The sequence below is a fragment of the Triturus cristatus genome, chromosome 4_2, assembly GCF_964204655.1.
Source record: "Triturus cristatus chromosome 4_2, aTriCri1.1, whole genome shotgun sequence".
Taxonomy (NCBI): Eukaryota; Metazoa; Chordata; class Amphibia; order Caudata; family Salamandridae; genus Triturus; species Triturus cristatus.
The window spans coordinates 296,193,724-296,460,891 of record NC_140586.1 but is presented as its reverse complement, the minus strand read 5'-3'; the positions used below and the strand labels follow the sequence as shown (position 1 = coordinate 296,460,891).

Genomic DNA, 267,168 nt, shown 5'->3' with positions numbered 1-267,168 from the left:
TTTAGACACAGCTACAGCCCGAACGGCTGAACTGAGTTCCTTGAAATTTGGCAGAGAGGTAGTCTACAGGTCAAGGAAGTGCCTTTTGTAGGTTTGGTGTAAATCTGTTCAGTAGATTCTGAGAAAATAGCCTTTAAATCAATATATATATCTGAGCCAGCTTACGGTGCGCTTACCGTGCGCTTACCGTACGCGTACGGTGACGTGCGCGAGCGCGATTCTGATTGGCTGTTAGATCTTAGTAAAAATTCGAATCGGTCGAAACCAGGAAGCGGCGGCCGCCATTTTCTATCTCGCACTCTGAGGGGGTGGAAGAAAAACAAAGGGAAAAAACATATAAAGGGGCTGTTTAGACTGCTCCCAACCACCTAGCCTTGATGGAGGTGTCCTCAAAGAACCCCCAAGGGCAAAAATGGAATATTAATTTTTTTTGAAAAATCGCCGATTACGCTTACCGTACGCGTACGGTAAAAAAACTGCAAAAAAAAAAAATATCCATATTCTCCACACCCCGTGTGCAAATGGTGCCCGAAGGGCCCCATTTGAGCACGGCTTATCAACCAATCTATAGCACAACAAAAAATCAAACAATACCTTTCACAACGAAGCGCATAATATGTCCTCCATGCGCGCACGGTGCGCGAAGCGCACCGTGCGTACATGGCCCATCCAGCGTAATGTGGCCCACCCAGCGTGCGCGGCACTAACTGCGTAAAGTGGGCGCGCGGTGCGCAAAGCGCACCGCGTGCTCACTGTGTGCGCACGGTGCGCGAAGCGCAGCGTGTGCGCACGGAACGAACTGCGTTAAGTGGGCGCGCACGCCACGAATGGCGTAAAGTAACTTAGCATTTAAAAAAACGTACAAATTCACTGAAAAAACCATAGGTTTCACAGACGTTATAGTTAGGAATTAGCATTTAAAAAACCTTGCAAATTCACTGAAAAAACCATAGGTTTCACACATGTTATAGTTAGCTGGACATTTTACTGATAAAAAACCAATGAAATTCCACCGTTATAGTTACTGCAGGCAACTATAACTCACGCGACCGCAATCCTCTGCTGATGACATATGTGTCTTTATGAAAAAAAAATATTTGTAATATATGTATAGCTAAAATTTAAAGGAAGAAGACATGGGGAAATAATTGTCTAAATACAGTATTAGCATCAGTAGAGGATTGCGGTCGCGTGAGTTATAGTGTGTGTGTATATATCAATAATGACTGACATTCATTGCTTTCTGAAAGTAAAAAAAAGAAAATTATAAGACAGAATATGTTGCTCTTTTAAACCACTTCTTTGATCCTGTGACCCCACTTATTGACCCTGCCCCATGGCACTCAGGATCCCAGTTCAGACACTTTATGTAAATGAAGACAGCCTGTGCGCCAATTAACCATAATCGCGCCTCCAGGCCATCTTCATATACAAATAGTTGAAGACGCATTTGTACCCCCCTGGGAATGCAGCCACGGCCCCCCCAGGGGGGTGCGCCCCTCAGTTTGAATACCTCTGCTTTATACTGATGTGGCGGGCAGCATGGGCTTCAGGGCAACATTCAAGCGCAGGTGGGTGTGCACGGAGAATTCTCCATGAAAGAGGTCTCAACAGGAGCATGGTTTCCTAGAACTCTTGCTAATAGTAGTAGCAATGAGGTTTGGAAAGCAGTTCAAGAGTTCCCAGGGCCCTATTGTATTCAAGCTGTTAAAAGCTTTGGGGCTAGCTTGCTCGTTTCACAACATCCACTTTGGAGGAAGACATGTCCCGGGGTAAATAACACCATCACCGACATCCTGTTTTGCTTTCAGATGACAGAGTTTCAGGCCCTTGCACAAGAACCAGCCAAGTTGAAGCTTCCTGCTCCTCTGGATCTATGGAGGCTTGGTACTCCATGCTCCCTGATCTGCTCATCGCAGCTATCGCACCAAGGATGAAAAAGGCCTATGAGAGGAAGGTACTGTCCTTTCTGTCAGGTGTAACAGCAGATGAAAGTCTTCCACCCTTCAGCTCATGCAATGTATTGAGGTTCAATCAGCTCAAAGGACTTATGGAAAGTTAGAAGCCATTGCCCTTTTTGTTACATGGCTCTAATGCTTTACTGGTGCATATGCAAAGCCGGGAAAGACCCTGCCCAGGTACCCATGTCAATAGACAGGGGCGGCTCCTCTGCAATGGCGGAAGAGCGTCGCCCCACTGGCTCAGAGCCAGCAGCTGAAAAATAAAACAATATTTTAGATTATTTTTCAGCTTCTGGCGGGGCGGGGCCAGGTCCATGGGAGGGGGAGGAGGACTGGTTCCTGCACTGTAAGTGCGCATGTGTGTTTGGCCTGCCGTCTTAGGCCAGCCAAACATATATGCACACTTAGGTTTCTCCAAGTCGGCTGTATTGAATAGCCGGGCTGGAGAGACAGCCCAGACTGCCTGTCCTGAGCGGCGCGTCAAATCAGCCTCTCAGGCCAATCCTGCGCTGCTCTCATAGCATGAGAGCAGCACGGGGATTGCACAGCGAGTCTAATGCTGCCCCAGTGCCTGCTGGGACAAGGAAGGAGGAAGAAGGCCACCAGGCGTGATGTGGGAGACGGCCGGCAGCTTCAGGTAAGTCTTTTTTGTTTAATTTAAATTATTATTAACCTCCCCCAGTGCTCCTCTCGCACCACCTTCACCCACCTCACCACTTTTTTAATGTGGCGGCCGCCACTGACAATAAATGTCGGCTCGAAATCCTATAGTCACGGACAGGCTGGGTAGCCTGTTGGGTTCATTGCTTATGGTTTGCTGACCAAACTATAAAACACCCCTATTCAAGTTGGCATATGCACTGGCTTTCTTTGGGGCTTGCAGGATCTCCTAGTTTGCAGGATTGGCAGCTCATGACACTTCTCAGGGGATAAAGTCCACACTTTACCTTAAAGGAAAACACTTTGGGATATATTTACAATGGGATAGCGCCTTGAGAACGTCACTTTTAGTGACATTCTGGTGGCAATATGCCCTTCTCCATATATACGAAGTGGCGTTAAGCCCCTTTTTGTAGCTTAAGACAGCCTTGGAAATATGGCCACTTTACACGCAACACTTAGCGTGAAAGGGGCATGCAATGGATGTTGCTGTGGGCATTCCACCGCAACACCCATTGCTTTGTTACGCTTCCCCAGATTTACAAGGAGAGTGTAAATCTGAGGCAGCACCAAAAGAGCATTCATTAGAATGGTGAAATGAGGAGAAATACTTTTATTTCTCGTCATCTTTGCTTTTTCCATGTGTGCAGCTTTCTACAGCACACATAGAAACAGCAACAGGTCATTATTGATTATTGATGTGCAGGAAGGTGTCCTTTATTGCACATAAAAAAATAATTAAATAATGACGATTTGCTACTTCTATGTGTGCTGCAGAATGCAGCACACATCATAGAAGTAACAAATTGCCATTATGGATTGTTTATGTGCAGGAAGAGACACCTTCCTGCACATCAACAATCATTCCATGCAATTCAGGCACCCTTGCACTATTCTGCGTTGGCGCTAGGCAGCTCATTTTTGCACCAGAGCTAGGGAAAACACAGGGGTTTACCGTATTGTTGTAAATACAGCGCATCCCTGCATTTTGGAAATGTCAGAGTGTGGTGCTGCCAAATTTGACGCAGCTCCACTCTCCAACATTAACTTCTACATTTGTCCCACTGTCAGAAAACATCATTAAACCTAAGACTGACAGGGAGGGTAAGGGACATGGTTACCCCTTGCCACCACGCCTGGGACATATATACTAAGCTTTCAGTCAACGCAGCGCAGCAGGAACAGTTGCTTCATTGTGTGAAAAGGAGACATCAGAAATGAGTCATATCTACTAAGATATGGTGCATTTCTGCTCTCCCCTTGCTCTGGGCACTGTGTGCTGTCCAGCGCCAATGCAGTCACCCTTGCACCATAGTGCAAGGGGGCCTGTGTTGCAGGCAGGATTGTTTCTGTGCAGGGAGGGATACATTGAAGGCATTTTCCTATTTCGATGTATGCTGCAGAATGCAGGACACATTGAAAGAGGAAGTGACAAGGAGAAATAAAGATATTTCTCCTCGGTACACAAGGTTCAGGAAAGCGTAGTATTTTGACACATTCCCAGGTTTACTAGCTTTAGTAAATTTGGGAATGGATCAAAATACATGGATGGATGCATGGGAACGTTGTGCTTCCTTGCGTTACTTTGTATTTACAAAACCATGCAAAGCCACACAAAGTGGCTTTGCATTGCATAGTGAATAACAAAAATGAATTTGTGTTGGGGCTGTGCAACAAAAGTGAGACACACTGTTAGACCTGTCAGCCCTTTGGCAGTTCCCTCCTCATTTTATTATTTTTGTCCTTTTTCCCCTTCTCATTTTTTCTGTCTACCTAACTTTTTGGTGCTGATGTAGAGGTTCTGGGCGCCTTTTCCTCCTCACTTGAGGGAAAGACGCAAGGTGCTCCCCTGTAGAGAATAGATGAGGAAGGTGAGATGCGCAAAATGGTGGCTCCAACTGTCACTCTGACACCTGGCCCATGACTTGCCATGAGAGGTTCCAGAACCTTCTGGGCCCTTCTGGCAAGTCAGGCCCAAGGTGATAAATAGAGGTGGCAGGAGGGCAGCCATTTTAGGAGGGTGAACTGCGTGGAAAACAGGAGGAAGGCGCCTGTGTGAGGAGGTGGTTGTGCTGGAAAAGGAACGGACAGGTTCAAGGGCCTGCATAGATTTCCACTCCTGGTGACATCACCCTTAACCGTGCGACCGGGCCCTGAACGCAGTCGGAGATCAGCGTTATCTGGAGATCCAGTGGCCAGACTCCTTGAAAGAGGTCCAGGAGCAGTCTGTGACCGACTCCCTATCCTCATCCCCCACTAAGAGGGGCGATGTCCATCCCCAGGAAATGAGAGGGTTCTGGACCCTAATCTAACTGCACAGAAGAATTCCTGGCACCCTTAATTTGGCCCCCCCCCCTTTTTCTTCCTCTCCACGAGACCCTACCTGTAACGATCACCGCCGCCACCCTGAGATCGGAGGGCTCCTGTTGTCCTCTGGAGGTGGCTCGCTGCTGAAGGGAGTTTGTGCGAGGCTCCTGTGAGGAGCGGGTGAGGAGTTTCGCCTGAGAGAAGAGAGGGACGCGACAGGCTTGGAGGCCGGCACCCTCAGATCACGTGTGAAGGGCCGTAGCGCCGCCCCTCTCTGCTGCCGGTAGCTAAGGAAGGCCGCGCCCCGTTTGACACGCTGTTTCTGGAGACAGCGGGCGCCTCCCTCAACTGAGTCCGGATCGACCCGGGGCCCGGCCGGCTGGCCAAGCCCCCCAGGAAGTGAGGCCAATAGCTTTGGGAAGCGTCAAGGAAAGGCCAGCGACAACGGAGGACACCCGCCGAAGAGTAAGCGTTGTAGAGGCACTTCGGTGGGGGTGCCTAGTGTGACGCCCTCTGACTCTAGGTCAGGATTTCCCCATCGGGTGCCATGAGTTCAGTCACCCTGAAACAGGACCCTTCAGTGCCGGATCCAGCGCTACTACTGAGGGGACAACCAGCGCGATCACAGTAAGCGGGGCACCAGAAGGTGTGGGGGTTGAAAGAGAGTCCCCGGGACGGGGGGCACCTGGGAGTACGCCGCAGCAGGCAGGTGTTCTCCTGATCCATTAGGTTCAGTTACTGGGGAACGCAGGCTCTTAGCAAATAATACGAGGAAAGAGACTTGAGTTAACACGAGACTGACCATTGGGGAATACAGTCCTCCCACACGGTGTCGAGGAGAAGTAATCTCCCATCCAGTGACAGCTTGAGTTCGAATACCATGTTAATGTAAATGTTATAAGATGTTGGTTAGGAACTAGGCAGAGTTCTGTAGACCGCCTAGAATGAACCAATGAGTTGCCAGCCACAGTGAATGTCCAAGGTAGCGCCTAAAGGCAGAGATTGGATAGGATTGGCAGTATAAGTGTCAGGTGGTATAGTTGGGAGGGGAACCATCGGATCGAATGTTCAAAGGGAACTAATTGCTCTTTTGAAATGTGATTTGAAGCTCAAAGGGTGTTTTTGAGACTATCTTATGAAATGTATTGTTGGATTAATTCTGTCATTTTAAAAGTAAGTGTAATGCATATTTCTGTCATGTGGAACTGAGAATTTCCGTAAAAGAAGTAAATTGGAAGGATTCGAGTAAACGTTAAAATATATTCAGTGTGGTGTCCTTTTTGAGTGGTGTCGCGCTGGATTGCGGACTGAGGAGGATGCAAGCACGAAACGCCATGTTGAGAGGAACGCCTGTTAATGGAAGTCATGCTACCCCTAGGACATAGGTCCAACAAGTTGGTGCTCAGCGGTGGGATTACTTATTCAGTGCTTGCATCCGCTTAGTGGCAGTTTTGCGCGCATCACCACCTACACTGGATTGTTTTGACTGGAGTTTTCTCCAGATTGTTTTCTAATTGGAGGATTTTTTTTTTAAATTGTCCTGTGTATATTCCCTTCTGGAGTAAAGTTCCTGTGTTGGGGTCCCATCTGGTAGGATGGAATTCGAATTGGGTAGGCTGGAGGAGTACACAGCGGCCCAATTGAGGGAGTTCTGCCAGGAACGGGGGGTATTCTTTAAGCAGGGGGTGAAGAAGACAGAGCTCCAGGCAAGCTTAAGAGCCTGGGTTATGGCCCACCCTAGCGGGAAACGGGAAGAAGAACCAGAACTAGATCTCCTAGAAGAACCGGAAGTCCTTCTACCCCCTGGGAGCGGTAATATGGACGTTGGGTCCAGGGCCCCATCAAGAGTGGGAAGTAGCGCCTCAGGGGGAAGCCTGTCCTCTGCTGACCTAGTTGATCGGAGGGAAGAGAGACAGCTTAGAATGGATCTGGCCCGGTTGGAAAAGGAGAGGGAGGAGAGGAGGTTCCTCCACGAGCTTCACTTAAAAGAGTTAGAGCTCAAAGTCCTTCAACTTGGAACCCCCAGCAGTCCTAATGGTGGCAGCATACCGAGAGAAGTCTCGAGAGAGTCCAGGCCCTACCTGCCCAAAGACGTGGTTGCTAGCTATGGCATAGGGGATGATATTGTGAAATGGCTGGCTGCCTATGAGGTTTCTCTAAGAGCCCATGGGGTCCCTGAAGCCCAGTGGGGGGGTGGCCTGTATAGGTATATGCCTCCGGTGGGGAGGGATGCCTTGTTAGCGCTAGAACAGCCAGACCAGACCAGGTACCCCGTCATGAAGGTAGCCCTAGTAAGGAAATTCGGACTGACCCCTGAAAAATTCAGGCAGAGGTTCCGGGGTAGTCAGAAGTTGTCCACTCAGAATTGGGTGGACTTCTTGGACTATGCCCGGAAAGCCTTAGAGGGCTGGGTGCAAGGTAGTGAAGTCAAGGACTATGAGGGACTGTACAATTTAATCTTAAAGGAGCATCTCCTCGAGAAAAGTTTTCCAGAGCTGCGTCAGCACCTAGTAGACAGCAAGCTCACTAATCCCAGGAAGCTTGCAGAGGAGGCGGATATCTGGGCGAGTACCCGGGTATCCTCAAAAGGGACTGGAGGGAATTTCCAAGGGGCTGGACAGGGCGCCCCCCAGAAGAAAGGGGGGGAAGACAAAAAGAGGGAGTTCTCTAAAGGCCCCCAAAAGAGTTCACCAGGGAAGGGAGTAGGATTCCCTCCTAAGGTTGTTCCCCACAAACCCCCTTATCCTGACCGTGGTCAGCAGCCTAGGGTTGTCCGATGTTACGAGTGTGGTGAGGTTGGGCACTATAAGGGGGATGCCAAGTGTCCCAAGAGACCACACCCTCCCATTGGAGGAAAGACCCCTGGAGTGGCAAGTGTAGTGCTCGGGGAGGAGTTGCCCCTAGATAAGGGAGGTGAGTGGGCAGGGCTAACCCTAGTGTCCTTAGGGGATTGTGAGATGGTTCCTAAGACCCAGATGCCCTCGAATACTACTAAGTACAGGCAATGGGTCACCATCAATGCCCAGAGGGTGGAGGCTCTGAGGGACACAGGAGCCAGCATGACTATGGTAAGGAGTCAGCTGGTGTCCCCAGAGCAGGTGGTCCCCAATGTAGTCCACCCGGTTGTGATGGCTGACAACCGAGAGGGTCACTATCCGGTGGCCCAGGTTCCCTTTGAGTGGGGAGGGGTGGCGGGTCCTCTACGAGTTGCGATCAGCCCTGCCATGCCGGTCGACTGCCTGTTGGGAAACGACCTTGAACACTCGGCGTGGAAGGAGGTTGAGTTCAGGGCCCACATGGGAATGTTGGGGACCCCTGAGTGGACGTGTGCCCACACTCGGTCCATGACCACCCGAAGAGGGGATTCACAGAGGTTGGAGCCTGGGACAAAGGCCCAACCAGCTGCCGGAAAGGGTAGACGGGGACGGGGAAAGCCTGCCCCGGCATCTGACCCTCCAAAGGTGGATGGGGCAACTAAGGTGGTCCCGGAGTCTACGGAGGGGGATGTAACGTCCCTGGAGGGCTTGCCTACCCCTGCAGACTGGCAGGTGGAGGGAGGACCCACTAGGGAAGAGTTTTGTCGGGCCCAGAAGGAGTGCCCTACCCTTGAGGGTTTACGGCGGCAGGCCGAAGCCCAGGCAGCGGGTAACGATTCGGGGAACTTCCACATATACTGGGAAGATGGACTCCTGTATAGCGAACCCAAGGCTCCGGTGCATGGTTCATCCCGGGCCTTGGTAGTTCCCCAGCGTTACCGAGCTTTCCTATTAGGACTGGCTCACGAAATACCCTTGGCAGGACACTTGGGACAAGACAAGACCTTTGCTCGACTTGTCCCTCATTTTTACTGGCCTCAGATGAGGATTACGTCCGATACTTTTTGTAGGACGTGTGTAACCTGCCAAGCTAGTGGGAAGACAGGGGTGAAGCTGAAAGCTCCCCTGGAACCACTGCCTGTCGTTGGTACCCCCTTTGAAAGGGTGGGCATCGACATTGTCGGGCCATTGGATCCACCAACATCGGCCGGTCACAGGTTTATCCTGGTCCTGGTGGATCATGCCACACGGTACCCAGAGGCTATCCCTCTGAGGACCATTACTGCACCTGCGGTGGCACGGGCCCTTATGGGAATTTTTACCCGGATGGGATTCCCCAAAGAAGTGGTGTCGGACAGAGGTACCAACTTCATGTCGGCATACATGCGGGCTATGTGGAAAGAGTGTGGAGTTACCTACCAGTTCTCCACTCCTTATCACCCCCAGACTAATGGTCTGGTGGAAAGGTTTAACAAAACCTTGAAGGGCATGATCCGGAGTCTGCCCGAGAGCCTGCGGAGGAGATGGGACATCCTCCTACCTTGTTTGCTGTTTTCGTACAGGGAGGTACCACAGAAGGGAGTGGGCTTCAGCCCCTTCGAATTGTTGTACGGGCACCCTGTGCGTGGACCCCTCAGCCTGGTGAAGGAAGGATGGGAAAAGTCTCCCAGAAAACTTCCCACGGATGTGGTGAGCTACATGCTGGCCTTTCGTAGCCAAATGGCTAGGTTGTGGAAGCAAGCTTCTGAAAACCTAGAAGCCAGCCAAACGGTCATGAAGGAATGGTATGACCGAAACGCTCACCCGGTGGAGCTGGAGCCTGGCCAGAAGGTGTGGGTGATGGAACCTGGAGAGCTTAGTGCCCTCCAGGATCGCTGGTCAGGTCCCTTTGAGGTGGTTGAGAAAAAGGGCAAGGTTACCTACGTGGTAGATCTTAAGACCCCCAGGCAGCCCCATCGGGTGCTCCATGTCAACCGCCTCAAGCCTCACCAAGAGAGACCCGAGGTCACGTTAATGATGGTGACTGATGGGTCAGAGGAAGAGGACAGTGAACCTCTTCCCGATCTGTTTGCGTCCCGAGAGAAGGATGGATCGGTGGAGGGAGTGATCCTTTCACCGTCACTTACTCCTGAACAACGGAAGGACTGTCGCCAAGTACTGGAGCAGTTTGCTTCCTTGTTCTCCCTTATTCCGGGAAGGACTCATCTGTGTACCCATGATGTGGACACAGGGGACAGCCCACCTGTGAAGTCCAAGTCCTACCGACTGTCGGATAAGGTGAAGGCTAGCATCCATGAGGAAGTTACCAAGATGCTAGAGCTAGGAGTAATTGAGCCTTCAGGAAGTCCTTGGTCCAGTCCGGTGGTACTGGTACCCAAAGCTGCCCCACCGGGCACTACCCCAGAACTCCGGTTCTGTGTGGATTACAGAGGACTGAATTCAGTGACAAAGACAGATGCTCATCCTATCCCGAGAGCGGATGAGCTCATTGACCGGTTGGGAGCTGCCCAATATCTCAGTACCTTCGACCTCACATCTGGGTACTGGCAGATTTCCCTAACGGATGGAGCCAAGGAAAGGTCAGCCTTCTCCACCCCCGAGGGTCACTACCAGTTCTGTGTGATGCCCTTCGGGCTCAAGAACGCCCCTGCTACGTTCCAGCGATTGGTGAACCAGGTCCTCTCTGGAATGGAAGCCTTTTCAGTTGCGTACCTGGATGACATCGCCGTCTTCAGCCGCAGCTGGGAGGACCATCTGAGTCACCTTCAGGCCGTTCTTCAGGCTTTGCAGCAGGCAGGTCTGACGATCAAGGCCAGCAAGTGCCAGATCGGGCAGGGGTCGGTAGTGTACCTCGGTCACTTGGTGGGTCGGGGTAAGGTGCAACCCCTCCAGGCCAAGATCGAAACCATCATGGCCTGGGAGCCCCCCAAGACTCAGACGGAGGTCCGGGCCTTCTTGGGCCTCACTGGTTACTACCGACGCTTTGTCAAGGGATACGGTACCATCGTAGCCCCCTTGACTGAGCTCACTTCCAAAAAGCACCCACGACGGGTGATCTGGACCGAGGGATGTCAACAAGCTTTTGACACCTTGAAAAAGGCCATGTGTGCGGCACCTGTTCTCAGGGCCCCTGACTTCGCTAAGGAGTTCATCGTCCAGACAGATGCGTCGGAGCACGGTATTGGAGCAGTGCTGTCGCAACTTAATGATGAGGGTCTAGACCAACCGGTGGTTTTCCTATCTAGGAGACTACTCCCCCGGGAGCAGAGGTGGAGTGCAATTGAGAGGGAAGCTTTTGCGGTGGTGTGGGCTCTGAAGAAGCTGCGGCCATACCTGTTTGGCTCGCACTTCCTGGTTCAGACCGACCACCGGCCCCTCAGGTGGCTGATGCAAATGAGGGGCGAAAATCCCAAGCTGTTGAGGTGGTCCATTTCCCTACAGGGGATGGACTTTAGGGTGGAACATCGCCCAGGAGTGGACCACGCCAATGCTGACGGTCTCTCCAGGTATTTCCGCCTTAGTGAAGAGGACTCCCAAGGGGTTGGGTAGCTCTCCCCACTTTCAGCTGGGGGGGACGCGTGTTAGACCTGTCAGCCCTTTGGCAGTTCCCTCCTCATTTTATTATTTTTGTCCTTTTTCCCCTTCTCATTTTTTCTGTCTACCTAACTTTTTGGTGCTGATGTAGAGGTTCTGGGCGCCTTTTCCTCCTCACTTGAGGGAAAGACGCAAGGTGCTCCCCTGTAGAGAATAGATGAGGAAGGTGAGATGCGCAAAATGGTGGCTCCAACTGTCACTCTGACACCTGGGCCATGACTTGCCATGAGAGGTTCCAGAACCTTCTGGGCCCTTCTGGCAAGTCAGGCCCAAGGTGATAAATAGAGGTGGCAGGAGGGCAGCCATTTTAGGAGGGTGAACTGCGTGGAAAACAGGAGGAAGGCGCCTGTGTGAGGAGGTGGTTGTGCTGGAAAAGGAACGGGCAGGTTCAAGGGCCTGCATAGATTTCCACTCCTGGTGACATCACCCTTAACCGTGCGACCGGGCCCTGAACGCAGTCGGAGATCAGCGTTATCTGGAGATCCAGTGGCCAGACTCCTTGAAAGAGGTCCAGGAGCAGTCTGTGACCGACTCCCTATCCTCATCCCCCACTAAGAGGGGCGATGTCCATCCCCAGGAAATGAGAGGGTTCTGGACCCTAATCTAACTGCACAGAAGAATTCCTGGCACCCTTAATTTGGCCCCCCCCTTTTTCTTCCTCTCCACGAGACCCTACCTGTAACGATCACCGCCGCCACCCTGAGATCGGAGGGCTCCTGTTGTCCTCTGGAGGTGGCTCGCTGCTGAAGGGAGTTTGTGCGAGGCTCCTGTGAGGAGCGGGTGAGGAGTTTCGCCTGAGAGAAGAGAGGGACGCGACAGGCTTGGAGGCCGGCACCCTCAGATCACGTGTGAAGGGCCGTAGCGCCGCCCCTCTCTGCTGCCGGTAGCTAAGGAAGGCCGCGCCCCGTTTGACACGCTGTTTCTGGAGACAGCGGGCGCCTCCCTCAACTGAGTCCGGATCGACCCGGGGCCCGGCCGGCTGGCCAAGCCCCCCAGGAAGTGAGGCCAATAGCTTTGGGAAGCGTCAAGGAAAGGCCAGCGACAACGGAGGACACCCGCCGAAGAGTAAGCGTTGTAGAGGCACTTCGGTGGGGGTGCCTAGTGTGACGCCCTCTGACTCTAGGTCAGGATTTCCCCATCGGGTGCCATGAGTTCAGTCACCCTGAAACAGGACCCTTCAGTGCCGGATCCAGCGCTACTACTGAGGGGACAACCAGCGCGATCACAGTAAGCGGGGCACCAGAAGGTGTGGGGGTTGAAAGAGAGTCCCCGGGACGGGGGGCACCTGGGAGTACGCCGCAGCAGGCAGGTGTTCTCCTGATCCATTAGGTTCAGTTACTGGGGAACGCAGGCTCTTAGCAAATAATACGAGGAAAGAGACTTGAGTTAACACGAGACTGACCATTGGGGAATACAGTCCTCCCACACGGTGTCGAGGAGAAGTAATCTCCCATCCAGTGACAGCTTGAGTTCGAATACCATGTTAATGTAAATGTTATAAGATGTTGGTTAGGAACTAGGCAGAGTTCTGTAGACCGCCTAGAATGAACCAATGAGTTGCCAGCCACAGTGAATGTCCAAGGTAGCGCCTAAAGGCAGAGATTGGATAGGATTGGCAGTATAAGTGTCAGGTGGTATAGTTGGGAGGGGAACCATCGGATCGAATGTTCAAAGGGAACTAATTGCTCTTTTGAAATGTGATTTGAAGCTCAAAGGGTGTTTTTGAGACTATCTTATGAAATGTATTGTTGGATTAATTCTGTCATTTTAAAAGTAAGTGTAATGCATATTTCTGTCATGTGGAACTGAGAATTTCCGTAAAAGAAGTAAATTGGAAGGATTCGAGTAAACGTTAAAATATATTCAGTGTGGTGTCCTTTTTGAGTGGTGTCGCGCTGGATTGCGGACTGAGGAGGATGCAAGCACGAAACGCCATGTTGAGAGGAACGCCTGTTAATGGAAGTCATGCTACCCCTAGGACATAGGTCCAACAAGTTGGTGCTCAGCGGTGGGATTACTTATTCAGTGCTTGCATCCGCTTAGTGGCAGTTTTGCGCGCATCACCACCTACACTGGATTGTTTTGACTGGAGTTTTCTCCAGATTGTTTTCTAATTGGAGGATTTTTTTTTGAAATTGTCCTGTGTATATTCCCTTCTGGAGTAAAGTTCCTGTGTTGGGGTCCCATCTGGTAGGATGGAATTCGAATTGGGTAGGCTGGAGGAGTACACAGCGGCCCAATTGAGGGAGTTCTGCCAGGAACGGGGGGTATTCTTTAAGCAGGGGGTGAAGAAGACAGAGCTCCAGGCAAGCTTAAGAGCCTGGGTTATGGCCCACCCTAGCGGGAAACGGGAAGAAGAACCAGAACTAGATCTCCTAGAAGAACCGGAAGTCCTTCTACCCCCTGGGAGCGGTAATATGGACGTTGGGTCCAGGGCCCCATCAAGAGTGGGAAGTAGCGCCTCAGGGGGAAGCCTGTCCTCTGCTGACCTAGTTGATCGGAGGGAAGAGAGACAGCTTAGAATGGATCTGGCCCGGTTGGAAAAGGAGAGGGAGGAGAGGAGGTTCCTCCACGAGCTTCACTTAAAAGAGTTAGAGCTCAAAGTCCTTCAACTTGGAACCCCCAGCAGTCCTAATGGTGGCAGCATACCGAGAGAAGTCTCGAGAGAGTCCAGGCCCTACCTGCCCAAAGACGTGGTTGCTAGCTATGGCATAGGGGATGATATTGTGAAATGGCTGGCTGGCTGCCTATGAGGTTTCTCTAAGAGCCCATGGGGTCCCTGAAGCCCAGTGGGGGGGTGGCCTGTATAGGTATATGCCTCCGGTGGGGAGGGATGCCTTGTTAGCGCTAGAACAGCCAGACCAGACCAGGTACCCCGTCATGAAGGTAGCCCTAGTAAGGAAATTCGGACTGACCCCTGAAAAATTCAGGCAGAGGTTCCGGGGTAGTCAGAAGTTGTCCACTCAGAATTGGGTGGACTTCTTGGACTATGCCCGGAAAGCCTTAGAGGGCTGGGTGCAAGGTAGTGAAGTCAAGGACTATGAGGGACTGTACAATTTAATCTTAAAGGAGCATCTCCTCGAGAAAAGTTTTCCAGAGCTGCGTCAGCACCTAGTAGACAGCAAGCTCACTAATCCCAGGAAGCTTGCAGAGGAGGCGGATATCTGGGCGAGTACCCGGGTATCCTCAAAAGGGACTGGAGGGAATTTCCAAGGGGCTGGACAGGGCGCCCCCCAGAAGAAAGGGGGGGAAGACAAAAAGAGGGAGTTCTCTAAAGGCCCCCAAAAGAGTTCACCAGGGAAGGGAGTAGGATTCCCTCCTAAGGTTGTTCCCCACAAACCCCCTTATCCTGACCGTGGTCAGCAGCCTAGGGTTGTCCGATGTTACGAGTGTGGTGAGGTTGGGCACTATAAGGGGGATGCCAAGTGTCCCAAGAGACCACACCCTCCCATTGGAGGAAAGACCCCTGGAGTGGCAAGTGTAGTGCTCGGGGAGGAGTTGCCCCTAGATAAGGGAGGTGAGTGGGCAGGGCTAACCCTAGTGTCCTTAGGGGATTGTGAGATGGTTCCTAAGACCCAGATGCCCTCGAATACTACTAAGTACAGGCAATGGGTCACCATCAATGCCCAGAGGGTGGAGGCTCTGAGGGACACAGGAGCCAGCATGACTATGGTAAGGAGTCAGCTGGTGTCCCCAGAGCAGGTGGTCCCCAATGTAGTCCACCCGGTTGTGATGGCTGACAACCGAGAGGGTCACTATCCGATGGCCCAGGTTCCCTTTGAGTGGGGAGGGGTGGCGGGTCCTCTACGAGTTGCGATCAGCCCTGCCATGCCGGTCGACTGCCTGTTGGGAAACGACCTTGAACACTCGGCGTGGAAGGAGGTTGAGTTCAGGGCCCACATGGGAATGTTGGAGACCCCTGAGTGGACGTGTGCCCACACTCGGTCCATGACCACCCGAAGAGGGGATTCACAGAGGTTGGAGCCTGGGACAAAGGCCCAACCAGCTGCCGGAAAGGGTAGACGGGGACGGGGAAAGCCTGCCCCGGCATCTGACCCTCCAAAGGTGGATGGGGCAACTAAGGTGGTCCCGGAGTCTACGGAGGGGGATGTAACGTCCCTGGAGGGCTTGCCTACCCCTGCAGACTGGCAGGTGGAGGGAGGACCCACTAGGGAAGAGTTTTGTCGGGCCCAGAAGGAGTGCCCTACCCTTGAGGGTTTACGGCGGCAGGCCGAAGCCCAGGCAGCGGGTAACGATTCGGGGAACTTCCACATATACTGGGAAGATGGACTCCTGTATAGCGAACCCAAGGCTCCGGTGCATGGTTCATCCCGGGCCTTGGTAGTTCCCCAGCGTTACCGAGCTTTCCTATTAGGACTGGCTCACGAAATACCCTTGGCAGGACACTTGGGACAAGACAAGACCTTTGCTCGACTTGTCCCTCATTTTTACTGGCCTCAGATGAGGATTACGTCCGATACTTTTTGTAGGACGTGTGTAACCTGCCAAGCTAGTGGGAAGACAGGGGTGAAGCTGAAAGCTCCCCTGGAACCACTGCCTGTCGTTGGTACCCCCTTTGAAAGGGTGGGCATCGACATTGTCGGGCCATTGGATCCACCAACATCGGCCGGTCACAGGTTTATCCTGGTCCTGGTGGATCATGCCACACGGTACCCAGAGGCTATCCCTCTGAGGACCATTACTGCACCTGCGGTGGCACGGGCCCTTATGGGAATTTTTACCCGGATGGGATTCCCCAAAGAAGTGGTGTCGGACAGAGGTACCAACTTCATGTCGGCATACATGCGGGCTATGTGGAAAGAGTGTGGAGTTACCTACCAGTTCTCCACTCCTTATCACCCCCAGACTAATGGTCTGGTGGAAAGGTTTAACAAAACCTTGAAGGGCATGATCCGGAGTCTGCCCGAGAGCCTGCGGAGGAGATGGGACATCCTCCTACCTTGTTTGCTGTTTTCGTACAGGGAGGTACCACAGAAGGGAGTGGGCTTCAGCCCCTTCGAATTGTTGTACGGGCACCCTGTGCGTGGACCCCTCAGCCTGGTGAAGGAAGGATGGGAAAAGTCTCCCAGAAAACTTCCCACGGATGTGGTGAGCTACATGCTGGCCTTTCGTAGCCAAATGGCTAGGTTGTGGAAGCAAGCTTCTGAAAACCTAGAAGCCAGCCAAACGGTCATGAAGGAATGGTATGACCGAAACGCTCACCCGGTGGAGCTGGAGCCTGGCCAGAAGGTGTGGGTGATGGAACCTGGAGAGCTTAGTGCCCTCCAGGATCGCTGGTCAGGTCCCTTTGAGGTGGTTGAGAAAAAGGGCAAGGTTACCTACGTGGTAGATCTTAAGACCCCCAGGCAGCCCCATCGGGTGCTCCATGTCAACCGCCTCAAGCCTCACCAAGAGAGACCCGAGGTCACGTTAATGATGGTGACTGATGGGTCAGAGGAAGAGGACAGTGAACCTCTTCCCGATCTGTTTGCGTCCCGAGAGAAGGATGGATCGGTGGAGGGAGTGATCCTTTCACCGTCACTTACTCCTGAACAACGGAAGGACTGTCGCCAAGTACTGGAGCAGTTTGCTTCCTTGTTCTCCCTTATTCCGGGAAGGACTCATCTGTGTACCCATGATGTGGACACAGGGGACAGCCCACCTGTGAAGTCCAAGTCCTACCGACTGTCGGATAAGGTGAAGGCTAGCATCCATGAGGAAGTTACCAAGATGCTAGAGCTAGGAGTAATTGAGCCTTCAGGAAGTCCTTGGTCCAGTCCGGTGGTACTGGTACCCAAAGCTGCCCCACCGGGCACTACCCCAGAACTCCGGTTCTGTGTGGATTACAGAGGACTGAATTCAGTGACAAAGACAGATGCTCATCCTATCCCGAGAGCGGATGAGCTCATTGACCGGTTGGGAGCTGCCCAATATCTCAGTACCTTCGACCTCACATCTGGGTACTGGCAGATTTCCCTAACGGATGGAGCCAAGGAAAGGTCAGCCTTCTCCACCCCCGAGGGTCACTACCAGTTCTGTGTGATGCCCTTCGGGCTCAAGAACGCCCCTGCTACGTTCCAGCGATTGGTGAACCAGGTCCTCTCTGGAATGGAAGCCTTTTCAGTTGCGTACCTGGATGACATCGCCGTCTTCAGCCGCAGCTGGGAGGACCATCTGAGTCACCTTCAGGCCGTTCTTCAGGCTTTGCAGCAGGCAGGTCTGACGATCAAGGCCACCAAGTGCCAGATCGGGCAGGGGTCGGTAGTGTACCTCGGTCACTTGGTGGGTCGGGGTAAGGTGCAACCCCTCCAGGCCAAGATCGAAACCATCATGGCCTGGGAGCCCCCCAAGACTCAGACGGAGGTCCGGGCCTTCTTGGGCCTCACTGGTTACTACCGACGCTTTGTCAAGGGATACGGTACCATCGTAGCCCCCTTGACTGAGCTCACTTCCAAAAAGCACCCACGACGGGTGATCTGGACCGAGGGATGTCAACAAGCTTTTGACACCTTGAAAAAGGCCATGTGTGCGGCACCTGTTCTCAGGGCCCCTGACTTCGCTAAGGAGTTCATCGTCCAGACAGATGCGTCGGAGCACGGTATTGGAGCAGTGCTGTCGCAACTTAATGATGAGGGTCTAGACCAACCGGTGGTTTTCCTATCTAGGAGACTACTCCCCCGGGAGCAGAGGTGGAGTGCAATTGAGAGGGAAGCTTTTGCGGTGGTGTGGGCTCTGAAGAAGCTGCGGCCATACCTGTTTGGCTCGCACTTCCTGGTTCAGACCGACCACCGGCCCCTCAGGTGGCTGATGCAAATGAGGGGCGAAAATCCCAAGCTGTTGAGGTGGTCCATTTCCCTACAGGGGATGGACTTTAGGGTGGAACATCGCCCAGGAGTGGACCACGCCAATGCTGACGGTCTCTCCAGGTATTTCCGCCTTAGTGAAGAGGACTCCCAAGGGGTTGGGTAGCTCTCCCCACTTTCAGCTGGGGGGGACGCGTGTTAGACCTGTCAGCCCTTTGGCAGTTCCCTCCTCATTTTATTATTTTTGTCCTTTTTCCCCTTCTCATTTTTTCTGTCTACCTAACTTTTTGGTGCTGATGTAGAGGTTCTGGGCGCCTTTTCCTCCTCACTTGAGGGAAAGACGCAAGGTGCTCCCCTGTAGAGAATAGATGAGGAAGGTGAGATGCGCAAAATGGTGGCTCCAACTGTCACTCTGACACCTGGGCCATGACTTGCCATGAGAGGTTCCAGAACCTTCTGGGCCCTTCTGGCAAGTCAGGCCCAAGGTGATAAATAGAGGTGGCAGGAGGGCAGCCATTTTAGGAGGGTGAACTGCGTGGAAAACAGGAGGAAGGCGCCTGTGTGAGGAGGTGGTTGTGCTGGAAAAGGAACGGACAGGTTCAAGGGCCTGCATAGATTTCCACTCCTGGTGACATCACCCTTAACCGTGCGACCGGGCCCTGAACGCAGTCGGAGATCAGCGTTATCTGGAGATCCAGTGGCCAGACTCCTTGAAAGAGGTCCAGGAGCAGTCTGTGACCGACTCCCTATCCTCATCCCCCACTAAGAGGGGCGATGTCCATCCCCAGGAAATGAGAGGGTTCTGGACCCTAATCTAACTGCACAGAAGAATTCCTGGCACCCTTAATTTGGCCCCCCCCCTTTTTCTTCCTCTCCACGAGACCCTACCTGTAACGATCACCGCCGCCACCCTGAGATCGGAGGGCTCCTGTTGTCCTCTGGAGGTGGCTCGCTGCTGAAGGGAGTTTGTGCGAGGCTCCTGTGAGGAGCGGGTGAGGAGTTTCGCCTGAGAGAAGAGAGGGACGCGACAGGCTTGGAGGCCGGCACCCTCAGATCACGTGTGAAGGGCCGTAGCGCCGCCCCTCTCTGCTGCCGGTAGCTAAGGAAGGCCGCGCCCCGTTTGACACGCTGTTTCTGGAGACAGCGGGCGCCTCCCTCAACTGAGTCCGGATCGACCCGGGGCCCGGCCGGCTGGCCAAGCCCCCCAGGAAGTGAGGCCAATAGCTTTGGGAAGCGTCAAGGAAAGGCCAGCGACAACGGAGGACACCCGCCGAAGAGTAAGCGTTGTAGAGGCACTTCGGTGGGGGTGCCTAGTGTGACGCCCTCTGACTCTAGGTCAGGATTTCCCCATCGGGTGCCATGAGTTCAGTCACCCTGAAACAGGACCCTTCAGTGCCGGATCCAGCGCTACTACTGAGGGGACAACCAGCGCGATCACAGTAAGCGGGGCACCAGAAGGTGTGGGGGTTGAAAGAGAGTCCCCGGGACGGGGGGCACCTGGGAGTACGCCGCAGCAGGCAGGTGTTCTCCTGATCCATTAGGTTCAGTTACTGGGGAACGCAGGCTCTTAGCAAATAATACGAGGAAAGAGACTTGAGTTAACACGAGACTGACCATTGGGGAATACAGTCCTCCCACACGGTGTCGAGGAGAAGTAATCTCCCATCCAGTGACAGCTTGAGTTCGAATACCATGTTAATGTAAATGTTATAAGATGTTGGTTAGGAACTAGGCAGAGTTCTGTAGACCGCCTAGAATGAACCAATGAGTTGCCAGCCACAGTGAATGTCCAAGGTAGCGCCTAAAGGCAGAGATTGGATAGGATTGGCAGTATAAGTGTCAGGTGGTATAGTTGGGAGGGGAACCATCGGATCGAATGTTCAAAGGGAACTAATTGCTCTTTTGAAATGTGATTTGAAGCTCAAAGGGTGTTTTTGAGACTATCTTATGAAATGTATTGTTGGATTAATTCTGTCATTTTAAAAGTAAGTGTAATGCATATTTCTGTCATGTGGAACTGAGAATTTCCGTAAAAGAAGTAAATTGGAAGGATTCGAGTAAACGTTAAAATATATTCAGTGTGGTGTCCTTTTTGAGTGGTGTCGCGCTGGATTGCGGACTGAGGAGGATGCAAGCACGAAACGCCATGTTGAGAGGAACGCCTGTTAATGGAAGTCATGCTACCCCTAGGACATAGGTCCAACACACACCAATTTAAAATTGTAGTATATCTTCTTCTCTGTTTTCTAAGGTTTCACTGTAGGCTTTGTGGTTGAATTCCTTATCAGATGTCTGCAAGCAATACATCCCCACCTATTGGCTTAAGAAGAAGGGCTACTCCATACTTGTTTACATTTCATGATATTATGCCAGAAGGTGTTATACAAGTTGGGAGTAACTACAGAGATTGTCTTCCCATTCGTTCAAGATTGCGGATGCAACCTCTTCATCCACTATGTGGTTACACCCTTGTCAGAACCAGGGCATTGGGCATTGTAAGTCCAACTGTTGAAATTATAGTTGTACTCATATTTATACAGAGCTTAGTAGCCCTGACAAGGCGTTGAATCACTTTTCGGGGTTATGGTTTCGTACTCAAGAACCCAAAGTTGGATTAGTGGTGTATTAGCAGGGCGTAGTATAAATTGTTATTGGGAGTGGTGGGAGTGGTAGACATGCGGGTCTGTTATTTGGATGAATAGGACAGAGGATTGATAGAGGAGGGAACAGTTTGGAAAGAGTTGTTTGGGAGTTCATAGTAGTAAAAGAGGTTTGGGATGAGTCAGAAACTAGAAGTATGGGATATTTGGAAGAAATAGAGTGGTGATTTGATGAGGTTTGGGACGATTAGGTGTTTTTTTCACAACAGTGGGAGCAAAATATATCATATGTAGATACCTAACCATACATAAGAGGTAGACACATATAGAGATGTTAACATGATACACACGTGGAAAAAACATCAGGAGATACAAAATTGTACTGGATAAAGTCCCATATGTACATACATGGATAAATATTTACAAACTCAAGCTTTGCCGTTTTTGCTGTAAATTAAGGTTTTTTAAAATGTATTTATTGTTATGTTGTTTTGTCCCCCAATATTTCAATATTTTTCTCCGGCAGACATTCATTTGTTATACCCACAATTGAGTTGAAGGTTCTCCCCATATAGATATGAAGTTAGGGCATGACGACATATATGAGTGGTCGTTGAAATGAAAAAGGGCCTTTTCAGGAGATTTTGTTCAGATCTGAGGGCTGGACATGCACACAATACATGCAAGATAGATTCTGACTTGCACAGTCTGCAGCTTACATCAATGTGAACCTCACCTAGCCTTATGGCAAAAAATGGGATGGGGGTCCTTTGGTTTTGGTGGAGGACACCAGCCATGTGTTCTACAGTGTCCATTTCAATATGTATGATTTCTCAACCAGGGCCGGCGCTAGGCATGGGCAGTGTGGGCAGATGCCCAGGACCTCGCGCTCAGCTGAAAAACAGGGGGGCCTGCTTCACTGTGAAAGGCCACACATTCACAGTTAGCTTACCTGCTCCTCCAGGGCCCCCTGCCCCACACAATCCCATTACAAATGTGAGATGTCTTGACCTTGCTGGCCAGGGCATGGTGGCATTCCTGGGTGTGCTGGGGTGGGAGGAAGGGACAAACAGAATGGGGTTAGCCCAGACAGGGATGTGGCAGCGCCTCAGTTGAGTACTGGCCATTCAAGGCCCAATTTCTGCAATTTGTTGCTAGGTGACAGAAGGCCCCTTTGTTTCCAGGACCAGCCCACACAGGTAAGGAGAGGTGGGTGAGGGGTGGAGGGAGCAGCCACATCAACTGGCTTTTGTTAACCTTTGCATCACCCATAGCAAAGATTTTTTCGATGTGAATGTGCATTTAAAATGTACATAGAACTGCAGGTGGTAGGGCAGAGTTTTGCTAAAGGCCTTGTTACTGCTTCGAGGCCCAGGGGAGGGGCTCCCCTTCCCTGGGCCTCGAAGCACTGGAGCAAGCTGCCAGCTCCAGGTGTGGGGGGCCCCCTTCTCTGGGCCTTGTTGCCATTACTTCCTCTTTCCTAAATTTGTTGCTCTGTGAAATGGATGCAAAAAAAAAAAACTACTTTTGCTGGAAATGTCTTTTATAGACATTTTTCTATTCCAAAGTGCAGCCTTGAGATGGAGAGAAATAAAAATAATTGAATAAAGCAAGGCAGAGTGGGTAGCAAAGTGGCCAGATTGATGTTATTCACTCCCAAAATACATTAGCGCCACTATACAGAGTTCGCCAATGAACCGCTACTTTTGTTTTCTCATCTTTCTTTGAACAACATTGTTTTCCCCGGGTAGGGAAGTGCACCACTCCTGGATGTAGTACAATACCTGGTTGATGGGTGGATTGGAAAATAAAAGACGTACCGCGGCTCTGTGTTCACAAATGTGATCTTTTCAACCATACTGCTTATGTTTTGTAAGGATATAAGTAATGGACATTAAAATGGGTCCCTTCTGGGCCCTGTAGTCATGTCCTTAACTTTTCATGTAAAAGCACTCGCTGATTTCTGAATAATAAGTGCAAAAGCGTTAAAGTAACCATGTTGTTTCTTCTAACATTTCACATGTGTCACTTAATCTTGCATTCCCTTGAGTGTTTGCTTTTTCCAGGATGTTGTTACTTTTTTTTAGGCTGTATATTACTCTTGTCTAGTGCGTAATTTGAACTGAATCCATCCAGGTGATTATAGCGGAGCACAATTGGGTTGTAGCTGAAAGCAGTGTGAGTTTCTCTCAGTAGGATGTGGCTCTATCATCAGAGCGGACGAATTTGGGAATGGGGAACCAGGTTCAGCCTTCGTGACCAGTCCACCAGACCACTCTCTTGAGGGAGCACATTCCTGTGCTAGACCTTAGAAGGCCCCACAAGTCTTTAGAAGCCCTGGTGTCTTAGCACCAGCAAATGGACCCTAGCGGTGTCAATTGTGGGTTAACCTTGAAGGCCTGTCCACCACAATCCATGTTTGCAAGTATATTATGTTTTTAGACGCACTTGCTGCCTCCTTCCTGGCCTCCATCAATTTTCAGCAACAATAAAAATGCCATGATAACTCTGGTGATTTGTGTTCTTCCTAGAGAGAGATGGAGTTTTGTCAGGGGGACATTTTGACTCGTGAAAAGGTAGAGCAGAGGGTTATTGTGCCTGCTGCAAAGGACATGTACCATGCAGATCACAAAGCACACATAACGTAAATAGGTCAATGGGTTACTGCTTTTGTCAGTGAGGTCCTTTCTTTACTTGCAGTTTATAAGTCAAAATCGTAACATAGAACAGTGAGCTATTAACTGTCATCTTAGAGCTGCATGCAGACTGCATGGTATAATTTAGAGCATTATGGGGCATATTTACAAGCTGGCGATAAAAAATTATCGCCGCTTTTGCGGGCGTTTTCGGACGAAAAGCGGCGATAATTTTACGCCTAATTAGCAAGGCCACGCTAACGCGTGAAACCTTGCTTTAGCGTCGGGATTCCTAATGCCCAGCTTTGCATCTCTAATGAGATGCAAAGTGGGCGTTCCTGACCTAACATGACAGGAGAAATGTCGCTATGCGACATTTCTCCTATCATCAAGCCCACGCTATGAAGCATAGCATCAGAAAAAGTAGCGATAACCCCTGTTATCGCTACTTTTCTTACGCCTGCTTCAGGACTGACTTAGCCATGATATCCTATGGAAGGTGGATATCATGGCTAAGTTTGTGAGTCCCTATCAGCAAGCTAACACCACATTGCGTGAGATTATCGCTGGGTTTCCAGCGATAATCTCACGTTAGGCAGTTAGCGCTAGCATTTTTATCGCTGAGGAGATAAGCGTTGCTAATAGCACGCTATCTCAGCGATAAAAATCCACGTTAACCGGCGATAATTATCCTCACGCTAAGAGCGCTGAGCGATAATTATCACCGGTTGTTGCTGATATGCCCCTTAGTTTTTTTCCCCAGTCTTCAATTACCCTAATGTTGCAAAAAGAGTTCTTTTAAATAGAAACCAATTTTGGTTATTAAAGAGAACCCCCAACCATGGTATTACATTCTAAATTCAGAGTTTGTGTTTCTCCAAACCAATCACTATTAAACGATACTGCCTACTAGTATGATTGTCATGTGACTCCTACACATCGTAGTCCTTAGTCTTATGTAACATTTCCTATACAGTGATTTACACACGTATGATTGATTGTCTCTTTGTAATGTGTGTAATATAACATGCTCTGACACCCTACACTGGTATCAGTGAGGCTGTAAATCAAATTAAATGCATCTGAGCGAGGGGGCGTGGCCAACCGGGCAGCGAAATGGCCGCTCTGTGAGTGAGCTCCGCCGGCTGCACACAATAATCCTTTCTAAATCCTGCCCTGCACGTACTCAGCGCCCCGATTCACATACCGGTGGGTAGCGTGAGACTCAGTGCCTTCTCGATCGAACTCTGGTGGCTGCCGGGAAACAGGGAGTCGAGCTGTGCTCCCGGACGCCCTGCCCGCGCGAGGACTGGAGTGGGAACCCGCCTCCATAGCTGCCGGAGGCGGACGGGCAAAGCTACGGAGGTCCGGGGTGGAACGGGCCTGATGATACTCAGAGCGCTGCAAACTCCGGGCTGAGTAACGGCGAGGATCGGAGGAGGACGAGGCCGCTGGCATTGATACGACCTGGAGCCTGGACGCTGATCTCTGCCTGCCAGACCGGAGGTACAATGAGTACATCTGCATGCTTCTGGCCGGGGTTGTGGAGACCCGGACGGAGTGGGCGCCATTTTATGTGCATCGAGGGAGGCGAGATGGCGGCTGGCTGCGGCTGTGGTCTAACCAAGCTGAACTAGAGGCTAGTCCACGCTGCAGTACACATACAGCTGAGGGGATCGGCGACCGCTGAGGGTGAGCCTGAGAGTGTGGCTGCTGCTGAGGGGGCCGCCGAGCGCTTTCTACAGCCCGAGGGCGGATGAGAAGAGAGAACTGCGCGGAGGTGGCTCTCCCCACTTGGCCGACGGCTGTCCCTGCGACGCGGCGAAGCTGTGGATGAATCTGCGGGGCGCCCATTGACCGCGACGCCCACATCAAGTGCTCCTTTGCTGGTGAGGTTCGGCTGAGACTGGCGCCGGCTGTGCCGTTGGGGTGCCTCACAACCCTGGTGCCGGCTCTCTGTGGCAGTGGGTCTGCACATAGTGGGCACCTGACCTGGTCTTGTGCGGTGTGGTGACACTCCTGGCCCTATCCTGAGCATGGTGGATTGAGCGTGCGGATCGTGGGCTGCGCTGTCTGGGGTCCCGGAGCTGGCTGCGGAGCGAGTGACGGTCGCATCTGCCAGCTGCGGACCGCCAGGCTGAGGAAACAACTGGAGGTTGCAGCACCAGAGAGCGACTGTGGCGGCGATACCCCGGTGGGAGTCGACCGGCTGGGGCGTGGCAGAATTGAGCCTGATTCCACGAGCTTTATAAGGTGAGCGTGCCGTGAGTCATTAGCCGCAGGTGGGACCGATCCTAAGATACTCCGCGTTGGGACGTCTGCGGCGGCCCTGCTGGCGTTTGGGGCCTGCTTGAGTCAGAATTGAGCTGCGGCGGTACCCTCCTGGCCGACTCCGGTGACGCCTGTGGCTCCGCGCTGTGCCCCTGCTGGCCTGGTGACTGTTGGGAGGTGACCGTGCGAGGCGGTGGTTGAGCCCCTGGGGTCCCGGCCGCTGCCTTCGACGCCGCCGACTTGGTCGGAGAACTCCGGGAGTTACCGCGTGGCTGTACTCGAGGCTATCTCCCCATACGTGCCTGGGCCTGGCCCATCGACATGGGGGGGGAAAATGACGCGAAGCAGTCCCGGCTCACCTTTGACCACAAGCGCCAGGCTAAACAACAAGCGGTGGACCTGGAGGCGGCGGAGTCTTCCTCGCAGGGGACAGGATCGGATGGCGATTACCGGGCACTGATGATGGAGGTTCGATCGAGCCTCAAGAGCATTGATGCCAAGCTAGATGCCATGTCTTCCCAGCTGGAGTCTGTCAAGCAGCAGGTGGACTCGCACGAATCCAGGCTGGATAGCCTAGAGACCAAGCATACTGAATGCTGCGAGTTCAGGCACGAAACCAAGAAACAGCTTACGTCTGTGGAAAAAGAACTGGCATTCCTCCGGGCTAAAACAGATGATTTAGAGGCACGGTCACGGAGATCCAACATCCGCATCACGGGCATCCCGGAGACGACGAACACTGGCAAAATGGAGATGTACGTGTCCAAGCTGCTCCATGAACTATTTGATCCTGCGCTCTCCCCGGTGTTCACTGTTGAAAGGGCGCACAGATCGCTGGGGAAAAAGCCGCCGGTGGGGGCGGCACCGCGCCCTATCCTGGCGAAGATCCTGAATTTCCAAGACAGAGACCTCATCTTACGCCTTGCTCGTGAAAAGGGTAAAATTACGCACAAAGGTAATAACATCTCCTTTTACCCTGATTTCACTCTCTCTGTGCAGGCTGCCCGGAAGGAATCTCTACCTGCTAAAAAACTGCTACTCCAGGCTAATGTCCAATATGCACTGTTATACCCAGCGAAGCTGAGGGTGTCACACGAGGGTACCACACAGTACTTCATGGATGCCAAGGCGGTGTTGAAATTTGCTAAACCACTGGGTGGTGCTGTGGCGAGACGATCGTCGCCACGTGTGGAGGTGGAAGACGGACGTCTGAGTGATAATGACTGACTTGGTTGTGAGTATGCGGCAAGCCCTCTCCTCATAGCGCATTTTACACTGGGAGTTCAGTACCAGCCTCTTCCCAACCGCAGCTGCTCCTATGGCCCTGCTTTCAGTTTATGGGGGGGCGTGGTGTACCTGCCCCTGACAGTTGTGCTGTGTTGCTGAGATGAACTTACATCGCACGGCCCCTCCGGGGTGTGGGCTGCGGACTGGGTGAGGAGATCGATGCTGGTGTGGAGCGGGGACCGTTATAGTGCAGCCACCCTGTGCAAACAGGGGGGTACGCTTGGAGCACCACGCCCCATGGGGTGTCTCCCATTGTTTTTGGGTTCGAGTTGCCAACACGCCTTGCGTGTCTATGGTGGGGATTTGTCACAGCCTGATTGGGGGGTTGGTGAGGGCGGGGGGTGGTGGGGGGAATTGAATCGTTTAATGTTATATAGGTTTTGGTACGATGGATATGTTTGCTCACGGATCACCAGGGAAATACGCTATACATGGCACGGGATATACACTGGGGAGGTGATGCAGTATGCACACAGTGGCAGTGTAGATAATACACGGAACGGACAGCGGGATGGCAGGCGTTAGGTTATTAACGTGGAACATTAGAGGACTTGGGGACTACAAAAAGGCTCGGCTAATGCATGGGTACCTCTCCCGGCATAATGTGGATATATGCTTCCTGCAGGAAACACACGTGCACTCCACTCCGTCACCCAGACTGAAGCACTCGCGTTGGGCACGGGTGTATTCCGCCATTTATTCTAATTACGCTAGAGGGGTGGCGATCCTCATACGCAATGGGCTAGACTGGAAGGAACACCACACTCTATTAGACAAAGCAGGGCGATACGTTATTACACATGGCGTGCTTCAGGGGAGGGAGCTGGTGTTGGCGGCTGTTTACGGACCTAACGTGGATGACCATGACTTCTTCAGGAAAGTGTGGGCACAGATCACGTTAATGGACTGTTCCACTATTATCCTTGGTGGTGATTTTAATGTAGTACTTGCTGATGCGTTGGATCGTAGGGGTGCGGGAGGGCCCACACACACTAGAGCCCGTCAGGCCGTCTTGGATATCATGGAGGAGGGGTTGCTGTCAGATGTATGGAGAGCGAGACACCCTACTGATACCGTGGGGACGTGCATAACGAGTCAGCATGCTGCTTGGTCCCGCCTGGATTACTGGTTGGTCTCGCCGGATGTGGAATCCTGGGTGGTTGAGGTGAACATACAGGCCCGGTCGCTCTCTGATCACGCCCCTTGCCTGTTGGTGGCAAAAGTGCCTGATGCCCCCGCTCGTGCGTTCTCCTGGCGGTTGCCCCCGCATGCGCTTACCGACTCTGCTTTCACTGAGGAAATTAGAGCGGACATCGTGAAATATTTCAAAAACAACATGGGGTCAGTGACTTCTGAGGCCGTCCTCTGGGACGCATTTAAAGCGGTGATCCGCGGCCAGTGCATATCCAGGCAGGAAGGTGTCCTAAAGGCAATACGGGGTGCTCTCAGCAGGCTGGAGGGGGAGTTAAGGGAGTTGGACGAGCGATTCTGCAATGACCCTTCGCCCGAGCTGGCGGTGCAGATGAAGGCTAAGTTGCTGGAGTTCAGTGAGGAGGCGCAGCGCGAGGTGAAATTCCTGGGCAAAAGCACGGAGGCCCGTAGATATGGAGAAAGGGATAGACCTAGTAGAACCCTGGCGAGACTCATATCTCCGCGCGCACAGTCCAACTTTATTCCTTCCATAAAAGATAGTGAGGGGGAGCTCCGGCTAGGGCACGAAGCGGTTCTTACTACTTTTGCTCAGTTTTACTCGTCCCTTTATACCTCCAGACAGACTACAGCTCTGGTATCCCTGGACGCCTTCCTAGATTCAATCGCCATTGTCTGGTTCAATGACCACCACCGTCGGTATATGGATGTCCCATTCACTGCCCGGGATGTCGCGCAGGTGATAAAGAGCATGCCCGTGCACAGGGCCCCTGGCCCGGATGGGCTGTCCACAATCTTTTACAAGACCTATGCCAGCGAACTGGCCCCTAGACTCCATTCGGTCTTTGCGGAAGCCCTGGAGACCGGCTCCCTACCGGACTCGATGCGTGAGGCACTAATAATTACGCTGTTAAAACCGGACAAGGATTGCCAGCTACTGGACTCGTACCGTCCACTATCCCTCATAAACGTAGACGTTAAAATCTACACTAAACTAATCGCAGACAGGCTCCAGCCCTTGTTGCCGATGGTGGCGCTACCCGATCAATCGGGGTTCATCCCCGGCCGAGCCACATCGCACAACCTAAGAACGATATTTTCCGTACTGCACTATTTACACCCTTCCATACAGGCGGCGGTCATTTTCTTGGACGCCACAAAAGCGTTCGATTCACTGGAATGGCCCTACCGGTTTAGGATTCTTGGCAGGATGGGATTTAGCCCCCTCTTTATAAACTTGATAAGGCTACTATATGCCGCTCCCAGGGCGCGAGTGCGAGTGAATGGGCTGATTTCCCAGCCATTTGGCATCTCCCGCGGGACCAGGCAGGGGTGTCCTTTGTCACCGCTGCTATTCGCTATTGCCATGGAGCCCCTCGCGGCTCGGGTCCGACAGCACCACACGGCCCGGGGCATTGGCTTCAGCTCTCGCAGCCTGCTGATTTCCCTGTACGCGGATGATGTAACGTTGTATGTAGCTAACCCCGCCGAGAACCTGAACCCACTGCTGAGGGAGTTTGTCCGCTTTGAGGGACTGGCAGGAGTATCCATTAATTGGTCCAAGTCTGTGGCGTTCCCTTTGACGGATGCCACATCAGAGGTGGCATCGGACTATCCCTTGCGCTGGGAAACTGACTCAGTCAAGTACCTGGGGGTCTGGATCAGCCGAAACCTGAGCGACCTGTGGACTCTGAATTATGGTAGGGCGGTGGAATGGCTGGAAGGGAAAATCGAAATGTGGAACAAGCTCCCCCTATCTTTGGTTGCACGGATAGCCTTAGCAAAAATGGTGGTCCTTCCAAAATTTTTATACCTATTCGTAAATCTCCCGTTGCCCCTGACTGCACACTTCCACGCTCGGGTACGGTCACTGTTGTTGACGCTGGTTTGGGCTGGGGGCCAGGCGAGATCATCCTGGGAGCTGCTCACCCTCCCGTTGAGGCAGGGCGGACTGGGGGCCCCGGATATGGCACTATACTCGTTGTGTGCGCAAGCGCAATTTCTGCACTTCTGGGTATTTCCCACTCCTTATCAGCCGCATGCTGCGGTGGAGATGGCGGTTGCGGCCCCCTTGCCCCTAAGTGTGGCGCTGTATGGGAAGTCGCCTCGCCCTTCTACAGATGTGGACACGGTGGCCCTGCTCCGATGGACATGGCGGGAATTGCAGAGGAGGGCGAAACTCCCTCTCCTGTATGCGCCCGCCATTCCCCTGCGGGGCAATCCATTATTTCCCTGCCTGCAGGATAGAGGGGGGGACGTCGTGATTAGGGGGAAGATCCTGCATACTTTCGCCGACATTTACCCAGATGGCACCTTCAGGGTCCCCGCGGTGGGGGAGGCTGACCCACCGGAGTCCTTCGCCGACCTTTTCATTCTCCATAAGATTAAAGAATCCTGTAATGTAAAGCACTGTGGCCTCAGTTCCCGGACGAGCCCCCACAACTCCAGGCATTACAAAACTTACTCTCGAAAGCATCTCCCAAAAAACTTGTGTCCCGGTTGTACAACTGTATGCAGGAGCAAACCCCTGTCGTTGTGCCCTCCTCCCTGCATGCATGGAATGCGGAGTTGGAGGTCCCCCTATCTGAAGAACAGTGGGCCTTCTGCTGTGGGCAACTGAAGGAATTATCACCTAATTATCGGTTGCGCCTGGTGCATTTCAAGTTCTTACATAGGTACTATCGTACACCACGATCGCTACACCGTATGGGTCTCAGGGAGGATGACACATGCTGGAAATGTGGGGCCGAAAATGCTACTTTTATGCACGTGGCGTGGAGTTGCCCGCGACTAGAGGAATACTGGTTAAATATCTTCACTGCTATTAATCAAATTCTACTTCGTGCCGATACGCCATCTCCACACCGAGGGTTACTGGGTTATGTCAAAGATACTCCACCAAAGACTAGGAAATTACATGCGCTATTGCTCCTATATGCTAAGAGACAGGTGGCGGTGCGCTGGGGCCGCAGATCCCTGCCCAAATTTACAGAATGGGTGAAAGATGTAACATATGGTAACACACAACTTACATGCTACTGGGAAACGATGCCAGTTACTTCCCGACCCAGGGACATCTGGGAGCCATTTCTGCAGTGGGCCCGGGAGAGGGCCGGCTCCCCCAGCTCCACACGTTCATTGTCTGGAGCGGTCTCTGACGATATGGGTTGACATTGTTGGTGGAGGGGAGGTGCACGCCAGTGCTGCTGAACTATAGACGATTTTTGCAGTTTAATGCAGCCGGCTGTGGGTGGTGGCATGGAGGCGGGGCCCCGTCGTATGTGGGATGACAGGCCGTGAATAGCTAGTCCTGGAGTCCGTATGCAGCAGGGCGGAAGCCCACTTTTATTACGCTGTGTCGTGGTCCGATATACAAATATGATTGCTGCTGCTGTGTGCCGCTTCACATGTGTTGCTTCCTTTGAAGGTTTTGCTCCTCAATTGCTAAAGTGCTATGTTTTATTTCTGCTACTTTCCGTCTGTACCATGGGTTGTTCTGGTTATGGTTACGTAAAAGTGAATTTGGGGGTAAACGAAAACTGATAATTGTTTACATGCTGATTTACAGTGACTGATTGGTTCAGAAATTGCCTGCTTCTGCTGAGGCTCCATATGTCCATATCTGTAATGTCATTGATTTGCTGACCTGAATAAACAGATTATAAAAAAAAAAAATGCATCTGAGCGAGAATGTGGTTATGGAGACGTGAGGGGCACTGTTAAAGCGTGGTAGTGAGGGAATCCGTGGCAGAGGGAGTCATAGGGGGACACTAACAAACATTGTCGCACAGGAGTCCACCAGCGTTAAAGTCGGCCAAAACCGTTGATTTGAAAACCCATCGAATCTTCAGCAAACCTTCAAGTCAATGTATGATTTAGTAGTGGTCTCGGTTGTTCTAAGTCTTTTTTTATTTATGTATAATCTTTATTTGTTTGCAATGGTGTCTTATATTTTAGTATTATATGCGTTGTGTTTTTGCACTTAACATAATTCTGGCGAGTAAAGAGCCCACACACAAAAAACATTGTCCTACGATTCTTAGCATGTGGAATACTGGTGAGAGGATTCACGTTAAAGCAAATTACTAAGGATTAATGTCCTCCTAAGGTGGCACAGTAATGGCACGGAAAGATAACAGAGCCTTTTGAAATGTGCGATTATATCCATGGTGTGGGGGGTTTTCTCTTGTTTAATTTTATATTTTGAATGATCCCGCCCCTCATTACCTCAACAGGATTTCTCCCCTTTATGAGACAGAACTGGAATTTTTATCATGCACTCATCTGGAAACAATCAGTTAACATGGAGTATAAAATAGGCATCTTTGTGAGACCTGCACCTAGCTTTTCCATCCAATGTGTCAAATGTAATCCATTTAATAGAGTTTTAAAATATATGGACTTATTTCATTTGTATATTTATCTTTTTGTCCATGTTACTGATATCCACATTAGGTCTCTTCATTGAAGCCAAATAAGATAAATAGTCCTGCGATGTCACTTTCTGTGATGTCACTTCTTGTGATGTTACATGCAAATTAGAGGGGCTTCACATCTGGACTTTCGCCCGGGGCCCCAGAAGTTTTAGGACCGGCTCTGTTCTTGACAATTTGTTCTTCAGTGTCCTTTTCAATGTGTATGTGATCTCACCAATCCTCTATGAAAGAAAAGGCTGGTCCCCGTGAGCATTTTATGGTACAGATATTCCTTCATCTGCTGGGCAACCGAAAGATGCTTAAATCCAAAGTGGATTAATGCAACATAGACCAGGGACACAGAACACCACTAGTTGGGTGTAGGCTGGGTGAGAGTCAACCAGCAATTTTGTATTGAGCAAGGGTATATACCTGGGCAAGATATCTCAATCACCCACTTAGGAGGTAATAATATGCTGTATCTTGGAAGAGGGTGTGTTTAGATGCAGTACTATATGCACTGAGTAAAGTAAGAATCAGTCTACACCACCAACTATTCTATAGTCTGAGATAACTGCTTGTGCATGCAAGGCCGTCTTAACAGCTTTATAAGCCTGAGGGCAAAGCAGTGCACTAGGCCCTGCCTGCACAACCACTCACAGGAATAAAAATGTTTAACTGAAAATTAGTGTTAAATTCTGGTCTGCATGTGGTCCCTATGCTCGTGGGGCCCCCGGGCAACTGCTCAGCGTGCCCATGAATTAAGACGGCACTGCTTGCATGATGAAGACCTGAAACCGTGAACCGGTCAATCAGAAAACTTAACATTACATCTGAAAAACTCTTCAAGCGCTACGCTATCTCCACTGTTGGGCGTAGCCGAGTGCAATTCCACCACAATAAAATATTTGCAGAAGATGGCAGACATGTATCTGATGAAGGAAAGGGCAGGTTTAAAGAGAACGTTTTAGGTGGCTTTTCAGCATGTGAACTAGAGCTTATGATGCCCCTTACTCGTTCCCAGTTAATTAAAGCATTCCGAAAGGTTATCGACAGAGGTTTTTTCTTCCTATTACTTCAGGGCTGGAGCTGCAACTACTGCTGCCACCCTGGAGCTGACCCCAGTCAGATAAAGTGGGAAGTCCAATTGTGGTGAGCGTTGTGTGTGACATCAGCAGGCTTAACGGCAGGGTTGGCTTTAGGGCAGTGCGACTGGTGCAGGCACACTGGGCGCTGACCTGGAGGGCAGGCACTGATCGCTTGGGGGGGATGCGTACAATTTAAAAGTACCTGCTGCAGAGTTCATTCTGCATCCAAATTTCAGGCAGCAATAAAAATGTCATGATAACTCTTGTGATTAATGTTTCTGCCAGAGAGATCAGATGGTTAATATCTCTGCCGCAAATAACATGTATTTTATGTGAATAGCTGAGTGGATTAGTAAAGCCAGCCTTTACCAGCGCTTTAAAATAAATGAAATGTATTTGAGAGAGGGTGAATGGAGAGATGAGGGGTACTTTCGCCAGGTGGTAGTGAGGGAATCTGAGGAGGAGGCCATACGGGGGGCGCCAAAAAAGATTGATGCACCAGGCGTCACCAGCTCTAAACCGGCCCTGCTTAAGGTGACAAACATTTGGAAATGTCGAGGGTATTTTCTTTCAGTATTCCTTTAAATATGTATGTAATCTCTTTTTTATCTACAGTAGAAAAGGAGTGCCCCCTCCATGTGGTTTTTAGGGTGCATACATTCTTTTATTAGTGAGAGTGCATCAACTGTTCCTCATTTTGCAATCCTCTTTTGAGAAAGTCTGTCCCTGAGCCAGATAATTTAATCATTCACACAGGAGGTAATGATATGTTGTCCCCAGAATTAAAATGAAAGGAGGCCTTAGATTCAATTCTATATGCACAGAATAAAATAAGAAATAGACTATCCCATGCAACTATGCTGTGGTTTAAATATCACTACAGGCATGTTACAGACCTGAGGTTAGCACAAAAGTCCTGAATCGGTCAATTACAAAACGAAATAAAATGATTGAAAAAAACTCTTCAAGTGCTACTTCTTTTACACTGTTAGGCATGGCCTGTTACTATCCCAATGCATCAAAGTATTTGCAGAAGATGGGATACATTTATCTGATATATCAACAAAATAGGGACGTAGGGGTAAGTTTAACGAGGTCCAATGCACATACCCCGTCAAGTAGTAAATGCAAATAGGTACAGAGTTCCTCTAACAAAGACAAGAAGGGGGAGAGAGCAATGTTTTGTCATATGTCAAGGGAAAAAAGGTAGACCTGGCTGTCAGTGACGCAGGTCGAAACAGGTAAAGGGGGAAAGGGAAACCTTGTTGGAACTAGGGCTCTCACATACCCAGCAAGCTAGGTGTCCTGCTTCATCATTTGAGCCTGCCCCTCGTCAGATCGGCGCTGCAATATCTGACGGGCACCCAATAATGGGTCTCTTTGGCGGGGATCTTTTGTTCCTGCTGGTGGGTGTAGTGGGGGTAAGGGGCCCTAGTGTGTGTAGATGTGAGTGATAAGTATGTGAATATAAAATAGGTACTGTTAGTCCACAAGCAAAGAGTTTTTATTATGGTGGTAAACAGCCTAAGTAAAATTAGGTTGAGGTGGGTATTGAAACTAGTGGTTTATGTAACTAGTTATGCAAGCCCTAATCTCAAAGAGATCAACATGTTTCATGCCGTGGTAGCCATAATGGTCAGGGCACTTCCTCAGGATCTGTGTAAAGAACTATCTACAGTAGAGGGTACGTGAAGAATCTACATACCTAACCAGTTTCAGCAAGGTAACCTGGAACAACAAGACGTGAAATGACAATAAACAATACATGCAGGTGCACTCATATGATGAAAAAAGGTTCTTTTCTTATAAAATACAAAGCGGAAAAGGAAATATCATGGAGGGTAAAGAAGTAAAAAGGTATTAAAATCAATGAAATGGCGGGGTAATGTAGTACCAACCAGAAAGGTGAGATTAAAAGGTATCTCACAGTAAAGATGCGTGGGGTGTGATAGGAGGACCACGGTGGAGGCTCACCTGTATTGCTATCAAGGAATTCTTGCAGCAGTGGCCGGCGGCATATGCGGACTCCGATGTGTGTCCTGGAGGCGGATGCCGGTAAAATGAAAACAAAAGTTAGGGGAAAGAGAGGTCGCAGAGGCGACAGAGGAGGGAGCGTGTCGCTGCTCGGGCAGCCCCATGGGGGAGAGAAACAATGGGAAGGAGGATAAGACACCAACCAGTTACATTTATCTGACAAATAAACATGCCTGCTTATACAGATAGTTTAAGATGCCATATGAGCATGCCAACTGGAGCTTAGGCAGGGAGGGGGCATTCTCACCGATAGTCCCACTCACCCTGTTTCAGATTGTTGACCAGTATTCATGAGGGGTAAGCACAAGAGACACTCCATATTGCTATATAATCTGTGTCTCACATACTTAGATATCATTTGAATCCATGACTGGTTGGTGGGTTAGGCCAGACTAAAGACAGACTGGCTCTCTAGCCCTACTGTGGGCTAGGTCGTATCGGAACAGTTTTTCTTTTGGGGAGGTGTGTTCGGGCTTGGCCACAGATTTCTGCCCCCAAATCCTTTGAGTTAGTTTCATCTAACTCTCTCATTACATATATGCAAGGATTTGCCAAGAAGTTATTTTATCTTGAAACATGTATATATCAGACTGTTTTTTTCTTGACTATATATCAGGCTGACTTCTCTTGGCTTTGCTAAATTGCATCAAGATTGGCAAGTGAGGGGGCGTGGCAAGCAGCCATCGGGTATGGCCGCACTCTAAAGTGGCTCCGCTGCCCTCACCGTTTTTCCTGACAATATTAGGCATCTAACCTGAAGGTAGTCCCTCACAACCGGGCGTCCAAGTCCCAGAGCAACCCATGAAGCCATATTCGTGCAGCCAGCCGTGGAGAGTGTAGTGGAACCGGAGCACCACCTGAATACTCGGCACCCGTGCGGGAAGAAACTGCGGCCTCTACTCGCTCTTCCAGCTGAAAAGGTGAGCGCAAGGGAACGCCACGACTGCAGTGCCTGTTGGGAGGTCTAGGAGTAGAAGATTATCAGCCCCGCAGCCCGATAACAAATGCGGCACAACCGGGTCTGTTAGTGACCTGGAAAATTGCGAGGCTCCGGCAGGGGGCGGGGCCTGAGCGCCAGTTGCGGTTGGGGCGGCAGACCGACGAGGGAAATCGAGACCCCGGCTTTGCAGCCTGGTGCATCACGGCACCGGAGGGAGAGGTCACTCTCAAGCCATCATTCATGACCTGCTAGGGGGCAAACAAACTCACAGGAGGCACGATTGAGGCAATACACTGAAGCATGGCTCACAAAACGAGATAGAACTCCTAAGGAATCGAGTGTCGCGGGGAGCGCAAGGCTGGGGAGCTGGCCACAAATGGTGATTGCCCCACAGTAAATGTCTCCAGACCGCGACAGACACGGAGGGACCCACGGACACCAGGGGCAAAATGACACACAAGGGAGCAACCTACCCAATCAGAGGGGGCCCAGGGAGGCTAGACACCGCAGGTGCAACAAGGCCCAACAGCCTTCCAGTGTCACCTCGTTATCTTCAATGGCTACACTGCACTGAATGGGAAGTGAGGACTGAGGCAAATTTGAGGTGTAGTATGGGCTACTACCGACTCCGTGTCTCCTGTGCCCCATCTCCGAAGCACCGTGAACCTGGGCTGCGCCTCCCCCAGAGCGTAACTAGGAAACCCGACAGGCCAGCAGAGGTGGGAATGCCCCCTGCGCAGGTGGCAGCGAGTACTGGTGTGGGGCCCTGAGTGACTGGAGGGACACTACTCAATACTGAGCAACAATGGCCAGCGGAAGGGTAACCTAGACATAGGTTAAAGCAAGGTAGCCAAATTTGCATGGGACAAAACAGGTGAGAAGGACAATACCACCGCCCAGTAGTGGCCGGTGGTGGTAGTGCTGCGGGGCGTGGGCGGGGGAGGAGCAGGGTGTGGGGTAGTAAACTACGGCATACGGCCAAACAGAGGTAAGTAAACAAATTAATATATAAAACTAATTTCATTACACGCGCTGCATTGCCAAATGCGATGCAGCGTGCGCAACAAAATTAGTTTTATTTATTTATTTGTTTACTTACCTGCGTTGGGCCATATTTCAGTTTACTACCCCCCACCCTGCTCCACCCCGCTCCCTCCACCACCCCGCAGCACTCTCCCTACCGGCCGCTACTGCCACAGCCGCAGGGGGAACAAAAGGCGCTCAACCTCAAACTCCACAACCGGATGTAACCCTTCAAGATGTCATGGAGGCCATTGCCGGAGTGCGGACCTCACTAGAGACTCGCATTAACTTAATATTGAGGTTTCCCTCGTCAGAGCCGATTTGCGTAAAATGGACTCCAGAGTGAAGGAAGTGGAGGAGGCTACCGAAACGCTAACCTCAGACACGGCTCTCCTTAAGCAACAAGTGATCTAACTCCTTGACCAACAGATGAAAATGGAGGGGCTATTCGATGATTACGAAGGAAGAGCCAGCGGAAATAACTTTCGTATCCTGGGAGTTCTGGAGCGAGCAGAGGGGCCAGCAGCGGACCTCTTTGTTGGGGACTTAGTGTTGCCAAAACTCCAGCTGAAGCGTCTATCCAGTTACTTTTCTCCGCGACCGATTATAGCACCAGTATTCAACTTTCTTGAGCGTGATGTTATACTACAAACAGCGCGAGCCAACCCGCCATTGAAACTGGAAGACAGTGCAGTAACCTTCTTCCCGGACTTTACCACCAAAGTCCAAGCTCAAAGACGCAGTTTCACAACGGTCAAGAGGGCACTGCGCGACAAAGAAATAAAATACTTCATGCTCTTCCCAGCAAGGCTCCGGGTTGAATCTGAAGGTAAAGCAGCATTTACATCTGGTTCCAGGGGCACAGGTATCCTAGTGCGGAAGAACCTAGCTCTCACGCCCACTTATACATGGGCTGACCCACAGGGCAGATTAGCAAGGGAGGGAGTTGGGAGGGGAAACTGATAAATGTGGTGTCGGTGTATCTCCCGCCTGCGCTGGGGAAAGAGGCACTCAGTGATTTAGGCAAAATCCTGACCGATCTCCCCGAAGTTGCATCAATACTGGGAGGTGATTTTAACATGACTATGGACAAGGCACTAGATAGGTATCCTCGATGATCCCCAACATGACATAGCACCCAAATGGAGGAATTTACTCAAGCCATGGGACTGACTGAAATATGGCGCTCACTGCAACCAAACATGACGTATTACACCCACTACTCTAATGCACATAACAGTATGTCCCGCATCGATTACTTCCTTATGCACCTGGTAGACCTTGGCCACTTTCAAAACCTTCGCGGATTCCCAGGAGGTATCTCGGATCATTCCCCAGTATGGCTCGAACTCACCTTCAACCAAGAGAGACAGCGCAACTCCATAATTAATAATCCATGGCTCCGAACAATTCCCAGACATAAAGGAGGATCTCACTAAGCAGACATACTTCTATTTCACTGAAAATGTAGGCTCAGTGGACTCAGCACAGACCATTTGGGAAGCTTATAAAGTGGTGCTGAAGGGGTATGCTCTGGCATTAAAGACAGGCTATATACGACAATAAAATCAGCAACTATTGCAATTAGAGAGTGAGCTCCTGCAGTTAGAGACACAGAATAACTCCTCACCTAGCGAGGCCACCACACACCGATTAACTATTAAGCAACTCGAATATAAAACTATGCCCGAGCGAAACTACTTCACACACGTCATAGAGTTGATGAGTTGGGAGATAGAGCGGGGAAAATGCTTGCATGGCCGGAGAGAAGGGAACAAGGGGAACGGTGTGTTCCTGAACTATCCATTAATGAGAATAAAAGGATCTCCAATCCCCGAGAGGCAGCGGAGGCGTTTGCTGATTATCTGGAGGCGGTGTATTCTTCATCCACCACATATACATCTGAAGATTCATGTCAGCTTTTGACCGACATAAATTTGCCCTCATTGTCAGATACAGATAGGGCCGAGCTGGATGCACACATAACAGATGACGAAATCTGTAAAGCCATATTCAACATCCAATCAGGGAAGGCAATGGGGCCTAATGGGGTTCCAATTGAGTTCCTCAAATCGATGGCCCTACGGGTAGCACCCCATCTTAAACATATGTATACAGAAAGCTTGGAGAAGTGAATTCTGCCTGAAGACCAGAGATTGGCCTCCATAGTGGTAATCTGAAAACCCGGGAAACCCACGAACAGCTATAGTTCCTTTAGACCGATCTCCTTGATTAATGCGGAGGCAAAATTTCTCGCGAAACTACTAGTGTCCCGTCTGAGTACCATTCTCCCTTCATTGGTTTAGACAGATCAGTCAGGCTTTGTGCCAGGACGGAACCCGGCACTGAGTATTCGCCAAGTGCATAATGTTTTGGCACGTCAGCAATGTATAGAAGAGGATGCGGTAATACTGTCATTTGATGCCTCTATGGCATTTGATTCTATAGAATGGCCTTATCTCTTAAAAAGTTCTGGTTCGTCTGGGGTTTGGTTTGTGGTTTATAAAGTGGATCAGACTGCTTTACACTGAGTTGCTTGGTCAGGTTAGGGTGAATAACCACACGTCCCGAATGTTTAAGATGAGCAGAGGGACTAGACAAGGCTGTCCCCTGTCCCCTCTTCTTTCTGCCTTAGTACTAGAGCCACTGGCATCTTGGGTGAGACTAGACGTGGCTCTTCGGGGGCTGAAGTGGGAGGAGGACAATGAGGACAGGATTTCATTGTATGCAGATGACATCCTGATATACTTAGCATCCCCATATGCCTCAATACACAGATTACTAAATATATTCACAAATTTCGACAAATATTCAGGATACGCTATTAATTGGACTGTCAGTGCTATTTGTTCTGCATGGCCCCACACCCAGACTACCCCAGAGATGTGAACTCGAAGTGGCCTATGAAGGATTCCGGTATCGAGGAATCTTCATTACACCTAACCCCAAATTGTTTATGACATGAACCTAGCAGTCCCCTTAAAAAGACTCTGTGAAGACGTCAAACATGGGAGGTCGTTGTCATTGTCGTTACAAGGTCGAGCGGCCCTATTTAAAATGCTGGCTCTGCCACGATTTCTTTATCTGCTTCAGAATTGCCCATACTGGGTCCCCGACTCATATTTTAATAGCGTGGAGGCGGAGGTCCGTACACTATTGTGGGATGGAGGTACACCACAATAGCTCTAGGGAAATTGACAAAGGGGTGGTACGACAGGAGAATCCCACTCCCAGATATACGGCTCTATTATTGGACATCACAACTGGTGGCAATTAATCAATGGCTGTATGGCCATCCTATGAACCCAGCATACAGACTAGAAAGATATCAGACGGGACGAGAGGGTTATTTTTGGGGCCCTCTACACCAAGGTCCATAAAGGGAGATATCTGGGCCCTATGGCTCAAACGATCACTATTTGGCATAAGGTAAATACACGTTTGGGCTGGACAGGAGTATTGTCGAAAGCTATACCCTCTTGGTCTTCTCAGCAGCTGGTGTTGCTTTGTCACCATTGGGGTTTTGACAAATGGGACACCATTGGACTGTCCACCATAGGGGATCTCATACATAAGGGTAAGATTCTCACATTCAAAGAATTACAAACAAAACTTCTACAGATTGGCCATGCTCTTAAGACAGCACTCCCAAACTTGACAACACTGCCAGAGTCATCTCCCTTGGAGGACCGGATATTATCAGAACCTATCCCAGACAAAGCCATCTCACTCACATATCGAAAATTGTGCAACAATTTACAGAGACCACTGGCAAGCAGATTTGGGGCCGATCGACGATGATGATTGGCAGGCTGCATTGATGTCCCCAAAAGAGGCAGCCATAAATCATTATTTCAGATTGATTCAACTAAAAGTTTTGCGCAGAACATACTTCACCGGCTAAAATAGAATCAAGGCAGGACGCACTCTTTCTGTGTAGATGTAACCAAGAGGCGACATTTTATCATATTCTATGGGACTGCCCCCAGATACGACCACTGTGGGAGAGAGCCACGGAGAAGCTGCAAGACGCGTTGGGGAGACAAATCACTCTAAACCACAAATGGGGATTTTAAACATTTGGGAGGCCACTGACTTAACAGAAATAGAGCAGCAATTAGCCACCCTAGGCTACACATTAGTGAAGAGAGCAATCGCTATGAAATGGGGGGCAGCAGATCGACCATTGACAATAGGCTGGGTGGCAGAAATGGACAAATGTATGATTGCTGAAAAAGATGTCTATAAATCCAGGGGCTGTCCTAAAAAATGGGACATAAAATGGGGCAGGTGGAATGCATATAGAGGGGAATTGTGTATTTCACCAACGGTAGAATTGAAAATGTCAAAAAGGGGGGATAGTGAACATGTACTGATGGTCTAAAACAATGTGCATGATAAATGTTGGTATATAAATGCCTTATCTGTAACGGTATATATGCAACTGTAATTCTGAATGTGACAAGTTTGACTTCAATAAAAATGTTAAACACAAAAAAAAAAGATTGGCAAGAGACTTGTCTCACACACTCTATTAAGTTCATTACTATTTACTGAAAAATGGGTGCTGTATCGCTCCTCTGCTCCTTTCATGATGTTCCTACATTTGTTGTAAATTGACCTTGCTCAACCTTTCTATTTGTTGTGGTGTTTTATCTGCACATGTGATGTTTAAAAAAAAATAACAAGCTATGGCCACTCTTGAAGACTAAAACCTGAGTCTGGCTTTTTTTGCGGCCCTGAATATAGAGCACATTTTGACTACTGCTATCCTTCTCCCAGTGATCCCCTTTCTGTCTGTCCCATCAGTTCATTACTTCTACATCCCCGTATTTTATCTAGATTTGACCTCTCTCTTCCTCCTCTTTTTTCTAGCTCCTGGTCTTTTCTCCAGCACGCTATTTTCTGCCTCCCCCACACTTCCTCGAACAACCTTTCTGAAAACCCAGAAGGGAGTAATTCAGAATTATAAGACTTGAACAGACTGGAAATAGGGCTGAAGAGGAGACATAAGTGCGAAAAACCAGTGGTGCGAAAACTGTGTCTTCCTTCACTCTCAGAATGTGTCAACCCTTCCTTTCACTGAGGAGCGTCGCCCCACTGCTTTCAGTAGTGGAAATAAAGGAAAAATAAAATGATAATAACTCGTTGTTATTATCCTTTTATTTGTTCCAGCTGCGGGTGTCTTAGTGGGGCGGGGCTCCCCTGCTCTCAGAGCAGGAGTGAGGAGTGGTGGGAACACTGTAAGTGAGCAATGACTGATTGGCCGGCCCTCTTGGCCGGCCAAGCAATCATGTGTCCTTTGCATGTTCTCCACCCAGGCTGCATTACAGCCTGAGTGGAGAACATACCCAGGCTCCCATTCAAGCTGAGTGCTGAACCACGGCGCTTAGACCAATCACAACGCTGCATTACAGCATTGTGATTGGTCAGGGGAGCCTCGATGTACATCCTGTTCCTGGCTAGGAAGTCGGAGGTGTGACACGGGGAGGACGTCTCACCCACACCCCTGTTCCATGCTGACCGCCTTTGGAGAGACATGAACCGTCTCTCATCCTGGCAAGAGATGAAGAGGAGAACCCAGCATGAGGCAACAGGTAAGTATATATATATATTTTTTTTATATTAAGTTCCTTTAATTGTGACACACAACTGACTTGGTAGCATTCCTGTAATTTGTTAAGGGGGTCATTGTGTTAGCCCCTGCTGCACAAACCAAGTAGATCGCCACCCTTGTATCTCACGTCTTATTCTAATGTTCAATTAAATATATTTGCATAACTTTCATGCAAGTCTTATTTCAATTTGTTTCCATATGTTATTCTCAATTTAGTTTCATTAAAATGTGATGCTTGTATATTACACACTATGCATTTTGTGCTTTTTCACATCTTCAGAAACATTCTTCTTACAAATTACATTTCAACATAATTTCCATAAAGGGCATGTAAGCAAATTGACTAATATAAAGAACTAGGATAATACGTTTTACATGTCAATTACATCACTCACAATAAATACCAGCATGAAACATTTATAAATAGACTTCTTGCAGTCACAGAAAGCCAACTTAGGGGCATATTATCAAGCACGGCGTTAATATTATCGCCGCTTTAGCGGCAGAAAACTGCCGCTAAAGCGGCGATAATGGGCTTGATAATATGCCGCAGAGAATTCCAATAGAAGCCCATGTTGACACCAGAACATGGACTCTTATGGGAATTCTCAAGGGCATATTATCAAGCCCATTATCGCCGCTTTAGCGGCAGTTTTCTGCCGGTAAAGCGGCGATAATTTTAATGCAGTTTCTTGATAATATGCCCCTTAGTTTCTAGAAAAACAGATCAAATAGCCTCCATATTTACTATATTCAGCATTCAAATAATAGCACTCTCCGTTCTCTTGAAGTCTTTTCACTATATCTATTCTACTCTTTACATTTGATGACCTCTGTTATCGTACCACTCTATACTGACTCTTAGATCCTCATTATGGGTGGTAGATTTTCATCTTGAGTAATATCTCCAAGTGAAAGTTTGCCACCTGCAATTAAATATGTCTCCAGGCCTGAAATAACAGGTCTGCAAACTCCACACCTGGTATTTCCTGATAATTTCCGAGCCAAGAGACACCAAATCATTTGAAAAGTTGTAATCAATGGAATTTGGTGCAAGGATACCAACCAGAACTAGAGTATCCCCACCCCAAATACCAGTGTACTCTTGATGAGGGCCTGAGTCTTTTCTATATGTCCTTCGAAGTTTTTAAGTGTTCTGTAAAAAGATACAGTTAAAGCAGGAGCGGCCCGTGCAGGTAAGAGCGGTGGGCTAGGTTGGGGTGGAAATCGACAGACGACCACGAGGGAACATTAAATAAATAATTAATTTTCCCTTGTCCATCGTCTGTCGAAATCCCCCCCCACCCGGCCCCACCGTCCCACCGCTCTTACTTGCACGGGCTGCTCCTGAGTTAAAGGGGTGTTATAATTACAAAGCAAAACCCCAAAAATCCTGAAATTAGCAAGTTATGCTTAGCTACAGAAGCCATAATTCAGGCCATCGCCATGCACTGCCCATGATCTCACACTTGATAGCACAAATCACATCTCAAATTATGTCATCAATGACGACATATTTAATGACATAATTGATGACTTCACTGATGCAACCAGACATGACATCGCCAATGATATTCAGTACAATTCAGTGATAGCCTCTTCATCCCAGAATCAGGTTCCTGCAGTTTTTCTCAAAGATCTATTTCAGGAAGGCTTGTTGCATCTTCAGCCTCCAGATGCTCCTGGCTGGTGTTCCTTCTCCTCCTTTTTTTCGGCCTTCCTGCTGCAGGCACTGGGCTTGGGGCTTGGTTCATGTCCCTGAACAATGCAGGACAGATTGTCCCAGACTATGGCCTTGCTTGCAAACCTTGAAAGTTAAATTGCTGACATATTTTTGTTTTGGTAGGTTTGGTAATAATATAATTCCCACACATCTCACTCCTTGGTTGTCTCTGCTTCATCAGAAGTGCTCTCTATATTTATGACATCTTCAAGTGTCTCTGGTTGTGACACTGAGGTCTTGGACATGCCTGAATCTACTTCCCCATCCCAAGAAATTTCAGGGAACTAACCAGTGAGGCTTTGTAGTCCCCACCTCTTAAAGGCAGACCAATCACAGTGCACAAAGGTCTTTTTTCAAGAAACTAGGACTATTTTAGAAGTGGAAGTATTCTGATTAAATTAACTGACCATGTCTCTCACTCGCCCACGACTGCCAAGGTTCTTGTAAGTCTAGGGACTTGCTACAAAAAGTCCCAGTGCCAAAATATTTTTTCTGATTTGGAGAGGGGACTTCCTTGTATAGGCCCACAGACCACGTGTGTGTTTTTTGCTCTCCCTTCACTATCAATAAACCTTGTAAAAGTGAACTGACTCATTACTACTCTACAGTTTAAAGGGCAAAATGAAGTAATTGCTAGGTACTTACAGCCCCCTTTCTCTACGAGTGGAGTCAGCAAGTTTGTTCCAGATCTCTGTGGGTCTGCAAGCAAGCGTCCCCCCCCCCCCCCCCCGCACTCCTCCACTACCAGTGATGTTCTAGGGTTAGATTTAGGTTGCGAGCCTGTAAACTTCCCGTGCAGTTTAGCATATACAGATTTTATAGATTTGGAGATGGGACTTTCAGTTCCGGGCCCCCTGGCTTTCTGTTCCGGGGCAACAGACCTCATGCATTTTTCTTCATATGAATTTATAATAAATGCACTTTGTAAATACCACGGTAAGCCTACGCATTTCCTTTGCATGTGTTTTGATATACAATTAATGTATTATATGTGAAAGGGTTTTGTTTATCTACGTGATTTCTAGATGGCCAATATAGATCTTTTAGGGGCATATTATCAACGGCCAGCGATAATTATCGCTGGCCGTTCATAGCGATAGAAAAATTATCGCCAGCTATCACTGAATATTATCGCCATGATAGCGCTATGGCGATAATATTTCAGCGATAGCGGTGTTTTCAATGGAACATCGCTGGTTTTCCAGTGATGTTCCATTGAAAACAGCGATAACATTACTGATAGGACCCTGTGGTCCTATCAGCATAATCCATATCCCATTAAAAGTATGCCTTAGTCAGGAATTTAACAGGTGTTACATTTCTGAGTTAAGGCTGAGGTAGCGTGATTTTTTTTATTGCTGCAACTCCTTGTTAATATCGCGACGCTGCCTTCACGATATTAACATGTGTTGTTTTCACAGCCACGCCTCTTTTGCATCTCATTAGCGATGCGAGGCGAGGCTGTGAAAAAACGGGCTCTACATCAAGGAAACACGCGCTTGATGATATTGCGATATAATTATCGCCGCTTTTCGCCCAAAAACGGACGCTATAGCGGCGATAATTATATCGCCAGCCCTTGCTAATATGCCCCCTAGATCTGTGGGCTCAATTAGAAAGTCTCGAATGTCTGTACATTTTTCATGAACTTGGAATAAGTCGAAGAACTTTCAGTTGGAATTCTGCGGGCTTCTGAAAGAGACCTGCAGGCCTTGTGCGTTTTCCTTTATCAAAGTTTCAATAAGAGCACAATGGAATCACCAAAGTGAGTTTATGCATCACTTAAGAATTTAGGGGCATATTAACAAGGGCTTTATCTCCGCTTTTTGGCTTTAAAAGCCAAAGAAGCGGAGTTAAAAATATCGCCCTATCAACAACAGGGTGCTAACATGCAAAATCGCATGTTAACACCCTTTTTCACTACGCTTCCCTTTGCATCTCTAATGAGATGCAAAGTGGGCGTTCCAGAGCAAAATAATAGGAAAAATGTCACTAAGCGACATTTCTCCTATTATCAAGCTTCACGCTAACCCTGTTAGAGACAAAAAAAGCAGCGCTAACCACAGTTAACGCTGCTTTTTTACGTCTGCTAATTTTCAGACTTAGCCATGTAATCCAATGGGAGGTGGATTACATGGCTAAGTCCACCATGGGCTATCAACAAGGATATCCCTATCCTTGTAGTTTTATCACTGCATTACCAGCGATAACCTCCCAAAATGCCGCTATCGCTGGATTTTTTATCGCCTAAGCGGTTAGCGTTTTTAATAACGCGATAACCAGGCGATATTATCCAGCGATAGCGGGCGTTAAAAAAATTAACGGTAAGCGTCCTTAGCGTTAATTTTCCCTGTTCCTTGTTCATATGCCCCTTAGTTTTTGGAACAATTAATTGCTCTTCATAAAACCCTGGCCAGGCCCTGCTGCGCACGGCCTTCAGTGGTATGAAGCAGTGATTTGAAGCAGGAAGTAGCCAGTAGCTAGGTCTTGCCCCAGCCTCTCCAGTGGGGAAAACCCCTCTACATATGACCTAAGGCTGTGCGCAGTAAGTGGTTGTAGGCCTTTTCTTCGCCCAGGTCACCCACTCCACCTACCATGAAACCAACCATGCCAATGGACAAGAGTAGCAGGGATGGGTCAGGCCCTGGGCTTCAACCATCCCCTTCACCCAAACTAGCGGGTAGCAAGCCACCACTGCGATGACCAATGACCGGGCACTGTACCCATCCCATTAGGGTGGCCAAGCAGTGCTGCCCTCAGGCCTTGGCCATACGCAGTAGAGGTTGGTCACTGGCCTAGGATCAAACCTCTGAACTGCCAACTATCCCTTTGTATGTCTGATAAATCAAAACCCAGTTCCTACTTTTAATTGCTTTTGTCTCTGCCCACAGCTTTTTCTTCTTGTTAAACAGGAATTACCCACCTAAACTGTAGACAAATAATGACACATACCACTCTGTTTCTGGGCGGCCATTGTCACATTGTTTATTATCAACTTGACCTGAGTTAAACATAAAATGGAACTTTAGTGTGAATTCCAACTAATGAGTCCTGACACCTTTTACTTCAACTTCAGGAATATTTGAAGTAAACTACAAGCTACATCCACATCATCACCCCCGCGGTGTTTGACGGCCTCGAATCCTGTGCACAGGAGGTATAGATCTAGCGGAGGCAACTGGGGATTTAAAGCAGCGCTTCAGGATCTTGGCCATAATAGCACGCCTTTGGCATTGTCGCACTAGTGAGACTTAAAGATGGATGGAAATGTATATGATCTGACTGACATACAGGAAAGCAGCATGCATAATAGGTCAATGGTTCACTAAAGAGTATTTCACCTAAGGATATATCCTATATTCCCCTGACTGGGATCAAATAATTTTTTATCTTGAAGGTTTTGACATACAGCTACCAACTCTGGCCATGAGAAGGTTGCTTGGTAAAGAACCAGTGTTAAAAGGGATTGAGACGTTCTCCAGCTCTCACATAAACCATAATAGACCATTTTTGAGCTCCTGTACCCGAACATGCACTGTCAGCAATAACTATGGGCTCAATTTACAAAGGAAATATTAAATCTGCAGTCGCAGATTTGCACCGCTGTGTGAGAGTAGATTTACCCTTTTCTGGAATTCACACACATTCGCAAGAATACACATGGATAGCTGCCCCACGCACAGGTTTCCATGCATAAGACTGTGGAGGTAATGTGACATTTCCAGTGAGAGCCTATTCCTGCTGGCAGAGTTCTTCATGGCAGAGAACTCGGCACAGGATATATAATATCCCATATGCAAATGCACACCTTGGTTCTTCCAACCTTCCATAATCTGGGATTCCCCTTTCCGTCCTGAAAAACGATTTATGCCAGCCCTTGGCTGAAGTAAAAATCCAACCCTTACCAGGTTCAGAAAGGGAGTGAGAAGCTGTGGCAGCTCCTCGCTAACGCGGAGGAGCGTCGCCCCATTGCTTGCGGAGCAGTGTAAAAGAAAAAAGATAATTATAATAACATAAGTTATTATTATCATTCTATTTTTAGTATCGGCCAGGTTCGGGCGGTGCTGGGCTGTGCTCCAGTGACAAGGGAGGAGGAGTGGTGGCTGCACTTTAAAGTGGCTATGATGGTTTGGCTGGCCGTTTTGGCCTGGCCAAACCATCACGTGCACTTTGCATGTTCTCCATCCTGGCTGCATTACAGCCTGGGTGGAGAATATGCCCAGGCTCCCATTCCCCATCTAAGCGCCGAACCACGGCGCTCAGATCAATAACAGCGCAGCATTGCATGGTTGTGATTGGCTGAGGGGAGCTTGGGTGCTTTCTTCTTCTGGCCGGGGAGAGGGGACGACGTGGGAGAGATGGAGGAGAGACGCAGCAATAAGGTAAGTGAATGTAGGGTCCGATCCACAGAACTAACTTAAGACAAAATCCTAAACTTACTACCAGTTTGGTATTCACAGAAGACACTTACTCATTTTGGTATTCATAGAAGGCACTTACTCATTTTGGTATTCACAGTAGGCACTTACTCATTGATGAGTAAGTGCCATTCTGTGAATACCAAAATGAGTAACTTACTCATTCTGAGTAACTTACTCATTTTGGTATTCACAGAAGGCACTTATTCATCAATGAGTAAGTGCCTTCTGTGAATACCAAAATGAGTAAGTGCCTTCTGTGAATACCAAAATTGTAGTAAGTTTAGTATTTTGTCTTAAGTTACTTCCGTGAATCGGGCCCTTAATGTGTTTTTTTAAACCTCCCACCACCCCACCATCCCTGCCACCCCTCCTCACCACCCCGGTACCGTACCAGCCACCACTGCTGAGAAGAGTTTGTGAGTGACATAAAACAGCCATGTTTGTGGACATTTACCAACTTCTAAGGATAACCATGGATTGGAACAACTGCTTTGCCACTCCTTGTATAGGACTCATGGGTGCAGACAACTCAGCACTACAGGCGAAGAGCTCCACACATTTAAATGCACCTACGCAAGCCAGGAATCCCTTTGTGAACTCCTGGCAGGTGTAAGTAATGTAAATTCAGTGATAAACATACATTTAGACAAAATGTACCTTTGTGAATAGACCCCAATGTGTAGGGTATTGGCGTGGCTCCAAGTCACAGTATTTTTCAGATGACAGGTTTGAGAAGATGGAGGTGTGTTTTAGCAAGGTCAAAATTGCTGGTTGTTACACAGTCACTATGCAATGATACCTGCAGTATTTTCCAAGAATGTAAGAGGACTGTGGTTCTGGTTACTTGAAAGGGAGGACAGGGTGTGGTTGAGGACAGGGGTCTTGCTATGTCATTGGCATTTGTAGAGGGTATATTATTATTTAATCTCAGCACCTTTGCAATCTGAAAGCCCTTTCGTGTGGCCTGCCATTACATCAGACTATTGAGCCTGTTGTTTATTGATGCTTGTGTGAGGTTGGTAGAGAGTTCTGTTCAGTAAAATTATTCACATCTTGAAAAATGTTTATTATGTCGTAGGTGAAAGAATGGATGTAATTAAGATGAATGTTTTCCCTTTTTCTTTGCACTGGGTGGTCTTTTGCCTGTTGCTCAGGTGAAACAAATCATTCTTTATTCTGTTTAAATATGTTTATTGCTTTTTGGTTCATGTGTTTTTGCACATTTACAAGCATAGGAATGTCAATGAGTATTTACAACAGACGCTGACAATGCAACTTACAGCAAGACTTAGGGCCTTATTACGATGTCAGGCAGATGTGACCATTTCAGAATCGGGACCGACTGACCTTCGGTCGGCAGTCCTGACTGCAGCATTACAATGTGACCACACATGGTGCAGTCGCATACTCCCATTTCTCTATGGGAGCTTGTGCTTTTGGCCATAAACCGGCCGTAGCACAAGCTCTGATAGGGAAATGGGAGAATCTGTTCATGCCTGCAGGGATTACCAGGGGGAACCATAGGTGCCCCCTCGGCCCCCAACTAGAGGCCATAGGTTGAAGGGGGCCCTCGTAGGGTCCCCCAAAGTCACTTTCCAGCAGGCTTTCAATGTCGGAAAGCCCGACATGGAAAGCCTGTCGGAAACCGACATCGTGATCTCTATGGCGGAAACGCGGTCTATAGGGATTATGGTCAGGCCTCCAACTGGCTGACGGGCTCCTTCAGCTTGTCGGAATCCAGCCAAAAAGACTGGCTGGTTTTACTTTCAACTGCCTGCATCCTAATGCGGCGGTCGAAAGTGAAACCTGCGATCGGAGGTTTTCCAAATCTCATCGTAATGAGGCCCTAAATGTTAGAGCAAAAGCCAGGTTATCAGTTCGGCCTGTGGCAGCAGTCGCTGATTGCACAAGTGCAATGCATTTCCCAGAATGTCAGATAACATCCACTGAACAGAAACTAAGTGGGCGTCATACAATCAGTCAAGCAAAGATGGGTACATCAGCATAAATGAAAAGCGTCCTACAAGCAAGGGTATGTTTCCTTTACAGTACTTGACATCTTGCAATATCAGAGATAAACAATTGCGAACTTAATTAAATACAATTGAAACAAAGCACTCTTTATATACTCCACACTATGCAGGTAAGTAATCAAGATGCAATGCTGGGTGTGTAGTGTATTTATGCTCAGCTTATCAGAGTGGTCTCTGTTTTTTTGTGTGGTGTGTGACTGCTGTTGGTTTGGCAGCACTTTGCCAAGTGTATGGCTTTGGTGCCATATGCACATGAGGGTCTAACACTTCTCTGTGGTGTGTGCTGTCTGAGGATGGCCATTTGTGGTGTGCCTCAAACAATATTATGTGATGATATTGTCAAGAGGAGAGTGATGTTGAATATCCATGAAGACTCAATTTTGGGGGTTTTGGAAGCGTTGGGTATGTGTGGAAAGGACTGACTACACTGTACTGATTTGTAAAAATGTATTAATTGGGCTCGGTGATGTGTGCATCCCCAAAATACTAGCTTTTCTCTGAACAAACTGGAATTGGCATGTGTGATGAGACGCAGGACCACCTGGACAGTGAAAAGTCAGTCCCATGGGAGAGAAGTATGATAGTCATGGCAGGCAACAAGAATGCAGAACTGAGCTTTTAGAATAATGACTACCTGTGTAGAAGAGGAAAAACTATTTGTAAACACAGTGCATGATTATCAAGCATCATTGGGTTGTCTAATGAGTATTATTGGCTTGGCATGCATGTGTTGTCTAAGATCTATTGCAACCAGTGCTGTCCTATGGGATACAGGCATAAGGAGAGGCAATGGAAAGTTACCATCCTGCCTCTTGGAGCTTGTGTTTGGTATACATGATCTTAATGGCCTGGTGCAAATGGTTCCCACACCCCATGTATAACATCCCTTCCCATGGCCGAATGGGAAGTGGAGAGGTCCTGAGCTCCAAAAAGGTTGCATTCTCTCATTGCAGACACACTACACCCACAGGTTCACCACAAAGGCCTTCGTTTCGTATTGGATGGAATTCTTGGTCAAGCCAAAAAATCTTGTTTTTTGCTGAAACAGGAATTACGATTTGCGTGGACTTTACTTGCAGAAAACAATCTGAAATGTAGACTATGGTCCTTTAGGTGGATAAATCATAATTCCTCTGTAATCAGTGGCCCTAATGCCCTTAGTATTGGTAATTCTTCGTCCCTAATTTTAATAAGGCTGCATGTTGCCACAGAAATCGTGAGCTTCCCCGAGACTACAGAAATATACGTTCAGACATGACTCAATGGACAATCAAATTGACCCCGCTGGTTAGGAGCAGGATTGAACTGGAGTTCTAGAAAGGAGTGGCAACGGAGCTTTCAAAGCCCAAACCCCAACCCCAGCACGGAAATCGACCCCCTTCACTGCCTTCCCCATCCCATCATCCTGCTGTGGCCAAGAGACCACCAGACTCCTAAGAGTCAAGGCCAGAGCCCCCGTGCGAGGAGACCTGCCAATTGGCAGCCCATGTGGAAGTCCAACCAAGACTGTCTGGGTTCTGCCGCTACCGGCCTGCTGCTCAAAAGATCTCACTCTACACCAGGGTCGGCAATCATACTTCAATGGCGGCAGAATCAAGAGTTTAGCGGGATAAGAGAATTGACACACCACGACTTCACAGACCCATCATTACTTTTTCATTTTATGTGAGCTGTCTTTATTATGAAAGAGATTTTATTTTATCTGTACTCTTACTTTATTTTATTTTTTGGGTGTCTTGCACCATAGTTATGATTTCCACTTCAGGGCGTGTCAATCATCACAAAGACAGAAATGGACTACTGCGTCAAATTTAAGCATCCATGGACATCTTTGGGGGCCAGGTGCACGTGAATCATTGGATAAAGAAGTGTTCCAGAGGGTAAAGTGGCCACAATTTTTAAAAAATTGGTCAGGTAATCAAAATACATTGGAACAGACAATAACATAGAAATATGCATTTAATGTGAAAGCATTTAGAGGCACAGAAGAAACACTACAGGAATAAACTCAAATCACACATGAAGGTTCCAGTGGAGGATCATCCGCCCTCTACAGAAATACCTGCTTGCCGGGTGGGATCTCTGTAATGAAAGTTCATCCACCAGTGCTGTGTTGCACTTTTCCCATAGCTTAATGCTCCACGGCCATCTTCTTGATACAGCCCGCATGCTATTCTTTCTTGCTTTCAGAAGTAAACCTCCAAAACAGAAGTTTACTTCTGAAAAGCAAAATGCACAAATGTTTTGTTTTTCATACCTGAGATCACCATAAATGCAATTTCTGACCTCTGACCTTGGAAGGGAAAATATACATCAGGAAGACCATTATAAATAGAGTGGACATCCCAATGCATGAAAGGTGGTGCCCCTATGGAAGAACCTGCCTTTGATTAATCACCAGAACAACTGGTGGTGTCTTCATCAGCGATCAATCAGCACCTCATCCATTCTAACTTGGGGGCATATTAACAATGCGGCGATAAAAAATTATCGCCGCTTTTGCGGCCGTTTTCGGCCGAAAAGTGGCGATAATTTTATCGTCTTATCAGCAAAGACACGCTAACGCGTGTTTTGCTGATTTTGCTCCCGTTTCCAGCACGCCTAACTTCGCATCGCTAATGAGATGCAAAGTAGGCGTGTCTGTGGAAACAACATGGGTAAATATCGCGAAGGCAGCTTCGCAATATTTACAATGCGGGGAAGCGATTATTGTAATCGCGCTAAGTATGCCTTAACACAGGAATTTAACGTCTGTTAAATTCCTGACTAAGGCATACCTAACATGGGAGGTGGATTCATGTGATATGACCACAGGGTCGAATAATCAAGCATATCGCCGTTTTACATGGAACATCGCTGGAAAACCAGCGATGTTCCATGGAAAAGGGCGCTATCGCTGGAATATACATCGCCATGGCGCTAAGCGTTGTTAATACAACGCTAGCCTGGCGAAATATTTCAGCGATAGAAAAAAATGCGGTATACAAGGTCAGCGATAATTATCGCTGCCTGTTGCAAATATGCCCCTGAGTTTGGTATAACGGTAGCATCAGGATTTTATGATGGTTCTTCCACCCTTCCAAACTCTAAACCACTCACCGATTGTTTTGTTTTAAAGCCATAGATCTGAGTGAGTATTGATTTTATTGTGTGTTCTCACGGAGTCATTCTGTACGCGAATTGCAAACTAACCACCACTTCCTTGAGGAAGCCTTCACTGGTCGCTGAAGTTGATATAGGTGGTGTGTGCAGCTGACTGCTTAAGGTGGCAGAAACATCGCCCGAGAGCATGTGACTCCAATGACACTGGTAAAAATGCCTGTTCACACCACTGATCGTCATGACTAAAAGACAGTATGCAGCCACCACCGCTCTTGTGCTACTTAATGCATTGGTGAGGGCAGTAGCCCTTTACCACTTGTGATGGTAGCACTTTGGTTGCCCCGACTGATTCAACTAAACCGCAATCAGTGAGACAGATCTAGGTTATGGCACACACATATGATCCGTGTTCGCCCATGTCTAAAAATCAGCATCAGGGATACAGATATCGTTGCAACTGGGGAACTCGGGGTAGGGGTTCATGTCCCACACCATGCAAGATACTTTTCCGTCCCAACTAGTAGCAATGAAGGATTGGGGGAGAAGTTCAAGGGGTACGAGATAGCCTTTTGGTCAGATAGCATGTAAGCAGAGGCAGCAATCACCAAGGAGTACACAGTGCCCTGTCGTATTTGAGCTGATAAAATCTTTGGGGCTAGTTTGCATATTTCACAACATTTACTTCTTAACAAGACATGTCTCGGGTAGATAACACCAAGGTGGATACCTTTAAGATGGCAGAGTTCAGGGCCCAACTCCCAGAAGCAGACAAGTTTAAGACTCCTATTCCCCTGGATCTATGGAGATTTGGTGCCCCATGCTCCCACATCTGCTCACTGCAGCTATTGCCCCGTGGGCAAAGGAGGCCCATCAGAGGGCAGAAAAGTGCCCTCTCTCAGGTCTAAGGGCAGAGTAAAGTCTGTCACCCTTTACCCCATGGAATATATTGAGGTTTATCTAGGGACAGTAGATCAGTGGAAAGTCCCCAAGGGTAGGAAGGAAACAGGAGTCAGCAACCTTTTTGTGACATGACTCTAGTGAACCTTTCCTAGTGCAAAAGCAATGCATTACTGGGAAGATTATTTTCAGGTACCCCTGACAATGGATGTCGATAGACGTCTTATAGTCACCGACACACTTGATAGCCTGTTTAGTGCGTAGCCCATTGTTTGCAGATCAAATTATGCAACACCCCTATTATAGCTGGTGTATACATTGGGCTTTCATGATCTCTGAATTTGAGGCATTGGCAGCACTTGGCCTTTCTCAGGGGATCAAATCCACAGACGTTATCTTTCAGGAACACAATTTGGCTGTAAAGATCATAACATCCAACACTCATAGGGAGGGGATGGGAAATGTGGGCACCTGGACACCACACGTGGGGGTCTATTAGTATGGCGGGCGGATCGCCACCGCCCAAACGGCGGTGGCGATCCGCATGTCAATTACCCCCACCATATCAGTATGGCGGGGGGTACCGCAGCGGACGAGAAGACCGTCCGCCGCTTTTTTCCGCCCGGTCGACGAGTTGACCGGGCAGAAAAGGGTTTAATATGGTGACGGTGTCTGCTAGACACCGATATCCATATTAGTATGCAGGCGGAGTTCACAGTTGGAAGCCCGTTGCGGGCCCCCAGGAAGTTGGGGGTGCACATGGGCATCTGCATGAACAATGCGGCAGGCATCGCGCGGTGCCTGCCACTTTGTGTATGCAAATGCACAACATGCATTTTTACCGTTGCGGCGGGTGCTGCTGACAGCACCGCCCAACGCAATGTTAAAAATGCGTGATGCGCCCGCCAGTGTGGTGGGTGCATCCTAATCTCCCCACGGGACCGCCGCACATATTGTGGGCGATCCCGTTTTCCATCAGGATGGCGGGTGGACAAAGTCCGCCCGCTATCCTAATGATGCCCCTGGTTTCTAAGGTTGCCCAGTAAGCTTGGCAGTCGACTGAGGGCACACTTCGTTTGCAGTTGGCACATAGGAGGAACGACGAAAAGGCCTTGGTATCGGCCCGTGCATGGGAGTCATTGGTGGTTGAACTTCAGGGGCTGGGGTCGGACAATAGAGGAGAAGGGAGCATACCTGACGGACAGGAGGAAGCGATCAGTGGGGAGTAGGAAGGGGGCCATGATGGTGGGTAGACACGCTCGACACGGCTGACCCTGGGGGAAAGCCCAAGCTGCCATGGGTGGGTCTGAGCACCTCTACACGAGTCATAGTAGGAGGGGGCACACTGACATGGGTTTCGGGAGGGAGTGGGAGGGGGGAGCCCAAGCGGGAAGGGTAACTTTTCCTATGCATAAATAGTTGAACTGTTGTATGTAACACTCTCCGGTGGGGTGCTGGGGCACCTGAGGAAATTGTATTGGTTGTTGGTACGAAAATAATAAAAAATGTTTAAACAAAAAAAAAAGCTTGGCAGTCGACTTTGTTGCTAGGTGGTACTTTGCAACCTATTGGTTCATGAAGAAAAGCCACCCATTACTAAATCCAGTTCATGAAAGTATGCCAAAGGGTGTTTTACAAGTTGTGAGTGTCCCCTAGAGGATTTTTGTCGCCATTCCTTCAGGATTGCAGGTACAACCTCTGAAGCCACCATGAGGGGTGGGGGGGCAGTTAAATCCAATATAAGAAAAAGTGGAGACCCCAATATACCCTTGGAGGTTTAGGTGATCAAAGTATTGACGAGTAAATGTGCCTCCAAGGATTCACTGAATGATGCACTAATAGGTATCCAATCTGCAATCAATGATGGCAACCTCTATCTAGTAGCTTACATTGTAATCAATTAGAAATCAAATTGACTTATTTCAAATTAGAATAAATCCAATATAAAAAGTCTTACACAGGTGTATATATTTCAATAAACTGAATTTATATCGAAAAGATATTTCAAAGGGTACAAAAAGTACAAAGATTTACATAAGACAACACAAAGCAACTGGGGATTTCCAAATATTTATTCCTCATTGTTGCTATTGTGAACACTTCTTTCAAACAATGACAAGAAAATATGACTGATTAAACAGAAAAGATATCCTTAAGTCAAATGATTCAGAACGAAAGTTGGTGTGATTGTCGACGTTTCAGTCTATGTGGTGTAAACATCAGCTAGACCATCTTCAGGGCGTTAGAATCATGTGATGAATGACCCTTAGGAATTTACAGGAACAGTTACAATTTGTAGTTGTATCTTCTAAAATCAGGAAACAAGTTGCTCAATGGCAACCAGTACTTAACAGCAATTTATGCAGATGATGCCAGTAAGCTTTGACCCTACCGGTGATGGCCCAGAACACCTCTCTCTCAGAATCGCGTCAGTCTTCATCCTGTCAGGGCCCGGCATAAACGACGTACCGCTGTCTCTGCAGTCAGTGTCAAATCCAGGGCATAGCGCATTGGATGCCCAATATTTATGAGCATTATATGCGAGCTCACCTAGCCTGAGGACACTGAGATAGTGAAAATTTCAAGAGATTGAGAATCACCGATCATTTTTTCTTCAGTATCCTTTTCAATATGTTACCTCTTCATTTCTCTACACAAGAACGGCATGTCCCAATAGGAGGGCTTTATGGTGCACGCATCCTTTCATCCAGCAGGCAACCAAGAGATTTTTGAATTCAAAATGGATGAATGCAACACAGATTAAGGGCCCAGAATACCTCTATTGTGGGATGAGAGCGTATCAACTATTCCCCTTTTTGTAATCCTATATTCAATACAGGTGTGTCCCTGACCAAGATAGCTCCCCTATGAAGGAGTTAATGGTATGTCGTCCATTGAAGGATTGAGGGTTTAGATGTAATACTATAAGCAATAAGGTAAGACACACACTACCTCTATGGTTCAAGATAATATCCTGCGCCTGTAGGACACGTAAGGTTAGCCCTTAAGCCCTGAATCGGTCAATTCGAAACCTGAATAACACTGATGGAAAACTCTCCAAGTGCTTCTCCCTCTCCACTGTTCGACATCACCTGTTATAATCCCAATGCACAGGCCTTTAAGTGGGATGAAAAAACTGTGGGGTTTCTCAAAGGGGCGTGTCCAATGTCATTAAGGGCATGGCTTAAAAACACTCAAGCTAAAAATCTGTGCTTAGCATAGTGTGCCGCCCGGCTGGTATTTTGCTGCTTCTGTCATTGCATCCAGATACATAACACAACAAGTAACATTACACCTACAACAATCCAGGACTATTGTCTTTGTCAATGGCTGTTAGTTGCATAAGATTACAAAGCAACAACTATGGCTTCGTTGTATGGAATATTGAAAATGCTTCCGTTTTTAGATGATGAGACTGTGAAAGAACTGTAACGAGTCTCTTTGAAGTTACCTCAAAGGCAGTGATAGATGGTACTGCCGCAGAGTTAAAAAAAAAATCACCCTCAGGGTGAGGGCAAAAATGGAGAGCCCAATAGGGACCCGTTTCAACACCTGCTTTTTAGAACTGCCTGTGGAACCTGGCCCACTTAAAGCCTTGCGAATGCAACAACTTAGTTGCTGAAAATGCCTTATATTTATATGATGAATAAATTGATCTGCTTATAGAGACAATTTTAGGTGCAATTTTACCAGGGGGTATTCTCACTGGTAATCTCCCACACTGTTTGACGTAAAGTTGACCAGAATTCATGAATTGTAAACACAAGATGCACCTTACATTGCTATATAAACTGGATCTCAAGGACATGGAAGTGATTTGAACCTAAGAGTGTGTCATGCCCAGACCAGGGGCACTAGGACCCTGGGACGCAAGGGCAGAGAGCAGAGGACACTGGACACCAGTTCCGGTGAGGGCAGGGGGCAAGGGGAACAAAGGACATTGCAAGGCAGGACCTCGGGGCAAGAGGTCAGGGCCCACTAGTGTGACGATAAGGAAACAATAAAAGATACCTGAAAGCTCTGGCGCGTCTCGCGTGGTCTGTGGGGTCTGGGGAACACGACAACTGGCGACGAAGGTGCGTGATCACAAGTACCCAGCAGAAGATTCGAAGAGCGGCGGTCTGAGGCGTCGAAAGGCACCGGAATCGAGACCAGGAGCCCACCCTGGCTCGTGTGTGCAGCCATCGAAGAAGACACGTGCGGGAGCCCACCCCGACCGTAATCGAGCGCAAGAAGACTGTCCTACATCACCCGGTAAGGAAACTGAAAGCCGAGTGGACGCGCGCTGTTTGAAGCGCGAAATATCGCGAGAAGAGGGCAAGGTCAGGCAGAAACAAGGACAGTAATCGTTAAGAAGCAGCGGGCGGCCATTTTAAAGTCAGGCAGCGCCCCGATTGGAGGAAAAAGTATCGCGATGACCACCGGCGGCCATTTTGAGGTCAGGCGAACAGACCAATAGGAAGATAGAACAGCGCGGTGGCCATTTTGAGGTCAGGCAGTGATAAAGAAGTGCCAAATAGAACAGCAAAAAGGAGAAAACAAGCATTGGCAACGGCAAACAAGCACCAGAATAGACTAAAGAAGCACTGGCAAAGGAAAATAAACAGGCACCATAAGTGGGAAACAAGCATTGGCAAGGACAATAACAGAAACACCATAAATAGAAAACAAGCACTGGCAAAGTAAAAAAAAAAAAAGAAGGACAAGAAGTAACTAAAGAAGCATTGGCGAAGACAAGTAAAGAAGAAACAGAAGTGAAAACAAGCCTTGACAAAGGCAAATATAGAGGCAGCAACAAAAGAAAAGGATGGCAGAAAGACAAAATGCCCAATATCGAAGACCACTACCATTTAACCCATCAGAGCCACAAGCAGGAATACGGTGGGAGAAATGGATCAGGCGTTTTGAAAGATACATGGAAGCGACTGATGTGACAGCAGCAAAGCAACTAGGTCTATTCCTAAACTTAGCAGGAGATGTTATGTTATGTTATGTTATATGCTTTTATATAGCGCACGGATGCCGCAGCAAAGTGGCGTCCCGGCGCTTATGGAGAATAGTAAACACAACACGACAAAAGATAAAAGAGATGGACCTAAATTGTGGTGAAAAGAAAAGTTTTAAGAGCCTTTCTAAAAGGAAGCAACTCAGGGATGGAGCGCAAAGGGGCAGGCAGAGAATTCCAAAGAGTGGCCGCCAAAACTGAGAAAGAGCGTCCACCCATCCTAGATTTTTGGAAGCGTGGCACGATGGCCAAATTAGCTCCAGCAGAGCGGAGAGCTCTGGCAGGTGATGAGGTTGAAGACCTACTTGAAACACTGCCAAAAGAGGAGACTACCACCTACGACAAACAAAAGGCGTGCCTGACAAACAAATTTGACCCGCAGAGAAATGTTGATTTTGAGCGATACACTTTCACGATCGCTTTCCAACAACAAGACGAAACGCTGGATGACTTCGCAACGAGACTGCGAAAGCTAGTAACACACTGCGAATTTGACAAATTCGATAACGAACAAGCAATCAGACTGCGCATCATAGAGGGCTGCCGCGACACGGAATTTCGCGCAAGAATTCTAAAAGAACCAACGTCTTTAGAAAGCATCCTATCACTAGCAAGAGCGGAACCAAGAGCGACAGCACAAGCAAAGGAAATGGAACGAGGAAAGGAACGGTCAGTGGACCAAGTGCACCGAATGACAAACAACAACCGCACAAGTGGATGGAAAAAAGACAGAAATGACCAGACTGTGAAGAAAAGACCGGAAGGAACGTGCTACAGGTGCGGACTTGAATTTCCACATCGAGGGCCGTGTCCGGCGTTTGGTCAGACTTGTCGGAAATGTAATGGGAGAAATCACTATGCCAGTGTGTGTCAAGGAATGCAATTCAGGAATGATAGAGGAAGAACAGAAAGGCCACGAGTACCTGCCAGCAGGCATGTCCGACACGTCGACACAGGAACAAGGAGCCCCTTAATAGGATCAGAAGGAGAAGAAGAAAAAGAAGAGGTACCGACGGGACGACTATACCTCATGTCGGATGTCACTACCGAACAAAATGAGGAGGGCGAAAGCAGAGAAAGCATATGTCTGGTAGACAAAAGCAAGATGAAAAAGACAGAATCGGTGACAATAGGTGTAGGGTCACACAAAGCAAAGTTTGTTTTAGACAGTGGCGCAACGTGTAACATCATGTGTGTGTCGGAATACGAAAAAATGAAAATAAAGCCCAACTTGAGGCCGTCCCGAATTGAAGTCTTCACCTGTGGGTCCCGCACACCAGTAACAAACATGGGGAAATTCACAGAAGAACTGACATACAAAGACAAAAAGACGAAAGAAGAAATTCATGTGCTAAAGGGCGCCATCCGAGCGCCATGCCTCTTGAGCAACATCACGGCTCAGATGATGGGTCTGCTTGAAATGACTTAGAATATATCAGACAAAGGAACCATCCTGAATGAATACCCCAAACTACTGCAAGGCTTAGGGAAGCTAAAGGGGCGGCAAATAACACTACACATTGATGAAACAGTAAGGCCGATAGCGCAACATCATCGGAGGGTACCAATACACCTGCAGCCACAGGTAGAAGAGGAATTGGATGCATTACTAAAGCAAGACATCATAGAACGAGCAGAAGGACCAACACCATGGGTGTCTCCGATTGTGGCCGTACCAAAGAAAGATACGTCAAAAATAAGAATTTGGGTCGACATAAGGATACCAAACAAAGCAATCGAACGCGAGAGACATCCCGGACCACACCTTGATGACATGATCGGCTGTCTAACAGGCATGAGGCGATTCTCTAAACTAGACCTGTGCAAGGGATACCACCAGCTAGAACTAGATCCTCAGTCTCGATACATCACGACGTTTTCCACACACCTAGGCCTGTTCAGATACAAACGTCTGAGTTTCGGTGTATCGTCGGCTGCAGAAATATTTCAAGAGACAATACGACAAGTAATAAGGCCGGTAAAGAACAGCCTAAACTACAGCGACGACATCCTGGTGTTTGGAAAATCAAACGAGGAGCACGACAGAGCACTAAGAGAGGTGTGCTCTCACTTAGAACAGGCGGGTCTGACACTAAACAAAGAGAAATGTGAGTTGGAGCGAGACAAACTAGTATTCTTTGGCCACATCTTCTCCAAGAAAGGAATGCGACCAGATCGCAACAAGGTAAAAACGCTGGAAAGAGCACAACAACCAAGTGACGTGGCAGAAGTGAGGTCATTTCTTGGTCTGGCCAGCTACTGTGCAAGGTACATTCAAGACTTCGCTACAGTAACTGCACCACTGAGGGAACTAACAAAACAAGGCCAAAGTTTCGCATGGACTGAAAAGTGCAGCAAAGCGTTTGAGGAGATCAGAAGCGCTGTAACAGCAGTAGACCACCTAGCATACTTTGATCCGAGGCTATGCACTGAGCTGACAGTAGATGCCAGTCCAGTGGGGCTAGGGGCAATACTGGCGCAACACCAACCGGGAAAAGACTCCCCAAGACATGTAGTAGCATATGGAAGCAAAAGCCTATCGGATGTCGAAAAAGGATACTCCCAGCCAGAAAAAGAGAGCCTGGCGGTAGTATGGGCATGTGAACACTACCACATGTTCATCTACGGAAAACCATTCACAATAATAACAGATCACCAAGCGCTGATAACAATATACGGAAATCCAAATGCAAAAATACCGCCCAGGATAGAGAGGTGGGGGATACGGCTAATGGACTACAATTTCAAAATAATACACAAACCAGGGAAAGAACACAATCCGGCGGATTATGTGTCAAGACACCCCCTGCCACAAGCATCTCAAGCAACTACGATGGCGGAGGAATACCTAAACTTTGCATTAAAACTCAACATACCGGCAACAATAGCAATGGAAGAACTGGAACAGGAGACAAGGAAAGACCCCACCATGCAAGCAATAATGAAAGTGACGAAACAGCAAAGGTGGAGGCACGTCAACAACAACAACAACTGGGAAGAAGGAGTGAGAAAAGAAGAACTGCTCGCATTCAAAAAGATCAGCGGAGAACTCTCCGAAAGCGAAAATGGAATAATGATGAGAGGCACCCGAATTGTAATTCCGCAAACTCTAAGAAGAAGAACAGTAGAACTAGCACATGAGTCACATTGAGGGATTGTGGCAACAAAAAAAATGCTACGAGAGAAGGTGTGGTTCCCGGGACTGGACAACATGGTGGAAGAGACCGTGATGCACTGCCACATCTGCCAGGTAACAGGTCCCCCACCAAAGCCGGAGCCACTGCAAATGTCCAAACTACCAAAGGCCGTGTGGACGGAACTGGCGTCTGACTTCTATGGACCTCTGGAGACAGGAAATTTCCTGCTGGTAATAATAGACGAATTCTCCAGGTTCCCAATAGTGAGGCCGGTAGCTTCGACGTCAGCGAACGCAACACTGCCAGTCTTGGACGACATCTTCGCAGCATGGGGCTCACCACAGACACTGAAGACGGACAATGGGCCCCCATTTTCAGGCGAAGAATTCAAAAGGTTCATGGCATACCTCGGGATCAATCATCGACGAATAACACCCCTATGGCCACAAGCAAACAGAATGGCAGAACGGTTCATGGGAACAATCAAAAAGGCCATACAAAGAGCAAAGTTGACGCAGATCTCGATAGGACAAGCTCTGTGCCAGGTCCTAAGGGATTATCGAAACACCCCGCACAGCTCCACAGGAAGATGCCCCGCAGAGCTGGTGTTGGGACGGTCGAGCAGGACGAGGTTGCCACAGGTGAAAGAAAAGGAAAGCATAGAGCGACATGACGTAGCAACGAGAGACACCCAAGCGAAGGAAAAGATGAAGGCATATGCTGATCGGAGAAGACACGCGGCAAGCACAAAAATAGAAGAAGGAGACACCGTGGTAGTGCGGCAGAGACAAGTGCGAAAGTCAGACAGTGTTTTCTCAAAGGACCCACTGACAGTGACAGGAGTCAAAGGGCCAATGATAACGGCTTCAGCAGGGCCATACCACATCACGCGCAACAGCTCGCATTTCAGAGAATTGAAATCAAAAGGAGAGGAGCTGCCAATACATGAACTGAAGGAAGAGACACATGAGGAAAGAGATCAAGCGGACAGCAGAACGCAACGACCGAGAAGAGAATGCAAGAAAACAAAAAGACTAATTGAAGAAATGTGAGGAGACAGAGGTCCGTGGAGACTCTCTCTCTCTCTCTCTCTCTCTCTCTCTCTCTATCTCTCTCTCTCTCTCTAAAGAAAAAAAAAAAAATGTTTGTTTGCAACAAGGGGGGAGATGTCATGCCCAGACCAGGGGCACTAGGATCCTGGGACGCAAGGGCAGAGGGCAGAGGACACTGGACACCAGTTCCGGTGAGGGGAGGGGGCAAGGGGAACAAAGGACATTGCAAGGCAGGACCTCGGGGCAAGAGGTCAGGGCCCACTAGTGTGACGATAAGGAAACAATAAAAGATACCTGAAAGCTCTGGCGCGTCTCGCGTGGTCTGTGGGGTCTGGGGAACACGACAGAGTGATTGGCAGGTTACGCTGGCTAATGGCAGCCTGGCTCTCTAGCCCTACCCTGGGATTGGTCGCTTCAGAACTTTTTCTCTTGGGTAGGAGCGTTCGGGCTCGACCACTGTTTCTAGTCTCCAAATGCAAAGTCACTTTCATGTCATTCTCTAATTATACATATACAAGGATTTACACAGACGTTAAGTGTCCTTTAATAGTGTATATATCAGACTGTCTTCTCTTGGCTTTGCTAAATTGCAACACGATTGGCAAACGACTTGTCTTATACACTTTATTAGGTTCATTAGCATGTACCAAAAAATAGGCATTGTATCACTCCTCTGGTCCTTTCATGTTGTTTCTACATTTGTTTTAAATAGACATTGGTTAACCTTTCTATTTGCTGTGGTGTTTTATCTGCACATGTGATGTTTAAAAAAAATAAATAAATAACAAGCTATGGCCACTTTTGAAGACCAAACCCTGAGTCTGTCTTACTTTTGGCACTGTGAATAGTGCGCATGCGTGACTGCTGCAATTCTTCCACTGATCCCTCTTGCTCTCTGCCCCATCTGTTCAATTACTTCTACACCTCTGTATTTTTCCCACATCTCACCTCTCTCTCCTCCCCTTCATCAGATTGTGAGATTTTATTTGGAGGATATTGATAGAATCCATGTTTCGGGGCGCACTCTTGGGTAAACATTAATTATTAAGGAAATATTTTATTTTCTGTCCTGGCATCCACGCCCTCCCCCCACCCACCCATACACACACACCCCTCTAACGTGGAATGAGGGAGACGTTTCTGACTATTTTAAATCCACCATCCGTACCCGGGTGCATGAAACTTCCTCAAATCTAATTGGTTGAGACTCTAAAACGGTGGAGCCAACCATGAAGCGGAATATTCTCTCCCTGCGTCACTAGTGCTTCGCACATTCCATCCTCGGAATGGCCCAGTTTCCCGCCCTCATATTTCTTACTTCTAATGTACAGACGAGAGGAGTTGCTTCACCGTCTACCTGAGTGAATCTGTAAACTGATAGCCAATCAGCAGGCAGTCCAATACAGAGCCGTCGGAGCCATCTTTGGACTGAGAAAGTAATGCCTTCTCACAGGACGCCACCTCTAATTGGGTTAGTTTACAGTTCCTGGCCATATCTACTTTGCCTGATGTAGACACCATTATGAATCATACGTCCAAGTACTTGGCAGACCTTGACAACCAACATACCCAGAATATCGATGGGACACAATATTGAGAACAAAATATAACGAAATATGAACTGGTAAGTGAGTCTAGATGTTCCTTACCTTACTGCACATATAGGTATTTATGCAGTACATATATCTTCAAAGTATGTAGATATGGAGTTAGAAATAGTATTGGCACGTGATTTGAATATGTGCCTTGAAGCTCACCGTAGTTGCCACTGATACACAATAAACTAACTTATTCTAAACCCTTTTGTTGAAAGGAGAATTCAGATTCAGTCCCTTATTTAGAGTTTGGCAATCTAGAATACCTTCCCCAGAGCAGTCAAAGTCTAGTCCTCATTGTTTTGACTGCACACTGGCCCTTTACACTCGACACAGGGTGGGCAGGACATCTACTACATTTTGGCGGATATCCCACATCCCAAAAACTCTAATTAAAGCCCTCAAAGAAGTTTCACTCCAGATCTTTCATTGTTCGGATCACTGCTGGAGGTGAAAAGTCAGCTGAGGATCTACACATCTTCAACACTTGACCTATTTAGGGATATCCACACAGGCCTGTAAGATTCATTCTCCATTCATTGGCCTCTCAAGAGAAGGAATCATATATAAGTCAAGAGTGGCTGAGCAAACATTTTGTCCATCTTCTCTTTCTGTAGGCATCACCCCCTGTGTGTTGGATTGGCACTCGCAGTTGCTATTAATTCAAACATCCATTCATGTATAACCTTTAGTGTTCAGGAGTAGAGTTCATTCTCCTCATCCTTGCTGTCTTTGACCTCTCTTTTTGGGGATAATCTGCCCATCTGTGTGGTAAACCAGCCGATGCACACATTCAATAAAGCCCTGTCTCACGGAGAAGTACCACTGGGGGGAGGTGGGGGGGGCAGGGCTAAAGAGGATTTACCTATGACGCCTATTCAGAATAACTTTCTTACATTCTCTGGAAATAGCACTGAAGAGAACGCAAAAGTGTGGGAAAGCAGTGGTGCGCAAATTGTGTCTTCCTACACCCTCAGAATGTGGCAACCATTCCTATCATGCTTCCTGCCAACAGCAGTGACTGCGACCGATCTCGCACACCGTCTGTTAACACAACAATTCTAAAGATGTATCCCTCTTTGTGAGATCAGTACTGACAAGAGAGACATGTTGCATCTCCTCTCATCCTGACAACACACCAAGTTGGAAGGATGGGAACAAATTGAATATGGAGCCACAAGAAAGGGCAGAACCAATTCTGTGCCCATTCGGTCATTACCCATTGCGTCAGTGAGGAGTCAAGGGGCGATTTTCAAGAGCAACCTCTTCGTGGAACACCAAGTCAAATTTGTGGTAAAGTAAACTCCCTGCCATCTTTATTCCAGTGGTGTAGCCTGTGTGCCATGGGCCCAAATGCAAGCAAGGAAAACAGACCCTCTGCCCTCCCCCCAGAGGGTATTAAAATACATGATTGGGATGCAATAGGCCAATCACGCATCTGGACCGTAAGTGAAACTGGTGCTGCGAGGCATTATCTTTCGACAAACAACACCACCTGAAAACCCAATTGGAACAAGCAGGTGGACGTGGAGTGACAGAACCTCTTTTAACAAGCATTGGCAAGGGCAATGATCTGGTATTTCAAGCTGGTACAATGGTGACTTCTGTTTTTTATTGCACGCATATGTGTAGTAATGAAGGCCCACGCAGGTAGGATGTAAGTTATGAAGTTTTATTGAAGATAGTTACATGTATATATTTCCAGTACAGCAGGTAGTTAAGTTCTGTAAAGCAGCCCCACCAGGAGCAGCCTGCCTGCTGCTCAGCCCATTCTCAACTGTCCATCTCACCTCTCAGGCACCCAACATTCCGAAGCGCATCATCACTCCAATATTCCATGCAGCACACAGCACAAACACACTGGCTGAGCAGGAGGTGACAATGGCATAACATTAACATGGACAGGATACTACAATATGCCACAAAATAAAGTGGGAAAAATAAAACATTCTCCCACCTGATTGTGGCCCCCTTATGACCACAAAACAAAATTGAAACAAAACGAAATACCATTGTGTACTGAATTTTAACAGAATGCTACAAGTGCTCCCTAGCATGTATTTGTGGTCAGGGCAGGTATAGAAAACCTTTTTAGTTTTAATGCATGTCAGGGGAAAATATGATTCTTACTGCTTCAAAGAAAAGGTAATATTGGTTTTAACTGTAACCTGAAGACATAGCTTAAACACACAATGACTAACAAGTTAAAAAGGGGAACAAACGGTAAGGAAATAGCCTTGGCAAAGTAAAGTATTGACTCACTAAGCCTGGCAATGAAGTGCACTACTTTTTAGGTTGATTTGCAGATGTCATCAGGCAAAACGCCCAAAAAATATTACTAGGGCAGCATCCCAGGCCATCGTTATTGAACACACCATGCAACCTCAGTTTGGACCCAGCCATATTGCAAATCAGTCTTGACTTTGCTCCAAATGGGAACAGTCCAGCCATGGACAGCTTAAGGCTTTGGGGCCCTGGGCCAAACTTATCTTGGGGGCCCCTGTTTGGAACACTTTTGAATTTAAGGTCCAATTTCAGCTCTTTCATGCCTTCTCTGGCCAGGGAACTGACAGTGCACAGACACACGAGTCCAAACTCTAAATGTGCTTACATCTAATATCTGGGGATAGTGACATGTGTTTTCAATATTGTAACACAGCAGCAGCTAACTAATATTACTACAAACAATCTCTGTTACACCCTCCCATTTCTTATATGTGAGGTCCTGTTTTGATTTGAAAGAACCTTTTTTTATAGGTGTTGCATGAAACAAAAGCACAACATTTCTCTACAAAATGTCTGTAATAGACTCATACTTCACTCAAGTTAAAAATAAATGTAAGGAAATTGGTGTTTAAAATAATTGGTTTAAGAATTATTCAAGGTCACCAGGGCGAGACTCTTGGCAGAACAAAGTTGGTTCTATCAGGGGGCCTCCTGAAAGGCTGGGGTCCTGGGCCAGAGCCCACTTTGGGAATGCCTTAAAACGAATAGCACTCGTCACAATGCATGCATTTTCTACGCATGCCATTACAACGCAAGTCGTTACAACGACGTGTTGTTACATTGCATGCCATTACAACGCAAGTGATTACAACGACTTGCTGTAGGGAGGCGCTGGAGTGTGGAATAGTATAATTTACTATTCCAACTCCAGTGTGTGCATCAGTAGGGAAGGTGTTGGATTGAAAATTCAACAAATCCAAAACCTTCTGCCCCCATAGCAAGTCGTTGTAACAACTTGCGTTGTAATGGCATGCGATGTAACAATGTGTCGTGGCAACGACTTGAGTTGTAATGGCATGCTATGTATTGCATGCGTTGTAAAAGACGTTTACTACTTAAAACATCTCTGAGTCCAGCCTGAATTGCCAAGCTAGGTCTTCCTTGAGCCAGAGGACAGAAAAAGTTACAGTAACCATTGGTTGTAATGTAGTGGTGTTGAGTGCAGGTCTAAGTGGGAACGTGGCTGTGACAAGCATCTAGAGAGAAGACAGGGTTACAGAGGTGTCAAGTGAGGGTATCAAACCAGCAATTTAAGGTAGGTCGGGCAGGTCAGCTAGTTAAATTCAGAGTATAGAATGGCAATGAACGGGGGTCACAGGGTAGGATAGAGGTCAATTTTTCGATCAACTGTGAGAGTTTCTCCAGCCCCAAAATGAACCACAGTTTGTGGAGCCAGTTGGTATTTGGGAACCCTGTCTGTGCCCGATGCTGCATGACTGACTTGGTGAGCAGCCCCCAAGACCTAAGCCATTTTCCTTACCCTCATTGAACTTAGTGAATATGTTAAAGGGTTAAGGAGCCCCAGAATAGTGTAAGCCTGAAGCCCCGGGATTGCAGCATCGAAGGCCCTGTCAAAATTGTCCAATATGCGCTTCCAGTATAGGACTAGTTTTGGACAATGCCAGAGAAGGTGGAGCAGGGTACTTGGATCATCACAGCACCTCCAACAATCCTACGAATGCTCTGGGTCCCAACTGTAAAGCGAGCGGGGTGTAATACCCGTAGGAGACAATTTTGTATGCCGTCTCTGTGCTAGCCATGTTATGTGCGGCGTGGCAGACCAGACAGTAAATCTCCTCCCACTCCTTAGTAGATAGGGCCCTACCCAATTCCCTCTCCTCTCTCCTCTGTCCCACTGTCTTAGTTAGGGAGGGTGCCCAGCCTCAAAAGGGCAGATATCTCTGCAATAAGCCTTCAATTATTCTTTTTAAGGAAGACCCAGGAAGGAGGTGCTGCTGTTCACTCGACCCAGTACAAATATTAAAAATATGTTAAATAAACAGGCAAGCCTTTATTTAAAGGTTAACTGAAGTTAAGGAAAGATAGTAACTATGTTGTCCTGCACAACTTAACTTCAGGAACACCTTCATTATAAATGTCATGTAGCAGCAAAAGTGTAAAAATATTATAAGGTCTCTTCAAAATTCAAAAAGTGCATTTCCTTAAAATACAGAACAATTTCACCCAAGTATATCGGGAAACAACCTTTACAACGAAGTCATTACATCGCCCTACATTTACAATGCAGTCATTACATCGTAACATCGTTTACAACGCATGTCACTACAATGCAGCCATTACATTGCATGTCACTACAATGCATGACACCACAACGCATGTCACTACAACGCAGGCATTACATCGCATGTCATTACAACGCATACCATACAACGCATAGTACCCCTACACTATCCAACACTTACCCTACTGTTGCACCCCCTGGAGTTAGAATAGTAATTTTTACCCCTACACTATCCAACACTTACCCTACTGTTGCACCCACTGGAGTTAGAATAGTAATTTTTACCCCTACACTATCCAACACTTACCTTAAATGCAATGTAATGGTATACGTTGTAATGGTATGCGTTGTAAAGGTATAATGCGCTGTAATGGAATGCGTTGTAAATGGAGTTTTAAAAAATTTGTTGTAATGCATGCGATGTAAAATGATGCGTTGTAAAGGATGTTGCGATGTAAAAACTGTGTTGTAAAGGCATGCGTTGTAAATGTATGCGTTGTGACATCATACATTCAGTATATCAGATTGTATCAGTGCATTGAGAAATATTTTTTTTAAGTGAGCTTTTCAAATATGAATTCAGAAACATTCCTTCTTACCCCTACACTGACAACAATACCGATAGTGAACTAAGAGGCAATTCAGTTGTTACGTTCATTCTTAGGGTGGCCTAGGTTCCTATTATACACGAACAACATTACAGTTTATTAAATCAAACACAGGAGAAGGTTTTGTACAGCACACATCCTGAAGTCATGCATTTTGAAGTCCTCTTATATGTGATATTGAAGAAAAAGGAGGGGAAGTTAGATAAATCAATTGCCTAGGGTAACACAGTTAGATACAGTGAGAAAGCTGGGATTAATTCCAGGTTTTCTGGTTTTATATTGTGCAGTTCAGCCACTAGATGCCTATGCTTTGCTTCCCCTATACCCACCATACCACCTCCTCCCCAACAGACCACCACCTCACTGGCATCAATGCGGCCCTCAGTCACATCACAGACCAAACTTTGTCACCCTTGGGAAAATGTTTGTGAGTACCCATGGTCTAGTGCGTAGTCAGCCTTTAGTTGGTAAAATGGTATTATCCCTTGTGTGTCAAACAGGCAGTCTATTCATTTGCAGCCACTCGCCTGCCAGTGCCAGAGTGCCTCCAGGTGTATCCCTGGTGCAAAGTCAGGGTTAGCCAGGATTGGCGTCAAAGGGGAAGGGAAATAGTTTAGACCGATTCTGGTCACCACAGCATCCCAAAACCAGAAGAAAGATCCAGTCACTGGGGAGTAGTAGAGTCTCCATGCACAGTGCTTACGAGGAAGCCAGGGCTCTTTCCAAATATATGGAAGCCTGCCACTACCAGGCCCATAAAGCACCAGTCTTTCTTGGAGGCCGGGTGACTCCACTCAGTCAGGAATCCCAGTTCGGAGGCCTGGTAATAGCGTGTGATCGAGGGTACCGCTAGTCCACCCTCCTGCGTTGTGCGTATTGAGTATCTGCCTGTGGAGGTGTGGCCGTCTCCATTCCCAAAGAAACATATTAATCCCTAGCTTCAGGGATCGGAGTGTATTCTTGGGTGGCGTCAAAGGAAGGACCTGGAAGAAGTAAAGTATCCAAGGGAGGACATTCATTCTGACAGCTGTATTCTGCCCAGCCATGACAGTTGTAAGCCATGCCAGTTGGCCAGGTCTGATAGGACCAGAGAGTTGAGGGCAGAATAGATGAGCATTATTGTCTTACCCACTGAGCGGGCCAGTTGAATGCCCAGATAGGGTAGATGCTTGTCTGTCCAATCAATGGGGTTAAGTGAGCGAAGGTGAGCCTCCTGTGGTGGGGCCAGAGAGAGATTCAAGATTTGGGACTTCTGCATATTTACCTTGAACCAGGACACCTCCCCAAAGGATTCAAGCTCAACCACTAAAGCCGGGAGTGAGGTCTCCGGGGCAGTGAGGACGAGAATCATGTAATCTGCGTACAGGTTAATGAGGGGGCAGTCACCGCCAAAAATAATACCTGTTATCGATGGGTTGGCCATAATACTCCATACAAGAAGCTCCATGTAGAGGGCAAAAAGAAAGCGGCGAGAGGGGGCACCCCTGCTGATTGCCCCCCTAAATGGGGAAAGGCTGGGAGAGAATGCCATTGACTTGTATTGATGCCCGTGGGGTATTGTAGACACTTTGGATCCAAAGTCTAAATCTGTCTCCAAGACCAAATTGGGTCAAGGTCTCAAACAGATAAGGCCAATGAACCCTCTTGAATGCCTTCTCCATGTCGATGGAAAGAAGGAGGGCCTCTTTCTGGGAGCGGTGGATCTTGTCCATCAAGTGAAGTATACGTTTGGTATTGTACCCACACAGGCGATTGTGTATAAAGCCCGCCTGGTCGGGGTTAATCAGGCCAAACATTAAGGGGTTGAGGCGATGGGCCAGAATGCTGGTGAAGAGTTTGCTGTCAATATTCAAGAGAGATATAGGTCTGTAAGACCTGTAAAGGCAAGGGTACTTGCCTGTTTTTTCAATGTCGGAGATTAAGGCGTCCAGCATGGTATCAGTAATGGTCCCCGTGTTTGCAAACAAATTAAACAGGCGGGTGAGCAGAGGGGTCTGGTCTTGGCAGAAGACTTTATAAAACTGTGGCAAGTAACCATCAAAATCCTCTGACTTCAAGCATGCAATGGCTAAGATTTCCTCCTTGATCCATATGGGCCTATTTAGGCTCTCAGAATTACGAGGTGGTAGAGGTTTGACAGAGGTCCTAATAAGGTACTCTGATGGATTGACAGTGGGGGTATCAGGGGTTTTGTATAAAGTGCTGTAAAAGGCTTGCGAAATAGCTACTATCTGAGCATTGTTTTGGGCGTCAGCACCTGCGCTGGTACGTATAGTTTGGATTGTTTTCCTATGGCTTTTAGCATGGAGGTGGTGCTCTAGCATGCAGCCAGAGTGATTGCTTCCGAAGTATAATTTATGTTTTAGTCAATCAATTGAGTATTCCGCCCTATCAAGGTCTAGTCGTTTGAGGAGAAGGCATGTCTTTTCTAACTCGCTCCATGCTCGCAGTGCCCCAATATGTTTATGTATGGCCCCTAGCTCTAGCACCTTCTGCTTCAGGGTTATCCCCTTTTCTTTCCAGCAGCAATTTTCAGCTGCCAAGAGAGCAATTATTTTCCCTCCGACCACTAGCTTCAAGGTCTCCCACAGCAAGGCCAAGTACGTCTCCCCATTGTTTCGGAGGAAGTTGGGGATTTCTTTGTGCATGATGCCGACTGTGGTGATGGACCCTAGGAGCGTATCTCTGAGCCTCCAGTGGGAAGGTCAGCTTTAGTATGGGTCAACCCGCAGTATCACAGAAAGGGTTGCATGGTCTTATAGAGACATAGGGTCAATGTGGGCCTCTTAGACAAAGGCCTGCATTGCAGGGGACACCAAGAAGTGGTCAATAGGGGAGCAGGTTTTGTCAACTGCATAATAGTATGTGTAGTCCAGTGTGTTTGTATGGAGAAGGGGCCAGACCTTGCGGAGCCCACAGTCATCAAACCACTGAAGGCCCTGTGCCAAAAAGGCACAGAATTAGTCACAACTTTGGCCAGAGCAGTCCACGTCATTGTTCATAACCAGATTCAAATCACCACCTGCCAGCACGGCTGCATCTGGGTCTTGTATCACAGATGGAAGGGCCCCCATGAGGAATTTTTCTTGGTGCTCATTTGGTGTATTGATGGAGTTAAGTGTAAAGTGTAGTCGACCTAGTCGTAACAGGTAGGCGATGAGACGCCCCTTGATTTCCACACCCTGGTCAGGACTTCTCCCCTGAGACCCCTGGAGCGCAAGATTGTCAACCCTCCTTTCTTTGCTGAGGCAAAGTGAAGGAAAGTAGGATCTGCTTCTTATGGTTACCCCACATTTTGCTGATGTCTCACTGTTTTTGGACTAGTCTGAATGGGATCCTGCTATCCAGGACCCCAGTGAATCTGCTTTCTCCCTTATATTGCAATGTATGTACTTTAGGTACACTCCAGATTGGATACTGGGTACCCTTATCAGTCCCTAGTATATGGTACACATGTACCCAGGGCCCAGGTACCCCGAAGGCCTCCCATGGGCTGAAGCATGCATTATGCCACCCATGAGAGGCCATTCAAAATGACACAACAAGTCTGCCACTGCAACCTGTGTAAGCTGGTGCTTGCACCACTTACTTAGATATAGGTTCACTATGTCTATCTATATCACTACACTTAAAACCTATCAGTCACCCCTATGGCAGGCCTTATCAATCCTGAAGGCAGGGTGCTGGGTTTTATGTGAGATTGTGTCCCTGCATGAGTAGGGCCTCTGCAGCCTTCGGAGACCATTCTCCCGGGTTGCCTGTGATGCAGCCAGACAGAGGTTAAGGTGCATTATAACCTTGCGGTAAATGCTATCTTTACAATGGCTGCATAGAAACATGTCGTGTTTGGTGTCATACACCTTGGAATCATACCTCCACACCGGTACCGGTGTGGGAGGTATTTACTAAACCTGTCATGCCAGGTCAGGAACGCCCACTTTGCATCTCATTAGAGATGCAAAGCTGGGCGTTAGGAATCCTGACGCTAAAGCAAGGTTTCACGCGTTAGCGTGACCTTGCTGATTAGGCGATAAAATTATCGCCGCTTTTCGGCCGAAAAGGGCCGCAAAAGCGGCGATAATTTTGTATCGCCTGCTTGTTGAAATGCCCCTTAGTTCCTAGAAATACCTTAATTCTGCCTTTTAAAATGTAGACAGATAATGCCTCTGCAGACCTTGGTACATGGTTCTTGAAAAAAAGCATTGCGATTGGTCTGTCTTAAAGTGGCATGGACTACAACACCTCATTGGTTAATTCCACAACATCATCCCTGAACTCGGTCGGGACAGGGACGGCAGGTACAGCAAGGGTCTCAGTGGCACAACCAGAAACACTTGAAGATGCAGCCGCAGCCCGTGCAGGTGAGAGCTATGTGGCCGAATTAGGGGAGTATTCGACAGACAACCACAAAGGAAAATTAAATAAATAATTCATTTTCCCTCGTCATCATCTGTCGAAATCCCCCACCCGGCCCCACCGCTCTTACTTGCAAGGGCCATGGCTGTGAAGATGTCTTAAGTATTGAGGACACTTCTGAGGGAATAGAGAGTGAGATATGTGGAAATATTTTATTAACGGACCCACCAATAAAAAATATGTCAGAAATTTTACTTGTAACTTTGCAAGCTAGTCAATAATCAGGCCTGTAATTTTCAGGGACATGAACCAAGCCCCAAACCCAGTGAGTACAGCAAGAGGGGAGAAAAGAAACAAAGGAATGGAAGGATAACAACCTGGAACATCTGGAGGCTGAGTAAGCAACAAGCTTTCCAGAAAATATCACGGTGGAAAAACAGCAGGAACCTGATTCTGGGATGAAGAGGCTATTACTCAATTGCACTGAATATCATTGGTGATGTCATGTATGGTCGCATTAGTGATGTCAACAATTATGTCATTTAATATGTTATCAGTGATATAACTGATGATATTATGTGAGATGTGATTAGTGATACCATGTGTGAGATCACGAGCAGTGCAAGGTGAGGACTCTCCATGACACTGGAGCCAAGCTAGCCTGGCTGATGAGAGGTGCTACCCCGAAGCCGGTCCCTGAATGCTTGTTTACGGTCCAGGGAAGACCTGGCTTGAGATTTCAGGCTAGACTGTTCCCACGAGGCACAGGGTCAAGACTGATTTGCATATAGCTAGGTCTGAACTGGGGTGTGGAAATGAGCTACGGAACGATGATGGATTGAACTCAGATCTGTGACTGGGGGTGAGTGTCTGAAAAGTTTCAGCTCTCCGTCCATCATCTCCTTGTGTTTGTTAACTTTAGAAAGTTGCCACTATATTGCCTAATGTTTGTCAGTGATTGTTTACGGTTGCACACAAGCTGCTGTACAGGAGATGGTTTTCTGTCCTCCTGTGGGGAAGAGGGAACGACTCTCAGTAGGGAACACAAAGGGCCTTCCATTGGAAGAGGTCTGACCGCTCCCTTGCTGGAAGGTCAAACAGGGTGTGAGCACAAAATGTGAGCTTCAAAGAGGAAACCGCCTTCGAAGGGCAAATGGTAGTCACACGCAAGAGGGGCTGCTCTATTGTTTTAGCAGACAAGCTAGCATCTCCAGCAGTGAGGGGAAAGCTGTTGCCAAACTGTTTTTTTTCTGTGGGCATGTAGCCCCCAGGTAGGCACACTTCTGGGAGGGACTAGGTAGCTCCATACACTAAGAAAAGGGTTCTGCCATGCTGGGAGTGGGCAGATTAGTGCATTCTGGGATAGCTAGATGTCATTCTTCTAAGGAAGTCATCACTAGGCTGGGTAGGACATGGTAGCACATTGGCTATTAGTTGCCACATTTCCCTAAGGCAGGATCTGGGCATAGAAGTGGCACCCAGACCTCACATCACGCCTGTACTTTAGAGAGAACCAAAGAAGCACTCCCCTGTTGTTCCCTGGACACAGCAAATAAAGGCTGCACTAAGGTCTTGACTGCACCTGCTGCACCTTGGGTTAGCAAAGAGAGGACAGTGCTTGTGGAGTCAAACTCAAGGAAAAATAATTCCCAAACCGCAGACAGAGAAGGTGACTGACTCCCTGTTACAGCCACAGGGCCATAAAAGCTGAAGAAGCCTAGCTTGGCAAGTTGGTAGTCAAGAGAGCCTGACGACCACTGACCGCTGAAGTGTAGTCTGGGAGACCCACCCTCAAAAGTGTCACCCGAATGAAGTTTGGTCATCTAGCAAAGTAGTTAGGGTCATTTACTGTAACCAGAAATCAGTAGACCAGTGTAAACTGTTTTTGGCTGGACTTCAATTGGACTCAGAGGGACATCGGCCTCTGTGGCAAAGTTACCCCACCTTGTATGTGAAATGCGGGGTGGCCCCAGGAAGACCTGCGACTCGGGCTCAGCACCAAGTAGGGATGTGATCTGCTTCGTTAACACTGAAAGACTCTCTCTTGAGTCATATAGTTGCCTTCCAGACATGTGGCACATTGTCCTGATGCATGCCCTGAGATCTTGAGAGACCTAGGGTCAAGTGGCCATCTTTGGGTACGAAGTTATAAAAACCGAGTTCCAAGCACGAGGCTTTGCTTGGCATCGTCCTCTATGCAGAACTTACCTGATCTCCCGGTAGATATCCCTTACCTGAAAAGGTTTCTCCCGCGGCACCTTCAAGAGTCTTCAGTGACTATTCCTGCAAGCAGACACCCCGTCTTCCGAACAACCTGAATAAGAAAAAAACAAAGAAAGAGACAGCATTATTGCAAGATACTCTGCATAACGCACGTGGTGCGACAACGCTTGTCATCAAGATCAGGCCTGCTTAATAGACTGTGTGTTAATTTGAATAGTTTGAAGAGAGACTTTATCAAACGTTACATTTGGGTTAATTCATTTGAGACTTTCAGAAAACAAGATCTAAGTGCTCATGTGTATTTTACTAAACCTGGCATGACAGGAGAAATGTCGCTAAGCGACATTTCTCCTATCTGCAAGCCTAACGCTATGAAGCATAGCGTCAGGAAAAGTAGCGATAACTCCTGTTATCGCTACTTTCCTTACGCCTGCTTCAGGACTGACTTAGCCATGATATCCTATGGAAGGTGGATATCATGGCTAAGTTTGTGAGTCCCTATCAACAAGCTAACGTGAGATTATCGTTGGGTTTCCAGCAATAATCTCAAGTTAGCCAGTTAGCGCTAGGATTTTTATCGCTGATGAGATAAGCGTTGCTAATAGCACGCTATCTCAGCGATAAAAATCGGCGCTAGCCGGCGATAATTATCCGAGCGCTAAGTGCGCTCAGCGATAATTATCGCCGGTTGTTGTTGATATGCCCCTAACAGACCCCCTTCTCTACGAGTGAAATCAGAAAGTTTGCACTAGCTTTCTGTAGGCCTGGAATCAAAAGTATCCCCACTACCATTGATGTTTTAGGACTGGACTTTGTTTGCAAGCCTGCAGACTTCCTGTGCATTTAGTATATGCATTTTTTTTATAGAGTTGGAAATAGGACTTTCTGTTCCGGGTCCCCTGGCTTCCTGTTCCCGGGCAACAGACCTCATGCATTTTTCTTTATATGAATTTGTTAGAAATGCACACTGTAAACACCAAGATAAGACTAGCCATTCCCTACGCATCTGTTTTGATATACAATTCATGTATTATATATGAAAGCGTCTTGTTTATCTATCTGAAGTCCAGGGAGCCAATATAGATCTGCAGACTCAAAGCATGAAATCTCAAATGACTTTACATTTTTCATGAATTAGGAGGAAGAGCTTACAGTTGGGATTCTGCAGACTTCTGAATGAACCCTGCAGGCCTTGTGCGTTTTTCCTTATCTGAGTTCCAATAAGTTCAAGCTGAATTCACCAAAGAGAGTCTCTCATCATTAAAGCATTTAGGGCCTGATTTAGAAATTGGCGGATGTGTTACTCCGTCACAAACGTGACTGATGTCCCATCCACCATATTAGAAGTGCCATAGGATAAAATGCACTTGTAATACACAGTTGCTGCCAATGTACAGCGGCGGGGCGGCGAGGCAGCAGCGGCGGGGGAACAGGTGGGTGGAGGGGAAATTAATAATTTATAAAAAACGTACCTGATGCCAACCGGCTGGTCCCCTCATGCCTCGGTGCTCTTCTGTTCTTCCTACTCCCAGTTGTCTGTGGGACCTCATCCATGGACTCCCCATCCAATCCAGACACTGCTCTCATACTATGATGAGAGCAGCGTGGGGATTGGCCTGAGCGGGCCAGTTTGGCACTCGCTCAAGCACAGGGAGCCTGTGCTGTTTCTCCACCTGGCTGTGGAGCACAGCTGGATTGGAGAAACCTAAATGCGCATGTCTGTGTGGCTGGCCTAAGACGGCTGGCCAAACTGACATGCGCATTTGAAAGTGTCCACCACTCCTCCTCCCAGTACCTGCCCTGTCAACAGAGGATTGCCTGGCCCCATCCCGCTCTGGACTCGGCAGCATCAGCTGCCACTGACAAATAAAATGATACTATAATTGCTTTATTATCATTTTATTTTTCATTCTGCACTAGGTGGGGCAATGCTCCACTTCCGTTTCAGAGGAGCCACAACTGGTACTACAGCGAACAGGATATCCGTCACACTTGTAATGGACTAACCCATACGTAGAACTCTAAATCTGGCCCTTAGTTTTATAGGTATAATTTATGTTTTTACGTACTAAAACGCCCCCCCCCCACTGTTTTTATGTTTTTTTTTATTAACAAGTGAAACCCACTGACTCAAACTAGGCATTTGTTGCCTTCAAACAAAAAGTCCTATACTTGCCAAATTAGTTTTGAGACGGGACTTCCAATTTGGAGTGTGAATTTTTCTGGGCTGTGAGAGGCCAAGCCTTTCACAAAACCTCTTCGGTAGCCAAACCCTGCTGCGTATGGCCTTCAGTGATATTCAGCAGTGGTTGGAAGCAGGAAGTGGTCTGTAGTCTCTCCAGTGAGAAACCCCCACTGCATTTGACCTAAGGCCGAGGAAAGAAATGGCTGGAGGCCTTGCCTTCACCTAGGTCCCCTACTCAGCCTAACATGAGACCCACCCTGCCGTGCAGAGCCAAAGGACATGAGCAGCAGGAGTGAGAAGGGCCGGACTGGGAACCCATAGTAGCCCTGGCAATTTTGTCAGACCAGCCCCAGGGGAGGGGGTGGGGGTTATGCAAGTGTGAGGCACTGCTGCTTTTGTTACTGGGTGCTGATATTACAGCCCTGCTGCAAAACCTGCCTCAGACACAAAACTCGCCCTACCACTACAAAAACAACCCCCACCCTTCCAGCTTCCTGGGGAAATGCCTGCTGCCCTCTACGGCCAGTCCAGCCCTGGGGGTGAGTCAAGCCCTGGACTTTGGCCATCTCCCTATGTGCAAGGATATACATTTTCAGTACATTATTTTCCCCTGTCACTGTATATGTTTCTATTGAAATTCGGCCCCTGATGGTAATTTATGCCAACGCGTTTCAAATCCCATTTTGTTACCAGGGATTCTCTTCAGGGCTGTGACTGGATTATGCAAACCAATAAACAGAAAAGCAAAACACATATTTTGTTTAGAAAGCATTTTGCCATCCCTTTCATCTATCTATAACCACTCTTGAATACAACCAGTATACAGTGTACCTTATTATTAGGTTTCAGAGTTCATGAAGCAAGTTGTGAGTGTATTTCCCTGAAAACATCAAAAAAAGCACTCAGTTACAATCTTCCAATCCTATGCATGTAGTTTCTCATCGCGAGCGGTTGCAAGAATACGCGACCACTCGCAATGAGTAACCTGACCTCCCCGCATTGAGAATCTCACCGGGAGGTTTATTTTCCACGCTCGCGATCGGCAACTTGATGTTGGAAAATATGAAGCTCATCCCCCCCAGTCTAACTGACAAAGCTATGCCCGATGGAAGTCTGTACTGAAAAAAGTAAATTTGCATAAATAAAATAATTAACTTGCAAGGGGTTCATGGACCGGGCAGTAGTTCATGTCACATTCATAACCTGACAACACTGCATAATTACACTTTCACGATTGCTTTATTAACCTTCTTACTTTCTCAAATTTGCTTGAAAATGCACCATTTGCCCACTCTTTTATCAAACTTTTCTTAGGAGGAGTACTCCCCGAACCCCCCTTATGCTACGCTTGCTCGTCACTGGGCATTCATCCACAACTTTTATGCCTCACCACTTTCAAATGTCACCAGCCTGCTACTGCTCACAGCCCTTGGCCATATACAGTATATATTTTTTTAATGTGTTTATATTGATATTCTCGAGTAGGTACGGTACAGAAACATAGTTCAGCAATTAATGAGGTCTCGCATGCAATTATAGAATGTGATGTGATCTGACTGCCCAAAGCATTGCAGTACCAACACTCCTATTATACTCAAATGTTTTGGAGCAATTCATAAAAATGCTGGAGGGGATGTGTAGGGCAGCAACACCGGATTCACAAATGGTGGAATTGATCACAAACTATCCATTCTTGGAAGAAATTTCTGGATGCAATCAAAGAAATTAAAGGCTTCTCAATCCTAGAGATTGTAGGAGTAGTCATTGTGAGATTGAGACCTGAAATCTGGAAAAGTTTGAGAAACAATCAGTGGAAACTGGTCTCCCAATAATTGGTAGCACCAAAGATCCTCATTGCAAGGGCCTGGTAACAGACTAATCCTTCCATGCTTAATTTGAACCATCTTAATGTCTTGGAAACAATGGTGACGGAGAGGCTGTTCCAGCACTTATTGAAAGAAAAGGACGATGTTTATGTCACTGTGGCAAATGATGTCGCAAATTTAAAAAAGGATTGTAGGGAGGTTACCTACCCTCCCAAGATTTTAGACTCTACACCTGTATGATAAATGCAATTTGAGATTACCCATAAGAAGAAGTAGAACAATTTATGGCACTACTGTTAAAACCATCTGCAAATAATTACAGTTCTGAACACCTGACTCCACCATCCCGATGAGTCAGAAGGGAGGATTGCTGGGAGAAGTTACTTTGTTACAGAAATACAGTGGTACATTATATTCAAGATTGTAATGAACATGAACATTGGGTGCTTAAGGTGACCACGATGTGTGACTTTCTAACGGAAACAAGTGTGTCCTGCAATGCAAAATACCAATAAAAATTAATTTGCAAAAAACAAAGACTACATGAATCAAGAGGGTAATTCCCTTTTCTTCGCTATCATTGCTGGACCTAACTGTTCTCATTGTCGAAGGTCATAAGGATTGCCGACATTTTCGCCTTTTGCTGGCTGGGCTTTAACCGATTCACATGGAACACTCCATGGGGCTCCCTCGTGGCTTTCACGTTAAACATGTAGTTGATATCACTGGTCGTCTTAAGAAACAACATAGGGACTACTCTACTTCTCCTCCAGAGCACAGGGACTGCTTTACTTGAGATTCCAAACTTCCTCAATCTCCTGGCAACATCTAAGCGTTAACAGACTAATTTATGGTGGAATCACTCTTATGTGTGTAATGAATAAATGTTGCCCTTAAACTCAGCACATGCCCCTCTACACTATTGCTACGGGTTCTTGCGTTGCCTTCTACTTTGTAAATATGAGGAGGTCATTGATAGAGTGGGCAAGCAGTTGTGCATACATTTATAACATCTATTGTAGATCATTCTGTTGTGGACCAAAAATTGAGGCAAGAACCTAACATGGTTTTGACAACCATAGCGCCAGCAGTGCACCTCAAAGAGACATCTAATGGTGCTTGTAGCATGACCCCCATGACAACAATATATTTATTGCCTGAAGTTATAGGAGAGTCCAGAGGGCCAACACTAAGTAGCTTCAAACCTAAAAGGTGAATTACAACTACTGCCAAATGTGCAAGTAGACTGTAGCTTCCTGACTTACTACTCATCGGGCAGGGCAGACATATCTGGAAGAACCTCTCTCTATCTCACCATTCAGGCTGGTAAAGTGGGGATATGGCTGTTACATTGATGTCTTGACCCTGAGGTGCACCATTAAAGATATCATGATAATCCTAAGGCACTTGCGGGCAATCAGCCTACAGCAGGTACAAGGGTCGGTAAACGGATGTTGTTGGGATGGAAAAGTCCTCTGCTTGGCAATGGACACGCACATCTGGCCTAAGTGCCCAAATGTACTGAAGCCTGGATCCCTAATGTTGATATTTAGTCATATGCAAACACAGTTTATGAATGCACGCCATGACATAAGCCTGTTTCACGCATTGTGGTTTGTTGGACTGGGAGGGGTGCACAAAACGCTACCCTCATAGTGGTGGAAGGCTACCACCATCTCCAGGAGGTAAACAGCACGAGCGCCGCAGTGCCAAAATACTGTGTAATGATCAGTAGGAATTAACATGTCCTTTTTACCCTGTCTCACTGGAGTGATGCATACAGGCTCACTCATTTTAAAGTTCTGCTGCTGTGTGCTTAACTCACCCTTGGCCTACATGGGTTTGATGTGTAGTGCAGCACAGGCAATGATTAGTGCATCGGCGCTAGGTTATGTGTACCTAGGAAGGGTACATTACAAGGATACTGTAGTACTTTGCAGTGCATGCATGTTGAATCAATGCACTGGATGTATGTGTGCCTATGAGAGGCACAATACATGAAGGATGCAGTACAGTGCAGTGTGTGCATATTGAATGCATGTCGTGTATGTATGCGTGCATGCGAGTGGTACAGTGCATGAAGGATATAGTGCTGTGCAGTGCGTACATATCAAATGTATGTGCTGGGTGTATGTGTGTCTATGAGTGGCACAGTACAGGAAAGATACAGTGTTGTGTGGGGGTGTATGATGTATGCATGCACTGGGGATATGTGTGCTTATGACTAGTACAGTAAAGGGAGGATGCAGTGCTGTGCAGTGTGTGCATGCTGTATACATGCACTGGTTGTATGTGTGCCTCTGAATGGCCCTGGGTTCCATTTTGGGAGACCCAGGTCTGCAAGGTGAAACATGAGGAGAGAAAGTAAAGGAATTCTCCCAGCTGGATTTGGGTTTTGCTGCATTCCTGTAAGCTTTTTGAGATACACACTGGAGAGGGGAGAGCTAGTCTTCAGTGAGAGGTCACAAGGAAGGGGCCTGGGCACATCTCAGAAAGGAGATGGGGTTGATAATAGAATCATAAAGAGTAGGGCTGGGGCCTGGGATAACCTATCGATGCACACATCACTGTGGCTAACATCCAAGTGTGAACTCTAGTCTCTCCCATGAATTGTGCTGTGGGGCTTTCAGCTTTGGAGTCACCCCTGCTGTTTCAGACTGTTTTAAAGAGGTCAGGAGGTTATATGTCAGAGCCAGAGTCCTTTTTACGCATGCCATTACAACATGGTCCAAACTATGAATGCATCTTTACAAGGCGTTCCTTTACCTCGCAAGTCATTACAATGACTTGTCTTAGGTAAAGCACTGGAGTTGCAATAGTAAAATTTACTATTTCAACTCCAGTCTGTGCAACGGTAGGGAAAATGTTGGACTTAAAGACCAACATCAATCCAACAACTCTTCCCTTAAGGCAAGTCATTGTAACATCTTGCATGGTAAAGGAATGCATTGTAAAAACGCATCTGTGGTTCGAACCACTTTGTTAAGGCACAGCATGATTTGAGTCACAGTATAAGCTATCTCCCGGATAGAGGAGTGGGCACTTCAATAGAAGCAGACCCCCAACATAAACTTTAAAGACTCGAACCCTACATCACATTTGGTGTCTGGAAATGGACTATAGGATGGGGAGGTTGAGCCCCCAAAAATTGTCATCTGCCAAGCAGCCAGAAGAGCTGTGTGAGGAGTTGAAGCTCTGCAAGACTTTTACCTGTGACCAAGACTAGGGGCAAAGGTTTGCTGGGTGAGAGGATATCACCTGGGAAAATCCAAGACCACCTGCCCTGCCCAAACAGTCATGCACACTGATAACAGTGCACACCACTCCCCGTGGTGCCTGTTATTCCCCCTGGCCTCGCCCCCAAGACACAAAATAGAACGACAATAAACAACGGTTTATAATTGTTTAATTTTTCTTTCATTTTCTGCTGCTGGAAGGGGGGGGGGTGATGCTCCTCCACCATAGCAGAGGAGCTGACGCTGCCCCCAGGTAAGCTGTCTGAGAGTGGGTCAAATCAGCGCCCCACGCGATCAGTGCAGGCAGCTCCCCTGCAGGAAGTCTACGGTGAGGTTGCCTCTCCCAACTACATCCCACATCTCCACTTAGTCCACTTCATTTTGATGATTTTGGGTGCATACATTATCTGTATCTATATGTATCCCAAGGTGCAATATTTGTTTCTTTGTCCAGTCTGTACGCTGTGTTTCCATTATTTTATATGGTTAATTATGTGTTTCTGTAAGTTTAGATGTGTACAGCACCTTATTCATTATGTCCAGGTTTCTTCATAACATGTTTAGATAAATTCACTTGTGAAGTGAGATATCTTTTATGCTCAGGTGTGTACAATGTGTTTCGATTATTCAAAGTGTGTTTTATTTGGTTTTCCATAATGCATATTCTGCACTGTAAAATATGTGTTTCTGAATATGCTGGTGTGTACCCTGTCTGTGTGCCCTATCTGTGCCAAACCTTAGGTCTGAAGGTTATATAATTCCATAAGTCCAGATTCCAGATTCTCTTTTAGTCTTCATGAGGTAGTGTCAAGTGTGGTGGAACAGTAATTCCACCATTTATAAGTGGAGCTATTGCCCCCTCAAACTCACTGGTTCCATGCCTCATTTTGTGATGGGTTAGCTGCTAGGTGGGGGAACTGCTAGATTTCAAACAGTGGATCCTTAGCGGCTCCACCATCAGAAATATATGGCCAGGAAGCCCATCAGCCACTCGGTCCGGCAGATCGGTGCACCAGATGAAGTGCCCTTTTTCGGATGTGCTGTTACGATGCATATTTTTCGGCATGGCACTGCGACGCAAGGCATGGCGATTCAATCAAGAAATATGAGTAGCAGTTTCAATGCATAAAATAAGGAGGAATCTCTGTGTGTGCTGGCCATTGTTGGTTTTCCTTCTATACAGAAATAAACCTGTGCTTTTGGTCTTTCTTACCAAAAAAGAAGGATAATGCTGAATGGTCTACCATGACCCAGTGCCCACCCAGCTCTACAGTTGTCACGAAGGTGCTCAAGTCATGTCAAATGGATCTCTTTTGCCTGAACAATGTCTAGCACCAAATGGCAGGGATCTCTAACTATGGCAGGATCCATGCAGAGCCAGAGGCGGTGAGGACGTCTAGTAGACCAGCAAGCTGGTGGGCTGCTGAGAGGGTCTAAATCTTGTGTTAGGTTTGGGGACCGGAAAGCTAATGGAAGTCAGAAACAAGAATAGCCATTATCGTGACACATTAGTCCAGAAGTGGCCTCCCAGCAATTAACTTCTGGATGATGTCTGCCTTGATCACGCCATGTTAGACAAGATCACACAGAATCTTATTAGTTCACGCCAGGTTTAACATACTGAGGGGCCTATTTACAAGGCCCTTGCGCCACTTTTGCGTCATTTTTAGCATGGGAAAAGTGACGCAAAAGTGACGCAAGGGGCTTGTAAATCTGCTCCTGAGGGTTTTGGGATACCCAAATCCTACCAGACCAGGAAATGGAAGCTATAGGACTCAACAGCACTGTTTCCTTGGAAACCTATAGGAGAATCTGCTGAGGAAAGGAGCCCCACCTAGACAACACAGAACTTTACAAGTACATAATGTCGAATAACCCAGGTTGTTTTCTTCAGCTGTCTGATCTCACCATTGTTTGCTTATGTCTTGTGATGTTCCCCTTCTGTTTTTCAAATTTCACCCATGTTCGAGGCGGTTCTAATTTAAAAGGCAACAGAAACAACATATTTTGTAAACATCTGACTTCTTGGTTGGGGGCAATGTATTACATTTTGGTAGTGCATCGAGGCAGACCTCTCAGGGAGAGACTTACTGGCCCTTTTTTTGCATAATCTTGAAAACCACTGACCCAATACTTGGGAACCCTTTTCAGCCTGGGAGCATAATAGTGAAGATCTGATTTAAAATCTTCGGCAAAACTCAATAACATTCTGTCTCCTTTTCAGTTTGGGTTTCATCAAGGACTAGGAACTATTGAACGGTGCTTAAACTTGAATTTGATTGCTGCCAAGTACACCATTGCCAAGCCCTGCCTGCTGTACCTGATCTTTATGGACATGTTGACAGCGTTCACCTGTGTTACTAGAACTAAACTTTGACTGATGCTGCTGGATTTAGGCGTTGAGGTGGCACTTATGAATTTTTGCCCATTTTACATAAGAACTTAGTAGCATAGCTTCACTTCAGCCCAGCTAGAAAAATGTCTGATACTTTCCTTTTAGCCCGTGGGGTGTGTCAAGGATGTATTCTGTCCCGCTGCTTTTTATCATCTATATTAATAAACTGTGTCCTGCTTTGACCAAGGCCACTAGAGACATCCCGATGATCACTCAAGCTCTTGTACCGGCATTACTTTATGCAGATGATGCAGTATTTATGGCAAGGACACCAGGAGCATTACGTACGCTGGTGGAATTCTTTCATTGAGTGAATTCGATCTGGTCACAAATTATGGAAAATTGCATCTTATGGCATGCAGGTAAGAAAGATGTATCCAATTTAATTTTTTAGGGGCAACTACTTGGTAGCATGAACATCTTTAATTATTATTGGGTTGTTTTTACACTGCGGGTTCTTGGTAACTGCAGATTAGTTGCTTGAGTTCAAATCTCAGCAGATCGGCTGGAGCACTACAGAAACCCTTGATGTAATGTGCCAACTCTGCTGAATGGAAATGGAAACCATTATTCATATTTTATGCATTTGCCCTCCTTGCTACAGCAAAGCAAAATTCTCCTCAGTTGTGATTTTGTTCATCTAAGAGTTCGAATTTGTCATCAGGTGGTAATTGCTGGCCTGAACCCGGTTAATACCACACTGAACATCAAAGTTCCTACTGATGGTCACAGCAAATGTAGGCTCCACAAATACCATCCAGTTTTTGGGAAATTTTGCCTGGGCCTAGTGGAAGGACGAAAGAGGGGCTTACTTGGAGTTAAAGGAGAAGAACAGCTAAGGCGAACAAAAGCGGAAGCTGGAGCAAGGAAACAAGAGGCCAGTTGTGGAGATGGAAAGTGAGATGTGCTGAGAACAGGCAACAAAGAGTTGCTTGAAGAGGGGACACTATGATGGAAGAGGAGGGGATCTGGGTTTAAGGAGGAAGAAGGAAAGGCAAAAAGAAGGAAAGAATAGCTGTGATGAATAAAGAGAAGTAGCATTAATGAGGGAGAGGGTATCGGCTTCTCAGCTGGGGCTGACGGATTGGAGAGTAGATCCAGGGATGACGATGAAAAGAAGAGGGGGTCAGCTGGAGCTCAAGGAGGGAGAGATGAGCTGTGGTGAAAGAGGGAGTTCAACCACACAAACTAAAGGTGGGGAAAGAAAGTCTGGACTACAGAAGAGGACGGTGAGGAGACGCAGGATGAGGTGAGGTCTAGGAGGGCAGGGTGTACTTGGGGAAGAGAAAGAGTTGGATGACGAGAGAGGACTTCATACGAAGGGGAGTGAGGGGTCTTTAAGCCCTATAATTTATGAACAATGCTATTGGTCACATGTACATTAACATTTGCACACACTTTCCATTGCTATTCTCAGTAAAGTGGCTTCTAGGATATATCAAATCAGTTCTGTCCAATGTTAGTGATCCACAGAACTTTAGAATGTACCATTTCTAACAGTATGTCAAACAAAACCTTGACAAGGCGCTGCTTTTCCTTCCCTTCTACCTTGTTATGCCCGAATCTTTGTAATCTGCCAATGGTGGTTGGCGCCTGCATAAATTTGCCCTTCATTTTGGCAGTGACAGGTGCTGTCAAATTAAAGTGCTTGGGCAGCCCGGGGGGAATAGTTTGCACCAGTAACAGGCATTGCCAGAAACATGTAATGCCTTTGGGCTCAACGCCAAAGCTCTCAATCATTTATGTTCCAAGCAGTGTTTATAGCGGGCCACTATTGAGAGATCTGGAGTTGTGAGTTTCTCCCATAGTGCCTGTCAGTGAGTCAGCACTTAAAGAGTTTTCAGTCTAATCCAGAATGTTACATAGAAGAAGTTAACTAACGTGGGGGCATATTATCAAGCATGGCGTTAAAATTATCGCCGCTTTAGCGGCAGAAAACTGCCGCTAAAGCAGCGATAATGGACTTGATAATATTCCCTTGAGAATTCCAAAAGAAGCCTATTGTGACACCAGAACATGGGCTTCTATGGGAATCTTCAAGGGGATATTATCAAGCCCATTATCGCCGCTTTGGCGGCAGTTTTCTGCCACTGAAGCGGCAATAATTTTAACGCTGTTTCTTGATAATATGCCCCGTGGTGTCTAGAACTCACTTAGTAAACCATCACACAGAATCAGACTGGCTTACAGGACAATCTGGAAGGCCTGGAAAGGCCAGTTTGACAGGTCAGTGTGTGGGCTGGCTGGTTTTGTTGCTGTCTGTGGGCCAGTTTTGTGGTGGAGGCCCAGATTTGTTGCTGTATGTGTAATACTGTTGTGAGCATCTCTATATAATGAGTAGGATGTAGTAGCAGACAGCACTTTGCAGCCAATGGTGGGCTGCACTGGGCATAGAATGAAGTATATGGTGGTGTCTCACATGGTACGGAAGGAGCTGTATCATGTCCTACCAGGTGTGCTATCGCAGGTGCTGCAGTCCTAATTTAAAATAAATCAACTAACACCTGTCCCCAAGTTACCCACTCTCCAAATCTATTCTGCTCTAGTCGTGTGAGCACTATATGCACAACCAATGAATGCCAATTTCCCAATTCCCACGAAACTCGAGCTGTGGGTAATTGACTGGGTAGAGTGTTCATGTCTTTGGTCTTTGAGTCCCACACACACAGCAGACAGACTGGAAAAGCCACAGTGGTGGCTCAGCAAATGTGGAACTATACAATTTTCAAATGAGGGGGGGGGGGGACATTTATTTTGGTACCCGGGTCTATTTTCCGTTTCAGTCCCATGCTATCACCCCAATTTATTTGTCTTCATGGGAAAGTGAGATATTTCTGTTCATAACGTCTATGCAAACCTTCTCAGAAGTAGACTTACTTGTCCAAGTCCAACCTCAAAGAGATGCTTGGTTTTGCTTGAAAATTGTCACATAGGAAATGGCTTTGCCTGCAGTTTGTGACTTTCTCTTGGCATAATAGGAGATATAAGGTGGGTGTTGCTCTGATCCCCTGCTTCCTAGTGACCTTAAGCCAATTCAGCCTCTTCAGCAGGCAGAGCTCTGCCAGCAGTGACTCTTGGCTCCATAATTATGACATGTAAAGTGCTGTGGATTTATGAAAGATGCCTGCTGGTATGGGTGTAGATTTGCTCTGTTTTATTTATTCTCACGATTAGGCCTGAGTGTAAAATTCTACTCCACTCGTTGAGTTTTTCCCACTACGCGCTCCGTGTAGCGCTCACAGTTCTAAAAAACTCTGCTCCGCGTTAAGTTGGTGAGCGAGAAAAATCTTACTCCAGTACACCTCTTGGCAAGATTTCTCAATGCGGGCGGTCACGTATGGCCACGACCGCGCACGTTGAGAAAACTTTTGTTCATTTTGAAGTTGCTGCTTGAGTAGAACATCAGCTCGACTGGCAGAAAGAAGCAGCGCCCTCTTCGGCTACACATGGGCTGTTCGCGCTGATTTTCCAGCATGGACAAACACTCAGCGCTAAAAATCAGCACAAACGGCGCAACATAACGCACTCCGCCGCTTGCGGAACTCTGCGTGGTTCTGCATAGTTTTTTGGTCACATTGCAGACTTCTTCAGAGCCGAACTCAGTGATCTCCACCCTGGCCTAACCACGTTATTGTCCTTTTTGAAGGGTAGTAATCACCATCCCCAAACATGGTAAAATAAGTTTCTCTTGATAGCTGATAAAATCACATTTAAAGTGTCATTGCCTTGGGATTAAGTCATGAAAGGATTAAGTGCTGCTACACTACAGCATGCGCTTTTCAAATTTCCAGTTTTACCCCAGACTTTATGGGACTGATGGAGAGGCAAGGCGAATGTATTCAGAGCTCTCATATTTCCCAGGTCCGCTCATGAGTAGCACATCTATTCCCTGGGCCAAACTGGGAACCAGAGGCAGCCTTGGCAAATTTTGCCTTCCCACGTCCCATCCCGCACGTAGCAAGCGGCCACGTAGCAAGCGACCACAACAAGGGATGCTTGGGAGGGTTCACTTTGCAACTCCACATTAAACTAAAAATGTGTAATGTTTGCAGCATTGTGATGATGTCACAATACACCATCATTCGATCTTATGAAAAGTACTTTTAAAAGGCGAATTTTACATTAGCCAAAACTTCACTTAAAATACTAAGGGCCACATGTAGGTAAATAAAATTTACCGATTCTTAAATACCGAACCGTACCGATTCGGTATTTAAGAATCGGTAAGTTATATGTAGGTAACAAGTCGGTAAAATTTACCGAATCGGTAACATTCGGTATTCAAGAATCGGAATTTACCGAGGTGGTATTTACTGAATCGGTAAATACCGAGGTGGTATTTACCGATTCGGTAAATACCGATTCGGAAAATACCGAATCGGAAAAACGAAATCACATGACTGTTTGAAAACAGCCAATCCTGTGCAACCAAACCCCACCCAAGTAGGAAGTGGCCACACCCAGGCAGGTGCACTCAATCAACAGACTCAGGAGAGGCTGGGAGTGCAGAGGAGAGGCAGGGAGCCAGTGCCTGATTGTTGAGATCAAACTTCACTATGTCCAGCCAGAGGACAGGAGGGGAAAGGAGGCGCAAGGTGAAATTCAGCCCCAAGGAACTCCAGGTGCTAGTGGAGGAGGTGGTGAAGCAGCACCAGAAGCTTTTTGGGAGGCAATCCCTGCAAGTGGCAGAGTGTGAGAAGCGCACTATTTGGCTGGCTATCCAGGCGCAGGTAAATGCAGTGGGAGTGACCCACAGGGACATTGAGGTACTAAAAAAACGCTGGTACGACCTGCGCATCGTGACTAAGAGGAAGATGGGGGACATCCAGAAGGAGGCCAGCCGGACAGGAGGTGGAAGTAACAGGGCACCTGCCCTCACCGAACTGGAGGAGCTTGTGCAGTCGACAATCGAGCACGAGAGTGTCGTGGGCCTTGGGGATGCCGACAGCTCTGCCAGAGCCGCCACCCAACAAGGTAAGAGGAATGCACAGCAATGTAGCCCCCCCTACCCCTATCCCACATCCCCCATTGTGAAATGAGTATCCCACTCCAGTCCATGTGTTACTGCAGACAGGCAATGCATTATGGGAGATGTAGTCAGGGATCCCCCACCATGAACAGAATAGCACAGAACAATGATGCATGGTACACACATTAGCCTAAAGCAGACAGAGGACTATGTGAGAGTGTTACATCAATTTATTGTCAAGCTTGCAATGCATGCCGTCAGGTACACTGAGCTGATGTTGCCTTTCTGTCCACAGACGTAACATCGCGCAGGACTGCACATGGCACAGGAGAGGGGGCACACCGTCAAGCCAGTTCAGCTACGGGCAGCACAAGTTCTGGCCAGAGAGCGTTGCCACAGCCACCATCCCCAGTACCTGAGCCAGCATCCCCAGTACCTGAGCCAGCATCACCAGTACCTGAGCCAGCATCCCCAGTACCTGAGCCAGCATCACCACTCATGCTGGAGCCACCGGCCACATCACCGCCTGCAATAGTGAGGTCGAGGAGGCGTGCTGCTGCCAGGCTGCGCGTGTCACACACATCATCTGATGACAGCAGTGGGCCGGAGCCAAATACTATGCCCCAGGATGGGAGACATACCACTGTGCCCTCCACCTCACAGGGAGAAGACACGCGTGCAGGACGGCGCCGCAGGTTGCGTGAGCAAAGTCCACCACCAATCGATCACAGCCATGGGGTCTTTGGGGGCCTTGAGGCCAACATGTTAAAACAACAGCGCCTGCAAACAAAGGCAGTCATTTCAGTACAGCGGCATGTGCGGGGACTGAGAACCACATTCAAACACATGGACAGGAACATCTGCGCAATGGCGGCGGGGATAACTGACATGGCAGTGGGCCTGCGGGACGTGTCACAGTCCATGCAGCTGTTGTGCAGCCAGTTGGACGCAGTTAGAGCTGCAAGGAGCCGGGAACGGCAGAGGGGAGACAGGCACACCAGGGCACTCAACCGCCTGGCAACTGCAACATCACTGCTCTGCCGGCGCTCAGTGAACATGCAGGAGGGCCTGACACACTGCAGCAGCGACGTCACTAGGGGGATGGTGCAGGTCACCAGTGCCCTGGAGGTCCTATTGACCAGTCAGGCGGCCACAAGTGGAGCAGGGGATGCTGCTGAAAGCATGGACACCAGCAGCAGGAGCAGCATCACACCCCCCGTCCCAGAAACACGCAGGAGCAGCAGGCGGCATGGGGCTGGCACCAGTGAGGAGGCTGAATCCGTGCCATCCCACAATGTTGCGCGTGGCCGCAAACTTTGATGCTGCACCGCGTAGCAATAGACTATTGGGTGACGTAACCCTGGACTTCACACTTGTGAATGAGCAATGTTGCCAGAATGGCATTATCCTTGTTTAGTGGCGTAGTGGCGCATTATTAAACTACGTCATTACAGACAACAACTGACTGTGTCCCCTTACTTACTCAGAAATAGTTGCATGTGATCTCTGCCCGTCTCGCTCTCCCATCTGTTGCTGTTGGCACTCCAGCAGCGTTGTCCTCTGGCTGACCTGATTCATCATCATTGTCCTCAAAATCTATTAGTTCCACCTCTGTACCTCTCTTTGTGGCAAGGTTGTGCAGCATTGCACAAGTGGCAATGATCTTGCTACAGATGATGGGTGTGTACTGGCGTGCACCTCCGCTTTTATGGAGGCAGCGGAACCTGCTCTTCAATAGTCCGAACGTGCTCTCCACCACATTTCGTGTAGATTTGTGTGCCACATTATATCGTCTCTCACTCTGGGTTGATGGGTGTAGGTAGGGAGTCAGGATGAATGACCGCACGGCATATGCACTGTCGCCTAGGTGAGTAAAAGGGAACCATCACTCACATGCCTCAATACACTATGATTTGCAGGTTTCATGGGGCGTCACTGTTACTTACCTAGCAGGTATCCCTCTCCAAATTCTCCGGCAAGCAGTCGTGTGTAGATCCCACTGTTCTGGAAGATGTAGGAGTCGTGGGTGCTCCGAGGAAACTTCGCAACAATATCAGTGATGATGTTCCCTGCATCACAGATTACCTGCACATTGATGGAGTGAGTGGACTTTCTGTTCCTGTAGATGTGCTCAGTGGCAGCTGGTGGGCAGATTGGGATGTGTGTGCCATCAATACAGCCAATGACATGGGGGAACTGTGCCATGTGATAAAAGTCAGTTTTAGTTTTCTGCAGTTCAGCCTGTGTGTTTGGGAAGCTGATGTAGTGGTGCATTCTCTGCATCATGGCATCCAGGAACTTCCTGAAGAAACGGGACAGGCAACTCTGGGATACACCGCCCACCGCAGCTATCACCACCTGGTAACTTCCAGAAGCAAGTAGATGTAGGCTGCAGAGAACCTGCACATGTGGTGGTATGGCATGCGCCCTTCTTGTTGGCTGGTCCAGGAGTGGGTGCAGGTCCCTTATCAGGTCCATGATGGTTTGTGGGTGTAGCCTGTACCTTTCATGTATCTCAGCCTCAGTCAGTTGGAAGAGTGTGATGCGCTGTCTGTATATGCGTTCCTCCCGTCTCCATATCCTCAGACCTGCTGCCTGTAGACGTAGGCGCCTTGCAATGACATACAGAGCAGCCATGGTGTCCACGCTGATGCATTTTGGGATTTATTTTATGCACTGTTGATGATTACCACCTGCTTTCAATCTGTGTTAATTACCGACTCTTAATTACCGAATTTCATGGATTTCTAAATTACCGAATTTACCTACATGTCTTTTTCCGTTTTACCACTTCATATTTACCACTTCATATTTACTGAATCGGAAAATATGTATTCGGTAAATATGAATCGGTATTTTAGGAATCGGTAAATATGAATCGGTATTTACCGCTTCATATTTACCGATTTTTGGTTTTTGGCCTCCTACATCTCACTTTACTAAATACCGGTCGGTAACGGGAAATTTACCGAATTTTGGCCGTTACCGACCGGTATTTGGCTACCTACATGAGGCCCTAAATCTTGGCCCCTCATAGAATTATCCCACAACAGAGATGGAAAATTAGACCCACTTGTAGGCCTGGGCTAAAAATCAGTTCCGCTCGCGGAAATTGCGATAATTTGACATTTTCGCGTTCCGCAGTGGGCGCGAAAATGTCAAAATTTCCGCAATCCGCATTTTACCGGAAATGTTTTGCTTGCTCGCGCTGTAAAATAATACATTCTTGCGTGCGCGCGATCGCCTTACCTGAATCCCCGCGTTCGCCGACAAGTTTTCCCGATCCGGTCGCGTTCTCCACGAGATGTTGGATTGTTGGTAGCCATTTGCGCTGTCCCGTGACAGTTCGCGCCCGCAGTAACATCATTCGTCGCGCGATCACGTCTTTCTTCTCGCGATCATGCACCACGAGACAAGTGAAAACAAGATGGCCGCGCCCGCGCGCAACCGCATGGGTAAGTTGGCGAGCCGCGACCACGCAGAACATACCGCGAACGGGCGGGAAAAAAACATCCGCATCTTCGCGATATTTCCACGTGTATGCGGAGATTTTTAACATTGTCGTGATAATTTGCGAAAGTGAATTTCGCAAATTCCGCCCACCCCTACCCACTTGCAGAAATTCCGGCTAAAGAGATCCACTGAAGGAAAATGGTGCATCTTTTTTAGACTTATCTGGGATCTGCTGAGACCTGTTTTTATTATATAAGTGCCTGCAATAAATTCTAGAGCAAAGTGGGTTTGCATAATACTTTTTTGCATTTTACAGTTGAGTCTTTGCGAGTGTCCTCCAGGCTGCCAGTACTCACCTTTTTCTTACATTTTTAAGTGGAAGAAGTGATTAAAACCAGAAGGTCCTGAAGCTTTGTCTCCCGCTCTCCGTCTTCATCTCTTACTCTTTCCCAGGAATGCTAACAGGTGCAGGCTGGTAAGCAAAATTAGACTGTAGATTATTTTATTTGAGCAAGGGTATTGCACAGTTCGGATAAAAACCAAGGGGCGTATCATCAAGGCGCGCTATGAAATTATTGCCGCTTTTGAGTCCATTCTCGGGCGAAAAGCGGCGATAATTTCATCGCCTTATCAGCAAAGACACGCTATTGCATGTTTTGCTGACTTAGCGCCCGTTACAACAACGCCCAGCTTTGCATCGCTAATGAGATGCAAAGTGGGCGTAACACAGAGATATTTCTAGAAAAATGTCGCTAAGCGACATTACTCCTATTATCAACCTGCATGCTAACCTGTGCAGCGATGATAAAAGCAGCGCTAACCGCGCTCATCGCAGGTTTCTTTACGCCTGCTTTTCCTTTGACTACACAATGTTAGCCAATGGGTGGTGGATTATAGGGCTGAGACCACCCAGCCCTATCAACAAGGTAACCCCTGTCCCTGTGCATTTATCGCTGGATTTCCAGCGATAATCGCACCTTTTTTCAACTATCGCTGGTTTATTTATCGCAATCGAGATAAGCGTTGCTGATAGCACGCTATATCGGCGATATCAACCAGCGATAGCCGGCGATAATTATCCTAGCGCTAAGTGCGCTTAGCGATAATTATCGCCGGTTGTTGCTGATATGCCCCCAAGTTTCCATAATTGTCTGAGCTGAGCTGCCTTCTGATGCTGCCTCTCCTATGGCACACTTTTATGTTGAAGCAGCCAGGAGTGGCTCGTATTAGGGAAAAGAGGCGGGGGGCTGGGAAGGGGGTGGAACTAGGGACAACGGAGACAAAAACATTTTTTTCAAAAGAGGCGGGGAGGGGTGGATCAGGGGACAATGAAGACAAAAAAATAAAACCTACCAGCTGCCCTTCAGCTTGCGTCGTGCTCTTCTGCTCCTCTCCGCCGCTGCAGGCAGGCACAGGCTCCTAGCCTTCCCTGTGGCCAGTCCTGAGCACCGAAGATGTGCGCTCCAGGACACACTGGGAGTCTGTGCCTGCTCTCTCCAGCCCCAGCAATGCATGCAGCTGGGGTTGGAGAGGGGTCACTGCGCATGTGGTTTTTGGCCGGCCTGCGACGGCGGGCCAAAAACCCCATGTGCAGTGTTGGTAAAGCCCACCACTCCCCCTCCAGCCTATCATAACTCTAGCCCCGCCCCAAGCTCCGGCACAAGCTAAATAAGACGATAATAAAACAGGTTTCTAACCAGCTTTATTTTCATTTTATTTTTACATTTTTTAAAGTGCTGGCGGGGGGGACGCTCCTCTGCCATAGCAGAGGACCCGCCGCTGGAAGCAACTGCTGGCTTCCCAGGTCTGCTTCGACTACCGGCCAATGTAGGCTGTCAAAACAATGGCCTCCAGCCTCCCGGGAAAATGCTTGATGCCAGGTAAGGCCAATCCAGCCTTGTCTTTTCCTGGAGTCCCATAATTCAAGACTACAAATCCCAGTATGCAACAATAAGAACTTGGGCTGGATAAGTCAGTCGTGCCTGGAGGTGGGAAACTTGAGAGGTCTGGGTATAAGGTGATGGGGCACAGGGTGAGGGGATAGAAGGAACACCATACCCATCTACTCTGCTACCTTTCCGCCCGTTGTAATCCTGAAGACTGTTTTGGTGTCTACAACTGTACCCAGCATTTCATACGATGAAAGCAGAATGGAAGGGTAATAAAAGGTAACAAGAGCAGTCTGAAGCAAGACTTGGAACAAAGTCACTAGCTCCCCACTACAGCTATATATGATGAGGACAAAAGGTTTGTTATCTGGCAAAAAGTCAGACATTTGCGGCCTTATTTAGAATTTGGCAGGTGAGATACTCTGTCAAAACATGACAGCCATCCCGTCTGCCATATTGCAAGCCCCAGAGGGTATGATACACTTGTAATATGCTAGATTGGACAACTGCCACACTTGTGACGGAGTATCAGTGCTTCAGTTGTGAAACAAATAATGTCCAAGGGCCCTCGTCAAGAGGCCACTGCAGCTGGCACCGCCCTTTGTCCCTGCCAGCACTGCCAATGACAGAAGTAACATAACTATTAATCATCACGCTCCTACAAGGATGACATTTCAGACTTTTCCAGGCTCCCAAAGCTATAAGAATGGCTTGGGTGGCATATATTAGTTATTTACTGTATATTGAAGGAATAAACAACTGTAGTTCTGTTCATCTCTAAATTAGACAGAGAACGCCACCATGTGGCAGACTGTCATAAGTCCAGGTGTTTACAATTAAGTGCCAGTGCCGAGCACCGGAAACCACTGACTCAAATCAAGCACTGCGGAGTATCCTCTATGCCAAATTCTAAATAAGACCCCCACCCTAACAGCTGTCCAATATGATGTACAGTTGTGGCACTATCATGCCTGGCACCGTGGCAAGACCACCAAGGTCACCATGGCACACTGCCCACTCAAATAGAATAACACATCTGTGCCATGTACAGCTACCTCATGTCCTTCCATGTCAGGCTTGAGTTACTGATCCAGTCCTTGTTTTACTCTTTCCTTAAAGGAAAACATCAAACAAGGCTGGGTGAGATACTCACGCCTGACCTAGGACAACTTCAAGGTTTTGTACCTGCATTGCAGTTCTGTAGGCTTTTATGCTTTGCATTCATTCTAATTAAAACTGTTTCTCTTCGGATCCTCTTCTGCTGCTCTACGTTAAATTAACAAGTTTCTTTTTCTACAGTTTTATTTTTCACTCATTAAAATTGCTATTAGAGTTTGTGAGTGTGACTTTGCCTTCACTTGCTTGAACTCAGAACTCATTACAAGCGTGTATGCATGGTCTACCTATGTTCCCTTAGCAAACTTTCCTTATTATCCCCTTTTTCCTATTATCTCCTATATCCTGTTCTATTTGGTCCCCCCAATAGCGCTTGGCTGAGATTACAATGTTTCAGATATCATACTGTGGGACCTGTACTATGCTAATTATGTAATTACTTTGTGTCACACTTATTTATACTGTCAATGCAGAAAATATGTTTTTCTTTTACTTATATTTAAACTTTGCCTTCTGCCTCCTTTTGTTGAAAACTTAATAAAACCTGTGAAATAAAAAATGGTAGCTCCTCCCACGTTTTCCATTGTTGACAATGTTTGAAATCAGTAGCCACGTATGCTATGGAACAAAGCAGGGGTGCTGGAACTAAGAGAGTGATAGGTGCTGAGCTCCCCCAGGCTTAGAGGCAGTTTGGAAATATGAGAGAAAACAATGAGCTCTTTCACTCATTTTCCTCTTTACCACAGCATTAGCTGCTTGTTCAAATGCAGTGGAAGGTCACACCTAAGAACAACTTTCAACAAACCACTGTTCATTTGCTGGTCATGCATATCTGAGTTTCAGTGGCGTAACGAAACTTGAGGGGACCTCCCTGCAAAGTACATGGAGGGGGCATACCACGCTCAGGACCCAGTCAGGATCTCCCAGGCCAGGGGCCAGTGCTAAAGGGGGCCCCCTGCAGACCAGTAACCACTACTAAGTTTGAATTATGTGGCTTCCGAGAGATCTCATTTGCTAACACAAATTTGCCTCTCGTGATCGGGACCTATGGCGGATGAGAGAATGAGGCAAGTGAAAGGCACTAATGTAAAATTGAGCTTCTCTTGAAAGTTTACAAATATTTAAAATAACTCTAATTTAGTTCTTTTAATTGTGGAATATGGTGAAAAACATACCAACATGTAATTGTTTTCATTAGATACCTTCATTTTTGTATAAAAATGTACACAATGTATCCATGTAGAAAAAGCATTGCATCACAGTGCACTATTGACCCACATGTTCCCAAAAATGCCCCAGACTACCATCTCATCCACCTCCATCGAACCCCACTTAAAGGTTTTTGATCATTTGCTACACTGGCCCATTACACCATGTTTGTGTAAAGATTTGATCGCAAGGTAACAATGTGAATAAACAGAATGCAAGCAGCTGTTTTCAGCAGTTGACTACTTTTGCACAAAATTTTCTATAATTCCACGTAATTTTTCTGACATTCCGCGTAATTACAGAAAGGAAATTACATACCTTTTGCACACCCTAATTACCTCCTCGTCCTGTCTTCCAGTCCCATTCCTTAACAGTGAACAGCTAGTCTGCTCCACAGAAACCTATTACCTAGCCGAGCTTTTCGCACTTCCCCCAACATGGCGCCACCATCAGGTGACAATAAAGGGGGAAGTGCGTCATAGAAACATCCTGTACTTTTTTTCCTGCGTTTGCGGTTTCCTTCGTGCCTCGCTGAGCTGTGGGTAAGTGTTCCATTATTTATTTTTATGTTTTGGTCAGCCTGCTTTAGCGGCTGCCTTTTTCTTGCTGGTATTGCCCTGGACCCTCCGCTTGTGCTGCCTGCTGTGCCTGTATGGTTCGCGGTCCTCTCTAGCGGCCGCTTCTGCTGGGTGCACTCACCTGATGGGGGTTGTCTCCGCGGCCTGCCTTAGCGGCCGTTCTTCTTCTTGCCGATCCCGCTGCGCCCTGCTTTAGCGGGTGGGGGTTGCGGCGGTGGTTTGCTGCAGCGCGTGTGGTCCGCGTTGTTCCGGTTTCCCTGGGGCACATTTGGGGCGGCCGGCTGCTGTTTCTAACGCCCACCCCTTTTTCTGGTCCCGTGTGCGCTCAGGACCTCGGGACTTAATTTGTTTGACAGGGGTCCTTTTCATCATGTGTGTGCATGTTCTGGTCTGATCCCAATGTGTTTCCTGTGGCTGTCATAGACTCAGGTGCCTCTTCGTCCCCATCTCCTTTGGCTGCCCTTCGCCTGTTGATCGATGGGGCGGTGGCTGCTGCCTTCCAGGCTCGGGGTGGCTGCTGAACCTCCTGCCAGGGTGCCTCGTGGGTCTGTAGATCCGCAGGTCGCTCCTGATGCCGGGATGGGTCCTGATGAGGCGGAATGTGTCCGGGGGCGCTTTGCTCAGGGTGCGGAGCTCTCTGATTTGTTCGCAATGTACGGGATATTTGGGATTCACTCCTCCGCTATCGGATGTCCTGGAGGATGACTTCTTTACGCAATTTCACCAGCCGACTCCTGTGTCCTTCCCCTTGCATGGTGCTGTGCGCAGGGTCCTGGATCTTGTGTGGCTGGTGGTGGATGTATCCGCCTTCCCTCGCTTCTTGTCTGAGCATTCTCCTTTGGTGGGTTTTGCTGCTGCGTTTTCACAGGCCGCCAAGGCTGACAATTTGTTGGCTGTTCTTACCTCTCCAGGTTTGGTCCTGTCGGATGACACACTTACTGTGGACGCTGTGGGTAAGCGTGTTGTAGTGGCGGTGTAGCGTTTCTCTGCTGCTTCCAGTTTTTCTGTCACTTGCATGGTCCAGTCCCTCCTCGGGGATTTTCTGGCCCTGTTTCTTCTTTCGCAGGAGGGGGGGTGCCTCCTCTCTCTTGGCCCTCATGGTGTTGTAGGTGCGATACTTGTCGGATCTTTCCTTTGACAGGTTGGGTGCCGCTACGGCTGCTTCTGGTGCTTCGTTTCTGCGAGGTGTCATATCTGGATGCGTTTCTGGAGGACTGCGTCTTCTCAGAAGTCGGTCCTGCTTAAGTTGCCCTTTGTGGGTTCCGAAGTGTTCGGGCCTCGGCTTGTTGAGATGGTCAGACAGTCGGTGGGGTACCGCGAGCTTGTGGCTCCGGTCCACCCTCCTTCTCGGGGTCGTGGTCTTGGCTTCCTTTGTGCCTTTTGCTCAGGGTGCTTCACAGCCCTTTCGTGGCAGGGGTCGTGGCCGGGGGGGGGGGGACCCTGGAGGTGCCATGCCCAGGGCCCCTGCCGGTGTTGCTACCACTGTTTCTTCCTCTTCACAATGTCTGTCTGCCTTTGGCGGTTGGGCGTCGCCTTTGATCTTTCCTGCTCCAGTGGTTGTTGGTTCCGGATGCCTGGGCGATTCCGCCAATGTCGGAGGATTGTCGGCTCGAATTCTCCTCTCCTCCCCTCCGGTCTTCCTTATGACTCCCCTGCCCCATCTTCCTCTGGGACGGGAGGCCTTGCTGGAAGGTGTGCGCCTTCTGTTGGTGTAGGCGGCCTTCGTGGGGATTCCTCCTGTGGATTGGGGCGAGGGTTGTTGTTCGGTCCTCTTTATGGTCTCCAGGAGGGATGCTTCGGACCTGGGGATTCGACAGGCTCTGTCGGATGTGGACCGGGTTTGTCCTCTTCTGGGGTCCTTTGGGTTCCTCCTCGATCCCCGGGGAATCCTCCCTGGTGCCCTCCCAGACCCTAAAGTTCCTGGGGGCTCTCTTCCGCATGGATCTCGGGATGGTGTTCCTCTCCCCGGAGCACCAGTTGACTTTGTTTCGTCACCTTTCTAGGGTTCTGTCCCGGTCCCGGGTGTCCGCCCGACTCTGGTTGAGAAGTCGGGGTGTGGCATCCTTTTTGCATCTGCTTCCTTGGGCCAGGCTGCATTTGTATGCCCTCTTGCTTCATGTCCTGTCGCACTGGGATCCTGCCTCCCTGGACTGCGTGGCCCTGGTTCCCGTCTCTCATGGGATTCGGGTGGATCTTCAATGGTGGTTGTCCCCTCATTCTCTTTCCCGGGGGTTCATTCTTCTTCCTCCTCAGGATGTGGTTGTGTTATTAGCGGGTGCCAGTGCTGTGGGTTGGGGTGCTGTGATGGGGGCCTCCTAGACTCAGGGTCAGTGGTCCCGTTTCGAATCTCTCCAGTCCTCGACCTGGAAGGAGTTGAGGGCGGTATGGTTGGTTCTTCAGTGGTTTGCTCCTCTCCTTCTGGGCCGTGCTGTCTCAGTGCAGGCCGTCGACCAGGTTGTTCGGGCTTATGTCGATCGTCAAGGGGGCATGTGTCGGTCTCTGTTTCTCCTCTCCAGGATGATCGGGCTTTGGGCTACGCAGAATCTCTTGTCTCTGACGGCGGTCTATCTTCTGGGGTGGGAGATGGGGCCTGCGGCCTCGTTGTGCAGGGTGTTCTCCTCCTCGGTGACTATGTGTCTGTCCCCAGATCTGTTGGATCTGGATTGTCTTCCGGATCCGCCTTCCTGGGCTGGTTCTTTTTGCCTCAGAGGATTCTGCCCTTCTTCCTTGGTTTTGCAGCCTTGTTCCCTCCCGGTTGGCGTGGGCGATCGACCCTTTCTCTGTTCCGTGGTCGCTGGGGCTCCTATTTGCCTTCCCTCCATTTGCTTTGATTCCGCGGGTCCTCCAGACGATTCGGTTGGACCGGGAGGACGTTCTTCTGGTTGTGCCGGAGTGGTCTCGTCGGTATTGGTTTCCCCTGCTTCTGCCCTTGCCTGTGTGCCCCATTGGGGGTTTCCCCTGTGTCCCTTCCCTCTGCGGGCTCCTCTTCTCAGGGTTGCCTCCCTGCGCCGCCTCCGGCTGGGGGTTTGGCACTTGAGTGGTTGAGTTTGTTGGGTCGGGGTTGCTCGGTTGAGGTTGACCAGTGCCTCCGGTTGTCTCGGTGCCCTTCCACCTTGGAGTCCTTTGACCGTCATTGGGTGAACTTCTCCTCCTGGTGTCTTGGGTAGGGTCTCTCTTCTTCCTCCTGTGAGGCTGTGAGGGTGTTGGACTTCTTGCGGGATGGGTTCGTCTTGGGGCTCGCTGTCTCTTCCCTGCATGCACGGTGGGCTGCAGTTCTTGCCTTTCGTGGTTCCTCTGTGTCCTCTGTCTCACAGTTAGAGGCTCGCCTTTTGCGGCGCTTTTTGCTTCAGCATCCTGTCTCTCCCTCTCCTGTGCCGGCCTGGGATCTTCCCCTGGTTCTCCGGGCCTTGATGGGACCCCCTTTCGAGCCTTTGGCCTCAGTGGCCCTTCAGTTCCTTTCTACTATGGTTCTTTTCCTGGTGGCCATTACTTCTTGGCGGGGGGTTGGTGAGATTGGGGCTTTGCTGGCTTCGCCCCCCTTTTTGCACTTTTGCGCTGCCAAGGTCATTCTCTGTCCCGGTCGGTTTTTTCTGCCCTAAGTGTTGTCATCTTTCCACTGTCAGGGGGGTATTGTTCTCCCTGTTCCTTTTCCGGATCCTGCCTCTACATGGGAGTTGGTCCTCCATTCTTTGGATGTGCTGTGGGCTCTCCACATCTCCTTGGTTTGCACCTCTGGTTTCCGTATGGTTGATTCCTTCTTTGTCACCAGCGGCCTCTCTGGGCGGGGTCTTCATCCTTCCTTGTCCACCTTGACTCGTTGAGTCATGGGTGCTGTGGTTTCGGCCTGCGGTTCTGCCCCTGTGCCCTCCCCTCTTCTGTTCGGGGTGGGTCGCCCAGGGACATCTCCTCCTCCTGGGCCAAGTTCAGGGGGCCTCCTTGGGAGACGTTTGTGCTGCTGCCGCGTGGGCTTTTCCCCTTACAATTGTTTCCCATTATCGTCTTCAGTTGGGGATGGCGGCCTCGGCTGCCTTTGACTCTCCTGTTTTGTCTGCTGTACATGGTTTATGATTTGTACTGCTTTCTGTTGATTTGATGGACCTGTTTTCTCGCATTTTCTGATATGTTTTCTTACAACAATCACCGTGTGCTTGGGTATGGGCTAACTGTTAAGGAATGGGACGGGAAGACAGGACTAGGATGTAATACCCAGTTACTCACCGGTAATATTCAGTACTCCGAGTCCCAGTCTTCCCGTCCCATTCCTGAGCCCTTCCCTCCCTCCCTGGTTTTGGGTTTTTTGGGTGATTGTTTTCTTTCTGGGTTTTTCCTTTGGTATTCTCAGGATGTTTCTATGATGCACTTCCCCCTTTATTGTCACCTGATGGTGGCGCCATGTTGGGGGAAGTGAGAAAAGCTCGGCTAGGTAATAGGTTTCTGTGGCGCAGACTAGCTGCTCACTGTTAAAGAATGGGACGGGAAGATCAGGACTCGGGTTAATGAATATTACCAGTGAGTAACGGGCATTAACACCTGAGATTCTTTTTTTGGCGGGGGTGGGAGGGTGGCAGAGGAGATACGCCCACAAACCAGTGAACCTCGCCGCCCTTGGTATTGCCTGCACATTCCTACCTCACATTTAACCCGTTCACACGGACTTCGGACGTGCACACAAATGACGCATGCAGTGGTGCAATGCTTTGTGGCACACACCACAATATTTCAACAGCGCCCATGAGAGAGGCGCCACTCTCCTCCCCAAGGTCGCGGAACAAACACAAATGTAATACTGATGCCAGGTGTGTGCGGCACGTGCTTCCGTAACCTCTCCGTGAACGCTAGAATCTCTGCCCTTCTACAACCACTTCCTCCGCGGGAAGCGCCTGGACGTGAATCAGTTCACCGTAACGCACTGCCCAAACATCACTGACTGAGTGCCCCCTTGCCAGAGCGTGAGCCGCCCCAGGAAGTCGAGCCTCTGACATCAGTCTACGCAGCCCTCAAGAATGCGAGGCGTGAGCCAACATGAAGCAAACCAAATAAGACACGGCGGAAGAAAGAGTAACAGCGGCGGCGAGGAGGGAAGGTGCGGGCTACGGTTTCTCAATTTAACGGTGACGTAGGCGTGTGACGGTGCGCCACGCCCAGGTGTGGCAGGCTCCGCGGCCACGCACAGCGGGGAAGTATCCCAAAAGTACGGACAGAGACGTTTGCCCCCACCCGCCGACCTCCAAGTTTGAAACCACAGAGAACGAAGTACCCTCGTCTTTGACTTTGGCAGAGAATACACTGCACCATTCGAAGAGGTGAGTGAGTGATTGGAGGGTCCGCGGCTAGGGGTGGCTGTTCCTATGCGACTCTCCCAGTGCCGCATCCGTAATACTTGCCTCGAGGCGCATCATGGCACAGCGTCCAATGCCATTGCCATCCTGTTCCGAGCCAGAACTGGCAAGAGAGCGCAGTGGAACAAGTGTCCCCTGCGGACAAATGCGTTCGTCCTGCTGGTCGCCCAGTCCAACCCTGTCGCTGCCGGCTCACTTGTTCACCTCTCCCTCCTAACGTTTGGGGCGCCCAGATGCACTTCAAATTGCGGTGTGCGCTAAATAAATGCTTTTGTATTGTAAACTATGTAAATGATGTCCAGGTGTCTTCTCCCCTGATTGTCCTGTGACTTCCTTTATGTAAGATGCTCAGTGGGATAATGCGCGTGCGGGAGATGTCCGGAACGGAGACTGGTTCTGGTAGGGGTGGGTGGACTTAGCCATTTACCCTTCAAAGGGCAAGAAAATGCTAACCGCCGAGCTGCTAATAATGCTGTATTTTAAGAGCCAGTGTTTTGCACTGCCAGTGGGTATATACACGAAATTGTACAGACAAATTTAACCTCAGACCAGCCTCAACCAAACCAATAGGAACCACCGCAACGCAGAAGAAACTTCGGGGCATATTTACAAGGGAATATCACCCCAGAACGTCACCTAGAGTCACAAAAAGTAACGTTCTGGTGGTGATATCCCCTTCTCCTTAATTACAAAGTAGCCATTTAACGTTGCCTTGTAAATAAGGCCCCTTTTCACACTTCACTTAGCATGAAAGAGGCGTGCATTGGGTGTTGCAGTGGGCATTCCACCGCAACACCCATTGATTTTGACACTCCCCAGATTTACAAGGCCGGACAATGCCAAAAACTACTGCCAGGTAAAACCTGTGTTAGGATGGTCTTATAAGGAGAAATTCATAATTCTCCTAGTTTTTTGCTCTCTCTATGTGCGCTGCATTCTTCAGCACATGTAGAAAGACAAACTCGCCCTTACAGATTGTTTATGTGCAGGAAGTTGTCCCTTCCTGCACATAAACAATCGCCCCTGTAATGCAGGCACACTTGCAACATGGCGCATCCCTGTGTTTAAAAAATATCAGAGCACGGAGTTACCAATTTTGGAGTGACATAGCAGTACGACATTTTATTGTAAATATTCCCCTTAGGGTCTAATTGATGGCCTTTTGACCTCGGCTGCGCTGCCCTAGGCCAAAGTGAAAGGGCAGGAATCCACCATATTTAAGCAATACGGTGCAGTCCTGTGCTTTCTGCCTGTGCTGGTGCTGATTCGGCAGCCTAGCGCCAACATAGGCACCCTTACACCATGGTGCAAGGTTTCCTCCGTTGCATGCAGGATTGTTTTTGTGCAGGAAGGGGCACCCTCCTGCACAAAAGCAATGCTACAAGGTGTTTTCCTCTTTCTGTGTGTTCTGCAGATTGCAGCACACATAGTGAGGAAAAAACAAGGAGCAATTAACATATTTCTCCTCATTAAGCCTCACCTCGGGAGGCGTAAGGATTTGACGCTTTCCCAGGTTTACATTACTTTGTCAATCTGGGGGCAGCATCAAATTCCATGAGTTTTGCAAGAAAAAACCCACCTCAACGCTCATGGAGCACCTCCCGGGGCAGATTGACCTGCGTCGCCTTAATCATGCTTTATGAGGCCACTCAAAGCCACACAGGGTGCCTTTGCCTGACTTAATAAATCTTTATGTGAGCCCTGTGTCACACATGTACCACTTTACATGGTGCAAAAGTGACACAGGGCTCTCATGAAGAAGCCCTTAGTTACAAAGACCAGACACAATCATATCTGTCAACTGTGACACCAGTCAGCGAGTAACGGTGAGAGGCAGTTTCTGACTGTCGAGAGCAGTAGGAGGCTACACAAATGCTGTGCACATGACGTAACATACTTTCGTTTCTATTGTCAATTCTTTATATGTGTATTTTATGGAGTTTACTTTTCTGTTGATTGATTCTGTGGAATTTTGTGGTGTTTTTATGATTGTCCACAAATAAGAACAGAGCACTTGTTAGATTACATAGTTGTATATGTTTCCAGAGGTAGTAAGGTTTTCCTGTGAAGGGGGCAAATTTACTTAGAAGTCATGCAGCGCAGCACAGCAGCCAAAGTCACTGAGCTGCATTGCCTGAAAGGGTGAGAGGCAGGGCCGGACTGGGAACCGAAACTGGCCCTGCAAACTGCTCAGCCGCCCCTCCCCCCCCCCCCCCCCCCGGAGGGAAAAGGGGAGTGCGGCCGAGCTGTTTGTGAGGGCCGGTTTCGGCCTATTTTGTTACATGGGGCCGAAATTGCGGGCCCAAAAACGGTCCCCAGGGGCCCACAACCGGCCCCCACCTTGGCAGATAACCAGGGAAATGCCTGGTGCCCGCTACGGCCAGTTCGGCCCTGGTGAGAGGAGAACAGCACCGTATCTACTACGATCAATAGCACAGCAAGGATCTTGAGGGCCCTAGTGCAAGCAAGCAAAGTTTCCCCTTTGGCTGCTGTTGGGACACTAAAATTAAGCCTGGGCAGACTATGCGGAGTGGCACTCCGCGGAGTTCCACAGAGTTAAAAAAAAAACTCTGTGGAACTCCGCTCCACTTCAGTCCCACCAATTCTTTTTGAAAAAGGGTAAAAAAAAAACACTTACCTTCTCTCTCACATCTGCGGGCCACCCTCTTCCTTGCCATGGTGTCTCCTTGTTGCCGCTGTCCTCCTTCCTCGTTGCCGGTCGCAACCCCCTACTTTTTACATCTTGCGTGGACTGCGCATCACACAAGATGTAAAACGTAGGGGGTTACGACTGGCAATGAGGAGGACGACAGCAACCAGGAGACACCACGGTGAGGAGGAGGGAGGCCCGCAGACGCGAGAGAGCAGGTAAGTGGTTTTTTTACCCTTTTTTTTGGGCCCGGTGGTGCAGGGACTGAGGGACGTACTCTGCTCCGCCATGGAGTCGGAGGTTTGCCTCCACTTCGCTCTACGAGCGAAGCGTGGAGTTGGTAAGCCTCCGCAAACTTCACTGGCAGAGCAGAGTGCGCTGCCTGGGGTTAACTAAAATATAGGAGTACCTGGGTTCAGTGGGCCCCACAAGGCTTCTCTGCACCTGCTCCACCAATGCTAGGTATGCCCCTGACTCAGACATGATACTGCGTCTCTCTCCCAAAGCGCTGGTGCACTTAAGGGTGACTTGCATCACGCACACACCATTGCACCATAGTGCACAGGTGTGTGCATGTAATCTAGCACAGGTTTCCTAATGGCAAGGTACCCTTCCAGTACAAAAACTATGCTTAGACATAGTTTGCAACTTTTCCAACCTTGCATATGTGCTGTTCAGTACAGAACACATACAAAGAAGAACAGCTTTTCGCCAATTGTATGCAAGTATTTTTTTTGGTCTGCCTTTTTTCTGTCTACAAATGTTAGCAGACCCAGCTTTGCATCAAAACCCTTGGGTTGTTACATTGGAGCACTCACGTTCCACTCATGAGACACCCCAATAGGCAAAGCAGCACATACTATAAGGCTAATTTCTAAAGTTAAACAAGTTTTGTGCTGGAAAGTAAGTACCAAATCAACATTTTGCACCAGTGTCACTTTTGGTGACACTGCACCAGCATAAAGTGTTGATAGATCTGGCCCCTATTGTTGTTCAAACTAGAGAAACTAGAAATCAACACTCATTGGCAATGCCAATAGGTCTGGATTTAAGGGAATTTTGTACAGTAATATGAAGCATTACAAGCAAATAGCATAGGAATTATGTGTTTGTGTGGAAGCAAAGAACTGTAGAATATTATATGTCGGTTACAAGGTCAGGTGACAGTTACAATGTCAAGCCAGACTTAAACATCCTTCTCATCTGTTCTGCTGTCAGTGTAAAACACCATAAATTACCGAGTTATGTAAGACACTTTAGTAACACTACAGTGTCATGTATGTGCCCCTAAAAATTCAAGCTCAGGCAGCTGGATAGAAAACAAAATAACCACAACTGTGTGAAGGGCAAGCACTTTTTATGTGTAAGCACACAACTCCTCCCCAATGAAACATGTACTTGTGGCTTCCAACAAAGGGGCAAAGCCAAACCCCCTCCCTAATAATGCTCACATAATTGTCTGGCGACAGTTGCACTGTCAAGATGGGCCACACAAATGTGAGGACAAGCAAGAGCAGGGTTTCTTTATTTTACTCTTACATAGGCATTTATTAAAGCTTCCAGCCATGCATCAAACGTTCGGATACAATATGGACATTCATTTATGAATAGGGCTTTTCACCACAGTCGTGAGGTTTCAGAGCACTTTACATACTTACCAAATCCAATTGTGCTCCTGTTTACAGCACCAAAAGGGTGAAGAAAGAGTGAGTAGGGCTTTCCAGAAGTGGATCCTATGACCTGCAGATTCTGCCAGAACCGAAGCCTCTGGCCTGTGCAGCGGGTGCATTAAGCAACCAAGCTACATTTTCTGTTGTGTCATGTGTTATATACTATATTCTGTTTGATATGTACTTTATATTATATTTAGTATGTTACCCTGTCCTGCTGCACTGCGTTATGCCATGCTATGCTGTGCTATGTTAGATGTTATTTCAAGTTTTGTCTGCTGTGTGATTGTATGGTATGCTGTGCTATAGTAATGTTATTTTTATTGGTATGCTATACATTGCTATGCAGCCCTCTGTGATGGTATCTTATGGAATGTGGTATTGTGCCCTGCTGCCTGCTGTCGGCAGTGCTATGCTTTATTAGACAGGTAAGGCCCCAGCATGGCCCAAGGATTCGGTAGGGAGCGATTGCAGACATCCCTCAGTTTTATTTATGCAACCTTTATGTATTATTCTGATGCAGAACATTTTTATGGAATGAGGAGAGCAAAGAGGGCAGTTGCCCAGGGGCCCAACCTGCTATGAGCCCTTCTTGGAAAATGAACTTTCTCTCTGTCTCACCTCCTGTCTATTTCTGTATGTCGACCCTTCTTCTCGTTGCCTGCCTTTACCCCTAACACTTTACCGAGGGTCATCTTAATGAATTGTAGGAGCCACGAGCAAAGCTAATTTCTTGTGGTCATCTATAAACTCTTTTTTGTTTTAAAATTATTAAACATTAAGCATTTTCATCCTTAGACATGCAAGGCATATTTTAACTGCTTTTGAGGGACCTGATTTCTGAAAGTTTGCTCGGCATCTTGTGGGCTTTGATTGAAAGAAAATAAGTAATACAATTCAAAGTTGTTCCCAATAGGGCCCCCCAAATTATGTCTTGCCCGGGACTCCAAAATTCCTTAAGATAACACTGTTCTGACGTTATCACGCTGTGCAGCTAGGGTGCATAAGTACTATGAACATACCTATGCCGCACTGACAATGAGCGGAAATGTTTCTAGGGGCATTGATTTAGGATCCTTTTAAGGAATGAAGATGGCAACTTAATAATGTGAGTGAGTCAAATATTAGAACATTGGTATGCTGGAAGCCCCATTGAAAACAGTGGAGTGCTTCGGGCTTCTAATGGCCGGTAGGAGTCCTGAGCTCCAATATTCCAATGTTTGTTCACAGCAGTTGCGGTAAACAAAAGGCCTTGTGAAGCCCAAGGGGATTTCAAATCCCTCGGGCTCCGTGAGGGCTTTGTTTGACAAATTAGAACATTCTACGCTGTAGGGGCGGAATGATCTAATAGCCTTAGAGCCCTCCGTAGCGGGCTCTACCGGCCAATAAAGGCCTGCTCCCTTGTTAAAGGCCCTCGCCGAACGCTGGAGCAGGCTGGTAGAGCCCGCTACAGCGGACTCTAAGGCTATATTGGTGCCCTGATTATACTTAGAAGAAGTGCAGGTCTTGTGCAAAGCAGAGATGCTGATTTGACTTCGAAATGTGTGATGCGGTATCGGAAAAGGATTGGGAAAGTCCCCCTTTCATCAGGAAGCTGTGGGGTGAGATCCTATGACAAAAATTACAAATGCGCTCTACAGAGGTGTGAAACATCACACAGGTGTGGGGAGACCAACTCACTCCTGCTTATTAAGGTCATTATCTCCTGTCCTGGAATTTACCCTATAAATAATTAATTTCAGGTGTGTTAGCCTAATTAGGCCAATTGAGCAAAACAAGACTCCAACACCCAGAATGCAGTTGAAAATCCTGGACTGTAAACGGTGTCCATAATGGCCTGAAGAGTGGCTGTCACCTTGCACTGGGGACACAGATGGAATGTTGCAACTGTACAGGCCCAATGATTAATGCTGAGAGCTGGTGCTATGACAGGTTGCCATGGAAACTTGACAGACAGTGCTGGAATTGGCAAAAGTTACTCCAGGAAGTCTCAAACTGGGCAGAAAGGGGCAGGTCAGATACATTGTATGGCCTGGGCAAAGTGGGCTCTGGCCCAGGGCCCCAGTCTTCCAGGGGTCCCTTGATAGAGCCACCTCTGCTCTGCAGAGAGTCTCGCCCTGATGACCTTGAATACATCTTAAACAGATTGTTTTAAATACAGTTTTCCTTTCATTTATTTGTAGTTTGGATTATATGCGAGAGTGTATTAAAGACATTTTGCAGAGAAATGTTGTGTTTGTGTTTCATGAAACACCCATTAAAAAAGTTTCTTTTAGATCTAAACAGGACCTCACAGGTGAGAAATGGGAGGGTGTCACAGAGATTATTTGCAGTAATTTCAGTGAGCTGCTGTGTTACAATATTGAAAATATCACTGTCAGGGCCGGACTGGCCGTAGCGGGCACCGGGCAATCCCCCGGTGCGCTGCACGGGTGGGGGCCGGTTTTGGGCCCCTGGGGGCCGTTATTGTTACAGGGCCAATCGGCCCTGTAACAAAATCGGCCGAAACCCGACCCTGGCAAAGAGCTCTGCGGCACCCCCAAGCCGGGCCGAGCACTTTGCCAGGGCCGGTTTTGGTTCCCAGTCCGGCCCTGATCACTGTCCCTGAATATTAGGTGTACTGCCTGTGCAGTCAGTGACCTGGCCAGAGAGGGCATGAAAAATGTATCATACATTTAAAGCTGTTCCGAACAGGGCCCCCCAAAATATGTTTGGCCCTGTGCCCCCAAAAGCCTTAAGATGTCCCTGGGGCAGGTAATGAGGGGCAGAGTTGTAGGAGCTGTACAAAGATAACTATTCTGTGCAATAATTTGTACAAACTACAACCTCAAAATGTCAGTATGGACAAAAATGTTAAAAAGCTATTCTGTTTTACATAATTGGTTACAAAGAGAATCAATTTCAATATAACTTAGGGGCCCCAGGAGCCTGCTGAATAAATCTATATTGCAGTGTGTAGGTTTCGGATAAGCTTACTCAGGCAGTTAAGGAACTTGCTGAAGAGATGTGTCTGGAATTAGGTTTAAATCATTAAATAGCTGACATGGTTGATGTGTCTGTTACAGTAAATTACTTGCAATCAGTAGACACCAAGGGCCATATGTAGGAAGCCTAATACCGGTCGGTAACGGACGATTTTCGGTAAATATCCCGTTACCGACCGGTATTTAGGCTTTTGGTATGTAGGGGGCACATTTCAGGATTCGGTAATTTACCGAATAGGTAATTTTACCGATTCAGTAAATACCGAATCCTGAAATGATATGTAGGGGGAGTGTGTGGTTGGTGTGGGGATTCGTTATTTACCACCAACTAAAAGTTGGTGGTAAATGACGATTAGCTGTAAAAAAGCATTTTTGTGCACTTTGAAGTGTGCAATGTGGCAGACATACATGCCCTTAGGGCATGTATGTGTGCCACATCTGCACACATGCACGAATCAGGGGTGCAACAGGGTGTCAATGTGACACCCTGCCAGCCATGGTGATGCCTCCCCCATTACCGATTCGGTATTTACCGATTCGGTAATGGCAACTGGCTTCCCATTCATTCCTATGGGCCTCCAGGCTAAATTACCGACACTTACCGATTCGGTAATATTTTACCTACATTACATTTACCGATTCATAAATACCGAATCGGTAAAATTCGGTATTTAAGAATCGGTAAATGTAATTTACCTACATATGGCCCCAAATTTCTATTTTTGTGTAAGGTAGCGCAGCAGGTTAATGCTTCTCCTGCAGAGATCCTTTTTAACTTTCAGGTCGTATGTTACAATCACATCGAATAGAGTGAGTTGTGTACCATACAAATAAAATCGACTAACTTTGCAAGGCATCATATTAAATTCTTGCTGGTTGATAAGACGGGCTAGGATTACCAGAGATAAATGTAGAGATAGCGCACTCTTACAGGGACAACTCCATGACCCATACAGGCGCTGCTGCAATGAAGGGGAGAGGATGTGGCATAACGACCAAAACTGCCCACTTTGGAATTGGGGAACCAGGTTCGAGTTCTGACATCGGCTCAACATCCTGTGATTCTGAGTGAATCATTTAATCTCCCTGTGCCTACCAAAATATGAATGTATCCTTGTGTACCGTAACTGGTGCTCATGTAAAGCCCTCGGGTCGAGTTTGCGCTATATAAAACTGCAAAAAATAAAGTGGCGATTGGCCGGTATGACTCTGAATCACTGCAAGGCCAAGTCAGCTTTTCTCTGGAAGGTTTGTGAATTGAGTATCATGAGTGGGTAATGGTAACATCTGGTATTTGCAGTGCTTGCAAATGGCAGACGTGCAGTATGACGCGCTATATAAAGAAAATGATTTATAAGGATTGAAAACATTCACTTTTCTTTCTGGATTATATACATTGTTATTAGTGCAATTACACACACAGACATGCCAGATATGTTTTTTCAAAACACGCATTTTTTTTATATTCAGAGGGCTTGAGTGAAAAACACTTTTCAATCTCACTTTATCTCTTGGAATTTAGTGAAGTGACAACTGAGTGTATCTTTTCTGCTGAATTGGAAGCACAATTCCTGTTGTGATGCTCCATTTTAGCCGTAACCACTCCCAATAGGACATCAAAGCCAGACAAAAGGGATTAATTAGTGCCTGCCTGTGAAGTGAGCTGTTGGCTGCTCCGCTAAGGCGGAGGAGCGTCGCCCCACTGCTTTGCAACAGTGTAATAAAGGAAACATAAAATGACAGTAACTTGATGTTATCATTTTATGTTTTCCTGCTGCGGAAGCTTTGCGGGTGGGGTGAAGCTGGGCTGCCCACCCAGGAGCAGGAGGAGGAAAGGTTTGCCCACTCCAAGTGCGCATGAATGTTTGGCCGGCCACCTCAGGCCAGCCAAACAGTCATGCGCACTTTGCACGTTCTCCGCCCAGGCTGAATTACAGCCTGGGTGGAGAACCTACCCAGGCTCCTACTGCCTGTCTGAGGACCGAACCACGGCCCTCAGACCAATCACCACGCTGCAGAGTTGTGATTGGCTAAGGGGAGCCTGGTGCTTTCTCTTCTGGCCGGATGAGATGACAAAGGAGAGACTCTGCAATCAGGAACGTTTTATCTTTTTTTTTTTTTACACACCCTGACCCACCACCCTCGTCCCTACCCCCGATCCGTGCTGGCCACCACTGGTACTCTCCGCCTGCAGGCTTTAGCACCACAAGGCAAAGCAAATTGGGTCTGTATGTAAAAATTGAATGTGTCTTGCGTCAGCACATAGCACCTGGACCCAGAGGAAGAGTCACTGAGAGTGGCACACAGGGCCCATTTCCGGTCAAGAGTAGGTGCGGGAATAAGAATGGTAAAGATTCCCATTCTTTTCTAACTCTTGTAGCATGTCAGTACTCTGGTTGCAGCAGGGCCTGACAGAAAATTACACGCCCCTCCTCAGTGGCTTAAACCCTGCAACCCCCAACACCCCGGCAACACCAGAGGTGCAAAAGAACAACAGCTCTGGTAGAACTTATGGGGCTCTTCTTATGAGTAGGTGTGACCTTCTCTTGCTGTACTCCTCATGTAGACCCACATGTATCAAAGTTTCAAGCATTGCAACGTTGCAAGACATCTTTCTGTGCTATGCTGCGTGAAAGGTAGTGTCCAGGAAGGAGCCATATTTAACATTATACCGCCTGCAGGCTTTAGCACCACAAGGCAAAGCAAATTGGGTCTGTATGTAAAAATTGAATGTGTCTTGCGCCAACAAATAGCACCTGGACCCAGAGGAAGAGTCACTGAGAGTGGCACACAGGGCCCATTTCCGGTCAAGGGTAGGTGCGGGAATAAGAATGGTAAAGATTCCCATTCTTTTCTAACTCTTGTAGCATGTCAGTACTCTGGTTGCAGCAGGGCCTGACAGAAAATTACACGCCCCTCCTCAGTGGCTTAAACCCTGCAACCCCAAACACCCCGGCAACACCAGAGGTGCAAAAGAACAACAGCTCTGGTAGAACTTATGGGGCTCTTCTTATGAGTAGGTGTGACCTTCTCTTGCTGTACTCCTCATGTAGACCCAAATTTATCAAAGTTTCAAGCATTGCAACGTTGCAAGACATCTTGCTGTGCTATGCTGCGTGAAAGGTAGTGTCCAGGAACGAGCCATATTTAACATTATATGGCGCATTTCTGTCCTTTCCTTGCGCTGGGGCAAATGTGCTGCCTTGCTCCAACACAGGGACTCTTGCACCACGGTGCAAGGGTGCCTGCATCACAGGCAGTATTGTTTTTGTGCAGGAAGGGGCACCTGAGGCTTTTCCCTTTTTCTCTGTGTGCTGCAGAATGCAAAACACGGAAAAAATGAGGAGTAATAAAGATATTTCACCCATTTACCCCTCCCATGGGAAGGCGCAGCATTTCGAGGCATTACCAGCTCTAACACTAATGGTAAATCTGTGAACGCGCCAAAATCTAAGGGTGGATACATAGAAACACACATGCTCCAATTATGGAGCGCCTTCCCGGGTCAGAGAGGTGCAAGGCAGCAATACGTATTGCCTTGCATTCCTCCAGATAAGGTGCATCCCCATGCACGTAGGGTATGTCCCCCGGGCACTGGTTGTGAAGTCCTTATTCAAAGGTTTCTCTGATAAACAAGAGCGTTATAATGAAAAGACTTTTTGGTCTTTTAAAATGAAGATTTTAATGAACTTGTTGCATCACAATTCGTGTAGATATAAAACGTAATCTTCATAAACTTCAATTCCCAGCATGCATTTCAGTTAATAAACAACTTTAGGCGATCCCAACTTTAGGCGATCCCAATGCAATGGGGATATTCTCTAAACGATAATGTATAAATCTTAGTGAATGCTATGTGTATATACATGAGGGGAGTACAAAAAGTAGTAGTAAACCTTCAACCGATAATGATGGCCCATGATGTTAACCTTTATAAGTGGTTTAAAACGAGATGTGTGAGCTGTTTTGAAGGTGCCGTGTATTGAACGCCGTGAACCGAGTTAGAGATTACTTGTACTAGGCGGTAATATGATTAATGGTGTGGACGGTGAAGAATTAGTGTGAGCGGAATCCAAGAAGTTTTTTACCGAGTAAACCCGAGTCACATGAACGCGGTAACACTGTGCCAGTTAAGGAAATAGAAGGTGAAAAACGAAGATACTGCTCACTCGTGGTGCTGGTGCTGTCTTTCTTCATGCGAAAAGCATGCAAGTGTAGAAAAAATAGAATAGGGTTGTCTTCTTAATTTGTGCTTACCGATAGCGGAAAGTGAAAAGACGCGAGCGTTCTCCATCAGTGGTTCGATCTCTCGCGGTGTTTCTGTGTGTTGTGATACTCCACGTGAGAGAGTGGGCGGTTTTATGATGTGCGTGAGTTGTTTTAATGAGCATAAAAAGAGGGTGACGGTGAGGAAATGTCTATGAGGAAAACAATAAAGCTTCAAAATAGGAAGGGGCAGATTTATGTTGGACTTGCGCCACTTTTACGCTGCCGTTGCGTCACTTTTGTGATGCAGCGGCGGCGTAAAGCCTGCACCACGTTGCGCCCTATTTACATCGTGACGCATCTATGGAGATGCGTCACGGTGTAAAGCCCTGCGCCACATGAAACCTGCGTCAGGATTCATGTGGGCGTTTCTACGCAGGGGGGGCGTTCTGTTGCAGGAACGCCACTGAAAAGTGACTCAGTGAAATCTACAAGATTTCACGGAGTCACTTTTCCAACGCTGATACGTCAAAACCCTGCGCCTGCTTGAAGCAGGCGTAAGGCTTGACGCACCACGTTACAGATAGGGCAAGTTGGAGTTGCGTGTCGCACGCAACACTATTCCAGCACTGCGCCAACTTTACGCCCCAGATGCGACACGCATCTGTTTATTCCTGCGCCATGATGCGCCGCATTGTAAATGCGGCGCATCATGGGTGGCGCAAGGGTAAACTTGCGTGTCGCATCTTTCCTGGCGCATCCCTGCTGATTTGCAGAGATGCGCCAGGCAACATAAATCTGCCCCGAATTATTTAGAGAAATGTAACAGCGGACGGTGAGTTTGAACGGTTGCAATATTTGGCAATTTCTCACACTCCAGTTCGGTGAGTGATGCCCTGTAGCACGGCACAACTATACAACCAGGTTCAACTTTGATAGTGCGCACACTTAACCTTTCGAATTCCTCCAGATTTACCATGCAGTGCAAGGCCACGCAAGGCTGCTTGCGTTGCTTGGCAAATCTGATGTCAGTGTTGTGTTGCCCTTGCATTACCTTGTGTGACGCAAGGGCAACACTACACCACGATAAGTCTGGCCTTAGTCCTTATCTCAGAGGTCAGCTAGTAACACTCGAAGAATTAGTCACAGATAAGATGTTGTGTCTTGGAGAGTCGGGTTCTAAAAGAGCCACAGTGTTCTGAGCCTTCCTAGGGCAGATGGGAAGACAGAAAAAGCAAGATAAGAATGATAGAAACAAAAAACAGAGGTACATTCATGATTCACGAAAGGCAGATCCTGGCGTGAGCCACAATGCTCCCATCCCCCTTCAGCGACGTTAATAAATAGAACATCACTCTGGGCAGATGTGCATAAATAGTTTACAGCACGCGGCTCTATCATGTGCGAAACGTATAAACGGAGGCATTTAGTCAGAACCTAGAGGATCAAATGACTGCAGCGAGTCAAACTCGAATTATATGGGCCTTGTGAGTGTGGGGCCAGTTGTTTGTCTCTGTAAAGCCCTTGTGACATGTGAAGCAGAGATGCACCACATTGGTCAAGCCCTACTATGGTAAGTAGTGTGGAATATGACCGCGGCAAGGCAGGAGTTCATGTTTATATGCACTGTTTTTGGTACACTTACTTCAAGTACTGAGCCACATTTGTTTAACTGGCAAAACATACAGTATGTACATAGTATTTAATCGTTCTGGGCGTTGTGTGTGGAGGAGAAGAACCGCAGAGCATTTTAACCTTTGGCTTTGACATTATTTGTTGAGTGTCTACAGGAGATGTCATGCCTCTGTAAAAAATAAATAACTCTCTGCATTAAGACTTCCTTCTGGGGATGCAATCATAGAATCTACTCAGAGTCAATTACTTAATCAATGCCCTGAGGTATGCTTTCACTAATCATTCTTTTCTTGATATTCATTTAGTCTTAACCTTCCACCATCCTGGCAGTATTCAGCATAAACCTAGTCTACTTTATTACTATCTATTCAATTACATACTCTTTCAGCAGAAAATACATCCATCCATTTATTTCAAACAATTTAGTGTAATACACAGGACTCCTTGTGATGAGTTTATTAAACAAACATGATTATCATTAGTTCGTGTGCACAGCAATTTGTAAAAGGGGATCATTTAAATAGAAACTAATTCTGTCAAACCTATAATAGACAAGAAGCGGCAGTACGCTCCATAATTCGGAAGCATTCGGATTTAATCAGGAATGATCCTGTATTAGGCAAAGTGGCACCGCGCAGGCCAGGCGTCGCGTTCAGAAGAGCTAGAGCAATGAGGGAAGACTTGGTCCACGGAAGCCCTGAGAGTAGGAAGCCTCTTGGCTTGATCAAAGCTCTGGTTTTAAGAAATGTGGCTGGTGCAAAGAGTCCCAACATGGCAGGAATGTGATTGGATATACATCACCCTTGACGTCATCCACCAAGAGCATAAGAGGCCGATGCAACTGTAAAACAGATTACACAGTTTACATCCTCTAATGCCCATGTGTATTAATGTATTTTTATCCCCTTGACCGTGAGATTACATTGAATGTTCACAAAAAAAGAATATTTTTCACCTAAACACATATATCATTGAAAAAATACGAACTAATCGTGTTATTGGCAGAAAACTCCAGTTTTATATGTTCAAAAAATCATGTGTTTTTCCAGAAACAAAACATTTCATGTGCAAAATTTCAAAAACACAGGGCATATACAGTCAGTGATTTGACCATAATTAAAGAAATATGAAAACTACATCAACATTCATAAATTACAATACATACATAAATTATTTACATCACAAACAATAACATAAAGATAGAGCGTAACACAGTGATGTCTCACGATGACCTAATATATATTCCTTGTGACTGTGATGGTCAAGATGGACAAACGCTTCTTAAGTGAGCGTCGACGTTTCGACCCTTCTAAACTTGTGAGAATTGAACAACATCTAATAAGGTATTTATTTAAGCAAAAGAGAGGGTTTGGGGCAAAGCACAACCGCACCTATCCCTAGTAGAATTATATAAAGGTATGGTGCTAGTGACCGGAGATCCAAAACCTCTAAATCTCCTGAAGCTCCACGCTTCAAATAACCATAACACAATCCAATGGTCCAGCACCCAAAATGCAACAAGTATTAAACATTTGTTATGACATAAGTAATTGTCGACAGATTATCTTCCATAAAAAAACATGGACTTTCAGCAGAGTTGGTTTTTTTCTTTTGATCCTTTATTCAGAAATTTTCTTTCAAACATGTTAAAACAGACCATAGCCAACGCGTTTCATCCTCGCGGACTTCTTCAGGGCTATAAACAATACATATATATTCATAAAATTAATATACATTATTTACAAAAGATTTTCTTTTTATAATACACTTTATACAATATAAACAATCATTACAACTTGTTATATAAAAATAAGTAAACCATGTTGTTTCAAGTTTCTTAATTCTTTCTAGCAAAACAATAATTCAACAATTCTTTTAACATGAGAAAATAAGGCAAGAGGCCTCAAATTTCATTCCTTCCTATTACCCATTTCTAGTTCATCTTATATAGGATCATAATCACTCTGCTGAATTCAAAGTTAAAAAAAGGAACAATTTTATACTATATTCCTAAGACATATCATTTATTTACATTTCCGTATATGCTTTACATGAATATTCTTAATCATACAGGAGCATCACAGAACCTTTAACTAATAATATAATAGTATCAATTCCATATCGCTTACCATTAATTAGTGACTTTGTTTTTCTGTGGTCTGTGCTCTACCGTTTAAAATTGCAGTATTCTTTTCTTTGCGATCTATTTTTTGTGTACTCTTACGGTATCTATCAAAGAAATCATATTATTTTTTGTAGTGCGAAAAACATATAGAGTTTGAGAGACATATTAGCCAAGATTAATGTTAAAAAAAGGGAATTTACGCTTTTTTTTGCATTGAAAATTTGGGTAAGGTTCACTTATCCATACCTGACGGAGTGATATGGCGATTAGATGATTCGGTTTCCTTTGTTTTCCCAGTTCGTTAGGTTAATCAATATCAGCCATCCCTCAATCAGTAGGTATCTATCTATTGAAATAAACAACATTGAGTGTGTGCCTACCCATGTCCATGGACATCACAGATTAGTATACATATGTCTCTTTTCTGTATTAAAACACATAACGGTTAGAGAGGTTTTTTCTTATCTCATACACTCAACCTGTATATCATTTCCTCAAATAGATTGATTATTTATCTAAAGCGAGATAAGTTTGGGTTTCAGTCCCATGTCTTTATATGAGTGTAATTTAGGCATACTCATAATGGGGCTACCAGCTTAAAATAAGGCTATAAGGTTATACAGTGTATCTTCTTCATATTAATAGGTTCAATCTAGTACCTACAAAATCCGGTGCAAATACAAACCCTCATTACTAAATAGGCATTTGTCCTCAATTTTATATCATACATATATTGGGGATGCTAGATTAGGCAGTCTACCTGCTGTCCTATTAGCCCCCCACTAATCTCAAACAATTTCATTCTATGAATCCATAGACGTACTTGTCCGTTTCTGTTTGCCGGCATAATCGCGTGGCGTCAGTGTAGCGAATTGCAGTTTGATCGCCAAGTTTAAATACCCCGCTAAATTGGGATTCGAAACACCTGTGCAAATTACGACGCCTCACCCATTGTTTATTCCTAACCTTGGTCGCCATCTTTGAATGGTTATTTGATCATACGGTCTTAACGTTTTTACTCGAATTTATTTATATAATCGTTTTAATTGTTCGTATTACGAACTCAGACGTTGTATTTCGATTACGCATATTAACAGCGCCTTTTTAATTTGCCATGGTAAGACATGTAATCATAATCGTATTGAGACGCCTCACCCATTGTTTATTGTCGCCATCTTCGAATGGTTTGTTAATCATAAGTTTCATAACCTTTACATCTATTGATTACATAAAGGGTCTTAACGTTTTTGCTCAAATTTATTTATATAATCGTTTTAGTGGTTCGTATTACGAACTCAGACGTTGTATTTCAATTACGAGAACGTACCGCCATCTTGAAATGGGGGAGATTTTAATATGTTTTAGTATGTGTGAGAACTTCTCCTTTTAGAAATGCACATGCATATGCGCTATATATTCTTATTCACATGATTATGCATATTATCAACGTTATTTAGTTTACTCAGTTATATAGTATATTCTAATATGCTTTATAAAAGACGTGCCGCCATTTTGGAACGGGAAGGTTTTAATATATGTAAAATCTTCTCGTTTCGTAAGCGCACATGTATAGGTGCTATATATTGTTATTAGGCATATTATCAGCGCTTTTTGTTTTACCATGGTAAGTTATATATTATTTCCTAATCATTTAATTTGCAAAACTTTGAAATGGGGAACCTCCATTTGATGATTCCACATCGACTTTTTATAGTGGAAGATTTATGTTTATATGGAAAGCACACCGCCAATTTGGATTGGGAAGTTTTTAGTATATATAAAATCTCCTCATTTTATAAATGCACATGCATAAGTGCTATACATTTATCTTTTTTTTATATTATTGAGTTCTCCAGCTTTTTCTAATAATGGGTGAGTTTTATTAGTTTGATTTCTAATCTTTTCAGGGTAGACACCGCTATTTTTGATTAAGAGGGTTTAATTTATTTCGGATTTTAACATTTACTCAAAAAGCACATATATTAGTACAATATGTGTAATATGCTCCCTTTATGACTGTTATTTAGTTCTCCCTTTCTCATTTTATTTAGTCGTGTAATATGTACTTATATCTCTTTGAGGGAGATTCAGTATTTGTGATCAATCTTTTATCATTATATTTTCATTTCTGCCATCTTTGATTAGTAATCTTTTTAAATCGTTTGTGTAAACATCATAAATGGTTTTATTATATACAGTAGTCTAATTGTCACAGTACCTTATGGTATTATATCATCACGACATCATACAGTTAGTCTATGCACCTATCGATGTTATGTTGTTAGTAACATCCAATCTGCATATTGTGCAAGGCGTTCAGGAAAGGCGTTCCGGATATTACCTAAATGATGCTTTTATTTACATTACACGCCACATGGAGAGTGACCGTATTTGTTTTATTCCAATCCTCTCCTCGGAGTAGCGCTATACCCCAGGTAGTTCTTAGCAATCTGTTTTGGGGAAATCATTAAGGTTCTAGGGGGCCAGTTTTTATTCATAACATACCCCTTATTTATTTATCAGTCATCACATAAAATTCAAAGAATGGAACTGTCCATCTGTGGTCATTCTAGAGCATACAGATTCACAAAAAATGATAAAGTTCATCATTTGTGTTTAGACCCAAAACTACTGATCTTAAGCGTCAAATCCAACCAGCCTCCGCTTTTCTTAGGATCATTTCTCTATTCCCACCTCTCTCTGGTATTTTTATATGTTCCAATGCATGAAACCATATATCTTTTTTCAACGGGTGACATTCGTGGATGTGTATGGCTACTGGATAGCGTTCATCTCTATTTTTTATAGCCCTTATATGTTCTTGGATCCTAATTTTCAAACTTCTGATACTACTGCCTATATATATTTTGTTACAGGCACAACCTAGGACATAAATTGTGTAAGTTGAATTACAATTAATAAATGTATTAATTGTATATCCTTTCTGTGTATTGTACTGGAAGTCTGTTTTTTTGTTGCATCCAAATTTACATATACTACACGATCCGCATGTAAAAAACCCTGATGGTTTATACGGCAGCCATGTGGTTGGTTTTATATCAGTACCCCTAATATAACTTGGACAGAGTATCTTTTTCAATGTTTCTCCCTTTTTATAAACCACTCTCGGTTTTTTGGACACGCTACCAGGAGGCATTTGTTCAGTGGCAATCAAGTGCCAATTTTTTCGCAAAATATTATAAATATGATCACTATAAGCATTATATTTGGTTATAAACAAAATTTCTTCAGATTTTACCCCTCTGTTTTCCTTTTGTTGGCTTGATATTAATGTAGTTTTGCGATCTATTTTTGTTGCCCTTGATTCTGCTTGATTCAGACATTTTTCTGCATACCCCCTATTCTGGAATTTATGTTTGATGTTTTTAATGCTTTTTTTGAAATTGCTTTCTTCACTACAAATCCGCCGCGCTCTAATCATTTCCCCAAAGGGTATGGCATTGATTGTACACCTAGGGTGTGAGCTTTCAGCATGCAGAATACTATTGCATGCAGTTGGTTTTACAAACATTTTGCTTTGTATTCGATTATTTGCTACATACAGTTTTAAATCAAGAAAGTCAATTGAATCTCTTGAATAATTGATGGTCAGCTTCACATTGAATCTATTCTGATTAAGGTATTTGTGATAATCCAATAGTTCTTCTACCCCTCCATTCCATATTAGGAGCACATCGTCTATGTATCTCCCATAGAAAATGATATTATTGCTCCAAAAAAACCCAAACAAAGAACTAGGAGGGGAGGGAAGAAATACAAAAATAGGCGTACAAACCAGAATGCAAAGCAAAACACAAATGAGGAAGTGAATAGTACATTGGATGAATGCAATAACGATGGATGCAACAAAAAAACAGACTTCCAGTACAATACACAGAAAGGATATACAATTAATACATTTATTAATTGTAATTCAACTTACACAATTTATGTCCTAGGTTGTGCCTGTAACAAAATATATATAGGCAGTAGTATCAGAAGTTTGAAAATTAGGATCCAAGAACATATAAGGGCTATAAAAAATAGAGATGAACGCTATCCAGTAGCCATACACATCCACGAATGTCACCCATTGAAAACAGATATATGGTTTCATGCATTGGAACATATAAAAATACCAGAGAGAGATGGGAATAGAGAAATGATCCTAAGAAAAGCGGAGGCTGGTTGGATTTGCCGCTTAAGATCAGTAGTTTTGGGTCTAAACACAAATGATGAACTTTATCATTTTTTGTGAATCTGTATGCTCTAGAATGACCACAGATGGACAGTTCCATTCTTTGAATTTTATGTGATGACTGATAAATAAATAAGGGGTATGTTATGAATAAAAACTGGCCCCCTAGAACCTTAATGATTTCCCCAAAACAGATTGCTAAGAACTACCTGGGGTATAGCGCTACTCCGAGGAGAGGATTGGAATAAAACAAATACGGTCACTCTCCATGTGGCGTGTAATGTAAATAAAAGCATCATTTAGGTAATATCCGGAACGCCTTTCCTGAACGCCTTGTACAATATGCAGATTGGATGTTACTAACAACATAACATCGATAGGTGCATAGACTAACTGTATGATGTCGTGATGATATAATACCATAAGGTACTGTGACAATTAGACTACTGTATATAATAAAACCATTTATGATGTTTACACAAACGATTTAAAAAGATTACTAATCAAAGATGGCAGAAATGAAAATATAATGATAAAAGATTGATCACAAATACTGAATCTCCCTCAAAGAGATATAAGTACATATTACACGACTAAATAAAATGAGAAAGGGAGAACTAAATAACAGTCATAAAGGGAGCATATTACACATATTGTACTAATATATGTGCTTTTTGAGTAAATGTTAAAATCCGAAATAAATTAAACCCTCTTAATCAAAAATAGCGGTGTCTACCCTGAAAAGATTAGAAATCAAACTAATAAAACTCACCCATTATTAGAAAAAGCTGGAGAACTCAATAATATAAAAAAAGATAAATGTATAGCACTTATGCATGTGCATTTATAAAATGAGGAGATTTTATATATACTAAAAACTTCCCAATCCAAAATGGCGGTGTGCTTTCCATATAAACATAAATCTTCCACTATAAAAAGTCGATGTGGAATTATCAAATGGAGGTTCCCCATTTCAAAGTTTTGCAAATTAAATGATTAGGAAATAATATATAACTTACCATGGTAAAACAAAAAGCGCTGATAATATGCCTAATAACAATATATAGCACCTATACATGTGCGCTTACGAAACGAGAAGATTTTACATATATTAAAACCTTCCCGTTCCAAAATGGCGGCACGTCTTTTATAAAGCATATTAGAATATACTATATAACTGAGTAAACTAAATAACGTTGATAATATGCATAATCATGTGAATAAGAATATATAGCGCATATGCATGTGCATTTCTAAAAGGAGAAGTTCTCACACATACTAAAACATATTAAAATCTCCCCCATTTCAAGATGGCGGTACGTTCTCGTAATTGAAATACAACGTCTGAGTTCGTAATACGAACAACTAAAACGATTATATAAATAAATTTGAGCAAAAACGTTAAGACCCTTTATGTAATCAATAGATGTAAAGGTTATGAAACTTATGATTAACAAACCATTCGAAGATGGCGACAATAAACAATGGGTGAGGCGTCTCAATACGATTATGATTACATGTCTTACCATGGCAAATTAAAAAGGCGCTGTTAATATGCGTAATCGAAATACAACGTCTGAGTTCGTAATACGAACAATTAAAACGATTATATAAATAAATTCGAGTAAAAACGTTAAGACCGTATGATCAAATAACCATTCAAAGATGGCGACCAAGGTTAGGAATAAACAATGGGTGAGGCGTCGTAATTTGCACAGGTGTTTCGAATCCCAATTTAACGGGGTATTTAAACTTGGCGATCAAACTGCAATTCGCTACACTGACGCCACGCGATTATGCCGGCAAACAGAAACGGACAAGTAAGTCTATGGATTCATAGAATGAAATTGTTTGAGATTAGTGGGGGGCTAATAGGACAGCAGGTAGACTGCCTAATCTAGCAGCCCCAATATATGTATGATATAAAATTGAGGACAAATGCCTATTTAGTAATGAGGGTTTGTATTTGCACCGGATTTTGTAGGTACTAGATTGAACCTATTAATATGAAGAAGATACACTGTATAACCTTATAGCCTTATTTTAAGCTGGTAGCCCCATTATGAGTAAGCCTAAGTTACACTCATATAAAGACATGGGACTGAAACCCAAACTTATTTCACTTTAGATAAATAATCAATCTATTTGAGGAAATGATATACAGGTTGAGTGTATGAGATAAGAAAAAACCTCTCTAACCGTTATGTGTTTTAATACAGAAAAGAGACATATGTATACTAGTCTGTGATGTCCATGGACATGGGTAGGCACACACTCAATGTTGTTTATTTCAATAGATAGATACCTACTGATTGAGGGATGGCTGATATTGATTAACCTAACGAACTGGGAAAACAAAGGAAACCGAATCATCTAATCGCCATATCACTCCGTCAGGTATGGATAAGTGAACCTTACCCAAATTTTCAATGCAAAAAAAAGCATAAATTCCCTTTTTTTAACATTAATCTTGGCTAATATGTCTCTCAAACTCTATATGTTTTTCGCACTACAAAAAATAATATGATTTCTTTGATAGATACCGTAAGAGTACACAAAAAATAGATCGCAAAGAAAAGAATACTGCAATTTTAAACGGTAGAGCACAGACCACAGAAAAACAAAGTCACTAATTAATGGTAAGCGATATGGAATTGATACTATTATATTATTAGTTAAAGGTTCTGTGATGCTCCTGTATGATTAAGAATATTCATGTAAAGCATATACGGAAATGTAAATAAATGATATGTCTTAGGAATATAGTATAAAATTGTTCCTTTTTTTAACTTTGAATTCAGCAGAGTGATTATGATCCTATATAAGATGAACTAGAAATGGGTAATAGGAAGGAATGAAATTTGAGGCCTCTTGCCTTATTTTTTCATGTTAAAAGAATTGTTGAATTATTGTTTTGCTAGAAAGAATTAAGAAACTTGAAACAACATGGTTTACTTATTTTTATATAACAAGTTGTAATGATTGTTTATATTGTATAAAGTGTATTATAAAAAGAAAATCTTTTGTAAATAATGTATATTAATTTTATGAATATATATGTATTGTTTATAGCCCTGAAGAAGTCCGCGAGGATGAAACGCGTTGGCTACGGTCTGTTTTAACATGTTTGAAAGAAAATTTCTGAATAAAGGATCAAAAGAAAAAAACCAACTCTGCTGAAAGTCCATGTTTTTTTATGGAAGATAATCTGTCGACAATTACTTATGTCATAACAAATGTTTAATACTTGTTGCATTTTGGGTGCTGGACCATTGGATTGTGTTAACATCTAATAGGGTCTTCATCAGGAAAAACAAATAGTCTGTGTATTGCCTTAAGGGTCCCATGCGGGATTCCACTCTTGGAGAAAATTCTTCCTGGGGCTCAGATTGGCTCCCAATAGAGTAGAGACGAATACAAATTATTGGATGGGTGGGCACAACGTGCTCAGGCACCACCTCTGGCATCAAGCGCTCGGAGAGATCCAGTAATTCCAGCAAAATCAGGGGCAGCCTGCCTACTTAATTGAGTCCATATATGTGACAACCAACCAACGATTAGAACTTCTCTGTCAGCAACAGCGCGGAGTCAACTCAGATTGTCTTGTAAAAGACATTACCCCTTCAGATCTCCGTATTGAATAAATCAAACCGCTCTCCAAACTGGCTCGCACACTCATTCCTAGGCTGACTAAAGCAATACTTTGTATCTTGGCATCTTGCTGAGAAATGGAGCAATTGCAAAGGATAGACAATTTGCCGCCAGACCGATTCTGAATCTGCTCATCTATGGACTAATGTCTTAGTTTTTGTAGGAATTAACATTGGTCCCGTTCGTTAAAAGAGCTATTTTTAAAATTCTTTGTTTGGTCCACATCCAGAGACGTTTTAAGGCATGGACAAAGTGGGCAATTGCCCAGGGATCCCACCTTTCAATGGGCCTCCTGGGAAAGTGAAAATTCCCTCTAGCTCACTTCTGTATATTTTTCTATCGTAATCTTTAATCTGTAATTCAATATTGTTAGGCAACATAGGGCTTGAATTAGCAAAAAAAAGGGTAATAAAATTCGAAGTTATTTCAAACAGGGGCCTCAAAATATGTCTTGCCAAGGTTCTTTAAAATGCTAAAAATTACACTGACCACATTTCTATCAATTGAAATGTTACTAAGTGTTTTGTAGGCGTGAGCCTCACCGACTGCTCTAAAAGGCCTCTAGGTTCCTCCTCTGCTCTCTCCTGGCCATTCGCTGCATCTGTCAGAGAAGGTCGGGAGGATGAGTCTTTTCTCATCTTGCCCCTAGGGAGTGTAATGAGTTACCACCTTTCATCCACCTGCAATCCAACTTTCAGCCAATCAAAAAAACCAAGAAAAAGACATGGCTACTCACCTCACCTCAGCCACTCTTCAGCCTTTCTCTGACCTCTGTAGGTCAGCACCAGGGCGCCCTGCTCCGGGGAGCAGTGCGCCTTAGATGGTATGACAAAACACAGCACTTGGTTTGACAACAGCTCAGCACTTTGCAAGGGCTGCTCTTCAGGGGGAAGGAGAAAGACTCCAAAGTGCAATTGGCTGAGCTTGAAGGAATGAGGCACTTATTGCAGATTGCGGATCCTGAATATCGAGTACGGAATATCACAGGTAACTAATATCGTTGACAAAGTATCAAGGGACAAAATATCGAATGGATAAGCATGCATAGATTTCCTACACCTATCTCTATATAAATGTACCTAGATGATATACACATGTACAAGAATAGTAAATGTATACATGATTATATGCACTTGCCTTTCGATAATTTGTCCCTCGATATTTTAACCACGATATTAGTGCGCCACCATATTCTTGTACTCAATGATTGTAATTTTATTTATATAGTGCTTTTTACCCCTGACGAGTCGTCAAAGCGCTTTTCGGCGTATAGCACGCTACTCCAAAACCCAAAAAGGATTAGTGGTGGATTAGTATAGTGAAAATTGAGTTAATTTGAGCGATGAGTCTATTGGTTAGATTGATATAGCGTGCTAGTATGCTTTTCATTATATGTGGACTGATATGGAACGCTTAAAGGTATGAAGGTGCACCCGTAATTAGCAATCGTAGGGAGATATTGCCAGCTTGTAAAAAAAAAAATCAATGCGGGTGAACTAGATACATGAAAAGTGTGAAATGCCACAAGCTACAGGTAGACCAATAATTGGAAGTATTCAAGTTTAAACTCCTATATTAAACACTTGCACACCCTTTCAAATTTTGTGTCTAGCTCAAAACTCAATAACCTTGCACAATACTTCCGAATATAGTGCAGGTTTTGAAAAAAAGCGTGAAAAAAATGCACTAAAATACATTTTGTGGGAATTTTCTCACATTTTCTTTTCTAAGAGAAACCTGTGTGATGGCAAGCTGTTCGATGCCCCCAGACTGGGCACCTTTATGCAGTACAGTATTTGCCAGCTCGGGCACACCCCAAACACTCACTGCGAGACGGGGATTGTTTTCATCTCCCTCGAAGGTAAAGCTGAAAGACATGGCTGAGATGGAAACTATATATGCTGGCCAGACCTTCCACAAAGAAATGATTCTGAGGTGATATTTTATTGCGGGATATAGGGCTCGCTAGAAGAAATCTGCCCCTTGGCTGGGAGAGACAAAGGGGAGATTTAGGGCCCAATTCTGAGTGAGGAGCCGATTTCACACAGTGGCAGGGATAATGAGCTGAAAACTTCTGTGAATAGTGGGTTTCCAGCTCGTTTTCTGTGGCTTTGAACTGCAGACATCCATTAAGGGGTGTGGAAACACCCCAGGACATCAGCACCAGCCTCAGCATGCTTTTTTGGGGGGGGAGAGGGGGCTTGGGGGCAGAGTTGGGCTCAAAAGTGCCTCTTAGGTACTTCCCGGCACGATGTCCCACCCCCTTCAAGGCCCGGTACCCTCCGCACACAGTGAGAGTTTTCTTCAAGTTGTCAGGTACCCAGAGTGATATCCCAATAACAAGTATATCGGGTGCGGAAGTGCACCTCGTAATCGGCACTTGAGGAAAGAGGAAGGAGAGGGCGAGAGAGAATAAGAGAGAGAGAGACAGAGAAAGGAGAGAGAGACAGAGAAAGGAGAGAGAGACAGAGAAAGGAGAGAGAGAGACGGAGAGAGAGAGAGAGAATGAAAGAGGGGAGGGGGAGAATGAGAGAGAGAATGACGAGAGAGGGAAAGAGACAAATAGTGAAAGAGGGAGCTATGAAGCAAAGTAAAAAAAAAAATAATAGCTGATGTCTGGGACGGCCAGGAAGCCATGACGTGATTGGGAAGGAGAGAGGGAGGAAGAGGCAGTCAGGCAAGAGAAATCGAGTTATTTTGCTCTGAAAGCTCTTCTGGACTCGGAGGGACATCTGTCGGGCGCTCATCGCTGACATTTGTATTTCCCCAGCAGGGCCTGGACCCAGCTTGTCCACTCACAGCCCATCACACAGAGGAAATGAAAAAACACAAAAATAGGCTCACAAAGGGCGTGTGAGATACACCTTAAAAAAGCAGAAGTGAGAGCTCTCTCTCTGCATGAGCCCAGACCAGCCCAGCCCTCAGAGAGAACAGAGAGGCATTAATAAAACACCTGGAAAGTATGACGTGGCGACCATACAGCCGCAGTCGAGACTGCCAGGAGCCAGCAAGATTCGTGGCGCCCGAGGGGCTATACAGCTGTGACGTGTTTGTAACACACGGAACTATACAAGAACCGAGTTAACCCACATACCTGTCCTCAGGGCCAGCGTTAGCGCTGGTGGCGCCCGGTGCGACAATCTTTTTTGGCGCTCTCCATATGAAATAACCGCCTCCTCGGATTCTCCCACTACCACCCCGCAAAAGTGCCCCTCAGCTCTCTATTGACCCTCCCTCAAATACATTTCATTTGTTTTGAAGCACTGGTAAAGGCTGGCTTTACTAATCCACTCAGTTATCCACATAAAATACATGTTCTTTGCAGCAGGCATATTAATCCTCTGTGCTACTTTATGGCGGCTCAAAACTGCCACTAGACAAAAGTGCAATCTCTCTCTCTCCAGCACAAAAAATAATCACAAGAGTTATCGTGACATTTTTATTGCTGCCTAAAAGCTGGACGCACAAGGAACTCTGCAGCAGGTGCTTTTAAATCGTACACTATTGCTAAACACAGTGCCCACCCCCCCCAACCCCACAGGACAGTGCCCCCCTCAATGTCGGAGCCCAGTGCAGCCGCACAGTCGCACCTCCCTAAAGCCGGCCCTGCCTGTCCATCCAGCTTACATCTCCTCAGCTGTATTTCTCACCCATCAAGGGACCTTTACCAGTTGCTCGGAGTGATGCCCGTGAGGTGATACTACGAGTGGTCTAGTGTTTCCGGACGCAAAATTACTGAGTCTGAAACCACTGGTTTGTACTACCGCATATTGACCCCCAGAATATCCTAGTACAAGAATATCGAGGGGTAAAATATCGAAAGGTTAGTGCATATAGGGAAGTATACATTTACTATTCCTAACTCCACATCTACATACCCTGAAGACATATGTACTGCTTAGGTCCATGTATGTGGAGTTTGGTATAGAAAATCTAGACTTATTTACCTGCCAATATTTGTATGTGATAGTTTGTCCCATCGATATTCTAGGGTCAGTATCCAGGGTGCGCACCAGAACCACTGTGTTTCCAGACCCCAAATTACTGGGACTGGAACCACCATATCCAGGTTTGTAAGGTGGCGAACTGCATCTGGGAAAACCGCGGCTGGAGAGGGCTGGGTCTGCAGACAGACGTACAGCCTGCTCCTTCCAGCACCAGAAGGGAGAGTGGACAATGCTCCATCTAGCCAGGCCACCGTTGGTATGAAAACTGATGTCCTTTCCACCCACTCTTCCACCCCCTGGTCTGCACCAGTCCCCTGTTGCCATTTACCACCTGCTAGGAGCTGGTGGTTAAAGTAAACAGTAAACTTCCTAGAACTGGGCATACTTGAACTAAAGGACCTGGTAATTACAGGACAGGCATGTTATTCCCCCTGCTGTGGAGTTTAACACGTGACCCCTGTTCAAGCACGGGAAGGTAAGGCCAGAATCGGTAACTGCAAACCTAGGGCCTCATTTACAAGGTTTTGGCACAGGGCAGCCCCACAAGGAATCGTGTGGCGCTGACCTGCATCAAAAGAAAAGGGCTAGATTGCACCATATCTATGAGATACCCCACATTCCTGTCTTTTCCCCTGCGCTGGTGCACAATGGGCTGCCATGCGCCAACGCAGCCACCCTTATGCCATGGTGCAAGGGTGCCTGCTTTGTAGGCATGATTATTTTTGTGCAGGTAAGGACACCTTTCTGCACAAAAACAATCATTAATGGTGTTTTGCTACTTCTATGTGTGCAGCACACATAGCGAGAGCAATAAACAAGGAGAAATGAAAGTATTTCTCCTCGTTGTGACACCCTTGCGCCTCCCCTGGTGAGCCATACGTTTTTGGTGCTGCCTCAGATGTTCGATTCCTAGTAAATATGGGACATTGTCATAAATGCGTGGGTGTTGCTGTGAACGCGCACAGCAACACCCATTGCACGCCCCTTTGATGCAGAAAACGACTTGAAACAGAACGATTTTTAGAAGGCAGCGTTAAGTCCCGCAAAGTCGCTTAACGCTGCCACGTAGATATGCAGCAGGGCACAGCGTCATCGGAGCGTCGCAAAAAGTGAAGATCTGGTGGTGCAGGGGCCTTGTAAATATGGCCCCGTATCTCCCCATGGAGTTAACTGGGAACTCAAAATTACTAAGGCTGGAGGATGCCTCTTAATTACTGGCAGGCTGCCATGCAGTGTTAAACTTCCAACACTGGAGCAGCAGCTGGTCCTGTGCCACCCCCTTCACCCGGGAGAAGGCCAAGAGGCTAAATATGGTATTATTGTAACAGTTCTCACATGCCCCCTTCATTAGCGCCTCATAATTCCAGCCTTGCAGCTTTTGTAGGGAAAAGTAAGAACTCTCAGATTTTTCCCAAATACTTAACTGTTTCAGACCGCAGGCACAATGTCTGGAATCTGTGAAATAAAAAACAAATACCACCACATGAATAAAACACTAATCATTGTTCTTCAGACCCAACCACACTCCATCCTTTCTTCAAACCAGATATCTGAATAGCGCTCAGTGGTGCCATATAAAACGTTTGTAAGCACACTCAACTGTGCCACATACGGGACCAGGGAGAGACAGTGATTTGCCCAGGATCACACAATATAATGTGGGAATGAGGCAAAAGGGACTAGGGTTAGAATGGCAGTGTCCTAGCGGCAATGTGAGCACACCTAGGGCATGAGGTGGTACTAGTTATGTTGCATCAGGACACAAGATATAGGGCACAATTGACCAGAATTCTGGACGCACAGCTAAGAGAATGTGTAGTGGGATTAGCCTAGAACAATTTATACATTCTCCATTTATATAGCACACGGCAAACTGATATTTTTTCTTGAAGCTTGAATTATAGCAGGGTTCCCCTTCCCCCCAAGAATGCTGACCTCGAAGTTATCCACATTCTCTGTGAAACCTTTATGTTCAAAGCCTTTACCTTTAACGGCCGGCCACCACCTCTCCTCCGTCCTCCTCACCTTCCTTCTTCCTGCAGTCCCGGCCGGCAGCAGGAAGCACCCACTCACCCAGGCTCCCCTGTGCCAATCACAATGCTTCAATGTAATGCTGTGATTGGTCTGAGCACCGTGGTTCGGCACTTAGACGGGGCCAGGGAGGCTGTGCATGTTCCTCACAGACTGTGTAATGCAACGTAGTGAGGAACATGCAAAGTGCGCAAGAACTGTTTAGCCAGCCCAAGATGGCCACCAAACAGTTCATGCGCTCTTAGGAAGTGTAAACCACTCCTCCCCTGCTCTTCTCTTAGCCCTCCCCACCCCGCCACTGATTTTATTTTTCGTTTTGAGCAGTGGGGCGACGCTCCTCCGCCTTAGCGGAGGAGCCACCACTGCTCCACTTTCTGTCTCCTCACTTGTTCTCTTTCTCATTTAATCCCACTCTTCTATTACACATTCCCTTTCACTCCCTCTCATCACACTTACTTCTCTACCTCTCCAGTTTCTTTCTCAAATTCTCATACTGTTTTCTCTCTACCACAGCATTTTCTCATGCACATGCACACATACATGCTTCTTCACCCCAGATAACACACAGCGCCATTCCTGCAAGGACTTCCCTGCTTACCTTCACAAACAAAACAGGGCACTGTGCTCTGGGTTAGCATCACAGATCATATCCCCTTGCAAAAACAAGTCTATCGGAGGCTCTGCTTTCTCAGTACAAGTGGTCGAGCTCTGGAACTAACTATCTGCCATGATTTGAAACATCCAAAAGCCTTTTAAGTTCAGAAGAGAGTTGGAGACATGGTTGTTCCCTAGATAATTACATCAACCGCTCAATAGAACAAAGACTATCGCCCTTCTACCAGCATAGTCGGATATATAGAACAGCGCTGACTAGCACACTATGTGAAGAAGGCAGACACAGGCACCCAACGCATATTGGGTGCTCCACGCAACATAAGTTTAATATAACCCCGACATACGATGTCATTTAACTGCATTATCCTGATCATACGATGCGTCTCTCTTTGCAATACAAGAAGTACCTGCTGCCACTCTGCACCCGAAGATTCACAACCTGCTAATGACTTATGGTTCTCTAACAGGTAGCCCCCCACACTTCGCCGACTTAGCAAACTACGCCTACTCTACCTTTAACCCCAAGATGGAGGACAGTTACTCTAGTTTTTAGGGCGGTTCTACCAGAATCAATTTGGTATAATCCATCTGAGCATGTGATATCATCTATCAAATCATTACTTGATCCGTCATCGTCAACAGTACAGGCCTAGAATATATGAAAGAACCTATGGAACCTTCCTGGCAACTGGATAGTGCAGATACAGCCTGCATTAGCCAGCTTAAATAACCACACACTACTAACTATAAAGGCAGGGCCGCTGGAGTTATGTGGCCGGGACGGGCTAAATTATGTGACAGGGTTGACTAAATTATTCAGCAAGAAAAGGCAAATTATGTGGCTTAATGCAGAACATGTTATGTTAGTATTACCTCATTATTTTTGCCAGTTTTACTCCTGTTAACATAATCTGGGCAAAAGTTTCACCTTATAAGTACCATTTGGACACCCATATACAGAAATAGGCAACAGAAAGGTGACCATTCGGCCTTTGAAAAGGGCCTTGCACTGCACAGCAACACGTATTGCCACATTTTAGTAACTTTTAATTCATTTGAGTTTGAATTGTTTTTTGTGTGCTGAAAACTGCAGATTAAGCAGTAGATGGTGGACTATGTGGCAAATGCAGCAAATCCATAACTATGCAGAAAATGCAGCGGCCACAAAAGCACATATTTCCAGTGGCACAGCATATAGATAGGCCTGCTACGAAGAGAGAGATCTTCCGCAATTTGCTTGTAACTGATGACTCTAACATAGTCCACCCTTCATGCCCGTAATGACAAAAATGAAGGAAATAGCAGGGCGGCTCCTTCATAATGGAGGAGTACCGTCGCCCCACTGAGTCAGTCAGTGGGAAGTAAAATAATGATATAACAATATTATCATTTTTTTGCGCTGACTGACTGAGTCAGGGAGTCCTGAGCGGGGTGGAGCCCAGGCATGGCAGAGAGAAGGACGTAGTGTGCATTGTAAAGTGTGAATGTCATTGGCGGGCTGTCCGAGGCCAGCCACACAGACATGCACACTTAGGGGGTGATTAGGATGGGGGCACCCTAGCAGTAACAGGACCACCCGCCAGCCATGCGGCAGTCCCGCCACTCCAATCATAATGCGACCGCGGCGGTCACATCATTCATTTTAACATTGCGGCGGGTGCGGCTGGCTGCAGCACCCGCCGCAATGGTGAAATGCCATGTTGTGAATTGCCATGCACAACATGGCAGGCACCGCGCGGTGCCTGCCACCCCCAAGTGCAGCCCCTTACCCCCCCCCGGGGGCCCACAACGGGCCCCCAAAGCTAAGTTCTGCCAGCCCTTCCATGGTGGCCTCGCCGCCATGGAAAGACCTGCCAATGCCCTACATCCTAATATGGACCATGTTAAAGGTCCAAGTCTGCCCGGCCGGCAATCGCAACGACTGCCAACCGGCGGAAAAACGGCAGACGCACTTTGCGTCCGCTGCGATACTCCCGCCATTCTAATATGGTGGAGGGTAAATCGGGTTACGATGCCGGGCGGATCGCCACCGCCGGGCCGGTGGTGGCGATCCGCCCACCATCGTAATCAGCCCCTTAGTTTTCTCCATCCTGTCTGTGATGCACAGCCAGGTTAGATAAACACCACAGGCACTCCGGCACTGTCTGAGTGGTAAACGAGGCCACTCGGACCAATCCTGGTGCTGCTCTCATGCTATGAGAGCAGCGTCTGGATTGGGTAGGGAACCTGTGCTGGTGTCCCAGGGACTGCTGGGACACCATCAGGAAAGAACAGGAACAGGTACCTATTAAAAGAAATTATATCTCCCTTAGCCTCCCCACCCCTCACTGGAGTTTTGTGGCGGCTGCCACAGGAAATACCATAGTTCATCCTGGCAAATCTCTTCAATTAACATTTTATAATGGTAATGACATAAAGGAGAACTGCAACACAGTCTATCCAGGCAGATCTCTGAACCCCTCTCTTTCCCTTCACCTGTTGCAACCCCTGATCCATAGCATATGGATGGCCTTCTGCCACAGCCAGCATAGGAGATCTGATTTAGAACAATAAAGGTAAACTACCAACACAATAAAGGGGCCTGCACAGCTTATCAGAGCTGCCCTTATAACACAGATTATAAAAATGTGGGTCTATATCTCACACCTTCTCATCCATCACACTGCTAAGTACCATGCACCACAGCAGGATAAGCACAACTCAGTGGTTCTCACGCATGACATGTAAACACTTCTCATATAGGCTATTATGGTTGGAACACTTTTCCAACCATACACCAACACAGCGCTGTGTGCTATCCAAGTGAACAAGTGTGTCAGTGTCCCTTGTAGGGTTAACAAACTCTATACAAATAGTATTATAAAATGCAATACAATAAATATAAATACATGTACTTCGGCCCAGATTTCTTAAAGAGTTGTGCTGGTGCAAAGAGACAAGGGTTTTAATTTTCCTGTGCCAAGGTTATTTTTCTCTGGAAATGTGCCCCCTTTCAGTACAAATTGCGCTTTGTGCTACCTTGCGTCTTTTACATCAGTTGTTTGTTACTGGGGTGTCATTTAGGTGGTTCAGTGACAACAACCTTAGTTTCTGAGGCAAAGAGCCTGTTTGAGTGAGATAGACAGACCATGCTTTGCATAAAAAAGACCATCCTTAACGCAGGTGTTAAAAAGAGGAAATGCTTTCATTTCTCCAAAACAAACCCACACATGCATGTTTTTTTAAGTCTCACCTAAGACAGTGTGCATGAGTTGTTGCTTGCAAGAGATATTGTGTACCAGGGGCTTGGAGCCCGCCAATTGCTTCACATTTTCTGGCTTCATTGTCACTCTATTTGCTGCTTCCTAGTTGGATGGTACATGCCACTTCACTTCTGCTTCTTTCACGTGGAGCATGGACCAAGTACTGATTTGCGTTTAAATAGTGTTGTTCTGCTGTTCGCGCTGTGATTGATGTACGTTTTTTTAGGTCACAGCCTACCAGACAGTGCCACTTTCTGGTTTGCTAAATACATCTTGGGCACATTCAGAAAGTTGCTTACCTAGGAATGCATTTCGCCCGTTGCTTACCATTGCTTTGTAACTCACATTTTCAGACTTTCTATTTGTTTGATTTATTTTCTTTAGGCTGTCCAGCCTGTTGCTCAAACCTTGTTTACTGTATTCTGTAAACAGGCCTTTAAATCTTGCTCTTATCTTTTCACATTTGCTGTGCATACAAATACAGAGGTCAAATGTCAGACTGTGTCTTCCAGGGAGCTTGGTGGTTCTTTCTTTCTTTGACTTCAAAGCAAAAGGATTTATGTGACATTCATGCTTGCTAGTAGGGGTCTGCTTGAGGAAGGCTGTACAGATGTTCTATTTTTTGTAGCACACAACAAAATATAAATGTCTGTAAATGAACTGTGCTGACAATCAATTGGGTGATAACATTTTCACACATTATCGTTTGTGCGCTGTATATATTATATCAGTAAAACTGTATGTGAGTGCAAATGTAACGGTCATTTCAATTAAAGATGTGTTGTCTGTAATAGCAGTATGCTACCATACCATGCATACTCCACATTACTCCACTCTAGTCTACTCTGCAACACTCCAAACCACTGCACTCTACCCCACACTATGTCACAGCACTCTTCTCTACACCAGCCCACTGTACGCCACTCTACTCTACACCACTTCCCTCTACTCTATGTCAATGCACTTTACCTTGCACTACTCTGTTATGCACCCATGCACTCTACACCACTTTACTCAAGCCCAATGCACTCTATACCAATCTACTCTCCACAAATCACTCTAAGCCACTTACTCTATGCCACTGCACTCTAAGCCACTCTATTCTACTCTGCGTCACTGCACTCTATGCCACTCTATTTTAATCTGCACCATGGCCCTCTATCCTACTACTCTTTACGCCGCTCTACTCTACGCAGCGCAACTGCACTCTACGATACTCTATTCTGCGCAACTGCACCCTACGCCAAAGGACTCCATGGCACTCTACTATACATGACTGCTTTCTGCAACAGTATACTCTGCTACACTGCATTCTCTGCCACTCTACTACATGCCACTCTACGCCACTGAACTCTGTGCCACTGAACTCTGCATCACTGTACTCGGAGCCACTGAACACTGCACCACTGCATGCTATGCCACTGCACTCGACGCCAATCCATTCTACGTCACTCTAATCTACTCTGCACCCCTGCACTCTACAACCCTCTACTCTGTACCACTGACTCTCCAGCACTTAACTGTACTATGAAGCAATCTACTCTGCCACTGCAGTATACGCCTCTCTATACACCCTGCACGACTCCACACTTTGCCACTCCACACTATGCCACACCACGCCACTGAACTCTACACCATTGCCCTCTACACCAATGAACTCTACACCACTTTACCCAAAACTAATACACTCTAAGCGACTGCACTTTATGCCAATCTATTCTGCACCACTGCACTGTATGCCACTATACTCTACTCTATGCCACTACACTTTACGTCACTCTACACCATTGCACTCTGTCACTTTACTCTGCACCACTTTACACCACTGCACTCCACACCAATATACTCTACGCCATTCTACTCTTCACCACTGCACTCTGCAACACTCTACTCCTGCAGCACTGCATCTTTGCTACTGACATCTATGCCACTGCACTACTCTATGCCACTCTTCTGCACTCTATGCCAATTCTCTCTACCACACTTTAATCTCATGAGCACCATTGCTCTCTGACACTGCACTCTACATCACTTAACTTTATGCCTCTCTACTCTACTCTGCACAACTCTACTACCCCACTCTACTGTGCACCACTATGCTCTTCACCACTGCACTCTACATGCCACTCCACTCTGCAACACTGCACTCTACGCCAATGCACTCTGACCACTACTCTATACCACTCCACTCTGCCCTGCTCTGCTCCACTCTGTGCCATTTCACTATACTCTGAAACAATCTTCTCTATGCCACTGCACTTTATGCCACTCTACTCTTCACCACTTCACTCTGTGCCACTGCAGTCAACACTGCGTTACTGTACTCAACAACAGTCTACTCTATGCCACTGTGCTCTACACCACTACTCTATGCTGCTTCACTCTACCCTGCACCACTGTGCTCTACCCTGCACCACTCCACTCTGAAACAATCTATTCTTTGCCACTGCACTCTACGCCAGTCTGCGGCACTCCACTCAATGCCACTGCACTCTGCACTGCACCACTCTATGCCACTACACCCTACACTATGTCACTCTACTCTTAACTACTGCACTCTACACCAATTCACTCTACACCACTTTACTCAAATCCAATGCACCATATGCCACTGTACCTATGCCAACTACTTTGCAACACTGCGCTTTACACCATTATACTCTACAACATTCTGCTATATGGCGCTGCACTCTATCTCACTACATGCTACACCACTCTATTTTACTCTGCACCACTGTACTCTACGTCACTGCTCTTTGCACCACTCTACTCTGCACCCCTCTATGCCACTGCACTCTGCGACAGTGCACTCGGACACTGCACTCTGTAACACTGTACTCTGCATGACTGCACTCTACACCACTGCACTCTATGCCACTGCACTCTACGCTACTGCACATCTCTACTCTATGCCAATGCACTCTACATCTTTCTACTCTGCATCACTTCTCTCTAATGCTACTCTACACTACTCAACTCTATGCCACTTCACCTCACTCTACTCTACAACAATGCTCTCTCCGTCACTGAACGATACACCACTCTACTCTGCGCCACTGTACACTACACCAATCCACTCTAAGCCACTCTAATCTACTCTGCGCGACTGCATTCTACTCTATCCCACTGCACTGTACTCTAAAGCAATCTCCTCTATGCCACTGCCGTTGCCATCACTCTATTCCACTTTGCGGATATCCACTCCACACTACACCATACAATTTTATACCGCTACACTCTATGCCACTGCACTCTACAACAATTCTCTCTACACTGTTATGTGGTCCCATTAGGCCGGGACAAGAACACCAACATTTTAGATGCTCAATTTTAAAGTTGGCATCTTTTTTTCAATGTTGACATTTGGCACACATTTGTTGCGTGCTAGTATGGGATAATGTTCCATGAAATAACTTTGCTTACATTTACACATCTTCATAAGCATATTATTAGAGACTTGAACATTCTGTACTAAAGCTAAAGTTCACTGTGCAAAATGTTGTTGTTTGTTATTGTTCGCTCTGTGAAAACTTTGTCAGGATAGAATCAATAATGACAGTCTGACTGGGACTTCAGCTTGGCAAAATGGGTAAAGTTTATTATATAAATGACACCACTCCTTTGTGTAGTCAGTGGAGCATTTCACTGACACTGTTGAGGTCACCCCACACTGGAATTCCAGCCCAGTTCAATCATGTTTACCTCCGGAGAGGGATGGTGCCCAGCTCTACTCCAAGACGGGCTGTTGAACAGAGGTTGCTACCAGCCGCGGCCCGTGGAGGGAGTTCCGTGGGGCGGTAAGGCGGGGCGGGGGAGGGGCAGGGTGGGGGGGTTCTAAAAACCGGAATATGGATAATTGCAGGTAAGTAAACAATTAAATAAATAAAACGAATTTCGTAGCGCGCGCTGCATCGCAAAATGTGATGCAGCGCGCGCTACGAAATTCGTTTTATTTATTTAATTGTTTACTTACCTGTAATTATCCATATTCCAGTTTTTAGAACCCCCCACCCTGCCCCTCCCCCGCCCCGCCTTACCGCCCCACGGAACTCCCTCCACGGGCCGCGGCTGGTTGCTACGCAACGCTATGCTACAAGCTGGAGCTGGGGTCTGTGAGCACACCGAGCATACTTAGTCGGCCGGACGCCCTGCCAGGTGCCCTGTAACCCTATGCCTAGTCCGAGGAGGTCTGCAACCAGTGAGAAAGGCGCTGAGGGGTTGTGCATGTCTAAGTGCGGCGACTGTAGTCAGCTGCCGCAGAGAAGTGAGCCCGGTCTGGGTGTGGCTTATGCAGGCAACCCGGCAAGTTCCCGCTCATACACCATCCCTTGCCTCTGTGGTGTTTCCTCGTTGTTACCAGCCACTGCTGCAGCTTGGGCTGTGGTGGCATGTGCTATGTTCTTCGGAGCTGCTGGCAGAAAGTGAAGCCAGGTATGCTGGGACTTCAGCAGTCTCCAAAAACTCTTCTTTTTTTGTCTCCTGGCTCTATACCATCATACCACAGAGCTGTTGCAGGAATTCTCAATTGCTCTTTACCCCGAGTCATCCTTCTTGGCCTCCTGGTGGCAAGACGGCAGCACCTCAACAGATAGCAAAGCGCAGGCACCAGTACAGGAGCCTGTGCTGTGCCTGAATCAGAGCTGAGCAGAGGCAAGTACAACAGTCAGGTGCACCTTAGGAGCACACCAGGAGGAGAGGTGAGGGGCGGTCAGTAGGGCCACCAGGACCATGGGAAAAAGAGAAAGTGCGGGAGCTAGGGGGAAAACAGGGGGAGAGAAGGTGGTTTGTTCCATCATCCCAGGTTGAGCCCTCTGATCGCAGAAGCGGCCCAGCTAGGACTGGGTGAGGCTTGCGGCCAGGGGAGCGCACCCCTGCCTTTGCTGCCCAAACCCCCATGCCACTGAGGCGAGGTAGCTCCCTCTTCTGTTGACCTCCAGAAAAGCCCTTCAAATGTTACTCCTCAAGTACCACTAAGTACTCTCCAATAAATTGTGCTGAAGAGTGCACCCTCGCCTCAATTGCCTCAATTTGCTCACTTGCAACGGCTATTGACTCAGCGGTGCTGTACTTTCATAAGCAGAATCCAACTCTGATGTAGCCTGCATTGCCTATACTGCTTTAATCAGGACCAGAACACTGTCTTCAATACTCTGATGAGATAATAACTTCTCAATGAGGTCAGACAGGCCCTGGGTCGACCCTCCTTTAGTCCTGAGCATACAGAAGGGCAGAAAGTCTGTCAGCCATGATTCACAAACAGCTAAATCCATGCAAAGCTCTCCATCAAAGGTCGGAGCCCTAGACTCGCAAGGCACCCCTTCCTCGACTAATTTGTTTGCTTCGTGGCCATGGCTTCAAAAATACCCATCAAAGTACTCTTTTGTGAAAGATGAGGGCTCAGTCCTTTATTCAACGATCGAGGAAGTAAACAGAGTGCTTCCAACAGTACAGCCCCCACTAATGCCCCAGTCGAGTCTGCAAGGGAAAGAAGTAGTGGTTACTCAAGGATTTCGACAAGACAACCCGATGGGCCAGTCTGCAAGACTCAATCCCTCAAACACCACTAAGATAAAGGTGACCCTCTCTGTTGAGCAGCAATTGGCTTCCCCTAGACTAACTCCCCTGGCACAAAAAGAAAATTACCAGCTTACCCCTTCTGTAAACGTAGAGGTGGTCCCCCATCCTAGGTGTGCCGCTCAAATCGAACCATTGCTCAATACAAAACACACTACAACTAGTGACGAAGCACTCCTGCAGGAATTTTTCTAACATTCTGAGCAGGAAACCTCATTAACGTTCTTACCAACAACCTCAGGCCGTCACATGGGCATTGAGTCAGCGATGAATAATAAATTTGGTAGATGCAAACAGCCTACTTCTCCGCCTACCATCATTAGTATCACTACTACAGACTCCCATGAATCAACATTTATCTGCGATTTTAAAGCTGCTTCTCCCACTCAAGATTGCACAATTATTTCACTATTAGATATCAAGACCTGGCAACAACTAATCAACACAATATACACTACTGCCAAAGCATTAGAATACCAGTTCAACAAGTTTGACATCCAAATATTTCTACTAGAGACGCTAGCTCAATACACATCAGCCATTGATTCACATGTCTAACGTCTCAATGCTACCATTAGTAGCTTACTTTCAAATGCTCACAGCCCTTCTACTCAAAATGCTGCTGCTTGCCCTGTCTCTCATACTCAAGAGTGCGTTTGTGCTACTCTGCTGGACAAGTTGTTTGCCCTACCTACTATATTGGACTATTTATTGGAGGAAGTAAAATTGGCAACACGTCCTCAAACTACACCAGTCATACCCGGTTCATCTGGGCAATTACTATCATCAGTAGAACCGTGGTGCCCCTTAAAAAAAACTCAGCCTTTGAACACAACCATGAATCCCAGCGGGGTAGTACACCCCACACCCTGCAAATGTGTATCAACAGACAGCAACAACACAGTCATAACTAAGGTTGATACTTCCACGCATTCTGATATTCCAATAGGTTCACTGACACAACATCAATGTAAAAAATATTGATGTTAAAAATATTGAGTACAGGAGGAGGAGCCTAGCGCTTGACCAAGATGGCCGCGTGAGCCTTGAGCTCCCGCTACCCTCGCGCCCTCCGGCAATCATCCTGTCCTGAATCCTGATTTACATGCACGAAATCCTGCAGATGAGTCACAGCTGGGGCGATTGACGTTGTCCGGGCTAAGATCGCCCACCGGGGACCGAAGTTGTGCATGGCGGAAGATTGCGGCCTATCTCCGAAGGATGCCAGGGGCTTGCGTTGGCAGGATGCCCGGCCACTAATTGAACAACAGCGGCCTAGGGAGGCGTGAACTGACGGACGGATGCTGCTGCACTTTCACTTTCGCTTTCTCGCCCTTTGTTCGCACTGGGTTGGGAGTGCTTCAGGCAGGTCCTCTGTTGTCTGGAAGACCCCCACTCGGTCCTGACTGGCTGCTGAAGTCCGGGTTGACCCTGTTTCCACTAGTTGAGTGAGGGACTTCCCTGTGCGACTGATCGTCCTGCAGTTCGAGATGTCGACCAAATCGGAGGCAGATAGGTCGAAGTCTAAGACTACCAGGCGGGGAGGCTATACCCAATCCAACAATATGGATCGTTATGCCCAGCAGAAAGGGTCGCCTGGTGGATCGGGACAGTCGCTGGAAGCACAGAAGGCCGATTCACCCCCAGCCTCGGAGTTATCATTGCAGGATATCAAGGGGGCGATAGATGGGATGCAAACTTCGATCGGGCGACAGTTCGAGGCCCTGGCGCACAAGGTGGACACAATTTTGGTTGATGTCAACTTGATTCGCGCGGACCTGGGCAAAACCAATGAGCGGGTCAAGTCCCTGGACCTCAAGACTACTGACCTCGCGGACGATGTCTCGGAACTCCAGGCTGAGGTTCGTAAGTTACGAACCGCGAATGACCTCTCCGCCCGCCGGCTTGAAGACTTTGAAGGTCGGGCCCGGCGCAACAATGTGCGCCTCATTGGGGTCCCGGAAACTTCCGAAGAGCTCTCCGTGGATTTACTTGTCGAGGATTTGGTGGTGAATCATCTTGCGCCTAAGGGCCTCGGCAGGTTTTTTGCGGTGGAGCGGGCTCACCGAGTGCCTGGCGGACGGCCTAAGGTGGGAGCCCCCCCGCGGCCGATTGTAGCCCGCATCTTTAATTTTCGGGATCGGGACGCTATCCTGCAAGCATCGAGGGTGACAGGCCCGGTGCCTTTTCAGAATGCCTCCGTGAGCTTCTATCCTGACTTCACCCAGATGGTGCAGAAACAGAGGCAAAGTTTTCTGGGGGTGAAGCGGCGGCTTCGGGAGATGGACCTGAAGTATGCCATGCTTTTCCCCGCCAGGCTACGTGTGGTGTATGAAGATCGGACTTTCTTCTTTGAATCACCGGACATGGCAGGGGACTGGTTGGATGCGCTCCCTCGGCGACAGCCCGGCCGGGACAGCGTGGATGGAGCGGAAGGCGACCGAGATAGCCAGAAGTGATATCTCCGGTGTCGGCTTGTTTTTGACTCAGCTCCGGACAGTGACTCGCACCTTATTGCAGTAATGGGAGGGCGGCGGGGGGAAGATAGGAGCTCTTTCCTCCCTTGGGGTACTTTTTGTAGATTTGTTTTTTGATAGGGCGACAGGCACACTGCAAGTTGGGGGGGCTTAGTAAGCTGACGCAGGGGTGCAGGGAGGGGGGGGATTCGGGATGTTGGGGGTGTTGTTGGGGGTTGTTTTTTTTTTTGCAAGGCGTAGCAATGATTGTCAGTATTGTCCGATCGTGGTTCTCCCGGGGGGGTGGAGGTCTCTTTGTGTTCAGGGATGGGGGATAGGGGCTTAAACATACTTAGCTGGAATGTTAATGGCTTAGGGGATCGTATTAAACGGGGGATAGTCCTGCAATTCTTGAAACGGACCTCTCCAGATGTGGTCCTCCTGCAGGAGACCCACCTTATAGGGAATATGTGTTATGCACTTAACAGAAAGGGTTACAAATTCATTGCTCACTCGGGGTTCTCCATGGGCTCCAGGGGTGCGGGCATACTCGTTAGAGCTTCCCTACCATTCGAGGTTGACTCCACCATTGCTGATGATAGGGGGCGCTTTGTGGCTGTGGCGGGGAGGTGGGAGGGTAGAACGTTGGTACTGGTTTCTGTTTATGTCCCTCCTGCCCTGCAGGCCTCCACGTTTGCTGATCTGGGCAAGGCCTTGTTGGAACTCCCCGAAGGGCTGCTAGTGGTGGGAGGAGACTTCAATGCGGTTGGTTCTGGACTGCTCGATAGGCACCCGCCCAGAGATACCGGGGGTGCTCAGAAGTGGCTTCCCGACTTTATAGATACTTTTGGTCTGGTAGATTGTTGGAGGCTACGGCACCCCACTCAGAGACAATATACCTTTCATTCCAGGGCCCACGGGAGTCTCTCTCGGATTGACTACTTGCGCACTCTGGCTGCCCACGTCTCTTTGGTATCTGAGGCTAGACACATGGCACGGGGCATATCTGATCATTCACCGGTGTGGGCCCGTCTGGATAGTGGCCGGGTGGTGGGGGGCAGGGTGGCTCCCATTTAACCCCTGGTACTTTTGGGACCCCAAGCTGCGCAGTGCGTTGCTGAAGACAATTGACCACTATTTTCAAGATAATCAGGGTTCAGTTGAATCTGCGGTGTCCCTGTGGGAAGCTTTTAAGACTGTATTGAGAGGGGAGGCCCTTTCCTTGGTAGTGGCCGCCAAGCGGCGGAGAGACGCCGAGGTGACACAAGTAGAGGACGAGATAGCGGCTTTAGAAGGGGCCTTGGAAGAGGATGTTACAACGGCCACACTGCATAATTTGAGCCTGAAGCAATTGGAATATAGGGACCTGGTGACGAACGCTGCCAAGACCCTCAATAGGGAGCATCAGGGTCGGTTGTACGATGTCGGTGATAAGGCCGGGAAATTGCTGGCGTGGTTGGATAAAAAAGAGCGTGTTAATCGCGTGGTGCCGGAGTTGTCGACGGATGGGGGAGAGGTCGTCACTGACCCCGACGGTATAGTTCAGTGTTTCTCTGACTATTTTCGTACGGTATACACCTCGGTCTCGGATAGGCCGACTGAGGACTCGTGTGACCTTCTGCGTGACATCACTCTGCCCTGCCTTTCTGCCATTGATAGGGATGACCTCGATGGAGATATAACTGTAGACGAAGTGGCGTGTGCTATCCATGCGCTGCGATCCGGTAAGGCTTCGGGCCCAAATGGTTTGCCGGTTGAGCTGTACAAGCTCCATCCGGATAAGTTGGCTCCTCACCTGCGCGCCATGTACGTGGAGGCGCGGGTGAATGGGTTTCTTCCGCTCGATCAGCGGCTGGCGACGATAGTGGTAATACATAAAGACGGTAAGCCCCGGGACAAGTGTGGCTCCTATCGGCCGATATCACTTCTCAACGCCGAGCCGAAGATCCTTGCTAAGATCCTTGCTAACCCCCTGGTCCGAGTGCTTGGCGACTTGATCCACCCGGATCAGTCGGGCTTTATCCCGCACCGTAACACTGCACTGAATCTTAGACGCCTCCATGGCGTGATTGCTAGGACGGGCACGATGCGAGAGCCAGCTATTGTGGCGTCCCTCGATGCCACGATGGCCTTCGATACGGTGGAGTGGGCATACCTGTGGGCTGTGCTAGCCAAGTTCGGCTTTGGGCCTGGATTTGTAGGCTGGGTGAGGTTGCTCTATGAGGGGCCTCTTGCTAGCGTCGTGGTGAACGGGCGGGCGTCGGCACCGTTCGTGCTCGGGAGAGGCACCCGGCAGGGCTGTCCCCTGTCGCCGTTGTTGTTCGCCCTTACTCTTGAGCCGCTGGCGGCGTGGATACGATGGCATCCGGATATACGTGGGATTCGTTGGTCGCCTGACCACGAAGACCGTATTTCACTTTACGCCGACGATATTCTGCTATATCTTGCCTCGCCGCTTAAGAAATCTCTGATAGTGGTCTGTGACGTCTTGACTTCTTTCGGTAGGAACTCTGGTCTTGTCATTAATTGGGGTAAGTCATACTTGTACGTCCTGTGTGGGGATGTCCCGCCCGTCCCGCGCAACTGCTCGATCCAGATAGCCCAGCGGGGCTTTTTGTATTTGGGGATCTATATTTCCACCGACCCTATTTTACGATACGAGAAGAACTTGCTCCCTCCCTTGGCACGTTTGCGGGGGGACGTGGCGGGCTGGCGGCGGTTGCCGCTTTCCCTCCTTGGCCGAGCCGCTCTGTTTAAAATGATGTCTCTCCCCCGTTTCCTCTATGCCCTGCAGAATACCCTTGACTTGGTCCCGGCCAGCTACTTCCGTGAGGTCGAAAGCCATCAGCGCGCGCTATTGTGGGAAGGGCGTCCGCGTATAGCGATTGCTAAGTTGACGCTTCCGTGGTACGACGGTGGTATCGCGCTTCCAGACATTCGACGATATTACTGGGCCACCCAGTTGAGCGCGATTAACCATGGTGTATATGGTCCAGCGCTGAGCCCCGGCTTCGCCATGGACCGATGGTTGCTGCGTGGGGGTAATTACCACAGAGCGTTGTACTCGAAGTCGTCGGACTTAACCCTTACGGGGCCCACCAGGGTGGCCGTGCATGTATGGAAGGTGGCGACGGATTCACTGGGCTGGAAGGGTAAGCTCACCCTTGCCACCCCCCTGTTTGACGCCGATATTCTGGGAAAGCTTTGGCATACAAAAGAGTTTGAGAAGTGGGACCTGATCGGTATATCCAGGGTTGGAGACCTTTTGGTTAAGGGTAGGATAAAGTCATTCGAGGAGCTACAGAAGGAATATGAGCTAGGGAACTCGGAGTTCTTCCGCTACGCTCAAGTGCGCCACGCCTTGCGGTCAGTCCTTGTAGAAGGGGAGAAGGTGCCTGAGTCCTCGCCGTTAGAGGACCGGATCCTGGATGGCCATATGCCAGAGAGTACGATCTCGCTCATTTATAAGAAACTTATTAATGTTCGGGCGGATCTTCTTCTAGGGTTGCGCGATCAATGGATCAGGGATGGCCTTGAATTGGATGATGAGGATTGGCAGTATGCAGTTTCTTCCCCCAAAGAGGTCGCGATCCCCGCGCGCCTGCGGCTGGTGCAGCTTAAAATACTCCATAGGGTCTACGTGACGGGGCCCAGGCTTGTTCGTATGGGTTTCTCTGAGGAGGGCTTATGTAAGAGAGGCTGTGGTATGGTGGGCACCTTCCTACATATTATTTGGGAATGCGGTGCGATTATGGAGTTTTGGAGGCGAGTTCACGAGGTGATGGGGGAGGTCACGGGCATCGTCATGCAGCCTCAGGCGCGGTGTTGTCTCCTGAATGTTTGGGGTCCTACTGACCACGACGCGGCACAGACTCAGTGGGTGACCCTAGGGAATATGGTAGCCAAGCGCGACATCGCACGTCTGTGGGGCTCTAATAGGCCTCCTACATTGACAGCGTGGATGGAAAACATGGATTGGAGCATGTTTAGGGAGAAGACAGTGTATTGTGCTCGAGGGCGCCCTCGGAAATGGCACTCTGTATGGGGGCGATGGAACCAGTACAGAGGGGGCATATGCCTGCCCCCAGACCCGGACCCGCCCGAGGGGCAGCTCTCCCCTTAGCCTTTTTTCCGGCTTTGAACTCCTTGCTGATATGTGTTTGTCCTCTTGAGTCCCTGATTTCCCCTCCTTTCCCTTACTAGAAACCTGTGTATGTTGGACGAAATGGGGCTCTCTTCCCCTGATGGGAACCCCTTTTGGTGCTTATAGTTATTATCGCCTTGCTTGTGTTTAGGTTTGGAGTTGTGTTTATTTAAAACAGAACCTTTGACTTCCCTGTCAGTGAAATGTGGACGCTCGCATGTGTTGTGTTTCTAAAGCTGCCGTACCTCCGGGTTGTCGGCTGAATAGCTGTGTCACTGATTTACAAAATAAAGGTTTTGGAAAAAAAAAAAAAAAATATTGAGTACAAAATATAGATAGCAAAAATATCGACTTCCATACTTAAACAGCAATGTAAAAAATATAGATGTATAAAATATCGACTTTTAAATAAATATTAAATTAAATTATATATATTAAATATATTCAATATTAAATATCATTTTAACATATTAAAATATATTTAATATACATGTTAATAAAATATAACAAATAAACTTACAAAAAGATAAACAGACTTTAAACAATGAATAAGCTATTATTTTTAAATTATGTTAAAAGTTTAAAATAATATAAAAAATAAAAATATATATTAATGATTTAAAATATTTAAAAAACTAAAATCTATAATAAATTAAAACATTAAACTATTAAAAAATATTTAAACTTAAATTTCAAAATACAATCAATGCAACAGTAGGGAAAATTGTGGATGGCAAATGGGTAAAAATAACTACTCCCACTCTAGTGAGTGCAACTGTAGGGTAAGTGTTGGATAGCGGAGGAATAAAATTTACTATTCCAACTCCAGTGAGTGCAACAGTAGGGAATGTGTTGGATAGTGGAGGGGTAAAAATTACTATTCCCACTCCAAAGAGTGCAACAGTAGGGAAAGTGTTGGATAGAGGAGAGGTAAAAATTACCATTTCAACTCCAGTGAGTGCAACAGTAGAGAAAGTGTTGGATAGCTGAGGGGTAAAATTAACTATTCCCACTCCAGGGAGTGCAACTGTAGGGAAAGTACTTGATAGCAGATGGGTAAAAATTTCTATTCCCACTCCAATGACTGCAACAGTAGGGAAAATGATGGATAGCAGATGGGTAAAAATGTATATTCCAAATCCAGTGAGTGCAACAGTAGGGAAAGTGTGGCATAGTAGATGGGTAAAAATTACTATTCCAACTCCAGTGAGTGCAACAGTAGGGAAAGAGTTGCATTGCGGATGGTTAATAATTACTATTCCCACTCCAGTGAGTGCAACAGTAAGGAAAGTGCTGGATAGCGTAGAGTTAACAATTGGTATTCCAACTCCAGTGAGTGCAACAGTAGGGAAAGAGTTGCATTGCGGATGGTTAATAATTACTATTCCCACTCCAGTGAGTGCAACAGTAAGGAAAGTGCTGGATAGCGTAGAGTTAACAATTGGTATTCCCACTCCAGTGAGTGCAACATTTGGGAAAGTGTTCAATAGCAGAAAGACAGAAATTACTATTCACACTCAAACAGTTAAAAATATATATATACATTTTTAAAAATGAATAAACAATATTGTAAAAATGAAAAATAAAATATATTAAATATATAAAAAGAAAACATATTATAATATTAATTACATGTAACAAAAACCTACAAATATTATATCAAATAAATAAATAAATAAAACTAAGGGGTCTATTATGATGTTGTGCGGATCGCTCGGCGGGTGATGGCAATCCGCACGACATCACAGCACAATTTACCCCCCGCCATATTACTATGGCGGCGGACAGAAAGTCCGTCCGCCACTTTTCCACCAGTCGGATTGCTGGCCGGGCGGAAAAGGCAGACAATATGGTGGCGGTGCCTTGCAGGTACCGCCATCCATATTAGCATGCCTACGGTGTGTATGCCTTTCCATGGCGGAGACTCCGCCATTGAAAGGCATACGGTGAATGGCTTTGTGGGCCCGTTGCGGGCCCCTGGCGGGACGGCGGGATGGATGGCTGCACCTGGGGGATACCCCCCTTCATTGGCATGCACAAGGTGGCAGGCACCGCGCGGTGTCTGTCACGTTGTGCATGCCAATGCACAACATGCATATTTTACATTGCGGCGGGTGCTGCTTACAGCACCGCCCGCCGCAATGTAAAAGGTGCGGGATACGACTGCCAGGGTGGCGGTCGCATCCTAATTTGCCTAGCAGTACCACCGCACCTCTGGTGGCCGGTCGCGTTTACCGTTACGGTGTCCGCCCTCCATCGTAATGGGGCCCATAATTCTTTTAACCTAGAAAATATTTACAAACAAGAAAATTGATCAATATATACATGTATTTTTTCATTTCCTGCCCTATAACACCACAACAAAAGCAAAACACTTCAACATTTTAAATTAAATGTACTTCCATAATTAACATAATTAATTAAAAAATATTAATAATAAAAAACGAATAAACATTAATTAACTACACACACTATAATATCCACAACACACACCTACATTAAACTATAAAATAATGAAACACAATTAAAACGTATATTTAAATAAAAAACTAATACTATTAACACCTAATAATAAAGTAATTAAATGTATATAATACCGACCCTTTACCCCTTTAAAAGTAAAAACAACACACAAAAAATAAATAAACCACAATGCATAATCGAATACAGACTCCACGAATGACTTTAAAACCGATCTACTGTCCAACTCCTCTGCACCAAAAATAATGGCTAATCAGCCCAAGCTGGGTAAAACACCAGTAAAAACTTGACAAGCTCCTCAATGTCTTCAGCCCCCCTCACAAATACTTCAGTTTCCTCAGAATGGAACCTGATTAATAGTGGCTCTGGACCTACTGCCCTTTCTTATCCAGGAGTAGGGAAATCTAATGTAAATCTACATGGCCTGGTTAAAACCTTGCTCTCTCCTACAGTGGATATCCAGCACATCAAAACTCCTCAAAATGTGGCAGCCTTAATAACAACCTGGCATTCCGAATACGAATCGCAAGGGATCAGTGATATTCTGAACTGGAGAAGCATCACTAAACTTCTGGCCTCACATCGAGCTCTTTCTCATCTGAATATCAATCATATTATAGCTATCTAGTTCATACCTTCAATTATTTTTCTGCACAAAGAAGCAACTGCCATGACATTGTCAACCAAATCCGCTTTCAACACAATCTGTGAAAATCAGAAAACCTTAGAAGATTGGGGAATTTAGGTGACTCTTCCTAAACGGCCTTGATACCCACAAGCTTTCTCAAAAAAGGAACTGGATCAAACTCTCAAAATGTATGTAATCAAGAACTAATTGTCAACCTGGCATTGGAATACTGATGATATACGACATAGGCTGTGTATGGATGGCCGCTGTGGTCCCGGGAGTAAGGGAGGGGAAACTAGGGGGAATGCATGAACCTGTTCCGATACTGTGAATATCATGCCGACCGGTATGTCTAAGTTCTATTTACTATATTGTATTCATGTGACAATTGCTACATGTTATGATCCCTGACAGTGTGCCACAATATTTTTCGTTATTTTACTGCTGTGTAAGAACATTTGAAAATAAAGTCTAAAAAACAAAAACCTGGCACGGATCAACCTAAAAAACAAAGATCATTATTGAAAAATGCAAAAATGCAGCTGGACCCCTCCAACCACTAAGGTCTCCCAACCATCAATCACTAATCGTTTCGACACGCATACAGGCAGGCAGACAATGCAAGCTCATTATTTCAAAGCCAGAAAAATCACAGGAGGACTGGAGATGGCTGGCTTCCACCTCAGAGTCATAAATAATTCCCTTTGGCAACCACTGTTCAATCAACTCTACATACAGGCACCCAGACCACAAGCTCTCATAACTCCAATCTTGAATGAGTCAGATGGTACTAACTTAACTTAAACTTTGTATCTCAAAGTTTTAATAAAAAAGTCAATCAGTATATCATTACAACATCTCACAAGTTAAAATGTCACTGCATAAAAGGACTAAACACATATCTCTTATAAAATACAAAAAGACCACATAGAAACAATTTGAAAAAAAAGTATAAATCAGCCCAACCTTGAACCACTGCTGAAAATAATTAATGCTAAACTGACATCGACCCTACGTATGATGCTGAAGCATTTCCAGGCAAGCTTGGCGTATTTTTGAACAATGCCCAGTGTGCCATTTTCAGGTCACTCTTCAAACTCCCGTATAACTCCTCACCTTCCCAGATCAGGGTGGAATTCAAGCTGAGCGACCAACTACTCATGCCTAGAGACTCTTTCCTCAAATACCTGCACTCAGCACGGGCCGCCAAAGAAGGATCCTTGAAAAACCTTATTTGGCTAGAAAATTCACTGGCAAATAGTCTCAGGCCTTTGTCTGTTTGGTCAAAAGCTCTTAAGGATGCCTTGGAGTTAAAAGGTGCAGCAGCCTTGTGGAATTTAAATGTGCCTCATCAGAAGTTTAAAGTAGCCCTAAACAAAAAGGTCCATATGGAATCCTTTTTACTAAACCAGCGATCTTTTATGAAAAGAAAGCATGCAGTCTTGGTCATCGAGAGCCACACTAACAGTGGTTTCCAAAGATATATCACCAATACATTTTCGGTTTATGATAAAATGAAGTTTTGCCAACTTCGGCTGGGTTGTTACTCATCACTGGATATCTTACCCCCTGGATACGTCAACCCAACATCAATATATACCGCTTATGTGGCTTGTTCCAGGAATCACCAGCTCACTTGGTTTGCATTTGCCCCTCCTTATCAGACGAGCGCAGAAGATTGTTTCGCCTCCTAATAATCAAACAAGGAACACGGTTAATATTGGACGCTGTCAAATTTCTTTTGAATGAAGCTGATCCTCAAGCAATTGCTTTTCTCATAAAAGTCCACGAACATAGCAGACAACACACTCAGGACCTCAGCCTTGGTTTTAGGCTCCTCGACGGTGGCTGCTTCGCTATGAAATGCCCAAAAAATAATGGAGCTAAGCAGCAAATAGTGGGCTGAAAACTCCACATGGTTATCACAGAGGGATTGCAAATGTTCTGTCTTACACTTAAAATAGCAACAGAACTTGTTTGCTAGCAAAAAGGAATATTATTGGTAAAGACTCCCCATTTGGCATCATAACTTTTGTTCTTCTGAGTAGAGTTAATTGCGATTGCCCCTCTGGTCTTCTAAAGAGCTGAATAAACCCTGCCAGGTCACCTTGCTCATTGTATAGTGAAAGCTCGAATAATGAACAGGGATAAAAAGGAGGCTGCTAGGCAATCACAGATACTTCAATCTGGGTCGGAGCATGATAATGATTTGCATCTGCAAGAACCACTACCTATCCTCCCAATTTTTTGTTAATCAGTTCAAAATGTGATTTTCACAGTACTATTAGTGATCAATTGGTGTTCAAAAATGTATTGCATTTGGCTTTTTTTTAAATTCCCACAGCACTTTAACTTGCACTTTCAGGTACACTTTTATGTGTATCATGTAGATGCATCCATGGCACTGTTGGGCCATAAGTTTTTACTCACGAAGCTCTGAATCTTTGAAAATTGCCACTTAGATGAGTATTACAAACAAGATCAAACCATTTTTAGGACATACAAGTTTTAGGCGTCGCAATATCTCTGGTGCATACATATATGCAATTAAAGGGTATAGCATGTTACTAGCTTTTGTCGAAATCTAAATGCTAAAACTTAATGGCTTCATCTTGCTGAATCTCAATGATTTTATGCTACAAGCTCACTCCATCTTATGCCTTACACACATTGATTGCTCTGCACAACGTGATGCTGTTTATTTGGGCAAATGTTATATTCAAAAACATTTATGCTTGTACACTAATTCGTATCTTCCATTTTGCACTTTAATGGACTTGAATGTCTCATTAAAGTATTTTAAAACTCAAAAATCAAGACGGGCTCCTAGATGAAGCATAGCCACAGGTAACTGGGGAGTTAGATCACCCTGCAGGGAGTCTGGCGGAGTTACCCAACCTAGGCACACAAGCATAACTATAACTATACTTATATGCAAGCATATTTTCTATGTAACAGCACAGTGGGTGAACTGAGCATTTTCTTACCATTCTTGTGATGCTGATTACTCTGTTTTGATTCCTTCTGTTGATAATTGTAACAGACGTATTTTACGCAAGAACCTTATTGCTTCAATAAATATTTGAAATGTCAGAGTATTTCTTGTGTTTTCCTTTCCGCATGCATGAGTTATCAAATGAAAGGGATTTAGATCTGTTTTCCATGATTTCCTTGGGGAGTCAGGGTTGTCATGTTCTGAGGTTGCACATACAACCTGTTACCTTGCTAGTTTAAGGGTACAGGTGGTGCACCGTGAGCTAGCCAGGACTCAGGCCAACGTATCCTGATGGTGTGCATGGTCTTGTGCAGTTTTGACGTTTGTGTTGTCCAGCAAACGCATGGTTTTACTGAGAAAATATGAACCGCACGACAATATCACTTTACTCAAAACCAATACACTCTCTACCACTGTACTCTATTCCAATCTACTCTGCACCACTGCACTGTAGGCCACAATACTCTACTCTATGACATTGCACTCTATGCTACTTTACACAATTGCACTTTTTCACTTTACTCTGCAACACTCTACGCCACTGCACTCTACACCAACGCACTCTATGCCACTCTACTCTACACTACTACACTCTACGACGCTCTACTCTGCAGCACTGCACTCTTTGCTATTAGACTCTATGCCACTCTATTCTGCGCCACTTTACTCTGCACTGCTCTACGCCACTCTATTGCATTCTATGCCAATGCACTCACACCACTAATCTACTGTGCACCACTTCACTCTTTAACACTGCACTCTCTAACTACTGCACTCTATTCTACTCGACACTGCACCACTCCACTCTGCAACCCTGCACTTTACGCCAATGCACTCAACGCCACTACTCTATACCACTCCACTCTACCCTGCACCACTCCACTCTACACCACTTCACTCGACTCTGAAACAATATACACCACATCAATGCACGTTATGCCCCTGCACTCTACGTCACTCTACTCCACTCTGCACCACTCCACGGCACTGCAATCAATGCTGCACCACTCTAGACCACTATACTGTATGCCACTGTGCTCTACACTGCATAACTATACTCTAACCTGCACCACTCCACTCAACTCCCCAACCAGCCTATGCTACACCACTACACTCTATGCAACTGCACTCTACGCCACTCTACTCTACTCTTCGCCACTGAAGTCTATGCTATGCCACTGTATTCTAAACCACTACACTCTATGCCATTGCACTCTAAACTACTTTACTCAAAATCAATGCACCCTATGCCACTGCACCTATGCCAACTACTTTGCACTACTGCACTTTACGCCACTATATTTTGCAACATTCTACTCAATGTCACTGCACTCTACGACAGCCGCGGCCCGTGGAGGGAGTTCCGTGGGGCGGTAAGGCGGGGCGGGGGAGGGGCAGGGTGGGGGGTTCTAAAAACCGGAATATGGGTAATTGCAGGTAAGTAAACAATTAAATAAATAAAACAAATTTCGTAGCGCGCGCTGCATCGCAAAATGCGATGCAGCGCGGGCTACGAAATTCGTTTTATTTATTTAATTGTTTACTTACCTGTAATTATCCATATTCTGGTTTTTAGAACCCCCCACCCTGCCCCTCCCCCGCCCCGCCTTACCGCCCCATGGAACTCCCTCCACGGGCAGCGGCTGCTCTACGACATTGCACGCTATGTCACACTACACCACTGCACTCTACATCACTTTACGCCACTCTGCACCATTGTACTCTACATCACTGCTCTCTCCACTACACTATTCTCCACCTGTCTATGCTCCTGCACTCTACGAGACTGCAACCTACGATCCTGCACTCTGACACTCTACTCTGCATGACTGCACTCTATGCCACTGCACTCAACGCCACTGCACTCTATCCCACTCTACTCTACCCCATTGCACTCTACTCTGCAGCACTCACTCTATGTCACTTCACTCTGCTCCACTTTACTCCACTCTGCGCCACTCCACTCTCCTCCATCGCTCTCTACACCACTGCAATCTACTCTGCACCACTCTACTGTATGCCACTGCATTTCTATGCTACTCAACATCACTGCACACTATGCCAGTGCACCCTACACCACTTTACTCAAAACCAATGCACTCTATGCCAATCTAGTGTGCACCCTTGTACGTTATGCCACTTCCTTCTAGGCCACTCTACTATGCTACACTCTACGACTCTCCACTCCACGATACTCCACTCTATGATGTTCTACTCCATTAAACTCTGCTCCACTGACACTCTACTCCACTCAATGTCACTCCACCTAACAGCACTCTACTCCATGCCATTCCATGACACTACTCCACTCTACTAATGCAACCCCCTCTGTGCCAATCTGTGCCACTTTACTCCACACTATTCTGTGACCCACTACTCCACTCTATGCCACTCCACTCTATGACAATCTACTCTGCCTTACGCCATTCTGCTCTACAACTCTCTACTCCACTATATGCAACTCTCTATGCCACTCCACTCTACGACACTGTACTCAACTCTGATACTGTGCTCCACTCTGTGCCACTCAACTCTACACCCTTCCACTCTACGACACTCTTAATCCCGCCATGACACTTCACATCACTGTACACTACTACATGAAACTCCACATCATTCCTCTCCATGCCACTCACCTCTACTGTACGCCACTCTACCCCACTACATAACACTCTACTCTACTCTACCTTACAACATTCCACTGCAGCTCACCAAATTTTGGGCTACGCATGGCAACAGACCCAGCGCAGTCAGGCTTTCTTTACTTCTTTTCAATTCAGCCACACAGCGTGACACAGGAGGGTGGAGTGTGCAAGCACGTGGCGCTGTAATTTTGGGTTCACATCCCATGAGGTCTCTCAATGTGGTGGACAATGACGTTTTTAACAAGCTCCATTGTTCAGAGAAGTGTTACTTTTATTATAATTTATACTTTATCAAACTTTAAAGTTTAAACCATAAACAATAAACAGATATTTTAAAAATCCCTTTCCAATCAAATCCCCTCTCTCTCCCCCTCTGGGGCCTCCTCTCACCTGACTAATTCATACGTCCAGGTTAAAAGCAAATAAATTGATTACAAGTCTGAAAATAATCAAATGATGACAAATTTCTGTTTTAATCGCATAATACAGTTCCAGTATGGAAATAATTAAAGGGCATCTTAAATTGTTTGCTAAATTCGCGATTCTTTCCCTGAGCAGATTTAATTTTTTTCCCATTGCAAGGAACCACCAGACCCTGCCCAACCAGACCGTCTCGCTCAGAATCCCGATTGAACCTCAAGTTGACAGCATACTTTGCTTTGCTGCAAGTAGTAAATGGGAGATTTGCTTTTTCTACCATACATAGAGTACATTTCTTCAGAATGGCATTCAAGTATGACGTCCTCGGGGCAATGTGCCAACTGGGCCTCCATCATCCCTCGATTGCTTTGAGAACGAACTGCCAGAAGGGCCGGACCAGAGCACACGTGTGAGTGAGCCCAGCCTCCCACATTTCCCTCAGCATTAAGCATCTTGGGGATGCTCCAAAGCATTCAAGTTAATGGAGTGTAGTACCTTCGTTATAGTATTTTCAGGAGAGTTTCTCAACCGCCAATTTGGCTGGTAGTGGTACCCCCAAGTTTTTATATTTTCTCGTTGGTCATAATCTATCTTCATAGGAAGCTGTCGCTCGCACACATCTTTGAAGTGGAGACTCTCACCTGGCGGTAATTTGTTCACAAACTGGTAGATCCTAGAAATAAATCTCTTTTCAGTGTCATGGTAACTGAGGTATTTTTCAAACACGGCAAGGTCTCTTATTGACGCTTTTGTTTGTTTAGTTTGCCCTCCTTCGAACATATTGTTTAGTGCTCTATAACCTGTATCCCATCAGTGTTGGAAGTCCCTTCTGTCTCTCCCTGGGGAGAAGTCTGTGTTGCCCCATAGGGGTGTGACGGGGAGGGGAATGTGGCTAATCCTCTCTGTATTCATCTTCAGGACATATAGTAGGTGAGCAAGCTGAATTGGGTCCGGTCAGGGCCGGAGCAGTATGTGAGGAATGAAACAGCACCACAGGGGAGATGCGGTGAGATTAATGCTTCTTAATTTCACCCGAAGTTATTAGTGAAAAACAGGATAAGCAAGTTTAAATGAGAGCCAGGACGGTGAACAGCTGAGGTTCTCCCAGTAGTGGCACGAATCCAAGTGTGGCGATAGTGGCGTATCAGGAAAATGAAGAGCAGAGTCCATCGAAGCAGCAGGACACGCTCTGCTCTTCATATCCAGGTTCTCATTCACTGCCCTGTGATTGGAGGAAGAAGTAATCTACCCAACGCAGCGCCTAAAGGAACAGACTCTGCTGTTCAGCTCTTCATTTCCTCACCTGACCCAATTCAGTTTGCTCATCTACTATATGTTCTGAAGATGATCTCGAGTAGTTTAGATCGAAACGCCGTTGACCCCCCACAACTGGAACTCCTTACATTCTGTTAACTCTTGGGGAGTTTCCAATATTGTTGTTGTCGATGCGATGTTTTTGTTTTAAAGTCACCCTCCCTTTTCAGGTCACACTTGCTGTCACTTACCTGTGTGAGCACCTGAATACTATTGTTTAGAAAATAAATTACAGTCATAAATTGACCTACATATCCCTTTGTATATTACTTTTCGCTCCCTAAAATATTAAATATTGTCTTCAATCCTTACATAGTGTCCCTCACAAGGTCACTTTTTATTGGACCTTTTGGCCACACCAGAACCAGTGTTTTTCTGAAACATTATACCACCCCAGGTTCTTATATCGGGGTACCCTTGTTTCTCTTGAGTACTTAATTCATGGCGGCACAGCACTCACGATAATGTGCTGCATGACTAACCACTTATAAGGTCCCAAAGGCGAGCGAGACCTATTGGCTATGCCAATGCTTGTTAATAAATGTCTCAACCCTGTTTTTTTCTACTTGCGTTGTGCAAGGAGGAAAAAAACAGTACAGGGCCATATCTATTAAAAAGCTTTGGCAAATGGCCGTGCCTTTTAGCCATGTTATAGAGCAGCGCGCTGCTGCGCAGCATGGCTAACTAAGCATGAGAAAAACTTTGGTTGCTGCGCTCCGTTGTGCTAAAAAATAATATATATGGGGCTTAGTGTCACTCAATGATCCCTTCTTGTAACGGCCCTGGTTGGCTCGTCAGTACCCTTCAAGTACACGCAGGTTGTCCAATTCAAGGAAGTGCGTGAGACTTGACTCACAGTTTATAGACACATTCCTGTCTAATCCCCACAGCCCTGCAGGCCTGCGCTCTGGAACTATGTCTGTCTGTCTCTCGGTTGCCCCTGGTAACAGTGTTCCTCATCACAAGTTCACAGCCAACTGCTGGCATGCATACCAGGAGGAAATGCATTTATTTCGCTTCAGTTTATGCAATAAGCAATTAAATGCATTCTTGAAGCCGGTCACATGTGGTTTGCCGCCGTACCCTGCCTCAATGACAAATGTGCAGCACTGAAGACATTAGCACACACTGCTGTTTGTGAGCACCGGCTCTGAAACGTTTTAGCCATTGTTGCAGCGGCGTAGCGCGGGCTGCCAGCGCCCGGGGCAAGGCACGTATCCTTTCACCTTTCTTTTAAAATGTGCCGCCCTTCTTAAAATGTTGTGCCCTTAAGAATACCCCTAAGAATGTAGCGCCCGGGGCAACCGCCCCTGTGGTCCCGCCCACGCTACGCCACCGCATTGTTGCCAATGGGTGTAAACAGGAAGCGAATACATATAAGGATGGTTGGTGCATCTTTGGCAAAGTTCAGTGTGTGAACTTACCCAGGGCTTCGCGGCACAATCACACGGAGAAGGGATGGCATAGCTGGTCAGACTTCCAAAAACGATTATATACCGGGACATCCAACAGTAATCGATGGTAGAACTACAATTTGTCGTGGAACATATAAAACGGACTAAAATGAGACCCGAAGGTAACAAGAACATTCTATTTATGGTAATTACATGGAAACATGAAATGAACATTTGGAAGAAAGGCAATCCAGCAGGTGTAAAACATCTCTGCCGTTTTGGACCATGACGATTATGGGAAGGGGTCTCCAGAATACTTGCAATATTGGAGTCCTGCAGGAGATCTCATGCACACAGTCTGGTCATGTGCTCAGGCCCAGCACTTTGTGAGGGGGTGATTCTGTCTCTGCACTCTGCAGGGACCAGTGTGTGGGCAGGTTGAGGACATCCTGAAGCTGACTCTGCAATATCCCTTTTGCAAAAATTCCTCATCATTGCTAAATATTACAGTGTGGAGGAGGCGTGAGGCTGACCCAACAGACCTGGATAACTGGGCTTGAGGGATGGATCACACTGTATGGCCGTTGAGGATCCGATGTACACGACCAGAGGATGTCCTCAGAAACATCACAAATTTGGTCAGCCTAGAGTCAGCATCGGGGTCTTATGGGGGCGATGGGACTGTGTTCGATATTTTGTAATAATGGGCCGATTCAGGGTTGTGTTATGTTTAGGCCTGGGCTAAAATTTCGTTCCGTTCGCGGAAATTGCGATAATTTGACATTTTCGCGTTCCGCGGAAAGCGCGAAAATGTCAAAATTTCCGCATTCCGCAGCTTGGCGATAATTTGTTTCTTGCTCGCGCTGTAAAATAATACATACTCGCGCGCGTGCGATCGCCTTACCTGAATCCCTGCGTCGCCGACAAGTTTTCTTGATCCGGTCGCGTTCTCCATGAGATGTTGTATTGTTTTTAGCCATTTGCGCTGTCTCGCGACAGTTCGCGCCCGCAGTGACTTCATGCGTCGCGCGATCACGTCTTTCTTCTCGCGATCATGCACCACGAGACAACTGAAAACAAGATGGCCGCGCCCGCGAGCAACCACACGGGTAAGTTGGCGAGCCGCAACCATGCAGAAAATCTCGCGAACATGCGGGAAAAAAACTTCCGCATCTTCGCGATATTTCCGCGTGTTTGCGATACTTTTTTACATTTTCGCGATAACTTGCGAAAGTGGATTTCGCAAATTCAAGCCACCCCTAGTTATGTTATTGTTTGGCTGATCTGCTCTGGATATGTATGCTCTTTTATGCTTCTGTGATGTAAATCCATATACGGTTTGTTATAATTATATTCATCACTGTATATAAAATGTCAATAAATCTTTGATTAAAAAAAAAAAGGATAACACCATAAAACACAGAACAACTGCAGATATCTTGCACTCAGGCACATCATGAAACAAAGCCCTGCAAGGACAGATTAAAATCAAAAAGCGTTCAATAGAAAAATAGCAGAGAAATATTTCTTATTGAAAGCAGAGCTACAGCAGAAATAGTGTTCATGAGAACACCTAAAAGCATCCGAAATAATGTTACTCAAAACCAAAGTGACATCTAATAAAGAAGTACCAATTAGAAAGTCAAAATCAACCGAATTGTGTCCATCAAAAAATAAAGAAACCTCAACAAAATACTCATCCGAAACTGAAAAGCTGCTGAAATGGTGGCCACTAGAATTGTAAGCAGCAGTAGAAACAACTCTGTTCAGCAAGAAACATCAAAAATCGGACCCAGTAAATGCAATGCAATAGCAGAAAACAACCAACCAGAGATAGGATAAGAGCAAAAAGTGACCAACAGAGGAGAGCAACACCAGACACTGCGGCGATCAGAAATACAGGAGCAACACTTACCTTGTAAGACAGAAACAGCCCCAGTAGAAATAGCACATATAACAGAGAGCAACAACAGAAATAGTGCACATCAGGGACATATGGCCCCCGAGATACAGGGCAACAGCAGAACTAGAATTTAGCAGAAACAAGGCAAGAGTAGAAATAGGACCCAATGGAAACAGAGCAAAAATAGAAATAGTGTCATTAGAAGTAGAGTAAAAGCAGAAATTGTGGCAATCAAACGTTGTAAACAAAAACACAGCAACATCACATATTGAGCCTATAAGAAATACAGCAGAAGAAGAAATGGTGCCTGCCGTAAAATTATGAAACAGCAAAGATTTGCCAGGTCCATTAGAAGAAAACACAAGCGAAAATAGTGCCCATGAGAAACAGCATAATAGTACCCATGAGAAAGAGAGCAACAGCAGAAAAAGCAAGTAGATACTACACCCAGCAGAACATGTGTGGCCATCAGAAACAAGCATTGGCAAAGCCACTTGGTATGGCATTTGCTGACACTGACAGCCTTTTGTCTCTGTCAATGTTTGTTTTGTTTTGTCAAGATTTTTGCAAAATTGTATTGTTTGGGAAGCTGCTGGGCTCTTGTCAATATAAATAAAATCATTGGCTAAAAGCAAAAATGTTTTGGTTCAAGAAAACTCACACTGCCCTAGTAATCCCTTGCAATAAAGGGCACTACTTTGTGTGTGGGTGTGTTCCTTGTGAAAGAGGAGAAAGCCGTGGCTCACACTGACGTTAGGCATGGCTGAAGGGGGCAGACCCATTGATCAATGATGTGGTGGGTGAAAGAAAGATGTGAATGACACAACAGATCAGTAGACGAAGAGGGCTGGCTCAAAGTCGCAATAAACAAGTATTTTTAAATTCAATACATTTTTATTAACTTTAACAGGGCATAAAGAGAGATAACTGAAAATAATAAATACAGAAATAATACTCACAGTAATGTAGTATAAATAAGCATGTAGTCTACGAGTGCAATGAATACTGAATGAGGTATTTTGATACATGATAATATGAAGAAATAGGTTAACCAAGTTGCATAGTTGAGAGTATCAGAGTGTAATGTTGTTCAGTGGTGATGGAAGAGATTACATGCAGAGTTTATGAGAGGTAAGGAGAGAGAAAAGGAGTGATAATAGTAGGGGTGTGGATATTAGTGGAAGGTGAGGGAGGGAAGGATGGGAATATTAGGTTATCCATTTGAGAAGGGCCTACAGGGAGATTAATCAACTTCAAAGTGATTGATTAATTTGGAGGTTGAATAGGGTTTATGGATTTTGGGGTGACTTAGTATCCTCTACAAATGTATGTAATTTCGCCCAGGTGTTAAATTAGGATTTAGTTGTAGATAAGGAAGTATTTAGGTAATTGTCTGCATCTCTTAAGATTTGTGTCTAAGCCCACCACGTATGTATGGATAGTTGTAAAAAGTCCTTTCATTCTGAAAGGATAGATTTGATTCCTTTGGTTAATAAAAGGTCTAAAAGGAGAATGCCTGGTTAATTTAAGGCCTGCGTGGTGTTTTGTGGGAATGACCCAAGAGTTATAGAGGCTAGGGCCGGGTACCAGCTTAAAATGAAGATATTGTATAAGTAGGAGCTTATATTGATCCAGAAGGTTTTAATGAAGTGGCAGTCGAGTAGCAGGTGTTTGAGGCTCCCTTGATTCATCTTACAGGACCAGAATTTGCCTGACTCGAGGAGACCTAGTTCGAATAGTTTAAGAGGAGTCTAATGAACCATGTGTGCTGTCCAGAATCCACATTGTTGCAAGTAGTGGCATTTTTGGATGTGGTAAGTGTTGACCAAATTTCCTCTCAGTCTAGTGATTTGGATTGGAGTAGGTTTAGATGTCTGGTGTAGAATGATGTGAGAAGAGTGTAAATTTCACATGCACAATGTTCTCCTTTTTCTATTTTTCGAGCATGCAAGGGAGGTCTGGTTTATGAGGGGATTTAGATGTTGACATGGTGCTTTCAATTTTCAGAAAGTTAAAAAAGTTCAGATCTGTGAGATTGTGGTAAGATTTAATTTTAGAAAATGGGGTTTTCTAAAATGTATCCCTTTGTTTGCCTAGTTTTGGTAGAAGAATTTTGCTGTCCGATCTTAGACTAGGATTGTGCCAAAATGAGGCTAGATTGGAGTGTTTTATTTTGTTTGTAATTTCATTGTGTACTTGTCATATGGCGTGTAATGTTTCCATAAGGATAGGCTTTGAGTGTTCTGAATAATTTTTTTCATTGTAATCAAAGCAGTTATGTTGAATAGATGAATATGTTCCAAGTCATATCAGAGGCTTACTGTGAGGTTTCGGAATTCATTGTAGCCCTTTGCAAAAATGAAGTTTGGTATCTATGCTAGTCCATGAGATTAATGTCTAAAAGTTTTCGAAGTTTGTAGTCTTACAATTTTAGGAGCAATTGTTTTTATTTTTATGACCAGATGAAGGATGAAGGGAGATTGTCAATTTTGCCAAATGTTGTATCAGATAGGGGATAGGAGACATACTAATGAGAATATTTATGAGAAATGAAATCATCATTTTGATGCTTCAATACGATGCCACCACATGATGTATTTTGGTGACTAACTGTCAAGAAGATCATTATATGTTTGATAAGACTGGTTTTACTGAATTTAACAGAGTCAGTGAAATTGTGTTCAAATCATATCCCAAGATATTGAATGATGTTATGTTCCCATTTTAGGCCTGTATTATTTATTATGCATTTATTTGTTACAAAGAGTGTTTATTGGGAGTGATTTAGGTTTGACTTTATTAAAAGTATATCCAGACATCTTGGAGTAGGTCTCTACAGTGTTTAGTATGGCTGTAATGGCCTTGTCTGCATTTTCTGTGAAGATATGCACATCATCAGCATGTGCGTCTGCTTTCTGAAAGCCTGGCTTGAATGGAATCTTTGAAATATCATTATTATGTCCTATTTCTAAGATAAGTGGTTCTATTGTTAACTGGAATAATAGAGGTGAGAGACGGCACCTTGTCTATTGCCTTGTTGGAGATTAAAGTTGCTCAAGAGGTGTCCATTGATTTTGATTCTTGCGGAAAGGTTTCTATAAAGAGCAAGGAACATTTTTAAGAAGTGGATGCCTAGCTTAAATCTGGTTAATCTTGCCTTTAGAAAGTTCCAAGATGCCTTGTGAAAGGCTTTTTCAGTGTCTAAGGCATCCTTGATTGATGGGTTTGAAAGAATGCTTGCTTTTTGGATCACATAACTGAACAGTCGGATGTTATCAGAGGCTAATCTGCCCTTGATAAAGCTATTTTGGGATGGAGGGATGACAATTTGAGCAGGGGTTCCAATCAATTGGCTAGGATGTTTGCATGGATTATGCAGCCTGTATTAATTACGGATATGGAACAGTTATTTTTTATGATATTGTGGGTCTTTACCTTCCTTTGGTAATACAGTAAGGCATTTGATGTGGTTCCTGAGATTTCACCAGTACCTATGTAGTGCTGAAATAATGTTTCTAAAGGTCATTGAATGTAGTTGTACCAGCAGCTGTGGAAGGAGACTGGAAAGCCATCAGGGCTTAGTGCAGTCCCTAATTGTGGAGAAAAAATTGCTTATACATTTTTTAAATTTTTTTAAATGTCTTTTTATTGACATTTCAAAAAAGAAACATAAACTACTAGCCAGTAGACCATTGTTACATAAGCATAAGCAAGACTGCCCCACATATATATTGCAGTTGGTATTACATGCGCACCCGTCTCACCTACAGCCTCAACAGATGAGTAATGTTCACCTCGCAGCAAATCCTATCTTGGGAGAACCTGTGACGGAAAGGTCCAGCATCTAGGACCGTTCCCCCTATGTAGTGCATAATTGGTCAACCATCCTGTTCTAGACTCAGCAGCCCAGTCCCTCCCATACTACCCTGTAGCCCCCACGTCACATGGCGTATTCTCATCTGGCCCTTGTCTTTCCTTAGCCCACGTAATAAAGGGTTCCCAGATGTCCCTGGGTCTAGAGGTAGGGGGCATTAACTCCCAAAAAGTGGACAATTGGGAATGGCCATACATGACGTCCCTGATCCATTCCTTAATTGAAGGCGCCCTCTTCCTCCTCCAGTGTACTGCAATTTGGCGTTTGGCAAAAAGGAGAAGCAGTGCGTGCAATTTGCGATCCTTAACTGGTGTGTCTTTTACATGGCTCAACAGGCCCAGTAGAGGAGTGAAATCCGCAGGTGTGCCGATTATCTGGTGAATAATTATGAAGATGGTAGATCAATATGATGTCAGTCGTGGATAGGTCCATGCCATATGTAAAACGGTTGCTGAGGTGAAACTACACCTCCAGCAGCTGTCATCGTCTCGTAGTCCCATACGATGTAAACTAACGGGTGTCCTGTAAAATCGGTGAAGGAACTTGAAATGTATTAAGCAAAGTCTATAGTTGGGGGATAAGTCAGTGAGTGGGCGACAGCAGTACAGCCACTGGTCCTCCGTCAACGGAGTGGAAAGTTCGTAATTCCACGCTTGGAATGCCCACGGCTGTGTCAGGGAGCCGAGGATTGCATGTGTGTATAAAGCCGTGTAATGAGTCTACGTGGCGTGGCAACCTTTAACAAGTTCTCCAATGCAGGCATGGTGGGCGGGGGATTCGGGAAAGTCTTGTGTAAAGATCGGCAGGTGGCCCAAAGCTTGTAATAGAGGAATAGGTCAGCAAAAGGTACAGTTTGACCCTCTTCTGCGACCGGAGGCGGTCAAAATGTGTCCCCGGGGTATAGGTCTGCGAAGGTATGCAATTTCATCTTTTGTGCCACAGACTTACTTATTCCGTCACCTATAATATATAGCATGGGGTTGTGCGCCAAAGGAATGGAAGGGGCATACATTATAGGAGTACCGGATCTCTTCCGCAGTTAATTCCACGCCCACCTCAGTGTCTCCACTGTGTCGATGCCATCTGTGGAACGTCGGTAAGGCTGATAAAGAGCCACTCGAAGGGGGACTGGAGCTGTCGCATCAGTCTCCACTGCCACATGGGGTTGGAAAGGGGTCGGGTGGACCCAGTGGTGAAGAAATTGAGCTTGAGCTCACCAGGCATATAGTGGCATGTCCGGGGTCCCCAAACCGCCCTGACAAAGTGGAAGCATCAGCAAATCCCAGGAAACCCGAGATTGCCCACCTGCCTACACCAGCGAGACTAACAGGGACCTGAGGGACCTAAAGAAGGAATTCGTAAGGGGGATCGGGATATTTACAAATAAATAGAGACATTTTGGCAGCACCACCATTTTAGCTAGTGCAATTTTCCCAGCTAAAGAAAGCAGGAGCTTTGCTCTCAGTCAGCCAGGTTATGGCACGGCCATAATTCATGTTCCATATATCTTGCAAATTTCTACCAATCCATATGCCCAGATATTTTACAGGCTCATCCGCCCACTTTAGGGGATATTCAGAGATGACGGGCGGTGGAATCTGTCAATGGGAAGATGACGGATTTGGCCCAGTTTATGTTTATGCCAGAGATACCGCCGAATTTTATGAACTCCCGTAGAAGAGGGCCTAGGTTGCTGGCAGGGTCGGTCACATAAAGCGTTACGTCACCAGCATATAACGAAATGAGGAGTCTTCTTGTGCTGAAGCCAATACCCCTGGCTGTGTGATGCTGCCGTATATGCGCTGCCAGCAGTTCCATCGCTATCGCGAAAAGCAGCGGGGACAGAGGACAACCCTGCCTCGTGCCCTGCGAAATAGAAAAGGGTGCTGACATGAGACCGTTCACACGGATCCGAGCCTGTCGGTTTAGTGTAGAGGAGGCGAATTTAGTTTATAAATAACGGGCTGAACCCCATATGACCAAGAATAGCAAATAGATACGGCCACTTTAATGTGTTGAGCCCTTTTGTAGCGTCGAGAAAAACCGATGCCACCTGTACGTTTGGATGAAGATAATGTGAGACCGAGAATAGAGACCGGAGATTGTTTGAGGTGGACCACCCCGGGATAAAACCCGATTGGGCCGGGCGGGCGATTAAAGGGAGTAGAGGCTGTAGCTGATTGGCGATCAGCTTTGCCAACATTTTTACATCTACATTTATTAATGACAGTAGTCTATAGGAGTCCAATTCATTATCTTCCCAGGTTTTAGAAGAGTTATGATTATTGCTTCTCGCATGGTTGGCGGTAGAATGCCCGAGGTTTGTGCTTCTTCATATAACGCAATGAGATGCGGTGCAAGTTCTTCAGCATATGTTTTGTAGAAGGCGTTGGTTAGGCCATCTGACCCTGGGGCTTTGTCTAGTGGCAAGTTTTTAATGACTTTGGAGACATCCTCCACCATAAATGGGAAATCCATGTAACTCCTATGTCTTTGACTAAACCAAAGCAGTTCTAACGAGTCAAGGAAAGGCAGTAGTCCTTCCGGGCTAGACTCTTGAGTCGCGGTGTATAGGTTTGAGTAGAAAGCGGAGAATTCATCTAATATGCCAGTTTGGCCTCTGATGACAGTTTGATTCCCACTGATCAATTCAGGAATGTAGGCCGAGGAGCGCGTGGTGCGGTTAATTGCAGCCAAAGTCCTCCCTAGCCTATCGCCCTCTCCGTACCGCCGCGCCTCCGCCAGCTTCCCCAAGAACTTGACTTCCTGCTGCGCTTCCTCCTCGAACTCCAGCAGTCTTTCCTTTAAAAGGCCCAACATCTGGGGGTCGTCAGAGGAGTAATACTGTGTTTCCAGACTTCTGATTTGAGCCTCTAGAGAAGCGAGAGAGCCCCGGATTGCCTTTAGCACCCCAGCCTGACGGTAAATGCGTTTGCCCTGAATTACCGCCTTAAATGCCTCCCAGAGAGAGGCCTCCGTATCTACCAAACCAGAGTTCAAAGAGAAATAGTCAGTAATACCAGTCCTAATTTCTTCCTTGAAAGCCTCATCCAGAAGAGCGTGTGGTGGCAGCCGCCATGTGAAAAGACGTGGGGATTGAGTCGGGCAGTGTTAGTTGCAGACGACAAGGGGCGTGATCTGATAGAGACCTAGGGAGGTGCAGGACATCTTTGGTCCAAGTAGCGACATCACACGACACCAGCCAAAAGTCTTACCTAGACCAAGCGCCGTGATGATCTGAAATACAGGTGCCCTCCAGGCCTAGTCATGGGATGTCTACATCTCCAGATGTCAATTAGGTTCCCATCCGAAACTATAGCGTTCAAAGCGACGCTGGCTGACGGGTGTGGTGTGCGGGAAGTCTCTTTCCTATCCAGATCATCGTCTAACATGGCATTAAAGTCCCCACCCCAGATAATAGTGTCACATCCAGTCGCCTTGACCCTGGCCCGGATGTCTTGGAAGAAACTAGGAGAGTCCACGTTGGGGCTATACAGAGCCACTTTGACTACCGGGAAGCCACCCAGAATGCCCAGAAGGACAATGAACCTACCTTCCGGGTCAATGTGAAGCTCATGTTCCCTCCAGTCTAAACCTCACCTGATCAGCACAGCAACCCCCTGGGAGTAGTTGGAGTAAATGGAGGAGTACACTGAGCCCCAGCGATTATGTTTCAGTCTGGGGGATGGTACAATATTGAGGTGCGGCTCTTGTAACACCAAACGTCTATGTTGTGCCTCAGCAAAATAGGCATGCACAAGCCTGGATTTCCTACCGTCATTCAATCCTCGAATGTTCCAAGTTAAAAAGTTCAAGCTGGCAGCATGGTGAACGGCTATTTGCTTTGTAAAGGTACAGTGAGGCAAGGGCCGCCTAGCATATTCCTGAACCACCTGGTGCAGACATTTGATCTAAACAGTCTCATACTGGCTAAAAACATTACAACAATCCCCGACCCCCACCCACCACCCACTCCAACCCCCCAAACAAGTTGTAGAGAACCCACCCTCAATGACAATAAAAAACAGTAAGCAAAAGGGAGATCTCCCATGGGGCGCAGAACCATAAGCGTACTCCCCTGACAAAGCGGGGTGGCCAAGAACCTGCAGAGAGTTAAACCATTGTTACAAACTAATCGAATGGAGCATCCACGTGTTGTACCAGTAACCTTGGAGGCCTGTGCATATCAAACAGCTCAGCTCGACCTGATGCGGGCCAACCCATCCCTGTCCGTCATGGAGCCCACCAAAACCACCCAGCGAGCCCACCCAATATGAGACCAACTGCTCCCGGCGTGAAGGGTTGGAAAAAAGAACTTGGACACAGCGATCAATACCCAATATGTGCTTTGCAAACTTGAGGGCGGACTTGGCATCTGTAAAAAAGTGCAGTTCCGTCGTGGGTGACCTTGAATTTGGCAGGGTTAAAGAGCAAGTAGGGAATCTGGGCCTGTAGCAGGATACGTTTAGCCGGCAAAAATTCACGCCGTGCTGACTGCACCGCCGGCATGAAATCTGGATAGAAAGAGATTTGGGAGAAACATATTCATGGGCACACATTATTGGGTAGATATGCTATTATGCAAAGTCTTTGTTATCACAAGTATTTTCACAAAGGGTCCATTCAAGATTTATAGGAATTCTTCAATTCATTTAATATTTAACTTTGACAGGCACAACCAACCAACACATGTTTCGTCACAATGGGAGGTATCCCGTGACTTCTTCAGGGTGCCTCGCCGGTGATTTTTCCAACCCGGCTGGTCTGGGTAAAGCAATCAAAGACATTTTTTCAATAGTATGGGTTGAAGCGGCCGAACATCGCCTGTGTGGAGATCCTATGGTGAAATAGCCTGTAAAGGGTTGATCGGAGGGTGCGCCGTCGAAAGATACCGGTAAATCGGATTTCTTAACGTGCAGAGTAAGGAGCGATTATGCGGCGGGTGCGCCGTCAATCACAATCTTCAGCGTCTGAGCTGATGTCGAACACAGGCACTGGTCCTCCTCTGTTCTGGAAGTGAACCTAGAGATTTGATTGCCCTTATGCATGATCTTCCCTTTCTCGCGTGCCAATCGCAGAATAAGGTCTTGATCCTGGTAATTAAGAATCCGGGCCAGGTCTGGGTGCGGCGCCAACCAATGGTTTAGGGCCTAAGGCCCGATGCGCCCTCTCAACCGCAAACACCGTGGAGAGGTGGGTGTCAAAGAGCTCTCGAAGCAGGTCAGTCACATATGTCTCCATTTTGGCGATGGCTGTGGTCTCCAGCATGCCCGTGATGGCCAGGTTGTTGCGGCGCGACCTCGCCTCCAAGTCCTCGTTTTTGGCACAGATTAGACCCAGCACTTTGTCCATCTGGAGGAGCTGTTCCTTCGTTTCTACCTGGAACTCGTGGAAGTCGGAAACCCTGTTTTCGAGAATATCAAGTCTGGTTTCGTGAGTATCCACTTGAGATTTGACCGCATCGAGTTGGGCGGTGAGCGTATCCAACTTTGTGTCGATGTTCCGCAGACAAGACCACATCTCGAGCATCAGGGTCCGCAGGTCTTGCCCCCGGTGCTCCGTTTGCAACATAGCAGGTCGCTCCACACCAGCCTCGAGGTCCGATTCCGTGAGCCTTGTGGTCCTCCGCTGGTCGAAGGTTAACTTCGTCTGTTTTGTGTCTTGCTTCCCCATGCCGCCTGGCCCTCCTAGCAGTAATGACACGCTGGCGACTGCTGCACCCCTTTGGCAAGCACACCTGCAGCACAGAAGTTCTCAGGAGCACTGCACTCCAACTGCCCACAAAAACGACCAAAGAAGTTCTCCGACACAGTACCAGTTGTGGGCCACACACGTACTTCTGCCTGCAGGGTGTCCGCACTTCAGTGCACCCCTCCCAAGAGTTCCGCCACAGCCGATGCAGGCCCCGAGAACCAAGACGGCGTGTGGAGTACGCTCCCGGCGCCAATCCGCACTTCAGTGCGCCCAACCGCTCTGCACGCTCGTCGGGCCTTGCGGTGTAGGGGCCCTTTTACAAGTCCAGCGTATGTCACCGTCAAGCAACAGGGAGCCCCGCACTCAGGTCATTGGGCGTCACTGTCCCTCTCCGCAAGCTTACTGGGGAAAACGCACAGCCACAATTCGCAGGGACAGCCAAGCGGCCTACACGCACCGCGGTCAGAACATGGATGTGCCAGCAGGGTGCATTACACACTTCAGATAGGCACCGCTCGTATTGGGAACCCTAAGCCGACCAAGCCATAGCAGAGTCAAGACAGGAGTCACAGGAGTCACAAAACATCTCACCAGCATGTCCCACCTTCGCTTGGCAACTCAGTGAGGCAGTCCACCCTCAGACCCTCTGCATCAAAATGGCCGCTTCTGCAGACACAGGCCTACATACACAGAATGGCGTGTATGGCGCAGCCAACTCCAAGCCAGTCCCCAGATGTAGATCCACTTAATATAGCAGTTGCCAGTGCAACACCGGGAAGATAGGCCCCAGCGGCGACCCAGTGTGCACCACCGAATAACAGCAGGCAGGCCCCTTGCTCATTGGACATCCGGATGGCACCACCACCTCCTCTCTCTCCTCACCTTCACCCCGCCGCCGCACCCTCACGCCTGGGCTCTTGCCGTGCAGATAGGGTCCCTCGGGCAGGTCTGCACAGCGCCGCGGCAGGGTCGGGTCTCTCTTCCAGGCTTCCGACCACGAGGAAGTGCTCCGCTGCCATCCCAGCCGAGGCCCACAACATGAGGGCCGCCGCGGGCTCAATTGCCAGGTCAGCCTGCCCACGCGGCAGCAAGATGTGCATGCACTGCCCGTCCCCCTCCAGCGGGACACACAGCTCAGCCCAGGGGCGGACTCCAGGGACGCAGGGCACAGCAATCGGTGCAGCTAGATGTCCGCTTTCAGTGGATGTATGTGTAACGCAGTTTTAGCCCTCTAAATTACCGGATTACAGCAGGATTAAGTCTCGGCCGGAGGAGCTCACTCACAGAGCAGCCATTCCGCAGCTCCGCAGGCCACGCCCCCGCTTATACATTTTTTAGGTGGAGATATGGTATCATTGAGAATCCTTTTGCATTTGTGATAGATGTCATTTTAGGGCAAGTGTTATGTTTTTTTGAGGTACGATGCAAAATGCCTTCCTGATTTGTTATGACCACACATGTTTATTCCTCTATTTTTAGTGATAATGAGATGAGCTTTTTGGGAAAGGATTTTCTTATGTTCAATTTTAGTTTCTCCATTTCAGTCCATATACTTTTAAGTTGACTGGTTATAAGATTTTTCTGAGGTTTTCTGATGTCCTTTTCTAGGGTCTCTAGTTTTAACTTATCTTTATTTTTCTATCATTGCCCCTCTATCATCGCATCTTCTTTAGTGAGGAAGTCATTCATTCTCCATAGTTTTTGGTTGGTAGGAGTGGGTGAGATATTGTATGTGATGAAAATGCATGCATGATCCGAGAAGAGTACTGGTTCGATGGAGGCTTAAGAGACTTTACAATCGTGTGATTCATCCATTATTATATAATCAATTTTTGAAAACGTGTGGTGTGGGAGTGAATAGAACGTGTATTCCTTGCCAATAGCATTGGCTAGCCTCCATTTGTCCTTGAGTTTGTGTGCATAAAAATTATTTGGCATTTGTTTGTGTGATTTATTTGGTTTTCAGGACCGGTTAGAGATTCTGTCTAAGACGCTATCCCATGGGAGGTTTAAATCACCTCCTAGTGTTAGTCTAGCTTTTGGAGGGAGTTGTGCTAGTGTTTTGTTGAGATCGATCTAAAACTCTGGATCATTAATGGTGGGAGCATAGATGGTAATAATGTATAGCTCAGTGTCTCATTTTTTTAAAGTCTTGTAATGAGCCACCTCACCTTGCTGTCAGATTCCACTGTCAAAAGTGTAAGACCTGACCTTTTTTAAATTAGGTTTACAAGACGTTTTTTCTTTTTCACAGGAGGGTAGCAGGCAAAGTCTACGATCCAGACTTTTCCTAGTTAGTAGGAAACTAACTAAACCCCATTTTTGTTTCTTGTAAAAGGATTACATCCCCTTTAGTTTGATAACAGTAGTCAATAATCTTTTGACGCTTCACTGTGTGGTTTATCCCTTTGGTATATAGAGATACAATTTTAATATCAGTCATTGTGAAACGGTAGTGTATTATGTTGGGCCTATGTTTGGTGGGATATTTTCTTGTGTATGGAAAGGAATAATGTATAACAAAAGTGTTTAGGGTTAAGGGTAAAGAAGCAGGTGACATATGGTTTTCTTTGGAATTGTAGATGGACCTACCCAGACGGGGCAATGAAAAGTAGGGAAGTGAGGATGACTGTGTAGTGGAGATAAGTGAAAGATTAGAGGAAGAGAGATTAGAGAAATAAACAAAGAGCCACCCATAAAAAAGCCAAAATCTCACCCCAATGCCACCCTTCCACCACAGCAGTCATAGAAAGGCAGTGGGAGCCACAGGAGGCTGCTTTTCCCATGGATGAGGCATCGCCTCTGGTAGAAATTAACATAAATGCATTACGATACACAGCTTGCATTTTGTCCAAGATAATGAACAAGTAATAACATGTTATAATGTCAGTTGGTAAGTACCAAATTTCACAATGCATACTAAATGAGTCATAACAAATATCAGATTTTAGGATCATTTGAAGAGGTTGCCGATATAATGAGTATCTTGTAAAAACCAGCAACATGCAGCGAATAACATGTAAGTCTTAAGTAATACTCAACGAGCAACTGTTGGAAAAAGCAACATATAAGTATACATAAAACAGTTAGAAGGTCAATGAATATTTGTGTAACTGTGCAATCCGAGACAGTGAAAGATTCAAACAGATAATCGCTTGGAGAAATTCAGAGAGTTATAAGATAGTTAAAAGGTCAATGAATATTTGTGTAACTGTGCAATCCGAGACAGTGAAAGAATCTAACAGATAATCGCTTGGAGAAATTCAGAGAGTTATAAGATAGTTAGAAGGTCAATGAATATTTGTGTAACTGTGCAATCCGAGACAGTGAAAGAATCTAACAGATAATCGCTTGGAGAAATTCAGAGAGTTATAAGATAGTTAGAAGGTCAATGAATATTTGTGTAACTGTGCAATCCGAGACAGTGAAAGAATCAACAGATAATTGCTTGGAGAAATTCAGAGAGTTATAAGATAGTTAGAAGGTTAATGAATATTTGTGTAACTGTGCAATCCGAGACAGTGAAAGAATCTAACAGATAATCGCTTGGAGAGATTCAGAGAGTTATAAGATAGTTAGAAGGTCAATGAATATTTGTGTAACTGTGCAATCCGAGACAGTGAAAGAATCAACAGATAATCGCTTGGAGAAATTCAGAGAGTTATAAGATAGGTAGAAGGTTAATAAATATTTGTGTAGCTGTGCAAGCCGAGACAGTGAAAGAATCAAGCAGATAATCGCTTGGAGAAATTCAGAGGGTCTGTCTTGATGTGCCATGTTGGGACGTAGCAGTTATGTAAATTGTAGTGGGGTTAAGATGTATATCAAATACACCCTTCGAAGATATGAGTTTGTATATGAGTGACATACATCAATGAAGAGGACGTCCGATAATTAAGTGTGTGTGTAGGCAGGTTCTAGAAGCGGGTTAAGTATGATGACAATTAGCATCGATAGAAAGGTTGGAAGTGATCATAGTCTTAGTACCTTGTGGTGTGAGGTCATAAAGTTCTGCTGTGTCAAGTGATCATTTGAGAGTCATTGAGGTTGTTGATGAAGGCATCCAGATCTGCAGGAATTTCAAGGATATGTTGTTTTCCATTGTGTCTAATCTCTACCCGCGCTGGACCGATGAATGTGAGTTGGATAGAGTGGTCCTTGAGAGCCTTTCTTTTAGATTAGTACATTTTCCTTGCTTTAACTGTTTCTTTTGAATAGTCTTGAGTAACGCCGATTTTATGTCCATTCCAGTTGAACTGATGCTTTTTAATGTAGGCAATAATTAATTCTATATGGCCATATCTCAATAGGCTCAAAATAATGGCTATTGGGTTCGTCTGATTTTTTACTTTGAAGGTGAGAACTCTGTGGGCTCTTGTTATTTCAAAGGTTTTGTCAAATTGTATACCAAGTGTTTCGGGTGTGCAGGATTCCAGAAATAAAGATTTCCCCTCCTGTTACGTGACACATTTTTCTTGGGTGGCAAACCTGGCTGTGAGATTGGAGTTCATGTTATTAATTTTGGATTTATTATCTCCAAGTCACTTATCTGAGATTCAGTTTCAGTCATTCTTCCCCCCAGATCAAGTAAGTCTTTCATAATACCGATTAAATGAATTTGCATCATATGTGTGCCAGATTTTGTTGATCGGGTCAGGAGTTGAGTTTTTGTATGATGATGTGTAAGGATGAGCCTCCTTCAGTTTTTCCTTCTATTGGTGATTCAGGTATTGCAGGGTCTTGTTTTGTCCTCTTTTGACCCATTTTAATCTCCTTTGGTTCTTTGTCTTTGGATTCTGTATTGCTGGTTAAGGAGACATGAAGGCCATGTAATGTAGTCACTTTACAATTGGCTTTATGATTTTGATAAAATAGTTAAGGAAGTAGTCTGTCTAAGTGTATCGCTCTATGCTCTGCCGAGCATTTCCCCGCAGCCTGATGCTAATATTGTGATGGCGCAGGATTGTAAAGTTTCTCCGTCATGCGTGATTCAGCAAGCGTGAGAGTGCCCCTGTGATGGGTGGGGACCCGGAGGTTTGGTCTGTGATGGACCCCAGCTGCCTTGTAAGAACCCAGGTATATGAGGTCAAATTGTGGTGCAGGCTACAGAGGTAGATTGGATTCACCAGTAGTCAGAATGCAGATGGTAGATTATGTAGGAGATAGCTGTGCTTATGTATACATATGTAGTTCTACTAGAGTCAAAAGGTCTTGGCTAATGCCAGTCCTAAAAACAAGCATAAGAATTAATGACCGTTCGATACTGTGAGCAACAGCAGTTACAGTGCCTGTCAGAAAATGTGTGAGGTAGGGAGGGCAACATCAGAAATAGTGCAGAGAATAAAGCAAGCAGTAGCGCTCCTCAGAAATACACCACCACCCAAATAATGTAAAAGGGAATAGAAATCTCCACTACATACGCCGGCTTCCCCTGCTCATTGCTCATCAGAGGTGGTTACCTCCATCAGGAGGGGAGATTTCAGGGAAGAAACTGATGACATAAATAGCAGCATGCATGCGGCTAATGGTGGCATTCCCGCTAGCATATGTGGAGACTGGGAATGCACTACCAAATTGTGGGTACATTGGCAGTACGCAGATTACTGGTCTGCTTAGCATGCTGTGTAGCCTCAAACACACAAAGGGCGATGGAAGGAATGATTGCAAAGAGCCTACCCACTGGCAATCACTCTCTCATCGTTTTTTGCCCAGCGTGTCACTCAAGCAGAGGCCCGCCTTATGCAAATCAGTACAGTTCCTATGAGGAGCAGGGTCAGTACTGATCAGCATAAGGTGGGTCCATGTCTAGAGTGGCCTCTGTCTAGAGCGGCATATGGGCAAGGAGCAATGGATTGGAATGCTAGCCCGAGCAATTTCCTTACAGAGATCGGGTACTTTATTGCACTGGAGTACAATACAAATGATTCCGTGATATCCCAGCCTCGGCCCACCTCTCATATATTGCACTTGTTAGGTAAGTTGTGGAATGTATCAGGCAATTTTGCTCCAGTTCTGGGCTATTTATAGTGACATTTGCACCGATAAAAGTGGTAAAACGACATTTGTTCCTATGGGCCAGTGCAAAAAACATATTTTCTACCATTCTCTGCAAATGTCAAGAGCAGTCCAAAATTGCTTTGTGTGAATGCAAAATTGCCCAGCACAAGTGTTTGCATGCACCTACCTTCTAGTATTGAGGAGGCACTAAGCCTAGTATGTTTTTGGTGGCACAAGGTCAACAGTAATTTAAGAAAAGGCTACTGAATGCCAGAATAAGTGGGACTGTGGCTGAAAATATAAATGATGAGAGGACGCGACCTAAGGGCTAGAGCGGTCGACCTCAGGTTCGAGTCTCAGCAGGGACGCTCAACATCCTGCGATTCTGGGCAAATCACTTAATATCCCATGCTTAACAAAATTAATGTGTCCATCTCTAACGCAACGGGTGCTCATGTAAAGCTCTGACACCTTCGGGTCAGGTTCGCGATATATAGCTCCCCATCTCCTCCACCCCACCCAAATAAGTGATTACCATACAAACATTTGTAGCAATGAAAAAGCGATCAAATTGCAAAATACTTGTTGTCCAGATCTTATATTAATGAGTATGGGCTGAAGTTGAGATTTGTGGCCATCGTTTAATGCTTTTTCTAGTAATTTGCATGAAAATATATCAAACAGGACAAGCTGGTATGAACTGAGGGTGCAAGGTGCAGGTCTTATAGATGTGAAAGTTACTGCAGTTGGAGTGAGCCTGTATTTCCTTAAGTGAATGGAGAATGTAGCTGTTTCTTTCTGGATACTTTGGCCTCCATTACAGTGGAGCCATTAATTCTATTTTGTTCGCAAACTTCTCTTTGCTCCCAACATGGGACTGTAATTTGGGAGCAAACTGCAGTCAGCATTTGAAACCTGCAGAAAATAGGGCTCCTGAGCTTTTTGCATACTTTGGTCTTGAAATGGGGAATAATGTGTGCTGTGTGTGCGTTGTAGCCCGTTCCAGGGTGCCAAACTTGGAATTAGTTGCCATTTGAAGACCCTTTAATCTGAAAATCTCACACAAATGTAAATTTGTGCAGCGGCACCTCCTCCGCCGGAGGAGCAATGCCTCACTGCTCTCAGAGCAGTGGAAAGAGGAAAAATAAAATGATAATAATGTTATGGGGTCACAGGAAGGAGGAGTGGTTTGTGAACCATAAGTGCGCATGACAGTTTGGCCGGCCGTCTTGGGCTGGCCAAACAGTTATGCGCACTTATCATTTCTCCACCTGGCTGTGTTTCACAGCCGGGTGGAGAACAGTCCTAAGGCTTCCAGGCACTGTCTGAGAGGCTAACAGGCAGCTCAGACCAATCACGATGCTTCTGTGATGCTGGTGACAGCAGCGTCGTGATTGGCTTAGGGGAGCTTGTGTGCTGCCGGGAGCCGGAAATAGAAGAGGCCGGCTGAGAAGCTGGTGCCGTTATCAGCTAAGTGTTTTTTAAAAACATTTCTATCCTCCCACCACCCCGTTCCGTAGCAGCCACCACTGAAATTGTGGGTGTTAATTTTGTACTAGATTTATGTGGGGGCGTCATGAATGTGATCGAGCCTTTCATAGTAAACAAGTATTTCGAATTCTGTGGTCAAATGGTAGGTTTTCCACATCTATTGTAAGGTTTCTAGGGATGTTTTATTGAACCCTATTCATCATTATGCGTCTGGCTGCATCATACTGTTCGGGAATCTGTGGTAATTATTTATTAATCTGCCCATTGTTTCAATTTCAGATAAAACTATTTAAAAAAAATTATAAAGTATTGAACGGTTGCACAGGCAATAGATTTGTTATATCAAATGTCTAATCCCACTGTTACTATTATATTGCGATTTTTTAAAATCATTTGGGAACCTGGAAATGTATGGGTAACGTTTATTGTTTTTTTTGCACTATATTCTAAGTTCAATGGAATTTTTTTTAACAGACTAAATTAAATTCTAAGAATAATTGTTTGGCGTCTAACCTACCCCAACAAATGTGTGGAGTGTCAGGATTATATAAACGAATGCTTATTGTAATAGTTACATCACCTAGCTATCCTCTCGAATATATGTACATTCCCCATCTATTTCTCTTTCTCTCAGTATCTCTCTCACCGTCTTTTACTTTCTCTATCATTCCTCTCCATTCGTTCTCTCCTTCCATACCGCGTCTTTCTTCCTGTCTCTTTGTATCCTCTTCTCTGTCTCCACCCCACTCTCGTTTTCATCTCCCCTCGCTGAATCCTTTCCTTCTCCTGCAGCCTGTCGTCTCCGCTTCTCTCTTCCTATCCCTTGTTTTCATCTTTTATTCTGTCTTCTCCTTTTTTCCTATCCTGGGAATTTTTTTTCTCTCTCCTTCTCTGCCCCCTTTCATCATCACCTCCATCTCTCCCTCTCGCTCTCTCTCACTCTCTGCTTTTACCTTTCTTTAGATTTCTTTCTGTTCTTCTCTCTCTCCTCTGACTCACTCTCGCACAGTTGCACCCTTTCCCATTCTCTCTTCCCCTCTCACTTTCATTCTCTCTATCTTTCTCACACTATCGCTCTGACCTCTCTCTCTTGATGGAGTCTTTCGCTCTGTCTCTCTGTCCCTCGGACGTAGCTTCGGGGGGGTTTGAGGTGTGTGTACCCCCCTACCCCCCTAATAAATGTATTTTCTGAGGAATAGTTTGGGACAGTTACTTTGTCGGGTATGGTGAGGTGTCTGTCAGATTTCACCTGGGTGTTTTTCATGCACACACTAACAAAAACACACACTCTCTCTCATCTCTGTTTTAAAAGCCCTAAAATGTTTGGAGTATTTAACAAAATAGTGTGTTTCTCTCGGTTGGTACTCCTACCAATCAGCATTCCTCTCCCTTTCCACTGCCTTTCAAGACCCTCACATGCACCCTTCTTGTCCTATAATGTATTTTAACATTATATGGCAGCGTGATTGTTGGGAAATCTGGAGCTTACACCCCTCCCCCCCCAAAATGTTACTGACCAAGCTCCATCGCTCCGGGTCCTTCCTCTGTCCCTCTTTATATCGCTTTCTATGGCGTCTCCCTCTCACAAGGCCGCTTCCTCCACCCCGGGAAAAGTAGCAGGCTCTGCTCAGACTTGCCTTGGGAAGCTGACACATCTCTCAAGCCCATCGCCGTGCAGGAGTCTGGGGGAGCACGCCATGATGAAATATGGGAAAATTGCTCTGTTACTCAGGCCCAGGCATGGAATGGAACTGGCCCCAGGACATGTGAATGCCTCCGTTGATGATTGTTTAATTGTGAGAAGAAGACCAAGGAAGCTGATAATCTAAACCTCAGACCTTGGGAACAAGATGCGCCATGGGCTTCACTGCACAGTGGCAGGGATTCTATTCTAGCAGCACTGTGTCCCTACATCACTGCAGCCTATTCTCTCATTCAGCCCTCTATATCACCACGCGTCCGAAGCACTTTATCAAGCTCCACCACTGGAGTTGCTCCATCAATGCAGCGCCCTCCTTCACTGCAGCCCCCTCCTTCACTGCAGCTGCCTCCTTCACTGCAGCCCCCTCCTTCAGTGCAGCCCCCTCCTTCACTGCAGCCCCCTCCTTCACTGCAGCTGCCTCCTTCACTGCAGCCCCCTCCTTCACTGCAGCCCCCTCCTTCACTGCAGCTGCCTCCTTCACTGCAGCCCCCTCCTTCACTGCAGCTGCCTCCTTTACTGCAGCTGCCTCCTTCACTGCAGCTGCTTCCTTCACTGCAGCTGCTTCCTTCACTGCAGCCCCCTCCTTCAATGCAGCCTCCTCCTTCACTGCAGCGCCCTCCTTCACTGTATCCTCCTCCGTCACTGCAGCCCCCTCCTTCACTGCAGCTGCCTCCTTCACTACAGCCCCCTCCTTCAATGCAGCCTCCTCCTTCAGTGCAACCCCCTCCTTCACTGCAGCTGCCTCCTTCACTGCAGCCCCCTCCTTCACTGCAGCTGCCTCCTTCACTGCAGCCCCCTCCTTCAATGCAGCCTCCTCCTTCAATGCAGCCTCCTCCTTCAATGCAGCCCCCTCCTTCACTGCAGCCCCCTCCTTCACTGCAGCCCCCTCCTTCACTGCAGCCCCCTCCTTCAATGCAGCCCCCTCCTTCAATGCAGCGCCCTCCTTCACTGCAGCCCCCTCCTTCACTGCAGCCCCCTCCTTCAATGCAGCACCCTCCTTCAGTGCAGCCCCCTCCTTCACTGCAGCCCACTCCTTCACTGCAGCCCCCTCCTTCACTGCATCCCCCTCCTTCACTGCAGCTGCCTCCTTCACTGCAGCCCCCTCCTTCAATGCAGCCTCCTCATTCACTGCAGCCCCCTCCTTCACTGCAGCCCCCTCCTTCAATGCAGCTTCCTCCTTCAGTGCAGCCCCCTCCTTCACTGCAGCCCCCTCCTTCAATGCAGCCTCCTCCTTCAATGCAGCCCCCTCCTTCACTGCAGCCCCCTCCTTCAATGCAGCGCCCTCCTTCAGTGCAGCCCCTCCTTCACTGCAGCCCCCTCCTTCAATGCAGCCTCCTCCATCACTGCAGCCATCTCCTTCACTGCAGCCCCCTCCTTCAATGCAGTCTCCTCCTTCAGTGGAGCCCCTCCTTCACTGCAGCCCCCTCCTTCACTGCAGCCCCCTCCTTCAATGTAGCCTCCTCCTTCAGTGCAGCCCCCTCCTTCAGTGCAGCCCCCTCCTTCACTGCAGCCCCCTCCTTCACTGCAGCCTCCTCCTTCACTGCAGCGCCCTCCCTCACTGCAGCCTCCTCCTTCACTGCAGCCCCCTCCTTCAATGCAGCGCCCTTCTTCACTGCAGCCCCCTCCTTCACTGCAGCCCCCTCCTTCAATGCAGCCTCCTCCTTCAGTGCAGCCCCCTCCTTCACTGCAGCCCCCTCCTTCAGTGCAGGCCCCTCCTTCAGTGCAGCCCTCACCTTCACAGCAGCCCCCTCCTTCAATGCAGCCCCCTCCTTCAATGCAACACCCTCCTTCACTGCAGCCCCCTCCTTCACTGCAGCCCCCTCCTTCACTGCAGCCTCCTCCTTCAATGCAGCACCCTCCTTCACTGCAGCGCCCTCCTTCACTGCAGCCTCCTCCTTCAATGCAGCACCCTCCTTCACTGCAGCGCCCATCTTCACTGCAGCCTCCTCCTTCATTGCAGCCCCCTCGTCACTGCAGCCTCCTCCTTCAATGCAGCACCCTCCTTCACTGCAGCGCCCTCCTTCACTGCAGCCTCCTCCTTTAATGCAGCATCCTCCTTCACTGCAGCCTCCTCCTTTAATGCAGCACCCTCCTTCACTGCAGCACCCTCCTTCAATGCAGCACCCTCCTTCACTGCAGCACCCTCCTTCAATGCAGCACCCTCCTTCAGTGCAGCCCCCTCCTTCAGTGCAGCCTCCTCCTTCAGTGCAGCCTCCTCCTTCACTGCAGCCCCCTCCTTCACTGCAGCGCCCTCCTTCACTGCAGTGCCCTCCTTCACTGCATCGTCCTCCTTCAGTGCAGCCCCCTCTTTCAGTGCAGCGCCCTCCTTCACTACAACTCCTCCGCCAGAGCACTGAAGTATGTGAAAAAGTGATAGAAGAAATGCTTGAATTAATCTCAGTCACTCACTAGTAATTACTCAGACTGCACCGCTGTCCATTGTTATTTTGCGCACCATGCCACCTCAGTCTGTACCCAGCTATAAGCAAGCAGTCTTGACCCTGCTATAATAGGAGCAGTCTAGCCAGAACTACCGTGCCAGGTCCTCTCTGGACCAGAATACAAGCAACCAGGTAGCTCCTCCGCTAAGATGGAGGCGCGTCGCCCTACTGTTTTTTCAGCAGTGTAAAAATAAGAAAAATAAAATGATAATAACTCAATGTTATTATCATTTTATTTTTTCCTGCTAAGACAGCTTTGCGGGGCAGGACGGGCAGGGCTGCTCCGCTCACAAAGCAGGGGGAGGAGTGGTGGGCACTCTGTAAGTGCGCATGATGGTTTGGCCGGCCATCTTGGGCCGCCCGAACAGTCATGCGCACTTTGTGTGTTCTCCGCCCAGGCTGTATTACAGAATGGGGGCCATATTTACAAGAACTGATGCATCAGCATTGATGTGTCAGATTTCTTGCGCCTGCCGCAAATGCCCTAACGATGCCATGGATGTGCAGGATTTACAATAAAGTGCTCTATGGCGCAAGGATTCATGGATACCTCAGAAATTCTGACACATATTTTGGCGCTGAAGTGACGCATTGCTGGAGTTGGTCATAAGACTGACACAACTCCAGCAATGCGTCAGAACACAGAGGTGAGTCCCAAGTCCTGTGTCAATTCTTACACCTAGTTTGAGAAGGCATACAGATTGTTATGCAGTTAAGTCATAGAGTGACACAGTAAAAAGTTCTACCGTTCACTGCATCAGCTCTACGTGGCATTTAATGTGGGAACACCTACCCTGCATACATTATACCTGGCACAGGTATAATGTGAAGCAGGCCTCTGCAAACTGGCGAATTGGGCCCAATGTGTCAGTTTGTAAATATGGAGCAGTGTGAAGCACTGACTGTACCGATGCTAGTGTCAAAACAAATGACGCTGTTGTAGCTCCAGCTCCTTGTAAAAATGCCTCTTGGTTCCAGTGGCACAGTGTGCCTGAACCAGTATAGGTCCACCCGTCACAGTGCCTCCATCAGTGTAATGTGCTTCATAGGTACAGTCCTCACTCACTATCCCTGCATGCCTCATCCCTGCACCAAGGTCTGTCAATGCAGCCCTACTGTCATTGTAGCCATGTGCATTACTACAGTTTACCTAAGCAATGTGGCCACCTCCGTTCCTTCATCTCCCTTCATCACTGCATGCTCTCATAACCATATGGTGCCTCCCTCAAGGCAGCCTCCTGCTCAAGTACATCCTCTTTCAAGAATGTGGCCCTCGCAATCACTGCATCTTGTCATCACTGTAGCAAGCTCTATTGATGAAACTCCTCCGCTGTCACAACAGCCACCTGCACTGAACAGCCCTATTTATCACCGTACCCCCATCACTGCAGCACCCTCCACCAAGGCACCCCCTCCGCCAGTTCAGCCAGGTGCATCAATATATTCTTCTCAAGTAATGCAGCCACCTACATTCCTTCATTGCTGCATGTCCTCATAACAATGGAGTCCATGCATTAAGGCAGCCCCCTGCACAAGTTGATCCTATTTCTTGGTTGTGGCCCACTCAGTCACTGCATCCCCTCATCATTGCAGCATTCTTTATAGATCAAGCACCTCCTCTTTCAAAGCAGCCACGGCCACTGATGCAACCCTATTCATCACTGCATCCCATCGCTGCAGCATCCGCCAGTAATGCAACCTCCTCCACAAGAGCGGACCTTGAATCACAATATCCTAGTCAGTCAATGAAGATGCCCATCACTGTATTCCCCTATAGTTCAAGCAAATTCCATCTATTCAACTCCCCCGTAGTCACTGCAGACCCAACCACCAATGCGACCTTCTTCTTCACTGCACTACCATTACCGCAGCACCTTCCACAAGTGCAGTGCCTTCCACTAGTGCTACATTCCCCTCCATCAATATACTGCTTCGTTCACCAGAGCTTTCTAGAGCTGCAGGTTCTGACATCTGACCCCTCAGCACTAAGTACTCAGTCAATGTGCCACCCAAATCAGAAAGCTAGTGGTGGGTGGTAAACTCCACTCCACCGGCGGAGTTCAGAGTTTTGCCCACTGCACACTACACTTGGAGTGTGGAGTTAAGCAAAAGCTCACGTTGAGAAAGTTGCCTCTCACATTGCGAAAGCAGCAGCTCAAGTAGAAAATCTACTCAAGCGGCAGAAAGAAGCAGTGTTCTCTGGTGTGCTGTAGGGTGCAGTTTGCGCTGATTTTACAGCGCGCGAAGAGCTCCTGGCACGTCACAAACAATAAGTATGACAGACCACAATTTTGTTGCTCACGGAACTCTGTGGAATCTCGCAGAGTTTTTAGGTAACTCTGTGGAATTCCGTGGAGTAAAACTCCACGAGTACACCCACCTCTGCAGAAAACCAGCTGAACTGCAACCCATGCACAGCCCACTAAGCAATTTTTGTGTAAGATGTGTTTCAGGTAATGTGCAGGCTCACAAAAGATGGCAGAGAGAGTTAGTGGTACACTAAATCCTCTTTCATAAATAAACAACACACTCAAGGGTCACTAAAATATAAGATACACACTTTAAAACCTATATCTTAGAACTAAAACCCTGGTCTAGTGCACACAAGATGAATGGTTCCCACAATGAATATGAACAGTAAGGCCGCAGTATGTTTATGAGTAATGTAAACGTTAAAAATGACTCCAATATTGTTGCTATGGAAGCTATAGCATTAAGACCCTCATTTACTATATCTAAGCTCTATACTAATTCTAGTTCTTGCACATTACGAGACCTTATTTCAGAACAATACATTCTATTTTCAGCTCACAGAGCCAGCTCGCACTGTGCTCCTGTGTGCTTGTGATAAGCATAGTCTACAGTGCTACCTGCCAGGCAAGCACTGAGGTCACAATGTTTCGCAGCTTCAGTTAAGGTGGATCCACGACGGTCTCTGTCTTTCTGTCGCCTGGTGGGAAGTCCTCTCTGGCTTTTAGAGCTTTATGTCTGTTTTTTAAGGTTATTCCAGGCTTTGTTGAAGAATTTTAGAATAAATATTAAACAAAGATCAGTGTAACACCCTTTCAACTATTTTCACTCTATTAGACAGTGTTCTCTTGGAAAGACACCAAATGTAACACGTAAACCTTTTAGAAACTCTATCATTTCAATATAATGGTGAAACATAAAGATGATCAAAAGCATTGATTAAATAACACATATATTCATTTACGCCTGAAAATCATATTTTCTAGTACAGAACAGTGTGAAAAAAGAATGTGCATATGATTTGATCACTCAAATTCACTTTTGATGAGTCAATTAGCACATGCTCACAGAAAAGGGATTCAGGCCCTAAAAGGGGAAGACGCAGGATGATATTGATGACAGTCGATTCCTTAGGAATGTAGCCCGTTTAACCGATGTAACCCTCTCCATTACTGCGCCACCATCACCGCACTATCTTTCACCAACACAGTCCCAGCCCTCATTTCTGTGCCCACATCAATGTACCCCCCTCAACTAATTCAGCCCACTCCATGGCTGCACCACCATTACTCTACCACCACCAGGCAATGTAGCCCCCTCCATCACTGGTTATACTCCATCAATGCAGCCCCTTCAATACTACAACTTCTTCATCCTTGCAGCCCCCTCCACCAGTATAGCTCTATCTACCAACCCAGCCCACCCACCACTACATCCCCCTGCATTACTGCAGCACGCTCCATCACTGAAACCCCTCTAACACTGCAGCCTCCACTGCCAGTGCACCCATCATCCTCACTGCACACCCATCACTCTGACACCTTCCTTCAATGTTGCCACATTTACCAAATAAGCTACCAATGTAAAGCCCCTCTATCTGCCCCTCCTTCTATCACCTTTGTACACATGTTCATTGGGTGTGATTGATGTTTGCAGGGACTGCTTGAACTAGGCATTCAGTTCCACATTTACTAAGCCTTTGCATTTTCCCTGCATCGCAGAATGTGACGTAAGGTCTCATTTACGAAGCCTCTAGCGGCACATTTGTGCCGTTGGAGCATCACTTATTTGACGCTCCAGTGGCACAATGTGCCGCAGCATAATTGCAAGGCCTCGTAAAGCCACTTTGCGTGGCTTTTGAAAGCCTTTTAAATATGTGCCAGAACAGTGCGTGGAAGGGGCCATCCATGGATGTTGAAATGGGTGTTCCCATGCAAAACCCATGGAATCTGAAGCATTCACAGATTTTCAAGGAATCGTAAACCTGGGAATGTGCTAGATTCTAACGCCACCCCAGGGATGGTGTTAGGGAGGCGCAATGAGGAGAAATATCCTTATTTCTCCTCATTTTTTTCTCTTTCCATGCCACACATAGAAAGAGGAAAACACCTCTAGTGATTGTTTTTGTGCAGGAAATTGTCACTTCCTGCACAAAAACAATCACCCCTACAATGCAGACACCCTTGCACCATGGCGCAAGGGTGGCTGTGTTGGCGCCTGGCAGCCCATTGTGCGCCAGCACAGGGAAAAAGGTCAGGAATGTGTCGTATCTCATAGATACGACACATTCTGCCCTTTTCTTTTGACGCAGGACAGCGCATCAAGATTCCTTGCGGCTCTGCCCTGCACCAAAGCCTCGTAAATGAGGTCCACAGTAAGACTTAAAGAGCCAAACAATGGGCGAGGTGATTTGCGCCGCCTTGCTGTACTTGTTTGCTGAGAAGCTTCCACGGTGTGGGGGGCATTATTTTTTGTTTTTCAGAAGCAAATTTTCACTTGGGGAGTTAGCTTCAGAAAAACAAAAGGTTTGGTGCAGAAACATGGCGGGCGTCCAGCAAACATGTTTGCGCCTTCACGGGAGTCGCCGTGGAAGCAGCTCCTGTGGAATGGCGGGCGTCCAGCAAACATGTTTGCGCCTTCACGGGAGTCGCCGTGGAAGCAGCTCCTGTGGAATGGCGGGCGTCCAGCAAACATGTTTGCGCCTTCACGGGAGTCGCCGTGGAAGCAGCTCCTGTGGAATGACGGGCGTCCAGCAAACATGTTTGCGCCTTCACGGGAGTCGCCGTGGAAGCAGCCCCTGTGGAAGCTCAGAGATCCCTGCAAAGCCAGAGAGGATCCATTCACTGGGCGCGCGGCAGTCCAGCTGGGTTTTTTTTTTGTTGTTGTTTTTTTTGTTGCATATTTATATAGCGCGAACTCGACCCGAAGGTATTGGAGCGCTTTACACGAGCACCGTATTTACATTGCACATTCAGGCACGGAGAGATTAAGTGATTTGCCCAGAATCACAGGATGTGGTCGCGACCTCGAGGCTCGAACTCTGGTTTCCAGCACCAAAGTCGGCAGCGTATTGGCAGAGGGGATGGACCCCACCACCCTCACAGACAGAAGGCTGCATGCCAACGCTTTTAGCCCTAATTTAATATTCCTCCATCGAAGGATAGCATGGAAAGCAAACTTTGCACAGGCATATTGCAGGTTTGCACACAGCGAAGGCCTCTTCCCCCAATTGCCACTAGCAGAGAATTAAAAAAAGACACCATAAGTAAAGTGCTTGTTTAGGACTAGAGTGCCATTCGTTTCTATGTTTACAAGATGCTTATCTAAAACCATCACAGAGGTAGTTTCACAATCTATTGTGAGATGTACAGATCCTCAGATCCTCCTGCCACTTCCTGCTTCGTACATTATATGCATTTTTTTAATGCCTTTAATGTTTTCTACAAGTTGACCGCACTCTGCTGGTTTCTCAGCACCCACTGAGCGTCATAATAGCATGAACAGAGGAAGCATATGGAGGGAAGCTTTCAGAGCGGTGCACAAAGAGCGAACAATAAGATTAAACGAAGCATTGAGTGGAACAATTCCAGAAAACGCTGCCCAAAGCATTTAAAGTCACAGGATTAAAAGTGGCCCTGACCTTTAACAATTTAGAAGAGCAACATTTCCATACATGGAACAAGCGGCAGACGTTAGGTCAGGATATCTGTCTGATAATTCCTGGGCAATATGAAATTCTGAACAATATTTTTTGTATTTATTATTTTCCATGAGATATATGTGGAAGGATCGTGAGAGTAGTATTACCTGTACTCCTGAGGCGGAAGCCGGGAGGGTTTTTTAAAATTTGTCACTTCACTTTGCAGATCTTTTTAAAATCACTGCACTTCGCCGTTTCTGACAGGACACAGCTCAGTCCTAGTCTGCACGCGCTGCTGATTACCAGCTGACGCGAGGGAAAGACTTGCATTTCCCGACGCCATTACCGGCGAGCCACGAAGACACGCCCCCTCGGAGGCCACGCCTATCCCTTTCACCTTCTGCATAAAAACATGTGTGCTCCACGGACGCGCAGCGGACGGGCGCAGCGGGCGCGCCGTCAGCGCGCCGAAGCGCGCCAAAGGCAAGCCCGTCTGGGCCCGTCCGGGCCCGACCGGACCCAGGCCCAGGGACCATGCCGGATGCTTCTCTTGAACGTCGGGTATTCTCAAGGGAAATGCTTCAAACTTTGCAACCGGCGAAATCTCTGCCCTGCTACCATACGCACGCGGAAGGTAAACCTTTCTTTCACTGTGCTCGATGTAACCCAATTACCCATAGCCCAGCTAAACCTAGGCTTAAGATGGGACTCCTTAACTGCCGTTCCCTCCCTAAGCATGCAGACGAAATCAATTTACTAATACAAAATCAGGAGTTGGATACACTGTTTCTTACTGAAACGTGGTTATCTGACTACTCTGATGCGGACATCGTCACTGCCCTCCCCCCAGGCTATCTGTGCCAAACTCTTCATAGACCCAGAGGGAGAGGTGGGGGATTGGCCCTAATCCACAGACAACAATTCATCTGTAGAACCTCTAATGCTCATATTGATGACTGCGAGGGATGCAAATTCTCTATTCAAACCTCCCCGGTCCACACCCTGTCGGGACTCCTGATATATCGCCCCCCAGGTGCCCCTGGGAAATTTCTTAATGCCATTACTGAAGCGGTTGCACAACTAGCCTCTTCTGCTTCTAACTTTCTTATAGTGGGCGATCTAAATTTGCATTTCATGGACCCCACCGATCGGATAGCGGTCGAGCTTCTTCAAGACCTGTCGTCTTTTAATATTCGATTGATTAATAACGAGCCTACCCACGATAAAGGACACCTGCTGGACCCAGTCCTCACCAATGTCACTAATATCACCACAGACCCACCCCTGACTTTACCATGGACCGATCATTTCCTAGTCCCGATCTCCTGGGATGTCCCCATTAAGACCCCTCAAACTAGGAAATCTCAAGTCACTGATAGACGGTGGCACAAACTTGTATCTACAGAATGGGCCACCACTCTTTCAAACTCCATTCCTGAGCTTTCCTTCGAGCCCAATATGGCTAATGAACAGTTTAACACCTGGATTACTTCCTCACTTGACAAATTAATCCCTAAAAAGGTCACTCTTAAACACACCAAAAGAGTGCCCTGTGCTCCATGGTACACCGCAGAACTCAAAGCTCTGCGCCAGGAGTGCAAGAGGGCCGAACGCATCTGGCGGAAAGATAAATCTATTACAAACAAAGGAGCGTATTCCACCTCCCTTGCAACTTATAAATCATCCATCCACAAGGAAAAAACCATATTCTTTCAGCAAAGAATAGAAAAAGCAGTATGCTCGAGCAAAGAATCTTATGCCATTCTAAAAGAGCTACTGAAACCCCCAGCTCCTGAACCGACAAGCCCCCCAGACCCTACTGTGGATCAGGAAAAATGCCATCAGTTGGCTAATTTCTTTCAAGAAAAGATCCAAAAAATCCTTGATTCAATCCCCCCTGCCAGTCCATGCGAAGACAACGATCTTACGAACTCCCAGACACTCAGTTGTCTCCCCTCTTGGGGTCAAGTAACCACCGAAGATGTGGAAAATACTCTAAAATCCATTAAAAGTGGATCTCCTAGAGACCCCGTCCCGCTTCGGACCCTGAAAGAAGTAACCCCCATCATTGTTCCCCCTCTTACCCACCTGATCAATGCCTCACTCCAACAGGGAATTGTTCCCCTGAACTGGAAGGCTGCAGTTGTGAAGGCTCTATTGAAGAAGCCTTCCCTTGATCCCGAAAACCTGGCCAATTTTAGGCCAATCTCCCTTCTCCCTGGGATAAGCAAGATTGCCGAAAAATTGGTTAATAAAAAACTGTCTCAGTTCCTGGAAGACAATAACAAACTAAAAAACTCTCAGACAGGTTTTCGGCCAGGGCAGGGCACTGACATCGCCCTCTTGGCGGCGGTAGAGGAGGCCAGGACACTCTTAGACGAGGGAGGATCAGTGGCAGTGATCCTCCTCGACCTGAGTGCGGCCTTCGATACCGTCAATCACCAACTCCTCATTAAACGGCTCGAAAGAGTCGGTGTGGTAGGCTCTGCCCTATCCTGGCTCTCTTCCTTTTTGGACCAGCGTACCTTTCAGATCTGGGAAAACAACACCTGCTCCTCCGAAACTCCCCTCCAATGTGGTGTGCCTCAGGGCTCCTCCCTGAGCCCCACATTATTCAACATCTACATGTCCCCACTGGAGGAGGTTATCACCCCGTTCGGAGTGAGCGTCGTCAGCTATGCTGACGACACACAATTAGTGGTATCATTATCCCATCCCAATCGAAAACCAGCAGATCTACTTAACTGCCTTACGCAGGTTCAAAACTGGATGAACAGCTCAGCCTTGAAACTAAACGGAGCAAAGACAGATGTCCTTCTTCTTGGTCAGAAAGGAATCATTCTCCCCCCGAATATTTGGCCTGATTGTCTGGGTCCCATTCCTGAACCAAAACAAGAAGTAAAAAGCCTGGGTGTGTGGCTAGATACTACCCTGTCATTTTCCACACAAGCAAAAAAAGTAGCCGGGACATGCTTCGGCCTGCTGAAATCACTGAGAAATATCCTGCCCCTTCTGCCACCCAACTCCCAAAAACTGCTTATACAAGGCCTGATAATTTCTAGGCTTGATTTCAGCAATGTGATATACCTGGGCGCCCCGGAAGCAACACTGAACAAACTTCAGAGAATTCAAAACATAGCCGCCCGGATTCTCACTAAGACCCCTGCCAGAGACTCGGCCAAACCAGCATTGAAACTCCTCCACTGGCTTCCTATAAGGGAGAGAGTTAAATTTAAGGCCTTGTGCCTAGCTCACAAATTGTTACAAAATCAAGGCCCTCCCATTCTTAGAAAATTTATCAAACCCTATAAATCCTGCAGATCCCTCAGATCGGACACGGAGAATTTCATCAGCGCCCCCAGAATCAGGAAGGCACGCACAGGTGGAAGGCGGTTCACAGTTCATACCGCAAGCCTCTGGAATGCTCTCCCCCGCGACCTTAGAACTGAACCACACTACCTTCGCTTCAGGAAGCGGTTGAAAACTTATCTTTTTCCCCAATGATCCCTTCCCATCCGAACCACTGTATCCCCGTCCCATCCCTCACCCCCCCTCCTTCCGGCCCCCCTTGTCAGGTTTAGGGTAGGGTTCTTAGCGCTGGGATACCTTCGGGTGACTACGCGCTCTACAAGAGTTTTTAATAATAATAATAATAATAATAATTAGTCATGGCTGTTACCAGACCAGCCAGAAGGGCGCCCAGCAAGGCATTCCCTGATGTATGGTTTGTAATGGATCTGAGCAGTGTGGCTAATGTGGTAGAAAGAAAACATAATTATATTCAAATCTTGCATTAAGACATTTGTATTCTGAAATTAAAAACAAAGCAACATATTTAGGGGAGAACACAGTTCATGTCATCTGAGCATTGGAAGTAAGACATATGTAGACAGGAAACGGGGCCATTCCGAGGATGGAATGTGCACACCACTAGTGACACAGGAAGAGAATATTCCACTTCATGATTGGCTCTACCATTTTAGAGTCTTAACCAATTATATTTGAGGAAGTGTCATGGGCCTGGTTACGGGTGGTGGATTTAAAATAGGTGGAAACTCCACATTCCAGTTTGGGGGGGGGGGGAAGATATCCTATGTAATGCTACACCAGTTCTAATTGTTTTGCTCATGGTACCTGGAACAATATCATACTGGGTCCAGCCCAGAAAACCTTTCCTTAAAAAAATGAATGTTTGCCCAAGCCAAGAGTGAGCAACAAAAAAGAATGTTTATAATTTCCTTGACAGAGGGGTTCCACCAATATCCTCCAGATGGAATCTCACTGTGTGATGAAAAATTTAGAAAAAGAGTGCAGAGTTCAGTGTGTGATGACTTTAGTTCTGAGCCAAATTAACCCTCTTAGGTTTGATCCCTTTGAAGCCCCAAGAGTTTGCATCTCCGCTATGAGTAAGCCTCACAGGATCTCACATATCGTGAAATGGTTTTGAATGCTACTCGCCAGTGCCTGCCTTTTATACTAAGGTCAGCTACAGTGCAGCTGGTAAAAGAGGGTCAGATGCATATATGTTATCACATGTGCAGATGCGTCTGCACCTGCGTGTCGGGCTGAGCGAGCGGGCCACTGCGTAACTGAATCTACGCACAGGTAGCCCGTTGGCGATGGGGCCTTTAATACATTGATTATGTCCTGTGCACCTTGCTTTGACCCAAAATAGATTAATGTTTAACGTACCCTTGTCCAGATTAACGTACCCTTGTCCAGTTTAACATACCCTTGTCTAGATTACCCGCGGTCCTGACCAAACTATTATATTAATTTGAACATGTATGCACTCCTTCCCTTACTCTGGGTTTTGATGATATTTATGTGAGTCAGCTCTTAAATAATTTCAGAGTTTGAACACCCCTTCTGGGTCTAGTTATTTACTCTGCTGGCCAGCAGGTAGATCAGGTAAATCTGGGGATTAGGCCTGTTTCTGAGAAAGGAAGAGGGTGAAGGCAGAATCTGCATAGGCTAACTACATTTACACTGACTGGCAAGCATGGGCATGCATTTCCCAGACGAATAATATGGCAACAGCCAGACATCTGTTTCCATTCTCTCCAGGAGGCCCCACTGAAGTGTTGATTGAAAGGAACTAGTTTAGCAGTGGAAGTTAGGGGCAGGCATCATGAGGGTCTCAGAGCCGGAACCACCTCCCCCCTGAAATTGTCTTCTTGAAAAGCCCCAAAATGTTCTGCAGGAAAGATTGAACAGAGTTGAAATGATGATGTGGTATCTTTGGGTTGCCCCATTCCACACCCACATAAACACATAGACTTTGAGATCGTTTTGGGACATGGAGAAACTACACCTGAAAAAGAAGGTCTGTCTAGAAGAAAAAGACTCCTGCAGAAGAAAAAGACTCATGGACTTCTGAAAGCTGCTGGAAAAGAGGACTGAAGGATTTCTGATGCCGGCTGGCACCCAAGGACTTCAACTAATCTTGAGTGCCAGTGGCACAGGATTTCCCTTTCCTGCTGAGGGAAAGTAGAAGGGGATTTGCTGGTTACCCTGGAGGAGAAAATAGTCTGGAACCTCTGTCACTGGTGCTGTGGAAGCTACCTCTGGTGAGGGCCACTGACCCCTACTGGACACATAGGAGCCCTGCAAGTGTCCCCAATAGCTTTGGGCCCAGGGAGTACAGACAGGGAGAGTAACCTGCCTTGAGGGCTCCGGGAGAGTTTCTGAAAGAAGACCCTGGGCCTAGGAACCCAGACAGAAGTACAGGGCCTGGGTTATGAACAGCTACCCACTGCTGAAAGAAGGCAAGTAGGTGTTGTCCCAACAACAGAGGCTAAACACCTGACAGAGGAGCAAAAAGACAGGAGGGTGGGCCTCATCAGAGCAGTGGGAGAGCAGTGGCGGTCAGCTCCAAGGAGATTGTGAATATTTGAAAGGCTAGGAGGCCTTAGCTGGCATTGAATAAACAAAGCAGCAATGGGTACTTTTACTATGGTTTTTAAATATTACACAACTTGTTGGGGCTCTGGTAGCAGTGAGATATGACATGGTGTGTTCTGTTTTCAGGCATAGATGAACACCTCTGGAGATTAAGGGCAGCAGAGACTAGGCTTGAGGCCATCTCTGACCCAAATTGAATTTTCAATGTGAGATCCCTCTAGCACCAAAAAGACATATGCAACAACACTTGAGCAAGAGGCACTGGAGCATCTGGAGCTAAGAAAGGAGGCAAGGAGAAGCAATTGGCTTGAATGGCCTATATGTCTGGCGCAGGCTGGATTAGAAGATGGCCGTTTTGCGAGACACCTCTCACTTAGCAAAAAGTTGGTTGTCTCCAGCAGGTATTAGATTGTTCACTCCTTTGACACCTTCTAATTTCAGTATGGACCCGCCATCCACCAGATGGATATGGAAGTTGTCTGCTAATATTATTTAAAAAAGAAAACCACTTTCAAAATCAATGCATTTTTATTAGACCTTAGGACCACTCTCAACATAACAAACATAGGACCATACTTAGAGTTTGGTGGATGGGATACTTCATCAAAAAGTGGCTGATAGCTCATCGGCCGTATTACAAGTGCCGTAGGCAATAATATATTTGTAATAGGGTGGACAGGGCATTTGTCATGTTTGTGAAGCAGTATCAAGTCTGTCAAACAGATTTTTAAAATCCCTTTATCCATCGCTATCCTGGATAAATTTAGTGGCTCATTTAAGATTTATTAGAATGGTAGACCCTCAATAAATTATCAGGGCTCCCAGCTACCAAACATATGATTTGTCTTCCTCATTTAGAAGCAGTGGCGGCTGGCATCTACGGTAGGGGGAGGGCGTGCGAGTTAATAATATATATTTTTTTAAAGGAATGCAAAGAATATATTAAGAAAAACACTTAGCTTATAGAACATGACGTTCTCCAGTCCAGACCTCCTCTTTCTCTGGAATTGAATGCAACAACTCCCATGGCTAATCCTAGCGCTGCTCTCCTGAAGCATCGGAGCAGCGCTAGGATTGGGGGGAGCGCCCTCACTCAGCCCTCCACAGCACTCTGAAGGCTTTGGCTTGCTCTAATCCAGCTTTTTTATGACATCTGAGGTAGAGCTGTTTAAAATATGCATGTGTGGCCGGCCATGGCAAGACGTCCGGCGAAAGAGACGTGCGCACTTTAAACAGTGCACAGCCAGCCCACCCTCCACACTGCTGCTGTCACTCATCAGTGGCCCACCCCCTTCCTGATGCTCTGTGCGGGATAGAACGTGAAAAATAAAAAGGTAATAAATTACCATCTTAATTTCCATCTTTGGGGAGCTTTTAAGTGGCGTGACACTCCAACGGAAGAGTCGCGTCTGTTTCGAAGCAGTCAAGATGCAGGGTTTTCAATGGCAGAGCTTCAGCTGTCACAGCCACTCGAAACCTTTGATCTTAGGGTCTTTCAGGTCACATTGATGGCCACTCATCCCTATTTAGGGCAGGTGACCATCATTAGAGTTCCCTGCCTGGATGTCATTTGATGTACGATGAAATCCATAAGTGGCCCTCATGCGTATCCCTGTTTGGATACAGCAGCCAGGTCAGACTGATACATGTTGCTAGTTCTTTTTCTTATTTTGGCATCTGAAACTTTCAGTGATTCCACCCAAATTCTAAGAGACATCCGATGAGAATGTGTAGTCTCATCTTGGAACATAGAAGCCTGGCAAGCTGAGGGAAGGAAAAAACATCAGTCGGCTACTTCGGGGTTTTGATGTGATGTGTACTGCTTCAAAGAATAGGGGTAGACATCTGTGCTGGGTGTATTTTTCCACTGAACCATCCCAACTCTGTATGTATATATGCATATGATAGTTATACAGCCCAAACCTAGCCAAAAGGTAGCAGATTGCTGTATATGGTCAAAAACAAACTTAAACCCAGAGAGTAATAGGAGAGGAAGCAGAGCTGTAGACGGTCGATGCATTGTGATATAGTGCTGTTAAAAGAGGGCAGTCTTCAACTCTTTGCTAAATTGGAGTAGCGTCGGGGTGGACCTGGTGGATACAGAGATGTTGTTCAAGATCCTGGGTGCATAGATGGATAAAGGCAAGTTGTCTTGTTTTTTTCTTTTTTAAACTTCTTAGTCTGCAGTCTGATGGTGTCCTGACTGCGGTTGAGCCACTAATCATCAGAGTTGGTGAGCTTGTCTGCAAGATAAGCTGGGGTGTTGGCTGTGTTGGCTTTGTAAACTCTAGTCTTCTTAGTGAAACACAATCATGTTTTATGAGCTTAAAATGATGTGTATGGCTCCATATTGAATGTTAGCAATTCTTTTTTTGGAAGACCAAAATAAATAGCCATTCAATAGTGAACTCTAATTAAACAACTGCTTAAATGATCAGCTGATAGTACTGATCAGGTTTTAGATATAGCTTACATATGGGAATTAGATGATTTCACTACAGCCTGGACCTCTGGGATGAAAGATACAAACAAATGAAGAAAAAAAGAATTCACATCTTGCTGCAGCCAACAATGAGATTTCTCCACACATGCTGGTCTTGACCTTGTTCTTTTGAAATATTTTTAATCTATACCACAAAAGACTTTAAAAAATAATGAATCATTATAACCAGAAAGGAAATTAAGGTGGTTTTCTTCATAAACATAATAAAAGAAGTGAGCAAGATCAGATGAAGACTGCCTTGAGCTCGATGACTTCCTCAAGAGACTGTTGCAACCCAGCTGAGAGTGCTGAGAGTTTCTTTCAGTCTGGCAGTATATGTATTAGAACAGAGACTGCTGCACTACTCAACCCATACGCCAAGGTGGGACACTGGGGCCTGAAGCCACACCCCCAACATTGCGCTCATAAGTGTGCTTCAACACCCTCAGAGCAGGGGCCAGAGACTGCTGCATTACCCACCCCGTACCCCAATGGGGCACACCGGGACCTTTGGCCAGGGCCGGTCTGGGAACCAAAACCAGCCCTGGCAAAGTGCTCGTCCGGCTCACGCGGGGGTTGGGGTCACGGCCGAGCTGTTTGCCAGGGCCGGATTCGGTCGATTTTGTTACAGGGCCGATATTGCAGCTATGCTGCAAAAAACGTCCCTGTAACAAAAACGTCTCCCAGGGGCCCAAAAACGTCCCCCACCCTGGTGGCCCAACGGGGAAATGCCTGGTTCCCGCAACGGCCAGTCTGGCCCTACCTTTAGCCATGCCCCAACATTGCGCTCATAAGCTGGCTCTGACTCCTGCAGCATGGGATGTGCGCAGGCTGCGCCCGGGTGAAGCCCGGAGGAGGCTGGGATGGGTCCCCTCCTCTTTCGTTTGCCTACTGACTGCTTACTACAGCAGCTCCAAATTGTAAGTGTTTTACTTTGTGAAGGCTTGTCCAATCAATCCCAGCAATTCTTAGTGGGTATTTTCATTGTCAAGCTGCTGCCGCATTTTGATTCTCTCTATTGTTCAGCTGTTGTGACTGTATTTTAAGCAGATATGGCAAAATCCAAAGCCGCAAAGCAGCCTAGAAGTCAAGGTCTGATTAGTGCTCTGGACATACTCAATGAAGATATCTGTACTACTGAAGTCCAGATTACTGATCCTAAGGATGCGAATATTAATCCTGAAAGCCCTCCCACTACTGCATCTACCCTGGGACAAAAGAAAGTGGAGGGGGCTAAAAAAAAGGTGTGCTACCCAAAACCTGTGTGTTCATTCTGAGGACTTAACTATCGTGGGCCAGCTCCCTTTGCCTCTGGTGACTAAGAAAAAGAAAAAATGCCCCCAGTCCGTTTTAACTGACCAAGTAAACCACAAGGTGCTAATAAATGTTAAGGGCTCTGGCACTAATTCTGTGTTTCAAGTAGGACAGGAGGAAGCTTCTGTGCCTAAAATCATGGAAAATCTCTCCCTCTCCTCCAACGTAGAATTAATGTTAAAAGTCATGGAAGGGAGAATTGTCAGCCAGTTGGACAAACCTGGGGAGCATCTCGCCACAGTGGAATCCCTAGTTCAGAAGTGCCTGGATAATCAAAGTAATCTGGAGGCCGAATTCTGGGGTCAGTTAGCTGCTTCAGTGCTGACAGAAACCCCCCACAAGGAGCCACCTAAGATGGTCCTGTCCTGGGTCTACTCTCTTGGGACAAGGAAAGAGGGAGAGAGTCTTAGGTAGAGGTCAGACCATTATGCCACAGACCAGTAACTCAGCTGATTTTAGTGGAATGCAGCCTTTGTCTTTGTCAGTTAATAACAACCAAACTTCTCCTCACTCTGCCCTGAATTTGCTGACCAAAGACTGTACCCTAGATCTGCCCCCAAGCCACTTCATACACAGTGATTCTCACTAACATGCCTGCTGTGAATCACCTTCCACACATAACTGGAAGCTTCTTTAGTTAACACACTTGGGGCCATATGTAGATAGCTAAATACCGGTCGGTAACGGCCGAAAATCGGTAATTTTCCCGTTACCGACCGGTATTTAGCCCTTTCTAATGTAGGAGGCAGGTTTGAAGGATTCGGTAATTTACCGAATCGGTATTTTAAGGAATCGGTAAAATACCGAATCGGTAAATTACCGATTCCTTAAATCCTATGTAGGGAGCACTCAAGTGAGTGCATTTTTGTTTTAAGGATTCGTTATTTACCACCAACTACAGGTTGGTGGTAAATACTGAATACCTTTTAAAAAGCAATTTTGTGCTTTTCTAGATATGCCATGTGGCAGACATACATGCCCTTAGGGCATGTATGTGCGCCACATGTGCACACATGCACGATTCAGGGGTGCAACAGGGTGTCAATGTGACACCCTGCCACCCTTGAATATGCTCCCCCTATTACCGAATCGGTATTTACCGATTCGGTAATAGTCAATGGCTTCCCATTCATTCCTATGGGCCTCCAGGCCCATTGGAATGAATAGGAAGGTATTCCTTATTACCAATTCGGTAAATACCGATTCAGTAATACCGAATATTACCGAATCAGTAAACGTTACCGATTTTTTACCTACATTCTATTCACCGATTCTTAAATACCGAATCGGTAAAATTCGGTATTTAGGAATCGGTAAATAGAAATTACCTACATATGGCCCTTAAAGTTTATTCACAGATTAAATCCTGTGCTTTGCAGACCAGACACCAACAGCTTCTTTCTGTGTGCTCCTAACCGTCTCGGAACATAATCATTTCACAAATCTATTCTCTTACATAGTAACAGTCCATCACCTTGAAAGTAGGACCTAAAGTCCAACTCTGTACTGGACCCGATAATGATGATGTCATCTATGTACTGCCCCCAATAGTGGAGGATTTTGGCCATTCTGCCTCTGATGACGCCCACGCATGGATGTGTTCCACCCATCCCATAAAGAGGTTTGCATAAGATGGTGCAAATTTGGAACCCCTGGCTGTACCCCGGAGTTGTTGGAACCATGTACTGTCATAGAGGAAGTAGTTGTAGGAGATAATCAGATCAGCTATCTCTAGTAACATCACATTATGTTTGTAATAGTTAGCTCTCCTTTTTTAGAGAAAAAATCAACAGCCCTATGTCCATATTCCTTGCTAATGAATGTATAAAGTGACTCCACATCCAGAGTCACCAACCACATAGTCTTCCCAAACCAAATCCTCAGATTTATTGAGGATATCAGTGGTGTCTCTAATGAAAGAAGGAAGGTCCGTTACCATAGGCTTAAGGAAAATGTCAACATATTGTGACAGATGTTCTGTGAGGGAAACAATCCCTGAAATAATAGGACGCCCAGGAGGGAATGGACTCTTCTTGTGGACTTTCGGCAATAAATACAGGCAGGAGAACCTTGGTCAATCAATTTTCAAAAATATGTACTCTATGTCTGATAGCAAACTATCCTTCATACAATGAGCTAGTCTTCCATTGATCAAAGGTTGAGCAGTGGTGTAAGGATTGTGCTCCAATTTATTATAGCAACAAGTCTCTTAAGATTTCTTTCTCAGTGGCATAGCTAGACGCTTTTACGCCCATGGCAGTCCCAGCCTTTGCCATCCTGTGGCAGTATGGAAGAGTGGGTGGCTTGCTGGCAATTCCTGAGTTTGCCACATGTAAGAGAGGGGGAGACCCCAGCCCCCAAAACTCATGCCGCTCGGGACGGACCACCCCTCCTTGTTATGCCACTGTTCTTTCTCATAACCCCATCTGTTCATCAGAAGAACATTCCGCCCTTGTCAATTGTGCGTATAATGAGCAAGTTGTTCTTACTTAGATTGCTTTTAGATAGCTGTTATCTCAGCCTTAGATAAATTGTCATTATGGTGTGTGGGATGTACATTCAAAAGTGTAACCCCGTTAATTATATCTTGCTCTCTGCTACTCCTGACACTTCCTTTGCTACCCCTGGCCTCAGAAGAGGCAAACGTTTTGCCACGTCTGAGACCAGGGGTCGCAAAGGAAGTGCCAGGAGTAGCAGGTAGCAAGGTAGAGGTCACAGCTGCGAACCCTGACTACGTCCAAATTACGTCCATGGCTAGTGGGGGATTAAGCTGGGGCGTTGTATTAAGACTCGTGCTTTTTTGTCCAATCCAACAAATTCAAACACAAAAATAACATGAAGAAACTCAATATTTAAATGTGAAAATCGGTTGTCAATGCGTTTACTTATGGCCTAAACCACAAGGGCACAGTGAAATAGTCAGAAATTGGTTCCTGTGGGTTTGTTCCTACATTTGAAGAAAATATGTGATGTTTATAGGTTTCACAAAAGATTCCTCAAGTGTACATGAAATCAATGAAAGACATAGATTTCTGTAAGTACTCCAAAGTGTAATAATTACATATATAGAATTTCCACCACATTAAAATTTCCACCTGCAGAAATGTGGCCCAAATGTCCATTTTCAATTCTTTCTAGCTTTCTTGTTTCTCCATTGGTGAACATATTCTTCTCTATGGATGTTCCCATTCCCGTATATTCCCATTTTAAGCCTAGAAATGTACTAACTCTCACCTTGAACAGGACTACAATTTGACTCATTTTCAGCCAGGGGACCTACCTGCAGCAGTTATATGAATACCCACAAATATGTGTGTTTGTGAGTATCCACTTACTGTTGCCGGTAGGCCAACTCAGGAATGTCCACAATCTCTCCTTTGTCCTTAAATTTGTGAGTCCATACATTTCACCAGTCTTTTGTAATTTCACCGATGTACACTGTGAAAATAAAAATACTGACAGCTCTAATTCAGTGAATCAGATGCTGGAATTTACATTTGGAACTAACTTTTGCAAATACTTAAGTTTTACTAAGGGGTGCAAAATGCTTTGTGAATCAGATCTTTATGTTGTGTAAAGTAAATTGTACAAAGAATAAGGCATACAAGTGACTGATGGAGAAATTATGTTGCTTTATTTATATTTCTTTTGGAAGTGGAGATGAAATACCCAGATGAGATATCATACAGTTAATAGAACCATTATGTTTATGATTTCCTAACTCTGCCTTTAAAAAGCAGGGGCTTTTTTTGTGAGAGCACTGCCTCGCTGTTTTTTACCATGTAAAGAGGTACATGTGTGATCAGGGCTCTCATAGAGATTTACGAAGTCGTGAAAAACCACCCTTCATAAGGCGGTGCAGCGCAAATCACTGCGTCGCCTTACTCTGCGCCTGGGAGGCATTCCATGAAATTTGCGGTGTGTTTTCCCATGCAACACCCATGGAATTTGATGCTGCCCCAGATTTAATAGAGTGATGTAAACCTGGGGAGCGTCAAATACGTACGCCTCCCGAGGTGAGACGTAAAGAGGAGAAATATGTTAATTTCTTCTCTTTTCTTCCTCTTTACATGTGTCCTGCATTCTACAGCACACATGGAAAGAGGAAAATGCCTTGTACGATTGTTTTTGTGCAGGAAGGTGCCCCTTCCTGCACACAATCCTGCCTGCAACGGTGGTGCAAGAGTGCCTACATTGGCACTAGGCTGCCCAAACGGTGCCAGTGCAGGAAGAATGGATAGGAATCTACCATATTACTTAAATACGGTGCATTCTTGCCCTTTTATGTTGGCATAGGGCAGCACAGCAATGTGCCTTCCTGCACTAACATATGCCAAAATGCCATAAATGAGGCCCTAAATACAGATCATTATGGAAATTCTGTCTAGCAAGATTGAACTGGCCAAACTTTATATGGCCCCCTCCTTCAATCAATCAATTAATCCATTCCATCATATTTTAACTTTCATTAGAACCCACATGCAGACAATATCACAATGTGTTTCCTTAACCCTTTGTTGCCTGAGAGCCTTTAGTTGTAAAATAGTATCCCCATGCGAGCAGTAGGGGGAACAACCTTTACAACGCAACTTTTACAACGCACTACACTTACAACGCATTTTTTACAACGCACAATCCATTACAACGCATGACATTACAACGCATGACACTACAACGCATTTTTAAAAACTACACTTACAACGCATTCCATTACAACGCATACTACCATTACAACGCATACCATTACAACGCATAATATTACACTACACTATCCAACACTTACCCTACTGTTGCACCCCCTGGAGTTAGAATAGTAATTTTTACCCCTATACTATCCAACACTTTCCCTACTGTTGCACCCCCTGGAGTTAGAATAGTAATTTTTATCCCTATACTATCCAACACTTACCCTACTGTTGCACCCCCTGGAGTTAGAATAGTAATTTTTACCCCTATACTATCCAACACTTACCCTACTGTTGCACCCCTGGAGTTAGAATAGTAATTTTTACCCCTATACTATCCAACACTTACCCTACTGTTGCACCCCCTGGAGTTAGAATAGTAATTTTTACCCCTATACTATCCAACACTTACCCTACTGTTGCACCCCCTGGAGTTAGAATAGTAATTTTTACCCCTATACTATCCAACACTTACCCTACTGTTGCACCCCCTGGAGTTAGAATAGTAATTTTTACCCCTATACTATCCAACACTTTCCCTACTGTTGCACCCCCTGGAGTTAGAATAGTAATTTTTACCCCTATACTATATACTATCCAACACTTACCCTACTGTTGCACCCCCTGGAGTTAGAATAGTAATTTTTACCCCTATACTATCCAACACTTACCCTACTGTTGCACCCCCTGGAGTTAGAAAAGTAATTTTTACCCCTATACTATCTAATACTTACCTTAAATGCAATTTAATATTATGCGTTGTAATGGTATGCGTTGTAATGGTAGTATGCGTTGTAATGGAATGCGTTGTAAAGGTAGTTGTTAAAAATGCGTTGTAGTGTCATGCGTTGTAATGTCATGCGTTGTAATGGATTGTGCGTTGTAAAAAATGCGTTGTAAGTGCATGCGTTGTAAAAGTGTGCGTTGTAACGACATACATCCGAGCAGTAGTACAGTATGGTGAAATGACACCATGCCACTCAGCAGGTCATTGGTTTTCAAGGACCTCCACCTTACGTGCCATAAAAACAAGTTCTGTGCGGTACATAATATCAACCTTGACATGTCAAAGTCCGTCAAAGAACTTTATTCTCTTTTCTTGCCCATTTTCGGTGCTTAACTTGAGGCAGTGGTTGCATTTGGGGCTCACCGGTTCTCATTTTTGGAGACCGTCATTTAAATTTCCTCAACAGACATTGAACCACAGCAAGAGAGAGAAAAATACAGAATGAAGAAAGAAGTAGGAGGATAAAAATGCAAAAAACAGTGATAAAAGGGAGAAAACAGGGATGGCTGTTTGGTGATGGATTAAAGAGGCATGGGGTGAAATCAAAACCATGCAGCCTTGGGATTCAGCACATGAATAATCAATAGTATCGGCCACGAACCTCAGAGCAAAAATTTGGAATGCGGTACTTATTCTTTACAAATTAAGCACTGCATCCAGCCTCTAATACTCGCCAACAGATTGAGGATGCTTTTTGGGTTGATTAATTTTAGTACTCGGGGAGGAGTTTGTCAAGCGCAATAAAAACAAGTTGGAATGATCGTGAACATTTTTTGTAATTTTTCTCAGGTCTGCGCTTCCATTGCACCACTCTTCACTTAACACCATGTCCCTTTATTTATTTATTTTGTTTAGCAATTTGCAAGTGCAACTCTTGCCCACAAAGTAAACGCCTTGACTTCTTTCATTGTTATGCCACACCTCCTGCTGAATGTATGTGATTCCGTATATTTAGCTCAGTGGCAGTCCGAGCACCACACCTCTACCCAATAAAAGGGCCAAGAGGTCTCAGTCTAAAACTGATTACATTCTAGAGGTCTAGTCTGGTTTTTTGATGGACCTGATGCTGGAACTAAGGCCATGGGAAGTCGTCTTAACTCTGGAAAGGTCTCCCAGGTTTGATAACTGCACTGGGTGCATTTGCGCAGGTGTTTCCCTTGACCGCCTTCTCTTTCGTAATAAGCCCTTCGACCCACCCCTCCCGGTTTTTCAATAGTTTCCGCATTCAAGTGCAAAAGAAGAGATACTGAGTCATTATCCATTCACTGCCTGCTTCTACTCATAAAATAAAAATCAACCCAAAGTTGCCTTTTTATCACATCTTTGATGAGAGACAGTATGGTTCTTCAATTTCTTTTACGCACCACTAACCTGCAGAGGTCTCCCACCATTCCTTGTTCCCCTGCTTGTCCCCAACACCATTTCAGCAAATGCTAAGATTTCTCAACGGGTTCCAAAATATTGCATGGTTTATTCGGTCGGCCTAGTGAACAGAAAATCCCTTGCACACTCAATCCTTTTTTCAGCAGAAACCCGTGTGGTAACTCAAGCTTGACCAGGTTTCTGTTGTTCTTCTCGACTGGATTACAAACAAATGTGTAATACACCACTGTTCCCTCTATGCTGGTTCCTATGTTGCAATATTGCAACTTTGTTAATGATTGCTTCTGGGCTGGCCTGCGGAAGTGGAATTTTAGAAGGATTTTTGTATGTATGATTTATTACCAAATACAAGTCTGGGCTTAAAGTACTTAAACATATTACTCAAAATTAACTGTTTCCAAAATGCTCTTTCTAGCCTTCCTCGCACAAATTGTTTCAACTTGATTGTTTTTCTAAATTATGTGCTATTATGTTGCAATCTATGCTACACTGTGTGTCGCTCGTGAAGATACTAAACTTAGCATTATCATTAACACTGGTGCAGGTGTCTGCTTTAGTAGAGATCACACCCCATGTAGCACTGGTATCTACTTCTATAATAAAACTGTGAAGTTACCTATGGATCTACCTACAAAAGTTCTTGCAAGGTTGGTACCTCCCCTATAAAAAGATGGCGAGGGCCAGACTTAGGAACAGATACACACAATTTCCTCTTGACATTCAAACCAGGACAGTCATGGTCCAGGGTAATTGAGTCTGCTCTGTTCCTGCTCCTTCACCACAGACTGCCTAGAGTGATACTTTATGCAGTCGGTCATCCATGGAACTGGACACACCACACCCTGAGCCCTGCTCTGATGATGAATGACATAAAACAGCTTAGAATATTTAACACCAGAGGCCAGTCTGGCCCAGAAGGCCATCGCATTTTTCATATCAGCGGATAGAGGCGAAGGTCCCTTGTCAAAGAAGGCTGCACCAATAGGTTACAGCTCCAGCTTAGATGAATCCACCTCCATTTTTTCTTGTTCAATTGGAAATATTGATTGGATGATGTGTTCAGACGAGTTCTTATAACAGAAACCTGCTAATGCCATTTTTGGACATTTTTTAAAAAAACGTACTTTTTTAATTTTATCACCCTAGTTGATGTGGAAATACCCTTAAATAAATTTTTGAGGCGTTATATATTGTAAACTGGTATGACATGCGGGGGACGATCACTTGGCTGGGTCTGACGTGTGAGCTATATGAATATAGAAGAATGGGACGGAGAAAAGAGAGTGCTGGTGATCCATTCTGAACCTTTCCACACCACAATCAAACACACATCAAATGCCTAAGGGAAACTTCCAGTTTGCCATCTTGCTCAACATTTAAATGAGTCTAATTATGTGGGCTCTCTGGTCCTAAATGCTTTTTTTTTTTAACAAATCGCCATGGTGATCTGAATTCCCTTGCTCCTTTGGGTGGCCATCTCTTCAGTCAGAACCATTAGTGAACTTTCAACACTTCCTGCATCCAAGCTCTAGTCTGTTTGTCACAGGGATAGGATAGTCAACCCACATAGCTAACCTTCATGCCAAATATGGTTTAATATTTTCACACTAAAAAGTGGTCTTCTGGAATTTTTCCCTAACCATGTTATTTGAGCTCCAATAAGAACAGTCCAGCTAAAACGTCCAGGCCAGTTCCCCTCTGAAAGAGAAACCAAGCAAACCCAGACCGGTCTAGAATATTTGGGGTGACAACATCATCAGGGTGCAGCTTGGGTCCTCTGGCGCAGTGACCATGGGCCGAACATCTGGGCCTTCCTGCCGCACTAAGAGCACTGCACTAAATGCATAGCACTGAGGAAAACAAAACAATGATGGATGGATTGCTTGAATTATTGTCAGCCACTGATAATTACTTTGGGCTGGTAGTTAGGGCTGGACTTTACTTAGCAAGGCTGATTTGCATAAGGCAGGCCTCTGTCTGGAGTGGAACAGTTGGTGAAAAAGAAGGGTCTGGAATGCAGCCAAAGCAATCTGCAGTGGCTGAGATTAATTCAGTCATTCGTTCCATCACCTTGTTGTTTGTTGCAGGAGACACCCGTGTGACGGCTATGCCCTGACATGAGGTCCTGTGCTTGTTATGCCACAGGCCTCAAGATATATCTCACTGTCAGTGTCAAGACCTAAGTGAGTTAAAACCTGCCTGGAGTCGGTTGCTTATGGACCCACATGGAGGGGATCAGCCTGGCATTTCGGTCTGCTGCCATTGAAGCGGGACCAAGACAGATTTGCATTTAACATGTCTCTGTATAAAGGGGCATAGTCAGGGCCGGACTGGCCGTAGCGGGCACCGAGCAATCCCACGGTGCGCCGCACGGGTGGGGGCCGGTTTTGGGCCCCTGGGGGCCGTTTTTGTTACACTGCCGTTTTTGCAGCATTGCTGCAAAATCGGGCCTGTAACAAAATCAGCCGAAAACCGGCCCTGGCAAAGAGCTAGGCGGCACCCCCAAACCCCGGGGGGGGGGGGGGGCGACCAAGCACTTTGTCAGGGCCGGTTTTGGTTCCCAGTCCGGCCCTGGGCATAGTGGGTTAAAAAAACAATGATCTGGAATTCGGCCCCGAGCAATCACCAGTGGGTGAGATTAATTGAAGCATTCCTTCCATCACATTGTTGTTTGATTCAGTCTACAGCGCCAACAGCATAAGATGGAACATTTTATGGGAATGCATTAACAACTACCATTGGCAAAGTCAATAGGTCTGGCCTTGTCAATCGTGCAGTTTTGTTCTTTCTTTTTCTATGTAAACATATGCAATATGAATTTTTATTTTTTTTAAATATAAAAATTAATGGCAGACTTAGAAGGCCAGACACTCCAGGTCTAGCACTGAAGTGCAATTTTCTGGTGGCTATGTACATGTAATCAGAAAACATGCCCCTGCTCACAGTGTAAGACGGATAATGGTTGAAGGGGCTGATCCAGTGCCCTAAAGAGTGTGGCATTTAGAATAAATATGTAAATGGTGCTTGTAGAGACCATTGGATTAAACAGGTTGACCGAAAGCCCCTGTATGTGTGAATATATGTAGGTATTTTTTCACAATATTTTTGAAAACAGGAGGCTGGTTATCTCTCTCTAGGCGAGATTAAAGATACCCATGCAGCACAATGGGCTTTACCCTGCTCACTGGCCCCTCCCCGTGCATTCCATGTGTTAGTGGTAGATGGGAGACTGCAGCACACACGTTTCTGTCCACAAATGGTGCACACATGCAGCCCCAACACAACTTGCATGCAGTTCCGTGCCGACACATATAAGAATCGAGGGATTGTCTCGGTGGTCGGAGGGCTCGGACAGTCTTCGGAAAGTCAAGCTATAGAAGCAATGTAATAAAGTAAGCTTTGCAGTGTCTGTCCTGTTGTCTGCCACTATACTGCTGATTGACTCTGAGACCGATAGACTGCCTGTGGTGTCTTGTTTGTTTTTGTTTTCATTTTCCCCTGCTGGACTACGTCATCTCCATTTGGGTGTTTGGCAAGAATGTCATATCCGTGATGGCACTTCCTACAATGCCCCCTCTGCAGGCGCGCCCTGACTCCGGTTGCCATGCAAGCAAAGTGCGCGCGTCTTCCTTCAGTATAGCGACGCTCAGGCAGCGAGAGATACCGCAGTTTTGTTATTTTTGCAGATTTATATAGCGCGAACTCGACCCCGAAAGAATTGGAGCGCTTTACATGAGCACCGGTTACGTTACACAAGGACACATAAATTTCAATTTTTTTTGCTAGGCACGGGGAGATTAAGTAATTTGCCCAGAACCGCGACCCCGAGGCTCGAACCTTGGTTTCCAGCACCAAAGTAGGCAGCTCTAGCTGTGAGACCACAACCACTCCCCTTAGTCAACGGCGTGCACGCGCTATCTGCTTGAAAACATTACTTTTTCTCGCTAATGGGGTGCACAACAACCAAACAGGGCGTGCTCGATACAAGCCCGGCTCCAGGAACTTTTATTTGGGTGGGCCAAAGGTGCATTCGGGTGGGCCACTGCGAGCCCGGTTTGTGGCTTATATGTCTAGCCAGGCCTGCTTCCGGGCCCTCCTTTATGTCTTCTTAGTCTTACAAGGCCCAGTAAAACGCACTCCTTTCCAAATCTCTTTCTAAATGTTCTCACTCTCAAAAAGTGTTTTTTTTCCATGTAATGTCCCTTTGATGGGAAGAGACCGTTTCTAAGGTGGGAGTATCAGGCAAGTGACACTTCTCATACTCCGTCTGTGCTAGCCTTCAGGGAGCCTCCCTCTTCATTACTACCTCCACCTGACCCCTGACTCTGCAGCGCACTCCTTTACAGGCTTGATTATCCACTTTTCTACCACCCCTCTCCAGTGCATCTTATCTCACAGTTGATCTTGGGCCCCAGCCTCTTATCAGCCACCATCCAGTTCCATTTTTATTATTCCCGGTAAAAAACATTTGTAAAATCACCTCCAAACTTGAAACATTGAATATAGCAGTAAATGTAATTAGCATGCACTTTAAACTATGCTCCACAGTTGTCCTACTCACCCGACTGTTAATTAAATAAACGAAAACAGAAAGGCCATGACAGGGCCGGCTTTAGTGCTGGTGCAGAAGTCTTTTTTGGCGCTCCACCAGTGACCTCTTTCTCCGTAGATACCTTTACTAACACCCTCCACCAACGCCCTTCATCTCTCTGTAGCCCCTCCCCCTCATGACCTCCTCAGACTCCCTCACTACCACCCCCCCACCAGTGTCCCTCATCTCTTTGTAGCTCCCCTCACCCCCTGACCTCCTTCTCGGATGCCCTCACTGCCACCCTCCACCAGTGCCCCTCATCTCTCCGTTGCCCCTCTCTTGTATGCATTTCATTTGCTGTATCGCGCTACTCATATCAGTGTAGGGTGTCACAGTGTTAGAAGGTGACCTCAGAGGGGCCCGGAGGGGGCCCTGACTGCCCTGAAACCCACCCTCGAGGTATCGTAGCCGGGCACTGGCGGGAGACTCCTCAGGGGAGGAACCTCGTATCTAGGATCGCACACTCGGCACCACACGACAGATAGACACCACACGAGGAGTTCTTACGAGCAAATCTTTATCAGATTGGAGTAGTAGGATCTTTATGATCAGCACAGCAAATATATACAAGCAGAGCGTGAGCTCTCAAAGTCTTGGAGGGGAGTAGGGGGTAGCGGGACAGTCTTTGGGGATGTGGATCAAATGCAGGAGCGTACCCGTCGCACAGCTCACAATCCTCGAGCTGGGGGGTACGATTGTCGTCGTGGGGTCCGGCGGGACCAAGAGAGTCTGTGGGAGCCGCGAGTCACTCAGCAGGGCTCGGTTACAAGTTCGGTGGTCTTACGATCTTCGAGGAGCCGCGAGTCACTCAGCAAGGCTCAAGCACAAGTTCGGAGGTCTTACGATCTTCAGGGAGCCGCGAGTCACTCAGCAGGGCTCAAGCACAAGTTCGGAGGTCTTACGATCTTCAGGGAGCCGCGAGTCACTCAGCAGGGCTCAAGCACAGGTTCGGAGGTCTTACGATCTTCAGGGAGCCGCGAGTCACTCAGCAGGGCTCAGGTGTTCCAAGGCGAATCTGCCGGACAGTCCCAGAGCACTCCTTGTTATAGGGCGACCCCTCTTTGATGTCCGGAGCCTGTGCAGGCAGGGGTCTTGTCACCTGGGGGTCGCTTGTTGGGGGTTTCCTGCCATTGTCTTTTGATCCGTTCAGGGCCGGGTCGGGAGGAGTCCCAGACACCCAGCAGGCGTGGAGCCAGCCCTCGGGGAGGCCGGCAGGTCGATCGAAACCCACCGTCCCAGGGAAGCGCAGAGGTGTGATAGAAACTGCTCCTCCCTCTCTCATCCCAAGGGGAGCGTGATGTCCTCCAGCCGGAGTGGCGCCTCTCGGCCAGGGTCGCGCTGGGGCCGGGCGGCCATCTTGTTACATGAAGTGGGCACGCGGGCCCGGTGTGGCCGAAGGGCAGAAGGCCACGGACGGGGAAGTCCGGGTTGGGTGCGTGCGAGTTCTGGGGGGAAGGATCGGCTAGGCCGTGGGTTTGGGGGCTGGTGTGAGGTGCAGGGGTCAGGTCTAGCTATGTTACGAGGGCCGGGTCTAACATGCGTCCCCCCCAGCTGAAAGCCGGAGAGAACTACCCATCTTCTTGGGGGTTCTCTTCGCTGAGGCGGAAGAACCGGGAGAGGCCATCGGCGTTGGCGTGGTCAGTCCCAGGGCAATGTTCCACGGTGAAATCCATCCCCTGGAGGGAGATTGACCACCGCAGTAGCTTGGGGTTTTCTCCTCGCATCTGCATGAGCCATCGCAAGGGGCGATGGTCGGTTTGGACCTTAAAATGGGTGCCGAACAGGTAAGGGCGTAGTTTCTTGAGGGCCCAGACTACGGCGAATGCCTCTCGCTTGATGGTGCTCCATCTCTGTTCCCTGGGCAATAGCCTCCGGCTGAGGAAGGCTATGGGCTGGTCTAGGCCTTGGTCATTCACCTGGGAGAGGACTGCCCCGATGCCATGCTCGGAGGCATCAGTTTGTACCACAAATTCTTTGGAGTAGTCGGGGGCCTGGAGGACGGGGGCAGTACACATGGCCGCTTTCAGGGCCTCGAACGTCTCTTGGCAGGCAGGGGACCATTGCACCTTCTTGGGCTGCTTTTTGGACGTGAGTCCCGTGAGGAGACCGACCAGGCTGCCGTAATTCCGGATGACCCTCCGGTAGTAGCCCGTGAGGCCCAGAAAGGCTCGGACCTCCGTTTGGGTAGTGGGGGGTTCCCAGGCTAGGATGGCGTCGATTTTGGGCTGTAGAGGGGCGACCTGCCCGCTTCCGACCTGGTGCCCCAGTTTGGTTACCGAACCTTGCCCAATCTGGCACTTGCTGGCTTTCACGGTGAGGCCTGCCTGGCGCAGGGCGGTCAGCACCCTCCGAAGGTGCTGGAGGTGCTCACTCCACTCAGAGCTAAAAACTGCGATATCGTCGAGATATGCGGCACTGAATTTTTCCAGCCCGGCCAGGACTCTATGTACCAGTCGCTGAAAGGTGGCCGGGGCATTTTTCATCCTGAAGGGCATCACGCGAAATCGATAGTGCCCATCCGGGGTGGAGAAAGCGGACCGCTCCTTGGCTCCTTCTGTGAGCGCAATTTGCCAGTAGCCGCAGGTGAGATCGAAGGTGCTGAGGAACCGAGCAGCCCCGAGCCGGTCAATGAGCTCGTCGGCTCGGGGAATGGGGTGGGCATCGGCTCGGGTGACTTCATTGAGTCCCCGGTAGTCCACGCAGAAGCGGAGTTCTGGTGCGACCCCGGGGGCAGCTGCTTTTGGGACCAGGACCACGGGGCTGGCCCAGTGGCTGTCCGAGGGTTCGATCACGCCGAGGGTCAACATTTTCGAGACTTCGGCTTGGATACAGGACCGGACCCGATCAGGGACTCGGTAGGCTCGGTGTCTCACTGGTGGGCTGTCCCCGGTATCCACATCATGGACACACCAGTCAGTGACCTTGGGGACCAGGGAGAAAAGGTCCGGAAACTGCCCTAGGAGCTGGCGGCAATCCTCACGCTGCTGGGGAGTGAGAGACGGGGAGAGGTTCACTCCCTCCACGGAGCCGTCCTTCTCTTTGGTGCACAGGAGATCGGGGAGAGGATCTGACTCCTCCTCGGACCCATCATCAGTGGCCAGCAGGAGGCTTAGCTCCGTTCGCACAAAGTGGGGCTTGAGGCGGTTCACGTGGAGGACCCGGAGGGGGTCCCGGGGGGACTGGACGTCAACCAACTACGTGACCTGGCTCTTCCGCTCAACCACTTTGAAGGGCCCGGTCCATTTATCCTGGAGGGCGCAGGGTTTCACGGGGGCCATGACCCATACCTGCTGGCCCGGCTGAAACTCGACCAGAGTGGCGTTCTGGTCGTACCAGCGCTTCATCTCCTCCTGACTCGCCTCCAGGTTGGCCTCGGCCATCTCTCGGAACCTTCTAGTCTGATTTCGGAGGGTCAGGACGTAACTGAACACATCTCGGGGGGGGCCTCGAGGCGCCGCCTCCCAGCCTTCCTTGACCAGGCTGAGGGGCCCCCTGACGGGGTGCCCGTAGAGTAACTCAAAGGGGCTGAATCCCAAGGATTTCTGGGGAACTTCGCGGTATGCGAATAGGAGGCAGGGGAGCAGGATGTCCCACTTACGCCGGAGGGGCTCTTCCAGGCCCGCGATCATCCCCTTCAGAGTTCGGTTAAACCGCTCTACCAGGCCGTTCCCTTGGGGGTGGTACGGGGTGGTGAACTTATAGGACACCCTGCATTGTTGCCATAAGGACTTCATGTACCGGGCAGGGGCGGTGGGTGAGATTTGAAAGTGGTGGGGCGCAAACGAATGAGCATACAGCACCGTAGCGAGCGAGCGCAGCGAGCGAGCCCGAACCCCAAAAGGGGGGTTTGGGGGGGTTACCCCCCACAAGAAAATTTTGAAAAAAAGAAGAAAAATCGTGCATTTTCAAGCAAATTTGAGAAAGCCGGAAGGTTAATAAAGCAATTGTGAAAGTGCAGTTATTACATTAATAGATGGCATAACATAGGTAGCTGCTTATTCAGTATTACCACAGAGCTTCATACATTCTGTCCTATTATGCTCAGGTGCTGAATTCAGACTATAAGACTCATGGAAATCTCAGCTCTAAGAGTAGAAGAAGTTGCACAGCAGTGTAATGGTTGCCAGGTTCGTTCCGCAGGAGCGTCAGGAACTTGAAGAAAAGTCCACAGTCTTCCCCTACGGCCTTCCGACTCTATTAGACTCTAGAGTAACGAATGGCACGCAAGGGGAAAACTGGGAACAAAACAAGGAAAGGCGGGGGAAGAAAAACAGCCTTACAATATACTGAATATAAAAGAGGCAGCGCAATGCGCTGTTACCGTGATTCTGGTTGAGCTGAACTGAAAGTTGCTATGCAAACAATATCGAAAGAGAAAACCAAATACATGTGAAAGTGAACATGGATGAGGATCGGGACAGAAAAGAACTGGGCAGTGCCAAATAAACTACAACACAATAATGCTTAATTGGCATCACTAAACATACACTTCGGTTAATCAAGAGATGCTATGTACATTGCTGCATTGTACATCAAACAAGAAAAGATGCCTATAGGACAATATTCTCATCATATGAAGTCAAAGGATTTACTTGCAAGTATATACCAGGGAAACTAATATTTGAACACCCATAGAAGAGCAATCATTATATCCAATATGCTCACGGCAACACACCACTGCTATCACCAGTTACAAAGCAACACAGAAGCTACATTTGGCTTGTGTCAAACCATCTGGAAACAAGAGCTGCTGTGTGAAATCACTGCCACACCTGGCTCTAGTAGTACAAGTACAACATGCATTAAAAAAGAAATCAACATTCAATTATTGACCCAAAGCATCAGACGTAGAGTGTGCCAATTTCACATTTTACCTTTTATTAGGAGATTGCTCCCAAAATCCTATCTCCGACCTCTGAGTAGCTCCCAGGTGAACAAAGTCAAACACCAAAGTTTTGGCCCATAATGGCATGTGGCGTATACTACTGCCAATCATTCAATGACGTGATATTGTTATTCATTCATGCCTCAGGTTGCACTCAAACCTTGGGGCGATGCAGTTCCCCCTGAGCCACATTCAACTGCAAATAAACGAAGGAGGGCAAGTAATTATCTACCCAGAAAGACCGCCATTTTATTTAAGTGTTTCCCAAGGTGTGCATTTGAATCAACAAAAAAGGTGATTAAACCATTGACTGTGTGCTGCATGGGACTGGAGTGATGTTTTCCACGCCTTCGATTTATCAACTCTCAAATCTTTTGTAGCCACAGCAGGAAGCACTTTTACTTTCAACCAATATCATTACAGCATCTCCAAACTGCCCTCGGGTTCGCAAGGCTATCTAGCCTCGAAAAAATGGCACGAGACATCGCCGTCAAGTGGGTTCTCGTCACTTGTGACACACTAAAGCAATGTCGGCATTTTAGCCACGGACATTTCGCATTCTGAGATGAGGTTAATGTGAGCTTTATAAACATGGCCTTAGAAACCCATAATGCAACGTGCAAGAGGGACTGTATAAAATGTCATGTGAAAAAGTGAGCAGGCTACAGAATATTCCTTATGCAAACAAATTAAAAGTATCTTCAACATTGGACTCAGTGCCTCATTCTCTGTTTGTTCTACTGTGTGTTATATTGGAGAGCGCTGTGAATTGAATCATTCTGTGCCCCTCTGTCTATGCAAAGTGCAGTCCTACTTCTATATTAGTAGAATGTCCCGGTTTTTGATTTTCAACCTCTAGTCACCCTATGGTTGGGAGAATCCATTTAAATGTATAGGAGACCCCTTCATAAGCTGTTTAGCATTACTTCTGACACAAATACGTCAAGTTTCGTTTGTGGTTTAAATACCGTAATGCATCCCAGTTCATAAATAGCGCATAAACATCCTATTAAACTGTTTCCTTAAAAAAAGTTTTTAATGTTGCTCTAAAAAGAAAGGAGCAAAGTTACTCATCAAGAGCCATCTACCATGGGCACACAGTGGGGGAAAAAACAATAACGCGATGCATAGAAAAAACGAGATAATACTATATTTCCATTTCCTGTGAATTGTCGCTGGCAGTTACCACAAACAAAGCAAAAGGCATTCTCGAGATTAGGAACGATTAATTAGCGAATGGGCCTCGCAGGGCACCGTTTAAAAAAACTCGGCCTCTAAACCAGTTGAGTGCAATGGGGCAACATGCTGGATTTTCCGGCTCCGAGTAGGCCTGTCTTGTTTCTGTGGTAACCTATCTGTCGTCCGCCGTCAGATCTCAGGGTGGAAAGGTTTGACGGAAATTGAAAGTTAGTGCTGGCGAGGGACCAGTGGTCCCTGGCATTTGTGCCGTGATTTTGCGCCCCCGCGACAAGGGCCCGCACCAGCCATTTCCGAAAGGCCTCTGTTAATGAAAGAAGGGAAGAGCGGTGCTTTCCTACCTGTTATTGTTGGACGGGTTGGACCAACCCGTCCAACAATAACAGGTAGGATCACCCCAGCTGCCGCTGCTGCTTCCCTGTCACCCCTGCCGCTGACCCACCACTGCTTTGGCAGCAGCCATGACTGATGTATAGCTCCCCCATCCCTCCTCTGCCTGCATGTAGCAAGCAAAGGCAGATGATTTTGTGGGCCATACATAACATATAATTACAGCAGATAGATAACAGTAAATTCAAGGGACGTTTTTCACCTCCGGGCTCTGAGTGCAAACTGCTACCCATCTATAATTCGATAAATTCAATTCGCGATGAGGTATCACTCAAAGGCACTACGTGAATCACAAAAATAAGGTACACTGAAAACATTAATAAGAAGAGTGAAACTGTGGCAGCTGTCTTCGGAGCTCACGCACACTGAAAGCATGGAAATGTAGGCCAACTGAAACCTTGGAAGCAGAGTCTTCAATGTGCTCAAACTCAAACATTCGAAGCCACGCAAGCTTTGGTGTTGCCCCCTCCCCAAAGCCCCCGCCCCTTCTCCACTACTCAGTCTCTCACCGTATGACATCTCCCCACCACTCTTATCTATCTACGACACAAAAGACTTTAAGTTCACTCTCTGCCAACACCCGTTTCCGCATCCCTCCGCCCTCACTACCCCCTTCATGCCACCCCACCTCCTCTCTCTACCACATAATACCGCTCTTATTTATGCATTTTTTCTTCCCCGCACTCACGGGCCGGGGCTTTTTCTTGGTGCCCATGCTCTCGTAGAAGGCTTTCGCTGCCTGCCAGTCCATCTCTCCCTCGGAGGCGACATGCTTGAGGCCCGGTGCGCTGTCCTTCTGGCCCGGCACCTCCAGGAAGCCGGAGGAGCCGCCGCCTGGGACGGTTGGAGTATGAAATTAAGCGGCCCACAAACTCAAATGGCGGAGAGTCTACATCTTGGGGGTGGAGGTTGGGGGGGGTTGCGAGGGAGGGGGTTCGCGGGGGAGGGGGGTAAATAAAATAATCTTACCTGGTCCGCGCCACCTCGGGTCCGTTGGCGCCTTCAACAGTGCCGCTCGGTGTCTGAGACTGTCTCAGCCAATCCAGAGACGCTGCATTAGCAGCGCCTGCCCTGGATTGGCTAAAGAGCACAGATAGGGCTCGCCCATACCGAGAGACGGGGGCTGCTGCATGAGGCAACCCTCGACCTCTCGGGTCCCCTCCCTCTCAGTACAACTAGTGGCTGGCTGGCTGACAGAGAGTGCGGCGAATGCGCATGCTCGTGCTGGTCATGAAACAAACTCAAGCATGCGCAAATTGCGAGCCGCTGTCAGTCAGTGGGTGAGGTGAAACTGTCACTCAACCTTAGTGCTCGCCCCCCGGCCCCACCCCCTTCATGTCCCGACTCCCGGCCGGTATTGATTTCATTTGAAGCTACCAATTCAAATTCATTGCACACAGCAGCACGCACCGCGTGTGTAGTGGGGCAAGCAGGGCTGGTGGGGCTACGCCCCTACGCCCCAATGGACGCACCGCGGCTGGTACCGGGAGATAAAGTTGGTACTGCGATCGCTCACGACCTCGCGGGGGAAACCCATGCGGGAGAAGATTCCCATCAACGCCCGGCCCACCACGGGGCTGTGACGGTGCGCAGGGGGATGGCCTCAGGGTAACGGGTGGCATGGTCCACCAGGACGAGGATGAACCGGTGCCCTTGGGAAGTCGGGGGGTCCAGGGGCCCTACAATGTCGATCCCGACCCGCTCAAAAAGGGTACTGACGACAGGGAAGGGTTGGAGGGGAGCCTTGCTCATCCCTCCGCTTTTTCCACTGGCCTGGCACGTGGGACAGGACTTGCAGTGGGCTCCTACATCCGCTCTCATTCTGGGCCAGTAAAAGTGGGTCACGAGGCGACTGTACGTTTTGTCCTGGCCCAAGTGGCCTGCGAGGGGGACATCGTGGGCCAAGCCCAGGAGGAGGCTTCGGAAGCGTAGGGGCACCACCAGCACCCGGCCGGACCCTAGCTCCACCGACTTCTGTTCGCTGTACAGGAGGTCATTCTCCCAATACACCCGGTGCGTCCCCGTCTGGTCGCCTGCGGCCTGGGCCTCTGCCTGTTGCCGGGGCCCGTCCAGGGAGGGACAGGTAGCCTGCTCTCGGCAGAACTCTTCTCGGGAGGGCCCCCCCCCCCATGGCGCCACTGGGCTAATTCGGGCAGATCGCCGAACTCGGTGACTGGGGTGGAGTCGGAAGGCGGGGGTTCATCACTGGCGATCGACTCTTCTGGTGGGGACATGGGGGGACCCTCGGCTAGGACCATCCTATCTTCAGAGGTCGGGGCGTCGTCGACTTCCCGCAGGGGGGTCAGTTGAGCCGCCATGGATCGAGTGGTGGCGCACACCCACTCAGGGAGGCCCATCATCCCTAGATGGGTCTTGCGCTCAACTTGTCCCCAGGGGGAACTTTCCAGGTCGTTCCCCAGGAGACAATCGACGGGTTGGGAGGTTCTCACTGCAACCTTCAGTTTACCGACCACCCCTCCCCACTCAAAGGGCACCAGGGCTACCTTACATAGGCTTTCTGTGTTGTCGGCTGAAATGACAGGACAAAAGACGTTGGGGAGGACCTGGTCTTCGTGTACTAAATGGCTAAGGACACCGGTGATGCTGGCCCCAGTGTCACGGAGGGCTTCTACTTGGTGGCCATTGATCGTGACTAGCTGCCTATATTTCTTTGTGTTAGAGGGCAGGAGGCTCCCAGGGACCATCTCTCTATCTCCTAAGGACACTAGGGCCATAGCGGTGGGTTCCCACTCCTCGACCTCCTCAACCTCCTCCCCTAGGGCTACATTGGCTATCTGTCTAGCAGGGGGTGCTGCCTGGGTGGTGCGTGGGGCCATGGGGCATTCAGGGTCGTTGGCGTAATGCCCGGGCTTCTGGCAACGGAAACAAGTGATGGTTACCCGGTGCCCCCGTCTAAGGGGGGGCCGTATACAGCTGGTGGGGGTGCCGGGAAAGGCGGAGGTTGGGACTTCGGGGGACTAGCCTGGGACTCTCTCTGCCCTCCCCGGTTTCCCCCCCTCTCTGGCGGGGTGGTCCCTGACTGGCTCGGGGGTACTCTCCTACGGGGCCCCGGGAGACCCGGGTGTTGGTCCAGCGATCCGCCTCAACAGCCAGCTTTCTTGGGTCCGTGAGCTTGCTACCAAGCAGATGCTGGCGGAGTTCCACAAAGCAGTTGGCCGCCAGGTGTTCCCACAGCATAAGGTCTGTTAATTCTTCCAGGGTGGTTACCTTGCTGCCCTTGATCCATCCATCGAAGGCGCGGCTGAAGAAATTCACATATTCCACCCAGGTGGGACCCGGGATCTTCCTGCAGTCCCGGAACCGCTGGCGGTACATCTCCGGGGTGAGGCCGTACCTTGTGAGGAGGGCCGCTTTCATGTGTTCATATGATGTTTGCATGGAGGTGGGTAGGTCGAGCAGGGTGTCTCTCCCTTCGCTCAGGAATCGTCCCCACAACCCAGCCCCCCAATCCTTCTGTGGGACCCGATGGGAGGCCATGGCGGCCTCGTAGGCCCGGAACCACTGCTGAATGTCATAATTTTTGTAATATTCTTTGACCACATCCTTGGGGATGTGGACCTTCTGTTCCGTTGGGGCGGCCGCCTCCCGGTTCCCCGGGGGCCGCGTTTCTTCGTTTCTCGCTCTCAGTTCTATTTCCTTCAGGCTGCGTTCATGTTCCAGTTGAAGTCTCTTTCCCTCGTGTTCTCGTTGGAGTTTCTTCTCTTCTAGTTCTCCTTGTACTCGCAATTGTTCTACCGCTAGCTTTTTCTCGACTAATTTCAGCTCGCCCTCGATTTTGAGCTTGGCTAATTCGAGCTCGTGATGGCGACTTTTTTCTCTGTCTGCGAGTTCCTCCGGGGATAGGCCCCCGTCTGGTGCGAAGCCTCGCACCCGGTTGCTGCTGCGTTCTCCTTGGGAGGGTCCAGCTTCGTCGTGGGGCTCCCCTGCTTCTTCCGGCCGGGAGGCTCCAGAATCCACCCAAGCTTTCAGTGCCTTTTGCATATCTTCTTTGGTGTTGAGACCAGTGGTAGCGATTCTGAGTTCCTTACAGAATTGTTTTAGTTCTTTGTGAGTGTACTCTTCCAGCTGTTCCACCTGGAACACGGTACTGGCGTCGTTTTCTACGAGAATCCCGGTGTTTCCTTCTGCCATCTTTGTCGGTAGTGCGTCAGCCGTTCACGGTACGATCTCTAGATTATGGGCCCGAATCCCGTCGCTTGCCACCAATGTTAGAAGGTGACCTCAGAGGGGCCCGGAGGGGGCCCTGACTGCCCTGAGACCCACCCTCGAGGTATCGTAGCCGGGCACTGGCGGGAGACTCCTCAGGGGAGGAACCTCGTATCTAGGATCGCACACTCGGCACCACACGACAGATAGACACCACACGAGGAGTTCTTACGAGCAAATCTTTATCAGATTGGCGTAGTAGGATCTTTATGATCAGCACAGCAAATATATACAAGCAGAGCGTGGGCTCTCAAAGTCTTGGAGGGGAGTAGGGGGTAGCGGGACAGTCTTTGGGGATGTGGATCAAATGCAGGAGCGTACCCGTCGCACAGCTCACAATCCTCGAGCTGGGGGTACGATTGTCGTCGTGGGGTCCGGCGGGACCAAGAGAGTCTGTGGGAGCCGCGAGTCACTCAGCAGGGCTCGGTTACAAGTTCGGTGGTCTTACGATCTTCGAGGAGCCGCGAGTCACTCAGCAAGGCTCAAGCACAAGTTCGGAGGTCTTACGATCTTCAGGGAGCCGCGAGTCACTCAGCAGGGCTCAAGCACAAGTTCGGAGGTCTTACGATCTTCAGGGAGCCGCGAGTCACTCAGCAGGGCTCAAGCACAGGTTCGGAGGTCTTACGATCTTCAGGGAGCCGCGAGTCACTCAGCAGGGCTCAGGTGTTCCAAGGCGAATCTGCCGGACAGTCCCAGAGCACTCCTTGTTATAGGGCGACCCCTCTTTGATGTCCGGAGCCTGTGCAGGCAGGGGTCTTGTCACCTGGGGGTCGCTTGTTGGGGGTTTCCTGCCATTGTCTTTTGATCCGTTCAGGGCCGGGTCGGGAGGAGTCCCAGACACCCAGCAGGCGTGGAGCCAGCCCTCGGGGAGGCCGGCAGGTCGATCGAAACCCACCGTCCCAGGGAAGCGCAGAGGTGTGATAGAAACTGCTCCTCCCTCTCTCATCCCAAGGGGAGCGTGATGTCCTCCAGCCGGAGTGGCGCCTCTCGGCCAGGGTCGCGCTGGAGCCGGGCGGCCATCTTGTTGCATGAAGTGGGCACGCGGGCCCGGTGTGGCCGAAGGGCAGAAGGCCACGGACGGGGAAGTCCGGGTTGGGTGCGTGCGAGTTCTGGGGGGAAGGATCGGCTAGGCCGTGGGTTTGGGGGCTGGTGTGAGGTGCAGGGGTCAGGTCTAGCTATGTTACGAGGGCCGGGTCTAACACACAGTATTTACATCACGCACACAGACAATAAATCAGTCTACGGGGAATGTCACATTAGCCAATGAGGATTACAAGGTGTAGAAATCCCGTCATCCATACTGGTGGGCACTATATTTTACAAGGGTGTGGTCTGGAGAAGCACAAACCCAAGATTTAAAGAGTAATCCGGTGGTTGGGGGTTGGCTTTACTGTTAAAAATGTATAACTGCCCAAACAAACTCTTTTTAGCGACATTAGAATAATGAAAGACTGGAGAAGCTCTAACTATATCACAATACAAAAAAGTTTGTATGCAGCTCTTGGATGACAGTTCATAGGTCACTGTCCTATGTTAGGATAGTAACTTCTGAACTGCAAGTATCACAGGGATCCCATTCCCTGTGACAAAGGCAGTAACCCACTGAGCTATCCACATAAAATTCAGTTTATCTGCTTTAAAAACTACCAACAGACAATTTATTGCTCTTCAGCAGGATCATAAATCACCAGTTATCTGAACTTTTTTTTATTGTTGTTGCACATGGGTGGCAGATTCACTGTGAGTGCCAAGGCTCATGTTTGGGTGGGCCTGGCCCACCCGGCCCACCTGCTAGAACTGGGCCTGGTCCGATACCAAGTCAGAGGGACCAGCCTCTCTTGCCAATAGAATTATATGCTGCACAGTTAGGGCTTTAAGTTGGGCGGGTCCTGCCGGTGCTGGGTGCAGAGACCGGTTCCTATCGGCCTCTCCATTCTTGCCCTTATCCTCTGGGAGAAAAAATATCTTAACTCTGCAGCGGTACCACACTTCACTGCCTTTGATGTAACTTCAAAAAGACTCGTTTTAGTTGTTTCACCGTCTCATCGTTTCAGAACTGGAGCATTTCAGTTGTGTTCACAACAAAGCCATAGCTGCTGCTTATTTATCCTATGCAACTAACAACCATTGTCAAAGCCAATAGTCCTGGCTTGTTGTAGGTGTAATGATACTTGCACTATATCTCTGAATGCAATGACAGAAACAGCAAAATACCAGTCAGGTGGCACACTATGCTAAGCACATATTTTTAGCTTATGTGTTTTTAAGTCTCGCGCTTAATTACGTCACCACCCTGGTTTGAGAGACCTCCCCCTCACCTAGTTTCTTCATCCCACTTAAAGCCCTGTGCATAGGAGAGAGAGTCGAAATAGGGTGTCACGACCTTGGGGTCTTTCTTGTCTTCCAAATACCGAGAACTGGAAAATGTTTGACTTCCTGACACTCACCGCCGTAAATAGAGGCTCTCTCATGTGAAGAGGCGGGGGCACGCCGCGGGAGTAAACAGAGTTCAGCATGTTTTTGTTCAGCAAATCTATGGCCTGAGTCACGAGGAGGCTCTTCAGCCAACTGAGATATTTAGAATATGCCTGACGTGAGATCTTACGTTAACAATGGAATTCGTTCTTGCACTTTCGGCCCCAGACTGCCGTGTAACCTGCTTGAACAGCTGTCGCTCTCAGGCGGATAAAAAAAACAGAACAGTACAGGACGTCGTGGTTGTCCGACGGTCGATAATGTGGCCAGAGCTGGTCCCCAAATATCCATAGTGAAGGTACAAGATGGCGCCCCTCTGTAGGTGGTCATACCACGCAAGCAATGCGGTCACTTCCCACTGCTCCACTTCCAGAACACATTGACCAAAGTCACAAAACATTTCTGCTCAAGGAAGCAGTTGTGGGTGCAAACACTTCTTCCCACTATATTACGAAAGCAAGTTTCTGGAGTGCTAATGTGTAATACGAATGTTTGTGCAGATTTGTTGTGTGGCAATTTGCTGCGGTAGTCACATGGTCTGCGGTTCTTTTCACTGCTGTATGTTTGTGCTGCATTATTGCCTCCCTAGACACACTCTGCTGGCCTAATGCTCTTTAAAACATTTTTCAGACACGTCTCCTAGTAGACGTGTATCAAGACCACAAGGCCTGTAACATTCCCAAGCCGCCAGACCCACCTGACGCAGCAGCCATCTTGAAGTGATAGTGGGAGTCAATGACGGGAACGAGAAAGAATGGACTCAGAGTAATGGAATTACCGCTAAGTAATTTAAGCATTACCTCCTCGTCCACTTTCTCATTCAACTCATTACTTTTTGAAGACTACACAAGCTAAAAAAAAAGCTCACTGAGACTCCACCCAAGAGGAAGCCAAGCTTCAAGTGGGAAGCACCTGCACCCCCAGAGGGGAGGAAGTATGCCTAACCTACTATGCAACGAAAATGAGAGAGCAAACCAAGTGACTTTAAATGGGTGTGGAAGACTGCAGCTCTTATCTAAGCATCACAAAGTGTATGAAAATGGAAACAGTATTACAAAAGAATTAATACCCACCTTCACAAATTCATGATGTGAAACATAATCTCCCCAGAAAATAAGGGTGAACGAACAAACACAGGCAGCATCACCCCCTGTTCAAAATGAAAAAAGAAAACCACTTTATGAACAGGTGGGTTGCTATAGTAACTCAAGCCGTGCAGGAAAAAGACAAAAGTAAAGCTGGTCAATAAGCTGGAGTTATTGTGTTCTGTTTTGACTGTTTTGTTTTGTTGTACACTGTTATGTTTGGTAATGTTGCTTTGTGTAGGCTATTGTGTTCCGTTGTTTACTTTAGATGTGCCAACAAATGCTGCTAGATTTCCAGGCGAAAGCAGATCATACCATTAAAGTTCCCATGACAAGCAACCATCTACTACTCTCTAAGGTCATATATACCGCTGCTCCAGCTTTTCAGCTATTTAAGACACAAGTCATCAAAAACTGTGACAGATTCCATGCCTTAAATTGACACTTTCAGTGCTCCCTTTATGTGATATGGCCCCTGCTCTGCTGCCTGAAAGCTAAGTTAGTTCTGCCAATATCAGTTTATGAGAATTTACCTGCTGTGCCTAATATTCTACACTTTTTCGGAGTGCCCCATAGCGGTGCAAACTTGCTCAGTATTGGGAGTAAGGATTTCACATATGTGCTTCCATATGTTGGAGCTCCTCCCCAAACATCTGTTGGAGCAGCAGGTGCTCCTTTCCTAATATCCCTCGTCCTCCCCCTCCTACTGGCTCTCGAGGGTTCCCTGAGGTGATGAAACGATAGAGCCTGTGGTCTGAGAGTCCGGCAGCTACTTGATAGGCAAATTATAGGTTTTAATACTTACAACACTGATTTCACCTTGTGAGTATGGTAGTCTTGTGTGAATGGAGGTGGGAAAAGGGTAGACATATGAATGGCAGAGGAGACAACATGAAAAAGTGATAGAGAGGAGAAAATAGAGAAAGGAGGAAATGCAAAAGAGAAGGAGGGAGTGAGGAGAGAAGAAGGAAGGGATGACTGGACATGGAGAGGAGGAAGCAAAATGGGAGAATATTAAAAATGGATTAAGGGCAGAGACGTTTTAAGGCATGGGCAAAGTCGTCAAATGCCTAGGGCCTCCATCTTCCAAGGGCCCCTGGGAAAGTGAACTTTCTTTCCCTTTGACCTCTCTCCATTCTATTTCTCTATCTAAACCGCTGTCTCGCCCTACCTACCTCTATCTCTCACTCCTCTCTACCCAGTATGCTGAGCAAGATGTAGTTCAACTATTTTTTTGTAACCCTGTTAAAACAGAATTTATAATTTCGTATTTTTTGGCATCATGAACACTAGAATTAGCAGGAAATGGGTAATCAAATTCATATGTATTCAACACAGGGCCTCTGAAACATGTCATGCTGTGGCCCCAAAATTCCTTTAGATGACACTGATGAAGGAGAATATGAAAAGAATACGGAAGGGAAGAGAAGAGGAATAAAGGAGGAAAGAATGGAGGGAGGAATACAGGAGGGGGTGATGGGGGAGAGCAGCAAAAGAAGAGAGAAGGAAGGTATTGTAGTAGTTAGGTAGGTAATAATGGAGGTAGGGAAGATAGACAGGTGAACTAAAGAGATTACTTAGGGGCTCACGACTGTGTTTCCTGAATCTGACTGAACCCAGCAGCCGTTTATGCACATCACGGTTTCGCTCCAGCAGTGATCAGTATCGAAACATACATTAAGAAAGCCAATACATTTGCCTTTTGTGTTGCGCAAGCCAACAAAAGCAAAAATATGAGGACAAATGCACACATGCTTTCATTCATGCAAACATAGCAAGATCATTACACACTTCTATGCAGGCACAGAGCAGCACACATACAGATACATATGTAAGCACACAATACACGGATGTTCTTCTGACACATGAAATTCACATACAGCTGCACGTGGACAACTGCAGAGCAGGCCACTGCCCCATGTCACCCATGTCACAATTGGCAACTTAATTTAGTGCTTTGATTTTTGGCCAATTGTATTTCTTCGGTGTAGAGGAGAAGTGGCTTAGTGGCTAGAGGTGCCCACCTTGCAACATGAGTAACTGGGTAACGAGGTTCGAAAGGGAATGAGGCAAGCATGTTACTTGCAGGCAGTAAGCGAAGAGTCCCTAAAATAAATAAGCTAGTGGAGCTTGTGCAAGCCTCCAATGAAATAATTTCTGGGAAGAATAGATTTCTTTCTAAAAAGATAACCAATGAACACACCAGATGCTGCATTACGGCACTGAACAGGCTAAGCTCCATATGAGAAGCATGATACCTGCATTCCTCTCGCGCACTGACTATCATAAGGGTGGTAATTCCAAGTTGACTTCCATGTGGCATGTCCTTCAATGTCCAAAAGGAATTGTCATGAAAACAGTTTGCTAGTGTGCAAGTGGCGTTCATAAAACTAAGCCTAAAAAAAGTTTGTGTTCCATTGCAGGCTGCCTGGTTTATTGTGAACTAGGAGCCCGATTCACAAAGAAAGTTACAACTAATAACTTTCTGACTGTGGAGTCCCCCACAGTCGAGGTGGAGCCTCCGTAGTCAGGGCGGAGTCACCACAGTCGGGGTGGAGCCTCTGTATGGTATTTACCCCATACGGAAACACCTCCCAGGGGCGCCCTTACCCACATGCGACCCTTCCCCATAAAGTCCTTCCTGTGACAACAAGATATGGTATATAAAAGGCCGCAGTTTATTCAACACATGGAAGAAACATTTCACAACTTATTGGTTGGTCATTCATAAACATCCATGTCAATTTACGTCCCGCATCATTTCCCATGCTTGTCATTGTCCTTTTGTCAGCACTGCCTTTGTTGGGGGAGCCCCCTGTGCAAGGCCACAGTGTTCACTGTTCCAGGCTTCCCTTGCTACCAATTTTGTGTTGTCCATTAGGACCGGCGGGGGCTACAAGTACCATTCCGCTTTCCCTGGACCCTTGCTGGCCCCCTTGCATGCTCCTCAGTGTCCCTGCCGTGTGGCATCCCAAGGACACTGTTCGAGCCTCTCTTTTACTCTGCCTGTGCTGTGTGTTGTCAATTGCTCACCCTGTGTCCCTGCCGTGAGGCATTCCAACGCCACTGTGTGAGTGGCTCTTCTACCTATGGTGCTTCCCCCTTTGGATCATTTACCGGGTTTATTCCGCCATGCTGCTGGAGGTTTCCCGATCCACGACAGCTCCCCCCTTGCCACCTCCCATGCCCTTGCTCAAGAGAAACTCAGTTGTTCCAGAACCCCCACTATGTTGAGTGTGAACATGCCCATGCCTACCCCAGTCAGGTGCTCCCCATCTTCCAAGTGGTATCCCAGGGACCTCAGGTTGATCAGACCATGTCTTACGAAACCCCAGCTGTTGGCCCTGCATATTTTCGCCATGGTGATGTTTAGTTTGCCTCTGGATTTCTCCACTGCACCCTGGTCTATGGCCCCCCTCCACGCCCTGCACACTATAATTTCAGACCGTATTATGTCTTCCGGGTGGGTTAACCTACCCAGTGATGCCAGGTCTTTGACAGTTTTTTCCATTAAGCCTCTCCTCCCTATGGCCGCTAGGTCATTACCATCTAGGTGCACCACAATCGTATCAGGCCCCTCCTCTTGCCTGAGTGTCCTCTGCACCACAGGGAGCAGCTGGTCCCACTTCATCCCGGATTGGCCCAGCCAGGTCACCTCAGTATTCCGGAGCCATATCCCTCTGAATTCTTGCCGCCTACTGTTGGGCCCAGATTAGGTAAGAGTGCCCCACAATCCATTCCTTCCTGCGACCCTCTGACGGACCTAGAAAGGGGGGGTGGGGGGGTGAGATAAAGCCTAGACTTAGTTAGCGGGCGTATGTATCTCCTTTATGCCCTTGATGCCCATCGCCCCACTTCCTTGATTCGATCAGCCCCAAACCCCAGGCCTGAAGCTGTGGTTGCGCCCCCTATTCGGAAGGAGTGTGATCCGAATTCCCTTGGTGGGAAACCTGCCTTTTTCAGGGAACCCTGCATGACCGATGTGAACTGAAACCGGCTCAGGTAAGACCCGTCCCTATGCGTAAATAGCAGCCCTTTTGAAGCCCCATGTAGTCCCGGATTAAGTTTACTGAGCAGCATGATTTGTCTTTGATGCACTCAATCCTGGTGTACTTCCCTTTGCCTAACTGGTCTGTTTTATATCAGCGCAATTGGATTGCCATGTGCCCTGCACCCATCTGAAGGTCCACTTTTTGTTAGAGTGCTGTTCCTGGTTCTCCTTTTGCTGGGGAGACTAGTTCACTGATCCTGTATGCCCTGAAGGAGGCTAATGCGAATGCCGCTCTAAATAACTTCAGCTCATGGTCCCCGTTGCATACCTCTGCCAAGGTGCCTATTGCCTGTTTTAGGCCTCCAAGTCGATGGGCTGCCTCTTATCTTTACTTTTGTGCTGCAATCTACCTCAGCCCTTCAGCGCCATTCTACAGGAAAGACTGTGTTGGATCCCCCCCGTTACCTGCTTTGCATAGTGCACAACCGCGCTCAGGTGTGCCTGTGCCCATGACATGCTCCCCCCCCCCCCCCCCAGAATCCCCATTCGATGAATGCCGTCACTTCTTCCCCAATGTCCTGCCCTTCCCTGGCACCTGTTATGTCCGTGAAGGTGGCCCAGCACTTACTATACAATTTCCTCGTTTTGGGCACCAGAGCATTGTTAAGGAGCCTCCTTATCCCATGCCTTCTAGCTCCCATATGCTCTCTGGCACTGGTGTCATGACTTGATCTGCTTCTGGTGCCAGCTCCCTGAACTTGCCCCACTGAAAACGAGAAATTGAATCAGCTATTGTGTTATCCAGCCCCACAATGTGTCTTACCTTAAGGGCTATGTTCGCGTTCAGCTGGCAGCCGACTAGCTTCCGCAGCACCTTGACCACCTCCGGGCATTTTGCCGTTCCGAAGTTTACCACCTGTACCACCACATGGTTGTCAGACCAAAGGATTATCTGCCTATTGGCAAGCTTGTGGCCCCATAAGGTCAAGGGCACCACTATGGGAAAAAGTTCTAGAAATGTAATGTCGCCTATTAGTCCCTTCTGATGCCAGCTGTCTGGCCACCTTGCTGCCACCCATGCTGCCCACAAAATAGCCCCAAAACCATGGCTGCCTGCCGCATCGGTTTATAGCCCCAGTTGATCAGCCCACACCCAAGTTTCCGGCCACATGAGGGTACCGTTGAACCTGGCCAGGAAATCCTCCCATTGCTCCAGGTCCTCCTTCACCCCTAGCGTCAAATGCAACCTGTGGTGTTTCTTTGACAGACCTTTTGTCAGCCAGGCTAGTCAGCTGGTGGCAAAATCTAGTTTCCCCAGCAACTGCTGCACCTCGCCTAGAGTCGCCTTCTTCTGCTGCCACAGCTGGGAGATGATCTGGCGCAGTTCCGCTACCGTTTCCACTGGCAGTTTATAAGCCCCACCCACCGAGTCCAGTTCTATACCTAGGAAAGTTAGCTTAATAACTGGACCTTCTGTTTTGTCTGGTGCTAGTGGGACTCCTAACTCCTCTTCCAGGACCTAAATAGGTGGAAGAGGCGTTCACACTTCCCCGTTCCTGCTCTACCAATGAAAAGGAAGTCATCTAGATAGTGAACCCACCCACCTTCCGGGTGGTGTGTTCCCAACTTCCACTCCAGTAAACTACTAAACGCCTCGGTGTAAGCGCAGGAATTGGTGCATTCCATGGGTAAGCACTTGTCATACTAGTATTTACCATCCAGTTGGAAAACCTATCAGGTGATAACTGTCTAGGTGTACTGGTAGTAAGTGGAATGCTGACTCGATGTCTGTTTTGGCCAACATAGCCCCTCTTCCTGCCTGATCAGTGCTACCGCATCATCCACTAAGGGATACGCTACCGAGCAGCTTTCTTGCTCCAACCAGTCATTCATAGAGTGCCCGTGTGGCAAGTGGTGTGTGAGCCGATATTTGCCTGTCTCCTTCTTGAGTACCACCCCTAATGGTGAAACAATCAGGTTTGGTAGTTGGGGGGGGGGGGGGGGAAGTAAAAGGACCGGCTACCCTGCCTAGCTGGACCTCCTTGCCTACTTTCTGGCTTGCTGTCTCAGGATTTTCCCATATGGATTTTAGGTTGCGGCTAAGCCGCTGGGCCACAGGTCCATGGTAAGGGATGGGGAACCCCATTGTGAATCCCTCAGCCAGTTGTCGTCTGTCTTTGATTCTCGGGTACTTGCTTAGCAGCTTGATCAGTCTCCTTAAATTTATGTGCGTGGGCAGTGGCAGCTCCATTCCCGTTCCCCCCCTTATTCCCCAATGTCATCCTGCTTTCTCTATTGTTGTTTCCCATTGCCTTTGTCTCTGTTGTTACCTGCGCCTTGTGTTTGTTTGCAATGTATGGCAGGGTGGCTCCCACTGCTGTTCCCACAGCAATGTTTGAACCTGCAGGCGTGCCCCCATCTACAGTCACCCTTATCATATTTTCAGCTTGCAGCCACCTGTGTTTTCCCATCTTTTCCGCCTGCCTGACCTTTGCTTCTGAACGCTTGTCCTTGGCCCTCATATTTCCCTTTAAACACTGAGGTACACAAACTGGGTTCCTGGTTGCCAAGCCCTTCCCTTTCCGCCACCATGTGAGTCATGAAGCCCACTATATCCTGGTGGTCCCATTTTATTCCCCTGAAACCCTCATTGTACTTTAGCCATGCTTCTTCCTGGTACTTCTGCTGCGCCCGAGCACCTTTTGCTCGTACAAAATTAGGGCTGCCGCATTCTGGGGTAATTTTTCTATGACCACGCAAGCCCTGAAGGCTGCAGCCAGTTCTTTATTGTTTTTCCACTCCTGTCCTTATCTTTTTTGTCCTGCACTGTCAGGTCTAATCCCGCCTGGCATAACTCCAGCAAGCAGAATATGTCTACATACTCCTTACACCAGATTCCCTCCTTTACTGTCAGCGGGATGAGGTTCGCTAGCCCGAGAAGCATTGTGGTTGTAGGTGGGTCACTCGGGGAGGGATGGATGTACTCTCTTTCAGGTTTACCTGCTGAATCCCCCCCACCCCTGTCTTGGCCGGTTGTGGGCCCTCAGGTGTTGTCCCCTCTCCTTGACTGTCCGGAGTGACACCCCCACCCCTGCGCACTCCGTGTTCCTAGCTTCTTGATGGTAATCCTGTTCTGCCGGACCCTTCTTCTGTCCCTTGTTCTGGGTGGGCCCCTTGCCCCCTCTGTTGCCCCCTGCTCCTACCTGGGGTTCCCCACCGGTAGGGGCTCCTGGCCCAGGCCAGGTCCACCATGGCACCCATGTCACTTAACCTCAAGTCCACTTCACGCCCCTCGGGTGGCTGATTCAGGCGCAGAAAAGGATACCCCGGGGCCTTCTTACAGTAATTCCATCTACCAACAAACGGCGCCACACCCAGCAGCCGCGGCTTTACCAGATCCCGGGCCAGCTCTTTCAACCGCCCCCGCCTGCCCCCAGACACCGCCCTGCCTTTCCGCTCTCAAGTCAGTCTTCCTGATGAATTCTTGCTGGGAAAGGATTGTAGTTAAAATTAAGCAAATAGCTATAAAAATGCAATAGGTCTCGCCTTTTATTAAGTTAAAGCCATTTGCTTTGCTATACAATACCATTAGCAAAGCAAATGACTTTAACTTAACCAAAGGCGAGACCTGTTGCATTTTCAAGGCTTGTTTCCTGGGCTTGGAGGGTGTTTCCCCCCCGGGAGGCATTTCTTACGGGCTGCTATTGCGTCTGACTTTGCCTTCCCGTCCCTGTCCCGACTCCGCCCCGAGTGCGGAGATTCCGCCCCAAGTGCAGAGACTCCACAGTCGGAAAGTTACGAGTTGTAACTTTCTTTGTGAATCAGGCACAATATTTCTATGCATTTATAGCTAAAGCAGTGACTGACCCAAAAGGCATGGTGTGCCATTAATTAAGAACCTCTGATCTTAAGCAATAGTTATAATAATAATGACACTACGAGACCAGTACCACATCTTTTAGCACGACAGAGGGAATCCAAATCAGAATTACTGATTCCCCTTGGAATTACTCATTTCTAAGAGGCGCCTCCGGATCCCACTTGTAATCCTCCAGTGGTGGTAACACAGAGGGGACAGACTAACCTGGAGGTTTACCACACACTCAGAATAAGGGTCCATGTGGTGAGACGGTGGCACAGCTCATGCATTCCTTCACTCAATGCACTCCTGGAAGATTCATTTCATGCCTTTGAATATGGTCAAAAGGCCATTTACTTCCAAAACGTCCATTCATGCAAAACAATTGGTTTCATTTAATATGATTAAGATCACTGACTGGTCCTTGGGACTTTTCAATGAAGTATCCAGATCATGTGAAGAAAGTACACTGCAACTGAGAAACAGAGACCTGCTGTCCATTTCCCATTCTCTTGGCTTTGAAATGGATGTGTTTACAAAATATCTGAGCTGTTATAGCACATAGCTCTATCAAACCTGCCTGTCATTTACTCACCTTATAACTAGGGTCCCTGTGCTGTCTGGTGTTCCTTTCTCACAAGTCCCCTTAACTTCAGAAATGTAGAAATAACTGGATTCTGTGTTGATTCCTGATAGTCCCCTGGCAATGCGAATTTACCAGGAGAATTGATCATTCTAGGCCCAATTCCCCTGGTAATTCCTCATTCTCCCCTATAGCTCTGACAGAAACATCATGGGTTTGTAGTGCCTCCATGGATCTTGTAATTCCCAACGGGTCAGGTGACTCTGTTACCAGCCTCATTGGGAATTTTGCGGCGCTCATAATGAGGCCAAATGGGGTATCTCCCGTGGCATGGGCGGGCTGCATAAAATATAATTCAACATAGAATTAAGATAATGTGATATATTACACCAAGAAAACTATCAGAAAGCCTACAGTTCCTCTTGTGGACACTGCATTTAATAAGCCATAAAAATTGAAAAATATAACTATAATAGAAAAAGGCTTTTGAGAAATTAGAAAATGGCCATTGAGCTAGCAATAAACTCTTTTTGGGCCTTTAAGACAGGATGGCAGGTGGCATGCAAAGATATTCATGGCAAGTTAAGCTAATTTGGTTCTTGGGATGTAAAACAGAAGTTCAACAGTCATATGTATTGTAGGATTGAGACCCAAATGACATTGCAGCTGCTTGGTGATCAAACCACATCTTTAAGTATCAGGGTCCCAGTGCTTAATTTGAGCCGGTGGTTTCTGGTGCTCAGCACTAGCACTTAATCATCAACACCAGCACTTTTCATGAGCACCAGTTAAGGACAAATTAATGTATTGTAGGCATAGGGAGTTTAAGTGATTTGCCCAGAATCACAGGATGTTGAGCTGACACCGAGACTTGAACCTGGTTGCCCAGCTCGAAGTTGACAGCTCTAGCCATTACCCCACATCCTTTCCCCACTTTGATAGTTAGTGGTTAGTTCTGTTTTAGGCAGGTCTAACAGGAGAAATGAGCTGGTGCAAGCTGCCTCCTGGCGAGAGCCCAGGCACTTATGTTTTTACAAATTAACCACTGCAGGGGCCATGTTACAAAAGGGCGCACTGCTCCTGTTTGTGCAAAGGCACAACTTTAACTCGGTCTGCAGAGCAAAAAAAGGGACGGTACGCACCATATTACAGATAGTGTGCTGCTGCCAGGGCATTTGCAAACTCACGCCTGCCGTGGAGTCAACATATTAGTGAACGTCAGTTTGAAGCAGTCAGCAGCTGGGCTGTTTTACAAGTGGGGACAGAGATCATGCTGCAGGCGGGTTAGTGAGTGACTGCACCCTTGCAGAGGTCGCCCTCTAGGGGCATGCTGCCAGTGTGCCATCTCTCAGTGGGCACAGTTAGCACGCCGCCTCATGGTCGATTTGCCTCTGTGCCCACGCCTATAATACGCCACAAGTGCAAAGGGACGGTATTTCCACCCATGGCGCAATCCCTAACACCAAAGGGACCAAGTGTCTGAAGACTCTTCTGTAATACCAAGGTGCCATGGGGGCTCAGAAAGTGGGCGCACATGTCGTTATTTCATCAGGGCACTTTGTGTAATGCAGTCCTAGGCAGTCAAAAAAAGTTATTTTTCATACGTGAAGGCAACAGCCAAAAATAGACATTTTGAGTTTAGTGATGCACATGCTCCTTGATGTTTCCCTGGAAACTGGAAACACGCCATGTTATCCTTCAGGAAAGAGTTTATGCAAGTTGTGGTGAAGGGTGTGATCCAACCCCAGCATAACATTAGATGCTGCTTGAGGACAAACACTACTTGTTCTAGCAAGAAGCCTGTGCCATACCCTGCTGGAAACACCACGTGTAAAAGAAACAGACCAGGGCGTATCATGATGGGCTCAGCGCACAGTCTCTTTTTACGCGCCTGCAGTGTGCAAAGTGAATTCATCTAACCCAATATTTCTCTGAGTCAGTGCATTATTTTAGATATGAATAATTATAGCTATTACAGCACAACCATAAATAGTATAAATGAAGTAGAACTGAATAACCAATAATATACTCATGCGTTACTCAGAAATTGAAACAGATATACATATATATCTCGGAAAGTTCATATGTAGAAATCATCTGATGTGAAAAATTAGGATGAAAGGTCCAAGTTCTTTATGATGCAAAACTTGCTTTTATTTGATAGTAGTATTAGAATAAAAACTCCAAAGGCGAAAACAGCCAACACGTGTTTCGTCAGTACAATGTAAGTACCAAAGACTTTCTCAAGGCTGTAAACAAACAGATAAAATATATGTAAGAAACTAAATGATTTAGACATTAAAATAAAACAAATATAATTTCGATTGTAGACTGAAAAACAGTACCCAAGAGGTATAAGCATTAGAAGACACCGATCAGGTGTGATATTAGAATTACCACGAGGCTGTGAATAAAGGCCAACGTCCCAATTTGTAGAGATAACAGGGTGTGAAGTAGCAACTCACGAGAATACAGGAGTCCGTGTCATATTAAAAGAGAGGTCCCTATAAAGATGATAGAAAGAAATCAAAGGTTGTTAGAAAAGAATATAGAGAGGAAGTGTGTGGAGTAAATGAGCTGACAAACCAGTGAAACTAAGAAATATCAGAAGTGTAGTGATGAACCAAGGAGAAAGCAAAGGAGTCGAATTAATAAAATACCGGCTCCTGGAGAGATATATGTATAAGTCACATACCTATGAGGGAATACAGTATGCAATGAAGTCCAGATGTAATCATAAGAGGTACAAGTTATTACGCTCGAGTTACGTGGAACGAGAGCGCCAAGAATATCTAGAACAACACACAAAAAATATTTATTTTGTTACCAATTTAATTAGAAGATAGAATTTCAAATCAATCACGGTCTGACTAATTGGAGAAGGCATCACGTGTAAAATTATTGCAGTGAAACCGGATAGTAGGAGAAGTAATATGAATCAAAAGAAGGCTGATGGTGACATGCAAATAATTAGAAGAGCATGTCCGTCTAAAATTCTAGAGTAATAGTCCTGGTATTAATAAAAACATCCAAAGACTGGTCCAAATCATCAACTCACCTAGATAGTGTCGGGGGTCGCGTAACTAATCCCAATGTATCTTAAATGCGTTAGTGGAAGGTGAAAAGATAATGTCCTTAAAATACAGTAGTATCTAAAAACAAAATGAGTGGTAAGTAAACAAAAGGACGGGAATTCCCAATAATACTATTAATAATGCTGTCAGTACCATTAAATACTTGACAGTGACTCACCAAAAGTATACTGCGGACGGAGTACCCCCAAGACGTGCTGATACGATGTTCAAACGTCTCAAATGCGAGAATGTAAAGAGTCACTGGTAGATGTCCAAGTAGAACGGAAACATCTAAAAATGAAGTGAGCCATGATTAAAAAAGGGAGACGGGAGGTCCCAATAAAGGTGGTGAACTTAACGTTAACATCAGCATAAACTAAACGTCAACTCACCGTAGAAGAAACAAAGTAAGTTCTCCGAGTATGTGCGCTTGATAACGCTTCACCGGAGGCAGTGTCAGACCGGGAAAACGCCGTGTAACGTGGATTCATGTAATGAGACTAGTCACATGATCAGCGTTGGGAGCCACTCGGCTCAAAAAATCAGAGAGCGAGAGTGGACTAGAATATAAAAGGCTACCGCCATTTTGTAGTGGCTAATGTAATATACTGTGATAATGTTAGAATAATGTTAGTGAGCCCGAAACGGGATCTAACATAGTAGTGTAATAGAAAAGAGTATTAAAACTACACACTCCCACGAAGTGACTTATTTATGATAAAAAAAACGGCGGGGCCATAGGGTAAATAGACCGGCGCCATCTTGTAATGGTGAATGTAACAGTAGGCAGAGACTGTGGTGCAAAAGAGCAGTAATGTTTTACGCAAACTAATGCTGTAAACAATGTTGAGTAAGCCTGACGTTGGAAATAGGCAGGGTTGAGAAGGAGAAAACTTTAATGCAAACTAATGCTGTAAACAGTGTTGAGTAGGCCTAATGATGGAAATAGGCAGGGTTGAGAAGGAGAAAACTTGTGTCCAAAGAGGCTACGAAAGGATGGAACACACAGAAGCAAAGGAAATGTTAGAATATAGCCAGAGCCCCAAAAGATAATAGTATATATGATGAGTAGAGGCACTGATAGTACTACATTGTTGTGACAAGAATTGATCAATATTAGATAGTTACAACAAATGGAAATCAGAGTAACAAGTAACAACCTGTATGTATAAGGAACTTTGCAGAATCAAGATGATAACAATATTGGACTACTATTGTGCCTATGCTGACAATGTGGTAAATGACAAAGATAATTCAGAGAAGACATAATAAACATGTAGTTAATCACGTAGGAATACATGCAGTTCTCTATCTATGTTCAAACCATGATCCACTGATCTCAGTTTAATCAGCCACATGGCTTCTAATTTTCTAAGAGCTGAGATCTTGTCACCACCCCTAGGGTTATCACGTAATGCAGCAATACCATGGAATTTTAAGCCCAGAAGTTCCGTGGACTTGTGTTCGGTGTTATAATGAACGGCTAAAGGAGAATTCGTACTATTGTTTCGTATGGCTCGAATGTGTTCTTGTATTCGTTCTTTAAGAGCTCTAATAGTACTTCCCACGTAGATAAGATTGCATTTGCACACAATACAATATACAACATATTTAGTGTTGCAATTAATGAACTGCGTTATGTTGTGTGTCAGACCAGTGTTGTACCTGAAACTCGTGATTTTGTTGTGAGCAAACTGGCATATGTTACACATGGAACACTTATAAAAACCATTCGGTTTGGCTGGTAACCAGGTCAAAGCTAGATCATTTTTTATAGGCTGTTTATTGGTAGAGTTTAAAATGTTCCTTAGAGTGTTACCCCTTGTGTATGTAACCCCAGGTTTGTTGCCAAGGTAAAGATCCAAGTCATGATCTAATCGAAGTAAATGCCAGTGTTTGTGTAGAGTACGGAATACTTCATTGCTATGTGTGTGAAAACGTGTGATGATATTCACTTTTCTACATGATGTATTGGCATAGCTTGATTTATGCTTTAGTAGTTCTGAGCGTTTTTTGTTGTTAATCCTGGTGTGAGCTTTGTCCAGTGTATCCTTATCATAACCTCTGGTAGAGAAACGTTGCTTGAGATTTGTGATTTCTTGTTGAAATATCTGGTCCGTGCTACAGTTTCTCCTTATACGTGTCATCTCACCATAAGGTATTGCCCTAATTTGTGTAGTTGGATGAGCACTGGTGGCATGTAGCACGGAATTACACGCCGTCTTTTTGCGAAATAACCTCGATTCAAGTTTGCCATTATCTACATACAATGTGACATCTAAGAAGTCAATGTGTTCTCTATTGTGACTATGGGTAAAACTAAGATTGTACTCGTTTGTGTTCATGTGGGCAAAGAAATCTTGTAAGTCAGTGTCACTTCCTCTCCAAATCATAAGAATGTCGTCAATAAAGCGACCCCAATAGACAATGGAGTTGGTGAGATAGGATGGACAAACTCTCCAAATATGTTGATGTTCAAATAAACCCATATAAATATTGGCGAAGGAAGGCGAAAATTTGGCTCCCATAGCTACCCCCAGGTGTTGTCTATACCAGGTTTCACGGTGTTTAAAGTAGTTATTGTCCAGGGTTAACTTAGTCAGTTCAATCAACATTTTGGTGTGTTCATATAGAGTAGCATCCCTCTTGGACAGAAAGTATGTAAGGGCTTCCATGCCCTTGTCCAGTGGAATGCTTGTATAGAGCGCATTAACATCTAGTGTGACAAAAGTAAGATCATCCTGCCAGGTGAAATTCTCCAGTTTGTTAAGTAGGTCTTTAGTGTCCTCAATGAAAGATGGTAATTGGCGTACTATTGGTTGGAGGTAGATATCAATGAATTCTGAGATATGTTCCGTGGGTCCCCCAATACCCGAGATAATGGGTCTCCCAGGAGGTGATGTGAGGTTTTTGTGGATCTTGGGCAGAATATACAGATAAGATATTATTTTAGATAGTAGTGCTGAGAAACATCAAGAGGCAACCCCAGATGTACTACCAGAAAAGCCTTAAAACGTGTTGCGTTAAATCAGTTCACTTTCCATTGTTCAGCTACATAAAAAACAAGGTCCCACTTCTTGTAGAGCCAGTGAAGTCATCATGAGATGGCCCCTGAATGCAAGGATGCACTAGTCAGGTGTGCAAGCCTGGAGACATTAAAGACAGGTGGGCGTGTGTGTGGATTTGTGCAGAATAAATCCTTCGCCTGGGATAAAAATAGCTTACCTCTCTTTGGCGATTTGAGTAGAACAGAAAGTTCCTAAATAAATCTGCAGAAAGCTGTCAAAGGATACTCGAGTAACTTTTTTTTCTGCAAAGTGACACACACCTCTCACAAAAAAACGAACACAAGATACTGGCAGGAGACGTATCCGAAGAGAAAATGTTTCGTTCAAGGTTAGAGTGTCTTTCATGGGGCATTTTCTACTTGAACCGATCTCTCACAGGTAAATACCACCTAAACTTGCGCTGTGCACACATTGGCAAAAATGTTGCTCAATTTGCATTATGTGTAACTCAGAAATTACATAAAATGTCTACGGCATAAAAACAATTTTGCACAGGTCTAGATATCGCCTGCCCTTGACAGAGAGGCCTCTTTTAAGCTATCAGTACCAATAAACACTATAGACTGAGCATGTGGGTATGTAGCACTTACATAAACAGTTGGCCACATCTGTGGGGATAGACAGACCGTAAACTTTTTCATCATATACCATAAGCACACAATAACAACAGAACAGATGCACACTGTGCATATGAATCGTTATGTATAGAACATTATGGAACAATTTATACAATTTCAAAAACTGTGACAAAGACAAAAGACATCTCAGTCCCATCACCACAGCATCAGAGAGTGGCCACCGTGCCCGAGCGGAACCCCCTTCGAACCCCTGAACCCCCCACCCCACACCTTCCCCCATGCAACCTCAGAGCCCTCTGAGGTGAGCACCCCGGGGGCAGAGCTGTCGAGAAAAGACGTGGAGTCCAACATTAACTATCTCAGCGCCCCCCCCCCCCCCCCAGTCCACCCCTAGGTGAACCCTCACCCACTGTCCCGGCTCCTCCCAGCCCCCCAAAGATATGAACTTCGCTCTAAAAAATGGACGAAATGGGGGAGAGGAGAGGGCCGGAAGATAGGGATGAGGGATCTACAAAGACCAAATGCCTTCAAGGGTCTTCTCCTAAGATTGCTCCCACTTGCCGCACCTCCACAACTCGACCAAAAGCCCCCCTTGCAGCCACGAGGCCACTCACATTCCTAATCCCCAAGGTGCACAGGTGAACTCTCCAAAGCTAAGAAAACCTGCGAGAAAACTCACAGCTAATGGTGAAAAAATATATAAAGACTTGACGGTAGACCATGATTTTAATGAATAGAGACATAAGGCAGCAATTATGTAGGCTTCCTCAAGGCCCAATTTATTTAGATTGAACACTCGTGCTCCCGCTCTCACTACGGAGTTTTCCAATTTGTGAAAGGGCTGAAAAGTCCTGCTTGGCATCCTGCTGTAACTCCTGTATTAAAGAGCCTGTATTTAGATCTCTCATACCTTTTCTTCACAAAAAATGCAAACTTGAGGTGCCCCTTTGGGCCACCTGCTCTTCCATCCACCACTTCGAGTGGATCTGATTCTTCTCCTCTTTCTAGATCCCAGTAGATGAGCATTTCAAATCTTGCTATGGTTTGCACCCTGTCCAAACCTCTCGCCATCTAATTCTAGGGCGTCTGACTAACTTACCACCAGCCCTGTTGTGATTATCTCTGACATTTCTAAAGATGTTTCTTTCAACCATGGTACCGTCCACTTGGGAGGAAGCAACATGGACTCACCGTCTAAAAATGCAAACAGTAGATTCTGATGTTTTCACTAATTACTGAGCCATGTCCTTGCTCTCCCTTCCTGTCAAGGTGATAGGAAACCTGGGGGCATATGTATCAAACCATTTTTTAATCGCAAACGCTGCGATTCGCAAAATAACAGCGTTTGCGATTAAAAAATCGGTAATCGGGATGTATGAGCCAAATCCCATCACAAAATTAAGGAATTGCTAATTTAGCGATTTCTTAATTTTGCGTAAGCATTTAAGAAATCGCAAATTGCGATTTCTTAAATGATATGTAAAAAGCACCCAAGTTGTGCGAATTATCCTTAAGAAATCGCAAATTACCACCAACTTCCAGTTGATGGTAATTTGCGATTTCCTTTCAAAAAGCACTTTTTTGAATTTTACAAAGTGCCACGTGGCGCTCATACATGCCCTTAGGGCATGTATGTGCGCCATATGCACACACATGCTAATTTCAGGGGTGCATCAGGGTGTCATCATGACACCCTTGCACCTTTGAAATTATTCTCAAATAGCGATTAGCAAATTGCGATTCGCTATTTGAGAATTACTTCCCATTCATTCCTATGGGTCTCCTGGCCCATAGAAATGAATGGGCAGGTATTCCTTAATTGCGATTTCGCAATTTGCTAATCGCAATTAAGAAATTTTAAGAAATCGCAAAAAGTTTGCAATTTTTTAAATACATCCCGTTTTGCAATTCTCAAATAGCGATTCTTTAAAAATCGCTATTTGAGATTCGCAAATGGTGATGTTGATACATATGCCCCCTGGTCATTTGAGACCTTTTCTCCTTTCTGTAGCAGACTCGTCCAAACTGAATTCCATCTGGTTCATGGAAGACGCTATCTGAAGTCATTCTTAGAGGAATGCGCCGAGGATGTGTCCAGCCCTCCCTTTAACTTCACGGCTCCAACTCACGGTTCCAACTTGAGCCTGAGGCTTTTCAATGACTACGGCACCCCCTTGCTAACCTTACCCGATCTTTCAACTTTGTGTTTTTTTTCTTTACCGACAATAGGCAAATTCTTATCTCACTTGACCATGTGGTAGCAACCGCTAGAAAGAGTTACCATGACTGCTTAATTCAGACTGTTGAGTGGATGATTCGTAACTCAGCACAACTCAATGCTGAGTAGATGGAGGTACTTAAATTCGGTGGAAACTGCCCCCTGTGGTCTGATATCTGGTGGCCAGCAACCATGGATACTAGTCCACCCCTTCATCTCAGTTTTACCACCTCGGTATCATGCAGCCGTTTGTTTCTTCTGCTTGAAATCAATTCAGAAGATACTTCGGCTTTTTCCCATAAGATGGTGCAAATTTCTAATTGGAGCATTTCTAATATTGAGGTTGGTCAGTGGTCTGGGTATCCAGAAGTACATCATTTCTTAGCTACAGGCTATGCAGAATGCAACAGAAAGTGAGCCTTGAACCAAAATACCAGGGTCCTTATTCATAGTCTGGCGGACACGGGACCTCGTAGCAGATGTCTTTTTACTCTATTTAGGATGCATGGAGACCCTATACACTCTAAATAGGAAAGAAGGGTCATCTGCCACTGTTTGGCAGATGCCCCACATTTGCCAATATTTAAATAAGACCTGGTGTCTTTAATCACGTTGATTCTTTCTGCTGGTTGGCAATGGTTAAATTCATCTCATCGGGGCATCACTGGGTTGCCCATAAAAGCGGTCTGCATTTTTCAGTATATTGTTTCGAAGTACTCATCTGAACGATACTTCCAAGTTCTACTAAGGTTAAGCACACCTCCTGAACATATTAGGATTTGTCTTATGAGGTGCGGTGGCCAATTCTTCTTCCTTTCAGTAAATACCTGGAATGCCTTCCCATTCACTTCTTGCCCACAATCCATTCTTTGTATCGGCCACAGACTTCTAAAGACATGTCTTATTACTTCTGCCAGACAAAAGGTTCTTGTGAGCAGATGTCTGCATGTTCTTTTTGCCTAGCATCAGTTACTCTTCGGGCTACACTCAACAAATACCTTAACCTCTATCATCATCCTCCTCATCATCTACCTTATCCAAAATATGAAAACAGGGACGAAGCAAACTAGACAATCTGCCGCCATACAGGATTACTCCATTGTGGATCATGGAACCACTTTTTGCGGCTGTGTAGCGTGAGTGAGAAGCAAAAGTGCAGGTAAGGAGCATGCTACGCAAAGCAACTGAATATGGGCAAAAAAGGAGGGCGCGTCATTGTGAAGTTGGTGGATGGATCTGGATTCAGAAAACATATATCCTTAAAACTGTACTATAAAAAGAGTTCAGTGTTATGGGAGGAATATTTATGTTGTATGAAATGTAGCTCATTAAGGATAAAAATCCCAGCTAGCCTTTACAATGTGTTCCAAATAAATAAAAGAACATGCTAGTGGAGTGATTTAGGAAGTCATAAGGGTAGTGTTTATATATCAAATCAGGGTTGCAGAACAATTGACTCATCTCTGTAGTTTTAGGTCCAGCATCAGGGAAAAATTAATAAACAATTATTGTTGAAAGCTAAAAGCAAGTAGTGTTCTATTTTCTGTAATTTAAATTAACACCAACAGATAAAGAGGCTCTAGCCATCAATGAGAGTGTGTCAGGTAGCCCACAAGATTAGCAGGGGCCAGGTCCTCTTCATCCCCAGCAGAGGACCGACTGTCACATTCAGCGATCCCTCCCTACCTGGTGGGAATCTGTAAACCTTCAGAATAAGTGTTGCAGCATTGCCTGCTCTAAAGGCTAAAGAGGTTGCCAAGTGGGCACCATGTCAGTTGTGCCCACTCAGCAAACATGTTTGTTTTTCAAGAAAAATCTCCTAGGGCATAAATGTTTTCTTAAAAACGAAATAATCAATAGTCTTGATGCGCAGGGAACCTTGTCCCCACAGTTGGGAAATGTAAGTGATTGTCCATCCTGTGACCGCCATGCCTTGCTCAGGGTTCTGGGAAGAGAAATCTAGCAGCGGCCATCCCTCTCCCAACAGGGCAGGTTGATCATCACTGTGAAGTGGCAGCCCAGTGGGGTTCAGTCTGCCAGTTCCAAGTTTTCCATTTGTGGAGCCAGCTGAAGCTTCCCCAGCCCCGTGGATCTACACCTCTGAATGTGGTGGCAAATGGCGAGTTTGATGTGGTGCCTGAGGCCCCATAAACTGATATTTATGGCAAGTCACCCAGTCTGCCCAACTCTGCATGAGTGCCTTCTCTGTACTTGTAATGTTTGAAGTCATAGGCAGCAGAGAGGTGTTGAGCGTTCAAATGTATTGAAATGAACATTTAAGAACATCCTTTCAATAGGGTTATTGTCATATTTAGTAAGATGGTTTAATGTGAATTAGTTTATATGAAATGTAATATTTTTGCATGAAGGTTAGACACGTTTCTAAGAAGAAACATTGTTCACAGTTCCAGCAAAGCTCTATTAATGTCTCCTGAAATGCCCATGTCATTTACTGCAGAAAGCTCAATAGAATTTTGTGTATAATATTCCAGGAGCTGAATTTCCCATACCTACTGGTAAAAGTATCATTACTGAAATAAAACGGCTGATAACACTGAAAAGAGAGGCACATGAAGGGCACAAAAAACCCTTGATTGGGGGAATGCTTGACTCATTCCAGCACACCCTTGTTTCTGTTCACTGTACCTCTTCAGACAAGGACCAACCATTTGCAAATCAGCTTTGATCCTGAAGAACACTCCAGTCCAACCTGCTTTGCCACATTCCCTCTAAATGAGAACACAACCAACCTACACTGATTTCAGCCTCAACAGTGAGGTGCAACATGAGTTCTGTTGAACAGTGAGCATCGGACTCACATCTGAGCAAACCCATCACACTCAGAGCATCTCACAAATAAAAATAAAAATGTGATGTGTGGAATGTTTGAATTAATCTCGTCTCTTTTATCGACTTTGGAAACTCATTCCCGTACATCGTTTCTTTCCTCTTTGTGGCACTTCAGAGATGGACCAACCTTATGCAATCATCTGCGACTCTTTTCCAAAAGAAACAAACCAGGCCCAGTTGCCAATCATTGTCCCCTTCTAATGGTAACACAAGCGACTGGGTTTTAGCCTTGTTAGTATATTAGGCCTCACATGAGCAAAGTAGTACTCTCAAAATTACCACAATGTTACACAATCTGAACGGAGGTAGCAACTTCCCAAAATGCACTTAGCACAAAGTTTAAAAAGAAGGAACAGCTGGGTCAACCAACTCATCCTAAAATACTCTGATGCATGTATATATTCTTCTTTGTCTCTATCCTCTTCAAAAGGGCACCCAGTATAGAGAAAAACAATCCTCTTGACCCAGTCCACATTGCTAGCAATCACCAACAATATGCATTCCACAATGTTCCTTTGTTTGATGTTGTCTGCTTGGATTTGGAGGTCTACTGTGACATCATCCGCACGATCACTATTTTCATTTCTTCAAACACAATACATGTGTAAAAGAAACCTTTGGGACTCTGCATTTGGGATACATCTGCAAAATGTATTTACTAAAAACTGAGCACAGAAAGACTGAGCAGGAGTCCCCTCTGGCGACCACCGAGGAGGTGAGCTCCTTGAGAAGAAGCAATGCACGCACTCATAGCAAATGTTGGAAGCATCTAGTAAATGGGTGCATGGCTAAAAATGTTGATGCTTTCAGAGTTAGGTGTTACAATGAGGTCAAGAAGCATAGTGTTTTTTATAGTTACCCTCTTTCGTGCTATGGGCAGCTCTTATTACTTTTAAAAGTTGAATGCTCATGATGTCAATTATATAAATTCTTACCCTTTACCTGGCTCACGTTCTCTCGCTTCAGGCATATATATTTATTAATTTGGCTTTTGGCGGATATGAAAGGGATGTAAGAAGAGCAGGTGAGGCCTCATTATTTACCCTTTTTTTCTTTGTTTTTGTTTCTTTTCTGCAAATTACCTTTATTGAGACCATTAACCGGACAAAGAAAGAGTGTAGCAAGAATCTTTAGATTAAGAGGCTGATCCTTTGTTGGTGGTAAGGGTACATTGTGGCAAGAGTAAGAGAGTATCTTAACTGCACACATAATGGTGGATCCACCTGATTTATATGTGGGCAGACCTTTGGTGTAACCACGGTGGAGACTACTGGACCTCCGCCACGGTCACACCCCTCTGATGGCCCGACAGAGTAAGAGCCGCTGGAGGTTGTCTTCTATGTCTGCCCAACTACTTTAGATGGGCAGACATACAGGACAGTTTTCACTGCCCTTCACCACCAGGCAATACATTTTACCACTGCTACCTCTTTTAGACTGGATAAGTAAACTAAGGAGTACTGGCACAGGTACCTTTTCTATTAAAAAAGTACAAAATATTAAATGGAATTTAGAAACCCCCAAATGGAACATACCATTCGGTCAATGGCAGGGATTAATACATTTGCATAAGGAAGCTATCAAGTACCACCATAAACCCATATTAGTGACCTTAAGGATTTACAGGACAAAATAGCATAAAATATTAGTCATGTGAAGGCTAGACATAGAACCTGTCCTCCAACCATACCCCTTTGCCTATGTTACAGAGATGAAGGAAGATAAATTTGACCCTCTCGACATGTTATTTGTACCCCACATGGCGAACACAGGCCGTGTGCTAGTAGGTGCACAAACAGGCATATAGGCAGATGGTGTAGCGCAGGGAGGAGCAACGCAAGCAGAGAAAGCATAGCTGGAGGGAGTGAACATGGATGGAGTGCAAGCAGTTTCACCAAAGGCAAGTGCAGCATGCACTAACACAGGAAGTTATGGGGCTGCATGATCAAGGACATGAAGAGAAGCTGCTGACACTTTGCGGTTCCATTTACCATTTCCAGGTTGTAGTCCATACCTTTCCGCAACCTTTCCTCAGGAGTGCAATGACGGAAAGGCATGTCTGCCCCTACCCGGCAGAAGCTTTAAAGATGTTCCCCAGGGTGGAAGCAGAAACTCAACTAGACCACGGGGGTGGGGTGGCCCTAGTTGGGCACCAGGTCACCCATGTAAGACCCCAGGGGATACCTCGGTCCAATATTTGCTCTGGGAGGGAGGTTGTGTGCCCCAATCCCCTTTAACTATATGTTTAGGCTGTTGGGGATGGGGTCCCTCTCTTGGCTCAGGGAGAGGGGCCACCCCCTTCACTTAAATATATGTTTAGGGCCAGAGGAATGGGGTCCTAGGGCCACTGTTGGTTCTTGCAGGGTAGGTTGCACGCCTCCGTGCCAAGACACAATTTATTTAAATATTTTATTAATTTCTTGGTAAGTATAAATGTAAACTAAATTTAAATACTTATTTTTACCCAAGAACTAATAAAATAAGCTGTTAGAGAACATTATCTGTTCAAAATAAAAATGTATTAAATAATTTAGACATTCAGTTATCTTATAAATATAGATTGTTAAACAAAATACCATAAAAGCACTCTACGTAGCAATTTTGTTTTTAATTAAAAATGTAATCTAAACTTTTGTTTAGTTAATGTAAACTACATTTTAATAAAAATGCAATAAAGTTTGTTTTTCAATATGTAAACTGGTCATTTTGAAACTAAGAAAATATATCATTATTAATTTGCATACTTTTTAAGACTAAGGAAATGTGTATATGCACATAATTGAGAGGTCCAAATATTTAATTATTTGAAATGAAATGAAATTACCAGTTATAAAGCACTTTACTACCCAAAGGTGTCTAAGCGCAGAGATTTCTGGCACAGGAGTATAAAAGAAGCCTAAACAGAAAGTGTAATAGACAGCAGATATGATATATCAGTATGGCCAACATCATTTCCGCTTGAGTGGTATATTAAGTCACTGCTTCGATTATTATCTATGGCAATGTTTTGCAGTACCTGTGTGTGACCATGTGTGGTGCCAAACTTACTCCAAGGCTTCAGAACATTTGTCAATCAGGTCAAAAGTCCTAAACAGTGAGCATCATCATTATAACAAGTGCATTTGTGTCTGTTCTGTGGGATCGAACACTGTAACGAAGAGCACAATCTTGGTATCTGAGCAGGTTTTGCATTTTGTCAGGAATCAAGGCGGGCTTGCTGAAGCTATCACATGAAGAGCGGTAGAGAGCGGAAAACGAATGCAGGTTTTGTGACATGGAAATTGTATACAGAACAACTCTCTTCAGCAGCACCTCTTTTTATGCACCACTACTGAATCTAGTCTCTCCATTCACCATAACTAATCCTCCAGTTACAAACACTGTGCCATTAGCATGGAAAAAGAAACAGGTACGAGAAGAGTACGCTGGGGGTGGGTTGGAATGAGGTGGAGTGGATGGGGTGGTGGAAGAATTGATTGTGTTGCTGCACCTGCTCCCAGAAGACAATGGCCAATATTTACGAGGCCCTTGCACCGCCATAGTGACAAAACTGCGGCACAAACCACTAAATCATATTAATGAAGCCATGCAAAGCCACTTTGCATGGCTTTGAATGGCATCATAAATATGGAGTAAGGCAAGGAAGCTCAAATCTCTGCGTTGCCATACTCTGCCCCAAGATAGGCGTTCCATGGGCAATATGGTGGGTATTCCCATAAGAGCTTGTAAACCCGGGGATGCGCCAAAACCTTATGCCTCCCCAGGGGAGGTGCAACGAGGAGAGATATCACTATTTCTCCTCATTCTTTCCTCTTTTATGTGTGCAGCATTCTGCAGCACACATAGAAAGAAGAAAAAGCCTCCCAGGATTGTTTTTGTGCAGGAAGGTGCCAATTCCTACACAAAAACAATCCTGCATGCAACGCAGACACCCTTGCATCATGGTGCAATAGTGCCTGCGAAGCCACTAGGCTGCCAAAACAGTACAAGTGCAGGGGGAAAGGACAGAAATGCCATAGATACAGTGCATTAATGCCATTTCCTGCCCTTTTCCTTTTAATGCAGGGCAGCGCAGCAAGGTGACTTGCTGCACTGTCCTGTGCCAAAATCTCATCAATCTGCCCCCAAATGCACACCAGCCTCCTAAAAAGAAACCTATGTTTTCTTACTGGCCTGACAGGAATTGCGCTTCACTCTCGGATCTCTGTACTTTTTCTGCACTATAAAGCACGTTACCATTCCTTACCAGGGCACTAGGCTTTATACATTAGATGGTGTGCAGCTTTTTATATGTTTCTTACTGCCTCTTCCACCCCACCCAACATGGCAAGACCTAGACTATGAGTGCACATTTTCCGTTTACCATTTTTAAATGCTGTTTCCGGGCCAGTATGGGTTCAGTTTTCCGACTTCTTTTAACTTGAAGCAGGGCCAGAGAGGTCTTTTATTCCACTGGACATTTTCCCAGTGGGCTGGGACCAGGGCTGGACTGGGACCCAAAACCGGCCCTGGCAAAGTGCTCGCTCCCCCTTCCCCCTGTGTGAAAGGGGCGTTCCTGGGGGAATTCCCAGCAACATCTATGGCTTTTTGACATTGGTCCAGATTTACCAGAAATCGTAAATCTGAGGCAGCGCCAAAAACGTATGCCTCCCCCGGTGAGGCGTAAGGAAGGCACAACGAGGAATAATATCTTTATATCTCCTTGTTTTTCCTCTTTCTATGTTTACTGCATTCTGCAGCACACATAGAAAGAGGAAAAAGCCTCTTGTGGTTGTTTTTGTGCAGGAAGGTGTCCCTTCCTGCACAAAAATAGTCATCCTCACAATGCAGGCCCTCTTGCACCATGGTGCCAGTGTGCTTGCGTTGGCGCACGGCAGACCATTGAGCGCACTAGCAGGGGAAAAGGACAGGAAAGGCTGTATCCAAAAGATACAATGCATTCCTGCCCTTTTCTTTTGCTGTAGGGCAGGGCTGCAGTAAGGCCTACTGCACTGCCCTACAGCAAAAACCTGTAAATGAGGCCTTCAGTGTCTATTTCAATGGTAAATGTGGTGTCTGTAAATGGCAATGCACAACCACACCATGCTTTGATAATATATTGATAGAGTATGCTTCAAAATGCACCACCCTCTCCATTCCACACTCCTACCACTTACTTACCGAATGGACGTGGCTCATTTGCTGCACTTGTTCTTTGTGTGAAGCTTGAATTTTTCCCAATCTCTATTGGCTTCAGTGATGAAACACTTATGGCAGCACCCCCACTCTGAAAATTGTTCCAGCACCACTGCATTCTGGCCATCATTCACACAGTGATAAGGAGGGTTGCAGCCACACCTGCAAACCCCAATGCTGCTTCCATGCTCTTTATTGTGAAGACTTTAGATCTAAGAGCATGAGAGAAAGCATTCGATTGGCTGTGCAAGGCACCCTAGTGATTCATTGTTACTGTGGACGTGCCAAATATAAGGCCAGAGTGGCATGGGCAGGTCACTTTGTTGACGCTCTTGCTCATGACGCTAAGACTTAGTCAGGCCTCATCCAGTGTGACCCTGCAGGCTTGCGGTGCTTGACAGTGTGCCTGCATTTAAATAAAGCAGGGGTATTATTAATTATACTGACCTTTACAGATACTGACCGGCGTGTGCCGTCTCGCAGGTGGTGGTGCACTGCCCAAACACCCCTGATGACGACTCACACCGCCCATCACTCCTGATCAAGTTGTTGTGCATCTGAATCCATGGCACCAAGGCTGTCAAAATACACTTCGGTACTCTGCACTGGGATGAGACTGCAAAATGCAGTTATTAAGAAAACAGTGATCACAGACAAATCTAACAGGCCACCAAGGTAGGTGAGCTCCTCGAGAAAAGGCAGTGATCAGATGCATAACTAAAGTTAGCAGGTTCTAGAATTGAATCACTTGGTTATAAATTCAGATACTACAGAAGGCAGGTGTTAAATGAGCTGATGTGAAACTTTGAAACTCAGAGCAAGCATCCTTCAATTGTATTTGAACACAAAGATTTGCTACCAAGAATTTCATGAACAGAGCACTTTAGAAGTGTTTTGTCTCAGGTGCTAGCCACTGTCTGGTTGAGAAGCAAATGATTTTGGATGATATATTAGTAAAGCACAGAAAAAGCTCACTGCTACAGGATGACACTTAGCATAATTTGATTTTTGCACAAACACAGACATACACATAACTTGTCATACCGACCATTGACCATAATGGAGTGTGTATTTACTACATTAACCCCACATGTGCCTTGATACTGCAGTAGATATAAAACTGACCAAAGCACATATAGCTGCCCTTTTAGTTTTTTAATGCTCTCACTGTAAAGTATCCAAACACACTGCGGGAACCAGGGCCGGACTGGGAACCAAAACCGGCCCTGGCAAAGTGCTCGGCCGCCCCCCCTCCCCCCCGCGGGGGGGTTGAGGGTGCCGCCGAGCTCTTTGCCAGGGCCGGTTTTCAGCCGATTTTGTTACAGGGCTGATTTCGCAGCTATGCTGAAAAAACAGCCCTCTAACAAAAACGGCCCACGGGGGTCTAAAACCGTCCCCCACCCGTGCGGCGCACCGGGGGATTAGTCCGGCCCTGGCGGGAACCAGTCTTCATAGCGCAATGGTTCTCACAGAGATGGTGTTTGTCTGGTTTTGTCAGGATTTACCAACACTCTGTGGACCGGTCCAGTTCCCCAAGTATGTGTTAAACATGCCCACCCAAACACAACATACACAAGCACCATGCCAGCCAAGGTAATTGTGGCCCAATAACACGATATGTGGAACAAATGTAATAATAAACATAGATTCACACTGTTTTCTACTTCAATACAGAGGATCTGACCATGTTTAATGCCTCACAGATTCCATTCTACAATCATAATAAAAGAGAAGATAACTGCGGCCAACGAATGGGTGCACCGTCCTTTTTATTGTGGTTTGATCGCACTCCGCAGGTGTAACCCTCATTCTCTGGTTATGGTTACTACCTTTGTTTATAACATTACACCAAGACATAACCTACACAAGCAGGTGTGCCATGTAATATGTCATTCTTTTACTACTGTTGAGGGGCAGGAGGTGCATCATGATCCACTCAAATCTCTGCCTCTTGTGAGTCATGGCATTTGGTCTGTGTGTTATGGTTTATTGGGAGGGTTTGTGAACTATGATTTGTAAGGCTCACCATAACTTAGGAATTTAAGACGTTTTCAATTTTTTTCATAATAATAACAGCTCTTTAACAGTGTTTTTAAGTGAGATCTGTCTATTTATTGATCTATAAATATAGAGAGAAAGAGCTAGAGAGAAATAGTAAGAGAGACTGGGGCATATTTACAACTTTTATCAACGCTCTGGTTGCTCTATGCCCTTCTCCATATTTGCAAAGTGGTGTTAAGCCACTTTTTGTGATTTAATGCCACAGTGCAAATAAGCCTCCTTTACCCATATCACCTTGCGTGAAAGGGGTGTGCAATGGGTGATGCTGTGAGCGTTCCACCGCAACCTCCATTACTTTTGATGGTGGCCCAGATTTACAAGGATGTGTAAATTTTAGGCTGCGCCAAAAATGAATGCCATGCAAGAGCAGGCATAAGAATGGCGAAACGAGGAGAACTACTTTTATTTCTCCTCATTTTTCCTTTTTCTATGTGTGCTGCAATCTGCAGCACACCTAGAAAGAGCAAAATGCCATTAATGATTGTTTATGTGCAGGAAGGAACACCTTCCTGCACATAAACAATCTTTTCCTGCAACACAGGCACCCTTGCACAATGGTGCGAGGGTGCCTGCGTAGGCCCTAGGCAGCTAAATTTAGCACAAGCACTTGGGAAAACACAGGGGTGCACCGTATTCGTGTGAATACTGTGCATCCCTGCATTTTGAAAATGTCAGAGCGCGGCGCTGCCAAATTTGTTGCAGCCCTGCGCGTTCTGACTTTTTCCGTAAAGATGCCCCACTATCTATGCTGCTTTGTCTTGTGGTACAGTATGTCTTACTTTTCTTCTCTGTCTACACAGAAATGTTCATGTGCATTAGCATCTCTGACTTTATTTGCTTTTTTTTCTGTAGGCTTCCGCCTGTGTTTTGACCCCGAGTGGAACTGAAAGATAGATTCCAGAGGACAAGATTCAATGATTTCCATCGTGTTGTTATAAAAGTTCCCAGAAAGAGCCAGTCCCTCGGCATCTCTAAGCGGCCCGCCATGGACAAAATCACGGACTTCTTCACTTGGTTCTGGAACCTGGTGGAGACCAAGCACCAAGAGGGCGTGTACCAGAGCATATGTCTGGGGGTCATCATTGCCCTGCCCTTCATCGTCCTTCTCGTCATTGCTGTGACCTGCTGTCACTGCTGCTGCTGCCGCCACAAGAAGGAGCCTGCCGGCACCACCAATAACCAAGTCGAGAAGAAGAAGAAGAAAAAGAAGAAAGAGGAAGAAGATCTCTGGATTTCTGCCCACCCAAAGTCCATGCTGCTGGAGAAGATACCTCCTCCGCCTGTATAGTGTGGAGGCCAGAGAGGTTGTGCGATTACCCACCACAAGATGAGACTTGTCTGAAGGCGATCCACTACTCAGCCATGCTGGGGAAAGCAGGAGTCATCCTTTCTGAATAATATACTACTGAGATTGGCCATCTGGATGGGAATGCTCAACCTGGACACTGGTGACCGCAAAGGGATATTGAGAACATATCTCTCAAGCATGTCCAATTCACATTGGTACAGAAAAACATGACTGAACACCTCACTGACCAGGCAGAACCAAAGGAGCCAGAAGTAGAGGTGGGGGTGACGCAACACCCCCAAAATAGCCATGCTGGAGTTCAGGAGGTGATTGAGCAATAAAGATATCGCAAAATGTTGTTTTTATCTTGTTACAGAGGTCACACTTAAAGCTATGTCTTCTGACAAATTGCTGCTTATTATTTTAACATAGAGATTGGTATTTACTTTTCTTTCTCTGACTGCAAAGCTAGAGGAATTTGTACAGTAAACTAGCTGACATTTTTGCTTTGATCACAATAGTGTGAAAGAAAAGGGTGTAGGATGTTTTTTTTCTAAACATTTAAATTCCTGTAAATGAACTGTTAAAATATTTCAAAATATATCAGCATTTAGGAAAGCACAAATGAAGCACATTTTTCTAGTAATGCAGAAGTGTGGTAGAAACAAAGATTCTAATAGGATCAAAACAACTCAAGACACTTGGGGATGTGTAAATGGTATGAATTTGCTGCAGCCCGATTTCCATACATTATCGTTTGTGCTGTATAGCTTTATCAGTAAGACTGCATGGTTGTACAAATTTTGTGTCCATTTCAATGCAAAATGTGCTGTCTGTAAATGGCAGTGAGCTACCGCACCATTCCTTTGTGATATATTTGCAACAGTGTTCTCCAAAACGCACCACCAGCTACGTACTACACCTTCACCACTGTCCTGCTGAATGGGCGTAGCTCATTTGCTATACTTGTTCTTTGTGCGGCGCTTGGATTTTTCAGTCCTTACGACTTCTGTGATGTAACCCTCACTCTGAAGATCGGTCCAGTACCACTGTTCAGAACATACCACAACAAATACAAGGACCACAAGTGGAAGGAAAGGACCATACTTCTCTACCACTTTTGTGAAACTGTCAAATGCTTAAATATCTTCAGAGAACTTTCTCTCCACAATGGCACCCCCAGTGGTCCTCAAGCACAACTATACTGCTTAACCGATATTTGTACCTATAATGTTATTTGCTGATGAAAGATAGAGCTGTGTATTTTTGTAAGTACTGAGACGTTGTCATCATACCAAACACGTTTAGGCAGTTTGCTTTAACTGATGTGAATGAACATCTGTACATGTGGTCTGTGAGGTGCCTAAAAGTAATGTGCAATAACATATTTTTTTTGCTTTTTTTTTAATCAGTGTTTTTGATCGAGACTTTACGGTGCAAGCTAAAAGTATATTTGTGGTCTAATTAAAGAGCCTTTGTTGCGCAATGATGCCCCTGGATAGTAATAGAGCACAATCTCAGATTTTCAACCAATTATTTATATAGAAGAAAGTTTGTAGCCTGGCAGGCCTCGTCCTAATCATGGGTGAGCTGGGCCCATGCCCCGGGTGCCGACCTTTAGAGGGGATAAGAGATACTGGAATAAAAGTCACAAAGCAGTCTCCCTCCAATGTGGCTCCAATTAAAAGCTTTTAGAAACACTTGGGTATATAAACAAAGGAATGGCACAGCTAGCAATTTATCTGTGCTGTGCTGCGCCATTTCAAAAATGCAGGCATGCACCGCATTTACAAGAATACAGTGCATCCCCTGTATTTTCCCACGCTGGCGCTAAAAAAAGCTGCCTAGCGCTGACACACATACCCTTGCGCCATGGTGAAAGGCTGCCTGTGTTGCAGGGAATCATCCCTTGTACTATGTTGTAAGGATGTCTGTATTACAGGGAAGATTGTTTATGTGCAGGAAGGGACACCTTCCTGCACATCAACAATCTCTGAAGGCGATTTGCTCCTTCTATGTGTGTTACAGAATGCAGCACACATAGAAAGAGCAAAGAATTAGGAGGAATAAAAGCATTTCTCCTTGTTGCACCAACCTAACGCCGGCTATTCAGTGGCGTTAGATTTTGGCACTGCGTCAGATTTATACATCCTTGTAAATCTGGGGCAGCATCAAAAAGCAATAGGTGTTGCGGTGGAATGCCCACAAGAACACCCATTGCACGCCCCTTTCACGCAGATACCTATGTGAAAGGGCACGATGTTTACAAAGCGGAGTTAAGCCATTCAAAGTGACTTAACGCCGCTTTGTTAATGTGGAGCAGAGCATTGCGCTACCGGAGCATCCTGAAAAGTGAGTGTCCTTGTAAATAAGCCCCAATGTCGCTACGTGCTGCTGGAGCCTGTGCTCCTGTGGCGGCTTGCATAGGGCATGCTGCAGGGCAGGGCAGGGGAGGGGCAGGGTGGGGGTTAGTAAACTCGGACTTACGACGGAACGGAGGAAAGTAATTATTCCGTTCCTCCGTTCCGTCGTATGTCTGAGTTTACTGCCCCTCACCCTGCCCCTCCCCCACCCCGCCTCGCAGTACGGCCTATGCGAGCTACCCCTCTGTGCTCGCATCCTGTCTCTTTCCTCATGACTATCCTTTCCGTTCCCCTCACCCTGTCACATTTTCAACACACTTCAGCAGGGTAGAGAAGGAACAAACAATGCACTGCCTTAATTCCTAACATCATTAAAGGGACAACGAATGGGTGCACAAAATGCAGAGAAGTTGTCCCATGTGCGTCTGAGGCAAAGGGAGAGCTGGAGTTGCATGTTTAAATGTTGTACTCTTGGGTCCAGATTACAAAAGTTTTGTGTCTGGTTTGCATCATGTTTTTGATGCAAACCAGGCACAAAATCCATTTTGGTATTTACAATGCAACTCAAATGTCGATTTGTGTTTCTTTGTAAAAAAGAAAAAAAAGTAACATAGAGCAGTGCATTGCACTGCCTTGCAGTTACTTTGCGTCAGGGAGGCGTTCCATGGATGTTGCATGGACATTACCGTGCATCAACCCATGAATTTTTACATGATCCCATATTTACAAAGAGTTGTAGACATGGGTTTGTGCAAAAATGGTGCGCCTGCCTGAGGCTGGCGTAACAATAAGATATATCTTTATTTCTCCTCGTTTTTTACTCTTTGCATGTGTGTGTTCAAGCACATATTCATAGAGGAAAAATGCTCATGGGATATTTTTTGTACAGGTAAATACGCCTGCCTGCTCGAAAAGTATCTTGACCATAACACAGGTACCATTGCACTAATTTTGTATGTCATAGGGCATAATAACATCTACCATGAAACCAAAAAAATAGCAGAGAAAGGTAGATTTTTTTTTAAATATTAGTTTTCAGAACCACACAGGTTTGTTTGTACCAGAGATCTGTGTAATGCCAAAAGCCATAAAATCGTATTTTTCTTTCTCGCTCCAACAATGCTTGGCAAAGAGAACAAGGGCAAACTGGATGGAGTGGTTTTCTTTAGTAAAGATTTCTTTGTTGTGCAATAGTATCCTCTACTGGTCACAAAGCATAATTACACATTATAGAATCGTATATCTTCACGGTTGCTTGCAGCACTGCCACTCCGAAAAAGATTTCAAACTGCTGAAGATTGTCATATATTTTTTTATTTCATAGAGAAAAAAAGATGGCGCTATATATCCGTTTCCAGGAGTACGCAGAGCACCTTCTTAAACATGAATATGTACAAAATGGCTCTCTGCGGTTTCAAATAACATCAGCGTAATTGTTTTTAATTGATCAATAATTCCACAAGTGAAATCCGGAAACACGTCAGAGCTGTAACTGCTTTCTTCAATAAAATGTTTTTTAAAAAAAACTTTTACTGAGAGATGATGTTCTGGCACAATTTTGCTCCTTATCCTCCAGAGGTTATTTTAACACGGAATTATTTATTACTTCTCCGAAATACAATAGTCCTAATTGAGAACATATTTTCTTTTTTTCTGCAGCCCAATGCCCAATAAATTGTTTTTATTTTGAATCTTTTTTAAGCGAGATCAGAGATGAAACTACAGCATTTCGGGGCATATTTACAATAACTGGCGCATCCCTGCATATCAGCAGGGATGCGCCAGTTATTGTGCGCCACAGCTCCGCCACCATGGATGCGCCGCATTTACAATGCGGCGCACCATAGTGCAAAAACGGCACAGATGCGTGACACATCTGTGCCGTAAAAGAGGCGCATTGCTGGAGTTGCGTCGCAAGTGTGACGCAGCTCCAGCAATGCTCTGGGGGGCCCTATCTTGTTAATGCTGCGTCAATCCTTACGCCTGCTTCAGGCAGGCGCAGGGTTTTGACGCAGCATGGGCATAAAAGTGACTGAGTGAAATCTTGTAGATTTCACTCAGCCACTTTTAGGAGGCGTTCCTGCGCCGGAAGGCCCCCCCTGCGCAAGAACGCCTACATGTGGCGCAGGGCTTTACAACGTGATGCATCTCCCAGATGCATCACGTTGTAAGTACCCCGCACCATGGCGCAGGATTAGCGCCGCCGCTGCGTCACAAAAGTGACGCAACGGCGGCGTAAATGAGGCTCAAGGGGCTTGTAAATCTGCCGCGTCATTTTTTTAGAAAACGTTTTCTGTTAAATGGCGCCCTCTACTGTTTTTGGAGAATCAGCACACTGTTCACTTATTTGTTGGTGAATATGTAGCGGTACAAGCAAAGAGCAGTCTGGTGTCCACACGCACAGGAAATATATTTGACACAACTAGTCCTGTGCATCATCAACAAAATAATATATTTTCTGGAACTGGAGAAAATTCTGGTGGGTGTAGTGTTTCTCATACAGCTTTCCCTACCTAGGGGCATATTTACAAGCAGGCGTTAAAAAATTATCGCCGTTTTTGGCCGAAAAGCGGCGATAATTTTATCGCCTAATTAGCAAGGCCACGCTAACGCGTGAAACCTTGCTTTAGCGTGGGGATTCTTTACGCCCAGCTTTGCATCTCTAATGAGATGCAAAGTGGGCGTTCCTGACCTAACATGACAGGAGAAATGTTGCTAAGCGACATTTCTCCTATCATCCAGCCCCACGCTATGAAGCATAGCGTCAGGAAAAGTAGCGATAACCCCTGTTATTGCTACTTTCGTTCCGCCTGCTTCAGGACTGACTTAGCCATGATATCCTATGGAGGGTGGATATCATGGCTAAGTTTGTGAGTCCCTATCAGCAAGCTAACGCCACATTGCGTGAGATTATCGCTGGGTTTCCAGCGATAATCTCACGTTAGGCAGTTAGCGCTAGGATTTTTATCGCTGAGGAGATAAGCGTTGCTGATAGCATGCTATCTCAGTGATAAAAATCCACGTTACCCGGCGATAATTATCCTCACGCTAAGTGCGCTGAGCGATAATTATCGCCGGGTGTTGCTGATATGCCCCTTAGTTACCTCAACAGTTATTCGATGTGATCTAAGCAATTCATAACATCAGTGCAACTGCAAACGTAAGGAGCATTGGCAATGCCAGTAGGTCTGACTTGCTTAAAGTGTGAGTTTATTGTAAGCATTGCAGTGAAAGATGCCGTCAATCATCAGCTTACTGCAGGAGTTCATGCATCAATGGGTCGAGAAATGGGTAACTAGCAACGACCCTTTTTCCTAGGGGTCATTTTCACTCATCCTTCTTTAGCCATGCTGGTGCTGCTGGGACAATGCACAAAATGGCGAAATTAAAACTACCAGTCCTACTATTTCAAGTGACATCGACTAAAATAGCCGGGACTAGTTCTACAAGGCTGGGCCATTGACCAACTCTCGGCCATTGGAGAGAGGGAGGTCACGCTTTCACTGACTATGACTGTCTTCATGTTTGGGTCTGGATGTGGGGAGACTTAAAATGTGCATTCAGGCATTTTGGGCAAAGCCTGGGGATAGGTTTGAGGTGCAAAAAGGAATTGCTGCAAGAAACAGAGAAGATGGAGGTGCCGATGGTGACAGAGCCAAGCCTGCCAAGTGACCTGACGCAATGTGCGATATCTTCATCCAGTCCTTGCTTCTTAGGCAAAAACAAACACTTTGTATAAATAGGAGCAGATTTACAAGCCCCCTGCGCCACCAGTATGTCACTTTTTGTGACGTACTGGTGGCGTATTTTACTGCTCCATATTTACAAGGACAGGAAAAGCCACCTTGCGTGGCTTTTCCTGTCCTTGTAAATATAGCCCATTTACACGCAGCACTTTGCGTGAAAAGGGGGTTCCATGGGTGTTGCTGTGGGTGTTCCCACGCAACACCCATGGAACAAGACACATTTCCGGATTTACGAAGATTCGTAAATCTGGAAATGCGTGTGAGGCGCAATGAGGAGAAATATTTTAATTTCTCCTCCTTTTTTCCTCTACAGCACGCATTGAAAGAGGAAAATGCCTGCATTGATTGTTTTTGTGCAGGAAGGTGCCCCTTCCTGCACAAAAACAATCTCTCCCCATGACGCAGTCAACCTTGCACCATGGTGCAAGGGTGCCTGTGCCGGCACAAGGCAGCAGTTTGTGCGCCAGCGAGGGGAGAGCACAGGAATTCGACATATCATTGTAAATATGTCACATTCCTGTGCTTTGGAAGTGCTGCAGCATGGCGCAGCCAAAGTGCTTGCGTTGCCACGCTGCGGCACTTCCTCGTAAATCTGCCCCTTAGATCTTAAGTCCATACTAAAGATGATAAAAAAAAAGTCAGAGTATCACATGACACTGGGACACCCGACAGCTTTGAGGAGATGTGCTAATACAAAAGTAAGAGGGAGGTGTGGTAAAGATGATGGAAACAGGGATATGTGCAGAAGGGAACTGGATTCATTGGTAGAAGAGTATTAAAGGGTAAAATATAGAGGATTAAATAATGCAATAACACAACTAAAATCATTCGCCCAGTATGTATTGCAAAATGAGATAGAAAGATCTCTCTAATTTTTATACCCAAGATAGTGCTGGAAAGTAGGGGGATCCCACTAAATCAAACTGCTATTTCCTACTGACCCTGGGACACCAGCACGTTGTCTGCATTCCATTTTCAGCAGAAACCTGCAGGCAGCAAGGGGGCTTTCTTATTTTCACTTCCCGCCACTACCAAAACAAAATACTGACTTAAAGGCCTGTCAGCCCTTCTTTTGGTCGAGTATCAAATTGGGTGGGATCCATCTTGAGCCTAACACCTAGAAGCCAGTGCAATGGAAGGAAATAAAAGTGCACTGGTTATCACTTCACAAGTACGTTAGACAAGCATTGGAAATGCAATCGGTCTCACATTTGAGTTGGAGCTATTGGCATTGTAAATGGCAATGTATTTGACTATGTGTTATGAAGTGTATGTATGTGGTGTGTAGTGGGGTTATGTGGGCTGGATTGGATTAGTTAGTTGTGTAACTGTGTGGCATGGAAGTGTATGGTGAGAAGTGGATTTGTGTCGTGGAATTATGTGGCTTGGTGTGCTCTGCTATTATGTGAATAGTAATTATGTATTTTTGAGTGTACTGGAATTATGTGTAGTGAGACTGTGTTATTGAGTGTAATTATGTGGAATGGTATTTTGTGTTGTGGAGTGGTATGTATTAGAGTTTATGTGGTGTGCTGTTGAATTTTAGGGCACTATGTTGAATTGTGTGGTGTGTTGTGTAATTGTGTTGTTGAGTTGTATTATGTGGTTTGATGTTGAATGATGTGGTGTGGATTGGAAATGTTTGGAGTTAAATTGTGTGACGTGGAACTGTCTGGATAACTTTGCCTTTTTGGTGATGAAAACGAACAAATAGGTAGGAGCTAAGCGCTAGATCGGTGTGCTAAAAAAATAGAGAGAGCTATGGTTATTGTAAATGTAAATGTCTCTTACCTATGCCAAGTCAAGTCAAGTCAAGTGTGGAGTGGAATTTTGTGCCATGGTGTACAGTTATATTATTTGGATAGTAATAATGTGGTATTAGAAGTATGTGGAATGGGATTGTGTGTTATGGAGTATAATTATGTGGAATGGTATTTTGTGGTGTGGAGCATTATGTAGTAGAGTGTTATTTTGTGTGCTGCTTAGGTTTGTGGTATGATGTTTAAATATGTGTTGTGAATTGGATATATGTGGTGTGTAGTGGAATTGTGTTGTTGAGGGGAATTATGCGGTTTGGTGTTGAATTATGTGGTGTGAAATATATTTGTGTGGAGTTGAATAGTGTGGCATGGAACAATGTGGTGTTGAGTGAAATTATGTTGATTGGAAATATGTGGCATGGTGTGGAGTGTATTTATGTGGATTGTTGTTATGTGGCATAGAGTGGATTTATGTGGGGTGTATTTATGTGGTATGTAGCATGTTTCGTGGAGACTTTTCCCCACATGATAGCCATATGCAGGAACAATGTCACTGCTGGAATAGTGGAGCATGGTCTTCAATCACACAGGCAGAGAGATATTCAGCACGTAAGCTCTAAATTAGGTTTTGCATCCATTATAAAAGGAATGGATAATGTGCCCCAGTACATTCCCTGAGCTGCCATCCATCCCTAGATAGGTCCACCGAGCCACCAGGAGATATGTTCTGCTCCATCGCACCAGAAGAAATTGCCAAGTTCTGTACTTTTGTAGAACATTGTCAAGAGGAGTCCTGCACCCAGGAACAGCAGACGAAAACTGTCCACAAGTTTTTAACAATAGATTTGGCTTTAAACTTCTAACACATGCAAATATCTGTTGCGCATGTTCTGTTCACACATTAGCACTATAAAGCCAGATCTTTCATCTTTCCCATTGTTAGTTTGTCCAGTTGTCATTATTACTTTCCAGCAAAGCCATTGTTTTCTGGATGAAGTTAAAAACCGAAACAAGCATAGGCTAATACATTGGTGGCCAGCCAGGCATTCTACAATTTCTCTGAAATGGGCAGTGAAGTCAAAGGGTGGTATCACATCACATCTAATGATCGCAGCTTTTGATATGTAGTTGTTTTAGTGCACCCCTACTGCATAGAGCACCTGGTGAAGGCTGCTACTAAGGTGCTGGGTGAAAAATACTAGCGATAAACCCATCATTTACCTAGAATTAGCCATTGTATAAATAATACTCAATAAAGTTGTGTGCTATCTGTACAGTTCTCATTAAATGTGGCCTGGCAATGTGTAGGATGCAGCCTCCACTGGCTGTTTCTGTGACATTTTAGGGTTTAAACCACAACACAAACAACTTAATATCAGGGATGCCAAACATGCATGGTCACACAATCACAATATATGATTCCCCTTCTGCAGAGCTTAAGAAACAACCTCCCCAACACCAACACCATATTAAGAAACAAGTCCCCATTAATATATATGGCTTGTTTGAATTAAAAACAACAACATCTCGTACCTTGCCTTCCCTTAGAATCAATAGAGCCTCAGGCAGATTTTGCCATGCATCCGTAATTAATTAAAACAAGGAACAGCTGTTCTATATGAAATTAATACGAATTTGAATAGCTCAAGTATTTGCTATATTTTCACCTCTTGTTGTGGAACAAAGTAAGTTAACTTTTAATTATCTGCACGATTTTTTTCTCCACTTTATGTTGTCCTTATTTTGATGTTTATTGTTAAGATGGTGGGTACATGTACAGTGTTTCTTTAACTTTGTTCTGTGGCACATGCCACCAGCAGTAGGGAAAGGTAAGCACGGACAGAGAAACAAGCTGGCCAGAATGTAACAAAACCGGTATCATGGCTGGTGTTTCACAGAAGTGCAGTACCGACTATCTCCTGTACAAGAAATAAAGTTAAAATATTTATGCTAAGTGACTCATGTTAGATGATATACACGTGTTTTCAGGAACAAAAATTACAATTTAGCTGTAATAAATAAAGGATTAAATAACGCAATGCCTTGCAGCCGAAAGTTTAATTTAGACCAAAATTTCCATTTATTATTTACAATATTTGTTTCCAACAGCAGTATAGTGTGGTCCTGGAGCAATAGGGGGTGTAGGCAGGTGATGGCGGAGGGTAGTAAGGGGGGTAAGGTAGAAGCAACACGAGGGACAGTGTGTGGATGAAAGTGAAAGCAACAAGGGGGAGGGGGAGTGTAGGCAGTGGAGCGAAGCACAAGGATTAGCCCAACAGGGAGGGGGCCTGGCCCTAGCCGTACTTGCAGTGCTGGGAGACGTGAGGCAAGGGAGGGGAGTGGAGGTGAGGGGGTGTCTCAGACGTGAATTCTGAAGAGCTCCGCACTCAGCTCTGCCACTTCCAGCTCTGTAAATGCAAAGTGAAAGCGCTTGCAAAACTGAAACAATTCATCATCTCGTGCTCTATAAGCTGCAATTGTTCATGAAAACACACATTTCGGATGCCATTCATTAGACATTAAAAAATGGGAAATGTATAACAGAAACTGTTCTAACGTGAACGGCGGGGGCGGGGGAGCGCATTCCAGGTGGGGGAGCGGACCCTTTGAAGTAGGATGCCGAGGTTGTGGCTACACGTGCACTCGCCAGTGGCCTGAAGCGCTTCCTCAAACGGATTGCATGGCGGCACGATGCACGTGATTGTGCGTGTGCTCGCCATGCAATCCACTTTTGGGAGCACTTTGAAATGCCCCTCTTACTAGAGTCTCGCATAGCGATTGCGTAAACGCAATAGCTATGCGAGACCTAAAAAATTATGACTTAGAGGCAGGTTTTTGACTCTGTTTAACCCTATATTTATGAGGTGTTCATGCACTGTAACCTAGGGGTATGAGTAATTACACAAATATTAATTAAATAACACCTACTAATTTTTTTGTTTAATTCTTTTATAGCGCTACTCATCCCAGTGTAGGGTGTCAGAATGCTTTACATCATACACAAAGACGCAGTAAATTATATAAGTGTGTAAATCAATGTACAGTAAATATTCCATAAGATAATGAGGGTTATAAG

At 46.5% G+C, this 267,168-nt stretch overlaps 1 protein-coding gene across 1 annotated transcript; it reads left to right on the top strand.

Moving 5' to 3' along the window:
- Positions 1-105,390: 105,390 nt before the first annotated feature.
- On the top strand, positions 105,391-258,662 carry KIAA0040 (KIAA0040 ortholog). Its single transcript, XM_085601596.1, has 2 exons — positions 105,391-106,040; positions 255,788-258,662. The coding sequence occupies exon 2, from the start codon at positions 255,921-255,923 to the stop codon at positions 256,221-256,223; it is 303 nt and encodes a 100-aa protein (XP_085457722.1). The 5' UTR covers positions 105,391-106,040; positions 255,788-255,920; the 3' UTR covers positions 256,224-258,662.
- Positions 258,663-267,168: the final 8,506 nt, after the last annotated feature.

Excerpts from the sequence above, each read along its gene's own strand:
- KIAA0040 (XM_085601596.1), top strand. The coding sequence starts at position 255,921 with ATGGACAAAATCACGGACTTCTTCACTTGGTTCTGGAACCTGGTGGAG.